This window comes from Scyliorhinus torazame, chromosome 29, assembly GCF_047496885.1.
Source record: "Scyliorhinus torazame isolate Kashiwa2021f chromosome 29, sScyTor2.1, whole genome shotgun sequence".
Lineage (NCBI taxonomy): Eukaryota > Metazoa > Chordata > Chondrichthyes > Carcharhiniformes > Scyliorhinidae > Scyliorhinus > Scyliorhinus torazame.
Genome location: NC_092735.1, coordinates 29851433 through 30119605, shown reverse-complemented (window position 1 = coordinate 30119605; position 268173 = coordinate 29851433). Strand labels below are relative to the sequence as shown.

The 268173-nt window shown below is 47.8% G+C and overlaps 2 protein-coding genes across 4 annotated transcripts in view; one reads left to right on the top strand and one right to left on the bottom strand.

The window, feature by feature from the left end:
* The first annotated feature begins 35244 nt into the window (after positions 1-35244).
* On the top strand, positions 35245-208107 carry LOC140403987 (excitatory amino acid transporter 2-like). The gene is made up of 11 exons (XM_072492304.1): positions 35245-35589; positions 172385-172531; positions 176528-176680; positions 178424-178674; positions 183129-183309; positions 185547-185673; positions 187476-187709; positions 191604-191798; positions 196610-196744; positions 200097-200328; positions 206549-208107. The coding sequence occupies exons 2-11, from the start codon at positions 172405-172407 to the stop codon at positions 206693-206695; spliced, it is 1782 nt and encodes a 593-aa protein (XP_072348405.1). The 5' UTR covers positions 35245-35589; positions 172385-172404; the 3' UTR covers positions 206696-208107.
* Positions 208108-213596: 5489 nt separating this feature from the next.
* Positions 213597-268173, bottom strand: part of LOC140403985 (epidermal growth factor receptor kinase substrate 8-like protein 1) — an 87472-nt gene continuing 32895 nt past the window's right edge. The window contains exons 1-19 of one of the 3 annotated variants that reach the window (XM_072492303.1): positions 264308-264377; positions 263915-263979; positions 260317-260478; positions 258422-258571; positions 252664-252746; positions 248435-248595; positions 244532-244593; positions 241886-242021; positions 238269-238357; positions 236300-236374; positions 234587-234732; positions 231641-231785; positions 225146-225186; positions 223293-223389; positions 221622-221762; positions 219017-219143; positions 217686-217866; positions 216652-216784; positions 213597-215778 (exon numbers count right to left, since the gene is read on the bottom strand). In XM_072492303.1, the coding sequence (XP_072348404.1) occupies positions 215692-215778; positions 216652-216784; positions 217686-217866; positions 219017-219143; positions 221622-221762; positions 223293-223389; positions 225146-225186; positions 231641-231785; positions 234587-234732; positions 236300-236374; positions 238269-238357; positions 241886-242021; positions 244532-244593; positions 248435-248595; positions 252664-252746; positions 258422-258571; positions 260317-260478; positions 263915-263944 (2046 nt within the window). In that variant the 5' untranslated portion in view covers positions 263945-263979; positions 264308-264377 and the 3' untranslated portion in view covers positions 213597-215691. Of the gene's footprint in view, positions 215779-216651; positions 216785-217685; positions 217867-219016; positions 219144-221621; positions 221763-223292; positions 223390-225145; positions 225187-231640; positions 231786-234586; positions 234733-236299; positions 236375-238268; positions 238358-241885; positions 242022-244531; positions 244594-248434; positions 248596-252663; positions 252747-258421; positions 258572-260316; positions 260479-263914; positions 263980-264307; positions 264378-268173 lie in introns of those variants that run through there. The other 2 variants (XM_072492302.1, XM_072492301.1) reach the window with 2 other exon arrangements.

Sequence of the window (268173 nt, the reverse complement as noted above, 5' to 3'; positions counted from 1 at the left end):
AGGCTGCCCCCCAGTAAGCCAGGTTGGCGGGAGGGGGAAAAGGTTTTCAGTTTGGACAGGGAGGATGGTCGATCGACTGCGGGGAGAAAGGCTGGGGAGGGAAAGAGTGACGTTGCCTTTTTTATTATGCGAACTTCATCGACGAGCAAAAGATCCCATGGCTCCCTTGGTAACCCTGGCTGGTTGACCTTGGGCCGAGTGAACTGACAGACCCTGCATTGCTCCCTCTTGCCCGGTAAGGCAGCCTCAATCTTCAGGGAGGGACCACTTGCTGCTCCCTCGGAGGCAATGAAAATGTCCTCTCCCCTTTTGTGGAGGAACGTGACCCTCGGTCAGCCCCAACCAGGGAAGGGAAAGAAGTCGGTGTCTTGAGTTGAGAGAACAGCAGAGAAAATGGCTACTCATCCCAGGATGATGCCTTGTAATGGGGCAAGTGATGAAATATTGGCACCAGATGCTTAATGGCTTTCTGTGGATCATTACCCACGCGGATCGCCTGACCTTCTGCAGCCTGGCTCAACTGTGATCCAAAGAATTAGGACTTTCCTGTTGAGTTTTATATATATATTTGTTATCTTTTGTGCCTATTGTTGCCTTGCTATTTCCTTTTTCGTTTAATTATAGCTTTTGAATTTCACTCTGCCAAGGGAGCAAACCCTGGGGCAGGATCCGAGTGGGGAGGCGAGTGAGACCCAGCCTAGAATGAGGAGGGGGCTAGGCTGGGAGAAAACCAGGAATGAGGCAGGATCTGACTGGATCGGGACTGCTGTGAGACAAGTGACTGAGGGAGTTTATGGCAGCGAGATGGGGCAAGCGAGGGCAGGGGTGGCACGGGGGAAGAGAGAGGGAAGAACTGCGGAAGAAGTGTGCTGGACCATCTCCTGGCAATAATAGTCTGAGGGAGGAATAATGGAGCAATGAAGGTGTATGCTACTTTTTTTGTTGTTGAAAAAAGCAAATTGTACTTGTACTTGCTATTTTACAAAGGGTACATTTGACCGAGATGTCAGACAAACCATTTGAGGACTCCGTCCAATATCCCAAAATTCTTAAGGCCGGGATAGCGAGTCCGCCCCGCTTTGCTGGGAGCGAGGACAAAGAATTTTCCCAGCCAATTCTCTCACGCTCCACAGCAGCCGCCTGAGAGGGGGGGTGGGGGTCGGAGAAGCTGTCTCAGGGATGAGATGGTTAACCAAGATCCCGTCTGCTTGTTCTGGTGGATAGATTTAAAACACAATCCCAGTGTTCCGGCCAATCCTTCTCCCTCGATTAAACAAAAATGTATTGTCTGAACATTGTCAACTGCATTCTTTCATAATTGCTAGCAGAATACAGATGTTTGTCCGCAATGCTGACAAGACTAAAGCCGAAGTGTACCGTTCTCCTGTGAGGTATCTTGGAAGAGTAACAGACCTCATTGGGGGCATATTTAAAAAAAATATATATATGTATTACGGCTGTGCTGTACCATGTCCAGAGAATGTGAGCTTATAAAAACTATTTATTTTTCTTTCCTAAAAATAAAAGCAAATTTTAGTATTGATGGATTATAGTTTGAACTATTGTAAATAGATGCTTTCATTTTTGTTATCATAGAATTTACAGTGCAGAAGGAGGCCATTCGGCCCATCGAGTCTGCACCGGAAAGGTGGGTAGGATGCTCTTGGAAAGAGCATCCTACCCAAGGTCAACACCTCCACCCTATTCCCATAACCCAGTAACCCCACGCAACACTAAGAGCAATTTTGGACACTAAGGGCAATTTAGCATGGCCAATCCACCTAACCTGCACATCTTTGGACTGTGGGAGGAAACCGGAGCACCCGGAGGAAAGCCACGCACACACGGGGAGAACGTGCAGACTCCGCACAGACAGTGACCCAAGCCGGAATCAAACCTGGGACCCTGGAGCTGTGAAGCAATTGTGCTATCCACAATGCTACCGTGCTGCCCCGGGCTGTTCTCTCCCGGCATCTCCTATTTTGGATGTCATGTGCGGTGTGGGGTGGTGTTATTGCTGAGAGTAGGGTTTCGTAGATTTGTATTTGAGCACGACAATATTGGGGAGGCCCGACTTGGTGACATGATGAGGCCGCTAAATTTTGCAAATCTCTCTCTCCCGCTCCCCTCTGTCTCTCTCTTTCCCCTCTCTCCTTCTCTCCTCTGTCTTTCTGTCTCTCTCTCTCTCTGTCTTTCTCTTGCTCTCGAGATTTGCGACGCTCGAAACGCAGAGTGAGATTTAAGTCTTGCGAGATGTCACGATCTGATACTCGCCCTCACTGACCGTGACACAGATATTTAAATATGCGTTCGCTGGATTCTACCAGCCCTTGGGGCCGAATGAGAAGTGACAAGAGGGAAGGCCTGTGATAGGGCGGAAGCCGGGAGAGATTAAATGACTAAAGGAATGAGGGCGCAAAGGCACAGGGGATGATAATGGGACTGTTTCGTGTTTTATATGTTTGATTTTCCACGGAGATGCCACCAGTCTCTAACTGTGCAATGGGTTAGTGTTGTCTCTGCAATCATCCAATGTCTGCATTCATGCGAGACCTTGCCACAAACCTGGACCAGTTGTAATGCCAACTGGGGGGGGCATTAGGGTCCCTGGGTGGTCGGGGCCAGGAAAAGGTGGCACCTTTTAAATGCCCTGCCTGTGTGGCAGGCCGGCAGTGCCAGGGATCGGGTCCGGGGTTGGGGGGGGGGGGGGGTGCTTTACAAGGTGAAGGAGGGGGGTGCACCGGGGCGAAGGGGTGTTGATGTGGGGGGAGAAAAGAGGGGCTGGTTTAGCACAGGGCTAAATCGCTGGCTTTGAAAGCAGGCCAGCAGCGCGGGTTCGATTTCCCCATGCCGGCCTCCCCGAACAGGCGCCGGAATGTGGCGACTGGGGGCTTTTCACAGTAACTTCATTTGAAGCCTACTTGTGACAATAAGCCATTTTCATTTCATTCCAGAAGGAAGAAAATAAAGATTGGGGCAGCCGGACAAAATGGCAGCCCAATTCTCGAGGAGCCTTTCCTGCTGGCCCCGCCAGATGGAAATTACTCTTCAGCGCGACCCAATACGGCACAGTGCCGTCGAATAGCGGGGCGTTCCTCCGCGCCGCAGCCACCAAGAAACACCCAGCTAAACACGCCCAAAACCCGACATAGATCTTTTTTCAGTTAAATCGCGCCCCAGGACTCAGCTTCCTCTCCTGTTCTTTAAATCACTCTCTCCTAAGTGCACTATCTCCAGTATCTTTTCAGCCTTTGATATCTGGCTGGGATACCATGTGGCCTTTTTAAAATTTGACACAAAATTGGCCACTGGAGCCGTCTGTGGTTTGAAACAGTTTCACTTCTGCAAAGTGTTGCGACATCAGCCCCTTGAGTCAGACCTATTAAAAAAAACTCTGCAAACAATGATAAACTGTTTCAAACCTTATTTCCCAATCTCGTGCTTTTGCGCCAACTTTTCTCTTATAAGCTCTGGTGTCCTTAATTTAAAAAGAAAAGTATTATCCTCTGGGATGTGGGCAGGGCCGACTTGTGTTGCCCATCCCGCTGAATTGAGTGACTCACTCGGCCATTCCGGAAGGTGATTAGGAGCCAACCACATTGCTGTGGGTCTGAAGTCCCATGTAGGCCAGACCGGGTAAGGGCGGCAGATTTCCCTCCCTGAAGGGCACTCGTTCACTATTTCTCTCGAGCCGTTAGTTTCATGGCCGCCACTGTGGAGGCTAGGGGCGTGTTTTGATGGTCGCGTCGCGCTTGAGCAAGAACGCAAAGAGTCGGCGAAATCGTGGGAGAGGCCAAAATCGTGCAGGCGCCGATCTGTCTGCAATCGAACCGGCCTGCTGCCGTCGGGTCCTAGGGTTGCTGCCTCGGTGCTCTGTGGGGGGGGAAGTGTCCCTGGGGGGGGGGGAAGAGGAGAGATGGATGTCTCAGTGCCCACGGATCCACCATGCCAATCCCTGGACTGCGTGGTCCTGGTCCAGGGGCAACATCCCCATCCCTGCCTGTCCGTCCCACCGACCGCCCAGAACTCCCCCTGACCGCCAAGGCCTCTGGCCGTGCGGCTGCAGGCTATTGCTAATAGGGAATTGTCAATCATACTTCAGTGAGCACTTCACACAACCCAAGTGGATCCCCGTGGGTAAACGTGGCATGTATTTGCCAGCATCCCTGTCAGACCTTGGTGCCCAGACACTGCGGGAGGCAACACCACAGGCGCAGCGGCCTAACATCCAAGCAACCAGGGGCTGGGCCCGAGGGCTGGGGGCATTTCGACCATCAATTCACTCGAAGACACGTGGAGAAGTAAACCGTGGTTTCAATCAGCTTAGAACTGAGCCTGCCTGTGACCGGTACAACACTGAAGGCGGCCCCGCAGGTCGGCAGCTCTTATACTTCCTGTAAAGGGGGTGGAGCCATGGGCGGAGCCCGTACATGCCCCAACATATCCCCTGTGGGTGAAGCAACACAATGGCCCATAGGTAGAGCCCACAGGGTTAATAAATAACCTAACACAGTGCACTGGTGAATTATCAGTAATTATACATTCACCACAGTGGCATGTGTGTTTGCCAGCATCCCGGTCAGACCTTGATGCCCAGACACTGCAGGAGGCAACACCACAGGCGCAGCGGCCTAACCTCCAAGCAACCAGGGGCTGGGCCCGAGGGCCGGGGGCATTTCCGCGACCAGAGGGTGCATGTGTGGACCAGGGAGGGGACCAGCGCCTGGTCCAGGTAGCATTGCGTGTGGGTGCCTGAGGTACAGGCGGTGGGGTCTGGTGGCCAGGGGTACCTGCTGCGGCCGGGGTGCGTGGGCAGGGCATGCCGGGGATGGGGGGGGGGGGGAAAGACGCACCCAGGACCTCCGTGGCCTGGGCGACGGGGCACGGGATTGGTGCTCGGCCTGCATCGCGGAAGAAAGCGCCAGAGTTGTCACGTTGGTCGAGGACAACGATTTCTACTATACAGGAAATGTGTCCCCAACTGCCCCGACACCCCCGATGGTGTCCTCTTTACACACGCCCCCCCCCCCCCCACACCGTGCCCTCTCAGTGACCCTCGACCTGCTTAACCTGCCGTGCTCTACCGCTGCACCTGGGTGTGTCCTGAGGATGCACATCAGAGGTGGGGGCAGCCTGTTGCCCACCACGTCCCAAGGCTTTCGATGCCCCTGGCGGGCATCCTCTGGGGCCGGAGGGCCCCGGGGCACTTGCCGGCGCCACTTGCACAGCCCTGTTCCGGGTGCGACTCCGAGACGCGCGCTGTACGCCCAGTGCCCCCTCCTGCAGGTCAGTGGCCATAGGGCCCTGGAGTTCACCTCGGGACGGAGGGGCAGTTGGGTTGAGCCCCGGCTGCCCCCTCGCGCCTGCATCACCTCTGGGTCAACCTCGTCCAGGGACTCAGCACCAACTGGCACCCAGCTGGGTCCTCGGATCCAGCAGGCCGCCAACTGGTCTTGCCTGGGCATTCCTGCCTCCGCCTGATGTGCGTCAGCGACTGTGTGGCGCTCACCAGATTGTGCCCAAGGCTGACCACTATTGTTGCCCACCGAGGTGTGTGTGTCTCTGCGCTAGTGGAGGGTGGGGATGACAGCTGTGACGTTTCAACAGTAGTCTGCTCGGAGGTCCCCTCCGAGGTCCCCTCATGGGAGGTGGCGCAGGGTTGCGGGGGAGGTGGGGGGACCACCCCGGATGTACCGGCGGCGTCAGATGGAGATCCTTTAGGAGCCCCTGTGTGGGAGCTACGAGGGAGAGGAGGAGGGGATGGGGGTCTTAATCACAGTGAGGAGGGATGCACCAGAGGTGGCGAGGAATCTCTGCAGTAGGCATAGGTGCGAGGAGATGCAAACTAAGGTGCAAGAGCGTCACCCCTGGCAGGAGAGCGTTACTACAGTGTGATGTTTACATAGGCAGATAACACCAGGGGGGTGGCGACGTCATGGTCATGACGAGAATGGACATGTGGTCAGTGGGAGGGATGGATGGGTCAGTCTATATGGCATTAACAATTCACGCGTGACAGGTCATCTGGATGGGGGATACTGCACCCTCACCTCTGCGTCATGTGCCAACCTCTACGTTGGTTACTGATCTGTCCTTGGCCACCCCTGCGACCTCAGGGGCCCGTTCCTTGTACGGGTGAGGACTCTGATGTCTGGCACCCCGCTGCCCGTCTGGGCCCTCGCCCGCCCGTTGTGGACCAACGTATCCTGCGGGGACACAGCGGGGGTATCGTTAGCCATAGGCGTCGTTCATCGTGGGGGTGGGGAGGAGGAGGGGGGGTTCGGCGGGGAGACGGCTCATATGGGGTTGAATGGCGAGTATGGGGGGAGGGGAGGTGGGAGAGGTCTTTTGGTCTTCTTGTGGAACTGGGTGCCGGTCCTTCTGGCCACCCTCGCCGAGCTGGTGGCCCTTGTCACTTCCTCCTCGGCCTCACTGGCTGCCCTGTGGCTGACCCTCTGGGGGAACAGGTTATCCCACCTGACCCCGACTGCGTCCAGAAATCTGTCCAGGTCGGCAGCCCGGAATGGTGGGGCTGGTGGCATGGCTGCCAGCTGTGTGGTGTTGACTGTGCAGGGTCGGTTTAAGTGCTGCCCTCCCTTGTTAGCGGGGGGCCCAGCGAGCGCCGTCCCAGTGAATCAGCCGGCGGGACCATCATTTGGGGCGCGAAGCCCATCGGGACTCATTAAGTGGACCCACTAACGTTTTATAGCGGCAGTTCCCGCTCGTTACCACACTTAGACATGTTTGCATCGGCTGCCCTGGTGGGATTTTAAACTCATTTGCCCCAGAATATTGGCCTGGATGTTTTTATTTTTGACTTTCTGGTCCAGTGGTGTTACCATGACGTCGCCACCCCCCTGGTGTTATCTGCCCATGTAAACATCACACTGTAGTAACGCTCTCCTGCCAGGGGTGACGCTCTTGCACCTTAGTTTGCATCTCCTCGCACCTATGCCTACTGCTACCTCGCTACCTCTGGTGCATCCCTCCTTACTGTGATTAAGACCCCCATCTCCTCCCCCTCACCCTCATAGCTCCCACACAGGGGCTCCTAAATGAATGATTGCATGATGGAGCCACCCAACTTTAAATGGATTTGAAATCCTGTTGGCGAAATTGAAATGAATGCTGCCAGTTATATGCCAACTGAACAAATCACGCAGTCCTGTACGTGAATTGGCTCCCATGTCCTGGCTCAAAGGCTGCCCAGAGGGTCTTTACGACAGAAAATGCTGGATAATCTTAGCAAGTCTGGGCAGCATCTGTGAAGAGAAACAACAGTTGGCGTTTCGCAGCGAAGATGAGCCTTCTGCAGAATCTTTACGGCGTGTCCTCTGGAATCAGTCCGTGTTTTGAATGCAGCTGGATTTTAAACGCCTTGTGAATTTGGAGTTTGAATTTTGATTTGCTCTCTCTCGGGCTTCGAAGAGTGAACGGTGATCTCAATGGAAGATAGACGATTCTGAGATTGGGCAGGCCCGTGACCCCACATGACCTCCTCTTGCTCTTATTTTGTATGTTCACTTTGTGTTCTTTTACCACAAAGCCCGGGTTCAGCTCTGCGAATGCACGCAGGTGCAGGAAGCCTGGCCTATGTTTAGCCACCTTGACATCGCTGGCGGTTGCTTGCCAAGTTCACGGGTGAGGAAAGGACCCTTGACCCCAGAGTTGGTACTTTGCAGAAGAGAGGAGGTCAATTAACCAGGGAGTTCTGTTTCTGTGCCATAGAATCCCTACAGTGCAGAAGGAGGCCATTCGGCCCATCGGGTCTGCACCGACTCTCTGAAAGAGCACCCCACCTAGGCCCACTCTCCTGCCCCATCCTCGTAACCCCACCTAACCTTTAGACACTAAGGGCAATTTGTCACGGCCAATCCATCTACCCTGCACGTCTTTGGACTGTGGGAGGAAACCGGAGCACCCGGAAGAAACCCACGCAATCAAGGGGAGAAAGTGCAAACTCTATACAGACAGTCACCCAAGCCTGGCATAGAACCCGGGTCCCTATCATTGTGAGGCAGCAGTGCTAACCACTACGCTACCCAATTCTGTCAATTCTGGGGGGTTTCTCTCTCTCCACAGATTCTGCCTGACCTGCGGAGTATTTCCAGCCATTTCTTGTATTTTTAAAATTTCTGATATCCAGCATCGTAGATGGGCAGAATGGTACGATACTCAACGAGCATATATGGCCCATTATGCCTGTGTTGGCTTTTTTTGATTTGGTATCCAATTAGTTTCCCTCGCCTGCTCTTTCCTCACAACCTTGCAAATGTTTCCCCTTGTTTATCCAACTTTCGAATGTCGTAAGGTCAGTCAGTGCGATCCAGGTCGCAACACCACGCTACATTACAGTTCATTTTCCAATTTTGATTTGATTTGATTTATTGTCACACGTACCGAAGTACAGTGAAAAGTATTTTTCTGCGGCTGAGGGAACGTACACAGTACGTACATCGTAGACACAAGAATAATCAACAGAGAACATTGACAAATGGTACATCGACAAACAGTGATTGGTTACAGTGCGGAACAAGGGGCCAAACAAAGCAAATACATGAGCAAGAGCAGCATAGGGCGCCGTGAATAGTGTTCTTACAGGGAACAGATCAGTCCGAGGGGGAGTCGTTGAGGAGTCTTGTAGCTGTGGGGAAGAAGCTGTTCCTGTGTCTGGATGAAATGAAATGAAAATGAAAATCGCTTATTGTCACAAGTAGGCTTCAAATGAAGTTACTGTGAAAAGCCCCTAGTCGCCACATTCCGGCACCTGTTCGGGGAGGCTGGTACGGGAATTGAACAGTGCTGCTGGCCAGCCTTGGTCTGCTTTCAAAGCCAGCGATTTAGACCAGTGTGCTAATGGGCGGGTCTTCAGACTTCTGTACCTTCTGCCTGATGGAAGGGTCTGGAAGAAGGCGATGCCTGGGTGGGAGTGGTCTCTGATCACCTTGAGTGTGAGTCCCCTGGCTACTGACTCTCCCCCGTCAAAGAAAGCAGTTTCTCCTCATTGACTCCTCTCCCAGGTACCCTGCTCTAAGAGGGCATCGGTTTCCATCGCATTGGCCAATGATGCTGCTCGGGAAAGGATGTATGAGTTTGCCTTGCCATCGACAGCCTGGCTGAGCAGAAAACTCTCCCCCCCTCTTGTGCATCTTTCCCCCATCCGTCCACTCCTGCAATGGGGCTTGAACTCAAAACACCTGGGCCCAGAGGTAGGGATGCCACCCACTGTGCCACAAGATCTCTCTTTGTCTCTCTCCTGTCAAATCTCCTCTTGGCCATTTCTCCTTTAAGTCACACACCCAGTGACTTTTATTTTGGTTGTGGAAATTGCTTTTAGAGATCAGTATAGCAGTGCCAATATATTACTGGAAGTTGGCTAAAAGTCTGGGATATTGCCAAGAAGCAGACTATTAAAGAGGCTTTCAATTTTTGCTTGTCTTTGAAATATTGTTTCAACACTTTCTGACAACAGAAGACGCACATGTCTTTTTGATTGTTGCGAGGCTTTCTACATGTTTGAATTCCACTTGGCCATCCACCAAAAATAATAAAGATGCTTCAGGCACCCCTTGGGAGGTGAGGAGAGTTGGAAGAGAGAGAGAGAGAAAGAGAGAGAGACAGAGATGAGGGAATCAGTGAGAGTAATTTGTACCTGACACAAGTGAAATAATGGAGAAGACCACACCCTGAGTAAAAACCTTCTCCACAAAGAGTCCTTTAATCTGTGGACATGGGCCATTGGCATTGCAGTGGGCGAAGCAAACAACCCGACCAGAAGAGCAGAATTAAGCCACTCGGCCCATCGAGTCTGCTCCGCCATTCAATCATGGCTGATATTTTTCTCATCCCCATTCTCCTGCCTTCTCCCCATAACCCCTGATCCCCATATTAAGCAAGAACCTATCTATCTCTGTCTTAAAGACGCTCAGTGATTTGGCCTCCACAGCCTTCTACGGCAAGGAGTTCCACAGATTCGCCACCCTCTGGCTGAAGAAATTCCTCCTCATCTCTGTTTTGAAGGATGGTCCCTTCAGTCTGAGATTGTGTCCTCTGCTTCTAGCTTTTCCTACAAGTGGAAACATCCTCTCCACGTCCACTCTATCCAGGCCTCGCAGTATCCTGTAAGCTTCAATAAGAACCCCCTTCTCCCTCTAAACTCCAACAAGTACAGACCCAGAGTTCACAACCGTTCCTCATACGACAAGCTCTTCATTCCAGAGATATTGGGCGGGATTCCCTGATCCTGAGGCTAAGTTTTGATGCCGTCGTAAGCGCCATCGCGTTTCCCGACGGCATCAACATAGCCTCAGCAGTGATTCTGACCCCTACAGGGGGCCAGCATGGCACTGGAGCGACCCACGCTGCTCCAGCTGCCAATCTCTGCGGTAGACGGGCGCCGTGGGTCTGCGCATGCGCAGTGGGACTGGCGCGATTGCCGCGCATGCGTGGTGGCTCCCTTCTCTGCGCCAACCCTGATGCAACATGGCGTAAGGCTACAGGGGCTGGCGCGGAACAAAAGAGGCCCCCCAGCCCGAGAGGCCGGCCCGCCGATTGGTAGGCCCCGATCGTGGGCCAGACCACAGCGGAGGCCCCCCCCGGGGTCGCACACCCCTCCCCCTCCCACCAGGTTGCCCCCGGATCCATTCACGCCGTGGTCCCGCCGGGGTAAGAGCAGGTGTGAACGGCGCCAGCGAGACTCAGGTTTTTTTTGTACGGCCGCTCGGCCCATCCCGGACTGAGAATCGCCGGGGGGGGGGGCCCCGTAGAGCGGCCCCCGACCGGCGCCGACCGCGCCCATTCTCCACTCTCAGGGGAATCGGCGGACTGGTGTCGGGGCGGCGGCGCGCGATTCGCGTATGCCCTGCCGATTCTCCGGCCCGGCCTAGGCTGAGAGAATCCCACCCATTCATTCCAACAATAACCAGACCCCATCAGAGAATTTTTAAACATTCGATAAAACAATTAACCTCGTTAACAGGAATAAAATAAACATCAACCTCATGAACAGGACGTTATCTGTGGTTGATGATAAATCGCACCAGGCTGTGGGGTAATTGCACAACAATGCGATAATGATCCAGTTTAATACGATTTGCAATTGACTGTCGACAATTCTTTGCCATCGTCATCACAGCAATAGGGTTTTTTTTTAATATGTACCAACTCCTCCTCCCGTAGCCTTCAGGTAATTTGATCACTTGAGCACAAGTGTAGGCAAGTTATTCCACCATGGTAGAGTGTCACAGCTGAACACCCCCTGGCGCTCCTAACACAACCAACTTGCATTTATGTAGAGCCTCTAACCATCTTCTCACGAGTGTTTTGAAGCAAAATTCAGCTCAGAACCTTGTAGAGAGATATTAGGGCAAATCTTAGTCAATTCGATCACTTTATTAAGGAGTGCCTCAAAGGAGGAGAGTAAGATAGAGAGGCAGAGGGGTTTAGGGAGGGAATCCCATAGTTGAGGGCCTTTGCTGCTGAAGACCGTTGGTGCTGGGGCGATGAAAGTGGGGGATGCCAAGCAAAGGCTGAGTGCAGAGGACTCAGAGGGTTGTGGGGTAAGTGGCGATTGCAAAAGTAGAGAGGGGCAAGGGATGGAGGGATTTGAAAAGAAGGATGAGAATTTAATTTAATTTATTCATTCACGGGATGTGGTCGCTGGCTAGGCCAGCATTTATTGCCTTTGTGAAGTAGGTGGTGAGCCGCCTTCGTGAACCCGCTGCAGTCCATGTGGTGTAGGTACACCCACAGTGCTGTTAGGGATGGCGTTCCCGAATTTTCGCCCAGCGACAGTGAAGGGACGGCTGATGTATTTCCAAGTCAGGCTGGTGAGTGGCTCGGAGGGGAACTTGCAGTCGGTGGTGCTCTCCGTGTTTCCTCCTAGATGGTCAACGTCACGGGTGTGGAAGGTGTTGTCTCAGAAGCCTAGGTGAGTTCCTGCAGGCTGCATCTCCCATTGCAGTATTCCCAGCTTCTGAACTGCCATTGTAGCCACAGCATTTGCAAGGCTCGTTCAGATCAGTTTCTGAAATGGTAACCTCTAGCATGTTGATCGTGGGGGATTCAGTGATGGTAATGTCATTGAATGTCAAGGGGAGGTAGTTAGATTCTCTCTAGTTGGAGATGGGAAATCAAGGCGCTACTTGTCTGGAAGCTGCCCTGTGTCTTAAAACCACAGCAAGCCCCGTTTACCCAACACCTCCTGTGCTCAAAGGCCTACATTGGCTCCTGGCCAAGCATCATCTTGAGTTTAAATTCTCATTCTTGTTTTCAAATCCCCCTTCGTATCTCTGTTATCCCCTCCAGCCCCCCATAACTCTGCGTTCCTCTAATTCGGGCCTCTTGCGCAACCAGCACTATAATCGTTCCGCCATTGGCTGCCATGCCTTCAGTTACCTCAGCCCTGAGTTCTTCAATTCCCTCCCTACGCCTCTCAGCCCCCATCACCTCACTCCCTCCGCTGAGACGCACCTTAAAACCTAACACTGTGGCCCAAACTTTGGGCGTCTGATCTAATATCTTCACTCGTGGCTCAATGTCAGATTTTTCAGGCGGGACAGAGCAGAGTTAATTCTTTAGAAGACCAAAGGAAGCGGCAGAGATGAAATGAGAAGATACCGGAGCGAGCTCAAAGCTGTCAGATGAGAATTCAATGTCATGATGCATGAGGTGACCTAATTTTGGCTTTTCGAAAGAATTCTTTGAATTCTGCCATTGGGTGATTGTGCGGTCTCTGCACGTTCTCCGCGTGTCAGTGTGGGTATCCTCCGGTGTTGCTAACTTTTGGTTGGTTCTTAATTTGGCTCAGACACAGCAGTAAATGTTGCCCGTTGTGTCTTTACTTAATTTGCTCTGTTTCTATAACCTTTGCTCTAGAGTCGCCAGGTATCTTTATGATACCACCACGAGGTTCAAGTTCAAGTACTGATCAATAACTCAACACACCAGTTAGTAAGTTTCAAATCAAAACACATTTATTAGACACAGTCAATCGCTACTCATGCATAAAACTCTACTTTCTAGACTATCACTATACTATAGGCCTATACTTAGCTTTGGAACTGGCCCACCAGGTCAGGGGAACAAATTGGCCTTTCATTCGGGTTCTGAATCTGCAGGCTTCAAAGCTGGTACGGACTGGTAGCTAGGAGCGCCTATCTCATAGCGAGCGTTGACTGGAGACTTACTTGGTTGGTGCAGCAACTTAGGCAGGTCACTGTCAAGGGTTGGTTCGAGCTGCTGAGTGACCCTGCCAAGAAGGACGAATTGAACTTGGGGACTCTATTTTATAGTCCCCAGGGGCTTCACGCCCTTTTGGGCGGACCCCGTACCTGGTTCCAAGTGATTGGACTGCGTTCCTTGGATCGATTTCTCTAATACTGGAGCTGTTCCCTGATCGCTGGGCGGTCCCTTGGTGTCCGTTGGCCTTCCTTTGTCTTGGCTCCTGCTGGCGCCGAGGAGTCTGGCTTGACCTTGTTTTACTAAATGTTTCCAATTGTTCCCGGGGATCGCTCATTAGTATGCAGATGGTCGGTAGTTTCAGTGCTGTCTGGGTTTCTGCAAGTTCTAATACACAGGAAACTTTGCACCTGCTAGTTTTTCCTGGCTTGACTGAATTTCCCTGCATTCTTTGCGGATCTCCATTTTAAGTCGGGAAGTGGCCAACCCAGGTGGCTACACTCACTCCTTGTGATCCCTAACGCGAAGCGTGAAGGATCACATAACTGCGTTGTCTTCACTCCCTGACCCAGCGAGCACTCTTCCATGGCCTCTACACTGACCATAACTATGTATGAACATTTTAAACTAACAATTCTAAGTGGCGCTATGTCAGAACAGGGGCATGCATTACAAAATGTAAAAAAAACGGTACCTCTAACTATCTTTCATAAACTGAACTCACTTAAACATCCAATCATACTAACTTCCTAACAATACAAAAATAATAGCAGCATTCACATTTTCCTCTGGCTTGGAGGTCAAACACAGAGTTGTACAATCTTTCTTTATTTACAAATGACGTAAACGAATGTTCTTTATTGTAGATCCAGGGGTTCGGGTGCCTGGTGAAAATCGAAAATAGGGGATCTCATCCTGTATACCGGGATGGGGGAGCGGTAGGCTCTCTTTCGCCATTTCCTCATGCGGATAGTCTGCACGATGCTGCAGAATATTGCCAATGCTAAAAGGGATTCAATTACGTATGAAAGGGAGTACCACGTTATAAACCTATCACACCATGATGGTGCGTTGTTACTTGTCACTGGGCTCTGGGTTCTGTGGGGAAGTGAATCATTGACGGCCGGGGGGGGTTGGGGTCATGGGGTTCACATCCGCGCGTAACCGAATATACATTATAACGAAAAACACGTATGTCGCCTTCATTATTCTCTTCTTTTACTTTCTTCTCTTCCTTTTTGTCTCTTCTCTTTTCCTGGATCTTCTGGAATTCTGGGAATCAAGCATAGTTTCTGTTACCGTCTTGTTTAATATCTCGTGCGTTAACATGTCTGTCTTTTAGTGCCAATTTCCCTTGATAATTTGTCACCATGTGTGACTCCCTCATTTAAAATTTTTTTTTAATAAACCGAATATTTGGACTAGACATCTAAGAGAATACTGCCGTACTGCGAGCCGTCTCGCAGCCGGTGTGATTTACCATCCCAGTGTTTGAGGATGGAAATAGCAGAGGAAAGCAATCCTAAGGGTTGCTAAAACCAAACAAAAGAATTTTGAAAGTAATTGAGCCAAAATGGGGTGCGTATGGGCCGCGACGGGTAAGATTTGGATGGAATCCCCGGGTAGGACGGTGATCAATGCCGTGTGAGCTCTACCCGAGCGTAGCTGACCAGAGGGGGGTCCTCAGGCAGGGCGGAGACCAATGCCGTTTCTCCACTGCCTGAGCAACCGGCAAGGACAGGTAAGATTGTGGTCGTCGTGGGGGCTGCCTCTCGCGATTACCTTCAAATCAGGAGAGTAGTTATGATTGTTGTCTGCCGACAGACTAGTTCCTCTGAACTATTGTCTGGGACAAACTTGATCCTTTAACGATTTTCTGTTGACAGACGAGTTCCTCTGAACTATTGTCTGGGACAAACTTGATCCTTTAACGATCATTGGGCGTCAAAGGGGTGGTGACGTGGGGCAGTGAAAAATTTTCTGATTTTACATACAACACTAAACAATAACACTAACAAACAAACATTCAATGAACATGGTGCAGGTTCCATCATAAAGGACACCGTTTCTCCCAAGTGGTTCCTTTTAAAACATCATCTGGACACCTCAGTTATCAGTTGCGAACAGGGTCTCAAAAGGGTTCTCGTTTTGGGAGTCAGACTGGATGTCATCATCTTCGCCCGGATGCCATACTCCGGATGAGGGTTGATAAAGCTGCATGGTGTGACTTAGGGTCCAGCTCGTCGTTTCGGACGAGCCTGTACGAATTGTCATGGTGCCAAATAGTCGTGTCTAATTCTGTGGGGACGGAGTCGAGGTCGTCATCGTAGGGCGGTGGTCTGTGGTGAGGTCTGTTAAGGAATTTGATCAGGAAAGGATCATTCAAATCATGTTCAGAATCGCTGGGTGTGGGGCCTGTTGTATGGGGATAGTAGGAGGCGTGCTGTGGCTATTGTCTGTGTCACAGTCGCTGTCGCTGCTGCTGCTGTCTGTGGGTGTTCCGGGGCGGAGTCTAGAGTTCCGGGATGGAGTCGAGGGCGAGTCCGTGGGTGGGGTGGGTGTGTTGGGGGAGGGTAGGGATACGTTGGCTGTGGGCTGGGCGTGGTCTGACGTGGTGTGCGTGATTGGACTGTGTGCCATATGCCTTGAGCTGGTTAATATGGAACCACGCAGTCTTTCCATTGGGGTACTTAATTTTATGGACGGAGGGGCTTACTTTGTCCGCGACGGAGTACGGACCCGAATACTTCGGTGACAGGAATGTGCTGGGGTTGTAAATGGAGAGCATGACCTGATGTCCTACCTCAAACTCAGTCGCATGCACTGTCTTGTCGAAACAGGCCTTGCTCTGTTTCTTCCTGGTGCCTAATTTTACTGCGGCTGCTAGCTGAGCCGTTTCTACATTCTCAACCAATTGCTTGACTGCGTTCTCGTGTGTGAGGGCCGTCACTTCGGGGCTGGTCAAGTCAAGTCCTAATAAAAATTCTGTGCCTTTCATGAGGCGTCCGGTCATGAGAGTGTGTGGGGTGTATCCTGTGGATGTCGAAACAGTGTTACGCAAAAACATTCGTGCAAAAGGGAGGACTGAATCCCAAGTGGTGCTGTTTTGTTGGACCATTTTCCTGAGGGTTGCTTTTCGGGTCCGATTCATTCGCTCCATGATACCACTTGACTGGGGGTGGTATGCGATGTGGAATTTTTGGATAATGCCAAATATCGTGAGAACGTTCTTCATGACACGTCCCATAAAATGGGAACCTTGGTCGGATTCAATGCTGCGGGGGAGTCCCCATCTCGTAAAGATGTGGCGGGTTAAATTCTTTGTGGTAGTCTTTGCCGTGTTTGTTCTAGATGGGAATGCTTCTACCCATTTTGTAAATGTGTCTATAACGACTAAGACATGCTTGTGACCATTCCTGGAAGGGTGGCAATGGGCCTATGAAATCGATCTGGAGGTTAGTCCAGGGGCCATTAACGGGGCGGGTGTGGCTAAGCTGAGCTTTCTTTGCGTATCTGTCCGGATTGTTTTGGGCACAGATAAGGCAATTTTCCACATAGTGCGTGACGTCTTCTTTTAAATTCGGTCACCAACAGAGCTGCCTGAGGTGGGCTGTAGTGGGATCAATTCCCTGATGCCCATGACTGTCATGGAACAAACAAATAAGCTGATTCCTGGCCTGTTCAGGAACCACATAAAGGGTGTCTTTTAACACCACACCGTCATGTGTGGTCAGCGCATTTTTAAACCTATCGTATGGGGCTGGAAATTTTCCTTTTAGAATTTCCCTGAGATTACTGTTTTGCTTCTGGGCCTGCACTAAATCCTCGATATTAGTCTGCGAGACCTGAACTGCATTCACTGGTGCGCTTTCGGGGGGTGTCCAAAAATATCCGTGCCTGGAACCTGCCTTGGCCAGTGCGTCGGCTTTTACATTTCCAGGGGGGAGGAACGGTGGTGACTGCGAACTTTAACGATGCCGAATATCCTATCCTGTGCTTTGTCCAAAATATTCCGGAGCAATGGGGCTGAAGGGAGGGGTTTCCGTCCGCGGAAACAAATCCTCTTGCTTTCCACAGGGGTAGGAATTCTGTGAGGCTGTTACAGACATAGAGGCTGTCCGAGTATATGTCTGCTGGGCTGGGGAAGGAATCTGGGTGATCTACAATGTACGCAATGGCTGCTAGTTCTGCCGCCTGCCCGCCTAAGTGTCCATAAGAACATAAAACATAGGAGCGGAAGTAAGGCCATTCGGCCCATCGAGTCCACTCCACCATTCAATCATGGCTGATTTCAACTCCATTTACCTGCTCGATCTCCATAGCCCTTAATTCCTCGAGAAATCAAGAATTTATCAACTTCTGTCTTAAAGACACTCAACGTCCCGGCCTCCACCGCCCTCTGTGGCAATGAATTCCACAGACCCACCACTCTCTGGCTGAAGAAATTTCTCCTCATCTCTGTTCTAAAGTGACTCCCTTTTATTCTAAGGCTGTGCCCCCGGGTCCTAGTCTCCCCTGCTAATGGAAACAACTTCCCTACATCCACCCTATCTAAGCCATTCATTATCTTGTAAGTTTCTATTAGATCTCCCCTCAACCTCCTAAACTCCAATGAATATAATCCCAGGATCCTCAGATGTTCATCGTATGTTAGGCCTACCATTCCTGGGATCATCCGTGTGAATCTCCGCTGGACCCGCTCCAGTGCCAGTATGTCCTTCCTGAGGTGTGGGGCCCAAAATTGCTCACAGTATTCTAAATGGGGCCTAACTAATGCTTTATAAAGCTTCAGAAGTACATCCCTGCTTTTATATTCCAAGCCTCTTGAGATGAATGACAACATTGCATTTGCTTTCTTAATTACGGACTCAACCTGCAAGTTTACCTTTAGAGAATCCTGGACTAGGACTCCCAAGTCCCTTTGCACTTCAGCATTATGAATTTTGTCACCGTTTAGAAAATAGTCCACGCCTCTATTCTTTTTTCCAAAGTGCAAGACCTCGCACTTGCCCACGTTGAATTTCATCAGCCATTTCTTGGACCACTCTCCTAAACTGTCTAAATCTTTCTGCAGCCTCCCCACCTCCTCCATACTACCTGCCCCACCACCTATCTTTGTATCATCGGCAAACTTAGCCAGAATGCCCTCAGTCCCGTCATCTAGATCGTTAATATATAAAGAGAACAGCTGTGGCCCCAACACTGAACCCTGCGGGACACCACTCATCACCGGTTGCCATTCCAAAAAAGAACCTTTTATCCCAACTCTCTGCCTTCTGCCTGACAGCCAATCGTCAATCCATGTTAGTACCTTGTCTCGAATACCATGGGCCCTTATTTTACTCAGCAGTCTCCCGTGAGGCACCTTATCAAAGGCCTTTTGGAAGTCAAGATAGATAACATCCATTGGCTCTCCTTGGTCTAACCTATTTGTTATCTCTTCAAAGAACTCTAACAGGTTTGTCAGGCACGACCTCCCCTTATTAAATCCATGCTGACTTGTCCTAATCTGACCCTGCACTTCCAAGAATTTAGAAATCTCATCCTTAACAATGGATTCTAGAATCTTGCCAACAACCGAGGTTAGGCTAATTGGCCTATAATTTTCCATCTTTTTCCTTGCTCCCTTCTTGAACAGGGGGGTTACAACAGCGATTTTCCAATCCTCTGGGACTTTCCCTGACTCCAGTGACTTTTGAAAGATCATAACTAACGCCTCCACTATTTCTTCAGCTATCTCCTTTAGAACTCTAGGATGTAGCCCATCTGGGCCCGGAGATTTATCAATTTTTAGACCTCTTAGTTTCTCTAGTGCTTTCTCCTTTGTGATGGCGACCATATTCAACTCTGCCCCCTGACTCTCCGGAATTGTTGGGATATTACTCATGTCTTCTACTGTGAAGACTGACGCAAAGTACTTATTCAGTTCCTCAGCTATTTCCTTGTCTCCCATCACAAAATTACCAGCGTCATTTTGGAACGGCCCAATGTCAACTTTTGCCTCCCGTTTGTTTTTAATGTATTTAAAGAAACTTTTACCACCATTCCTAATGTTACTGGCTAGCCTACCTTCAAATTTGATCCTCTCTTTCCTTATCTCTCTCTTTGTTATCCTCTGTTTGTTTTTGTAGCCTTCCCAATCTTCTGACTTCCCACTACTCTTTGCCACATTATAGGCTTTCTCTTTTGCTTTGATGCATTCCCTAACTTCATTTGTCAACCATGGCTGCCTAATCCCCCCTCTGATAACCTTTCTTTTCTTTGGGATGAACCTCTGTACTGTGTCCTCAATTACTCCCAGAAACTCCTGCCATTGCTGTTCTACTGTCTTTCCCACTAGGCTCTGCTCCCAGTCGATTTTCGTCAGTTCCTCCCTCATGCCCCTGTAGTTACCTTTATTTAACTGTAACTGTAACTGTAACACCTTGACATCTGATTCTACCTTCTTTCTTTCAAATTGGAGATTGAATTCGACCATATTATGATCACTGCCTCCTAAGTGCTCCCTTACTTTAAGATCTTTAATCAAGTCTGGCTCATTACATATGTAATGTATCACCACTAAGTCCAGAATGGCCTGTTCCCTCGTGGGCTCCATCACAAGCTGTTCCAAAAAGCCCTCCTGTAAACATTCAAAGAACAAAGAACAAAGAACAAAGAACAAAGAAATGTACAGCACAGGAACAGGCCCTTCGGCCCTCCAAGCCCGTGCCGACCATACTGCCCGACTAAACTACAATCTTCTACACTTCCTGGGTCCGTATCCCTCTATTCCCATCCTATTCATATATTTGTCAAGATGCCCCTTGAATGTCCCTATCGTCCCTGCTTCCACTACCTCCTCCGGCAGCGAGTTCCAGGCACCCACTACCCTCTGCGTAAAAAACTTGCCTCGTACATCTACTCTAAACCTTGCCCCTCTCACCTTAAACCTATGCCCCCTAGTAATTGACCCCTCTACCCTGGGGAAAAGCCTCTGACTATCCACTCTGTCTCTGCCCCTCATAATTTTGTATACCTCTATCAGGTCGCCCCTCAACCTCCTTCGTTCCAGTGAGAACAAACCGAGTTTATTCAATCGCTCCTCATAGCTTATGCCCTCCATACCAGGCAACATTCTGGTAAATCTCTTCTGCACCCTCTCTAAAGCCTCCACATCCTTCTGGTAGTGTGGCGACCAGAATTGAACACTATACTCCAAGTGTGGCCTAACTAAGGTTCTATACAGCTGCAACATGACTTGCCAATTCTTATACTCAATGCCCCGGCCAATGAAGGCAAGCATGCCGTATGCCTTCTTGACTACCTTCTCCACCTGTGTTGCCCCTTTCAATGACCTGTGGACCTGTACTCCTAGATCTCTTTGACTTTCAATACTCTTGAGGGTTCTACCATTCACTGTATATTCCCTACCTGCATTAGCCCTTCCAAAATGCATTACCTCACATTTGTATGAATTCCCTTTCCTTGGGTCCACTGGCAGTATTATTTACCCAGTCCACCTGCATATTAAAGGCCCCCATGATCACTGTGACCTTGCCTTTCTGACATGCACTTTCTATTTCGTGGTGCATTTTGTGCCCCTGGTCCTGACCACTGTTAGGAGGCCTGTACATAACTCCCATTATGGTTTTTTTGCCTTTGTGGTTCCTCAACTCTACCCACACAGACTCCATATCATCTGACCCTATGTCGCTTAGTGCTATTGATTTAATTTCATTCCTAATTAACAGGGCAACCCCGCCCCCTCTGCCCACCTCTCTGTCTTTTCGATAGGTTGTGAATCCCTGGATGTTTAAATGCCAGTCCTGAACCCCCTGCAACCATGTCTCTGTGATGCCTACCACAACATACCTGCCAGTCACAATTTGGGCCACAAGCTCATCTACCTTGTTCCGTACACTGCGTGCATTTAAAAATAGCACCTTTAATTCTCTATTGACCATCCCTTTTTGTTTTCTTAGTGTGGTGGACCTTGGTTTACTGAGCCTTTCCATACACTGTGTCATATTTTGTGGGATGGGGACAATCGTAACCACTCTTGAGTTTTGTCTGTTCGTGTTTTTTTGTATTCCTAAGCAGCTACGCTTCCCATTGATTACTTCACCTCTTGGTTCCCTGACTTTCCCTTCCCCCCCAATCTTTAGTTTAAAGTCCTATTGACCACCCTATTTACTCTTTTCACCAGAACACTGGTCCCAGCTCGGTTCAAGTGGAGACCATCCCAACGGTATAGGTCCCCCCTGTCCCAAAACTGATGGCAGTGTCCCATGAAAAGGAACCCCTCATTCCCACACCACTCTTTCAGCCACGTCTTAACTTCCCTTATTCTTGCCTCCCTATGCCAATTTGCACGTGGCTCGGGCAGTAATCCGGAGATTATGACCCTTGAGGACCTGTTTTTTAATTTGAATCCTAGCTCTTTATAATCTCTAAACAGGTCCTCTTTCCTAGACTTGCCTATGTTGTTGGTACCGACATGGACCACAACAACTGGATCCTCCCCCTCCCTCTCCAGTATCCTTTCAAGCCGGTCAGAGATGTCCCGCACCCTAGCACCGGGCAGGCAACATACCATGCGGGACTCTTTATCCTGCTCACAAAGGATACTATCTATCCCCCTGATAATAGAATCCCCTACAACTACAACTTGCCTATTTACTCCCTCCCCTTGAATGGCCTGCTGAACCATGGTGCCTTGGTCAGCTGACTCATCCTTCCTGCAACCCTGTTCGCCATCCACACAGGGAGCAAGTGCCTCATACCTGTTGGACAGAGTCAAGGGCTGAGGCTCCTGAGTTCCTGATTGCTGGTTCCCTTTACCTGCCTGACTTGCAGTCACACCGTGCTGTCCCTGGCCACTGGCAGGATTTAAACTACTTAATCTGACAGGTGTGACTGCCTCCTGAAACACAGTGTCCAGGTAAGTCTCCCCCTCCCGGATGTGCCTCAGTGTTTGAAGCTCAGACTCCAGCTCATGAACTCTGAGCCGGAGCTCTTCGAGCAGCCAACACTTACTGCAGATGTGGTCGCTGCAGCTCGCAATGGGATCTGCCAGCTCCCACATCAAGCAGCACAAGCACATCACCTGACCAGCCATCACTAATTAATTAATTTGTTTAATTTAAGTTCATGGTGGGGGCAGCTTCAGCCAATCAGACACTAATCTACCCTGCACTTTTAACTGAAAAACAGCACAATTAGATTAACCACTTACCTTTCCTGGTTACCTCACTGCACCAAACTACCAAATTCTCACTGTCTGTATCTCTCTCACTCTGGCTATGTCTCCTTGACCTGCGCAATGCTAATAATATAATATAATAATGCTAATAATAATATAATATGGCACTTACCTCACACCAATGGACCTTATTATTAGGTTAGAGGAGGAGGGCGGGTGGGATACACTACACGTGTAGTGTCTTGGGTTTCCTCTCCACCAGAATTTATTGGTTGGGGGGGGGTCCTTCCCAGAAGTCCGTGGGTCGAAAAAAATAAAACAGAAAAGAAGTGTTTTTTTAAAGGAAAAACTTACCTCCCAGAAATGCTTGCGCACCGCTCCCGCCGAAATCCAAGTGCTGCTCCTGTGCAGGTAAGTGACTTTTAAAGGTAAAACTTACCTCCCAGAAATCACTTGCGCACCGGTCCTGGCAGTTTTAACGAGATTTCTTCTAGGGCGCGACCCTGCGCGTCCTCAACATAGATGCCGCATCCTGTAATGTGCTTCCCGTCTAATACAGTGGAAGAACCATCCACATATATTCTCAAGGTTGCGCACATGTCTGTGTGCTGGGGGCTGTGGGGTGAACTACCTATCTGTTTGGGGGGTGTTTTTGCAATAAAGGGGCCTGTGTTGTGGTGCGGTGAGATGATTTCCCATTCGTGGGGGGTGCCTGGGTACTGAAGGTTGTCGGCTAGGAAAGTGTGGGTCTTGGTCCTTTTAACAGTGATGTCCCGTCCCTGCAAAAGAAGGGTCCATCTGGCTGCTCTGATCTGGCTTACTGTACCGTCCTTAAGTCGTCCGTCTAGTAAAAATTGGGTGGGGGTGTGTTCTGTGAGGATTGTGATGGGGTTTAGTCTGGTGATGTATGAAAAGTACTGAACTGCCCAGAAAACTGCGAGCAGGTGCCTTTCACAGGCCGAAAATCCCTGCTCCACAGGATCTAAAACTCTGGAGGCATAAGCCACGGGTCTTAACTGTTGGTGCCGTTCCTGGAGGAGCACAGCCGAAAGGGTACATTCTGTGCTAGCTATCTCTATAGCATAGGGGGAAAGGGGGTCTGGAACATGTAGTGCGGGGGCTGCAATGGGTGCGCGCTTTAAAACATCGACAGCATCCGTATGCTGTGGAAGTCATTCCCAAGGGGCTCCTTTCTTTAGGAGTTCCGAGAGGGGTGCTGCTTTGGTGGCGAAAACGTCAATATGGTTTCGGCAGTAGCCAACCAGTCCTAAAAATGACCAGAGGGCTGAAACATTCTGGGGAAGGGGCAATTTGACAATCGAGTCAATTCTTTTATGCTCGATCTCGCGTTTACCATGCGTGATAATCGTTCCCAAATATACCACTTTGTTCTCCAAAATTTGGGCTTTTTTGGGGTTCACTTTGCATCCAATTTGCTGTAGGAGTTCCAGGAGTTCGGACAGAAGCTCGATGTGCTCTGCCTTGGTGTCTGTCTGCAGTAATAGGTCATCTACATACTGGACCAGACATTCGGGGCGAGAAAATTTCGATAAACCATTTGCCAGCTGTCGGTGGAAAATGGAGGGGGAGTTGTGGAATCCTTGTGGAAGGCATGTCCACGTGTACTGCTGACCTTTAAAAGTGAAGTCAAATTAATACTGGCACGCTTTTGCCAATGGAATGGACCAGAATCCGGTACTGATGTCCAAAACTGTAAAATATCGTGAGTTGAGTCCCTGTTTGAGCATGGTCTCGGGACTTGTGGCTACCGTGGGGGCTGCTGCGGGGGTGACTTTGTTGAGTTCCCGGTAATCGATGGTCAGTCGCCATGATCCATCGGGCTTTCTCACTGGCCAAATCGGGGCATTATTAGTAGAGGCTACCGATCTAAGTACGCCTTGTTCTAATAAGCTGTCAATAACCTTTGAGATTTCTCCCTCTGCCTCTTGGGGAAATCCGTACTGCTTCTGGGGTCTCGGGTCAGGTCCTGTTATTTGAACCAAACCAGCCATCCTGCCGCAGTCATGTTTATGGCTTGCAAATGCGGTCCTGTTCTTTTGGAGAACTGCCCTAACCTGCTTGTCTGTGCTAATTGTGGTCGGGTCAAACCAAAATTTGACGACTGCGCTAATCTTGTTTGCATAGTCACCTACTGTGAATGTTGCGGGGGCTCTTGCTGACTTTGTCATTTTCCAGACACATTGATTTACTGGGTCAAAAGGCAGGTTGTGGGAGTACATGAAATCAATGCCCAAAATGTGTTCTGCTGTGTGGGGCAGATCGACCGAAACTATGGGGTGTCTTGTTGTAATATTGCCAATTTGAATGGGTACAGGGGCTGTGATGTGTCCCTGCTGTGAGTGGCCTGTGAAGCCGCTGAGGGTGTTTGTGGCTGTAGTGGGCCACGTGTCTTTTTGGAACATGGTGGAGGAATTAATTGTGACGCGGGACCCTCCTGTGTCCCAGAGAAGCTCGATGGGCTGTCCCCGTATTTTTGCTGCAACTACTGCTCGGCTGGACCTATCCCAAAGAGTGTCGCAGACCCAGGTGGGGAAGCCCGAACACCGTCAGTCTGTTCCGTTCATGTCTCTCTGGCCTGAATGGGTGTTCACACTATGTATGGGCTTTGTCCTATTCTTATTCAGAGTGCCTGCCTGCTGGGCTTTCTGTGGCTTTCGTGGGGCATTGCATTCTCGTGCAAAGTGACCCAATTGTCCACAGTTGTAACACTCCTGTGGCTTCTGTGGGGGGCTGTTCCTGCCTTCGTTCACCCATGCGGGGTCCTGGAGCATCTTAACTATGTGGATATCTGCCTCTGCCTGCTGTTCTTCGGGTTTCTTAATTACGGGTTTGTTTTGGACAGATTGCTCCCAGGAGCGGGACAACCTTTTTAAAACCCACTTTTCGTTGTGCGCTTCTTCCGAGGGGTCATAGTTAGTATAAGCTTTTTGTCCTGCCTCTGTGGCATGGGAGATAATTGTGCGGGTCCATTTGCCCATGTTGTCTGGGGACAAATGGGCGCGGTCTAAGTTTCCGAAAATGGCTGTAAAATGGATCCACAGACGTCCAGCAAACGCTGTGGGGTGTTCTGTCTTCTTCTGCCTGCACGTATTCAGGCCTTCTACTGGGTCACCTCTGTCATAACCGATCGCGTCTAGGATCGCCGTGTGCATCTCTGCAAGGGTACACCCTCCTACATTCTGTGGGTCGGGAAGGGCTGCTACAACTGAAGGGTCTAAACTCAAAACTGTGAGCTTCACTTGCTCACGCTCGTCCAGGCCGTACATGGTCGCCTGCTGCTTTACTCTGGCAAAGAAGTGGTGGGGGTCTGAGGTGGGGAGGAACGGTGTGATCTTTTCGCACGCGTCCTGTAATTGGGTCACGGTTAAGGGGGTGGTGTAAAGGAATTCCGCGTCTCCTTCCGATGTGACTGTGCGGTGGGTGGTTACTGGGTTCATGGGTGCCTGATCTATCTGCTCTGTGGGAGGTTGGGGTGCTTTTCTCTTTTGGGGCTTTCCTTGCACACATGTTCCCTGAACATATCTATGCGCGGTTTCGTTTAATTCTTGCCAATCAGGGCCGTCTTCCTCATCTAATTGGGATCCAAAGGTGCTCTGAAACCCATTTTGCACTGAAAGCAAAGACTGCAGTTCTGCAATCTGCTTCCGGCATTTCGAATGATCCACTGAGCTTTGTCTGTGCTCCGTGGTGGCAGCATGGAGTGCTCTTGATGCTGCTTTTAAATCGCTGCACTGCCTTTGCAATGCCTCTACCTGTTTCTCTGTCTCTTCTCTTACCAGGACTGCACGTTGCGTGTCCTGATAGGCCTTCTCATATTGGGTCTGGGAGCTGCTCAGATGTGCCAGACAAGACTGGTGTGCCCGCTTGGCATCATCCACCTCTCTGTCCTTTGCTGCCAACTTCCTTCTTAACTCTACGTTCTCTCTCTCGATCTCACTAACATCGACCTTGCTCATTCGATGTCTCTCTTCTATCTCTTTGCGGAGCGTCCGAAAGACCTCCTCTGTGCCTCGCAATTGTGCCAGACCGGACACGATTGCCATCGGCTTGCGAGCTTTCCCTGAGCTCTTTTTATGGATTTCACTCAGGTTCTCCCACCAAGTATGTCCTATACTCCCGGGTCCTGTTTCCTCATTATCACAGAATTCACTCCAAAGGGGCCATCCTTTCCCTTTGAGATATTTCCTGATCTCTTCTTCCCAAATGGGACACTGTCCTACTCTGCTGCTGGTCGCTGCGACCTCAAATTCCTGGGGGTTCATAAGGCGTTCCATTCCCTTCATTGCCATTTTTCCTATCTGAATGCTCTTTTAAATTTGGAACGAGGGGTGCTAAGGCGGTGCTGTAAACACAGGTACGGCTTTCACTATTTTCCGGAATACAAACTCCCGACAGTTTTTCTCAACAAAATCTATCAGTTTTCCCTTATAGCCCCGTTAGTTACGCATGCATTAACACGCTTCTGACTTATGAGGATTGATCAGAACTGCTTGAACACTTGTGACTGTTTCTGTTCCCAATTGGATTCTTAATTTAATTTTTGGTTTCTCTCGGAGTGGTTAGGCCACTTCTAAGTTGAGTCCCGTCAGAGTTCGCCACTAAATGTTGCTAACTTTTGGTTGGTTCTTAATTTGGCTCAGACACAGCAGTAAATGTTGCCCGTTGCGTCTTTACTTAATTTGCTCTGTTTCTATAACCTTTGCTCTAGAGTCGCCAGGTATCTTTATGATACCGCCACGAGGTTCAAGTTCAAGTACGGATCAATAACTCAACACACCAGTTAGTAAGTTTCAAATCAAAACACATTTATTAGACACAGTCAATCGCTACTCATGCATAAAACTCTACTTTCTAGACTAACTCTATACTATAGGCCTATACTTAGCTTTGGAACTGGCCCACCAGGTCAGGGGACCAAATTGGCCTTTCATTCGGGTTCTGAATCTGCAGGCTTCAAAGCTGGTATAGACTGGTAGCTAGGAGCGCCTATCTCGTAGCGTGCGTTAACTGGAGACTTACTTGGTTGGTGCAGCATTGAGGCAGGTCACTGACAAGGGTTGGTTCGAGCTGCTGAGTGACCCTGCCAAGAAGGACGAATTGAACTTGGGGTCTCTACTTTATAGTCCCCAGGGGCTTCACGCCCTTTTGGGCGGACCCTGTACCTGGTTCCAAGTGATTGGACTGCGTTCCGATCACTTGGATCGATTTCTCCAATATTGGAGCTGTTCCCTGATCGCTGTCCGTTGGCCTTCCTTTGTCTTGGCTCCTGCTGGCGCCGAGGAGTCTGGCTTGACCTTGTTTTACTCAATGTTTCCAATTGTTCCCGGGGATCGCTCATTAGTATGCAGATGGTCGGTAGTTTGAGTGCTGTCTGGGTTTCTGTAAAGTCTAATACACAGGAAACTTTGCACCTGCTAGTTTTTCCTGGCTTGACTGAATTTCCCTGCATTCTTTGCGGATCTCCATTTTAAGTGGCTCCCGGTGGCTACACCGGGAGCTCCGGTTTCCTCCCACAGTCCAAAGATGCGTAGGCTCGGTGGATTGGCCACGCTAAAATGCCCCTTCGTGTCCAAAATGTTAGGTGGGGTTACTGGGTTACAGGGATAGGGTGGAGGCGTGGACTTAAGTAGGGTGCTCTTTCCAAGGGCCGATGCTGACTCGATGGGTCAAATGGCCTCCTTCTGCACTGTTAACGGGCTAGCACCGCCGACTTGCGGGAGCCTTCTGCTGCTGGCGGGATTTAAATTCAATTCATTCATAAACTCACCTCATTAAAAATAAATCTGGAATTAAAAAGTCTCAGTAACGGTGACCCATGAAACTCTCATCCAATGTTGTTAAAAAAAACACATCTGGCTCACTAAGGTCTCTTCCGGGGAAAGAAATCTGCCGCCCTTACCCGGTCTGGCCTACGTGTGACCCAAATGCCGTTTGAAATGGAGGACAGTTAGGGATGGGCAATAATACTGGCCGAGCAATTTCTTAAAACCAAATGTTGGCTGGACGTGGGCATCGCAGGCTGGGCGAGCATTTATTGCCCGCCCCTAAGTGCACCTTGATAAGGTGGTGGTGATGATCTGCCTTCCTGAACCGCTACAGCGCTCATTATCTGTTGCAATTTGATATAACTTGCTACACTTTATTTTGGCCTCGGGATCAGGGCGCCATTTCGTCCAAAGCCCCGATCTTTCCCACCCCTTTCAGGCCCCTCCCCCCATTTTTGATCTCCCCCCCCCCCTCTTCATGCCCCAACATTGGGGAGGCCCCGAGGAACCGCTCAGGGAGCCCAGCTGGCAGTGCCAGGGTGCCCGGGTGCTAGGGGGAGAGCCTGGGTTCCACCCTGCCCTTTTCCCAACCAATGGGGGGTTCTCCGATGGCCTGAGAATTTCCCCTCCCTCCCACCCCCCCAGGTGCCACTACACCTGGTCCATGTTTTTGTGGACCTGTACTAAACGGCGCCCTGGCACGGTCTCCCAGCCAAATAGCTCATTTAAATATGCCAATCTGGGTCACGCCCAGTGAGGGCGAGATCCAGATCGCGCCGTCTCACGAGACCCCGTCGAATTGCACGAGACGTTTCGAGCGTTGCGAGAGGTCTCGCGAGATTCAACGGCCTCGTCCCGACCCCCAGATCGTGCCCGGATTAGTAGTCCAGTGACAATACCATTACGTCACCATGTCCCCTCTGATGCCACATCCCAGGGTTGCATTAGGAAAAACTGGGGCAACTGAAATTCAACATCAGTTACAGATTGGGATTGGGTGTTGCAGATCGGTGAGAGCCGAAGGAGTGGAAGGCGCTGGATAATGTATCGGCGACACAGTGGCACAGTGGTTAGCACTGCTGCCTCACAGCGCCAGGGACCTGGGTTCGATTCCGATCTCCGGTGATTGTCTGTGTAGAGTTTGCACTTCCTCCCTGTGTCTGCGTGGGTTTCCTCCGGGTGCTCCGGTTTCCTCTCACAGTCCAAAGATGTGCATGTTAGGTGGATTGGCCGTGATAAAATGCCCCTTACTGTTCGAAGTTTAGGTGAGGTTGCAGGGAAAGGGTGAGGGATTGGGCCAAGGTAGAGTGGTCTTTTGAAGGGTCAGCACAGACTCAATGGGCCGAATGGCCTCCTTCTGCACTGTAGGGATTCTATGATCTAGTCATTGTCAATGAGGGAACACTATCCTACTTACTCAACCAGTTGAGGCAAAAGGCCTGTGTGTGACGAATGGGCTGAAATCTAACCGGTGATAAATCTCTTGGTGCGATGATAACATGCTCACTTAATTGGGAAAGGACACCTCCTGGGGTATCGCCAATAATGGAGTTGAGCTGCTGGCCCACATTGGGCCTAGGAGTTTATCGGCGGATATGGGAATGGGGAAGAATTAAATGCTGTTGACCAAAGATGATGGGAATATTGAACGGGGCACGGCCATTTTAAGACCAATATTATGGATCATTCATCTTGGCAAGTCTTTAAAAAAGCACCTGGGAGCGATTTCAAGAGTGGCGTAAAAGTAATGGTTGCTGTAATCAGCAGCGAGGCAGGAAGCACTGTATGTGTTCGCAACAATTGATGCAACACCGGGTGGGGAAGAGAAAGAGGTGGTTTGCTGCTCGATCAAATTAGAACAGAATTTTTTACATTTATTCTGGCAATGTGGGCATCGCTGGTATTTATTGCCCACCGCCGGTTGCCTTCATGAGGGTGGTGGTTAGCCGCCTTCTTCAACCGTTGGCAGTCCGTTTGGCGAAGGTGCACCTGAGGCGCCGTTAGGGAGGATGTTTCAGGTCCGTTTGGACCCGCGGAGGAGTGACGAAATCTTTCCAAGTCAGGATGGTGCTGTCAAAGGCCGGGCGGAGATGGAGTTGTGCGCACGGGTAACCTCCCCCATCCACCTTCTGCCGAAGCATCGAAAAGGCACAACGACACCGAGCGAGACTTGAAACTTTAAGCGACGAGTCGACCTTGAGGTGCTCCTCAAGAGATGTGAGGAAAAATACGAACCAATGCAGAGCTGGAGAAAGAAGGTTCAGACAGGGGTGAATGAAAGCTGAGGCAAAGATGTGGGTTTTAAATTGAGGATTGAGGTGGCGAGGACTGAGCGAGGGAATCGCACGGTTGGGCGTAATAAATGTGATTAATGGCCTTCATCAGCTGGCAGTGCGGTTAGTAAAACTCCCTCTCAAGTGTATGGGATCAACATTTGGGATGAGGAGAAATTTCTTTCCTCAAAAGGTCGTGAATCTTTGGAATTCTCTAGGCCAGAGACTCGGTCAGTGAGTGCGTTCAGGGCTGATGTCGATAGATCCTTGGGAATCGAGGGATCCGGCACTAAACGAGAGTTGGGGTGGGAGATGATTTGGATGCTGGATCAGACTAAAGGGCCACATGATCGGCTGCTGCTCTTATTTCTAACTTCTTTAACTTCGCTGGAGAGGAAGTGATTGGGACCCGTTTTATACACTCCCAACCAAAATATCTGCTGCGTTGGCTTTGAGCCAAAGCTCCGGATGTGAAAGACCCACAATGTCATCAGTTCCCTGTTTCAATGCTGAATGCGCTGTATCTCCCAGTCCAACGGGGAGCAGGAATGCGGCTGGTTTACTGAACTGTATTTGGATTAATTCGGACTGAACTCAGCTCTGAAGAAACTCAATGGTCACGGGGTTAAATATTCCCACTTCCATTCCATTATCTCTCCCTTTCTTGTCCCATATTTGATCATGGTGGCATCGGACAACCCCAGGCATGTGCAGGTGCATTGTGTAACTATTCCCTGCATGGAAGGCAAATGCAAGGGAGTTACATTAAGAAGGTCCCATCTGAAATTCGCCATCAGCACTGGATGGAAATCTTCCCTTCAGGGATGGAAATCTGCCGTCCTTACCCGGTCTGGCCTACATGTGACTCCAGACCCACAGCAATGTGGTTGACTCTTAACTAAAAAGGTCTAGCAAGCCACTCAGTTCAACGGCAATTAAGGAGTGGCCTTGCCAAGCGATGCCCGCATCCAATGAATGAATATTTTAAAAATGATCATCAGTCAGAGAGAACAAGGGAGAATATTGAAACCAGCACGGTAGCACAAGTGGATAGCACTGTGGCTTCACAGCGCCGGGGCCCAGGTTCGATTCCCCGCTGGGTCACTGTCTGTGCGGAGTTAGCACATTCTTCCCGTGTCTGCGTGGGTTTCCTCCGGGTGCTCGGGTTTCCTCCCACAGTCCAAAGACGTGCAGGTTAAATTGGCCATGATAAATTGCCCTTAGTGTCCAAAAAGGTTAGGAGGGGTTATTGGGTTACGGGGGAAGTGAGGGCTTAAGTGGGTCGGTGCAGACTCGATGGGCCGAATGGCCTCCTTCTGCACTGTATGTTCAATGTTCAGCGCGATGGACAATAGAGAGAGATAATGAATATTGGCAGTACTGGGGGGGAAGGTGTGAACCATTTCAATAAAGAGTCATAATTTACTCGAAAGGATAACCGTGACTCCCTCTCTCCAGAGATGCCCCCAGATCTGCTGAATTTTCCAGCACTTTTGTATTTTTTGTATTGGGAACAGAGCTCTGTATCTGTCTGCCTGGTTGGCCTGCGTTCAATGCAAATAATCTTGGAACGAAAACCCCCCCTGGCCTGACACAGAAAGGAATTTTCAAACATGGGGCTTTCCAGTCTTATCCTGTCTACCAGCTTGAACAAGGTACAAAGGTTGCCAGCAGGTCTGTCACAACACTTGCCAATTCAGGTTGCTTGCATTGTTGGAGATTTCATCACATGCGCTAGCAGCCTTCCACCACCCCTCCCCCACCCCCTCGCTGCTCACTGCCCGACATGCCCATCCTCATGGTGCCCCGCCTACCCACGTCCAATTGGACCGTTCCAGATTTTCAGCCGGAGCAATGTTTGGATTGGATTGGGTTTGTTTATTGTCACGTGTACCGAGGTACAGTGAAAAGTATTTTTCTGCGAGCAGCTCAACAGATCATTAAGTACATGGGAAGAAAAGGGAATAAAAGAAAATACATAATAGGGCAACACAAGGTATACAATGTAACTACATAAGCACCGGCATCGGATGAAGCATACAGGGTGTAGTGTTAATGAAGTCAGTCCATAAGAGGGTCATTTAGGAGTCTGGTAACAGCGGGGAAGAAGCTGTTTTTGAGTCTGTTTGTGCGTGTTCTCAGACTTCTGTATCTCCTGCCCGATGGAAGAAGTTGGAAGAGTGAGTACGCCGGGTGGGAGGGGTCTTTGATTATGCTGCCCGCTTTCCCCAGGCAGCGGGAGGTGTAGATGGAGTCAATGGATGGGAGGCAGGTTCGTGTGATGGACTGGGCGGTGTTCACGGCTCTCTGAAGTTTTTTGCGGTCCTGGGCCGAGCAGTTGCCATACCAGGCTGTGATTTTTGGAGATGTTCACCCCTAGGAATTTGAAACTGCTAACCATCTCCACCTCGGCCCTGTTGATGCTGACAGGGGTGTGTACAGTACTTTGCTTCCTGAAGTCAATGACCAGCTCTTTAGTTTTGCTGGCATTGAGGGAGAGATTGTTGTCGCTGCACCACTCCACTAGGTTCTCTATCTCGCTCCTGTATTCTGACTCGTCGTTATTCGAGATCCGGCCCACTATGGGCCGTTTCTCTTCCCCCAATCTCCCTCCCTTACCTCAAACATTTTTAAAAACCATCTTAGGGGGATCTTGGGAAGAGTCGCCCTCACCTCTCCGCTCCAGGGTTTTAGCTGCCTATGACGGCCGGGGGATTAAACCTTTGACTCCCGACGTCTGGTTGGCAACTCTATCGGGCACCTATCCATCCCTGCTCCTCCCGCTTGGGAATTCCCCAGCTCAGTCCCTTCCATCGGCTCCATTACACTTTAATCAGCCCTCTTGAACTGTGGCGCTTCCAGAAACTTCCATTCCTGGCCCCTTGTCCCACCTCCTCTCTACGTGCCGTGATGTCCCTCGTTCCCCCTTTACTTACCCCACATTCTTTCTCTCAGGATGTAGCTTTTCAACGCATTGAATGACATTGACTCTTTCTATCCTTTTATTTTAAATCTTCGATGCTTCCTTATTTACGGGGCTATGTTTGTGTTACTTTTGCCAGATTTATTACAGGTTAGATATTCAATCAGTCAACCTTGAACTATTTGTCTTGTAGCTTGTTTAAAAACTTGCACTTTTTTGCCTTAAGCACTGGTGCTGTTTTTATGAGGACGTCAATTTATTATGCACGCCAAGGCAGTGGTACCTCAGGACTTGATGGATGGACACAGAAATAGGAGGAGGAGTAGGCCATTCAGCCCTTCAAGTCAACTCCGCCATTCAATACTATCATGGCTGATTTTCAACACCAACTCCATTCCCCTGCCCTATCCCTGGACTCCCTCAGTGTCCAAGAATCCTTCAATGACTGATTATCCACTGAGCTCTGAGGTAGACTATTCTAGAAGGGTTCCAGCCCTCTGAATAAAAAAATTTCTCTTCATCCCGAATCTCAAAATGTGTAAATACAGCTGTGGGTGGTGCCGCCAATTGCCAGCCGAGCAAGGGGGGCACAGAGAGACCGCAAGAACCAAGGAAAGGAAAGGGGAGAAGGGGGAGGAGGGGAGATAGGAAGAGGGGAGGAAATAGGGAGGCTTGACGCCGGTTTCCGACTCTCCACCCCCTCCGAAATGGCGTAATCGCGCCACGCGCCTTTGGAACGCCGTTGGTGCATCACCTGAAGGCCCTCCCCCGATGCTCCGTCCCCAGTGAGCCGAGTTCCCCACCGCGTGGTTGACGTGTGGTCTGAGTGGCCGGGAACTTGGCGTGGCGATTGCGGACTATGTCCAGCGCCGCAAAAGTCGGGCGGGAGCTGGCCTGCTGGCCGGGGGGAGGGGGGGGGGGGGCTTCCGTGAGAGCTGGAGGGGACTGGTGGGGGCGTGGCCAGGGGTTGTCCTGTGGTGCCGTATTTGGCAGGTCAGACCCACAGCCAATGTGGTTGACTCTTAAATGCCCTCTGAAATGGCCTAGCAGGCCGCTCAGTCCAAGGATGGGCAATAGTTCTTTACTCAGCGAGTAGTAAGGGCATGGAATGCCCTGCCTGCAACAGTAGTGGACTCGCCAACACTAAGGGCATTCAAATGGTCATTGGATAGACACATGGACGATAAGGGAATAGTGTAGATGGGCTTTAGAGTGGTTTCACAGGTCGGCGCAACATCGAGGGCCGAATGGCCTGTACTGCGCTGTAATGTTCTATGTTCTATGAATGCTGACCCAGTCAGTGACAAACACATCCCATGGATGAATTTTTAAAAAGGGCCAGTGATGTGTTAAAGAAAAGATGGACATGTGGCTTTTTTTGTGCATGCTCCCTGAGTCAACAGAACCGAGTCCCAGGTTTGTACCCTCTTCTGCACCTGCTGTTCCTTTCTATTTGGTTTCATTTTTATATCTGCTTTAGCTTGTCCGCTTGCGTTACCTTTCAGAGAGTCGGTGCAGACTCGACGGGCCGAATGGCCTCCTTCTGCACTGCAGAGATCCTATGATCCCACTGTCCCTCTTTCTCTTTGAGACTGTTGCCCCTCCTGAAAGCAAAGTACAAGCTCGGACTGGGGGCTATTTTTGAAATGAAAATCGCTTATTGTCACAAGTCGGCTTCAAATGAAGTTACTGTGATGTCTCTTAATGACCTGACTGGAACTCGTGTGTATTTCCATACACACTCCATGCGCGTTCCATGTGCTGCATTGCATTGTTTTGCTATTAATCCGTGCACACAGCCCCTTTAATCTGCCCATCTAATCCCTTGTTCGTCAACTGTATCCATCTGCCATCCTAGCAGTTTCCTCGTTTATTTCTCTCTGCCTCTCTCGTTCACTTTCTAGCTCCCTAACACACCCCAAATGTACACACACCCGGCACACCCAGTGCCCGATTCAATTGCCTTCCGCTCCCCATTCAATCCAGGCAGTGGATTGAATTGGGCTCCCCAAAGAGGTGCCCAGGTTCTCTCAAAGCCCACCCTCCGAGGCGCCGGGGAGGCCGTGGGTTTGAAGAGATCGCGGGTCGGCCCCCTTCCAAATTGATTTGGATTAATGTATTCTGTGAGCATGTGTGACCACTGACGCAGAAGCCGGCGGTTATTTGATGCTGCGATTGTCCTCCCCTCGCCCTCACATCTGGAATGTAGTTGTCTTCGCTGCGGACAAACCAGGAACTGCAGAGGTGACTTTGTTCTTCTGCCTTTCGCGCGGGAGGGAAGGTTTGGGTACGACAGGTTTTAAGTGGAGGGAGAGAAGGAGACGGAGGAGGAGAGAGAGACATAGATAGAAAGAGGGGAAAGAGTGTGTGTGTGTGTGAGAGAGAGAGAGATGAGTGGGTTCCACCGAGGATTATAATCTGTCGGATGTGTGCCTGAGTTTTCAACAGTTTTTATTTGGATCAGATCTTCAGCACGGTAGCATTGTGGTTAGCACAATTGCTTCACAGCTCCAGGGTCCCAGGTTCGATTCCGGCTTGGGTCACTGTCTGTGCGGAGTCTGCACATCCTCCCCGTGTGTGCGTGGGTTTCCTCCGGGTGCTCCGGTTTCCTCCCACAGTCCAAAGATGTGCAGGTTAGATGGATTGGCCATGATAAATTGCCCTTAGTGTCCAAAATTGCCCTTAGTGTTGGGTGGGGTTACTGGGTGATGGGGATAGGGTGGAGGTGTTGACCTTGGGTAGGGTGCTCTTTCCAAGAGCCGGTGCAGACTTGATGGGCCGAATGGCCTCCTTCTGCACTGTAAATGCTATGATAATTCTATGACTCGCCGATTGAGTTTATTTTTCCCTTTGGCATTGCCTTTGATTTAAAAATTTTTTTTTCGAGTACACAATTAATTTTTCCAATTAAGGGCAATTTAGCGTACTCTGCACATCTTTGGGTTGTGGGGGCGAAACCCACGCAAACATGGGGAGAATGTGCAAACTCCACACGGACAGTGACCCAGAGCCTGGATCGAACCTGGGACCTCAGCGCCGTGAGGCTCCAGGGCTAACCCACTGCACCACCGTGCTGCCCCTTGCTTTGATTTTTGATGGCGAACATTACTCAGCCCCTATCTGAGGAAAGCACCTACCCAAGAGTACAATGGAAATGGAAAAAAAAAACCTAATGAATTTAGTTTTTCTCTCTGTTGTATGTAAGGGGTCAAAACTTGAATACAATCACATCTAAATGATTGGGTGAAGTAAAATAGGACTTAGCAAGATCGTAAGAATTTTAAATATGATTTAAGATGAATATAGTAAAATAGGACTTAACAGAAACTTAGTCATTTTAATTATGATTTAAAATGAATATCGTAAAATGTGACTTCACTGGAACGTAGGAATTTTAAGTATGATTGAAGATGAATATAGTAAATACGACTTAACAGAAACTTAGTAATTTTAAGTATGATTTAAGATGAATATATTAAATGCGACTTAACAGAAACTTAATAATTTTAAGTATGATTTAAGATGAATATATTAAATGCGACTTAACAGAAACTTAGTAATTTTAAGTATGATTTAAGATGAATATATGAAATGCGATTAACAGGAACGTAGGAATTTTATGTATGATTTAAGATGAATGTAGTAAATGCGACTTAACAGAAACTTAGTAATTTTAAGTATGATTTAAGATGAACATTGTAAATGTGATTCAACAGAAAAGTAGGAATTTTAAGTATGATTTAAGATGGATATCGTGAATACGACTTAACAGAAACTTTGTAATGTTAAGTATGATTTGAGATGAATATAGTAAATATGACTTAACATAAACTTAGTAATTTTAAGTATGATTTAAAATGAATATATTCAATGCAACTTAACAGGAATGCAGGAATTTTATGTATGATGTAAGATGAATGTAGTAATACGTGATTTAACAGGAACTTAAGAATTTTAAATAGGGCTTAAGATGAATACAGTAAAATATAACTTAACAGGAACTTTTAGGAATTTTAAGTAGGACTTAACATGAATGTAATGATTTCAAACATCACTTAACATGATTATAATCTTTGAAAATATAACTTGAAATGAATGTAAAATATGACTAAGTATGATCAGAACATAACGTCGATTGTATATAAATTATGTTTAATTACATGCAGGTAATGAGCATTAAGTGGGGATTCATTTGTGCCCCGAGTTAGGAATAGACAGAAACTGTGGTTGTTGGGTTAGGAGATATGAGCTTGTAATGTGCATCTCTGTAAGTAAACACTCATAGCAGTGTGCAAAGGCTGGCACAATTTCTATCCTTCACCACCTGGCATTCAGGAATATAAACTATGGCTTTCCAAAAATGTAGAAACTTTAAATGTGACTTATGAAAACCCATATCATTGAATGCACAAACAGGGGAATTTAATATGTGACTGAACATGAAGTTAGGAATTTTAGTTCTGAATCAACATGAGCTTAGGAATTCCTCCATTTGACAGTCCTGGCAAGGGAAAAGGGAATGCTGTTTTAGAACCAGCAAAATGTAATTTTCTGACTACTGTTACTTAAGATTAAGGGTTGCTTCACATTACAAGTGCTCTTCTAATGTGGGAATCAGCCTTTATCTGTGCCCTACTATTGATAAAGCTTTTATTGAGATACTTAACATTTCGATTCAATAACCTGGAAATGACTATTAGTGACTGTGACGCAAAGGCCTACCAAGTTCTTAATGAATTCCCTGCCGTCATATTAGATAGGATTTACTTCTGTACTGTTGAAATAAAGGGTGGAATTTGAAATTTGGAAATGAAGGTGACAAGGGGGTCATCCAACGATATCTATGTGTAAGAACCAATATCTGTAAAATAGTTCAAAGCAAATTACTGAGGATGCTGGAATCTGAAACCAAAGAGAAAATGCTGGAAAATCTCAGCAGATCTGGCAGCATCTGTAGGAAGAGAAAAGAGCTGACGTTTCGAGTCCAGATGACCCTTTGTCAAAGCCTTTTGAGAGAGAGTAAAACGGTGCTGCTGGAGAGAGATGTCGAGTGTCTTCATGTGGCGGCGCTTTGACAAAGGACCTGGACTCGAAACGTTAGCTCTTTTCTCTCCCTACAGATGCTGCCAGACCTGCCGAGATTTTCCAGCATTTTCTCTTTGGTTGCTGTAAAATAGTTTATTAGTACGAGGGTGCTTCCTTCCAGTTAGCCAATCACAAGGCAGATTTCTGAGGGATCATAGAATCATAGATTCCCTCCAGTGCAGAAGGAGGCCATTCGGCCCATCGAGTCTCCACCGGCCCTTGGAAAGAGGCCCCTACTTAGGCCCAAGCCTCCGCCCTATCCCCGTAACCCAGTAACCCCCACCTAACCTTTTGGGCACAAAGGGGGAATTTAGCGTGGCCAATCCACCTAACCTGCACACCTTTGGACTGCGGGAGGAAACCGGAGCACCCGGAGGAAACCCACGCAGACACGTGGAGAACGTGCAAACTCCAGACAGACAGTCACACGAGGCCGGAGTTGAACCTGGGTCCCTGGAGCTGTGAGGCGGCAATGCTAACCACTGTGCCCCCCCACTCCCCGTGCCGCCCTAAGTCTCCTCATCACTCCCTATTGACCTTAGAGAAGGTCCAATTATGAGGGACTCCAAACTAAGAGGAGTTTTGCCGTGAGTAGCTGGCGAGTAGTTGTTCTCACTGGCAGGAGGTACGGTTAACCAGAATACGCAGATTTAAAATAATTGACAAGAAGCAAACAGAGGGAGGTGAGTAAAATTGACTTCTATTTTTACGCACTGAGCTTGGTATGACCTGGAATGTTCTGACTGCACCGGTGTTGGAATGAAGTTCAACAGCAACCAGGAAACTGGATAAATAGTTGAAAAAGAAAAATAGTTGAAGGGAGGTGAGACTGACGGGATCCCAATCGCAAAGAGCCAGTGGGGGGAAGTTGGGCTGGATGGTAATAAAAGCAAAATACGGCAGACGCTGGAAATCTGAAATAAAAGCAGAAAATGCTGGATGAACTCAGCAGGTCGGGCAGCGTCTGAGGAGAGAGAAACAGAGTGAACGTTTCGGATATAAACGATCCTCCGACGGATTGGTCTCCTTCTCTGCTGTGTCGTTCGACAGAAACAAACTGAAATAGCTTGCCTGCATACACGTGTGTTTGTCTCCCTGGATCAAAGGGGACGTGACTTTGTTGTGCCGATTAATAATTGAGTCCCCAGTGGCAGTGGGAGGGGTGTGATAGCACTGGGAAGGGTGCAGAGGAGATTTGCCAGGGTGTTGCCCGGGCTGGAGCGTTTTCGTTACGAAGAGAGATTGGGTGGACTGGGGTTGTTTTCCTTGGAGCAGAGGAGACTGAGGGGGGACATAATTGAGATGTATAAAATGATGAGGGGCGTATCTAGGGTAGACAGGAAGAAAAAATTCCCCTTGGAGGGGGATCAGTGACCAGGAGGGGCACAGATTTAAGGCAAAAGGCTGGAGGTATAGAGGGGATGAGAGGAAAAACCCTCTCATCGCCCCCCCCCCCCCCCCCCTACCGAAGTTGATTTGAGTGCGTGCAACCCGCCCCCGGAATTTAACCCTCTGAGACGCGGCACCGTGCGAAAGAGAGGCGCAGGTTTATAAATCGCCTCTGCCGTTCTCTCTGAACTGGGAATCGAGAGGGTGCACAGCCCCTTTAAGAGCTGCAAGGGACAGGATTAGTTTGCAGATTATTTAACAGAAAAGTTGGGAGGGATATGGAAAGCTTTCTTAGTGAGGATCAGTGGCATTGCCGCGCTCCCAGATGCTAGCCTTGGTTTTATGCTTGGATGACTCTAATCCTGTTCACAGGCCAGGCCTGATCCCTGATTCCACGGACAAACGCAGGACATCCCCCTGTTGCAAGGAATAAATCATTCTTGCGAGCTGCATTTAATCCTTTCACCGTGCTCTAATGGCTAGCGGAAATAAATTTCTTATTTACATTTTGCTTTTTTGAGGCGGAATTGGCATTTTGTTCGGCCACTGGGGGAAACCAGAAGGTTATTCAGCCAATGAAGCATTTTTTTCATTGAATCATGGAATTCCTACAGTGCAGAAGGAGGCCATTCGGTCCATCGAGTCTGCACCGACCCTCCGAAAGAGCACCCTACCTAGGCCAACTCCCCCCTGCCCCCACCCCCCCCCCCTGCCCTATCGATGTAACCCTGCGCATTGATCGTGGCCAATCCACCTAACCTGCGCATCTTTGGACTGTGGGGGGGAAACCGGTGCACCCGGAGGAAACCCACGCAGACACGGGGGGGAAGTATCAATGAGGGAATCAGTCAATTTGGGGGCAGGGGATGGGGGCTGTGAAGCAACAGTGCTAACCGCTGTGCAACATGCTGCCCATAGGGACCTGGGTTCGATTCCCGGCTTGGGTCACTGTCTGTGCGGAGTCTGCACGTTCTCCCCGTGTCTGCGTGGGTTTCCTCCGGGTGTTCCGGTTTCCTCCCACAGTCCAAAGATGTGTGGGCTAGGTCGTTGGGTTACAGGGACAGGGGGATAGGGCGGGGCGGCAAGTCACGAGGGGGGGGGGTGGTGTCGGCAGACAGGACTTTTTTGGAGAGGAGGTGGAAGAGTGTGTGAGGAAGGTACAGTTGGGACTCCCATGGATTAACGGGGTGGTGGTGGGGGTGGGGGGGGGGGGGGGGGGTTGAAACTGTGCTCCGGTTTCGGTCAATGGAAGGAAAGAATGACATTTACACAGCACCTTTCACCACATTGGAGTGATTGGAGTGTCCAAAATTGCTTTGAAGAACCCCCCCCCCACACACACACACACACACCTCCAGCCCTCAGTGAGTGGTCACCTGTCTAAAAATGTGAAGCCATTGGAATGGCTGCCATGGGGACCGAGGAGGTGATATAACTCTGTTATTTAAGGATGACATCCGGGCAATAGTAAGGGATGACATCGGTGCTATGGAGGATAAGGTTGAATCCATTTGGGCGGAAATCACGAATAGTAAGGCGAAAATAGGAGTAGTCTATAGGCCACCAAATAGTAACATTATGGTGGGGCAGGAAATAAACAAAGAAATAACTGATGCATGTAGAAATGGTACAGCAGTTATCATGGGGGATTTTAATCTACATGTTGATTGGTTTAACCAGGTTGGTCAAGGCAGCCTTGAGGAGGAGTTTATAGAATGTATCCGCGATAGTTTCCTAGAACAGTATGTAATGGAACCTACGAGGGAACAAACAATCCTAGATTTGGTCCTGTGTAATGAGACAGGATTGATTAATGATCTCATGGTTAGGGATCCTCTCGGAAGGAGCGATCATAATATGGTGGAATTTAAAATACAGATGGAGGGTGAGAAGGTAAAATCAAACACTAGTGTTTTGTGCTTAAACAAAGGAGATTACAATGGGATGAGAGAAGAACTAGCTAAGGTAGACTGGGAGCAAAGACTTTATGGTGAAACAGTTGAGGAACAGTGAAAGGGCCCCTGAAGTCCCACATCGCACACGTGGAGCATGACACAGGTCTGAGTTCTCCTGACATGTCTTAACCCTTAAATTAACTTATATATTATTGTTATTATTTTTTTAAACTTGTTTTTATATTTCTCCTTATTGTACCGAATTGGATTTTAAACTTTAAATTCTTACTTTCACATACCACTGACCTTCACTTTCACCACAGATGCCAAGGTAGGTTTTAATATCACCTACCTTCCCAGGATGCTACCTGGTTTTGCTCCCTGCTTCCCGGGATGCACTCTGGATCTCTCACTGCAGATTAACAGTTACAAAGCCAGAAGAAGAACACAAACCAAAAAGAGAAAAGCACCTCCTCCCACTCTGCACCTAATTACCAAGTTCCAATTCCCACTCTGGCTGTCTCACTCACTCAGGATGTCTCGACTTCACCGTGCGCAAAGCTCCACCTCAACAAGGCGATGGTGCGGCACGTCCGCCGTGTCCTCACGGACTTGGCACCCCGTGGAGGAGGAGAGCTACCGTTCCCAGTGGCGGCTAAGGTCACTGGAGCCCAGAACGTTTATGCCTCAGGATAATTCCAGGGCTCGAACAGGGACTTGGGCTGCAAATCACAACCAGGAGCCCACAAGAGCATCCGTGAAGTTGTGGATGCCAGGTTTGCCCGGGCAGCCGGCTACATAAACTTTGACCTGGACCAGGCCCAAAATGATTCCCGTGCAGAAGGATTCTCTGCCATCGCCTTGATACCCCAGAGTAATAGATGTCACTCCCGGGAGATCCGGGAGTGCGCTTCATTAACAGGAAAGAGCTCCTCTCCCTGGGGAATTTTCTTTGAGAAACTAACCAAGATAATTATCCACATTCATCAAACCAGAGACAATTGAGATAGAAACTAATTCTAAGGGGAGGAATGGTAAATGTGGCATTGCCTAGAGGTCCAGAATGGGCATTTGATGGTATATATACTGAGTAGAGTAATTCCAGACCATGGCTGGCATTCCCCTTATGTATAAGCATCTGTGACACCCTGAGCAGAGAACGTTATTGAGTGTTACACTGAGGAGTGTGGGAAATATTATTGAGTATTGCTCTGAGGAGTGTCGGGAATATTACTCAGTGTTGCTCTGAAGAGTGTCGGGAATATTACTCAGTGTTGCTCTGAGGAGTGTCGGGAATATTGGTCAGTGTTGCTCTGAGGAGTGTCGGGAATATTACTCAGTGTTGCTCTGAGGAGTGTCGGGAATATTACTCAGTGCTGCCCTGAGGAGTGTCGGGAATTTTACTCAGTGTTGCTCTGAGGAGTGTTGGGAATATTACTCAGTGTTGCTCTGAGGAGTGTCGGGAATATTGCTCAGGGTTGCTCTGAGGCGTGTCGGGAATATGACTCAGTGTTGCTCTGAGGAGTGTCGGGAATATTACTCAGTGTTGCTCTGAGGAGTGTCGGGAATATTACTCAGTGTTGCTCTGAGGAGTGTTGGGAATATTGCTCAGTGTTGCTCTGAGGAGTGTCGGGAATATTACTCAATGTTGCTCTGAGGAGTGTCGGGAATATTGCTCAGTGTTGCTCTGAGGAGTGTCGGGAATATTACTCAATGTTGCTCTGAGGAGTGTCGGGAATATTACTCAGTGCTGCCCTGAGGAGTGTCGGGAATATTACTCAGTGTTGCTCCGAGGAGTGTGGGGAATGTTATTGAGTGTTACACTGAGCAGTGTGGGCAATGTTACTGAGTGTTACACTGAGGAGTGTGGGGAATGTAACTGAGTGTTACACTGAGGAGTGTGGGGAATGTTACTGAGTGTTACACTGAAGAGTGAGGGGAATGTTACTGAGCGTTACACTGAGGAGTGTGGGGAATGTTACTGAGGGTTACACTGAGGAGTGTGGGGAATAATACTGAGTGTTACACTGAGGAGTGTGGGGAATGTTACTGAGTGTTACACTGAGTGTGTGGGAATATTACTGAGTGTTACACTGAGGAGTGTGGGGAATGTTACTGAGTGTTACACTGAGGAGTGTGGGGAATGTTACTGAGTGTTACACTGAAGAGTGAGGGGAATGTTACTGAGCGTTACACTGAGGAGTGAGGGGAATGTTACTGAGTGTTACACTGAGGAGTGTGGGGAATAATATTGAGTGTTACACTGAGAAGTGTGGGGAATGTTACTGAGTGTTACACTGAGTGTGTGGGACTATTACTGAGTGTCACACTGAGTGTGTGGGAATATTACTGAGTGTTACACTGAGTGTGTGGGAATATTACTGAGTGTTACACTGAGGAGTGTGGGGAATGTTACTGAGTGTTACACTGAGGAGTGTGGGGAATGTTACTGAGTGTTACACTGAGGAGTGAGGGGAATATTACTGAATGCTACACTGAGGAGTGTGGGAATATTACTGAGTGTTACACTGACGAGTGGGGGGAATATTATTGAGTGTTACACTAAAGGTGTGGCAATATTACTGAGTGTTACACTGAGTGTGTGGGAATATTACTGAGAGTTACACTGAGGAGTGAAGGGAATATTATTGAGTGTTACACTGAGGGTGTGGGAATATTACTGAGTGTGCAGGGAATGTTACTGATCGTTACACTGAGGAGTGTGGGGAATATTACTGAGTGTTACACTGAGGAGTGTGGGGAATGTTACTGAGCGTTTCACTGAGGGTGTGGGAATATTGCTGAGTGTTACACTGAGTGTGTGGGAATGTTACTGAGAGTTACACTGAGGAGTGTGGGGAATATTACTGAGTGTTACACTGAGGAGTGAGGGGAATGTTACTGAGTGTTACACTGAGGAGTGTGAGGAATATTACTGAGTGTTACACTGAGGGTGTGGGGTATGTTTCTGAGTGTTACACTGAGGAGTGTGGGGTATGTTACAGAGAGTTACACTGAGGAGTGAGGGGAATGTTATTGAGTGTTACACTGAGGGTGTGGGAATATTACTGAGTGTGCAGGGAATGTTACTGATCGTTACACTGAGGAGTGTGGGGAATATTACTGAGCGTTTCACTGAGGGTGTGGGAATATTGCTGAGTGTTACACTGAGTGTGTGGGAATGTTACTGAGAGTTACACTGAGGAGTGTGGGGAATATTACTGAGTGTTACACTGAGGAGTGAGGGGAATGTTACTGAGTGTTACACTGAGGAGTGTGGGGAATATTACTGAGTGTTACACTGAGGGTGTGGGGTATGTTTCTGAGTGTTACACTGAGGAGTGTGGGGTATGTTACAGAGAGTTACACTGAGGAGTGAGGGGAATGTTATTGAGTGTTACACGGAGGAGTGTGGGGTATGTTCCTGAGTGTTACACTGAGGAGTGTGGGGTATGTTACTGAATGTTAGACTGAGGAGTGTGGGGTATGTTACTGAGTGTTACACTGAGGAGTGTGGGGTATGTTACTGAGTGTTACACTGAGGAGTGTGGGGAATGTTACAGAGAGTTACACTGAGGAGTGAGGGGAATATTACTGAGTGTTACACTGAGGAGGGTGGGGAATATTACTGAGTGTTACTCTGAGGGTGTGGGAATATTAATGAGTGTTGCACTGAGGAGTGTGTGGGAATATTACTGAGTGTTACACTGAGGAGTGTGGGGTACGTTACTGAGTGTTACACTGAGGAGTGTGGGGAATGTTACTGAGCGTTACACTGAGGGTGTGGGAATATGACTGAGTGTTACACTGAGTAGTGTGTGGGAATATTACTGAGTGTTACACTGAGGAGGGTGGGGAATATTACTGAGTGTTACACTGAGGGTGTGGGAATATTACTCAGTGCTGCCCTGAGGAGTGTCGGGAATATTACTCAGTGTTGCTCTGAGGAGTGTCGGGAAAATTGCTCAGTGTTGCTCTGAGGAGTGTCGGGTGTATTACTCAGTGTTGCTCTGAGGAGTGTCGGGAATATTACTCAGTGTTGCTCTGAGGAGTGTCGGGAATATTACTCAGTGTTGCTCTGAGGAGTGTCGGGAATATTGCTCAGTGTTGCTCTGAGGAGTGTCGGGAATATTACTCAGTGTTGCTCTGAGGAGTGTCGGGAATATTACTCAGTGCTGCCCTGAGGAGTTTCGGGAATATTACTCAGTGTTGCTCCGAGGAGTGTGGGGAATGTTATTGAGTGTTACTGAGCAGTGTGGGCAATGTTACTGAGTGTTACACTGAGGAGTGTGGGGAATGTTACTGAGTGTTACACTGAAGAGTGAGGGGAATGTTACTGAGCGTTACACTGAGGAGTGAGGGGAATGTTACTGAGTGTTACACTGAGCAGTGAGGGGAATGTTACTGAGTGTTACGCTGAGTGTGGGGAATGTTACTGAGTGTTACGCTGAGTGTGTGGGAATATTACTGAGTGTTACACTGTGTGTGGGAATATTACTGAGTGTTACACTGAGGAGTGAGGGGAATATTACTGAATGCTACACTGAGGAGTGTGGGAATTTTACTGAGTGATACACTGACGAGTGAGGGGAATATTATTGAGTGTTACACTGAAGGTGTGGCAATATTACTGAGTGTTACACTGAGGGTGTGGGAATATTACTGATCGTTACACTGAGGAGTGTGTGGGAATATTACTGTGTGTTACACTGAGGAGTGTGGGGTATGTTACTGAATGTTACACTGAGGAGTGTGGGGTATGTTACTGAGTGTTACACTGAGGAGTGTGGGGTATGTTACTGAGTGTTACACTGAGGAGTGTGGGGAATGTTACTGAGTGTTACACTGAGGGTGTGGGAATATTACTGAGTGTGCAGGGAACGTTACTGATCGTTACACTGAGGAGTGTGGGGAATATTACTGAGTGTTACACTGAGGAGTGTGGGGAATGTTACTGAGCGTTACACTGAGGGTGTGGGAATATTGCTGAGTGTTACACTGAGTGTGTGGGAATGTTACTGAGAGTTACACTGAGGAGTGTGGGGTATGTTACTGAATGTTACACTGAGGAGTGTGGGGAATGTTACTGAGCGTTACACTGAGGGTGTGGGAATATTGCTGATTGTTACACTGAGTGTGTGGGAATGTTACTGAGTGTTACACTGAGGAGTGTGGGGAATATTACCGAGTGTTACACTGAGTGTGTGGGGTATGTTACTGAGTGTTACACTGAGGAGTGTGGGGAATGTTACTGAGTGTTACACTGAAGAGTGAGGGGAATGTTACTGAGCGTTACACTGAGGAGTGAGGGGAATGTTACTGAGTGTTACACTGAGGAGTGTGGGGAATAATATTGAGTGTTACACTGAGAAGTGTGGGGAATGTTACTGAGTGTTACACTGAGTGTGTGGGACTATTACTGAGTGTCACACTGAGTGTGTGGGAATATTACTGAGTGTTACACTGAGTGTGTGGGAATATTACTGAGTGTTACACTGAGGAGTGTGGGGAATGTTACTGAGTGTTACACTGAGGAGTGTGGGGAATGTTACTGAGTGTTACACTGAGGAGTGAGGGGAATATTACTGAATGCTACACTGAGGAGTGTGGGAATATTACTGAGTGTTACACTGACGAGTGAGGGGAATATTATTGAGTGTTACACTGAAGGTGTGGCAATATTACTGAGTGTTACACTGAGGGTGTGGGAATATTACTGAGAGTTACACTGAGGAGTGCAGGGAATATTATTGAGTGTTACACTGAGGGTGTGGGAATATTACTGAGTGTGTGGGAATGTTACTGAGAGTTACACTGAGGAGTGTGGGGAATATTACTGAGTGTTACACTGAGGAGTGAGGGGAATGTTACTGAGTGTTACACTGAGGAGTGTGGGGAATATTACTGAGTGTTACACTGAGGGTGTGGGGTATGTTACTGAGTGTTACACTGAGGAGTGTGGGGTATGTTACAGAGAGTTACACTGAGGAGTGAGAGGAATGTTATTGAGTGTTACACGGAGGAGTGTGGGGTATGTTACTGAGTGTTACACTGAGGAGTGTGGGGTATGTTACTGAATGTTACACTGAGGAGTGTGGGGTATGTTACTGAGTGTTACACTGAGGAGTGAGGGGAATATTACTGAGTGTTACACTGAGGAGGGTGGGGAATATTACTGAGTGTTACTCTGAGGGTGTGGGAATATTAATGAGTGTTACACTGAGGAGTGTGTGGGAATATTACTGAGTGTTACACTGAGGAGTGTGGGGTACGTTACTGAGTGTTACACTGAGGAGTGTGGGGAATGTTACTGAGCGTTACACTGAGGGTGTGGGAATATGACTGAGTGTTACACTGAGTAGTGTGTGGGAATATTACTGAGTGTTACACTGAGGAGGGTGGGGAATATTACTGAGTGTTACACTGAGGGTGTGGGAATGTTACTGAGTTTTACACTGAGGAGTGTGGGGAATATTACTGAGTGTTACACTGAGGGTGTGGGGTATGTTACTGAGTGTTACACTGAGGAGTGTGGGGTATGTTACAGAGAGTTAAACTGAGGAGTGAGGGGAATGTTATTGAGTGTTACACGGAGGAGTGTGGGGTATGTTACTGAGTGTTACACTGAGGAGTGTGGGGTATGTTACTGAATGTTTCACTGAGGAGTGTGGGGTATGTTACTGAGTGTTACACTGAGGAGTGTGGGGTATGTTACTGAGTGTTACACTGAGGAGTGTGGGGAATGTCACAGAGAGTTACACTGAGGAGTGAGGGGAATATTACTGAGTGTTACTCTGAGGGTGTGGGAATATTGCTCAGTGTTACACTGAGGAGTGAGCGGAATGTTATTGAGTGTTACACTGAGGAGTGTGGGGAATGTTACAGAGAGTTACACTGAGGAGTGAGGGGAATATTACTGAGTGTTACACTGAGGAGGGTGGGGAATATTACTGAGTGTTACTCTGAGGGTGTGGGAATATTAATGAGTGTTACACTGAGGAGTGTGTGGGAATATTACTGAGTGTTACACTGAGGAGTGTGGGGTACGTTACTGAGTGTTACACTGAGGAGTGTGGGGAATGTTACTGAGCGTTACACTGAGGGTGTGGGAATATGACTGAGTGTTACACTGAGTAGTGTGTGGGAATATTACTGAGTGTTACACTGAGGAGGGTGGGGAATATTACTGAGTGTTACACTGAGGGTGTGGGAATGTTACTGAGTTTTACACTGAGGAGTGTGGGGAATATTACTGAGTGTTACACTGAGGAGTGTGGGGAATGTTACTGAGCGTTTCACTGAGGGTGTGGGAATATTGCTGAGTGTTACACTGAGTGTGTGGGAATGTTACTGAGAGTTACACTGAGGAGTGTGGGGAATATTACTGAGTGTTGCACTGAGGAGTGAGGGGAATGTTACTGAGTGTTACACTGAGGAGTGTGGGGAATATTACTGAGTGTTACACTGAGGGTGTGGGGTATGTTTCTGAGTGTTACACTGAGGAGTGTGGGGTATGTTACAGAGAGTTACACTGAGGAGTGAGGGAATGTTATTGAGTGTTACACGGAGGAGTGTGGGGTATGTTCCTGAGTGTTACACTGAGGAGTGTGGGGTATGTTACTGAATGTTACACTGAGGAGTGTGGGGTATGTTACTGAGTGTTACACTGAGGAGTGTGGGGTATGTGACTGAGTGTTACACTGAGGAGTGTGGGGAATGTTACAGAGAGTTACACTGAGGAGTGAGGGGAATATTACTGAGTGTTACACTGAGGAGGGTGGGGAATATTACTGAGTGTTACTCTGAGGGTGTGGGAATATTAATGAGTGTTGCACTGAGGAGTGTGTGGGAATATTACTGAGTGTTACACTGAGGAGTGTGGGGTACGTTACTGAGTGTTACACTGAGGAGTGTGGGGAATGTTACTGAGCGTTACACTGAGGGTGTGGGAATATGACTGAGTGTTACACTGAGTAGTGTGTGGGAATATTACTGAGTGTTACACTGAGGAGGGTGGGGAATATTACTGAGTGTTACACTGAGGGTGTGGGAATATTACTCAGTGCTGCCCTGAGGAGTGTCGGGAATATTACTCAGTGTTGCTCTGAGGAGTGTCGGGAAAATTGCTCAGTGTTGCTCTGAGGAGTGTCGGGACTATTACTCAGTGTTGCTCTGAGAAGTGTCGGGAATATTACTCAGTGTTGCTCTGAGGAGTGTCGGGAATATTACTCAGTGTTGCTCTGAGGAGTGTCGGGAATATTGCTCAGTGTTGCTCTGAGGAGTGTCGGGAATATTACTCAGTGTTGCTCTGAGGAGTGTCGGGAATATTACTCAGTGCTGCCCTGAGGAGTTTCGGGAATATTACTCAGTGTTGCTCCGAGGAGTGTGGGGAATGTTATTGAGTGTTACTGAGCAGTGTGGGCAATGTTACTGAGTGTTACACTGAGGAGTGTGGGGAATGTTACTGAGTGTTACACTGAAGAGTGAGGGGAATGTTACTGAGCGTTACACTGAGGAGTGAGGGGAATGTTACTGAGTGTTACACTGAGCAGTGTAGGGAATGTTACTGAGTGGTACGCTGAGTGTGTGGGACTATTACTGAGTGTCACACTGAGTGTGTGGGAATATTACTGAGTGTTACACTGTGTGTGGGAATATTACTGAGTGTTACACTGAGGAGTGAGGGGAATATTACTGAATGCTACACTGAGGAGTGTGGGAATTTTACTGAGTGATACACTGACGAGTGAGGGGAATATTATTGAGTGTTACACTGAAGGTGTGGCAATATTACTGAGTGTTACACTGAGGGTGTGGGAATATTACTGATCGTTACACTGAGGAGTGTGTGGGAATATTACTGTGTGTTACACTGAGGAGTGTGGGGTATGTTACTGAATGTTACACTGAGGAGTGTGGGGTATGTTACTGAGTGTTACACTGAGGAGTGTGGGGTATGTTACTGAGTGTTACACTGAGGAGTGTGGGGAATGTTACTGAGTGTTACACTGAGGGTGTGGGAATATTACTGAGTGTGCAGGGAACGTTACTGATCGTTACACTGAGGAGTGTGGGGAATATTACTGAGTGTTACACTGAGGAGTGTGGGGAATGTTACTGAGCGTTACACTGAGGGTGTGGGAATATTGCTGAGTGTTACACTGAGTGTGTGGGAATGTTACTGAGAGTTACACTGAGGAGTGTGGGGAATATTACTGAGTGTTACACTGATGAGTGAGGGGAATGTTACTGAGTGTTACACTGAGGAGTGTGGGGAATATTACTGAGTGTTACACTGAGTGTGTGGGGTATGTTACTGAGTGTTACACTGAGGAGTGTGGGGTATGTTACTGAATGTTACACTGAGGAGTGTGGGGAATGTTACTGAGCGTTACACTGAGGGTGTGGGAATATTGCTGATTGTTACACTGAGTGTGTGGGAATGTTACTGAGTGTTACACTGAGGAGTGTGGGGAATATTACCGAGTGTTACACTGAGTGTGTGGGGTATGTTACTGAGTGTTACACTGAGGAGTGTGGGGAATGTTACTGAGTGTTACACTGAAGAGTGAGGGGAATGTTACTGAGCGTTACACTGAGGAGTGAGGGGAATGTTACTGAGTGTTACACTGAGGAGTGTGGGGAATAATATTGAGTGTTACACTGAGAAGTGTGGGGAATGTTACTGAGTGTTACACTGAGTGTGTGGGACTATTACTGAGTGTCACACTGAGTGTGTGGGAATATTACTGAGTGTTACACTGAGTGTGTGGGAATATTACTGAGTGTTACACTGAGGAGTGTGGGGAATGTTACTGAGTGTTACACTGAGGAGTGTGGGGAATGTTACTGAGTGTTACACTGAGGAGTGAGGGGAATATTACTGAATGCTACACTGAGGAGTGTGGGAATATTACTGAGTGTTACACTGACGAGTGAGGGGAATATTATTGAGTGTTACACTGAAGGTGTGGCAATATTACTGAGTGTTACACTGAGGGTGTGGGAATATTACTGAGAGTTACACTGAGGAGTGCAGGGAATATTATTGAGTGTTACACTGAGGGTGTGGGAATATTACTGAGTGTGTGGGAATGTTACTGAGAGTTACACTGAGGAGTGTGGGGAATATTACTGAGTGTTACACTGAGGAGTGAGGGGAATGTTACTGAGTGTTACACTGAGGAGTGTGGGGAATATTACTGAGTGTTACACTGAGGGTGTGGGGTATGTTACTGAGTGTTACACTGAGGAGTGTGGGGTATGTTACAGAGAGTTACACTGAGGAGTGAGGGGAATGTTATTGAGTGTTCCACGGAGGAGTGTGGGGTATGTTACTGAGTGTTACACTGAGGAGTGTGGGGTACGTTACTGAATGTTACACTGAGGAGTGTGGGGTATGTTACTGAGTGTTACGCTGAGGAGTGTGGGGTATGTTACTGAGTGTTACACTGAGGAGTGTGGGGAATGTTACAGAGAGTTACACTGAGGAGTGAGGGGAATATTACTGAGTTTTACACTGAGGAGGGTGGGGAATATTACTGAGTGTTACTCTGAGGGTGTGGGAATATTGCTCAGTGTTACACTGAGGAGTGAGGGGAATGTTATTGAGTGTTACACTGAGGAGTGTGGGGAATGTTACAGAGAGTTACACTGAGGAGTGAGGGGAATATTACTGAGTGTTACACTGAGGAGTGTGGGGTACGTTACTGAGTGTTACACTGAGTGTGGGGAATGTTACTGAGCGTTACACTGAGGGTGTGGGAATATGACTGAGTGTTACACTGAGTAGTGTGTGGGAATATTACTGAGTGTTACACTGAGGAGGGTGGGGAATATTACTGAGTGTTACACTGAGGGTGTGGGAATGTTACTGAGTTTTACACTGAGGAGTGTGGGGAATATTACTGAGTGTTACACTGAGGGTGTGGGGTATGTTACTGAGTGTTACACTGAGGAGTGTGGGGTATGTTACAGAGAGTTAAACTGAGGAGTGAGGGGAATGTTATTGAGGGTTACACGGAGGAGTGTGGGGTATGTTACTGAGTGTTACACTGAGGAGTGTGGGGTATGTTACTGAATGTTTCACTGAGGAGTGTGGGGTATGTTACTGAGTGTTACACTGAGGAGTGTGGGGTATGTTACTGAGTGTTACACTGAGGAGTGTGGGGAATGTTACAGAGAGTTACACTGAGGAGTGAGGGGAATATTACTGAGTGTTACACTGAGGAGGGTGGGGAATATTACTGAGTGTTACTCTGAGGGTGTGGGAATATTAATGAGTGTTACACTGAGGAGTGTGTGGGAATATTACTGAGTGTTACACTGAGGAGTGTGGGGTACGTTACTGAGTGTTACACTGAGGAGTGTGGGGAATGTTACTGAGCGTTACACTGAGGGTGTGGGAATATGACTGAGTGTTACACTGAGTAGTGTGTGGGAATATTACTGAGTGTTACACTGAGGAGGGTGGGGAATATTACTGAGTGTTACACTGAGGGTGTGGGAATGTTACTGAGTTTTACACTGAGGAGTGTGGGGAATATTACTGAGTGTTACACTGAGGAGTGTGGGGAATGTTACTGAGCGTTTCACTGAGGGTGTGGGAATATTGCTGAGTGTTACACTGAGTGTGTGGGAATGTTACTGAGAGTTACACTGAGGAGTGTGGGGAATATTACTGAGTGTTACACTGAGGAGTGAGGGGAATGTTACTGAGTGTTACACTGAGGAGTGTGGGGAATATTACTGAGTGTTACACTGAGGGTGTGGGGTATGTTTCTGAGTGTTACACTGAGGAGTGTGGGGTATGTTACAGAGAGTTACACTGAGGAGTGAGGGGAATGTTATTGAGTGTTACACGGAGGAGTGTGGGGTATGTTCCTGAGTGTTACACTGAGGAGTGTGGGGTATGTTACTGAATGTTAGACTGAGGAGTGTGGGGTATGTTACTGAGTGTTACACTGAGGAGTGTGGGGTATGTTACTGAGTGTTACACTGAGGAGTGTGGGGAATGTTACAGAGAGTTACACTGAGGAGTGAGGGGAATATTACTGAGTGTTACACTGAGGAGGGTGGGGAATATTACTGAGTGTTACTCTGAGGGTGTGGGAATATTAATGAGTGTTGCACTGAGGAGTGTGTGGGAATATTACTGAGTGTTACACTGAGGAGTGTGGGGTACGTTACTGAGTGTTACACTGAGGAGTGTGGGGAATGTTACTGAGCGTTACACTGAGGGTGTGGGAATATGACTGAGTGTTCCACTTAGTAGTGTGTGGGAATATTACTGAGTGTTACACTGAGGAGGGTGGGGAATATTACTGAGTGTTACACTGACGGTGTGGGAATATTACTCAGTGCTGCCCTGAGGAGTGTCGGGAATATTACTCAGTGTTGCTCTGAGGAGTGTCGGGAAAATTGCTCAGTGTTGCTCTGAGGAGTGTCGGGAGTATTACTCAGTGTTGCTCTGAGAAGTGTCGGGAATATTACTCAGTGTTGCTCTGAGGAGTGTCGGGAATATTACTCAGTGTTGCTCTGAGGAGTGTCGGGAATATTGCTCAGTGTTGCTCTGAGGAGTGTCGGGAATATTACTCAGTGTTGCTCTGAGGAGTGTCGGGAATATTACTCAGTGCTGCCCTGAGGAGTTTCGGGAATATTACTCAGTGTTGCTCCGAGGAGTGTGGGGAATGTTATTGAGTGTTACTGAGCAGTGTGGGCAATGTTACTGAGTGTTACACTGAGGAGTGTGGGGAATGTTACTGAGTGTTACACTGAAGAGTGAGGGGAATGTTACTGAGCGTTACACTGAGGAGTGAGGGGAATGTTACTGAGTGTTACACTGAGCAGTGTGGGGAATGTTACTGAGTGTTACGCTGAGTGTGTGGGACTATTACTGAGTGTCACACTGAGTGTGTGGGAATATTACTGAGTGTTACACTGTGTGTGGGAATATTACTGAGTGTTACACTGAGGAGTGAGGGGAATATTACTGAATGCTACACTGAGGAGTGTGGGAATTTTACTGAGTGATACACTGACGAGTGAGGGGAATATTATTGAGTGTTACACTGAAGGTGTGGCAATATTACTGAGTGTTACACTGAGGGTGTGGGAATATTACTGATCGTTACACTGAGGAGTGTGTGGGAATATTACTGTGTGTTACACTGAGGAGTGTGGGGTATGTTACTGAATGTTACACTGAGGAGTGTGGGGTATGTTACTGAGTGTTACACTGAGGAGTGTGGGGTATGTTACTGAGTGTTACACTGAGGAGTGTGGGGAATGTTACTGAGTGTTACACTGAGGGTGTGGGAATATTACTGAGTGTGCAGGGAACGTTACTGATCGTTACACTGAGGAGTGTGGGGAATATTACTGAGTGTTACACTGAGGAGTGTGGGGAATGTTACTGAGCGTTACACTGAGGGTGTGGGAATATTGCTGAGTGTTACACTGAGTGTGTGGGAATGTTACTGAGAGTTACACTGAGGAGTGTGGGGAATATTACTGAGTGTTACACTGATGAGTGAGGGGAATGTTACTGAGTGTTACACTGAGGAGTGTGGGGAATATTACTGAGTGTTACACTGAGTGTGTGGGGTATGTTACTGAGTGTTACACTGAGGAGTGTGGGGTATGTTACTGAATGTTACACTGAGGAGTGTGGGGAATGTTACTGAGCGTTACACTGAGGGTGTGGGAATATTGCTGATTGTTACACTGAGTGTGTGGGAATGTTACTGAGTGTTACACTGAGGAGTGTGGGGAATATTACCGAGTGTTACACTGAGTGTGTGGGGTATGTTACTGAGTGTTACACTGAGGAGTGTGGGGAATGTTACTGAGTGTTACACTGAAGAGTGAGGGGAATGTTACTGAGCGTTACACTGAGGAGTGAGGGGAATGTTACTGAGTGTTACACTGAGGAGTGTGGGGAATAATATTGAGTGTTACACTGAGAAGTGTGGGGAATGTTACTGAGTGTTACACTGAGTGTGTGGGACTATTACTGAGTGTCACACTGAGTGTGTGGGAATATTACTGAGTGTTACACTGAGTGTGTGGGAATATTACTGAGTGTTACACTGAGGAGTGTGGGGAATGTTACTGAGTGTTACACTGAGGGTGTGGGAATATTGCTGAGTGTTACACTGAGTGTGTGGGAATGTTACTGAGAGTTACACTGAGGAGTGTGGGGAATATTACTGAGTGTTACACTGATGAGTGAGGGGAATGTTACTGAGTGTTACACTGAGGAGTGTGGGGAATATTACTGAGTGTTACACTGAGTGTGTGGGGTATGTTACTGAGTGTTACACTGAGGAGTGTGGGGTATGTTACTGAATGTTACACTGAGGAGTGTGGGGAATGTTACTGAGCGTTACACTGAGGGTGTGGGAATATTGCTGATTGTTACACTGAGTGTGTGGGAATGTTACTGAGTGTTACACTGAGGAGTGTGGGGAATATTACCGAGTGTTACACTGAGTGTGTGGGGTATGTTACTGAGTGTTACACTGAGGAGTGTGGGGAATGTTACTGAGTGTTACACTGAAGAGTGAGGGGAATGTTACTGAGCGTTACACTGAGGAGTGAGGGGAATGTTACTGAGTGTTACACTGAGGAGTGTGGGGAATAATATTGAGTGTTACACTGAGAAGTGTGGGGACTATTACTGAGTGTCACACTGAGTGTGTGGGAATATTACTGAGTGTTACACTGAGTGTGTGGGAATATTACTGAGTGTTACACTGAGGAGTGTGGGGAATGTTACTGAGTGTTACACTGAGGAGTGTGGGGAATGTTACTGAGTGTTACACTGAGGAGTGAGGGGAATATTACTGAATGCTACACTGAGGAGTGTGGGAATATTACTGAGTGTTACACTGACGAGTGAGGGGAATATTATTGAGTGTTACACTGAAGGTGTGGCAATATTACTGGGTGTTACACTGAGGGTGTGGGAATATTACTGAGAGTTACACTGAGGAGTGCAGGGAATATTATTGAGTGTTACACTGAGGGTGTGGGAATATTACTGAGTGTGTGGGAATGTTACTGAGAGTTACACTGAGGAGTGTGGGGAATATTACTGAGTGTTACACTGACGAGTGAGGGGAATGTTACTGAGTGTTACACTGAGGAGTGTGGGGAATATTACTGAGTGTTACACTGAGGGTGTGGGGTATGTTACTGAGTGTTACACTGAGGAGTGTGGGGTATGTTACTGAATGTTACACTGAGGAGTGTGGGGTATGTTACTGAGTGTTACGCTGAGGAGTGTGGGGTATGTTACTGAGTGTTACACTGAGGAGTGTGGGGAATGTTACAGAGAGTTACACTGAGGAGTGAGGGGAATATTACTGAGTTTTACACTGAGGAGGGTGGGGAATATTACTGAGTGTTACTCTGAGGGTGTGGGAATATTGCTCAGTGTTACACTGAGGAATGAGGGGAATGTTATTGAGTGTTACACTGAGGAGTGTGGGGAATGTTACAGAGAGTTACACTGAGGAGTGAGGGGAATATTACTGAGTGTTACACTGAGGAGGGTGGGGAATATTACTGAGTGTTACTCTGAGGGTGTGGGAATATTAATGAGTGTTACACTGAGGAGTGTGTGGGAATATTACTGAGTGTTACACTGAGGAGTGTGGGGTACGTTACTGAGTGTTACACTGAGGAGTGTGGGGAATGTTACTGAGCGTTACACTGAGGGTGTGGGAATATGACTGAGTGTTACACTGAGTAGTGTGTGGGAATATTACTGAGTGTTACACTGAGGAGGGTGGGGAATATTACTGAGTGTTACACTGAGGGTGTGGGAATGTTACTGAGTTTTACACTGAGGAGTGTGGGGAATATTACTGAGTGTTACACTGAGGGTGTGGGGTATGTTACTGAGTGTTACACTGAGGAGTGTGGGGTATGTTACAGAGAGTTACACTGAGGAGTGAGGGGAATGTTATTGAGTGTTACACGGAGGAGTGTGGGGTATGTTACTGAGCGTTACACTGAGGGTGTGGGAATATGACTGAGTGTTACACTGAGTAGTGTGTGGGAATATTACTGAGTGTTACACTGAGGAGGGTGGGGAATATTACTGAGGTTACACTGAGGGTGTGGGAATGTTACAGAGTTTTACACTGAGGAGTGTGGGGTATGTTACTGAGTGTTACACTGAGGAGTGTGGGGTATGTTACAGAGAGTTACACTGGGGAGTGAGGGGAATGTTATTGAGTGTTACACGGAGGAGTGTGGGGTATGTTACTGAGTGTTACACTGAGGAGTGTGGGGTATGTTACTGAATGTTTCACTGAGGAGTGTGGGGTATGTTACTGAGTGTTACACTGAGGAATGTGGGATATGTTACTGAGTGTTACACTGAGGAGTGTGGGGAATGTTACAGAGAGTTACACTGAGGAGGGAGGGGAATATTACTGAGTGTTACACTGAGGAGGGTGGGGAATATTACTGAGTGTTACTCTGAGGGTGTGGGAATATTGCTCAGTGTTACACTGAGGAGTGAGGGGAATGTTATTGAGTGTTACACTGAGGAGTGTGGGGAATGTTACAGAGAGTTACACTGAGGAGTGAGGGGAATATTACTGAGTGTTACACTGAGGAGGGTGGGGAATATTACTGAGTGTTACTCTGAGGGTGTGGGAATATTAATGAGTGTTACACTGAGGAGTGTGTGGGAACATTAATGAGTGTTACACTGAGGAGTGTGGGGAATGTTACTGAGCGTTACACTGAGGGTATGGGAATATGACTGAGTGTTACACTGAGTGGTGTGTGGGAATATTACTGAGTGTTACACTGAGGAGGGTGGGGAATATTACTGAGTGTTACACTGAGGGTGTGGGAATGTTACTGAGTTTTACACTGAGGTGTGAGGGGAATGTTACTGAGTGTTACACTGAGGAGTGTGGGGAATATTACTGAGTGTTACACTGAGTGTGTGGGGTATGTTACTGAGTGTTACACTGAGGGTGTGGGGTATGTTACTGAGTGTTACACTGAGGAGTGTGGGGTATGTTACTGAGTGTTACACTGAGGGGTGAACGGATGTTACTGAGTATTACACTGAGGAGTGTGGGGTATGTTACTGAATGTTACACTGAGGAGTGTGGGGTATGTTACTGAGTGTTACACTGAGGAGTGTGGGGTATGGTACTGAGTGTTACACTGAGGAGTGTGGGGTATGTTACTGAGTGTTACACTGAGGAGTGTGGGGAATGTTACAGAGAGTTACACTGAGGAGTGAGGGGAATATTACTGAGTGTTACACTGAGGAGGGTGGGGAATATTACTGAGTGTTACTCTGAGGGTGTGGGAACATTAATGAGTGTTACACTGAGGAGTGTGGGGAATGTTACTGAATGTTACACTGAGGAGTGTGGGGTATGTTACTGAGTGTTACACTGAGGAGTGTGGGGTATGTTACTGAGTGTTACACTGAGGAGTGTGGGGTATGTTACTGAGTGTTACACTGAGGGTGTGGGAGTATTACTGAGTGTGCAGGGAACGTTACTGATCGTTACACTGAGGAGTGTGGGGAATATTACTGAGTGTTACACTGAGGAGTGTGGGGAATGTTACTGAGCGTTACACTGAGGAGTGTGGGGAATGTTACTGAGCGTTACACTGAGGGTGTGGGAATATTGCTGAGTGTTACACTGAGTGTGTGGGAATGTTACTGAGAGTTACACTGAGGAGTGTGGGGAATATTACTGAGTGTTACACTGAGGAGTGAGGGGAATGTTACTGAGTGTTACACTGAGGAGTGTGGGGAATATTACTGAGTGTTACACTGAGGGTGTGGGGTATGTTACTGAGTGTTACACTGAGGAGTGTGGGGTATGTTACAGAGAGTTACACTGTGGAGTGAGGGGAATGTTATTGAGTGTTACACGGAGGAGTGTGGGGTATGTTACTGAGTTTTACACTGAGGAGTGTGTGGGAATATTACTGAGTGTTACACTGAGGAGTGTGGGGTACGTTACTGAGTGTTACACTGAGGAGTGTGGGGAATGTTACTGAGCGTTACACTGAGGGTGTGGGAATATGACTGAGTGTTACACTGAGTAGTGTGTAGGAATATTACTGAGTGTTACACTGAGGAGGGTGGGGAATATTACTGAGGTTACACTGAGGGTGTGGGAATGTTACTGAGTTTTACACTGAGGAGTGTGGGGAATATTACTGAGCGTTACACTGAGGGTGTGGGGTATGCTACTGAGTGTTACACTGAGGAGTGTGGGGTATGTGCCTGAGTGTTACACTGAGGAGTGTGGGGTATGTTACAGAGAGTTACACTGAGGAGTGAGGGGAATGTTATTGAGTGTTACACGGAGGAGTGTGGGGTATGTTACTGAGTGTTACACTGAGGAGTGTGGGGTATGTTACTGAATGTTTCACTGAGGAGTGTGGGGTATGTTACTGAGTGTTACACTGAGGAATGTGGGATATGTTACTGAGTGTTACACTGATGAGTGTGGGGAATGTTACAGAGAGTTACACTGAGGAGGGAGGGGAATATTACTGAGTGTTACTCTGAGGGTGTGGGAATATTGCTCAGTGTTACACTGAGGAGTGAGGGGAATGTTATTGAGTGTTACATTGAGGAGTGTGGGGAATGTTACAGAGAGTTACACTGAGGAGTGTGGGGAATGTTACTGAGTGTTACACTGAGGAGTGTGGGGAATGTTACTGAGTGTTACACTGAGGAGTGAGGGGAATGTTACAGAGAGTTACACTGAGGAGTGAGGGGAATATTACTGAATGTTACACTGAGGAGGGTGGGGAATATTACTGAGTGTTACACTGAGGGTGTGGGAATATGACTGAGTGTTACACTGAGGAGTGTGGGGAATGTTACTGAGCGTTACACTGAGGGTGTGGGAATATGACTGAGTGTTACACTGAATAGTGTGTGGGAATATTACTGAGTGTTACACTGAGGAGGGTGGGGAATATTACTGAGGTTACACTGATGGTGTGGGAATGTTACTGAGTTTTACACTGAGGAGTGTGGGGAATATTACTGAGTGTTACACTGAGGGTGTGGGGTATGCTACTGATTGTTACACTGAGGAGTGTGGGGTATGTTACAGAGAGTTACACTGAGGAGTGAGGGGAATGTTATTGAGTGTTACACGGAGGAGTGTGGGGTATGTTACTGAGTGTTACACCGAGGAGTGTGGGGTATGTTACTGAATGTTTCACTGAGGAGTGTGGGGTATGTTACTGAGTGTTACACTGAGGAATGTGGGATATGTTACTGAGTGTTACACTGAGGAGTGTGGGGAATGTTACAGAGAGTTACACTGAGGAGGGAGGGGAATATTACTGAGTGTTACACTGAGGAGGGTGGGGAATATTACTGAGTGTTACTCTGAGGGTGTGGGAATATTGCTCAGTGTTACACTGAGGAGTGAGGGGAATGTTATTGAGTGTTACACTGAGGAGTGTGGGGAATGTTACAGAGAGTTACACTGAGGAGTGTGGGGAATGTTACTGAGTGTTACACTGAGGAGTGTGGGGAATGTTACTGAGTGTTACACTGAGGAGTGAGGGGAATATTACTGAATGCTACATTGAGGAGTGTGGGAATATTACTGAGTGTTACACTGACGAGTGAGGGGAATATTATTGAGTGTTACACTGAAGGTGTGGCAATATTACTGCGTGTTACACTGAGGGTGTGGGAATATTACTGAGAGTTACACTGAGGAGTAAAGGGAATATTATTTAGTGTTACACTGAGGGTGTGGGAATATTACTGAGTGTGCAGGGAATGTTACTGAATGTTACACTGAGGAGTGTGGGGAATATTACTGAGTGTTACTCTGAGGAGTGTGGGGTATGTTACTGAATGTTTCACTGAGGAGTGTGGGGTATGTTACTGAGTGTTACACTGAGGAATGTGGGATATGTTACTGAGTGTTACACTGAGGAGTGTGGGGAATGTTACAGAGAGTTACACTGAGGAGGGAGGGGAATATTACTGAGTGTTACACTGAGGAGGGTGGGGAATATTACTGAGTGTTACTCTGAGGGTGTGGGAATATTGCTCAGTGTTACACTGAGGAGTGAGGGGAATGTTATTGAGTGTTACACTGAGGAGTGTGGGGAATGTTACAGAGAGTTACACTGAGGAGTGTGGGGAATGTTACTGAGTGTTACACTGAGGAGTGTGGGGAATGTTACTGAGTGTTACACTGAGGAGTGAGGGGAATATTACTGAATGCTACATTGAGGAGTGTGGGAATATTACTGAGTGTTACACTGACGAGTGAGGGGAATATTATTGAGTGTTACACTGAAGGTGTGGCAATATTACTGCGTGTTACACTGAGGGTGTGGGAATATTACTGAGAGTTACACTGAGGAGTAAAGGGAATATTATTTAGTGTTACACTGAGGGTGTGGGAATATTACTGAGTGTGCAGGGAATGTTACTGATCGTTACACTGAGGAGTGAGGGGAATATTACTGAGTGTTACACTGAGGAGGGTGGGGAATATTACTTAGTGTTACTCTGAGGGTGTGGGAATATTAATTAGTGTTACACTGAGGAGTGTGTGGGAATATTACTGAGTGTTACACTGAGGAGTGTGGGGTACGTTACTGAGTGTTACACTGAGGAGTGTGGGGAATGTTACTGAGCGTTACACTGAGGGTGTGGGAATATGACTGAGTGTTACACTGAGTAGTGTGTGGGAATATTACTGAGTGTTACACTGAGGAGGGTGGGGAATACTACTTAGTGTTACTCTGAGGGTGTGGGAATATTAATGAGTGTTACACTGAGGAGTGTGTGGGAATATTACTGAGTGTTACACTGAGGAGGGTGGGGAATACTACTTAGTGTTACTCTGAGGGTGTGGGAATATTAATGAGTGTTACACTGAGGAGTGTGTGGGAATATTACTGAGTGTTACACTGAGGAGTGTGGGGTACGTTACTGAGTGTTACACTGAGGAGTGTGGGGAATGTTACTGAGCGTTACACTGAGGGTGTGGGAATATGACTGAGTGTTACACTGAGTAGTGTGTGGGAATATTACTGAGTGTTACACTGAGGAGGGTGGGGAATATTACTGAGGTTACACTGAGGGTGTGGGAATGTTACAGAGTTTTACACTGAGGAGTGTGGGGTATGTTACTGAGTGTTACACTGAGGAGTGTGGGGTATGTTACAGAGAGTTACACTGGGGAGTGAGGGGAATGTTATTGAGTGTTACACTGAGGAGTGTGGGGAATGTTACAGAGAGTTACACTGAGGAGGGAGGGGAATATTACTGAGTGTTACACTGAGGAGGGTGGGGAATATTACTGAGTGTTACTCTGAGGGTGTGGGAATATTGCTCAGTGTTACACTGAGGAGTGAGGGGAATGTTATTGAGTGTGACACTGAGGAGTGTGGGGAATGTTACAGAGAGTTACACTGAGGAGTGAGGGGAATATTACTGAGTGTTACTCTGAGGGTGTGGGAATATTAATGAGTGTTACACTGAGGAGTGTGTGGGAACATTACTGAGTGTTACACTGAGGAGTGTGGGGAATGTTACTGAGCGTTACACTGAGGGTATGGGAATATGACTGAGTGTTACACTGAGTAGTGTGTGGGAATATTACTGAGTGTTACACTGAGGAGGGTGGGGAATATTACTGAGTGTTACACTGAGGGTGTGGGAATGTTACTGAGTTTTACACTGAGGAGTGAGGGGAATGTTACTGAGTGTTACACTGAGGAGTGTGGGGAATATTACTGAGTGTTACACTGAGTGTGTGGGGTATGTTACTGAGTGTTACACTGAGGGTGTGGGGTATGTTACTGAGTGTTACACTGAGGAGTGTGGGGTATGTTACTGAGTGTTTCACTGAGGGGTGAACGGATGTTACTGAGTATTACACTGAGGAGTGTGGGGTATGTTACTGAATGTTACACTGAGGAGTGTGGGGTATGTTACTGAGTGTTACACTGAGGAGTGTGGGGTATGGTACTGAGTGTTACACTGAGGAGTGTGGGGTATGTTACTGAGTGTTACACTGAGGAGGGTGGGGAATATTACTGAGTGTTACTCTGAGGGTGTGGGAATATTAATGAGTGTTACACTGAGGAGTGTGGGGAATGTTACTGAGCGTTACACTCAGGAGTGTGGGGTATGGTACTGAGTGTTACACTGAGGAGTGTGGGGTATGTTACTGAATGTTACACTGAGGAGTGTGGGGTATGTTACTGAGTGTTACACTGAGGAGTGTGGGGTATGTTACTGAGTGTTACACTGAGGAGTGTGGGGTATGTTACTGAGTGTTACACTGAGGGTGTGGGAATATTACTGAGTGTGCAGGGAACGTTACTGATCGTTACACTGAGGAGTGTGGGGAATATTACTGAGTGTTACACTGAGGAGTGTGGGGAATGTTACTGAGCGTTACACTGAGGAGTGTGGGGAATGTTACTGAGCGTTACACTGAGGGTGTGGGAATATTGCTGAGTGTTACACTGAGTGTGTGGGAATGTTACTGAGAGTTACACTGAGGAGTGTGGGGAATATTACTGAGTGTTACACTGAGGAGTGAGGGGAATGTTACTGAGTGTTACACTGAGGAGTGTGGGGAATATTACTGAGTGTTACACTGAGGGTGTGGGGTATGTTACTGAGTGTTACACTGAGGAGTGTGGGGTATGTTACAGAGAGTTACACTGTGGAGTGAGGGGAATGTTATTGAGTGTTACACGGAGGAGTGTGGGGTATGTTACTGAGTTTTACACTGAGGAGTGTGTGGGAATATTACTGAGTGTTACACTGAGGAGGGTGGGGAATATTACTGAGTGTTACACTGAGGGTGTGGGAATGTTACTGAGTTTTACACTGAGGAGTGAGGGGAATGTTACTGAGTGTTACACTGAGGAGTGTGGGGAATATTACTGAGTGTTACACTGAGTGTGTGGGGTATGTTACTGAGTGTTACACTGAGGGTGTGGGGTATGTTACTGAGTGTTACACTGAGGAGTGTGGGGTATGTTACTGAGTGTTACACTGAGGGGTGAACGGATGTTACTGAGTATTACACTGAGGAGTGTGGGGTATGTTACTGAATGTTACACTGAGGAGTGTGGGGTATGTTACTGAGTGTTACACTGAGGAGTGTGGGGTATGGTACTGAGTGTTACACTGAGGAGTGTGGGGTATGTTACTGAGTGTTACACTGAGGAGTGTGGGGAATGTTACAGAGAGTTACACTGAGGAGTGAGGGGAATATTACTGAGTGTTACACTGAGGAGGGTGGGGAATATTACTGAGTGTTACTCTGAGGGTGTGGGAATATTAATGAGTGTTACACTGAGGAGTGTGGGGAATGTTACTGAGCGTTACACTCAGGAGTGTGGGGTATGTTACTGAATGTTACACTGAGGAGTGTGGGGTATGTTACTGAGTGTTACACTGAGGAGTGTGGGGTATGTTACTGAGTGTTACACTGAGGAGTGTGGGGTATGTTACTGAGTGTTACACTGAGGGTGTGGGAATATTACTGAGTGTGCAGGGAACGTTACTGATCGTTACACTGAGGAGTGTGGCGAATATTACTGAGTGTTACACTGAGGGTGTGGGAATATTGCTGAGTGTTACACTGAGTGTGTGGGAATGTTACTGAGAGTTACACTGAGGAGTGTGGGGAATATTACTGAGTGTTACACTGAGGGTGTGGGGTATGTTACTGAGTGTTACACTGAGGAGTGTGGGGTATGTTACAGAGAGTTACACTGTGGAGTGAGGGGAATGTTATTGAGTGTTACACTGAGTGTGTGGGAATGTTACTGAGAGTTACACTGAGGAGTGTGGGGAATATTACTGAGTGTTACACTGAGGGTGTGGGGTATGTTACTGAGTGTTACACTGAGGAGTGTGGGGTATGTTACAGAGAGTTACACTGTGGAGTGAGGGGAATGTTATTGAGTGTTACACGGAGGAGTGTGGGGTATGTTACTGAGTTTTACACTGAGGAGTGTGTGGGAATATTACTGAGTGTTACACTGAGGAGTGTGGGGTACGTTACTGAGTGTTACACTGAGGAGTGTGGGGAATGTTACTGAATGTTACACTGAGGAGTGTGTGGGAATATTACTGAGTGTTACACTGAGGAGTGTGGGGTACGTTACTGAGTGTTACACTGAGGAGTGTGGGGAATGTTACTGAGCGTTACACTGAGGGTGTGGGAATATGACTGAGTGTTACACTGAGGAGGGTGGGGAATATTACTGAGGTTACACTGAGGGTGTGGGAATGTTACTGAGTTTTACACTGAGGAGTGTGGGGAATATTACTGAGTGTTACACTGAGGGTGTGGGGTATGCTACTGAGTGTTACACTGAGGAGTGTGGGGTATGTGCCTGAGTGTTACACTGAGGAGTGTGGGGTATGTTACAGAGAGTTACACTGAGGAGTGAGGGGAATGTTATTGAGTGTTACACGGAGGAGTGTGGGGTATGTTACTGAGTGTTACACTGAGGAGTGTGGGGTATGTTACTGAATGTTTCACTGAGGAGTGTGGGGTATGTTACTGAGTGTTACACTGAGGAATGTGGGATATGTTACTGAGTGTTACACTGAGGAGTGTGGGGAATGTTACAGAGAGTTACACTGAGGAGGGAGGGGAATATTACTGAGTGTTACTCTGTGGGTGTGGGAATATTGCTCAGTGTTACACTGAGGAGTGAGGGGAATGTTATTGAGTGTTACATTGAGGAGTGTGGGGAATGTTACAGAGAGTTACACTGAGGAGTGTGGGGAATGTTACTGAGTGTTACACTGAGGAGTGTGGGGAATGTTACTGAGTGTTACACTGAGGAGTGAGGGGAATGTTACAGAGAGTTACACTGAGGAGTGAGGGGAATATTACTGAATGTTACACTGAGGAGGGTGGGGAATATTACTGAGTGTTACACTGAGGGTGTGGGAATATGACTGAGTGTTACACTGAGGAGTGTGGGGAATGTTACTGAGCGTTACACTGAGGGTGTGGGAATATGACTGAGTGTTACACTGAATAGTGTGTGGGAATATTACTGAGTGTTACACTGAGGAGGGTGGGGAATATTACTGAGGTTACACTGATGGTGTGGGAATGTTACTGAGTTTTACACTGAGGAGTGTGGGGAATATTACTGAGTGTTACACTGAGGGTGTGGGGTATGCTACTGATTGTTACACTGAGGAGTGTGGGGTATGTTACAGAGAGTTACACTGAGGAGTGAGGGGAATGTTATTGAGTGTTACACGGAGGAGTGTGGGGTATGTTACTGAATGTTTCACTGAGGAGTGTGGGGTATGTTACTGAGTGTTACACTGAGGAATGTGGGATATGTTACTGAGTGTTACACTGAGGAGTGTGGGGAATGTTACAGAGAGTTACACTGAGGAGGGAGGGCAATATTACTGAGTGTTACACTGAGGAGGGTGGGGAATATTACTGAGTGTTACTCTGAGGGTGTGGGAATATTGCTCAGTGTTACACTGAGGAGTGAGGGGAATGTTATTGAGTGTTACACTGAGGAGTGTGGGGAATGTTACAGAGAGTTACACTGAGGAGTGTGGGGAATGTTACTGAGTGTTACACTGAGGAGTGTGGGGAATGTTACTGAGTGTTACACTGAGGAGTGAGGGGAATATTACTGAATGCTACATTGAGGAGTGTGGGAATATTACTGAGTGTTACACTGACGAGTGAGGGGAATATTATTGAGTGTTACACTGAAGGTGTGGCAATATTACTGCGTGTTACACTGAGGGTGTGGGAATATTACTGAGAGTTACACTGAGGAGTAAAGGGAATATTATTTAGTGTTACACTGAGGGTGTGGGAATATTACTGAGTGTGCAGGGAATGTTACTGATCGTTACACTGAGGAGTGAGGGGAATATTACTGAGTGTTACACTGAGGAGGGTGGGGAATATTACTTAGTGTTACTCTGAGGGTGTGGGAATATTAATTAGTGTTACACTGAGGAGTGTGTGGGAATATTACTGAGTGTTACACTGAGGAGTGTGGGGTACGTTACTGAGTGTTACACTGAGGAGTGTGGGGAATGTTACTGAGCGTTACACTGAGGGTGTGGGAATATGACTGAGTGTTACACTGAGTAGTGTGTGGGAAAATTACTGAGTGTTACACTGAGGAGGGTGGGGAATACTACTTAGTGTTACTCTGAGGGTGTGGGAATATTAATGAGTGTTACACTGAGGAGTGTGTGGGAATATTACTGAGTGTTACACTGAGGAGGGTGGGGAATACTACTTAGTGTTACTCTGAGGGTGTGGGAATATTAATGAGTGTTACACTGAGGAGTGTGTGGGAATATTACTGAGTGTTACACTGAGGAGTGTGGGGTACGTTACTGAGTGTTACACTGAGGAGTGTGGGGAATGTTACTGAGCGTTACACTGAGGGTGTGGGAATATGACTGAGTGTTACACTGAGTAGTGTGTGGGAATATTACTGAGTGTTACACTGAGGAGGGTGGGGAATATTACTGAGGTTACACTGAGGGTGTGGGAATGTTACAGAGTTTTACACTGAGGAGTGTGGGGTATGTTACAGAGAGTTACACTGGGGAGTGAGGGGAATGTTATTGAGTGTTACACGGAGGTGTGTGGGGTATGTTACTGAGTGTTACACTGAGGAGTGTGGGGTATGTTACTGAATGTTTCACTGAGGAGTGTGGGGTATGTTACTGAGTGTTACACTGAGGAATGTGGGATATGTTACTGAGTGTTACACTGAGGAGTGTGGGGAATGTTACAGAGAGTTACACTGAGGAGGGAGGGGAATATTACTGAGTGTTACACTGAGGAGGGTGGGGAATATTACTGAGTGTTACTCTGAGGGTGTGGGAATATTGCTCAGTGTTACACTGAGGAGTGAGGGGAATGTTATTGAGTGTTACACTGAGGAGTGTGGGGAATGTTACAGAGAGTTACACTGAGGAGTGAGGGGAATATTACTGAGTGTTACTCTGAGGGTGTGGGAATATTAATGAGTGTTACACTGAGGAGTGTGTGGGAACATTACTGAGTGTTACACTGAGGAGTGTGGGGAATGTTACTGAGCGTTACACTGAGGGTATGGGAATATGACTGAGTGTTACACTGAGTAGTGTGTGGGAATATTACTGAGTGTTACACTGAGGAGGGTGGGGAATATTACTGAGTGTTACACTGAGGGTGTGGGAATGTTACTGAGTTTTACACTGAGGAGTGAGGGGAATGTTACTGAGTGTTACACTGAGGAGTGTGGGGAATATTACTGAGTGTTACACTGAGTGTGTGGGGTATGTTACTGAGTGTTACACTGAGGGTGTGGGGTATGTTACTGAGTGTTACACTGAGGAGTGTGGGGTATGTTACTGAGTGTTACACTGAGGGGTGAACGGATGTTACTGAGTATTACACTGAGGAGTGTGGGGTATGTTACTGAATGTTACACTGAGGAGTGTGGGGTATGTTACTGAGTGTTACACTGAGGAGTGTGGGGTATGGTACTGAGTGTTACACTGAGGAGTGTGGGGTATGTTACTGAGTGTTACACTGAGGAGGGTGGGGAATATTACTGAGTGTTACTCTGAGGGTGTGGGAATATTAATGAGTGTTACACTGAGGAGTGTGGGGAATGTTACTGAGCGTTACACTCAGGAGTGTGGGGTATGGTACTGAGTGTTACACTGAGGAGTGTGGGGTATGTTACTGAATGTTACACTGAGGAGTGTGGGGTATGTTACTGAGTGTTACACTGAGGAGTGTGGGGTATGTTACTGAGTGTTACACTGAGGAGTGTGGGGTATGTTACTGAGTGTTACACTGAGGGTGTGGGAATATTACTGAGTGTGCAGGGAACGTTACTGATCGTTACACTGAGGAGTGTGGGGAATATTACTGAGTGTTACACTGAGGAGTGTGGGGAATGTTACTGAGCGTTACACTGAGGAGTGTGGGGAATGTTACTGAGCGTTACACTGAGGGTGTGGGAATATTGCTGAGTGTTACACTGAGTGTGTGGGAATGTTACTGAGAGTTACACTGAGGAGTGTGGGGAATATTACTGAGTGTTACACTGAGGAGTGAGGGGAGTGTTACTGAGTGTTACACTGAGGAGTGTGGGGAATATTACTGAGTGTTACACTGAGGGTGTGGGGTATGTTACTGAGTGTTACACTGAGGAGTGTGGGGTATGTTACAGAGAGTTACACTGTGGAGTGAGGGGAATGTTATTGAGTGTTACACGGAGGAGTGTGGGGTATGTTACTGAGTTTTACACTGAGGAGTGTGTGGGAATATTACTGAGTGTTACACTGAGGAGTGTGGGGTACGTTACTGAGTGTTACACTGAGGAGTGTGGGGAATGTTACTGAATGTTACACTGAGGAGTGTGTGGGAATATTACTGAGTGTTACACTGAGGAGTGTGGGGTACGTTACTGAGTGTTACACTGAGGAGTGTGGGGAATGTTACTGAGCGTTACACTGAGGGTGTGGGAATATGACTGAGTGTTACACTGAGTAGTGTGTAGGAATATTACTGAGTGTTACACTGAGGAGGGTGGGGAATATTACTGAGGTTACACTGAGGGTGTGGGAATGTTACTGAGTTTTACACTGAGGAGTGTGGGGAATATTACTGAGTGTTACACTGAGGGTGTGGGGTATGCTACTGAGTGTTACACTGAGGAGTGTGGGGTATGTGCCTGAGTGTTACACTGAGGAGTGTGGGGTATGTTACAGAGAGTTACACTGAGGAGTGAGTGGAATGTTATTGAGTGTTACACGGAGGAGTGTGGGGTATGTTACTGAGTGTTACACTGAGGAGTGTGGGGTATGTTACTGAATGTTTCACTGAGGAGTGTGGGGTATGTTACTGAGTGTTACACTGAGGAATGTGGGATATGTTACTGAGTGTTACACTGAGGAGTGTGGGGAATGTTACAGAGAGTTACACTGAGGAGGGAGGGGAATATTACTGAGTGTTACACTGAGGAGGGTGGGGAATATTACTGAGTGTTACTCTGAGGGTGTGGGAATATTGCTCAGTGTTACACTGAGGAGTGAGGGGAATGTTATTGAGTGTTACACTGAGGAGTGTGGGGAATGTTACAGAGAGTTACACTGAGGAGTGTGGGGAATGTTACTGAGTGTTACACTGAGGAGTGTGGGGAATGTTACTGAGTGTTACACTGAGGAGTGAGGGGAATGTTACAGAGAGTTACACTGAGGAGTGAGGGGAATATTACTGAATGTTACACTGAGGAGGGTGGGGAATATTACTGAGTGTTACACTGAGGGTGTGGGAATATGACTGAGTGTTACACTGAGGAGTGTGGGGAATGTTACTGAGCGTTACACTGAGGGTGTGGGAATATGACTGAGTGTTACACTGAATAGTGTGTGGGAATATTACTGAGTGTTACACTGAGGAGGGTGGGGAATATTACTGAGGTTACACTGATGGTGTGGGAATGTTACTGAGTTTTACACTGAGGAGTGTGGGGAATATTACTGAGTGTTACACTGAGGGTGTGGGGTATGCTACTGAGTGTTACACTGAGGAGTGTGGGGTATGTTACAGAGAGTTACACTGAGGAGTGAGGGGAATGTTATTGAGTGTTACACGGAGGAGTGTGGGGTATGTTACTGAGTGTTACACCGAGGAGTGTGGGGTATGTTACTGAATGTTTCACTGAGGAGTGTGGGGTATGTTACTGAGTGTTACACTGAGGAATGTGGGATATGTTACTGAGTGTTACACTGAGGAGTGTGGGGAATGTTACAGAGAGTTACACTGAGGAAGGAGGGGAATATTACTGAGTGTTACACTGAGGAGGGTGGGGAATATTACTGAGTGTTACTCTGAGGGTGTGGGAATATTGCTCAGTGTTACACTGAGGAGTGAGGGGAATGTTATTGAGTGTTACACTGAGGAGTGTGGGGAATGTTACAGAGAGTTACACTGAGGAGTGTGGGGAATGTTACTGAGTGTTACACTGAGGAGTGTGGGGAATGTTACTGAGTGTTACACTGAGGAGTGAGGGGAATATTACTGAATGCTACATTGAGGAGTGTGGGAATATTACTGAGTGTTACACTGACGAGTGAGGGGAATATTATTGAGTGTTACACTGAAGGTGTGGCAATATTACTGCGTGTTACACTGAGGGTGTGGGAATATTACTGAGAGTTACACTGAGGAGTAAAGGGAATATTATTGAGTGTTACACTGAGGGTGTGGCAATATTACTGAGTGTGCAGGGAATGTTACTGATCGTTACACTGAGGAGTGAGGGGAATATTACTGAGTGTTACACTGAGGAGGGTGTGGGAATATTAATTAATGTTACACTGAGGAGTGTGTGGGAATATTACTGAGTGTTACACTGAGGAGTGTGGGGTACGTTACTGAGTGTTACACTGAGGAGTGTGGGGAATGTTACTGAGCGTTACACTGAGGGTGTGGGAATATGACTGAGTGTTACACTGAGTAGTGTGTGGGAATATTACTGAGTGTTACACTGAGGAGGGTGGGGAATATTACTGAGGTTACACTGAGGGTGTGGGAATGTTACTGAGTTTTACACTGAGGAGTGTGGGGAATATTACTGAGTGTTACACTGAGGGTGTGGGGTATGTTACTGAGTGTTACACTGAGGAGTGTGGGTTATGTTACAGAGAGTTACACTGAGGAGTGAGGGGAATGTTATTGAGTGTTACACTGAAGAGTGTGGGGTATGTTACTGAATGTTTCACTGAGGAGTGTGGGGTATGTTACTGAGTGTTACACTGAGGAATGTGGGATATGTTACTGAGTGTTACACTGAGGAGTGTGGGGAATGTTACAGAGAGTTACACTGAGGAGGGAGGGGAATATTACTGAGTGTTACACTGAGGAGGGTGGGGAATATTACTGAGTGTTACTCTGAGGGTGTGGGAATATTGCTCAGTGTTACACTGAGGAGTGAGGGGAATGTTATTGAGTGTTACACTGAGGAGTGTGGGGAATGTTACAGAGAGTTACACTGAGGAGTGAGGGGAATATTACTGAGTGTTACACTGAGGAGGGTGGGGAATATTACTGAGTGTTACTCTGAGGGTGTGGGAATATTAATGAGTGTTACACTGAGGAGTGTGTGGGAACATTACTGAGTGTTACACTGAGGAGTGTGGGGTACGTTACTGAGTGTTACACTGAGGAGTGTGGGGAATGTTACTGAGCGTTACACTGAGGGTGTGGGAATATGACTGAGTGTTACACTGAGTAGTGTGTGGGAATATTACTGAGTGTTACACTGAGGAGTGTGGGGAATATTACTGAGTGTTACACTGAGGAGTGAGGGGAATGTTATTGAGTGTTACACGGAGGAGTGTGGGGTATGTTACTGAGTGGTACACTGAGGAGTGTGGGGTATGTTACTGAATGTTACACTGAGGAGTGTGGGGTATGTTACTGAGTGTTACACTGAGGAGGGTGGGGAATATTACTGAGTGTTACTCTGAGGGTGTGGGAATATTATGAATGTTACACTGAGGAGTGTGGGGTATGTTACTGAGTGTTACACTGAGGAGTGTGGGGTATGTTACTGAGTGTTACACTGAGGGTGTGGGAATATTACTGAGTGTGCAGGGAACGTTACTGATCGTTACACTGAGGAGTGTGGGGAATATTACTGAGTGTTACACTGAGGAGTGTGGGGAATGTTACTGAGCGTTTCACTGAGGAGTGTGGGGAATGTTACTGAGCGTTACACTGAGGGTGTGGGAATATTGCTGAGTGTTACACTGAGTGTGTGGGAATGTTACTGAGAGTTACACTGAGGAGTGTGGGGAATATTACTGAGTGTTACACTGAGGAGTGAGGGGAATGTTACTGAGTGTTACACTGAGGAGTGTGGGGAATATTACTGAGTGTTACACTGAGGAGTGTGGGATATGTTACAGAGAGTTACACTGAGGAGTGAGGGGAATGTTATTGAGTGTTACACGGAGGAGTGTGGGGTATGTTACTGAGTGTTGCACTGAGGAGTGTGGGGTATGTTACTGAGTGTTACACTGAGGAGTGTGGGGAAAGTTACAGAGAGTTACACTGAGGAGTGAGGGGAATATTACTGAGTGTTACACTGAGGAGGGTGGGGAATATTACTGAGTGTTACTCTGAGGGTGTGGGAATATTAATGAGTGTAACACTGAGTAGTGTGTGGGAATATTACTGAGTGTTACACTGAGGAGGGTGGGGAATATTACTGAATGTTACACTGAGGGTGTGGGAATGTTACTGAGTTTTACACTGAGGAGTGAGGGGAATGTTACTGAGTGTTACACTGAGGAGTGTGGGGAATATTACTGAGTGTTACACTGAGTGTGTGGGGTATGTTACTGAGTGTTACACTGAGGAGTGAGGGGAATGTTACTGAGTGTTACACTGAGGAGTGTGGGGAATATTACTGAGTGTTACACTGAGTGTGTGGGGTATGTTACTGAGTGTTACACTGAGGGTGTGGGGTATGTTACTGAGTGTTACACTGAGGAGTGTGGGGTATGTTACTGAGTGTTACACTGAGGGGTGAGGGGAATGTTACTGAGTATTACACTGAGGAGTGTGGGGTATGTTACTAAATGTTACACTGAGGAGTGTGGGGTATGTTTCTGAGTGTTACACTGAGGAGTGTGGGGTATGGTACTGAGTGTTACACTGAGGAGTGTGGGGTATGTTACTGAATGTTACACTGAGGAGTGTGGGGTATGTTATTGAGTGTTACACTGAGGAGTGTGGGGTATGTTACTGAGTGTTACACTGAGGAGTGTGGGGAATGTTACAGAGAGTTACACTGAGGAGTGAGGGGAATATTACTGAGTGTTACACTGAGGAGGGTGGGGAATATTACTGAGTGTTACTCTGAGGGTGTGGGAATATTAATGAGTGTTACACTGAGGAGTGTGGGGAATGTTACTGAGCGTTACACTTAGGGTGTGGGAATATGACTGAGTGTTACACTGAGCAGTGTGTGGGAATATTACTGAGTGTTACACTGAGGAGTGTGGGGAATATTACTGAGTGTTACACTGAGGGTGTGGGGTATGTTACTGAGTGTTACACTGAGGAGTGTGGGGTATGTTACTGAGTGTTACACTGAGGGGTGAGGGGAATGTTACTGAGTGTTACACTGAGGAGTGTGGGGTATGTTACTGAATGTTACACTGAGGAGTGTGGGGTATGTTACTGAGTGTTACACTGAGGAGTGTGGGGTATGTTACTGAGTGTTACACTGAGGGTGTGGGAATATTACTGAGTGTGCAGGGAACGTTACTGATCGTTACACTGAGGAGTGTGGGGAACATTACTGAGTGTTACACTGAGGAGTGTGGGGAATGTTACTGAGCGTTACACTGAGGGTGTGGGAATATTGCTGAGTGTTACACTGAGTGTGTGGGAATGTTACTGAGAGTTACACTGAGGAGTGTGGGGAATATTACTGAGTGTTACACTGAGGAGTGAGGGGAATGTTACTGAGTGTTACACTGAGGAGTGTGGGGAATATTACTGAGTGTTACACTGAGGGTGTGGGGTATGGTACTGAGTGTTACACTGAGGAGTGTGGGGTATGTTACTGAATGTTACACTGAGGAGTGTGGGGTATGTTACTGAGTGTTACACTGAGGAGTGTGGGGTATGTTACTGAGTGTTACACTGAGGAGTCTGGGGAATGTTACAGAGAGTTACACTGAGGAGTGAGGGGAATATTACTGAGTGTTACACTGAGGAGTGTGGGGAATATTACTGAGTGTTACTCTGAGGGTGTGGGAATATTAATGAGTGTTACACTGAGGGTGTGGGAATATTGCTGAGTGTTACACTGAGTGTGTGGGAATGTTACTGAGAGTTACACTGAGGAGTGTGGGGAATATTACTGAGTGTTACACTGAGGAGTGAGGGGAATGTTACTGAGTGTTACACTGAGGAGTGTGGGGTATGTTACTGAGTGTTACACTGAGGAGTGTGGGGAATGTTACAGAGAGTTACACTGAGGAGTGAGGGGAATATTACTGAGTGTTACACTGAGGAGGGTGGGGAATATTACTGAGTGTTACTCTGGGGGTGTGGGAATATTAATGAGTGTTACACTGAGGAGTGTGTGGGAACATTACTGAGTGTTACACTGAGGAGTGTGGGGTACGTTACTGAGTGTTACACTGAGGAGTGTGGGGAATGTTAATGAGCGTTACACTGAGGGTGTGGGAATATGACTGAGTGTTACACTGAGTAGTGTGTGGGAATATTACTGATTGTTACACTGAGGAGGGTGGCGAATATTACTGAGTGTTACACTGAGGGTGTGGGAATGTTACTGAGTTTTACACTGAGGAGTGAGGGGAATGTTACTGAGTGTTACACTGAGGAGTGTGGGGAATATTACTGAGTGTTACACTGGGTGTGTGGGGTATGTTACTGAGTGTTACACTGAGGAGTGAGGGGAATGTTACTGAGTGTTACACTGAGGAGTTTGGGGAATATTACTGAGTGTTACACTGAGTGTGTGGGGTATGTTACTGCGTGTTACACTGAGGGTGTGGGGTATGTTACTGAGTGTTACACTGAGGAGTGTGGGATATGTTACAGAGAGTTACACTGAGGAGTGAGGGGAATGTTATTGAGTGTTACACGGAGGAGTGTGGGGTATGTTACTGAGTGTTACACTGAGGAGTGTGGGGTATGTTACTGAATGTTACACTGAGGAGTGTGGGGTATGTTACTGAGTGTTGCACTGAGGAGTGTGGGGTATGTTACTGAGTGTTACACTGAGGAGTGTGGGGAATGTTACAGAGAGTTACACTGAGGAGTGAGGGGAATATTACTGAGTGTTACACTGAGGAGGGTGGGGAATATTACTGAGTGTTACTCTGAGGGTGTGGGAATATTAATGAGTGTAACACTGAGTAGTGTGTGGGAATATTACTGAGTGTTACACTGAGGAGGGTGGGGAATATTACTGAGTGTTACACTGAGGGTGTGGGAATGTTACTGAGTGTTACACTGAGGAGTGAGGGGAATGTTACTGAGTGTTACACTGAGGAGTGTGGGGAATATTACTGAGTGTTACACTGAGTGTGTGGGGTATGTTACTGAGTGTTACACTGAGGGTGTGGGGTATGTGACTGAGTGTTACACTGAGGAGTGTGGGGTATGTTACTGAGTGTTACACTGAGGGGTGAGGGGAATGTTACTGAGTATTACACTGAGGAGTGTGGGGTATGTTACTAAATGTTACACTGAGGAGTGTGGGGTATGTTTCTGAGTGTTACACTGAGGAGTGTGGGGTATGGTACTGAGTGTTACACTGAGGAGTGTGGGGTATGTTACTGAATGTTACACTGAGGAGTGTGGGGTATGTTACTGAGTGTTACACTGAGGAGTGTGGGGTATGTTACTGAGTGTTACACTGAGGAGTGTGGGGAATGTTACAGAGAGTTACACTGAGGAGTGAGGGGAATGTTACTGAGTGTTACACTGAGGAGTGTGGGGAATATTACTGAGTGTTACACTGAGGGTGTGGGGTATGTTACAGAGAGTTACACTGAGGAGTGAGGGGAATGTTATTGAGTGTTACACGGAGGAGTGTGGGGTATGTTACTGAGTGTTACACCGAGGAGTGTGGGGTATGTTACTGAATGTTTCACTGAGGAGTGTGGGATATGTTACTGAGTGTTACACTGAGGAGTGTGGGGAATGTTACAGAGAGTTACACTGAGGAGGGAGGGGAATATTACTGAGTGTTACACTGAGGAGGGTGGGGAATATTACTGAGTGTTACTCTGAGGGTGTGGGAATATTGCTCAGTGTTACACTGAGGAGTGAGGGGAATGTTATTGAGTGTTACACTGAGGAGTGTGGGGAATGTTACTGAGTGTTACACTAGAGGAGTGAGGGGAATATTACTGAATGCTACATTGAGGAGTGTGGGAATATTACTGAGTGTTACACTGACGAGTGAGGGGAATATTATTGAGTGTTACACTGAAGGTGTGGCAATATTACTGCGTGTTACACTGAGGGTGTGGGAATATTACTGAGAGTTACACTGAGGAGTAAAGGGAATATTATTGAGTGTTACACTGAGGGTGTGGCAATATTACTGAGTGTGCAGGGAATGTTACTGATCGTTACACTGAGGAGTGAGGGGAATATTACTGAGTGTTACACTGAGGAGGGTGTGGGAATATTAATTAGTGTTACACTGAGGAGTGTGTGGGAATATTACTGAGTGTTACACTGAGGAGTGTGGGGTACGTTACTGAGTGTTACACTGAGGAGTGTGGGGAATGTTACTGAGCGTTACACTGAGGGTGTGGGAATATGACTGAGTGTTACACTGAGTAGTGTGTGGGAATATTACTGAGTGTTACACTGAGGAGGGTGGGGAATATTACTGAGGTTACACTGAGGGTGTGGGAATGTTACTGAGTTTTACACTGAGGAGTGTGGGGAATATTACTGAGTGTTACACTGAGGGTGTGGGGTATGTTACTGAGTGTTACACTGAGGAGTGTGGGTTATGTTACAGAGAGTTACACTGAGGAGTGAGGGGAATGTTATTGAGTGTTACACTGAAGAGTGTGGGGTATGTTACTGAATGTTTCACTGAGGAGTGTGGGGTATGTTACTGAGTGTTACACTGAGGAATGTGGGATATGTTACTGAGTGTTACACTGAGGAGTGTGGGGAATGTTACAGAGAGTTACACTGAGGAGGGAGGGGAATATTACTGAGTGTTACACTGAGGAGGGTGGGGAATATTACTGAGTGTTACTCTGAGGGTGTGGGAATATTGCTCAGTGTTACACTGAGGAGTGAGGGGAATGTTATTGAGTGTTACACTGAGGAGTGTGGGGAATGTTACAGAGAGTTACACTGAGGAGTGAGGGGAATATTACTGAGTGTTACACTGAGGAGGGTGGGGAATATTACTGAGTGTTACTCTGAGGGTGTGGGAATATTAATGAGTGTTACACTGAGGAGTGTGTGGGAACATTACTGAGTGTTACACTGAGGAGTGTGGGGTACGTTACTGAGTGTTACACTGAGGAGTGTGGGGAATGTTACTGAGCGTTACACTGAGGGTGTGGGAATATGACTGAGTGTTACACTGAGTAGTGTGTGGGAATATTACTGAGTGTTACACTGAGGAGTGTGGGGAATATTACTGAGTGTTACACTGAGGAGTGAGGGGAATGTTATTGAGTGTTACACGGAGGAGTGTGGGGTATGTTACTGAGTGGTACACTGAGGAGTGTGGGGTATGTTACTGAATGTTACACTGAGGAGTGTGGGGTATGTTACTGAGTGTTACACTGAGGAGTGTGGGGTATGTTACTGAGTGTTACACTGAGGAGGGTGGGGAATATTACTGAGTGTTACTCTGAGGGTGTGGGAATATTATGAATGTTACACTGAGGAGTGTGGGGTATGTTACTGAGTGTTACACTGAGGAGTGTGGGGTATGTTACTGAGTGTTACACTGAGGGTGTGGGAATATTACTGAGTGTGCAGGGAACGTTACTGATCGTTACACTGAGGAGTGTGGGGAATATTACTGAGTGTTACACTGAGGAGTGTGGGGAATGTTACTGAGCGTTTCACTGAGGAGTGTGGGGAATGTTACTGAGCGTTACACTGAGGGTGTGGGAATATTGCTGAGTGTTACACTGAGTGTGTGGGAATGTTACTGAGAGTTACACTGAGGAGTGTGGGGAATATTACTGAGTGTTACACTGAGGAGTGTGGGGAATATTACTGAGTGTTACACTGAGGAGTGTGGGATATGTTACAGAGAGTTACACTGAGGAGTGAGGGGAATGTTATTGAGTGTGACACGGAGGAGTGTGGGGTATGTTACTGAGTGTTGCACTGAGGAGTGTGGGGTATGTTACTGAGTGTTACACTGAGGAGTGTGGGGAAAGTTACAGAGAGTTACACTGAGGAGTGAGGGGAATATTACTGAGTGTTACACTGAGGAGGGTGGGGAATATTACTGAGTGTTACTCTGAGGGTGTGGGAATATTAATGAGTGTAACACTGAGTAGTGTGTGGGAATATTACTGAGTGTTACACTGAGGAGGGTGGGGAATATTACTGAATGTTACACTGAGGGTGTGGGAATGTTACTGAGTTTTACACTGAGGAGTGAGGGGAATGTTACTGAGTGTTACACTGAGGAGTGTGGGGAATGTTACTGAGTGTTACACTGAGGAGTGAGGGGAATGTTACTGAGTGTTACACTGAGGAGTGTGGGGAATATTACTGAGTGTTACACTGAGTGTGTGGGGTATGTTACTGAGTGTTACACTGAGGGTGTGGGGTATGTTACTGAGTGTTACACTGAGGAGTGTGGGGTATGTTACTGAGTGTTACACTGAGGGGTGAGGGGAATGTTACTGAGTATTACACTGAGGAGTGTGGGGTATGTTACTAAATGTTACACTGAGGAGTGTGGGGTATGTTTCTGAGTGTTACACTGAGGAGTGTGGGGTATGGTACTGAGTGTTACACTGAGGAGTGTGGGGTATGTTACTGAATGTTACACTGAGGAGTGTGGGGTATGTTATTGAGTGTTACACTGAGGAGTGTGGGGTATGTTACTGAGTGTTACACTGAGGAGTGTGGGGAATGTTACAGAGAGTTACACTGAGGAGTGAGGGGAATATTACTGAGTGTTACACTGAGGAGGGTGGGGAATATTACTGAGTGTTACTCTGAGGGTGTGGGAATATTAATGAGTGTTACACTGAGGAGTGTGGGGAATGTTACTGAGCGTTACACTTAGAGTGTGGGAATATGACTGAGTGTTACACTGAGCAGTGTGTGGGAATATTACTGAGTGTTACACTGAGGAGTGTGGGGAATATTACTGAGTGTTACACTGAGGGTGTGGGGTATGTTACTGAGTGTTACACTGAGGAGTGTGGGGTATGTTACTGAGTGTTACACTGAGGGGTGAGGGGAATGTTACTGAGTGTTACACTGAGGAGTGTGGGGTATGTTACTGAATGTTACACTGAGGAGTGTGGGGTATGTTACTGAGTGTTACACTGAGGAGTGTGGGGTATGTTACTGAGTGTTACACTGAGGGTGTGGGAATATTACTGAGTGTGCAGGGAACGTTACTGATCGTTACACTGAGGAGTGTGGGGAACATTACTGAGTGTTACACTGAGGAGTGTGGGGAATGTTACTGAGCGTTACACTGAGGGTGTGGGAATATTGCTGAGTGTTACACTGAGTGTGTGGGAATGTTACTGAGAGTTACACTGAGGAGTGTGGGGAATATTACTGAGTGTTACACTGAGGAGTGAGGGGAATGTTACTGAGTGTTACACTGAGGAGTGTGGGGAATATTACTGAGTGTTACACTGAGGGTGTGGGGTATGGTACTGAGTGTTACACTGAGGAGTGTGGGGTATGTTACTGAATGTTACACTGAGGAGTGTGGGGTATGTTACTGAGTGTTACACTGAGGAGTGTGGGGTATGTTACTGAGTGTTACACTGAGGAGTCTGGGGAATGTTACAGAGAGTTACACTGAGGAGTGAGGGGAATATTACTGAGTGTTACACTGAGGAGTGTGGGGAATATTACTGAGTGTTACTCTGAGGGTGTGGGAATATTAATGAGTGTTACACTGAGGGTGTGGGAATATTGCTGAGTGTTACACTGAGTGTGTGGGAATGTTACTGAGAGTTACACTGAGGAGTGTGGGGAATATTACTGAGTGTTACACTGAGGAGTGAGGGGAATGTTACTGAGTGTTACACTGAGGAGTGTGGGGTATGTTACTGAATGTTACACTGAGGAGTGTGGGGTATGTTACTGAGTGTTACACTGAGGAGTGTGGGGTATGTTACTGAGTGTTACACTGAGGAGTGTGGGGAATGTTACAGAGAGTTACACTGAGGAGTGAGGGGAATATTACTGAGTGTTACACTGAGGAGGGTGGGGAATATTACTGAGTGTTACTCTGGGGGTGTGGGAATATTAATGAGTGTTACACTGAGGAGTGTGTGGGAACATTACTGAGTGTTACACTGAGGAGTGTGGGGTACGTTACTGAGTGTTACACTGAGGAGTGTGGGGAATGTTAATGAGCGTTACACTGAGGGTGTGGGAATATGACTGAGTGTTACACTGAGTAGTGTGTGGGAATATTACTGATTGTTACACTGAGGAGGGTGGCGAATATTACTGAGTGTTACACTGAGGGTGTGGGAATGTTACTGAGTTTTACACTGAGGAGTGAGGGGAATGTTACTGAGTGTTACACTGAGGAGTGTGGGGAATATTACTGAGTGTTACACTGGGTGTGTGGGGTATGTTACTGAGTGTTACACTGAGGAGTGAGGGGAATGTTACTGAGTGTTACACTGAGGAGTTTGGGGAATATTACTGAGTGTTACACTGAGTGTGTGGGGTATGTTACTGCGTGTTACACTGAGGGTGTGGGGTATGTTACTGAGTGTTACACTGAGGAGTGTGGGATATGTTACAGAGAGTTACACTGAGGAGTGAGGGGAATGTTATTGAGTGTTACACGGAGGAGTGTGGGGTATGTTACTGAGTGTTACACTGAGGAGTGTGGGGTATGTTACTGAATGTTACACTGAGGAGTGTGGGGTATGTTACTGAGTGTTGCACTGAGGAGTGTGGGGTATGTTACTGAGTGTTACACTGAGGAGTGTGGGGAATGTTACAGAGAGTTCCACTGAGGAGTGAGGGGAATATTACTGAGTGTTACACTGAGGAGGGTGGGGAATATTACTGAGTGTTACTCTGAGGGTGTGGGAATATTAATGAGTGTAACACTGAGTAGTGTGTGGGAATATTACTGAGTGTTACACTGAGGAGGGTGGGGAATATTACTGAGTGTTACACTGAGGGTGTGGGGTATGTTACTGAGTGTTACACTGAGGGTGTGGGGTATGTGACTGAGTGTTACACTGAGGAGTGTGGGGTATGTTACTGAGTGTTACACTGAGGGGTGAGGGGAATGTTACTGAGTATTACACTGAGGAGTGTGGGGTATGTTACTAAATGTTACACTGAGGAGTGTGGGGTATGTTTCTGAGTGTTACACTGAGGAGTGTGGGGTATGGTACTGAGTGTTACACTGAGGAGTGTGGGGTATGTTACTGAATGTTACACTGAGGAGTGTGGGGTATGTTACTGAGTGTTACACTGAGGAGTGTGGGGTATGTTACTGAGTGTTACACTGAGGAGTGTGGGGAATGTTACAGAGAGTTACACTGAGGAGTGAGGGGAATGTTACTGAGTGTTACACTGAGGAGTGTGGGGAATATTACTGAGTGTTACACTGAGGGTGTGGGGTATGGTACTGAGTGTTACACTGAGGAGTGTGGGGTATGTTACTGAATGTTACCCCACACTCCTCAGTGTAACATTCAGTAACATACCCCACACTCCTCAGTGTATGTTACTGAGTGTTACACTGAGGAGTGTGGGGTATGTTACTGAGTGTTACACTGAGGAGTGTGGGGAATGTTACAGAGAGTTACACTGAGGAGTGAGGGGAATATTACTGAGTGTTACACTGAGGAGGGTGGGGAATATTACTGAGTGTTACTCTGAGGGTGTGGGAATATTAATGAGTGTTACACTGAGGAGTGTGGGGAATGTTACTGAGCGTTACACTGAAGGTGTGGGAATATGACTGAGTGTTACACTGAGTAGTGTGTGGGAATATTACTGAGTGTTACACTGAGGAGTGTGGGGAATATTACTGAGTGTTACACTGAGTGTGTGGGGTATGTTACTGAGTGTTACACTGAGGAGTGTGGGGTATGTTACTGAGTGTTACACTGAGGGGTGAGGGGAATGTTACTGAGTGTTACACTGAGGAGTGTGGGGTATGTTCCTGAATGTTACACTGAGGAGTGTGGGGTATGTTACTGAGTGTTACACTGAGGAGTGTGGGGTATGGTACTGAGTGTTACACTGAGGAGTGTGTGGTATGTTACTGAATGTTACACTGAGGAGTGTGGGGAATGTTACTGAGTGTTACACTGAGGAGTGTGGGGTATGTTACTGAGTGTTACACTGAGGAGTGTGGGGTATGTTACTGAGTGTTACACTGAGGGTGTGGGAATATTACTGAGTGTGCAGGGAACGTTACTGATCGTTACACTGAGGAGTGTGGGGAATATTACTGAGTGTTACACTGAGGAGTGTGGGGAATGTTACTGAGCGTTACACTGAGGGTGTGGGAATATTGCTGAGTGTTACACTGAGTGTGTGGGAATGTTACTGAGAGTTACACTGAGGAGTGTGGGGAATATTACTGAGTGTTACACTGAGAAGTGAGGGGAATGTTACTGAGTGTTACACTGAGGAGTGTGGGGTATGTTACTGAATGTTACACTGAGGAGTGTGGGGTATGTTACTGAGTGTTACACTGAGGAGTGTGGGGAATGTTACAGAGAGTTACACTGAGGAGTGAGGGGAATATTACTGAGTGTTACACTGAGGAGGGTGGGGAATGTTACTGAGCGTTACACTGAGGGTGTGGGAATATGACTGAGTGTTACACTGAGTAGTGTGTGGGAATATTACTGATTGTTACACTGAGGAGGGTGGGGAATATTACTGAGTGTTACACTGAGGGTGTGGGAATGTTACTGAGTTTTACACTGAGGAGTGAGGGGAATGTTACTGAGTGTTACTCTGAGGAGTGTGGGGAATATTACTGAGTGTTACACTGAGTGTGTGGGGTATGTTACTGAGTGTTACACTGAGGGTGTGGGGTATGTTACTGAGTGTTACACTGAGGAGTGTGGGGTGTGTTACTGAGTGTTACACTGAGGGGTGAGGGGAATGTTACTGAGTATTACACTGAGGAGTGTGGGGTATGTTACTGAGTGTTACACTGAGGAGTGTGGGGTATGGTACTGAGTGTTACACTGAGGAGTGTGGGGTATGTTACTGAGTGTTACACTGAGGAGTGTGGGGTATGTTACTGAGTGTTACACTGAGGAGTGTGGGGAATGTTACAGAGAGTTACACTGAGGAGTGAGGGGAATATTACTGAGTGTTACACTGAGGAGGGTGGGGAATATTACTGAGTGTTACTCTGAGGGTGTGGGAATATTAATGAGTGTTACACTGAGTAGTGTGTGGGAATATTACTGAGTGTTACACTGAGGAGTGTGGGGAATATTACTGAGTGTTACACTGAGGGTGTGGGGTATGTTACTGAGTGTTACACTGAGCGGTGAGGGGAATGTTACTGAGTGTTACACTGAGGAGTGTGGGGTATGTTACTGAGTGTTACACTGAGGAGTGTGGGGTATGTTACTGAGTGTTACACTGAGGAGTGTGGGGTATGTTACTGAGTGTTACACTGAGGGTGTGGGAATATTAATGAGTGTTACACTGAGTGTGTGGAAATGTTACTGAGAGTTACACTGAGGAGTGTGGGGAATATTACTGAGTGTTACACTGAGGAGTGAGGGGAATGTTACTGAGTGTGCAGGGAACGTTACTGATCGTTACACTGAGGAGTGTGGGGAATATTACTGAGTGTTACACTGAGGAGTGTGGGGAATGTTACTGAGCGTTACACTGAGGGTGTGGGAATATTGCTGAGTGTTACACTGAGTGTGTGGGAATGTTACTGAGAGTTACACTGAGGAGTGTGGGGAATATTACTGAGTGTTACACTGAGGAGTGAGGGGAATGTTACTGAGTGTTACACTGAGGAGTGTGGGGAATATTACTGAGTGTTACACTGAGGGTGTGGGGTATGTTACTGAGTGTTACACTGAGGAGTGTGGGGTATGTTACTGAGTGTTACACTGAGGAGTGTGGGGAATGTTACAGAGAGTTACACTGAGGAGTGAGGGGAATATTACTGAGTGTTACACTGAGGAGGGTGGGGAATATTACTGAGTGTTACTCTGAGGGTGTGGGAATATTAATGAGTGTTACACTGAGGAGTGTGTGGGAACATTACTGAGTGTTACACTGAGGAGTGTGGGGTACGTTAATGAGTGTTACACTGAGGAGTGTGGGGAATGTTACTGAGCGTTACACTGAGGGTGTGGGAATATGACTGAGTGTTACACTGAGTAGTGTGTGGGAATATTACTGATTGTTACACTGAGGAGGGTGGGGAATATTACTGAGTGTTACACTGAGGGTGTGGGAATGTTACTGAGTTTTACACTGAGGAGTGAGGGGAATGTTACTGAGTGTTACACTGAGTGTGTGGGGTATGTTACTGAGTGTTACACTGAGGAGTGAGGGGAATGTTACTGAGTGTTACACTGAGGAGTGTGGGGAATATTACTGAGTGTTACACTGAGTGTGTGGGGTATGTTACTGAGTGTTACACTGAGGAGTGTGGGGTATGTTACTGAATGTTACACTGAGGAGTGTGGGGTATGTTACTGAGTGTTACACTGAGGAGTGTGGGGTATGGTACTGAGTGTTACACTGAGGAGTGTGTGGTATGTTACTGAATGTTACACTGAGGAGTGTGGGGTATGTTACTGAGTGTTACACTGAGGAGTGTGGGGTATGTTACTGAGTGTTACACTGAGGGTGTGGGAATATTACTGAGTGTGCAGGGAACGTTACTGATCGTTACACTGAGGAGTGTGGGGAATATTACTGAGTGTTACACTGAGGAGTGTGGGGAATGTTACTGAGCGTTACACTGAGGGTGTGGGAATATTGCTGAGTGTTACACTGAGTGTGTGGGAATGTTACTGAGAGTTACACTGAGGAGTGTGGGGAATATTACTGAGTGTTACACTGAGAAGTGAGGGGAATGTTACTGAGTGTTACACTGAGGAGTGTGGGGTATGTTACTGAATGTTACACTGAGGAGTGTGGGGTATGTTACTGAGTGTTACACTGAGGAGTGTGGGGTATGTTACTGAGTGTTACACTGAGGAGTGTGGGGAATGTTACAGAGAGTTACACTGAGGAGTGAGGGGAATATTACTGAGTGTTACACTGAGGAGGGTGGGGAATGTTACTGAGCGTTACACTGAGGGTGTGGGAATATGACTGAGTGTTACACTGAGTAGTGTGTGGGAATATTACTGATTGTTACACTGAGGAGGGTGGGGAATATTACTGAGTGTTACACTGAGGGTGTGGGAATGTTACTGAGTTTTACACTGAGGAGTGAGGGGAATGTTACTGAGTGTTACTCTGAGGAGTGTGGGGAATATTACTGAGTGTTACACTGAGTGTGTGGGGTATGTTACAGAGTGTTACACTGAGGAGTGAGGGGAATGTTACTGAGTGTTACACTGAGGAGTGTGGGGAATATTACTGAGTGTTACACTGAGTGTGTGGGGTATGTTACTGAGTGTTACACTGAGGGTGTGGGGTATGTTACTGAGTGTTACACTGAGGAGTGTGGGGTGTGTTACTGAGTGTTACACTGAGGGGTGAGGGGAATGTTACTGAGTATTACACTGAGGAGTGTGGGGTATGTTACTGAGTGTTACACTGAGGAGTGTGGGGTATGGTACTGAGTGTTACACTGAGGAGTGTGGGGTATGTTACTGAATGTTACACTGAGGAGTGTGGGGTATGTTACTGAGTGTTACACTGAGGAGTGTGGGGTATGTTACTGAGTGTTACACTGAGGAGTGTGGGGAATGTTACAGAGAGTTACACTGAGGAGTGAGGGGAATATTACTGAGTGTTACACTGAGGAGGGTGGGGAATATTACTGAGTGTTACTCTGAGGGTGTGGGAATATTAATGAGTGTTACACTGAGTAGTGTGTGGGAATATTACTGAGTGTTACACTGAGGAGTGTGGGGAATATTACTGAGTGTTACACTGAGGGTGTGGGGTATGTTACTGAGTGTTACACTGAGCGGTGAGGGGAATGTTACTGAGTGTTACACTGAGGAGTGTGGGGTATGTTACTGAGTGTTACACTGAGGGTGTGGGAATATTAATGAGTGTTACACTGAGTGTGTGGAAATGTTACTGAGAGTTACACTGAGGAGTGTGGGGAATATTACTGAGTGTTACACTGAGGAGTGAGGGGAATGTTACTGAGTGTGCAGGGAACGTTACTGATCGTTACACTGAGGAGTGTGGGGAATATTACTGAGTGTTACACTGAGGAGTGTGGGGAATGTTACTGAGCGTTACACTGAGGGTGTGGGAATATTGCTGAGTGTTACACTGAGTGTGTGGGAATGTTACTGAGAGTTACACTGAGGAGTGTGGGGAATATTACTGAGTGTTACACTGAGGAGTGAGGGGAATGTTACTGAGTGTTACACTGAGGAGTGTGGGGAATATTATTGAGTGTTACACTGAGGGTGTGGGGTATGTTACTGAGTGTTACACTGAGGAGTGTGGGGTATGTTACTGAGTGTTACACTGAGGAGTGTGGGGAATGTTACAGAGAGTTACACTGAGGAGTGAGGGGAATATTACTGAGTGTTACACTGAGGAGGGTGGGGAATATTACTGAGTGTTACTCTGAGGGTGTGGGAATATTAATGAGTGTTACACTGAGGAGTGTGTGGGAACATTACTGAGTGTTACACTGAGGAGTGTGGGGTACGTTACTGAGTGTTACACTGAGGAGTGTGGGGAATGTTACTGAGCGTTACACTGAGGGTGTGGGAATATGACTGAGTGTTACACTGAGTAGTGTGTGGGAATATTACTGATTGTTACACTGAGGAGGGTGGGGAATATTACTGAGTGTTACACTGAGGGTGTGGGAATGTTACTGAGTTTTACACTGAGGAGTGAGGGGAATGTTACTGAGTGTTACACTGAGTGTGTGGGGTATGTTACTGAGTGTTACACTGAGGAGTGAGGGGAATGTTACTGAGTGTTACACTGAGGAGTGTGGGGAATATTACTGAGTGTTACACTGAGTGTGTGGGGTATGTTACTGAGTGTTACACTGAGGGTGCGGGGTATGTTACTGAGTGTTACACTGAGGAGTGTGGGGTATGTTACTGAGTGTTACACTGAGGGGTGAGGGGAATGTTACTGAGTATTACACTGAGGAGTGTGGGGTATGTTACTGAATGTTACACTGAGGAGTGTGGGGTATGTTACTGAGTGTTACACTGAGGAGTGTGGGGAATGTTACTGAGCGTTACACTGAGGGTGTGGGAATATTGCTGAGTGTTACACTGAGTGTGTGGGAATGTTACTGAGAGTTACACTGAGGAGTGTGGGGAATATTACTGAGTGTTACACTGAGGAGTGAGGGGAATGTTACTGAGTGTTACACTGAGGAGTGTGGGGAATATTACTCAGTGTTACACTGAGGGTGTGGGGTATGTTACTGAGTGTTACACTGAGGAGTGTGGGGTATGTTACAGAGAGTTACACTGAGGAGTGAGGGGAATGTTATTGAGTGTTACACGGAGGAGTGTGGGCTTTGTTACTGAGTGTTACACTGAGGAGTGTGGGGAATGTTACAGAGAGTTACACTGAGGAGTGAGGGGAATATTACTGAGTGTTACTCTGAGGGTGTGGGAATATTAATGAGTGTTACACTGAGGAGTGTGTGCGAACATTACTGAGTGTTACACTGAGGAGTGTGGGGTACGTTACTGAGTGTTACACTGAGGAGTGTGGGGAATGTTACTGAGCGTTACACTGAGGGTGTGGGAATATGACTGAGTGTTACACTGAGTAGTGTGTGGGAATATTACTGAGTGTTACACTGAGGAGGGTGGGGAATATTACTGAGTGTTACACTGAGGGTGTGGGAATGTTACTGAGTTTTACACTGAGGAGTGAGGGGTATGTTACTGAATGTTACACTGAGGAGTGTGGGGTATGTTACTGAGTGTTACACTGAGGAGTGTGGGGTATTTTACTGAGTGTTACACTGAGGAGTGTGGGGTATGTTACTGAATGTTACACTGAGGAGTATGGGTTATGTTACTGAGTGTTACACTGAGGAGTGAGGGGAATGTTACTGAGTGTTACACTGAGGAGTGTGGGGAATATTACTGAGTGTTACACTGAGTGTGTGGGGTATGTTACTGAGTGTTACACTGAGGAGTGTGGGGTATGTTACTGAGTGTTACACTGAGGAGGGTGGGGAATATTACTGAGTGTTCCTCTGAGGGTGTGGGAATATTAATGAGTGTTACACTGAGGAGTGTGTGGGAACATTACTGACTGTTACACTGAGGAGTGTGGGGTACGTTACTGAGTGTAACACTGAGTATTGTGTGGGAATATTACTGATTGTTACACTGAGGAGGGTGGGGAATATTACTGAGTGTTACACTGAGGGTGTGGGAATGTTACTGAGTTTTACACTGAGGAGTGAGGGGAATGTTACTGAGTGTTACACTGAGGAGTGTGGGGAATATTACTGAGTGTTACACTGAGTGTGTGGGGTATGTTACTGAGTGTTACACTGAGGAGTGAGGGGAATGTTACTGAGTGTTACACTGAGGAGTGTGGGGAATATTACTGAGTGTTACACTGAGTGTGTGGGGTATGTTACTGAGTGTTACACTGAGGGTGTGGGGGATGTTACTGAGTGTTACACTGAGGAGTGTGGGGTATGTTACTGAGTGTTACACTGAGGGGTGAGGGGAATGTTACTGAGTATTACACTGAGGAGTGTGGGGTATGTCACTGAATGTTACACTGAGGAGTGTGGGGTATGTTACTGAGTGTTACACTGAGGAGTGTGGGGAATGTTACTGAGCGTTACACTGAGGGTGTGGGAATATTGCTGAGTGTTACACTGAGTGTGTGGGAATGTTACTGAGAGTTACACTGAGGAGTGTGGGGAATATTACTGAGTGTTACACTGAGGAGTGAGGGGAATGTTACTGAGTGTTACACTGAGGAGTGTGGGGAATATTACTCAGTGTTACACTGAGGGTGTGGGCTATGTTACTGAGTGTTACACTGAGGAGTGTGGGGTATGTTACTGAGTGTTACACTGAGGAGTGTGGGGTATGTTACTGAGTGTTACACTGAGGAGTGAGGGGTATGTTACTGAATGTTACACTGAGGAGTGTGGGGTATGTTACTGAGTGTTACACTGAGGAGTGTGGGGTATTTTACTGAGTGTTACACTGAGGAGTGTGGGGTATGTTACTGAATGTTACACTGAGGAGTATGGGTTATGTTACTGAGTGTTACACTGAGGAGTGAGGGGAATGTTACTGAGTGTTACACTGAGGAGTGTGGGGAATATTACTGAGTGTTACACTGAGTGTGTGGGGTATGTTACTGAGTGTTACACTGAGGAGTGTGGGGTATGTTACTGAGTGTTACACTGAGGAGGGTGGGGAATATTACTGAGTGTTCCTCTGAGGGTGTGGGAATATTAATGAGTGTTACACTGAGGAGTGTGTGGGAACATTACTGACTGTTACACTGAGGAGTGTGGGGTACGTTACTGAGTGTTACACTGAGTAGTGTGTGGGAATATTACTGATTGTTACACTGAGGAGGGTGGGGAATATTACTGAGTGTTACACTGAGGGTGTGGGAATGTTACTGAGTTTTACACTGAGGAGTGAGGGGAATGTTACTGAGTGTTACACTGAGGAGTGTGGGGAATATTACTGAGTGTTACACTGAGTGTGTGGGGTATGTTACTGAGTGTTACACTGAGGAGTGAGGGGAATGTTACTGAGTGTTACACTGAGGAGTGTGGGGAATATTACTGAGTGTTACACTGAGTGTGTGGGGTATGTTACTGAGTGTTACACTGAGGGTGTGGGGGATGTTACTGAGTGTTACACTGAGGAGTGTGGGGTATGTTACTGAGTGTTACACTGAGGGGTGAGGGGAATGTTACTGAGTATTACACTGAGGAGTGTGGGGTATGTCACTGAATGTTACACTGAGGAGTGTGGGGTATGTTACTGAGTGTTACACTGAGGAGTGTGGGGAATGTTACTGAGCGTTACACTGAGGGTGTGGGAATATTGCTGAGTGTTACACTGAGTGTGTGGGAATGTTACTGAGAGTTACACTGAGGAGTGTGGGGAATATTACTGAGTGTTACACTGAGGAGTGAGGGGAATGTTACTGAGTGTTACACTGAGGAGTGTGGGGAATATTACTCAGTGTTACACTGAGGGTGTGGGCTATGTTACTGAGTGTTACACTGAGGAGTGTGGGGTATGTTACAGAGAGTTACACTGAGGAGTGAGGGGAATGTTATTGAGTGTTACACGGAGGAGTGTGGGCTTTGTTACTGAGTGTTACACTGAGGAGTGAGGTGAATATTACTGAGTGTTACACTGAGGAGGGTGGGGAATATTACTGAGTGTTACTCTGAGGGTGTGGGAATATTAATGAGTGTTACACTGAGGAGTGTGTGGGAACATTACTGAGTGTTACACTGAGGAGTGTGGGGTACGTTACTGAGTGTTACACTGAGGAGTGTGGGGTATGTTACTGAGCGTTACACTGAGGGTGTGGGAATATTAATGAGTGTTACACTGAGTAGTGTGTGGGAATATTACTGAGTGTTACACTGAGGAGGGTGGGGAATATTACTGAGTGTTACACTGAGGGTGTGGGAATGTTACTGAGTTTTACACTGAGGAGTGAGGGGAATGTTACTGAGTGTTACACTGAGGAGTGTGGGGAATATTACTGAGTGTTACACTGAGTGTGTGGGGTATGTTACTGAGTGTTACACTGAGGAGTGTGGGGTATGTTACTGAATGTTACACTGAGGAGTGTGGGCTATGTTACTGAGTGTTACACTGAGGAGTGAGGGGAATGTTACTGAGTGTTACACTGAGGAGTGTGGGGAATATTACTGAGTGTTACACTGAGTGTGTGGGGTATGTTACTGAGTGTTACACTGAGGAGTGTGGGGTATGTTACTGAGTGTTACACTGAGGAGTGTGGGGTATGTTACTGAGCGTTACACTGAGGAGTGAGGGGAATGTTACTGAGTGTTACACTGAGGAGTGTGGGGAATATTACTGAGTCTTACACTGAGGAGGTTGGGGAATATTACTGAGTGTTACTCTGAGGGTGTGGGAATATTGCTCAGTGTTACACTGAGGAGTGAGGGGAATGTTATTGAGTGTTACACTGAGGAGTGTGGGGAATGTTACAGAGAGTTACACTGAGGAGTGAGGGGAATATTACTGAGTGTTACACTGAGGAGTGAGGGGAATGTTATTGAGTGTTACACGGAGGAGTGTGGGGTATGTTACTGAGTGTTACACTGAGGAGTGTGGGGTATGTTACTGAATGTTACACTGAGGAGTGTGGGGTATGTTACTGAGTGTTACACTGAGGAGTGTGGGGTATGTTACTGAGTGTTACACTGAGTAGTGTGGGGAATGTTACAGAGAGTTACACTGAGGAGTGAGGGGAATATTACTGAGTGTTACACTGAGGAGGGTGGGGAATATTACTGAGTGTTACTCTGAGGGTGTGGGAATATTAATGAGTGTTACACTGAGGAGTGTGTGGGAACATTACTGAGTGTTACACTGAGGAGTGTGGGGTACGTTACTGAGTGTTACACTGAGGAGTGTGGGGAATGTTACTGAGCGTTACACTGAGGAATGTGGGATATGTTACTGAGTGTTACACTGAGGAGTGTGGGGAATGTTACAGAGAGTTACACTGAGGAGTGAGGGGAATATTACTGAGTGTTACACTGAGGAGGGTGGGGAATATTACTGAGTGTTACTCTGAGGGTGTGGGAATATTAATGAGTGTTACACTGAGGAGTGTGTGGGAACATTACTGAGTGATACACTGAGGAGTGTGGGGCACGTTACTGAGTGTTACACTGAGGAATGTGGGGAATGTTACTGAGCGTTACACTGAGGGTGTGGGAATATGACTGAGTGTTACACTGAGTAGTGTGTGGGAATATTACTGAGTGTTACACTGAGGAGGGTGGGGAATATTACTGAGTGTTAATCTGAGGGTGTGTGAATATTAATGAGTGTTACATTTAGGAGTGTGTGGGAATATTACTGAGTGTTACACTGAGGAGGGTGGGGAATACTACTTAGTGTTACTCTGAGGGTGTGGGAATATTAATGAGTGTTACACTGAGGAGTGTGTGGGAATATTACTGAGTGTTACACTGAGGAGTGTGGGGTACGTTACTGAGTGTTACACTGAGGAGTGTGGGGAATGTTACTGAGCGTTACACTGAGGGTGTGGGAATATGACTGAGTGTTACACTGAGTAGTGTGTGGGAATATTACTGAGTGTTACACTGAGGAGGGTGGGGAATATTACTGAGGTTACACTGAGGGTGTGGGAATGTTACAGAGTTTTACACTGAGGAGTGTGGGGTATGTTACTGAGTGTTACACTGAGGAGTGTGGGGTATGTTACAGAGAGTTACACTGGGGAGTGAGGGGAATGTTATTGAGTGTTACACTGAGGAGTGTGGGGAATGTTACAGAGAGTTACACTGAGGAGGGAGGGGAATATTACTGAGTGTTACACTGAGGAGGGTGGGGAATATTACTGAGTGTTACTCTGAGGGTGTGGGAATATTGCTCAGTGTTACACTGAGGAGTGAGGGGAATGTTATTGAGTGTTACACTGAGGAGTGTGGGGAATGTTACAGAGAGTTACACTGAGGAGTGAGGGGAATATTACTGAGTGTTACTCTGAGGGTGTGGGAATATTAATGAGTGTTACACTGAGGAGTGTGTGGGAACATTACTGAGTGTTACACTGAGGAGTGTGGGGAATGTTACTGAGCGTTACACTGAGGGTATGGGAATATGACTGAGTGTTACACTGAGTAGTGTGTGGGAATATTACTGAGTGTTACACTGAGGAGGGTGGGGAATATTACTGAGTGTTACACTGAGGGTGTGGGAATGTTACTGAGTTTTACACTGAGGAGTGAGGGGAATGTTACTGAGTGTTACACTGAGGAGTGTGGGGAATATTACTGAGTGTTACACTGAGTGTGTGGGGTATGTTACTGAGTGTTACACTGAGGGTGTGGGGTATGTTACTGAGTGTTACACTGAGGAGTGAGGGGTATGTTACTGAGTGTTACACTGAGGGGTGAACGGATGTTACTGAGTATTACACTGAGGAGTGTGGGGTATGTTACTGAATGTTACACTGAGGAGTGTGGGGAATATTACTGAGTGTTACTCTGAGGAGTGTGGGGTATGTTACTGAATGTTTCACTGAGGAGTGTGGGGTATGTTACTGAGTGTTACACTGAGGAATGTGGGATATGTTACTGAGTGTTACACTGAGGAGTGTGGGGAATGTTACAGAGAGTTACACTGAGGAGGGAGGGGAATATTACTGAGTGTTACACTGAGGAGGGTGGGGAATATTACTGAGTGTTACTCTGAGGGTGTGGGAATATTGCTCAGTGTTACACTGAGGAGTGAGGGGAATGTTATTGAGTGTTACACTGAGGAGTGTGGGGAATGTTACAGAGAGTTACACTGAGGAGTGTGGGGAATGTTACTGAGTGTTACACTGAGGAGTGTGGGGAATGTTACTGAGTGTTACACTGAGGAGTGAGGGGAATATTACTGAATGCTACATTGAGGAGTGTGGGAATATTACTGAGTGTTACACTGACGAGTGAGGGGAATATTATTGAGTGTTACACTGAAGGTGTGGCAATATTACTGCGTGTTACACTGAGGGTGTGGGAATATTACTGAGAGTTACACTGAGGAGTAAAGGGAATATTATTTAGTGTTACACTGAGGGTGTGGGAATATTACTGAGTGTGCAGGGAATGTTACTGATCGTTACACTGAGGAGTGAGGGGAATATTACTGAGTGTTACACTGAGGAGGGTGGGGAATATTACTTAGTGTTACTCTGAGGGTGTGGGAATATTAATTAGTGTTACACTGAGGAGTGTGTGGGAATATTACTGAGTGTTACACTGAGGAGTGTTGGGTACGTTACTGAGTGTTACACTGAGGAGTGTGGGGAATGTTACTGAGCGTTACACTGAGGGTGTGGGAATATGACTGAGTGTTACACTGAGTAGTGTGTGGGAATATTACTGAGTGTTACACTGAGGAGGGTGGGGAATACTACTTAGTGTTACTCTGAGGGTGTGGGAATATTAATGAGTGTTACACTGAGGAGTGTGTGGGAATATTACTGAGTGTGACACTGAGGAGGGTGGGGAATACTACTTAGTGTTACTCTGAGGGTGTGGGAATATTAATGAGTGTTACACTGAGGAGTGTGTGGGAATATTACTGAGTGTTACACTGAGGAGTGTGGGGTACGTTACTGAGTGTTACACTGAGGAGTGTGGGGAATGTTACTGAGCGTTACACTGAGGGTGTGGGAATATGACTGAGTGTTACACTGAGTAGTGTGTGGGAATATTACTGAGTGTTACACTGAGGAGGGTGGGGAATATTACTGAGGTTACACTGAGGGTGTGGGAATGTTACAGAGTTTTACACTGAGGAGTGTGGGGTATGTTACTGAGTGTTACACTGAGGAGTGTGGGGTATGTTACAGAGAGTTACACTGGGGAGTGAGGGGAATGTTATTGAGTGTTACACTGAGGAGTGTGGGGAATGTTACAGAGAGTTACACTGAGGAGGGAGGGGAATATTACTGAGTGTTACACTGAGGAGGGTGGGGAATATTACTGAGTGTTACTCTGAGGGTGTGGGAATATTGCTCAGTGTTACACTGAGGAGTGAGGGGAATGTTATTGAGTGTTACACTGAGGAGTGTGGGGAATGTTACAGAGAGTTACACTGAGGAGTGAGGGGAATATTACTGAGTGTTACTCTGAGGGTGTGGGAATATTAATGAGTGTTACACTGAGGAGTGTGTGGGAACATTACTGAGTGTTACACTGAGGAGTGTGGGGAATGTTACTGAGCGTTACACTGAGGGTATGGGAATATGACTGAGTGTTACACTGAGTAGTGTGTGGGAATATTACTGAGTGTTACACTGAGGAGGGTGGGGAATATTACTGAGTGTTACACTGAGGGTGTGGGAATGTTACTGAGTTTTACACTGAGGAGTGAGGGGAATGTTACTGAGTGTTACACTGAGGAGTGTGGGGAATATTACTGAGTGTTACACTGAGTGTGTGGGGTATGTTACTGAGTGTTACACTGAGGGTGTGGGGTATGTTACTGAGTGTTACACTGAGGAGTGTGGGGTATGTTACTGAGTGTTACACTGAGGGGTGAACGGATGTTACTGAGTATTACACTGAGGAGTGTGGGGTATGTTACTGAATGTTACACTGAGGAGTGTGGGGTATGTTACTGAGTGTTACACTGAGGAGTGTGGGGTATGGTACTGAGTGTTACACTGAGGAGTGTGGGGTATGTTACTGAGTGTTACACTGAGGAGGGTGGGGAATATTACTGAGTGTTACTCTGAGGGTGTGGGAATATTAATGAGTGTTACACTGAGGAGTGTGGGGAATGTTACTGAGCGTTACACTCAGGAGTGTGGGGTATGGTACTGAGTGTTACACTGAGGAGTGTGGGGTATGTTACTGAATGTTACACTGAGGAGTGTGGGGTATGTTACTGAGTGTTACACTGAGGAGTGTGGGGTATGTTACTGAGTGTTACACTGAGGAGTGTGGGGTATGTTACTGAGTGTTACACTGAGGGTGTGGGAATATTACTGAGTGTGCAGGGAACGTTACTGATCGTTACACTGAGGAGTGTGGGGAATATTACTGAGTGTTACACTGAGGAGTGTGGGGAATGTTACTGAGCGTTACACTGAGGAGTGTGGGGAATGTTACTGAGCGTTACACTGAGGGTGTGGGAATATTGCTGAGTGTTACACTGAGTGTGTGGGAATGTTACTGAGAGTTACACTGAGGAGTGTGGGGAATATTACTGAGTGTTACACTGAGGAGTGAGGGGAATGTTACTGAGTGTTACACTGAGGAGTGTGGGGAATATTACTGAGTGTTACACTGAGGGTGTGGGGTATGTTACTGAGTGTTACACTGAGGAGTGTGGGGTATGTTACAGAGAGTTACACTGTGGAGTGAGGGGAATGTTATTGAGTGTTACACGGAGGAGTGTGGGGTATGTTACTGAGTTTTACACTGAGGAGTGTGTGGGAATATTACTGAGTGTTACACTGAGGAGGGTGGGGAATATTACTGAGTGTTACACTGAGGGTGTGGGAATGTTACTGAGTTTTACACTGAGGAGTGAGGGGAATGTTACTGAGTGTTACACTGAGGAGTGTGGGGAATATTACTGAGTGTTACACTGAGTGTGTGGGGTATGTTACTGAGTGTTACACTGAGGGTGTGGGGTATGTTACTGAGTGTTACACTGAGGAGTGTGGGGTATGTTACTGAGTGTTACACTGAGGGGTGAACGGATGTTACTGAGTATTACACTGAGGAGTGTGGGGTATGTTACTGAATGTTACACTGAGGAGTGTGGGGTATGTTACTGAGTGTTACACTGAGGAGTGTGGGGTATGGTACTGAGTGTTACACTGAGGAGTGTGGGGTATGTTACTGAGTGTTACACTGAGGAGTGTGGGGAATGTTACAGAGAGTTACACTGAGGAGTGAGGGGAATATTACTGAGTGTTACACTGAGGAGGGTGGGGAATATTACTGAGTGTTACTCTGAGGGTGTGGGAATATTAATGAGTGTTACACTGAGGAGTGTGGGGAATGTTACTGAGCGTTACACTCAGGAGTGTGCGGTATGTTACTGAATGTTACACTGAGGAGTGTGGGGTATGTTACTGAGTGTTACACTGAGGAGTGTGGGGTATGTTACTGAGTGTTACACTGAGGAGTGTGGGGTATGTTACTGAGTGTTACACTGAGGGTGTGGGAATATTACTGAGTGTGCAGGGAACGTTACTGATCGTTACACTGAGGAGTGTGGGGAATATTACTGAGTGTTACACTGAGGGTGTGGGAATATTGCTGAGTGTTACACTGAGTGTGTGGGAATGTTACTGAGAGTTACACTGAGGAGTGTGGGGAATATTACTGAGTGTTACACTGAGGAGTGAGGGGAATGTTACTGAGTGTTACACTGAGGAGTGTGGGGAATATTACTGAGTGTTACACTGAGGGTGTGGGGTATGTTACTGAGTGTTACACTGAGGAGTGTGGGGTATGTTACAGAGAGTTACACTGTGGAGTGAGGGGAATGTTATTGAGTGTTACACGGAGGAGTGTGGGGTATGTTACTGAGTTTTACACTGAGGAGTGTGTGGGAATATTACTGAGTGTTACACTGAGGAGTGTTTGGTACGTTACTGAGTGTTACACTGAGGAGTGTGGGGAATGTTACTGAATGTTACACTGAGGAGTGTGTGGGAATATTACTGAGTGTTACACTGAGGAGTGTGGGGTACGTTACTGAGTGTTACACTGAGGAGTGTGGGGAATGTTACTGAGCGTTACACTGAGGGTGTGGGAATATGACTGAGTGTTACACTGAGTAGTGTGTAGGAATATTACTGAGTGTTACACTGAGGAGGGTGGGGAATATTACTGAGGTTACACTGAGGGTGTGGGAATGTTACTGAGTTTTACACTGAGGAGTGTGGGGAATATTACTGAGTGTTACACTGAGGGTGTGGGGTATGCTACTGAGTGTTACACTGAGGAGTGTGGGGTATGTGCCTGAGTGTTACACTGAGGAGTGTGGGGTATGTTACAGAGAGTTACACTGAGGAGTGAGGGGAATGTTATTGAGTGTTACACGGAGGAGTGTGGGGTATGTTACTGAGTGTTACACTGAGGAGTGTGGGGTATGTTACTGAATGTTTCACTGAGGAGTGTGGGGTATGTTACTGAGTGTTACACTGAGGAATGTGGGATATGTTACTGAGTGTTACACTGAGGAGTGAGGGGAATGTTACAGAGAGTTACACTGAGGAGTGAGGGGAATATTACTGAATGTTACACTGAGGAGGGTGGGGAATATTACTGAGTGTTACACTGAGGGTGTGGGAATATGACTGAGTGTTACACTGAGGAGTGTGGGGAATGTTACTGAGCGTTACACTGAAGGTGTGGGAATATGACTGAGTGTTACACTGAATAGTGTGTGGGAATATTACTGAGTGTTACACTGAGGAGGGTGGGGAATATTACTGAGGTTACACTGATGGTGTGGGAATGTTACTGAGTTTTACACTGAGGAGTGTGGGGAATATTACTGAGTGTTACACTGAGGGTGTGGGGTATGCTACTGATTGTTACACTGAGGAGTGTGGGGTATGTTACAGAGAGTTACACTGAGGAGTGAGGGGAATGTTATTGAGTGTTACACGGAGGAGTGTGGGGTATGTTACTGAATGTTTCACTGAGGAGTGTGGGGTATGTTACTGAGTGTTACACTGAGGAATGTGGGATATGTTACTGAGTGTTACACTGAGGAGTGTGGGGAATGTTACAGAGAGTTACACTGAGGAGGGAGGGGAATATTACTGAGTGTTACACTGAGGAGGGTGGGGAATATTACTGAGTGTTACACTGAGGAGTGAGGGGAATATTACTGAATGCTACATTGAGGAGTGTGGGAATATTACTGAGTGTTACACTGACGAGTGAGGGGAATATTATTAAGTGTTACACTGAAGGTGTGGCAATATTACTGCGTGTTACACTGAGGGTGTGGGAATATTACTGAGAGTTACACTGAGGAGTAAAGGGAATATTATTTAGTGTTACACTGAGGGTGTGGGAATATTACTGAGTGTGCAGGGAATGTTACTGATCGTTACACTGAGGAGTGAGGGGAATATTACTGAGTGTTACACTGAGGAGGGTGGGGAATATTACTTAGTGTTACTCTGAGGGTGTGGGAATATTAATTAGTGTTACACTGAGGAGTGTGTGGGAATATTACTGAGTGTTACACTGAGGAGTGTGGGGTACGTTACTGAGTGTTACACTGAGGAGTGTGGGGAATGTTACTGAGCGTTACACTGAGGGTGTGGGAATATGACTGAGTGTTACACTGAGTAGTGTGTGGGAAAATTACTGAGTGTTACACTGAGGAGGGTGGGGAATACTACTTAGTGTTACTCTGAGGGTGTGGGAATATTAATGAGTGTTACACTGAGGAGTGTGTGGGAATATTACTGAGTGTTACACTGAGGAGGGTGGGGAATACTACTTAGTGTTACTCTGAGGGTGTGGGAATATTAATGAGTGTTACACTGAGGAGTGTGTGGGAATATTACTGAGTGTTACACTGAGGAGTGTGGGGTACGTTACTGAGTGTTACACTGAGGAGTGTGGGGAATGTTACTGAGCGTTACACTGAGGGTGTGGGAATATGACTGAGTGTTACACTGAGTAGTGTGTGGGAATATTACTGAGTGTTACACTGAGGAGGGTGGGGAATATTACTGAGGTTACACTGAGGGTGTGGGAATGTTACAGAGTTTTACACTGAGGAGTGTGGGGTATGTTACAGAGAGTTACACTGGGGAGTGAGGGGAATGTTATTGAGTGTTACACGGAGGAGTGTGGGGTATGTTACTGAGTGTTACACTGAGGAATGTGGGATATGTTACTGAGTGTTACACTGAGGAGTGTGGGGAATGTTACAGAGAGTTACACTGAGGAGGGAGGGGAATATTACTGAGTGTTACACTGAGGAGGGTGGGGAATATTACTGAGTGTTACTCTGAGGGTGTGGGAATATTGCTCAGTGTTACACTGAGGAGTGAGGGGAATGTTATTGAGTGTTACACTGAGGAGTGTGGGGAATGTTACAGAGAGTTACACTGAGGAGTGAGGGGAATATTACTGAGTGTTACTCTGAGGGTGTGGGAATATTAATGAGTGTTACACTGAGGAGTGTGTGGGAACATTACTGAGTGTTACACTGAGGAGTGTGGGGAATGTTACTGAGCGTTACACTGAGGGTATGGGAATATGACTGAGTGTTACACTGAGTAGTGTGTGGGAATATTACTGAGTGTTACACTGAGGAGGGTGGGGAATATTACTGAGTGTTACACTGAGGGTGTGGGAATGTTACTGAGTTTTACACTGAGGAGTGAGGGGAATGTTACTGAGTGTTACACTGAGGAGTGTGGGGAATATTACTGAGTGTTACACTGAGTGTGTGGGGTATGTTACTGAGTGTTACACTGAGGGTGTGGGGTATGTTACTGAGTGTTACACTGAGGAGTGTGGGGTATGTTACTGAGTGTTACACTGAGGGGTGAACGGATGTTACTGAGTATTACACTGAGGAGTGTGGGGTATGTTACTGAATGTTACACTGAGGAGTGTGGGGTATGTTACTGAGTGTTACACTGAGGAGTGTGGGGTATGGTACTGAGTGTTACACTGAGGAGTGTGGGGTATGTTACTGAGTGTTACACTGAGGAGGGTGGGGAATATTACTGAGTGTTACTCTGAGGGTGTGGGAATATTAATGAGTGTTACACTGAGGAGTGTGGGGAATGTTACTGAGCGTTACACTCAGGAGTGTGGGGTATGGTACTGAGTGTTACACTGAGGAGTGTGGGGTATGTTACTGAATGTTACACTGAGGAGTGTGGGGTATGTTACTGAGTGTTACACTGAGGAGTGTGGGGTATGTTACTGAGTGTTACACTGAGGAGTGTGGGGTATGTTACTGAGTGTTACACTGAGGGTGTGGGAATATTACTGAGTGTGCAGGGAACGTTACTGATCGTTACACTGAGGAGTGTGGGGAATATTACTGAGTGTTACACTGAGGAGTGAGGGGAATGTTACTGAGTGTTACACTGAGGAGTGTGGGGAATATTACTGAGTGTTACACTGAGGGTGTGGGGTATGTTACTGAGTGTTACACTGAGGAGTGTGGGGTATGTTACAGAGAGTTACACTGTGGAGTGAGGGGAATGTTATTGAGTGTTACACGGAGGAGTGTGGGGTATGTTACTGAGTTTTACACTGAGGAGTGTGTGGGAATATTACTGAGTGTTACACTGAGGAGTGTGGGGTACGTTACTGAGTGTTACACTGAGGAGTGTGGGGAATGTTACTGAATGTTACACTGAGGAGTGTGTGGGAATATTACTGAGTGTTACACTGAGGAGTGTGGGGTACGTTACTGAGTGTTACACTGAGGAGTGTGGGGAATGTTACTGAGCGTTACACTGAGGGTGTGGGAATATGACTGAGTGTTACACTGAGTAGTGTGTAGGAATATTACTGAGTGTTACACTGAGGAGGGTGGGGAATATTACTGAGGTTACACTGAGGGTGTGGGAATGTTACTGAGTTTTACACTGAGGAGTGTGGGGAATATTACTGAGTGTTACACTGAGGGTGTGGGGTATGCTACTGAGTGTTACACTGAGGAGTGTGGGGTATGTGCCTGAGTGTTACACTGAGGAGTGTGGGGTATGTTACAGAGAGTTACACTGAGGAGTGAGGGGAATGTTATTGAGTGTTACACGGAGGAGTGTGGGGTATGTTACTGAGTGTTACACTGAGGAGTGTGGGGTATGTTACTGAATGTTTCACTGAGGAGTGTGGGGTATGTTACTGAGTGTTACACTGAGGAATGTGGGATATGTTACTGAGTGTTACACTGAGGAGTGTGGGGAATGTTACAGAGAGTTACACTGAGGAGGGAGGGGAATATTACTGAGTGTTACACTGAGGAGGGTGGGGAATATTACTGAGTGTTACTCTGAGGGTGTGGGAATATTGCTCAGTGTTACACTGAGGAGTGAGGGGAATGTTATTGAGTGTTACACTGAGGAGTGTGGGGAATGTTACAGAGAGTTACACTGAGGAGTGTGGGGAATGTTACTGAGTGTTACACTGAGGAGTGTGGGGAATGTTACTGAGTGTTACACTGAGGAGTGAGGGGAATGTTACAGAGAGTTACACTGAGGAGTGAGGGGAATATTACTGAATGTTACACTGAGGAGGGTGGGGAATATTACTGAGTGTTACACTGAGGGTGTGGGAATATGACTGAGTGTTACACTGAGGAGTGTGGGGAATGTTACTGAGCGTTACACTGAGGGTGTGGGAATATGACTGAGTGTTACACTGAATAGTGTGTGGGAATATTACTGAGTGTTACACTGAGGAGGGTGGGGAATATTACTGAGGTTACACTGATGGTGTGGGAATGTTACTGAGTTTTACACTGAGGAGTGTGGGGAATATTACTGAGTGTTACACTGAGGGTGTGGGGTATGCTACTGAGTGTTACACTGAGGAGTGTGGGGTATGTTACAGAGAGTTACACTGAGGAGTGAGGGGAATGTTATTGAGTGTTACACGGAGGAGTGTGGGGTATGTTACTGAGTGTTACACCGAGGAGTGTGGGGTATGTTACTGAATGTTTCACTGAGGAGTGTGGGGTATGTTACTGAGTGTTACACTGAGGAATGTGGGATATGTTACTGAGTGTTACACTGAGGAGTGTGGGGAATGTTACAGAGAGTTACACTGAGGAGGGAGGGGAATATTACTGAGTGTTACACTGAGGAGGGTGGGGAATATTACTGAGTGTTACTCTGAGGGTGTGGGAATATTGCTCAGTGTTACACTGAGGAGTGAGGGGAATGTTATTGAGTGTTACACTGAGGAGTGTGGGGAATGTTACAGAGAGTTACACTGAGGAGTGTGGGGAATGTTACTGAGTGTTACACTGAGGAGTGTGGGGAATGTTACTGAGTGTTACACTGAGGAGTGAGGGGAATATTACTGAATGCTACATTGAGGAGTGTGGGAATATTACTGAGTGTTACACTGACGAGTGAGGGGAATATTATTGAGTGTTACACTGAAGGTGTGGCAATATTACTGCGTGTTACACTGAGGGTGTGGGAATATTACTGAGAGTTACACTGAGGAGTAAAGGGAATATTATTGAGTGTTACACTGAGGGTGTGGCAATATTACTGAGTGTGCAGGGAATGTTACTGATCGTTACACTGAGGAGTGAGGGGAATATTACTGAGTGTTACACTGAGGAGGGTGTGGGAATATTAATTAGTGTTACACTGAGGAGTGTGTGGGAATATTACTGAGTGTTACACTGAGGAGTGTGGGGTACGTTACTGAGTGTTACACTGAGGAGTGTGGGGAATGTTACTGAGCGTTACACTGAGGGTGTGGGAATATGACTGAGTGTTACACTGAGTAGTGTGTGGGAATATTACTGAGTGTTACACTGAGGAGGGTGGGGAATATTACTGAGGTTACACTGAGGGTGTGGGAATGTTACTGAGTTTTACACTGAGGAGTGTGGGGAATATTACTGAGTGTTACACTGAGGGTGTGGGGTATGTTACTGAGTGTTACACTGAGGAGTGTGGGTTATGTTACAGAGAGTTACACTGAGGAGTGAGGGGAATGTTATTGAGTGTTACACTGAAGAGTGTGGGGTATGTTACTGAATGTTTCACTGAGGAGTGTGGGGTATGTTACTGAGTGTTACACTGAGGAATGTGGGATATGTTACTGAGTGTTACACTGAGGAGTGTGGGGAATGTTACAGAGAGTTACACTGAGGAGGGAGGGGAATATTACTGAGTGTTACACTGAGGAGGGTGGGGAATATTACTGAGTGTTACTCTGAGGGTGTGGGAATATTGCTCAGTGTTACACTGAGGAGTGAGGGGAATGTTATTGAGTGTTACACTGAGGAGTGTGGGGAATGTTACAGAGAGTTACACTGAGGAGTGAGGGGAATATTACTGAGTGTTACACTGAGGAGGGTGGGGAATATTACTGAGTGTTACTCTGAGGGTGTGGGAATATTAATGAGTGTTACACTGAGGAGTGTGTGGGAACATTACTGAGTGTTACACTGAGGAGTGTGGGGTACGTTACTGAGTGTTACACTGAGGAGTGTGGGGAATGTTACTGAGCGTTACACTGAGGGTGTGGGAATATGACTGAGTGTTACACTGAGTAGTGTGTGGGAATATTACTGAGTGTTACACTGAGGAGTGTGGGGAATATTACTGAGTGTTACACTGAGGAGTGAGGGGAATGTTATTGAGTGTTACACGGAGGAGTGTGGGGTATGTTACTGAGTGGTACACTGAGGAGTGTGGGGTATGTTACTGAATGTTACACTGAGGAGTGTGGGGTATGTTACTGAGTGTTACACTGAGGAGTGTGGGGTATGTTACTGAGTGTTACACTGAGGAGGGTGGGGAATATTACTGAGTGTTACTCTGAGGGTGTGGGAATATTATGAATGTTACACTGAGGAGTGTGGGGTATGTTACTGAGTGTTACACTGAGGAGTGTGGGGTATGTTACTGAGTGTTACACTGAGGGTGTGGGAATATTACTGAGTGTGCAGGGAACGTTACTGATCGTTACACTGAGGAGTGTGGGGAATATTACTGAGTGTTACACTGAGGAGTGTGGGGAATGTTACTGAGCGTTTCACTGAGGAGTGTGGGGAATGTTACTGAGCGTTACACTGAGGGTGTGGGAATATTGCTGAGTGTTACACTGAGTGTGTGGGAATGTTACTGAGAGTTACACTGAGGAGTGTGGGGAATATTACTGAGTGTTACACTGAGGAGTGAGGGGAATGTTACTGAGTGTTACACTGAGGAGTGTGGGGAATATTACTGAGTGTTACACTGAGGAGTGTGGGATATGTTACAGAGAGTTACACTGAGGAGTGAGGGGAATGTTATTGAGTGTTACACGGAGGAGTGTGGGGTATGTTACTGAGTGTTGCACTGAGGAGTGTGGGGTATGTTACTGAGTGTTACACTGAGGAGTGTGGGGAAAGTTACAGAGAGTTACACTGAGGAGTGAGGGGAATATTACTGAGTGTTACACTGAGGAGGGTGGGGAATATTACTGAGTGTTACTCTGAGGGTGTGGGAATATTAATGAGTGTAACACTGAGTAGTGTGTGGGAATATTACTGAGTGTTACACTGAGGAGGGTGGGGAATATTACTGAATGTTACACTGAGGGTGTGGGAATGTTACTGAGTTTTACACTGAGGAGTGAGGGGAATGTTACTGAGTGTTACACTGAGGAGTGTGGGGAATATTACTGAGTGTTACACTGAGTGTGTGGGGTATGTTACTGAGTGTTACACTGAGGAGTGAGGGGAATGTTACTGAGTGTTACACTGAGGAGTGTGGGGAATATTACTGAGTGTTACACTGAGTGTGTGGGGTATGTTACTGAGTGTTACACTGAGGGTGTGGGGTATGTTACTGAGTGTTACACTGAGGAGTGTGGGGTATGTTACTGAGTGTTACACTGAGGGGTGAGGGGAATGTTACTGAGTATTACACTGAGGAGTGTGGGGTATGTTACTAAATGTTACACTGAGGAGTGTGGGGTATGTTTCTGAGTGTTACACTGAGGAGTGTGGGGTATGGTACTGAGTGTTACACTGAGGAGTGTGGGGTATGTTACTGAATGTTACACTGAGGAGTGTGGGGTATGTTATTGAGTGTTACACTGAGGAGTGTGGGGTATGTTACTGAGTGTTACACTGAGGAGTGTGGGGAATGTTACAGAGAGTTACACTGAGGAGTGAGGGGAATATTACTGAGTGTTACACTGAGGAGGGTGGGGAATATTACTGAGTGTTACTCTGAGGGTGTGGGAATATTAATGAGTGTTACACTGAGGAGTGTGGGGAATGTTACTGAGCGTTACACTTAGGGTGTGGGAATATGACTGAGTGTTACACTGAGCAGTGTGTGGGAATATTACTGAGTGTTACACTGAGGAGTGTGGGGAATATTACTGAGTGTTACACTGAGGGTGTGGGGTATGTTACTGAGTGTTACACTGAGGAGTGTGGGGTATGTTACTGAGTGTTACACTGAGGGGTGAGGGGAATGTTACTGAGTGTTACACTGAGGAGTGTGGGGTATGTTACTGAATGTTACACTGAGGAGTGTGGGGTATGTTACTGAGTGTTACACTGAGGAGTGTGGGGTATGTTACTGAGTGTTACACTGAGGGTGTGGGAATATTACTGAGTGTGCAGGGAACGTTACTGATCGTTACACTGAGGAGTGTGGGGAACATTACTGAGTGTTACACTGAGGAGTGTGGGGAATGTTACTGAGCGTTACACTGAGGGTGTGGGAATATTGCTGAGTGTTACACTGAGGAGTGAGGGGAATGTTACTGAGTGTTACACTGAGGAGTGTGGGGAATATTACTGAGTGTTACACTGAGGGTGTGGGGTATGGTACTGAGTGTTACACTGAGGAGTGTGGGGTATGTTACTGAATGTTACACTGAGGAGTGTGGGGTATGTTACTGTGTGTTACACTGAGGAGTGTGGGGTATGTTACTGAGTGTTACACTGAGGAGTCTGGGGAATGTTACAGAGAGTTACACTGAGGAGTGAGGGGAATATTACTGAGTGTTACACTGAGGAGTGTGGGGAATATTACTGAGTGTTACTCTGAGGGTGTAGGAATATTAATGAGTGTTACACTGAGGGTGTGGGAATATTGCTGAGTGTTACACTGAGTGTGTGGGAATGTTACTGAGAGTTACACTGAGGAGTGTGGGGAATATTACTGAGTGTTACACTGAGGAGTGTGGGGTATGTTACTGAATGTTACACTGAGGAGTGTGGGGTATGTTACTGAGTGTTACACTGAGGAGTGTGGGGTATGTTACTGAGTGTTACACTGAGGAGTGTGGGGAATGTTACAGAGAGTTACACTGAGGAGTGAGGGGAATATTACTGAGTGTTACACTGAGGAGGGTGGGGAATATTACTGAGTGTTACTCTGGGGGTGTGGGAATATTAATGAGTGTTACACTGAGGAGTGTGTGGGAACATTACTGAGTGTTACACTGAGGAGTGTGGGGTACGTTACTGAGTGTTACACTGAGGAGTGTGGGGAATGTTAATGAGCGTTACACTGAGGGTGTGGGAATATGACTGAGTGTTACACTGAGTAGTGTGTGGGAATATTACTGATTGTTACACTGAGGAGGGTGGCGAATATTACTGAGTGTTACACTGAGGGTGTGGGAATGTTACTGAGTTTTACACTGAGGAGTGAGGGGAATGTTACTGAGTGTTACACTGAGGAGTGTGGGGAATATTACTGAGTGTTACACTGGGTGTGTGGGGTATGTTACTGAGTGTTACACTGAGGAGTGAGGGGAATGTTACTGAGTGTTACACTGAGGAGTTTGGGGAATATTACTGAGTGTTACACTGAGTGTGTGGGGTATGTTACTGCGTGTTACACTGAGGGTGTGGGGTATGTTACTGAGTGTTACACTGAGGAGTGTGGGATATGTTACAGAGAGTTACACTGAGGAGTGAGGGGAATGTTATTGAGTGTTACACGGAGGAGTGTGGGGTATGTTACTGAGTGTTACACTGAGGAGTGTGGGGTATGTTACTGAATGTTACACTGAGGAGTGTGGGGTATGTTACTGAGTGTTGCACTGAGGAGTGTGGGGTATGTTACTGAGTGTTACACTGAGGAGTGTGGGGAATGTTACAGAGAGTTACACTGAGGAGTGAGGGGAATATTACTGAGTGTTACACTGAGGAGGGTGGGGAATATTACTGAGTGTTACTCTGAGGGTGTGGGAATATTAATGAGTGTAACACTGAGTAGTGTGTGGGAATATTACTGAGTGTTACACTGAGGAGGGTGGGGAATATTACTGAGTGTTACACTGAGGGTGTGGGAATGTTACTGAGTGTTACACTGAGGAGTGAGGGGAATGTTACTGAGTGTTACACTGAGGAGTGTGGGGAATATTACTGAGTGTTACACTGAGTGTGTGGGGTATGTTACTGAGTGTTACACTGAGGGTGTGGGGTATGTGACTGAGTGTTACACTGAGGAGTGTGGGGTATGTTACTGAGTGTTACACTGAGGGGTGAGGGGAATGTTACTGAGTATTACACTGAGGAGTGTGGGGTATGTTACTAAATGTTACACTGAGGAGTGTGGGGTATGTTTCTGAGTGTTACACTGAGGAGTGTGGGGTATGGTACTGAGTGTTACACTGAGGAGTGTGGGGTATGTTACTGAATGTTACACTGAGGAGTGTGGGGTATGTTACTGAGTGTTACACTGAGGAGTGTGGGGTATGTTACTGAGTGTTACACTGAGGAGTGTGGGGAATGTTACAGAGAGTTACACTGAGGAGTGAGGGGAATGTTACTGAGTGTTACACTGAGGAGTGTGGGGAATATTACTGAGTGTTACACTGAGGGTGTGGGGTATGGTACTGAGTGTTACACTGAGGAGTGTGGGGTATGTTACTGAATGTTACCCCACACTCCTCAGTGTAACATTCAGTAACATACCCCACACTCCTCAGTGTATGTTACTGAGTGTTACACTGAGGAGTGTGGGGTATGTTACTGAGTGTTACACTGAGGAGTGTGGGGAATGTTACAGAGAGTTACACTGAGGAGTGAGGGGAATATTACTGAGTGTTACACTGAGGAGGGTGGGGAATATTACTGAGTGTTACTCTGAGGGTGTGGGAATATTAATGAGTGTTACACTGAGGAGTGTGGGGAATGTTACTGAGCGTTACACTGAAGGTGTGGGAATATGACTGAGTGTTACACTGAGTAGTGTGTGGGAATATTACTGAGTGTTACACTGAGGAGTGTGGGGAATATTACTGAGTGTTACACTGAGTGTGTGGGGTATGTTACTGAGTGTTACACTGAGGAGTGTGGGGTATGTTACTGAGTGTTACACTGAGGGGTGAGGGGAATGTTACTGAGTGTTACACTGAGGAGTGTGGGGTATGTTCCTGAATGTTACACTGAGGAGTGTGGGGTATGTTACTGAGTGTTACACTGAGGAGTGTGGGGTATGGTACTGAGTGTTACACTGAGGAGTGTGTGGTATGTTACTGAATGTTACACTGAGGAGTGTGGGGAATGTTACTGAGTGTTACACTGAGGAGTGTGGGGTATGTTACTGAGTGTTACACTGAGGAGTGTGGGGTATGTTACTGAGTGTTACACTGAGGGTGTGGGAATATTACTGAGTGTGCAGGGAACGTTACTGATCGTTACACTGAGGAGTGTGGGGAATATTACTGAGTGTTACACTGAGGAGTGTGGGGAATGTTACTGAGCGTTACACTGAGGGTGTGGGAATATTGCTGAGTGTTACACTGAGTGTGTGGGAATGTTACTGAGAGTTACACTGAGGAGTGTGGGGAATATTACTGAGTGTTACACTGAGAAGTGAGGGGAATGTTACTGAGTGTTACACTGAGGAGTGTGGGGTATGTTACTGAATGTTACACTGAGGAGTGTGGGGTATGTTACTGAGTGTTACACTGAGGAGTGTGGGGAATGTTACAGAGAGTTACACTGAGGAGTGAGGGGAATATTACTGAGTGTTACACTGAGGAGGGTGGGGAATGTTACTGAGCGTTACACTGAGGGTGTGGGAATATGACTGAGTGTTACACTGAGTAGTGTGTGGGAATATTACTGATTGTTACACTGAGGAGGGTGGGGAATATTACTGAGTGTTACACTGAGGGTGTGGGAATGTTACTGAGTTTTACACTGAGGAGTGAGGGGAATGTTACTGAGTGTTACTCTGAGGAGTGTGGGGAATATTACTGAGTGTTACACTGAGTGTGTGGGGTATGTTACAGAGTGTTACACTGAGGAGTGAGGGGAATGTTACTGAGTGTTACACTGAGGAGTGTGGGGAATATTACTGAGTGTTACACTGAGTGTGTGGGGTATGTTACTGAGTGTTACACTGAGGAGTGTGGGGTGTGTTACTGAGTGTTACACTGAGGGGTGAGGGGAATGTTACTGAGTATTACACTGAGGAGTGTGGGGTATGTTACTGAGTGTTACACTGAGGAGTGTGGGGTATGGTACTGAGTGTTACACTGAGGAGTGTGGGGTATGTTACTGAGTGTTACACTGAGGAGTGTGGGGTATGTTACTGAGTGTTACACTGAGGAGTGTGGGGTATGTTACTGAGTGTTACACTGAGGAGTGTGGGGAATGTTACAGAGAGTTACACTGAGGAGTGAGGGGAATATTACTGAGTGTTACACTGAGGAGGGTGGGGAATATTACTGAGTGTTACTCTGAGGGTGTGGGAATATTAATGAGTGTTACACTGAGTAGTGTGTGGGAATATTACTGAGTGTTACACTGAGGAGTGTGGGGAATATTACTGAGTGTTACACTGAGGGTGTGGGGTATGTTACTGAGTGTTACACTGAGCGGTGAGGGGAATGTTACTGAGTGTTACACTGAGGAGTGTGGGGTATGTTACTGAGTGTTACACTGAGGAGTGTGGGGTATGTTACTGAGTGTTACACTGAGGAGTGTGGGGTATGTTACTGAGTGTTACACTGAGGGTGTGGGAATATTAATGAGTGTTACACTGAGTGTGTGGAAATGTTACTGAGAGTTACACTGAGGAGTGTGGGGAATATTACTGAGTGTTACACTGAGGAGTGAGGGGAATGTTACTGAGTGTGCAGGGAACGTTACTGATCGTTACACTGAGGAGTGTGGGGAATATTACTGAGTGTTACACTGAGGAGTGTGGGGAATGTTACTGAGCGTTACACTGAGGGTGTGGGAATATTGCTGAGTGTTACACTGAGTGTGTGGGAATGTTACTGAGAGTTACACTGAGGAGTGTGGGGAATATTACTGAGTGTTACACTGAGGAGTGAGGGGAATGTTACTGAGTGTTACACTGAGGAGTGTGGGGAATATTACTGAGTGTTACACTGAGGGTGTGGGGTATGTTACTGAGTGTTACACTGAGGAGTGTGGGGTATGTTACTGAGTGTTACACTGAGGAGTGTGGGGAATGTTACAGAGAGTTACACTGAGGAGTGAGGGGAATATTACTGAGTGTTACACTGAGGAGGGTGGGGAATATTACTGAGTGTTACTCTGAGGGTGTGGGAATATTAATGAGTGTTACACTGAGGAGTGTGTGGGAACATTACTGAGTGTTACACTGAGGAGTGTGGGGTACGTTAATGAGTGTTACACTGAGGAGTGTGGGGAATGTTACTGAGCGTTACACTGAGGGTGTGGGAATATGACTGAGTGTTACACTGAGTAGTGTGTGGGAATATTACTGATTGTTACACTGAGGAGGGTGGGGAATATTACTGAGTGTTACACTGAGGGTGTGGGAATGTTACTGAGTTTTACACTGAGGAGTGAGGGGAATGTTACTGAGTGTTACACTGAGTGTGTGGGGTATGTTACTGAGTGTTACACTGAGGAGTGAGGGGAATGTTACTGAGTGTTACACTGAGGAGTGTGGGGAATATTACTGAGTGTTACACTGAGTGTGTGGGGTATGTTACTGAGTGTTACACTGAGGAGTGTGGGGTATGTTACTGAATGTTACACTGAGGAGTGTGGGGTATGTTACTGAGTGTTACACTGAGGAGTGTGGGGTATGGTACTGAGTGTTACACTGAGGAGTGTGTGGTATGTTACTGAATGTTACACTGAGGAGTGTGGGGAATGTTACTGAGTGTTACACTGAGGAGTGTGGGGTATGTTACTGAGTGTTACACTGAGGAGTGTGGGGTATGTTACTGAGTGTTACACTGAGGGTGTGGGAATATTACTGAGTGTGCAGGGAACGTTACTGATCGTTACACTGAGGAGTGTGGGGAATATTACTGAGTGTTACACTGAGGAGTGTGGGGAATGTTACTGAGCGTTACACTGAGGGTGTGGGAATATTGCTGAGTGTTACACTGAGTGTGTGGGAATGTTACTGAGAGTTACACTGAGGAGTGTGGGGAATATTACTGAGTGTTACACTGAGAAGTGAGGGGAATGTTACTGAGTGTTACACTGAGGAGTGTGGGGTATGTTACTGAATGTTACACTGAGGAGTGTGGGGTATGTTACTGAGTGTTACACTGAGGAGTGTGGGGTATGTTACTGAGTGTTACACTGAGGAGTGTGGGGAATGTTACAGAGAGTTACACTGAGGAGTGAGGGGAATATTACTGAGTGTTACACTGAGGAGGGTGGGGAATGTTACTGAGCGTTACACTGAGGGTGTGGGAATATGACTGAGTGTTACACTGAGTAGTGTGTGGGAATATTACTGATTGTTACACTGAGGAGGGTGGGGAATATTACTGAGTGTTACACTGAGGGTGTGGGAATGTTACTGAGTTTTACACTGAGGAGTGAGGGGAATGTTACTGAGTGTTACTCTGAGGAGTGTGGGGAATATTACTGAGTGTTACACTGAGTGTGTGGGGTATGTTACAGAGTGTTACACTGAGGAGTGAGGGGAATGTTACTGAGTGTTACACTGAGGAGTGTGGGGAATATTACTGAGTGTTACACTGAGTGTGTGGGGTATGTTACTGAGTGTTACACTGAGGGTGTGGGGTATGTTACTGAGTGTTACACTGAGGAGTGTGGGGTGTGTTACTGAGTGTTACACTGAGGGGTGAGGGGAATGTTACTGAGTATTACACTGAGGAGTGTGGGGTATGTTACTGAGTGTTACACTGAGGAGTGTGGGGTATGGTACTGAGTGTTACACTGAGGAGTGTGGGGTATGTTACTGAATGTTACACTGAGGAGTGTGGGGTATGTTACTGAGTGTTACACTGAGGAGTGTGGGGTATGTTACTGAGTGTTACACTGAGGAGTGTGGGGAATGTTACAGAGAGTTACACTGAGGAGTGAGGGGAATATTACTGAGTGTTACACTGAGGAGGGTGGGGAATATTACTGAGTGTTACTCTGAGGGTGTGGGAATATTAATGAGTGTTACACTGAGTAGTGTGTGGGAATATTACTGAGTGTTACACTGAGGAGTGTGGGGAATATTACTGAGTGTTACACTGAGGGTGTGGGGTATGTTACTGAGTGTTACACTGAGCGGTGAGGGGAATGTTACTGAGTGTTACACTGAGGAGTGTGGGGTATGTTACTGAGTGTTACACTGAGGGTGTGGGAATATTAATGAGTGTTACACTGAGTGTGTGGAAATGTTACTGAGAGTTACACTGAGGAGTGTGGGGAATATTACTGAGTGTTACACTGAGGAGTGAGGGGAATGTTACTGAGTGTGCAGGGAACGTTACTGATCGTTACACTGAGGAGTGTGGGGAATATTACTGAGTGTTACACTGAGGAGTGTGGGGAATGTTACTGAGCGTTACACTGAGGGTGTGGGAATATTGCTGAGTGTTACACTGAGTGTGTGGGAATGTTACTGAGAGTTACACTGAGGAGTGTGGGGAATATTACTGAGTGTTACACTGAGGAGTGAGGGGAATGTTACTGAGTGTTACACTGAGGAGTGTGGGGAATATTATTGAGTGTTACACTGAGGGTGTGGGGTATGTTACTGAGTGTTACACTGAGGAGTGTGGGGTATGTTACTGAGTGTTACACTGAGGAGTGTGGGGAATGTTACAGAGAGTTACACTGAGGAGTGAGGGGAATATTACTGAGTGTTACACTGAGGAGGGTGGGGAATATTACTGAGTGTTACTCTGAGGGTGTGGGAATATTAATGAGTGTTACACTGAGGAGTGTGTGGGAACATTACTGAGTGTTACACTGAGGAGTGTGGGGTACGTTACTGAGTGTTACACTGAGGAGTGTGGGGAATGTTACTGAGCGTTACACTGAGGGTGTGGGAATATGACTGAGTGTTACACTGAGTAGTGTGTGGGAATATTACTGATTGTTACACTGAGGAGGGTGGGGAATATTACTGAGTGTTACACTGAGGGTGTGGGAATGTTACTGAGTTTTACACTGAGGAGTGAGGGGAATGTTACTGAGTGTTACACTGAGTGTGTGGGGTATGTTACTGAGTGTTACACTGAGGAGTGAGGGGAATGTTACTGAGTGTTACACTGAGGAGTGTGGGGAATATTACTGAGTGTTACACTGAGTGTGTGGGGTATGTTACTGAGTGTTACACTGAGGGTGCGGGGTATGTTACTGAGTGTTACACTGAGGAGTGTGGGGTATGTTACTGAGTGTTACACTGAGGGGTGAGGGGAATGTTACTGAGTATTACACTGAGGAGTGTGGGGTATGTTACTGAATGTTACACTGAGGAGTGTGGGGTATGTTACTGAGTGTTACACTGAGGAGTGTGGGGAATGTTACTGAGCGTTACACTGAGGGTGTGGGAATATTGCTGAGTGTTACACTGAGTGTGTGGGAATGTTACTGAGAGTTACACTGAGGAGTGTGGGGAATATTACTGAGTGTTACACTGAGGGTGTGGGAATGTTACTGAGTGTTACACTGAGGAGTGAGGGGAATGTTACTGAGTGTTACACTGAGGAGGGTGGGGAATATTACTGAGTGTTACTCTGAGGGTGTGGGAATATTAATGAGTGTAACACTGAGTAGTGTGTGGGAATATTACTGAGTGTTACACTGAGGAGGGTGGGGAATATTACTGAGTGTTACACTGAGGGTGTGGGAATGTTACTGAGTGTTACACTGAGGAGTGAGGGGAATGTTACTGAGTGTTACACTGAGGAGTGTGGGGAATATTACTGAGTGTTACACTGAGTGTGTGGGGTATGTTACTGAGTGTTACACTGAGGGTGTGGGGTATGTGACTGAGTGTTACACTGAGGAGTGTGGGGTATGTTACTGAGTGTTACACTGAGGGGTGAGGGGAATGTTACTGAGTATTACACTGAGGAGTGTGGGGTATGTTACTAAATGTTACACTGAGGAGTGTGGGGTATGTTTCTGAGTGTTACACTGAGGAGTGTGGGGTATGGTACTGAGTGTTACACTGAGGAGTGTGGGGTATGTTACTGAATGTTACACTGAGGAGTGTGGGGTATGTTACTGAGTGTTACACTGAGGAGTGTGGGGTATGTTACTGAGTGTTACACTGAGGAGTGTGGGGAATGTTACAGAGAGTTACACTGAGGAGTGAGGGGAATGTTACTGAGTGTTACACTGAGGAGTGTGGGGAATATTACTGAGTGTTACACTGAGGGTGTGGGGTATGGTACTGAGTGTTACACTGAGGAGTGTGGGGTATGTTACTGAATGTTACCCCACACTCCTCAGTGTAACATTCAGTAACATACCCCACACTCCTCAGTGTATGTTACTGAGTGTTACACTGAGGAGTGTGGGGTATGTTACTGAGTGTTGCACTGAGGAGTGTGGGGAATGTTACAGAGAGTTACACTGAGGAGTGAGGGGAATATTACTGAGTGTTACACTGAGGAGGGTGGGGAATATTACTGAGTGTTACTCTGAGGGTGTGGGAATATTAATGAGTGTTACACTGAGGAGTGTGGGGAATGTTACTGAGCGTTACACTGAAGGTGTGGGAATATGACTGAGTGTTACACTGAGTAGTGTGTGGGAATATTACTGAGTGTTACACTGAGGAGTGTGGGGAATATTACTGAGTGTTACACTGAGTGTGTGGGGTATGTTACTGAGTGTTACACTGAGGAGTGTGGGGTATGTTACTGAGTGTTACACTGAGGGGTGAGGGGAATGTTACTGAGTGTTACACTGAGGAGTGTGGGGTATGTTCCTGAATGTTACACTGAGGAGTGTGGGGTATGTTACTGAGTGTTACACTGAGGAGTGTGGGGTATGTTACTGAGTGTTACACTGAGGAGTGTGGGGTATGTTACTGAGTGTTACACTGAGGGTGTGGGAATATTACTGAGTGTGCAGGGAACGTTACTGATCGTTACACTGAGGAGTGTGGGGAATATTACTGAGTGTTACACTGAGGAGTGTGGGGAATGTTACTGAGCGTTACACTGAGGGTGTGGGAATATTGCTGAGTGTTACACTGAGTGTGTGGGAATGTTACTGAGAGTTACACTGAGGAGTGTGGGGAATATTACTGAGTGTTACACTGAGAAGTGAGGGGAATGTTACTGAGTGTTACACTGAGGAGTGTGGGGTATGTTACTGAATGTTACACTGAGGAGTGTGGGGTATGTTACTGAGTGTTACACTGAGGAGTGTGGGGAATGTTACAGAGAGTTACACTGAGGAGTGAGGGGAATATTACTGAGTGTTACACTGAGGAGGGTGGGGAATGTTACTGAGCGTTACACTGAGGGTGTGGGAATATGACTGAGTGTTACACTGAGTAGTGTGTGGGAATATTACTGATTGTTACACTGAGGAGGGTGGGGAATATTACTGAGTGTTACACTGAGGGTGTGGGAATGTTACTGAGTTTTACACTGAGGAGTGAGGGGAATGTTACTGAGTGTTACTCTGAGGAGTGTGGGGAATATTACTGAGTGTTACACTGAGTGTGTGGGGTATGTTACAGAGTGTTACACTGAGGAGTGAGGGGAATGTTACTGAGTGTTACACTGAGGAGTGTGGGGAATATTACTGAGTGTTACACTGAGTGTGTGGGGTATGTTACTGAGTGTTACACTGAGGAGTGTGGGGTGTGTTACTGAGTGTTACACTGAGGGGTGAGGGGAATGTTACTGAGTATTACACTGAGGAGTGTGGGGTATGTTACTGAGTGTTACACTGAGGAGTGTGGGGTATGGTACTGAGTGTTACACTGAGGAGTGTGGGGTATGTTACTGAGTGTTACACTGAGGAGTGTGGGGTATGTTACTGAGTGTTACACTGAGGAGTGTGGGGTATGTTACTGAGTGTTACACTGAGGAGTGTGGGGAATGTTACAGAGAGTTACACTGAGGAGTGAGGGGAATATTACTGAGTGTTACACTGAGGAGGGTGGGGAATATTACTGAGTGTTACTCTGAGGGTGTGGGAATATTAATGAGTGTTACACTGAGTAGTGTGTGGGAATATTACTGAGTGTTACACTGAGGAGTGTGGGGAATATTACTGAGTGTTACACTGAGGGTGTGGGGTATGTTACTGAGTGTTACACTGAGCGGTGAGGGGAATGTTACTGAGTGTTACACTGAGGAGTGTGGGGTATGTTACTGAGTGTTACACTGAGGAGTGTGGGGTATGTTACTGAGTGTTACACTGAGGAGTGTGGGGTATGTTACTGAGTGTTACACTGAGGGTGTGGGAATATTAATGAGTGTTACACTGAGTGTGTGGAAATGTTACTGAGAGTTACACTGAGGAGTGTGGGGAATATTACTGAGTGTTACACTGAGGAGTGAGGGGAATGTTACTGAGTGTGCAGGGAACGTTACTGATCGTTACACTGAGGAGTGTGGGGAATATTACTGAGTGTTACACTGAGGAGTGTGGGGAATGTTACTGAGCGTTACACTGAGGGTGTGGGAATATTGCTGAGTGTTACACTGAGTGTGTGGGAATGTTACTGAGAGTTACACTGAGGAGTGTGGGGAATATTACTGAGTGTTACACTGAGGAGTGAGGGGAATGTTACTGAGTGTTACACTGAGGGTGTGGGGTATGTTACTGAGTGTTACACTGAGGAGTGTGGGGTATGTTACTGAGTGTTACACTGAGGAGTGTGGGGAATGTTACAGAGAGTTACACTGAGGAGTGAGGGGAATATTACTGAGTGTTACACTGAGGAGGGTGGGGAATATTACTGAGTGTTACTCTGAGGGTGTGGGAATATTAATGAGTGTTACACTGAGGAGTGTGTGGGAACATTACTGAGTGTTACACTGAGGAGTGTGGGGTACGTTAATGAGTGTTACACTGAGGAGTGTGGGGAATGTTACTGAGCGTTACACTGAGGGTGTGGGAATATGACTGAGTGTTACACTGAGGAGGGTGGGGAATATTACTGAGTGTTACACTGAGGGTGTGGGAATGTTACTGAGTTTTACACTGAGGAGTGAGGGGAATGTTACTGAGTGTTACACTGAGTGTGTGGGGTATGTTACTGAGTGTTACACTGAGGAGTGAGGGGAATGTTACTGAGTGTTACACTGAGGAGTGTGGGGAATATTACTGAGTGTTACACTGAGTGTGTGGGGTATGTTACTGAGTGTTACACTGAGGAGTGTGGGGTATGTTACTGAATGTTACACTGAGGAGTGTGGGGTATGTTACTGAGTGTTACACTGAGGAGTGTGGGGTATGGTACTGAGTGTTACACTGAGGAGTGTGTGGTATGTTACTGAATGTTACACTGAGGAGTGTGGGGAATGTTACTGAGTGTTACACTGAGGAGTGTGGGGTATGTTACTGAGTGTTACACTGAGGAGTGTGGGGTATGTTACTGAGTGTTACACTGAGGGTGTGGGAATATTACTGAGTGTGCAGGGAACGTTACTGATCGTTACACTGAGGAGTGTGGGGAATATTACTGAGTGTTACACTGAGGAGTGTGGGGAATGTTACTGAGCGTTACACTGAGGGTGTGGGAATATTGCTGAGTGTTACACTGAGTGTGTGGGAATGTTACTGAGAGTTACACTGAGGAGTGTGGGGAATATTACTGAGTGTTACACTGAGAAGTGAGGGGAATGTTACTGAGTGTTACACTGAGGAGTGTGGGGTATGTTACTGAATGTTACACTGAGGAGTGTGGGGTATGTTACTGAGTGTTACACTGAGGAGTGTGGGGTATGTTACTGAGTGTTACACTGAGGAGTGTGGGGAATGTTACAGAGAGTTACACTGAGGAGTGAGGGGAATATTACTGAGTGTTACACTGAGGAGGGTGGGGAATGTTACTGAGCGTTACACTGAGGGTGTGGGAATATGACTGAGTGTTACACTGAGTAGTGTGTGGGAATATTACTGATTGTTACACTGAGGAGGGTGGGGAATATTACTGAGTGTTACACTGAGGGTGTGGGAATGTTACTGAGTTTTACACTGAGGAGTGAGGGGAATGTTACTGAGTGTTACTCTGAGGAGTGTGGGGAATATTACTGAGTGTTACACTGAGTGTGTGGGGTATGTTACTGAGTGTTACACTGAGGGTGTGGGGTATGTTACTGAGTGTTACACTGAGGAGTGTGGGGTGTGTTACTGAGTGTTACACTGAGGGGTGAGGGGAATGTTACTGAGTATTACACTGAGGAGTGTGGGGTATGTTACTGAGTGTTACACTGAGGAGTGTGGGGTATGGTACTGAGTGTTACACTGAGGAGTGTGGGGTATGTTACTGAATGTTACACTGAGGAGTGTGGGGTATGTTACTGAGTGTTACACTGAGGAGTGTGGGGTATGTTACTGAGTGTTACACTGAGGAGTGTGGGGAATGTTACAGAGAGTTACACTGAGGAGTGAGGGGAATATTACTGAGTGTTACACTGAGGAGGGTGGGGAATATTACTGAGTGTTACTCTGAGGGTGTGGGAATATTAATGAGTGTTACACTGAGTAGTGTGTGGGAATATTACTGAGTGTTACACTGAGGAGTGTGGGGAATATTACTGAGTGTTACACTGAGGGTGTGGGGTATGTTACTGAGTGTTACACTGAGCGGTGAGGGGAATGTTACTGAGTGTTACACTGAGGAGTGTGGGGTATGTTACTGAGTGTTACACTGAGGGTGTGGGAATATTAATGAGTGTTACACTGAGTGTGTGGAAATGTTACTGAGAGTTACACTGAGGAGTGTGGGGAATATTACTGAGTGTTACACTGAGGAGTGAGGGGAATGTTACTGAGTGTGCAGGGAACGTTACTGATCGTTACACTGAGGAGTGTGGGGAATATTACTGAGTGTTACACTGAGGAGTGTGGGGAATGTTACTGAGCGTTACACTGAGGGTGTGGGAATATTGCTGAGTGTTACACTGAGTGTGTGGGAATGTTACTGAGAGTTACACTGAGGAGTGTGGGGAATATTACTGAGTGTTACACTGAGGAGTGAGGGGAATGTTACTGAGTGTTACACTGAGGAGTGTGGGGAATATTATTGAGTGTTACACTGAGGGTGTGGGGTATGTTACTGAGTGTTACACTGAGGAGTGTGGGGTATGTTACTGAGTGTTACACTGAGGAGTGTGGGGAATGTTACAGAGAGTTACACTGAGGAGTGAGGGGAATATTACTGAGTGTTACACTGAGGAGGGTGGGGAATATTACTGAGTGTTACTCTGAGGGTGTGGGAATATTAATGAGTGTTACACTGAGGAGTGTGTGGGAACATTACTGAGTGTTACACTGAGGAGTGTGGGGTACGTTACTGAGTGTTACACTGAGGAGTGTGGGGAATGTTACTGAGCGTTACACTGAGGGTGTGGGAATATGACTGAGTGTTACACTGAGTAGTGTGTGGGAATATTACTGATTGTTACACTGAGGAGGGTGGGGAATATTACTGAGTGTTACACTGAGGGTGTGGGAATGTTACTGAGTTTTACACTGAGGAGTGAGGGGAATGTTACTGAGTGTTACACTGAGTGTGTGGGGTATGTTACTGAGTGTTACACTGAGGAGTGAGGGGAATGTTACTGAGTGTTACACTGAGGAGTGTGGGGAATATTACTGAGTGTTACACTGAGTGTGTGGGGTATGTTACTGAGTGTTACACTGAGGGTGCGGGGTATGTTACTGAGTGTTACACTGAGGAGTGTGGGGTATGTTACTGAGTGTTACACTGAGGGGTGAGGGGAATGTTACTGAGTATTACACTGAGGAGTGTGGGGTATGTTACTGAATGTTACACTGAGGAGTGTGGGGTATGTTACTGAGTGTTACACTGAGGAGTGTGGGGAATGTTACTGAGCGTTACACTGAGGGTGTGGGAATATTGCTGAGTGTTACACTGAGTGTGTGGGAATGTTACTGAGAGTTACACTGAGGAGTGTGGGGAATATTACTGAGTGTTACACTGAGGAGTGAGGGGAATGTTACTGAGTGTTACACTGAGGAGTGTGGGGAATATTACTCAGTGTTACACTGAGGGTGTGGGGTATGTTACTGAGTGTTACACTGAGGAGTGTGGGGTATGTTACAGAGAGTTACACTGAGGAGTGAGGGGAATGTTATTGAGTGTTACACGGAGGAGTGTGGGCTTTGTTACTGAGTGTTACACTGAGGAGTGTGGGGTATGTTACTGAGTGTTACACTGAGGAGTGTGGGGAATGTTACAGAGAGTTACACTGAGGAGTGAGGGGAATATTACTGAGTGTTACTCTGAGGGTGTGGGAATATTAATGAGTGTTACACTGAGGAGTGTGTGCGAACATTACTGAGTGTTACACTGAGGAGTGTGGGGTACGTTACTGAGTGTTACACTGAGGAGTGTGGGGAATGTTACTGAGCGTTACACTGAGGGTGTGGGAATATGACTGAGTGTTACACTGAGTAGTGTGTGGGAATATTACTGAGTGTTACACTGAGGAGGGTGGGGAATATTACTGAGTGTTACACTGAGGGTGTGGGAATGTTACTGAGTTTTACACTGAGGAGTGAGGGGTATGTTACTGAATGTTACACTGAGGAGTGTGGGGTATGTTACTGAGTGTTACACTGAGGAGTGTGGGGTATTTTACTGAGTGTTACACTGAGGAGTGTGGGGTATGTTACTGAATGTTACACTGAGGAGTGTGGGTTATGTTACTGAGTGTTACACTGAGGAGTGAGGGGAATGTTACTGAGTGTTACACTGAGGAGTGTGGGGAATATTACTGAGTGTTACACTGAGTGTGTGGGGTATGTTACTGAGTGTTACACTGAGGAGTGTGGGGTATGTTACTGAGTGTTACACTGAGGAGGGTGGGGAATATTACTGAGTGTTCCTCTGAGGGTGTGGGAATATTAATGAGTGTTACACTGAGGAGTGTGTGGGAACATTACTGACTGTTACACTGAGGAGTGTGGGGTACGTTACTGAGTGTTACACTGAGTAGTGTGTGGGAATATTACTGATTGTTACACTGAGGAGGGTGGGGAATATTACTGAGTTTTACACTGAGGAGTGAGGGGAATGTTACTGAGTGTTACACTGAGGAGTGTGGGGAATATTACTGAGTGTTACACTGAGTGTGTGGGGTATGTTACTGAGTGTTACACTGAGGAGTGAGGGGAATGTTACTGAGTGTTACACTGAGGAGTGTGGGGAATATTACTGAGTGTTACACTGAGTGTGTGGGGTATGTTACTGAGTGTTACACTGAGGGTGTGGGGGATGTTACTGAGTGTTACACTGAGGAGTGTGGGGTATGTTACTGAGTGTTACACTGAGGGGTGAGGGGAATGTTACTGAGTATTACACTGAGGAGTGTGGGGTATGTCACTGAATGTTACACTGAGGAGTGTGGGGTATGTTACTGAGTGTTACACTGAGGAGTGTGGGGAATGTTACTGAGCGTTACACTGAGGGTGTGGGAATATTGCTGAGTGTTACACTGAGTGTGTGGGAATGTTACTGAGAGTTACACTGAGGAGTGTGGGGAATATTACTGAGTGTTACACTGAGGAGTGAGGGGAATGTTACTGAGTGTTACACTGAGGAGTGTGGGGAATATTACTCAGTGTTACACTGAGGGTGTGGGCTATGTTACTGAGTGTTACACTGAGGAGTGTGGGGTATGTTACAGAGAGTTACACTGAGGAGTGAGGGGAATGTTATTGAGTGTTACACGGAGGAGTGTGGGCTTTGTTACTGAGTGTTACACTGAGGAGTGAGGTGAATATTACTGAGTGTTACACTGAGGAGGGTGGGGAATATTACTGAGTGTTACTCTGAGGGTGTGGGAATATTAATGAGTGTTACACTGAGGAGTGTGTGGGAACATTACTGAGTGTTACACTGAGGAGTGTGGGGTACGTTACTGAGTGTTACACTGAGGAGTGTGGGGTATGTTACTGAGCGTTACACTGAGGGTGTGGGAATATTAATGAGTGTTACACTGAGTAGTGTGTGGGAATATTACTGAGTGTTACACTGAGGAGGGTGGGGAATATTACTGAGTGTTACACTGAGGGTGTGGGAATGTTACTGAGTTTTACACTGAGGAGTGAGGGGAATGTTACTGAGTGTTACACTGAGGAGTGTGGGGAATATTACTGAGTGTTACACTGAGTGTGTGGGGTATGTTACTGAGTGTTACACTGAGGAGTGTGGGGTATGTTACTGAATGTTACACTGAGGAGTGTGGGCTATGTTACTGAGTGTTACACTGAGGAGTGAGGGGAATGTTACTGAGTGTTACACTGAGGAGTGTGGGGAATATTACTGAGTGTTACACTGAGTGTGTGGGGTATGTTACTGAGTGTTACACTGAGGAGTGTGGGGTATGTTACTGAGTGTTACACTGAGGAGTGTGGGGTATGTTACTGAGCGTTACACTGAGGAGTGAGGGGAATGTTACTGAGTGTTACACTGAGGAGTGTGGGGAATATTACTGAGTCTTACACTGAGGAGGTTGGGGAATATTACTGAGTGTTACTCTGAGGGTGTGGGAATATTGCTCAGTGTTACACTGAGGAGTGAGGGGAATGTTATTGAGTGTTACACTGAGGAGTGTGGGGAATGTTACAGAGAGTTACACTGAGGAGTGAGGGGAATATTACTGAGTGTTACACTGAGGAGTGAGGGGAATGTTATTGAGTGTTACACGGAGGAGTGTGGGGTATGTTACTGAGTGTTACACTGAGGAGTGTGGGGTATGTTACTGAATGTTACACTGAGGAGTGTGGGGTATGTTACTGAGTGTTACACTGAGGAGTGTGGGGTATGTTACTGAGTGTTACACTGAGTAGTGTGGGGAATGTTACAGAGAGTTACACTGAGGAGTGAGGGGAATATTACTGAGTGTTACACTGAGGAGGGTGGGGAATATTACTGAGTGTTACTCTGAGGGTGTGGGAATATTAATGAGTGTTACACTGAGGAGTGTGTGGGAACATTACTGAGTGTTACACTGAGGAGTGTGGGGTACGTTACTGAGTGTTACACTGAGGAGTGTGGGGAATGTTACTGAGCGTTACACTGAGGAATGTGGGATATGTTACTGAGTGTTACACTGAGGAGTGTGGGGAATGTTACAGAGAGTTACACTGAGGAGTGAGGGGAATATTACTGAGTGTTACACTGAGGAGGGTGGGGAATATTACTGGGTGTTACTCTGAGGGTGTGGGAATATTAATGAGTGTTACACTGAGGAGTGTGTGGGAACATTACTGAGTGATACACTGAGGAGTGTGGGGCACGTTACTGAGTGTTACACTGAGGAATGTGGGGAATGTTACTGAGCGTTACACTGAGGGTGTGGGAATATGACTGAGTGTTACACTGAGTAGTGTGTGGGAATATTACTGAGTGTTACACTGAGGAGGGTGGGGAATATTACTGAGTGTTAATCTGAGGGTGTGTGAATATTAATGAGTGTTACATTTAGGAGTGTGTGGGAATATTACTGAGTGTTACACTGAGGAGTGTGGGGTATGTTACTGAGTGTTACACTGAGGGTGTGGGAATGTTACTGAGTGTTACACTGAGGGTGTGGGAAAGTTACTGAGCGTTACACTGAGGGTGTGGGGTATGTTACTGAGTGTTACACTGAGGAGTGTGGGGTATGTTACTGGGTGTTACACTGAGGAGTGTGTGGGAATATTGCTGAGTGTTACACTGCGGAGTGTGAGGAATATTACTGAGTGTTACAATGAGGGTGTGGGAATATTACTGAGTGTTACACTGAGGAGTGAGGGGAATATTACTGAGTGTTACACTGAGGAGTGTGGGAATATTACTGAGTGTTACACTGAGGAGTGAGGGGAATATTATTGAGTGTTACACTCAGGGTGTGGGACTATTACTGAGTGTTACACTGAGTGTGCAGGGAATGTTACTGATCGTTACACTAAGGAGTGTGGGGAATATTACTGAGTGTTACACTGAGGGTGTGGGCTATGTTACTGAGCGTTACACTGAGGTTGTGGGAATATTGCTGAGTGTTACACTGAGTGTGTGGGAATGTTACTGAGAGTTACACTAAGGAGTGTGGGGAATATTACTGAGTGTTACACTGAGGGTGTGGGGTATGTTACTGAGTGTTACACTGAGGAGTGTGGGGTATGTTACTGAGTGTTACACTGAGGAGTGTGGGGAATGTTACTGAGTGTTACAGTGAGGAGTGTGGGGTATGTTACTGAATGTTACACTGAGGAGTGTGGGGTATGTTACTGAATGTTACACTGAGGAGTGTGGGGTAAGTTACTGAATGTTACACTGAGGAGTGAGGGGTATGTTACTGAGTGTTACACTGAGGAGTGAGGGGAATGTTACTGAGCGTTACACTGAGGTTGTGGGAATATTGCTGAGTGTTACACTGAGTGTGTGGGAATGTTACTGAGAGTTACACTCAGGAGTGTGGGGAATATTACTGAGTGTTACACTGAGGGTGTGGGGTATGTTACTGAGTGTTACACTGAGGAGTGTGGGGTATGTTACTGAGAGTTACACTGAGGAGTGTGGGGAATGTTACTGAGTGTTACAGTGAGGAGTGTGGGGTATGTTACTGAATGTTACACTGAGGAGTGTGGGGTATGTTACTGAATGTTACACTGAGGAGTGTGGGGTAAGTTACTGAATGTTACACTGAGGAGTGAGGGGTATGTTACTGAGTGTTACACTGAGGAGTGAGGGGAATGTTACTGAGTGTTACACTGAGGAGTGAGGGGAATGTTACTGAGTGTTCCACTGAGGAGTGTGGGGAATATTACTGAGTGTTACACTGAGTGTGTGGGGTATATTACTGAGTGTTACACTGAGGAGTGTGGGGTATGTTACTGAGTGTTACACTGAGGAGTGAGGGGTATGTTACCGAGTGTTACACTGAGGAGTGTGGGGAATATTACTGAGTGTTACACTGAGGAGTGAGGGGAATGTTACTGAGTGTTACACTGAGGAGCGAGGGGAATGTTACTGAGTGTTACACTGAGGGTGTGGGAATATTACTGAGTGTTACACTGAGTAGTGTGTGGGAATATTACTGGGTGTTACACTGAGGAGGGTGGGGAATATTACTGAGTGTTAATCTGAGGGTGTGTGAATATTAATGAGTGTTACACTGAGGAGTGTGGGGTATGTTACTGACTGTTACACTGAGGGTGTGGGGTATGTTACTGAGTGTTACACTGAGGAGTGTGGGAATGTTACTGAGTGTTACACTGAGGAGTGTGGGGTATGTTACTGAGTCTTAAACTGAGTGTGTGGGAATATTGCTGAGTGTTACACTGAGTGTGTGGGAATGTTACTGAGTGTTACACTGCGGAGTGTGAGGAATATTACTGAGTGTTACATTGAGGTTGTGGGAATATTACTGAGTGTTACACTGAGGAGTGAGGGGAATATTACTGGGTGTTGCACTGAGGAGTGTGGGAATATTACTGTGTTACACTGAGGGTGTGTGAATATTAATGAGTGTTACACTGAGGAGTGTGGGGAATATTACTGAGTGTTACACTGAGGATTGTGGGGAATGTTATTGAGTGTTACACTGAGGATTGTGGGGAACGTTATTGAGTGTTACACTGAGGAGTGTGGGGAACATTACTGACTGTTACACTGAGGAGTGTGGGGTACGTTACTGAGTGTTACACTGAGTAGTGTGTGGGAATATTACTGAGTGTTACACTGAGGAGTGTGCGGAATATTACTGAGTGTTACACGGAGTGTGTGGGGTATGTTACTGAGTGTTACACTGAGGAGTGAGGGGAATGTTACTGAGTGTTACACTGAGGAGTGTGGGGAATATTACTGAGTGTTACACTGAGTGTGTGGGGTATGTTACTGAGTGTTACACTGAGGGTGTGGGGGATGTTACTGAGTGTTACACTGAGGGGTGAGGGGAATGTTACTGAGTATTACACTGAGGAGTGTGGGGTATGTCACTGAATGTTACACTGAGGAGTGTGGGGTATGTTACTGAGTGTTACACTGAGGAGTGTGGGGAATGTTACTGAGCGTTACACTGAGGGTGTGGGAATATTGCTGAGTGTTACACTGAGTGTGTGGGAATGTTACTGAGAGTTACACTGAGGAGTGTGGGGAATATTACTGAGTGTTACACTGAGGAGTGAGGGGAATGTTACTGAGTGTTACACTGAGGAGTGTGGGGAATATTACTCAGTGTTACACTGAGGGTGTGGGGTATGTTACTGAGTGTTACACTGAGGAGTGTGGGGTATGTTACAGAGAGTTACACTGAGGAGTGAGGGGAATGTTATTGAGTGTTACACGGAGGAGTGTGGGCTTTGTTACTGAGTGTTACACTGAGGGTGTGGGAATGTTACTGAGTGTTACACGGAGGGTGTGGGAAAGTTACTGAGCGTTACACTGAGGGTGTGGGGTATGTTACTGAGTGTTACACTGAGGAGTGTGGGGTATGTTACTGGGTGTTACACTGAGGAGTGTGTGGGAATATTGCTGAGTGTTACACTGCGGAGTGTGAGGAATATTACTGAGTGTTACAATGAGGGTGTGGGAATATTACTGAGTGTTACACTGAGGAGTGAGGGGAATATTACTGAGTGTTACACTGAGGAGTGTGGGAATATTACTGAGTGTTACACTGAGGAGTGAGGGGAATATTATTGAGTGTTACACTCAGGGTGTGGGAATATTACTGAGTGTTACACTGAGTGTGCAGGGAATGTTACTGATCGTTACACTAAGGAGTGTGGGGAATATTACTGAGTGTTACACTGAGTGTGTGGGAATGTTACTGAGTGTTACACTGCGGAGTGTGAGGAATATTACTGAGTGTTACATTGAGGTTGTGGGAATATTACTGAGTGTTACACTGAGGAGTGAGGGGAATATTACTGGGTGTTGCACTGAGGAGTGTGGGAATATTACTGTGTTACACTGAGGGTGTGTGAATATTAATGAGTGTTACACTGAGGAGTGTGGGGAATATTACTGAGTGTTACACTGAGGATTGTGGGGAATGTTATTGAGTGTTACACTGAGGATTGTGGGGAACGTTATTGAGTGTTACACTGAGGAGTGTGGGGAACATTACTGACTGTTACACTGAGGAGTGTGGGGTACGTTACTGAGTGTTACACTGAGTAGTGTGTGGGAATATTACTGATTGTTACACTGAGGAGGGTGGGGAATATTACTGAGTGTTACACTGAGGATGTGGGAATGTTACTGAGTGTTACACTGAGGAGTGAGGGGAATGTTACTGAGTGTTACACTGAGGAGTGTGCGGAATATTACTGAGTGTTACACTGAGTGTATGGGAATGTTACTGAGAGTTACACTAAGGAGTGTGGGGAATATTACTGAGTGTTACACTGAGGGTGTGGGGTATGTTACTGAGTGTTACACTGAGGAGTGTGGGGTATGTTACTGAGTGTTACACTGAGGAGTGTGGGGAATGTTACTGAGTGTTACAGTGAGGAGTGTGGGGTATGTTACTGAATGTTACACTGAGGAGTGTGGGGTATGTTACTGAATGTTACACTGAGGAGTGTGGGGTAAGTTACTGAATGTTACACTGAGGAGTGAGGGGTATGTTACTGAGTGTTACACTGAGGAGTGAGGGGAATGTTACTGAGCGTTACACTGAGGTTGTGGGAATATTGCTGAGTGTTACACTGAGTGTGTGGGAATGTTACTGAGAGTTACACTAAGGAGTGTGGGGAATATTACTGAGTGTTACACTGAGGGTGTGGGGTATGTTACTGAGTGTTACACTGAGGAGTGTGGGGTATGTTACTGAGTGTTACACTGAGGAGTGTGGGGAATGTTACTGAGTGTTACAGTGAGGAGTGTGGGGTATGTTACTGAATGTTACACTGAGGAGTGTGGGGTATGTTACTGAATGTTACACTGAGGAGTGTGGGGTAAGTTACTGAATGTTACACTGAGGAGTGAGGGGTATGTTACTGAGTGTTACACTGAGGAGTGAGGGGAATGTTACTGAGTGTTCCACTGAGGAGTGTGGGGAATATTACTGAGTGTTACACTGAGTGTGTGGGGTATATTACTGAGTGTTACACTGAGGAGTGTGGGGTATGTTACTGAGTGTTACACAGAGGAGTGAGGGGTATGTTATTGAGACTGAGTGTTACACTGAGGAGTGAGGGGAATGTTACCGAGTGTTACACTGAGGAGTGTGGGGAATATTACTGAGTGTTACACTGAGGAGTGAGGGGAATGTTACTGAGTGTTACACTGAGGAGCGAGGGGAATGTTACTGAGTGTTACACTGAGGGTGTGGGAATATTACTGAGTGTTACACTGAGTAGTGTGTGGGAATATTACTGGGTGTTACACTGAGGAGGGTGGGGAATATTACTGAGTGTTAATCTGAGGGTGTGTGAATATTAATGAGTGTTACACTGAGGAGTGTGGGGTATGTTACTGACTGTTACACTGAGGGTGTGGGGTATGTTACTGAGTGTTACACTGAGGAGTGTGGGAATGTTACTGAGTGTTACACTGAGGAATGTGGGGTATGTTACTGAGTCTTAAACTGAGTGTGTGGGAATATTGCTGAGTGTTACACTGAGTGTGTGGGAATGTTACTGAGTGTTACACTGCGGAGTGTGAGGAATATTACTGAGTGTTACATTGAGGTTGTGGGAATATTACTGAGTGTTACACTGAGGAGTGAGGGGAATATTACTGGGTGTTGCACTGAGGAGTGTGGGAATATTACTGTGTTACACTGAGGGTGTGTGAATATTAATGAGTGTTACACTGAGGAGTGTGGGGAATATTACTGAGTGTTACACTGAGGATTGTGGGGAATGTTATTGAGTGTTACACTGAGGATTGTGGGGAACGTTATTGAGTGTTACACTGAGGAGTGTGGGGAACATTACTGACTGTTACACTGAGGAGTGTGGGGTACGTTACTGAGTGTTACACTGAGTAGTGTGTGGGAATATTACTGATTGTTACACTGAGGAGGGTGGGGAATATTACTGAGTGTTACACTGAGGATGTGGGAATGTTACTGAGTTTTACACTGAGGAGTGAGGGGAATGTTACTGAGTGTTACACTGAGGAGTGTGCGGAATATTACTGAGTGTTACACTGAGTGTGTGGGGTATGTTACTGAGTGTTACACTGAGGAGTGAGGGGAATGTTACTGAGTGTTACACTGAGGAGTGTGGGGAATATTACTGAGTGTCACACTGAGTGTGTGGGGTATGTTACTGAGTGTTACACTGAGGGTGTGGGGGATGTTACTGAGTGTTACACTGAGGGGTGAGGGGAATGTTACTGAGTATTACACTGAGGAGTGTGGGGTATGTCACTGAATGTTACACTGAGGAGTGTGGGGTATGTTACTGAGTGTTACACTGAGGAGTGTGGGGAATGTTACTGAGCGTTACACTGAGGGTGTGGGAATATTGCTGAGTGTTACACTGAGTGTGTGGGAATGTTACTGAGAGTTACACTGAGGAGTGTGGGGAATATTACTGAGTGTTACACTGAGGAGTGAGGGGAATGTTACTGAGTGTTACACTGAGGAGTGTGGGGAATATTACTCAGTGTTACACTGAGGGTGTGGGGTATGTTACTGAGTGTTACACCGAGGAGTGTGGGGTATGTTACAGAGAGTTACACTGAGGAGTGAGGGGAATGTTATTGAGTGTTACACGGAGGAGTGTGGGCTTTGTTACTGAGTGTTACACTGAGGAGTGTGGGGTATGTTACTGAGTGTTACACTGAGGAGGGTGGGGAATATTACTGAGTGTTACTCTGAGGGTGTGGGAATATTAATGAGTGTTACACTGAGGAGTGTGTGGGAACATTACTGAGTGTTACACTGAGGAGTGTGGGGTACGTTACTGAGTGTTACACTGAGGAGTGTGGGGTATGTTACTGAGCGTTACACTGAGGGTGTGGGAATATGACTGAGTGTTACACTGAGTAGTGTGTGGGAATATTACTGAGTGTTACACTGAGGAGGGTGGGGAATATTACTGAGTGTTACACTGAGTGTGTGGGGTATGTTACTGAGTGTTACACTGAGGAGTGTGGGGTATGTTACTGAATGTTACACTGAGGAGTGTGGGCTATGTTACTGAGTGTTACACTGAGGAGTGAGGGGAATGTTACTGAGTGTTACACTGAGGAGTGTGGGGAATATTACTGAGTGTTACACTGAGTGTGTGGGGTATGTTACTGAGTGTTACACTGAGGAGTGTGGGGTATGTTACTGAGTGTTACACTGAGGAGTGTGGGGTATGTTACTGAGCGTTACACTGAGGAGTGAGGGGAATGTTACTGAGTGTTACACTGAGGAGTGTGGGGTATGTTACTGAGTATTACACTGAGTGTGTGGGAATATTACTGAGTGTTACACTGAGTGTGTGGGAATATTACTGACTGTCACACTGAGGAGTGTGGGGTATGTTACTGAATGTTACACTGAGGAGTGTGGGGAATGTTACAGAGAGTTACACTGAGGAGTGAGGGGAATATTACTGAGTGTTACACTGAGGAGGGTGGGGAATATTACTGAGTGTTACTCTGAGGGTGTGGGAATATTGCTCAGTGTTACACTGAGGAGTGTGTGGGAACATTACTGAGTGTTACACTGAGGAGTGTGGGGTACGTTACTGAGTGTTACACTGAGGAGTGTGGGGAACGTTACTGAGCGTTACACTGAGGAATGTGGGATATGTTACTGAGTGTTACACTGAGGAGTGTGGGGAATGTTACAGAGAGTTACACTGAGGAGTGAGGGGAATATTACTGAGTGTTACACTGAGGAGGGTGGGGAATATTACTGAGTGTTACTCTGAGGGTGTGGGAATATTAATGAGTGTTACACTGAGGAGTGTGTGGGAACATTACTGAGTGTTACACTGAGGAGTGTGGGGCACGTTACTGAGTGTTACACTGAGGAGTGTGGGGAATGTTACTGAGCGTTACACTGAGGGTGTGGGAATATGACTGAGTGTTACACTGAGTAGTGTGTGGGAATATTACTGAGTGTTACACTGAGGAGGGTGGGGAATATTACTGAGTGTTAATCTGAGGGTGTGTGAATATTAATGAGTGTTACATTTAGGAGTGTGTGGGAATATTACTGAGTGTTACACTGAGGAGTGTGGGGTATGTTACTGAGTGTTACACTGAGGGTGTGGGAATGTTACTGAGTGTTACACTGAGGGTGTGGGAAAGTTACTGAGCGTTACACTGAGGGTGTGGGGTATGTTACTGAGTGTTACACTGAGGAGTGTGGGGTATGTTACTGGGTGTTACACTGAGGAGTGTGTGGGAATATTGCTGAGTGTTACACTGCGGAGTGTGAGGAATATTACTGAGTGTTACAATGAGGGTGTGGGAATATTACTGAGTGTTACACTGAGGAGTGAGGGGAATATTACTGAGTGTTACACTGAGGAGTGTGGGAATATTACTGAGTGTTACACTGAGGAGTGAGGGGAATATTATTGAGTGTTACACTCAGGGTGTGGGAATATTACTGAGTGTTACACTGAGTGTGCAGGGAATGTTACTGATCGTTACACTGAGGAGTGTGTGGGAACATTACTGTGTGTTACACTGAGGAGTGTGGGGTATGTTACTGAATGTTACACTGAGGAGTGTGGGGAATGTTACTGAGCGTTACACTGAGGTTGTGGGAATATTGCTGAGTGTTACACTGAGTGTGTGGGAATGTTACTGAGAGTTACACTAAGGAGTGTGGGGAATATTACTGAGTGTTACACTGAGGGTGTGGGGTATGTTACTGAGTGTTACACTGAGGAGTGTGGGGAATGTTACTGATTGTTACAGTGAGGAGTGTGGGGTATGTTACTGAATGTTACACTGAGGAGTGTGGGGTATGTTACTGAATGTTACACTGAGGAGTGTGGGGTAAGTTACTGAATGTTACACTGAGGAGTGAGGGGTATGTTACTGAGTGTTACACTGAGGAGTGAGGGGAATGTTACTGAGTGTTCCACTGAGGAGTGTGGGGAATATTACTGAGTGTTACACTGAGGAGTGTGGGGTATGTTACTGAGTGTTACACAGAGGAGTGAGGGGTATGTTATTGAGACTGAGTGTTACACTGAGGAGTGAGGGGAATGTTACCGAGTGTTACACTGAGGAGTGTGGGGAATATTACTGAGTGTTACACTGAGGAGTGAGGGGAATGTTACTGAGTGTTACACTGAGGAGCGAGGGGAATGTTACTGAGTGTTACACTGAGGGTGTGGGAATATTACTGAGTGTTACACTGAGTAGTGTGTGGGAATATTACTGGGTGTTACACTGAGAAGGGTGGGGAATATTACTGAGTGTTAATCTGAGGGTGTGTGAATATTAATGAGTGTTACACTGAGGAGTGTGTGGGAATATTACTGAGTGTTACACTGAGGAGTGTGGGGTATGTTACTGACTGTTACACTGAGGGTGTGGGGTATGTTACTGAGTGTTACACTGAGGAGTGTGGGAATGTTACTGAGTGTTACACTGAGGAGTGTGGGGTATGTTACTGAGTCTTAAACTGAGTGTGTGGGAATATTGCTGAGTGTTACACTGAGTGTGTGGGAATGTTCCTGAGTGTTACACTGCGGAGTGTGAGGAATATTACTGAGTGTTACATTGAGGTTGTGGGAATATTACTGAGTGTTACACTGAGGAGTGAGGGGAATATTACTGGGTGTTGCACTGAGGAGTGTGGGAATATTACTGTGTTACACTGAGGGTGTGTGAATATTAATGAGTGTTACACTGAGGAGTGTGGGGAATGTTATTGAGTGTTACACTGAGGATTGTGGGGAATGTTATTGAGTGTTACACTGAGGAGTGTGGGGAATGTTATTGAGTGTTACACTGAGGAGTGTGGGGTATGTTACTGAGTGTTACACCGGGGACTGAGGGGAATGTTACTGAGTGTTACACTGAGGAGTGTGGGGTATGTTACTGAGTGTAACACTGAGGAGTGTGGGGTATGTTACTGAATGTTACACTGAGGAGTGTGGGGTATGTTACTGAGTGTTACACCGGGGAGTGAGGGGAATGTTACTGAGCGTTACACTGAGGAGTGTGGGGAATGTTACTGAGCGTTACACTGAGGGTGTGGGAATATTACTGAGTGTTACACTGAGGAGTGTGTGGGAATATTACTGAGTGTTACACTGAGGAGGGTGGGGAATATTACTGAGTGTTACTCTGAGGGTGTGGGAATATTAATGAGTGTACACTGAGGAGTGTGTGGGAATATTACTAAGTGTTACACTGAGGAGTGTGGGGAATATTACTGAGTGTTACTCTGAGGGTGTGGGAATATTAATGAGTGTTACACTGAGGAGTGTGGGGAATATGACTGAGTGTTACACAGAGGAGTGAGGGGAATGTTACTGAGCGTTACACTGAGGAGTGAGGGGAATGTTACTGTGTGTTACACTGAGGAGTGTGGGGAATATTACTGAGTGTGACACTGATGGTGTGGGTATATTACTGAGTGCAACACTGAGGAATGTGCGGAATATTACTGAGTGTTACACTGAGGAATGTGGGGAATATTACTGAGTGTTACTCTGAGGGTGTGGGAATATTAATGATTGTTACACTGAGGGTCTGCAAATATTACTGAGTGTTACACTGAGTGCGTGGGGTATGTTACTGAGTGTTACACTGAGGAGTGTGGCGTATGTTACTGAGTGTTACACTGAGGAGTGTGGGAATATTACTGAGTGTTACACTGAGGAGTGTGGGGTATGTTACTGACTGTTACACTGAGGGTGTGGGAAATGTTACTGAGTGTTACACTGAGGAGTGTGGGAATGTTACAGAGTGTTACACTGAGGAGTGTGGGGAATATTACTGAGTGTTACACTGCGGAGTGTGAGGAATATTACTGAGTGTTACATTGAGGGTGTGGGAATATTACTGAGTGTTACACTGAGGAGTGAGGGGAATATTACTGAGTGTTACACTGAGGAGTGTGGGAATATTACTGAGTGTTACACTGAGGGTGTGTGAATATTAATGAGTGTTACACTGAGGAGTGTGTGGGAATATTACTGAGTGTTACACTGAGAAGTGTGGGGAATATTACTGAGTGTTACAGTGAGGAGTGTGGGGTATGTTACTGACTGTTACACTGAGGGTGTGGGAAATGTTACTGAGTGTTACACTGAGGAGTGTGGGAATGTTACAGAGTGTTACACTGAGGAGTGTGGGGAATATTACTGAGTGTTACACTGCGGAGTGTGAGGAATATTACTGAGTGTTACATTGAGGGTGTGGGAATATTACTGAGTGTTACACTGAGTGCGTGGGGTATGTTACTGAGTGTTACACTGAGGAGTGTGGCGTATGTTACTGAGTGTTACACTGAGGAGTGTGGGAACATTACTGAGTGTTACACTGAGGAGTGTGGGGAATATTACTCAGTGTTACACTGAGGGTGTGGGCTATGTTACTGAGTGTTACACTGAGGAGTGTGGGGTATGTTACAGAGAGTTACACTGAGGAGTGAGGGGAATGTTATTGAGTGTTACACGGAGGAGTGTGGGCTTTGTTACTGAGTGTTACACTGAGGAGTGAGGTGAATATTACTGAGTGTTACACTGAGGAGGGTGGGGAATATTACTGAGTGTTACTCTGAGGGTGTGGGAATATTAATGAGTGTTACACTGAGGAGTGTGTGGGAACATTACTGAGTGTTACACTGAGGAGTGTGGGGTACGTTACTGAGTGTTACACTGAGGAGTGTGGGGTATGTTACTGAGCGTTACACTGAGGGTGTGGGAATATTAATGAGTGTTACACTGAGTAGTGTGTGGGAATATTACTGAGTGTTACACTGAGGAGGGTGGGGAATATTACTGAGTGTTACACTGAGGGTGTGGGAATGTTACTGAGTTTTACACTGAGGAGTGAGGGGAATGTTACTGAGTGTTACACTGAGGAGTGTGGGGAATATTACTGAGTGTTACACTGAGTGTGTGGGGTATGTTACTGAGTGTTACACTGAGGAGTGTGGGGTATGTTACTGAATGTTACACTGAGGAGTGTGGGCTATGTTACTGAGTGTTACACTGAGGAGTGAGGGGAATGTTACTGAGTGTTACACTGAGGAGTGTGGGGAATATTACTGAGTGTTACACTGAGTGTGTGGGGTATGTTACTGAGTGTTACACTGAGGAGTGTGGGGTATGTTACTGAGTGTTACACTGAGGAGTGTGGGGTATGTTACTGAGCGTTACACTGAGGAGTGAGGGGAATGTTACTGAGTGTTACACTGAGGAGTGTGGGGAATATTACTGAGTCTTACACTGAGGAGGTTGGGGAATATTACTGAGTGTTACTCTGAGGGTGTGGGAATATTGCTCAGTGTTACACTGAGGAGTGAGGGGAATGTTATTGAGTGTTACACTGAGGAGTGTGGGGAATGTTACAGAGAGTTACACTGAGGAGTGAGGGGAATATTACTGAGTGTTACACTGAGGAGTGAGGGGAATGTTATTGAGTGTTACACGGAGGAGTGTGGGGTATGTTACTGAGTGTTACACTGAGGAGTGTGGGGTATGTTACTGAGTGTTACACTGAGGAGTGTGGGGTATGTTACTGAGTGTTACACTGAGTAGTGTGGGGAATGTTACAGAGAGTTACACTGAGGAGTGAGGGGAATATTACTGAGTGTTACACTGAGGAGGGTGGGGAATATTACTGAGTGTTACTCTGAGGGTGTGGGAATATTAATGAGTGTTACACTGAGGAGTGTGTGGGAACATTACTGAGTGTTACACTGAGGAGTGTGGGGTACGTTACTGAGTGTTACACTGAGGAGTGTGGGGAATGTTACTGAGCGTTACACTGAGGAATGTGGGATATGTTACTGAGTGTTACACTGAGGAGTGTGGGGAATGTTACAGAGAGTTACACTGAGGAGTGAGGGGAATATTACTGAGTGTTACACTGAGGAGGGTGGGGAATATTACTGGGTGTTACTCTGAGGGTGTGGGAATATTAATGAGTGTTACACTGAGGAGTGTGTGGGAACATTACTGAGTGATACACTGAGGAGTGTGGGGCACGTTACTGAGTGTTACACTGAGGAATGTGGGGAATGTTACTGAGCGTTACACTGAGGGTGTGGGAATATGACTGAGTGTTACACTGAGTAGTGTGTGGGAATATTACTGAGTGTTACACTGAGGAGGGTGGGGAATATTACTGAGTGTTAATCTGAGGGTGTGTGAATATTAATGAGTGTTACATTTAGGAGTGTGTGGGAATATTACTGAGTGTTACACTGAGGAGTGTGGGGTATGTTACTGAGTGTTACACTGAGGGTGTGGGAATGTTACTGAGTGTTACACTGAGGGTGTGGGAAAGTTACTGAGCGTTACACTGAGGGTGTGGGGTATGTTACTGAGTGTTACACTGAGGAGTGTGGGGTATGTTACTGGGTGTTACACTGAGGAGTGTGTGGGAATATTGCTGAGTGTTACACTGCGGAGTGTGAGGAATATTACTGAGTGTTACAATGAGGGTGTGGGAATATTACTGAGTGTTACACTGAGGAGTGAGGGGAATATTACTGAGTGTTACACTGAGGAGTGTGGGAATATTACTGAGTGTTACACTGAGGAGTGAGGGGAATATTATTGAGTGTTACACTCAGGGTGTGGGACTATTACTGAGTGTTACACTGAGTGTGCAGGGAATGTTACTGATCGTTACACTAAGGAGTGTGGGGAATATTACTGAGTGTTACACTGAGGGTGTGGGCTATGTTACTGAGCGTTACACTGAGGTTGTGGGAATATTGCTGAGTGTTACACTGAGTGTGTGGGAATGTTACTGAGAGTTACACTAAGGAGTGTGGGGAATATTACTGAGTGTTACACTGAGGGTGTGGGGTATGTTACTGAGTGTTACACTGAGGAGTGTGGGGTATGTTACTGAGTGTTACACTGAGGAGTGTGGGGAATGTTACTGAGTGTTACAGTGAGGAGTGTGGGGTATGTTACTGAATGTTACACTGAGGAGTGTGGGGTATGTTACTGAATGTTACACTGAGGAGTGTGGGGTAAGTTACTGAATGTTACACTGAGGAGTGAGGGGTATGTTACTGAGTGTTACACTGAGGAGTGAGGGGAATGTTACTGAGCGTTACACTGAGGTTGTGGGAATATTGCTGAGTGTTACACTGAGTGTGTGGGAATGTTACTGAGAGTTACACTAAGGAGTGTGGGGAATATTACTGAGTGTTACACTGAGGGTGTGGGGTATGTTACTGAGTGTTACACTGAGGAGTGTGGGGTATGTTACTGAGAGTTACACTGAGGAGTGTGGGGAATGTTACTGAGTGTTACAGTGAGGAGTGTGGGGTATGTTACTGAATGTTACACTGAGGAGTGTGGGGTATGTTACTGAATGTTACACTGAGGAGTGTGGGGTAAGTTACTGAATGTTACACTGAGGAGTGAGGGGTATGTTACTGAGTGTTACACTGAGGAGTGAGGGGAATGTTACTGAGTGTTACACTGAGGAGTGAGGGGAATGTTACTGAGTGTTCCACTGAGGAGTGTGGGGAATATTACTGAGTGTTACACTGAGTGTGTGGGGTATATTACTGAGTGTTACACTGAGGAGTGTGGGGTATGTTACTGAGTGTTACACTGAGGAGTGAGGGGTATGTTACCGAGTGTTACACTGAGGAGTGTGGGGAATATTACTGAGTGTTACACTGAGGAGTGAGGGGAATGTTACTGAGTGTTACACTGAGGAGCGAGGGGAATGTTACTGAGTGTTACACTGAGGGTGTGGGAATATTACTGAGTGTTACACTGAGTAGTGTGTGGGAATATTACTGGGTGTTACACTGAGGAGGGTGGGGAATATTACTGAGTGTTAATCTGAGGGTGTGTGAATATTAATGAGTGTTACACTGAGGAGTGTGGGGTATGTTACTGACTGTTACACTGAGGGTGTGGGGTATGTTACTGAGTGTTACACTGAGGAGTGTGGGAATGTTACTGAGTGTTACACTGAGGAGTGTGGGGTATGTTACTGAGTCTTAAACTGAGTGTGTGGGAATATTGCTGAGTGTTACACTGAGTGTGTGGGAATGTTACTGAGTGTTACACTGCGGAGTGTGAGGAATATTACTGAGTGTTACATTGAGGTTGTGGGAATATTACTGAGTGTTACACTGAGGAGTGAGGGGAATATTACTGGGTGTTGCACTGAGGAGTGTGGGAATATTACTGTGTTACACTGAGGGTGTGTGAATATTAATGAGTGTTACACTGAGGAGTGTGGGGAATATTACTGAGTGTTACACTGAGGATTGTGGGGAATGTTATTGAGTGTTACACTGAGGATTGTGGGGAACGTTATTGAGTGTTACACTGAGGAGTGTGGGGAACATTACTGACTGTTACACTGAGGAGTGTGGGGTACGTTACTGAGTGTTACACTGAGTAGTGTGTGGGAATATTACTGAGTGTTACACTGAGGAGTGTGCGGAATATTACTGAGTGTTACACGGAGTGTGTGGGGTATGTTACTGAGTGTTACACTGAGGAGTGAGGGGAATGTTACTGAGTGTTACACTGAGGAGTGTGGGGAATATTACTGAGTGTTACACTGAGTGTGTGGGGTATGTTACTGAGTGTTACACTGAGGGTGTGGGGGATGTTACTGAGTGTTACACTGAGGGGTGAGGGGAATGTTACTGAGTATTACACTGAGGAGTGTGGGGTATGTCACTGAATGTTACACTGAGGAGTGTGGGGTATGTTACTGAGTGTTACACTGAGGAGTGTGGGGAATGTTACTGAGCGTTACACTGAGGGTGTGGGAATATTGCTGAGTGTTACACTGAGTGTGTGGGAATGTTACTGAGAGTTACACTGAGGAGTGTGGGGAATATTACTGAGTGTTACACTGAGGAGTGAGGGGAATGTTACTGAGTGTTACACTGAGGAGTGTGGGGAATATTACTCAGTGTTACACTGAGGGTGTGGGGTATGTTACTGAGTGTTACACTGAGGAGTGTGGGGTATGTTACAGAGAGTTACACTGAGGAGTGAGGGGAATGTTATTGAGTGTTACACGGAGGAGTGTGGGCTTTGTTACTGAGTGTTACACTGAGGGTGTGGGAATGTTACTGAGTGTTACACTGAGGGTGTGGGAAAGTTACTGAGCGTTACACTGAGGGTGTGGGGTATGTTACTGAGTGTTACACTGAGGAGTGTGGGGTATGTTACTGGGTGTTACACTGAGGAGTGTGTGGGAATATTGCTGAGTGTTACACTGCGGAGTGTGAGGAATATTACTGAGTGTTACAATGAGGGTGTGGGAATATTACTGAGTGTTACACTGAGGAGTGAGGGGAATATTACTGAGTGTTACACTGAGGAGTGTGGGAATATTACTGAGTGTTACACTGAGGAGTGAGGGGAATATTATTGAGTGTTACACTCAGGGTGTGGGAATATTACTGAGTGTTACACTGAGTGTGCAGGGAATGTTACTGATCGTTACACTAAGGAGTGTGGGGAATATTACTGAGTGTTACACTGAGTGTGTGGGAATGTTACTGAGTGTTACACTGCGGAGTGTGAGGAATATTACTGAGTGTTACATTGAGGTTGTGGGAATATTACTGAGTGTTACACTGAGGAGTGAGGGGAATATTACTGGGTGTTGCACTGAGGAGTGTGGGAATATTACTGTGTTACACTGAGGGTGTGTGAATATTAATGAGTGTTACACTGAGGAGTGTGGGGAATATTACTGAGTGTTACACTGAGGATTGTGGGGAATGTTATTGAGTGTTACACTGAGGATTGTGGGGAACGTTATTGAGTGTTACACTGAGGAGTGTGGGGAACATTACTGACTGTTACACTGAGGAGTGTGGGGTACGTTACTGAGTGTTACACTGAGTAGTGTGTGGGAATATTACTGATTGTTACACTGAGGAGGGTGGGGAATATTACTGAGTGTTACACTGAGGATGTGGGAATGTTACTGAGTGTTACACTGAGGAGTGAGGGGAATGTTACTGAGTGTTACACTGAGGAGTGTGCGGAATATTACTGAGTGTTACACTGAGTGTATGGGAATGTTACTGAGAGTTACACTAAGGAGTGTGGGGAATATTACTGAGTGTTACACTGAGGGTGTGGGGTATGTTACTGAGTGTTACACTGAGGAGTGTGGGGTATGTTACTGAATGTTACACTGAGGAGTGTGGGGTATGTTACTGAATGTTACACTGAGGAGTGTGGGGTAAGTTACTGAATGTTACACTGAGGAGTGAGGGGTATGTTACTGAGTGTTACACTGAGGAGTGAGGGGAATGTTACTGAGCGTTACACTGAGGTTGTGGGAATATTGCTGAGTGTTACACTGAGTGTGTGGGAATGTTACTGAGAGTTACACTAAGGAGTGTGGGGAATATTACTGAGTGTTACACTGAGGGTGTGGGGTATGTTACTGAGTGTTACACTGAGGAGTGTGGGGTATGTTACTGAGTGTTACACTGAGGAGTGTGGGGAATGTTACTGAGTGTTACAGTGAGGAGTGTGGGGTATGTTACTGAATGTTACACTGAGGAGTGTGGGGTATGTTACTGAATGTTACACTGAGGAGTGTGGGGTAAGTTACTGAATGTTACACTGAGGAGTGAGGGGTATGTTACTGAGTGTTACACTGAGGAGTGAGGGGAATGTTACTGAGTGTTCCACTGAGGAGTGTGGGGAATATTACTGAGTGTTACACTGAGTGTGTGGGGTATATTACTGAGTGTTACACTGAGGAGTGTGGGGTATGTTACTGAGTGTTACACAGAGGAGTGAGGGGTATGTTATTGAGACTGAGTGTTACACTGAGGAGTGAGGGGAATGTTACCGAGTGTTACACTGAGGAGTGTGGGGAATATTACTGAGTGTTACACTGAGGAGTGAGGGGAATGTTACTGAGTGTTACACTGAGGAGCGAGGGGAATGTTACTGAGTGTTACACTGAGGGTGTGGGAATATTACTGAGTGTTACACTGAGTAGTGTGTGGGAATATTACTGGGTGTTACACTGAGGAGGGTGGGGAATATTACTGAGTGTTAATCTGAGGGTGTGTGAATATTAATGAGTGTTACACTGAGGAGTGTGGGGTATGTTACTGACTGTTACACTGAGGGTGTGGGGTATGTTACTGAGTGTTACACTGAGGAGTGTGGGAATGTTACTGAGTGTTACACTGAGGAATGTGGGGTATGTTACTGAGTCTTAAACTGAGTGTGTGGGAATATTGCTGAGTGTTACACTGAGTGTGTGGGAATGTTACTGAGTGTTACACTGCGGAGTGTGAGGAATATTACTGAGTGTTACATTGAGGTTGTGGGAATATTACTGAGTGTTACACTGAGGAGTGAGGGGAATATTACTGGGTGTTGCACTGAGGAGTGTGGGAATATTACTGTGTTACACTGAGGGTGTGTGAATATTAATGAGTGTTACACTGAGGAGTGTGGGGAATATTACTGAGTGTTACACTGAGGATTGTGGGGAATGTTATTGAGTGTTACACTGAGGATTGTGGGGAACGTTATTGAGTGTTACACTGAGGAGTGTGGGGAACATTACTGACTGTTACACTGAGGAGTGTGGGGTACGTTACTGAGTGTTACACTGAGTAGTGTGTGGGAATATTACTGATTGTTACACTGAGGAGGGTGGGGAATATTACTGAGTGTTACACTGAGGATGTGGGAATGTTACTGAGTTTTACACTGAGGAGTGAGGGGAATGTTACTGAGTGTTACACTGAGGAGTGTGCGGAATATTACTGAGTGTTACACTGAGTGTGTGGGGTATGTTACTGAGTGTTACACTGAGGAGTGAGGGGAATGTTACTGAGTGTTACACTGAGGAGTGTGGGGAATATTACTGAGTGTCACACTGAGTGTGTGGGGTATGTTACTGAGTGTTACACTGAGGGTGTGGGGGATGTTACTGAGTGTTACACTGAGGGGTGAGGGGAATGTTACTGAGTATTACACTGAGGAGTGTGGGGTATGTCACTGAATGTTACACTGAGGAGTGTGGGGTATGTTACTGAGTGTTACACTGAGGAGTGTGGGGAATGTTACTGAGCGTTACACTGAGGGTGTGGGAATATTGCTGAGTGTTACACTGAGTGTGTGGGAATGTTACTGAGAGTTACACTGAGGAGTGTGGGGAATATTACTGAGTGTTACACTGAGGAGTGAGGGGAATGTTACTGAGTGTTACACTGAGGAGTGTGGGGAATATTACTCAGTGTTACACTGAGGGTGTGGGGTATGTTACTGAGTGTTACACCGAGGAGTGTGGGGTATGTTACAGAGAGTTACACTGAGGAGTGAGGGGAATGTTATTGAGTGTTACACGGAGGAGTGTGGGCTTTGTTACTGAGTGTTACACTGAGGAGTGTGGGGTATGTTACTGAGTGTTACACTGAGGAGGGTGGGGAATATTACTGAGTGTTACTCTGAGGGTGTGGGAATATTAATGAGTGTTACACTGAGGAGTGTGTGGGAACATTACTGAGTGTTACACTGAGGAGTGTGGGGTACGTTACTGAGTGTTACACTGAGGAGTGTGGGGTATGTTACTGAGCGTTACACTGAGGGTGTGGGAATATGACTGAGTGTTACACTGAGTAGTGTGTGGGAATATTACTGAGTGTTACACTGAGGAGGGTGGGGAATATTACTGAGTGTTACACTGAGTGTGTGGGGTATGTTACTGAGTGTTACACTGAGGAGTGTGGGGTATGTTACTGAATGTTACACTGAGGAGTGTGGGCTATGTTACTGAGTGTTACACTGAGGAGTGAGGGGAATGTTACTGAGTGTTACACTGAGGAGTGTGGGGAATATTACTGAGTGTTACACTGAGTGTGTGGGGTATGTTACTGAGTGTTACACTGAGGAGTGTGGGGTATGTTACTGAGTGTTACACTGAGGAGTGTGGGGTATGTTACTGAGCGTTACACTGAGGAGTGAGGGGAATGTTACTGAGTGTTACACTGAGGAGTGTGGGGTATGTTACTGAGTATTACACTGAGTGTGTGGGAATATTACTGAGTGTTACACTGAGTGTGTGGGAATATTACTGACTGTCACACTGAGGAGTGTGGGGTATGTTACTGAATGTTACACTGAGGAGTGTGGGGAATGTTACAGAGAGTTACACTGAGGAGTGAGGGGAATATTACTGAGTGTTACACTGAGGAGGGTGGGGAATATTACTGAGTGTTACTCTGAGGGTGTGGGAATATTGCTCAGTGTTACACTGAGGAGTGTGTGGGAACATTACTGAGTGTTACACTGAGGAGTGTGGGGTACGTTACTGAGTGTTACACTGAGGAGTGTGGGGAACGTTACTGAGCGTTACACTGAGGAATGTGGGATATGTTACTGAGTGTTACACTGAGGAGTGTGGGGAATGTTACAGAGAGTTACACTGAGGAGTGAGGGGAATATTACTGAGTGTTACACTGAGGAGGGTGGGGAATATTACTGAGTGTTACTCTGAGGGTGTGGGAATATTAATGAGTGTTACACTGAGGAGTGTGTGGGAACATTACTGAGTGTTACACTGAGGAGTGTGGGGAATGTTACAGAGAGTTACACTGAGGAGTGAGGGGAATATTACTGAGTGTTACACTGAGGAGGGTGGGGAATATTACTGGGTGTTACTCTGAGGGTGTGGGAATATTAATGAGTGTTACACTGAGGAGTGTGTGGGAACATTACTGAGTGATACACTGAGGAGTGTGGGGCACGTTACTGAGTGTTACACTGAGGAATGTGGGGAATGTTACTGAGCGTTACACTGAGGGTGTGGGAATATGACTGAGTGTTACACTGAGTAGTGTGTGGGAATATTACTGAGTGTTACACTGAGGAGGGTGGGGAATATTACTGAGTGTTAATCTGAGGGTGTGTGAATATTAATGAGTGTTACATTTAGGAGTGTGTGGGAATATTACTGAGTGTTACACTGAGGAGTGTGGGGTATGTTACTGAGTGTTACACTGAGGGTGTGGGAATGTTACTGAGTGTTACACTGAGGGTGTGGGAAAGTTACTGAGCGTTACACTGAGGGTGTGGGGTATGTTACTGAGTGTTACACTGAGGAGTGTGGGGTATGTTACTGGGTGTTACACTGAGGAGTGTGTGGGAATATTGCTGAGTGTTACACTGCGGAGTGTGAGGAATATTACTGAGTGTTACAATGAGGGTGTGGGAATATTACTGAGTGTTACACTGAGGAGTGAGGGGAATATTACTGAGTGTTACACTGAGGAGTGTGGGAATATTACTGAGTGTTACACTGAGGAGTGAGGGGAATATTATTGAGTGTTACACTCAGGGTGTGGGACTATTACTGAGTGTTACACTGAGTGTGCAGGGAATGTTACTGATCGTTACACTAAGGAGTGTGGGGAATATTACTGAGTGTTACACTGAGGGTGTGGGCTATGTTACTGAGCGTTACACTGAGGTTGTGGGAATATTGCTGAGTGTTACACTGAGTGTGTGGGAATGTTACTGAGAGTTACACTAAGGAGTGTGGGGAATATTACTGAGTGTTACACTGAGGGTGTGGGGTATGTTACTGAGTGTTACACTGAGGAGTGTGGGGTATGTTACTGAGTGTTACACTGAGGAGTGTGGGGAATGTTACTGAGTGTTACAGTGAGGAGTGTGGGGTATGTTACTGAATGTTACACTGAGGAGTGTGGGGTATGTTACTGAATGTTACACTGAGGAGTGTGGGGTAAGTTACTGAATGTTACACTGAGGAGTGAGGGGTATGTTACTGAGTGTTACACTGAGGAGTGAGGGGAATGTTACTGAGCGTTACACTGAGGTTGTGGGAATATTGCTGAGTGTTACACTGAGTGTGTGGGAATGTTACTGAGAGTTACACTAAGGAGTGTGGGGAATATTACTGAGTGTTACACTGAGGGTGTGGGGTATGTTACTGAGTGTTACACTGAGGAGTGTGGGGTATGTTACTGAGAGTTACACTGAGGAGTGTGGGGAATGTTACTGAGTGTTACAGTGAGGAGTGTGGGGTATGTTACTGAATGTTACACTGAGGAGTGTGGGGTATGTTACTGAATGTTACACTGAGGAGTGTGGGGTAAGTTACTGAATGTTACACTGAGGAGTGAGGGGTATGTTACTGAGTGTTACACTGAGGAGTGAGGGGAATGTTACTGAGTGTTACACTGAGGAGTGAGGGGAATGTTACTGAGTGTTCCACTGAGGAGTGTGGGGAATATTACTGAGTGTTACACTGAGTGTGTGGGGTATATTACTGAGTGTTACACTGAGGAGTGTGGGGTATGTTACTGAGTGTTACACTGAGGAGTGAGGGGTATGTTACCGAGTGTTACACTGAGGAGTGTGGGGAATATTACTGAGTGTTACACTGAGGAGTGAGGGGAATGTTACTGAGTGTTACACTGAGGAGCGAGGGGAATGTTACTGAGTGTTACACTGAGGGTGTGGGAATATTACTGAGTGTTACACTGAGTAGTGTGTGGGAATATTACTGGGTGTTACACTGAGGAGGGTGGGGAATATTACTGAGTGTTAATCTGAGGGTGTGTGAATATTAATGAGTGTTACACTGAGGAGTGTGGGGTATGTTACTGACTGTTACACTGAGGGTGTGGGGTATGTTACTGAGTGTTACACTGAGGAGTGTGGGAATGTTACTGAGTGTTACACTGAGGAGTGTGGGGTATGTTACTGAGTCTTAAACTGAGTGTGTGGGAATATTGCTGAGTGTTACACTGAGTGTGTGGGAATGTTACTGAGTGTTACACTGCGGAGTGTGAGGAATATTACTGAGTGTTACATTGAGGTTGTGGGAATATTACTGAGTGTTACACTGAGGAGTGAGGGGAATATTACTGGGTGTTGCACTGAGGAGTGTGGGAATATTACTGTGTTACACTGAGGGTGTGTGAATATTAATGAGTGTTACACTGAGGAGTGTGGGGAATATTACTGAGTGTTACACTGAGGATTGTGGGGAATGTTATTGAGTGTTACACTGAGGATTGTGGGGAACGTTATTGAGTGTTACACTGAGGAGTGTGGGGAACATTACTGACTGTTACACTGAGGAGTGTGGGGTACGTTACTGAGTGTTACACTGAGTAGTGTGTGGGAATATTACTGAGTGTTACACTGAGGAGTGTGCGGAATATTACTGAGTGTTACACGGAGTGTGTGGGGTATGTTACTGAGTGTTACACTGAGGAGTGAGGGGAATGTTACTGAGTGTTACACTGAGGAGTGTGGGGAATATTACTGAGTGTTACACTGAGTGTGTGGGGTATGTTACTGAGTGTTACACTGAGGGTGTGGGGGATGTTACTGAGTGTTACACTGAGGGGTGAGGGGAATGTTACTGAGTATTACACTGAGGAGTGTGGGGTATGTCACTGAATGTTACACTGAGGAGTGTGGGGAATGTTACTGAGCGTTACACTGAGGGTGTGGGAATATTGCTGAGTGTTACACTGAGTGTGTGGGAATGTTACTGAGAGTTACACTGAGGAGTGTGGGGAATATTACTGAGTGTTACACTGAGGAGTGAGGGGAATGTTACTGAGTGTTACACTGAGGAGTGTGGGGAATATTACTCAGTGTTACACTGAGGGTGTGGGGTATGTTACTGAGTGTTACACTGAGGAGTGTGGGGTATGTTACAGAGAGTTACACTGAGGAGTGAGGGGAATGTTATTGAGTGTTACACGGAGGAGTGTGGGCTTTGTTACTGAGTGTTACACTGAGGGTGTGGGAATGTTACTGAGTGTTACACTGAGGGTGTGGGAAAGTTACTGAGCGTTACACTGAGGGTGTGGGGTATGTTACTGAGTGTTACACTGAGGAGTGTGGGGTATGTTACTGGGTGTTACACTGAGGAGTGTGTGGGAATATTGCTGAGTGTTACACTGCGGAGTGTGAGGAATATTACTGAGTGTTACAATGAGGGTGTGGGAATATTACTGAGTGTTACACTGAGGAGTGAGGGGAATATTACTGAGTGTTACACTGAGGAGTGTGGGAATATTACTGAGTGTTACACTGAGGAGTGAGGGGAATATTATTGAGTGTTACACTCAGGGTGTGGGAATATTACTGAGTGTTACACTGAGTGTGCAGGGAATGTTACTGATCGTTACACTAAGGAGTGTGGGGAATATTACTGAGTGTTACACTGAGTGTGTGGGAATGTTACTGAGTGTTACACTGCGGAGTGTGAGGAATATTACTGAGTGTTACATTGAGGTTGTGGGAATATTACTGAGTGTTACACTGAGGAGTGAGGGGAATATTACTGGGTGTTGCACTGAGGAGTGTGGGAATATTACTGTGTTACACTGAGGGTGTGTGAATATTAATGAGTGTTACACTGAGGAGTGTGGGGAATATTACTGAGTGTTACACTGAGGATTGTGGGGAATGTTATTGAGTGTTACACTGAGGATTGTGGGGAACGTTATTGAGTGTTACACTGAGGAGTGTGGGGAACATTACTGACTGTTACACTGAGGAGTGTGGGGTACGTTACTGAGTGTTACACTGAGTAGTGTGTGGGAATATTACTGATTGTTACACTGAGGAGGGTGGGGAATATTACTGAGTGTTACACTGAGGATGTGGGAATGTTACTGAGTGTTACACTGAGGAGTGAGGGGAATGTTACTGAGTGTTACACTGAGGAGTGTGCGGAATATTACTGAGTGTTACACTGAGTGTATGGGAATGTTACTGAGAGTTACACTAAGGAGTGTGGGGAATATTACTGAGTGTTACACTGAGGGTGTGGGGTATGTTACTGAGTGTTACACTGAGGAGTGTGGGGTATGTTACTGAGTGTTACACTGAGGAGTGTGGGGAATGTTACTGAGTGTTACAGTGAGGAGTGTGGGGTATGTTACTGAATGTTACACTGAGGAGTGTGGGGTATGTTACTGAATGTTACACTGAGGAGTGTGGGGTAAGTTACTGAATGTTACACTGAGGAGTGAGGGGTATGTTACTGAGTGTTACACTGAGGAGTGAGGGGAATGTTACTGAGCGTTACACTGAGGTTGTGGGAATATTGCTGAGTGTTACACTGAGTGTGTGGGAATGTTACTGAGAGTTACACTAAGGAGTGTGGGGAATATTACTGAGTGTTACACTGAGGGTGTGGGGTATGTTACTGAGTGTTACACTGAGGAGTGTGGGGTATGTTACTGAGTGTTACACTGAGGAGTGTGGGGAATGTTACTGAGTGTTACAGTGAGGAGTGTGGGGTATGTTACTGAATGTTACACTGAGGAGTGTGGGGTATGTTACTGAATGTTACACTGAGGAGTGTGGGGTAAGTTACTGAATGTTACACTGAGGAGTGAGGGGTATGTTACTGAGTGTTACACTGAGGAGTGAGGGGAATGTTACTGAGTGTTCCACTGAGGAGTGTGGGGAATATTACTGAGTGTTACACTGAGTGTGTGGGGTATATTACTGAGTGTTACACTGAGGAGTGTGGGGTATGTTACTGAGTGTTACACAGAGGAGTGAGGGGTATGTTATTGAGACTGAGTGTTACACTGAGGAGTGAGGGGAATGTTACCGAGTGTTACACTGAGGAGTGTGGGGAATATTACTGAGTGTTACACTGAGGAGTGAGGGGAATGTTACTGAGTGTTACACTGAGGAGCGAGGGGAATGTTACTGAGTGTTACACTGAGGGTGTGGGAATATTACTGAGTGTTACACTGAGTAGTGTGTGGGAATATTACTGGGTGTTACACTGAGGAGGGTGGGGAATATTACTGAGTGTTAATCTGAGGGTGTGTGAATATTAATGAGTGTTACACTGAGGAGTGTGGGGTATGTTACTGACTGTTACACTGAGGGTGTGGGGTATGTTACTGAGTGTTACACTGAGGAGTGTGGGAATGTTACTGAGTGTTACACTGAGGAATGTGGGGTATGTTACTGAGTCTTAAACTGAGTGTGTGGGAATATTGCTGAGTGTTACACTGAGTGTGTGGGAATGTTACTGAGTGTTACACTGCGGAGTGTGAGGAATATTACTGAGTGTTACATTGAGGTTGTGGGAATATTACTGAGTGTTACACTGAGGAGTGAGGGGAATATTACTGGGTGTTGCACTGAGGAGTGTGGGAATATTACTGTGTTACACTGAGGGTGTGTGAATATTAATGAGTGTTACACTGAGGAGTGTGGGGAATATTACTGAGTGTTACACTGAGGATTGTGGGGAATGTTATTGAGTGTTACACTGAGGATTGTGGGGAACGTTATTGAGTGTTACACTGAGGAGTGTGGGGAACATTACTGACTGTTACACTGAGGAGTGTGGGGTACGTTACTGAGTGTTACACTGAGTAGTGTGTGGGAATATTACTGATTGTTACACTGAGGAGGGTGGGGAATATTACTGAGTGTTACACTGAGGATGTGGGAATGTTACTGAGTTTTACACTGAGGAGTGAGGGGAATGTTACTGAGTGTTACACTGAGGAGTGTGCGGAATATTACTGAGTGTTACACTGAGTGTGTGGGGTATGTTACTGAGTGTTACACTGAGGAGTGAGGGGAATGTTACTGAGTGTTACACTGAGGAGTGTGGGGAATATTACTGAGTGTCACACTGAGTGTGTGGGGTATGTTACTGAGTGTTACACTGAGGGTGTGGGGGATGTTACTGAGTGTTACACTGAGGGGTGAGGGGAATGTTACTGAGTATTACACTGAGGAGTGTGGGGTATGTCACTGAATGTTACACTGAGGAGTGTGGGGTATGTTACTGAGTGTTACACTGAGGAGTGTGGGGAATGTTACTGAGCGTTACACTGAGGGTGTGGGAATATTGCTGAGTGTTACACTGAGTGTGTGGGAATGTTACTGAGAGTTACACTGAGGAGTGTGGGGAATATTACTGAGTGTTACACTGAGGAGTGAGGGGAATGTTACTGAGTGTTACACTGAGGAGTGTGGGGAATATTACTCAGTGTTACACTGAGGGTGTGGGGTATGTTACTGAGTGTTACACCGAGGAGTGTGGGGTATGTTACAGAGAGTTACACTGAGGAGTGAGGGGAATGTTATTGAGTGTTACACGGAGGAGTGTGGGCTTTGTTACTGAGTGTTACACTGAGGAGTGTGGGGTATGTTACTGAGTGTTACACTGAGGAGGGTGGGGAATATTACTGAGTGTTACTCTGAGGGTGTGGGAATATTAATGAGTGTTACACTGAGGAGTGTGTGGGAACATTACTGAGTGTTACACTGAGGAGTGTGGGGTACGTTACTGAGTGTTACACTGAGGAGTGTGGGGTATGTTACTGAGCGTTACACTGAGGGTGTGGGAATATGACTGAGTGTTACACTGAGTAGTGTGTGGGAATATTACTGAGTGTTACACTGAGGAGGGTGGGGAATATTACTGAGTGTTACACTGAGTGTGTGGGGTATGTTACTGAGTGTTACACTGAGGAGTGTGGGGTATGTTACTGAATGTTACACTGAGGAGTGTGGGCTATGTTACTGAGTGTTACACTGAGGAGTGAGGGGAATGTTACTGAGTGTTACACTGAGGAGTGTGGGGAATATTACTGAGTGTTACACTGAGTGTGTGGGGTATGTTACTGAGTGTTACACTGAGGAGTGTGGGGTATGTTACTGAGTGTTACACTGAGGAGTGTGGGGTATGTTACTGAGCGTTACACTGAGGAGTGAGGGGAATGTTACTGAGTGTTACACTGAGGAGTGTGGGGTATGTTACTGAGTATTACACTGAGTGTGTGGGAATATTACTGAGTGTTACACTGAGTGTGTGGGAATATTACTGACTGTCACACTGAGGAGTGTGGGGTATGTTACTGAATGTTACACTGAGGAGTGTGGGGAATGTTACAGAGAGTTACACTGAGGAGTGAGGGGAATATTACTGAGTGTTACACTGAGGAGGGTGGGGAATATTACTGAGTGTTACTCTGAGGGTGTGGGAATATTGCTCAGTGTTACACTGAGGAGTGTGTGGGAACATTACTGAGTGTTACACTGAGGAGTGTGGGGTACGTTACTGAGTGTTACACTGAGGAGTGTGGGGAACGTTACTGAGCGTTACACTGAGGAATGTGGGATATGTTACTGAGTGTTACACTGAGGAGTGTGGGGAATGTTACAGAGAGTTACACTGAGGAGTGAGGGGAATATTACTGAGTGTTACACTGAGGAGGGTGGGGAATATTACTGAGTGTTACTCTGAGGGTGTGGGAATATTAATGAGTGTTACACTGAGGAGTGTGTGGGAACATTACTGAGTGTTACACTGAGGAGTGTGGGGCACGTTACTGAGTGTTACACTGAGGAGTGTGGGGAATGTTACTGAGCGTTACACTGAGGGTGTGGGAATATGACTGAGTGTTACACTGAGTAGTGTGTGGGAATATTACTGAGTGTTACACTGAGGAGGGTGGGGAATATTACTGAGTGTTAATCTGAGGGTGTGTGAATATTAATGAGTGTTACATTTAGGAGTGTGTGGGAATATTACTGAGTGTTACACTGAGGAGTGTGGGGTATGTTACTGAGTGTTACACTGAGGGTGTGGGAATGTTACTGAGTGTTACACTGAGGGTGTGGGAAAGTTACTGAGCGTTACACTGAGGGTGTGGGGTATGTTACTGAGTGTTACACTGAGGAGTGTGGGGTATGTTACTGGGTGTTACACTGAGGAGTGTGTGGGAATATTGCTGAGTGTTACACTGCGGAGTGTGAGGAATATTACTGAGTGTTACAATGAGGGTGTGGGAATATTACTGAGTGTTACACTGAGGAGTGAGGGGAATATTACTGAGTGTTACACTGAGGAGTGTGGGAATATTACTGAGTGTTACACTGAGGAGTGAGGGGAATATTATTGAGTGTTACACTCAGGGTGTGGGAATATTACTGAGTGTTACACTGAGTGTGCAGGGAATGTTACTGATCGTTACACTGAGGAGTGTGTGGGAACATTACTGTGTGTTACACTGAGGAGTGTGGGGTATGTTACTGAATGTTACACTGAGGAGTGTGGGGAATGTTACTGAGCGTTACACTGAGGTTGTGGGAATATTGCTGAGTGTTACACTGAGTGTGTGGGAATGTTACTGAGAGTTACACTAAGGAGTGTGGGGAATATTACTGAGTGTTACACTGAGGGTGTGGGGTATGTTACTGAGTGTTACACTGAGGAGTGTGGGGAATGTTACTGAGTGTTACAGTGAGGAGTGTGGGGTATGTTACTGAATGTTACACTGAGGAGTGTGGGGTATGTTACTGAATGTTACACTGAGGAGTGTGGGGTAAGTTACTGAATGTTACACTGAGGAGTGAGGGGTATGTTACTGAGTGTTACACTGAGGAGTGAGGGGAATGTTACTGAGTGTTCCACTGAGGAGTGTGGGGAATATTACTGAGTGTTACACTGAGGAGTGTGGGGTATGTTACTGAGTGTTACACAGAGGAGTGAGGGGTATGTTATTGAGACTGAGTGTTACACTGAGGAGTGAGGGGAATGTTACCGAGTGTTACACTGAGGAGTGTGGGGAATATTACTGAGTGTTACACTGAGGAGTGAGGGGAATGTTACTGAGTGTTACACTGAGGAGCGAGGGGAATGTTACTGAGTGTTACACTGAGGGTGTGGGAATATTACTGAGTGTTACACTGAGTAGTGTGTGGGAATATTACTGGGTGTTACACTGAGAAGGGTGGGGAATATTACTGAGTGTTAATCTGAGGGTGTGTGAATATTAATGAGTGTTACACTGAGGAGTGTGTGGGAATATTACTGAGTGTTACACTGAGGAGTGTGGGGTATGTTACTGACTGTTACACTGAGGGTGTGGGGTATGTTACTGAGTGTTACACTGAGGAGTGTGGGAATGTTACTGAGTGTTACACTGAGGAGTGTGGGGTATGTTACTGAGTCTTAAACTGAGTGTGTGGGAATATTGCTGAGTGTTACACTGAGTGTGTGGGAATGTTCCTGAGTGTTACACTGCGGAGTGTGAGGAATATTACTGAGTGTTACATTGAGGTTGTGGGAATATTACTGAGTGTTACACTGAGGAGTGAGGGGAATATTACTGGGTGTTGCACTGAGGAGTGTGGGAATATTACTGTGTTACACTGAGGGTGTGTGAATATTAATGAGTGTTACACTGAGGAGTGTGGGGAATGTTATTGAGTGTTACACTGAGGATTGTGGGGAATGTTATTGAGTGTTACACTGAGGAGTGTGGGGAATGTTATTGAGTGTTACACTGAGGAGTGTGGGGTATGTTACTGAGTGTTACACCGGGGACTGAGGGGAATGTTACTGAGTGTTACACTGAGGAGTGTGGGGTATGTTACTGAGTGTAACACTGAGGAGTGTGGGGTATGTTACTGAGTGTTACACTGAGGAGTGTGGGGTATGTTACTGAATGTTACACTGAGGAGTGTGGGGTATGTTACTGAGTGTTACACCGGGGAGTGAGGGGAATGTTACTGAGCGTTACACTGAGGAGTGTGGGGAATGTTACTGAGCGTTACACTGAGGGTGTGGGAATATTACTGAGTGTTACACTGAGGAGTGTGTGGGAATATTACTGAGTGTTACACTGAGGAGGGTGGGGAATATTACTGAGTGTTACTCTGAGGGTGTGGGAATATTAATGAGTGTACACTGAGGAGTGTGTGGGAATATTACTAAGTGTTACACTGAGGAGTGTGGGGAATATTACTGAGTGTTACTCTGAGGGTGTGGGAATATTAATGAGTGTTACACTGAGGAGTGTGGGGAATATGACTGAGTGTTACACAGAGGAGTGAGGGGAATGTTACTGAGCGTTACACTGAGGAGTGAGGGGAATGTTACTGTGTGTTACACTGAGGAGTGTGGGGAATATTACTGAGTGTGACACTGATGGTGTGGGTATATTACTGAGTGCAACACTGAGGAATGTGCGGAATATTACTGAGTGTTACACTGAGGAATGTGGGGAATATTACTGAGTGTTACTCTGAGGGTGTGGGAATATTAATGATTGTTACACTGAGGGTCTGCAAATATTACTGAGTGTTACACTGAGTGCGTGGGGTATGTTACTGAGTGTTACACTGAGGAGTGTGGCGTATGTTACTGAGTGTTACACTGAGGAGTGTGGGAATATTACTGAGTGTTACACTGAGGAGTGTGGGGTATGTTACTGACTGTTACACTGAGGGTGTGGGAAATGTTACTGAGTGTTACACTGAGGAGTGTGGGAATGTTACAGAGTGTTACACTGAGGAGTGTGGGGAATATTACTGAGTGTTACACTGCGGAGTGTGAGGAATATTACTGAGTGTTACATTGAGGGTGTGGGAATATTACTGAGTGTTACACTGAGGAGTGAGGGGAATATTACTGAGTGTTACACTGAGGAGTGTGGGAATATTACTGAGTGTTACACTGAGGGTGTGTGAATATTAATGAGTGTTACACTGAGGAGTGTGTGGGAATATTACTGAGTGTTACACTGAGAAGTGTGGGGAATATTACTGAGTGTTACAGTGAGGAGTGTGGGGTATGTTACTGACTGTTACACTGAGGGTGTGGGAAATGTTACTGAGTGTTACACTGAGGAGTGTGGGAATGTTACAGAGTGTTACACTGAGGAGTGTGGGGAATATTACTGAGTGTTACACTGCGGAGTGTGAGGAATATTACTGAGTGTTACATTGAGGGTGTGGGAATATTACTGAGTGTTACACTGAGTGCGTGGGGTATGTTACTGAGTGTTACACTGAGGAGTGTGGCGTATGTTACTGAGTGTTACACTGAGGAGTGTGGGAACATTACTGAGTGTTACACTGAGGAGTGTGGGGTATGTTACTGACTGTTACACTGAGGGTGTGGGGTATGTTACTGAGTGTTACACTGAGGAGTGTGGGAATGTTACTGAGTGTTACACTGAGGAGTGTGGGGTATGTTACTGAGTCTTAAACTGAGTGTGTGGGAATATTGCTGAGTGTTACACTGAGTGTGTGGGAATGTTACTGAGTGTTACACTGCGGAGTGTGAGGAATATTACTGAGTGTTACATTGAGGTTGTGGGAATATTACTGAGTGTTACACTGAGGAGTGAGGGGAATATTACTGGGTGTTGCACTGAGGAGTGTGGGAATATTACTGTGTTACACTGAGGGTGTGTGAATATTAATGAGTGTTACACTGAGGAGTGTGGGGTATGTTACTGACTGTTACACTGAGGGTGTGGGAAATGTTACTGAGTGTTACACTGAGGAGTGTGGGAATGTTACAGAGTGTTACACTGAGGAGTGTGGGGAATATTACTGAGTGTTACACTGCGGAGTGTGAGGAATATTACTGAGTGTTACATTGAGGGTGTGGGAATATTACTGAGTGTTACACTGAGGAGTGAGGGGAATATTACTGAGTGTTACACTGAGGAGTGTGGGAATATTACTGAGTGTTACACTGAGGGTGTGTGAATATTAATGAGTGTTACACTGAGGAGTGTGTGGGAATATTACTGAGTGTTACACTGAGAAGTGTGGGGAATATTACTGAGTGTTACAGTGAGGAGTGTCGGGTATGTTACTGAGAGTTACACTGAGGATTGTGGGGAATATTACTGAGTGTTACACTGAGGAGTGTGGGGAATGTTATTGAGTGTTACACTGAGGAGTGTGGGGAATGTTATTGAGTGTTACACTGAGGAGTGTGGGGTATGTTACTGAGTGTTACACTGAGTGTGTGGGAATATTACTGAGTGTTACACTGAGTGTGTGGGGTATGTTACTGAGTGTTACACTGTGGAGTGTGGGGAATATTACTGAGTGTTACAATGAGGAGTGTGGGGAATATTACTGAGTGTTACACTGCGGAGTGTGAGGAATATTACTGAGTGTTACAATGAGGGTGTGGGAATATTACTGAGTGTTACACTGAGGAGTGAGGGGAATATTACTGAGTGTTACACTGAGGAGTGTGGGAATATTACTGAGTGTTACACTGAGGAGTGAGGGGAATATTATTGAGTGTTACACTCAGGGTGTGGGAATATTACTGAGTGTTACACTGAGTGTGCAGGGAATGTTACTGATCGTTACACTGAGGAGTGTGTGGGAACATTACTGTGTGTTACACTGAGGAGTGTGGGGTATGTTACTGAATGTTACACTGAGGAGTGTGGGGAATGTTACTGAGCGTTACACTGAGGTTGTGGGAATATTGCTGAGTGTTACACTGAGTGTGTGGGAATGTTACTGAGAGTTACACTAAGGAGTTTGGGGAATATTACTGAGTGTTACACTGAGGGTGTGGGGTATGTTACTGAGTTTTACACTGAGGAGTGTGGGGAATGTTACTGAGTGTTACAGTGAGGAGTGTGGGGTATGTTACTGAATGTTACACTGAGGAGTGTGGGGTATGTTACTGAATGTTACACTGAGGAGTGTGGGGTAAGTTACTGAATGTTACACTGAGGAGTGAGGGGTATGTTACTGAGTGTTACACTGAGGAGTGAGGGGAATGTTACTGAGTGTTCCACTGAGGAGTGTGGGGAATATTACTGAGTGTTACACTGAGGAGTGTGGGGTATGTTACTGAGTGTTACACAGAGGAGTGAGGGGTATGTTATTGAGACTGAGTGTTACACTGAGGAGTGAGGGGAATGTTACCGAGTGTTACACTGAGGAGTGTGGGGAATATTACTGAGTGTTACACTGAGGAGTGAGGGGAATGTTACTGAGTGTTACACTGAGGAGCGAGGGGAATGTTACTGAGTGTTACACTGAGGGTGTGGGAATATTACTGAGTGTTACACTGAGTAGTGTGTGGGAATATTACTGGGTGTTACACTGAGAAGGGTGGGGAATATTACTGAGTGTTAATCTGAGGGTGTGTGAATATTAATGAGTGTTACACTGAGGAGTGTGTGGGAATATTACTGAGTGTTACACTGAGGAGTGTGGGGTATGTTACTGACTGTTACACTGAGGGTGTGGGGTATGTTACTGAGTGTTACACTGAGGAGTGTGGGAATGTTACTGAGTGTTACACTGAGGAGTGTGGGGTATGTTACTGAGTCTTAAACTGAGTGTGTGGGAATATTGCTGAGTGTTACACTGAGTGTGTGGGAATGTTACTGAGTGTTACACTGCGGAGTGTGAGGAATATTACTGAGTGTTACATTGAGGTTGTGGGAATATTACTGAGTGTTACACTGAGGAGTGAGGGGAATATTACTGGGTGTTGCACTGAGGAGTGTGGGAATATTACTGTGTTACACTGAGGGTGTGTGAATATTAATGAGTGTTACACTGAGGAGTGTGGGGAATGTTATTGAGTGTTACACTGAGGATTGTGGGGAATGTTATTGAGTGTTACACTGAGGAGTGTGGGGAATGTTACTGAATGTTACACTGAGGAGTGTGGGGTAAGTTACTGAATGTTACACTGAGGAGTGAGGGGTATGTTACTGAGTGTTACACTGAGGAGTGAGGGGAATGTTACTGAGTGTTCCACTGAGGAGTGTGGGGAATATTACTGAGTGTTACACTGAGGAGTGTGGGGTATGTTACTGAATGTTACACTGAGGAGTGTGGGGTATGTTACTGAGTGTTACACCGGGGAGTGAGGGGAATGTTACTGAGCGTTACACTGAGGAGTGTGGGGAATGTTACTGAGCGTTACACTGAGGGTGTGGGAATATTACTGAGTGTTACACTGAGGAGTGTGTGGGAATATTACTGAGTGTTACACTGAGGAGGGTGGGGAATATTACTGAGTGTTACTCTGAGGGTGTGGGAATATTAATGAGTGTACACTGAGGAGTGTGTGGGAATATTACTAAGTGTTACACTGAGGAGTGTGGGGAATATTACTGAGTGTTACTCTGAGGGTGTGGGAATATTAATGAGTGTTACACTGAGGAGTGTGGGGAATATGACTGAGTGTTACACAGAGGAGTGAGGGGAATGTTACTGAGCGTTACACTGAGGAGTGAGGGGAATGTTACTGTGTGTTACACTGAGGAGTGTGGGGAATATTACTGAGTGTGACACTGATGGTGTGGGTATATTACTGAGTGTAACACTGAGGAATGTGCGGAATATTACTGAGTGTTACACTGAGGAATGTGGGGAATATTACTGAGTGTTACTCTGAGGGTGTGGGAATATTAATGATTGTTACACTGAGGGTCTGCAAATATTACTGAGTGTTACACTGAGTGCGTGGGGTATGTTACTGAGTGTTACACTGAGGAGTGTGGCGTATGTTACTGAGTGTTACACTGAGGAGTGTGGGAATATTACTGAGTGTTACACTGAGGAGTGTGGGGTATGTTACTGACTGTTACACTGAGGGTGTGGGAAATGTTACTGAGTGTTACACTGAGGAGTGTGGGAATGTTACAGAGTGTTACACTGAGGAGTGTGGGGAATATTACTGAGTGTTACACTGCGGAGTGTGAGGAATATTACTGAGTGTTACATTGAGGGTGTGGGAATATTACTGAGTGTTACACTGAGGAGTGAGGGGAATATTACTGAGTGTTACACTGAGGAGTGTGGGAATATTACTGAGTGTTACACTGAGGGTGTGTGAATATTAATGAGTGTTACACTGAGGAGTGTGTGGGAATATTACTGAGTGTTACACTGAGAAGTGTGGGGAATATTACTGAGTGTTACAGTGAGGAGTGTGGGGTATGTTACTGACTGTTACACTGAGGGTGTGGGAAATGTTACTGAGTGTTACACTGAGGAGTGTGGGAATGTTACAGAGTGTTACACTGAGGAGTGTTGGGAATATTACTGAGTGTTACACTGCGGAGTGTGAGGAATATTACTGAGTGTTACATTGAGGGTGTGGGAATATTACTGAGCGTTACACTGAGTGCGTGGGGTATGTTACTGAGTGTTACACTGAGGAGTGTGGCGTATGTTACTGAGTGTTACACTGAGGAGTGTGGGAACATTACTGAGTGTTACACTGAGGAGTGTGGGGTATGTTACTGACTGTTACACTGAGGGTGTGGGGTATGTTACTGAGTGTTACACTGAGGAGTGTGGGAATGTTACTGAGTGTTACACTGAGGAGTGTGGGGTATGTTACTGAGTCTTAAACTGAGTGTGTGGGAATATTGCTGAGTGTTACACTGAGTGTGTGGGAATGTTACTGAGTGTTACACTGCGGAGTGTGAGGAATATTACTGAGTGTTACATTGAGGTTGTGGGAATATTACTGAGTGTTACACTGAGGAGTGAGGGGAATATTACTGGGTGTTGCACTGAGGAGTGTGGGAATATTACTGTGTTACACTGAGGGTGTGTGAATATTAATGAGTGTTACACTGAGGAGTGTGGGGTATGTTACTGACTGTTACACTGAGGGTGTGGGAAATGTTACTGAGTGTTACACTGAGGAGTGTGGGAATGTTACAGAGTGTTACACCGAGGAGTGTGGGGAATATTACTGAGTGTTACACTGCGGAGTGTGAGGAATATTACTGAGTGTTACATTGAGGGTGTGGGAATATTACTGAGTGTTACACTGAGGAGTGAGGGGAATATTACTGAGTGTTACACTGAGGAGTGTGGGAATATTACTGAGTGTTACACTGAGGGTGTGTGAATATTAATGAGTGTTACACTGAGGAGTGTGTGGGAATATTACTGAGTGTTACACTGAGAAGTGTGGGGAATATTACTGAGTGTTACAGTGAGGAGTGTCGGGTATGTTACTGAGAGTTACACTGAGGATTGTGGGGAATATTACTGAGTGTTACACTGAGGAGTGTGGGGAATGTTATTGAGTGTTACACTGAGGAGTGTGGGGAATGTTATTGAGTGTTACACTGAGGAGTGTGGGGTATGTTACTGAGTGTTACACTGAGTGTGTGGGAATATTACTGAGTGTTACACTGAGTGTGTGGGGTATGTTACTGAGTGTTACACTGTGGAGTGTGGGGAATATTACTGAGTGTTACAATGAGGAGTGTGGGGAATATTACTGAGTGTTACACTGAGGAGTGTGGGGAATATGACTGAGTGTTACACAGAGGAGTGAGACGAATATTACTGAGTGTTACACTGAGGAGTGTGGGGTATGTTACTGAGACTGAGTGTTACACTGAGGAGTGAAGGGAATGTTACCGAGTGTTACACTGAGGAGTGTGGGGTATGTTACTGAGTGTTACACTGAGAAGTGAGGGGTATGTTACTGAGTGTTACACTGAGGAGTGTGGGGTATGTTACTGAGCGTTACACTGAGGAGTGTGGGGAATATTACTGAGTGTTATCCTGAAGAGTGAGGGGAATGTTACTGAGCGTTACACTGAGGAGTGAGGGGAATGTTACTGTGTGTTATACTGAGGAGTGTGGGGAATATTACTGAGTGTTACACTGATGGTGTGGGTATATTACTGAGTGGAACATTGAGGAGTGTGCGGAATATTACTGAGTGTTACACTGAGGTGTGTGGGGAATATTACTGAGCGTTACACTGTTGGTGTGGGAATATTACTCAGTGTTACTCTGAGGGTGTGGGAATATTAATGATTGTTACACTGAGGGTCTGCAAATATTACTGAGTGTTACATTGAGTGTGTGGGGTATGTTACTGAGTGTTCCACTGAGGAGTGTGGCGTATGTTACTGAGTGTTACACTGAGGAGTGTGGGTAATGTTACTGAGTGTTACACTGAGGAGTGAGGGGTATGTTACTGAGTGTTACACTGAGGAGGGTGGGGAATGTTACTGAGCGTTACACTGAGTATGTGGGAATATTACTGAGTGTCACACTGAAGAGTGAGGGAATATTACTGAGTGTTACACTGAGACTGTGGGGAATGTTACTGAGTGTTACACTGAGGCTGTGGGAATATTACTGAGTGTTACACTGAGGAGTGTGGGGAATGTTACTGAGCGTTACACTGAGTGTGTGGGAATATTACTGAGTGTCACACTGAAGAGTGAGGGAATATTATTGAGTGTTACACTGAGATTGTGGGGAATGTTACTGAGTGTTACACTGAAGGTTGTAGCCACGTAAAATGGCTGCATCTCGATTAATGTGGCCAAAACCCAGTTTGAAATGGCTAACCCGAAAGGCTGCTGGGAAAAGCAGCTAACAAGACACAAGCAGGCAGCTGCAGACAGTATTGCATATTCGGCTCTGGGGAAGTTGGCCCAGATCGATACTCAGGGCTATCAACAGCCCATCCACCCAGATATTTGCAGTTACATTCAGGACTGTTAGCAGCCCATCTATCCAGACATCCACAGTTAAATCGGCTATCCCTGGGAACAATTGCAACATATTCGCAATTGAATACCGGGCCAGACCTGTCGGCGCCTGCAGTGGCCGAAAGAAAGACAGGTGAACGACCACCCCCCGATCGAGGAATCGCCTCACCATTGGACACATCGACCCCAGGGATTGGGGACAAATCCAATCACTTGGGACTCAGCGTCAAGGGCCACCCCGGGAGGCGGGAAGCCCCTGGGCCCTATAAAAATGAGGGGCCAAGTTCAGATCTCTCTCTCTCTCTCTCCTCTTTGCCTGCTCGAGACCTTCGCAAGACCAGCAACCGGCAACTGTAAGTTTGAATCCAGCGATTGCTATCCGGTAGAGACACCTAGCCACCGACCTGTAGCAGCCTTTTGAATCCCGCGGGCCAGATCTGATTGGACAAGCCATTCGTTTCCCTGACCTGGTGGGCTCTTCCTAAGTTAAGTATTGGCCAGTAGTGATAGGTTTATTATGTAGATAGTAGTATTAGTGTATTAATATTGCTTGTTGTATATAATAAATGACCGTTGTTTTAATCCTTACTATGCGGTGTGCTGTATTAGTAATCATAACTTGAACTTGAACCATGTGGCGGTATCATAAAGATACCTGGCGACTCGTGAGCAAAGGTGACGTAATCAGAGCAAATAGACTAAGGCTAAAAAGAGCAACATAATTGGCGACTCCACCAGGACCCGACTTAGAAGTGGAAAACCACTCCAGGAGAACCCCAACATTTTGAATTAGAATCCAATCGGAAACAAAAAAAAAACCCACATGTGTTCAAGCGGCTCTGGTTAATAATTCACAATTCGGAAGTGTGTGTATGCATGCGTAACTAACAGGGCTATAAGGCAAAACTGATAGATTTTTTGTTGCGTCAAAACTATCGGCAGTTGGTATTTCGGAAATTAGCGCAAGCCGTACCCGCATCTACCACACCACCTTAGCCCCCTGTTCCAAATTCGAACGTAACGAGCAGATAAGAGAGAGCCATGCAGGCAATGCAAGCGATGCAACGCCTCATGAACCCCGAAGATTTTGCTGTCGCACCAGTCAGCAGCGTTAGAGCGGGACAGTGTCCCGTTTGGGAAGTGGAAATCCGCAAAATTCTGCAGGGCAAAGGATGGCCCATGTGGAAGGATTTCTGCAATAACGACGACTCAGGTCCAGGAAGTATAGGACATACTTGGTGGGAGAACCTGAGTGAGATCCACAAATAGAGTTTAGCAAAAGCGCGCAAGCCGATGGCAATTGTGTCCTGTCTGGCACAATTGCGAGGCACAGAGGAGGTCGTCAGGACGCTCCGCAAGGAAATACAAGGCATACATCGGATGAGTAAAATCGATGTATGCGAAGTTGAGGAAGAGAACCTGGAGTTAAAAGAGAAATTAGCAGCAAAGGACGAAGAGGTGGCTGACGCCAAACGGGGTCACCAATCTTGTCTGGCGCACTTGAGTAGTTTCCAGTCACAATATGAAAAGGCTTATCAGGACCTGCAGCGTGCAGTCCTGGTAAGGAAAGAAACAGAAAACCAGGTAGAGACGCTCCAGACACAATGCAGTGATCTCAAGGCAGCCTTGAGAGCGCGCCACGCCACAACCACGGAACAAAGGCAGAGTACTTTGGACCATGCAAAGTGCCGAAAGCAGATTGCAGACTTGAAAGCACTGCTTTCTGTCCAAAAGGGATTTCAAGAAACCTTTGGGGAAAGTTTAGACCAGGAAGACGGCCCTGATTGGGAGAATTGCAAGAGACAGCGCAGAGATATGTTCAGGGAGCATGTGCGCAGGGAAAACCCCAAAGGAGGAAAGCACCCCCACCCCCCACACAACAGATAATACAGGCTCCCATGAACCCTGTAACCACCCACCGCACCGCCACAGCAGACGAGTGGGAGTCTTATATTCCACCCCCCTCACAGTGACCCAATTACGGGACGCGTGTGCCAAAATCACACCGTTCCTCCCCGCTTCAGACCCACACCATTTCTTTGCCACCGTCAAACACCAGGCAACAGCCTGGATGAGAAAGAGCAGGTAAAGCTCACGGTCCTCAGCTTAGACCCATCGGTCGCAGCAGCCCTTCCCGACCCACAGAATGTAGGAGGAGGCACCCTTGCAGAAATGCAGGCCGCCATCCTGGATGCGATCGGGTACAACCGGGGCGACCCCGTAGACGGTCTGAATAAATGCAGACAGAAAAAGTCTGAACACCCCACAGCGTTCGCAGGACGCTTGTGGATTCATTTTGAAGCAACATAGATCGCGCCCACTTGTCCGCAGACAATCTGGCCAAGTGGACCCACACCCTTACCTCCCATGCCACGGAAGCAGGACAGAATGCCTGTAGCAATTATGACCCCTCGGAGGAGGCTCATAATGAGAAGTGGGTGGTCAAAAGATTGTCCCGCGTTTGGGAACAAGCGGCTCACGGCAAATCAGCAACTAGAACCCCCGAGGAAAACCAAGCCGCCGCAGACGTGCAGGCAGTAAGAACCACTCTCCACAACCCCGCCTGGGTAAACGAGGGAAAGAACAGCCCCCCAGCCAAACCGCAAGAGGCTACAATTGCGGACAGTTGGGACATTTTGCTAAAGAATGCAATGGCCCTAAAAAGCCACAGAGAGCCCAACAGACAGGAACTCTCAATAAGAAAAAGGCAGAGCCCATACATAGCGTTAGCGCCCAGTCCGATCAGACAGAGGTGACAAGAACGGACCGACGGTGTACAGGCTCCCCCAGCTGGGTCTGCGATACCCTTTGGGATAGGTCAGGATGACCCGTAGTCGCAGCAAAGGTTAGGGGACAGCCGATCGAGCTTCTCTGGGACACCGGAGGGTCCCGCACAACCTTAAATTCCTCCACCCTTGGTAGGGACACGTGGCCCACCACATCCACTATCACCCTCAGCGGCTTCACAGGCCACTCACAACAGGGACATATCATGACCCCTGTACCCATCCATATCGGAAATTTACTACAAAGCACCCCGTAGTGTTAGTCGACCTGCCCCCAACAGCAGAGCACATTTTAGGGATCGATTTTATGAACTCTCACCACCTCTCTTTCGATCCAGTCAACCAGTGTGTCTGGAAGATGGCGAAATCCACTAGAGCCCCATGCAACACTCAATATAGGGGACGACAGAACAAAATCAGCGCCGTAGGCGAGTTTTGGTTTAACCCCAGCACACTTAGCACGGACAGACAGGTTAGGGCAGTCCTGCAAAAAAAAAACAGAGCAAGGCCTGTTTTGCTAAGGCAGTACATGCTACGGAGTACAACATAGGACAGCAAATAATGTTGTCCGTGTACAACCCCAGCACGTTCCTGTCCCCAAAATACTCGGATCCCTATTCAATTACGAACAAAATAAGCCCGTCGGTATATAAAATTAAATACCAAAATGGTAAGACTGCATGGTTTCACATAAACCAGCTCAAGGTTTATGGAGCACAGTCAAACCACGCCCACCACGTCATGCTTGACGCAGCCGACCAAACCCCGCCCACATCCAACGTGACCACACCCACCCCTTCCACGTCCAGCCCAGACACGGACTCGCCACAGACTCCACCCACGAACTTTACGCTCCGCCCCGGAACGCCCACAGACTGCAGCAGCACAGACAGCGACTGTGACTCTGACGACAGCCACAGCACGCCTCCCTACTATCCTGGTCCCACACCCAGCAACTCCGACCTGGACTCCAGTGACCCCTTTCTCATCACCTACTTAAATAAACCCCACCACCGACCACCGAACTACACGGACGACCCCGACTTTGTCCCCACCCAACTCGACACCACTCATTGGCACCGCGACAACTCCTGCAGACTCGTCCGCAACGACGAGGACGATCCCAACTCACACCACGCAGCCCTTTCCGCCCTAATTCACTCCAGAGTTTGGCACCCGGGAGAAGGTGACGACCTCGGGCCTGACTCCACCAACCCTTTTGCGACCCTGTTCGCAACCGAGAACTGAGGTGTCCACATGATGATTTAAAGGAGACACTTGGTGAAAAGTGTTGTCCTTCCTGATGGAACCTGCAGAATGTTTTCCATTGTTTGTATGTTTGATAAATGTTGTTCGTCCTACAAGAGAATGTTCTCACCGCCCCACACCCATTCACCTGACCTTTTTAGCTCTTTCCGATTGGACAAGCCAGGCGCTTGTTCAGCGGTACCAACTTGTCCACAGATACCTGGTCACCAGACCAGACGCCCGATCATAGCTACTCTTCTGATTTGATGGTAGAATCAGAACAGTAGCCCCACCATGATGACTACATTTTTGTCCATTCTTTGGTCGCTCAGGCAGTGGAGAAACGGTGTGAGACCCGCCCTGCCTGGGGACCCCCCCCGTTGGTCAAAAATGCTCGGGTAGCGAAGATACGGTATTGGGAGCCGTCCTACTCGGGGAATCCACCCAAATCTTACCCGTCGCGGCCCACACGCACCTCATTCGAACTTTTCTTTCAAAAACAGTTTTATTTTATTTAGGCAACCTTTGGGTTGCTGCCACATGCTATTTACATCCTGGAACATTTGGATGATAAACTTAGCACTGGTCCACCATTGGGAAGTGTGCCGTGTCCAAACATTTGTTTTGAAAAAAAATGGGGGGAGAGTCACATGCTGTGACCAATTATAAGGGTTTAATTGGCCCCCAAGAAGGACAGACACACTAACACACCAGATATTAAACCGAAGTATTTACACACACTACGCTTGTCTTACAGAACTCCAGAAGCTCCAAGTCCGGAGAAAACCAGCGAACACAGAAAAAGGAAAGAAAGAAGACAGCCATGAGGACTCCTTTCACCGTGCTCAACATGTTCGTTCTGGACATTTGGTTGCGCGGGAACGCGGACCCCATCACTCCAAACCCCCCTACTGTTAACACTTCACGGCCCAGTAGTACCGTGGGCCCAGTCACCGACCACGCTGCATTATCCTGGTGTGCCAAGTTCATAACTTGGTACTCCTTATCGTACATCATTGAGGCACTGTTGGCATTGGCTATACTCAGTTGTGCAGTACAGACCATGCGCCTCCGCAAGTGGAAAAGGAGAGCGTACCGCGCTCGAACCCCGGTCTATCGGATCCGATCCCCGATATTCGGCTATGACCAGACCCCAGGCCCCCGCGACATAGGAATGATAAAACATGCACTGGCGGTTTTTCCTGTAACTAAAAATAAAAATGTATGGAAATGTATGATCCTGAGCTTGACTGCCAAGCCAGGAAAGAATATATTAAAGGTTGTGACTGTTATTGTATGTTTAGAGAGATAAGATTGTATAATGCTTGAAGGATTGTTTAGGTACAATTAGAGGTTCCCAGTTTATTTTTTTTTAGACACATGCCCCTGCCTGACATAGCGCCCTCAAGAATTGTTTAGGTAAATTTTTGTGCATAGCTAGGGTCAGAGTAGTGGCCATGTAGGAGGTGCCCCCCCCCCCCGGTCAGGGAACGAAGAGGACAAGATTTATGTGATCCTTCACGCTTCGCGTTAGGATCACAAGGCGGGAATGTAGCCACGTAAAATGGCTGCGTCCCGATTAATCTGGCCAAAACCCAGTTTGAAATGGCTAACCCGAAAGGCTGCTGGGAAAAGCAGCTAACAAGACCCAAGCAGGCAGCTGCAGACAGTATTGCATATTCGGCTCTGGGGAAGTTGGCCCAGATCGATACTCAGGGCTATCAACAGCCCATCAACCCAGATATTTGCAGTTACATTCAGGACTGTTAGCAGCCCATCTATCCAGAATATCTGTAGTTAAATCGGCTATCCCCGGGAACAATTGCAACATATTAGCAATTGAATACCGGGCCAGACCTGTCAGCGCCTGCAGTGGCCGAAAGAAAGACAGGTGAACGACCACCCCCCGATCGAGGAATCGCCTCACCATTGGACACATCGAACCCAGGGATTGGGGACAAATCCAATCACTTGGAACTCAGGGTCAAGGGCCGCCCCGGGAGGCGGGAAGCCCCTGGGCCCTGTAAAAGTGAGGGGCCAAGTTCAGATCTCTCTCTCTCTCTCCTCTTCGCCTGCTCGAGATCTTCGCAAGACCAGCAACCGGCAACTGTAAGTTTGAATCCAGCGATCGCTATCCGGTAGAGACACCTAGCCACCGACCTGTAGCAGCCTTTTGAATCCCGCGGGCCATATCTGATTGGACAAGCCATTCATTTCCCTGACCTGGTGGGCTCTTCCTAAGTTAGGTATTGGCCAGTAGTAATAGGTTTATTATATAGATAGTAGTATTAGTGTATTAATATTGCTTGTTGTATATAATAAGTGACCGTTGTTTAATCCTGACTAAGCGGTGTGCTGTATTAGTAATCATAACTTGAACTTGAACCATGTGGCGGTATCATAAAGATACCTGGCGACGCGTGAGCAAAGGTGACGTAATCAGAGCAAATAGACTAAGGCTAAAAAGAGCAACAGGGTGTGGGAATATTACTGAGTGTTACACTGAGGAGTGTGGGAATATTACTGAATGTTACACTGAGGAGTGTGGGGAATATTACTGAGTGTTACACTGAGGGCGTGGGAGTATTACTGAGTGTTACACTGTGGAGTGTTGGAATATTACTGAGTGTTACACTGAGGAGTGTGGGGAATGTTACTGAGTGTTACACTGAGGATGTGGGAATATTACTGAGTGTTACACTGAGGAGTGTGGGAATATTACTGAGTGTTACACTGAGGAGTGTAGGGAATGTTACTGAGTGTTACACTGAGGGTGTGGGAATATTACTGAGTGTTACACTGAGGAGTGTGGGGAATATTACAGAGCGCTACACTGAGGAGTGAGGGGAATGTTACTGAGTGTTACACTGAGGAGTGAGGGGAATATTACTGAGCGTTACACTGAGGAGTGTGGGGAATGTTACTGAGCGTTGAACTGAGGAGTGTGGGGTATGTTACTGAGCGTTACACTGAGGAGTGTGAGGAATATTACTGAGCGCTACACTGAGTGTGTGGGAATATTACTGAGTGTTACACTGAGTGTGTTGGAATATTACTGAGTGTTACACTGAGGAGTGAAATGAAATGAAAATGAAAATGAAAATCGCTTATTGTCACAACTAGCCTTCAAATGAAGTTACTGTGAAAAGCCCCGAGTCGCCACATTCTGGCACCTGTTCGGGGAATATTACTGAGTGTTACATTGAGTGTGTGGGAATATTACTGAGTGTTACACTGAGGATGTGGGGAATGTTACTGAGTGTTACACTGAGTGTGTGGGAATATTACTGAGTGTTACACTGAGGAGTGTGGGGAATGTTACTGAGTGTTACACTGAGGAGTGAGGGGAATATTACTGAGCGTTACACTGAGGAGTGTGGGGAATGTTACTGAGCGTTACACTGAGGAGTGTGAGGAATATTACTGAGCGCTACACTGAGTGTGTGGGAATATTACTGAGTGTTACACTGAGGATGTGGGGAATGTTACTGAGTGTTACACTGAGTGTGTGGGAATATTACTGAGTGTTACACTGAGGAGTGTGGGGAATGTTACTGAGTGTTACACTGAGTGTGTGGGAATATTACTGAGTGTTACACTGAGGAGTGAAATGAAATGAAAATGAAAATGAAAATCGCTTATTGTCACAACTAGCCTTCAAATGAAGTTACTGTGAAAAGCCCCGAGTCGCCACATTCTGGCACCTGTTCGGGGAATATTACTGAGTGTTACATTGAGTGTGTGGGAATATTACTGACTGTTACACTGAGGATGTGGGGAATGTTACTGAGTGTTACACTGAGTGTGTGGGAATATTACTGAGTGTTACACTGAGTGTGTGGGAATATTACTGAGTTTTACACTGAGGAGTGTGGGGAATGTTACTGAGTGATACACTGAGGGTGTAGGAATATTACTGAGTGTTACACTGAGGGTGTGGGAATATGACTGAGTGTTACACTGAGTGTGTGGGAATATTACTGAGTGTTACACTAAGGGTGTGGGGAATATTACTGAGCGCTACAGTGAGGAGTGTGAGGAATATTACTGAGTGTTACACTGAGGAGTGTGGGGTATGTTACTGAGTGTTACACTGAGTGTGTGGGAATATTACTGAGTGTTACACTGAGGAGTCTGGGAATATTACTGAGTGTTACACTGAGGGTGTGGGAATATTACTGAGTGTTACACTGAGGAGTGAGGGGAATATTACTGAGTGTTACACTGAGGGTGTGGGAATATTACTGAGTGTTACACTGAGCGGTGTGAGGATTGTTACTGAGTGTTACACTGAGCGGTGTGGGGATTGTTACTGGGTGTTACACTCAGATATGTTCTTACCGTGATGCTGTGGATGAGTCAGACACTACAATGGTATTTTTCTTTTTTGCGCAGCGTCCTGTGCGTTTACAGAGATGACAAATCAATCAGACACTCACATCCCAGACCGTCACCCGAGCCTCGACGAATTGCCCAAACCCCCCCTCTCAAAACATTGCACTTGGCTGGAGAGGAACCTACTGCTCTTGCTGACCATTCTTGGTAAGACCGCATTGTGTCATGATTGTAATTCATGATCCTAACCCCGGGTACATCTAAATGCTTGTTTCCCCTAAACGGGCGATGTCACAGTTAGGTCATGTTTCCCTCAACAATCCTGTGAAAATCACAGGCGTTGATTCCGGGCTGATTAAATAGACAACGAGGGCAGCACGGTGGCGCAATGGGTTAGCCCTGCTGCCTCATGGCGCCGAGGTCCCAGGTTCGATCCCGGCTCTGGGTCACTGTCCGTGTGGAGTTTGTACATTCTCCCCGTGTCTGCGTGGGTTTCGCCCCCACGACCCAAAGATGTGCAGGGTAGGTGAATTGGCCACGCTAAATTGCCCCTTAATGGGAAAAAATTGGGTACTCTAAATTTATTTTTTAATAAAAATAGACAACGCTTTTCTTTTGAATTGTGATTACCCTGGAGCATACGACACAATAAGACAGGTCCTGCTCTCCTGTGTCGCTGGGTGTCAGGACACCTTTGAGGCCGAGGGTTTGCATCACCCTCTGAGAACAGATCCTCTGACCACAAGGTTCCTCCTGTCCGTGAAGTCTCAAAAAACCTGGGAGTAAAATATGTTTTCAATAAAATGGTTGATGTTTTTTGTGGAATGTTTTGAAGGCTCACTTTAGTGTGGTTTTGACGTGATTTGCGGCTATCTGGGAAGGAAAGATATTTCAACTAATCTGGACCTCACTCCTGGTAATCTGTTCTTCTATATATAAACCACCCAAATCCCTCCAATAGACTCCAGTCTGGAACACGAAAGCCACGACTAAATACTGTGGACGCTGGAAGTCTGAAACAAGAACAGAAAATTCCGGAAAAGCTCAGCAGGTCTGGCAGCATCCGTGGAGAGAGAAACAGAATTCATGATTCAAGTTCGTATGACTCTCCTTCGGATTCCAAGGGAAAGGAGAACGAACAATGTTGAACTCAAAACGGGTTTCACTCTGTTTCTCTCTCCAGAGATCCTGCCAGCCCCACTGAGGCTTCCCAACATTTTATTTCTATTCCAGTCTGGAGCTCACTCCTTGTTGTGCGAATAATTGTGTGTGCACGTGCTCGTATGTGTGCGTTCATATTTGGGCGTGCATGTATACGTGTGCGTGTGTGCGTGTGTGCATGTGTGTGTGTGTGCATGTGTGCACTTGTGTGTGTGTTTGTTCATGTGTGTGTTTGCATGTATTTATGTGCATATCTGCATGTGTATGTGCATGTGTTCATGTGTGCACATGTGTGTTTGTGTCTACATGTGTTCATTTTGTGTGTATGCGTGGCCGTGTGTTTGTGCATGTGTTCACGTGCGTACATTCTTTTTGACTCCCTTTACAGCTGCACATTGTTGTGTTTCTACTTTACCTTCCGTCACACAACTAAAAGCTTCTGTTTGTAGGATTAAGCTCATGATTTCCTCAAATGTAGGACAGTTTGCAATGAAATGGCAAGATAAATATAACCGGGCTATGTTTGATTTCTTAATCGGGTTGGAGTTCCTGGAATGGATTGATCGTATTGCTGTGGCTGTCATGCAACATGAATCCAAGGCCCCAGTTGAGGCCGTACTCATGTGTGCGGAACTTGGCTATAAATTTCTGTTCGCCGATTCTGCGTTGTCGCGCGTCCTGAAGGCCGCCTTGGAAAACGCCGAGCAGAAACTTATAGCCAAGTTCCGCACACGAGTACGGCCTCAACCGGGACTTTGGATTCATGTCGCATTACATTCACCCCCCACCATCTGTCCTGGGCTTGCAAAATCCTATCAACTGTCCTGGTTTGAGACAATTCACACCTCTTTAACCTGGAATTATCCCTCTCTCTGGATCTGTAAAGACTTAATTAGCTGCAAATGCTCGCATTCTAAGTATCGTCTTGCATCTTTGACTTTGTCTATATATATCTTTCTGGAATCTACCTCTTCATTCACCTGAGGAAGGAGCAGCGCTCTGAAAGCTAGTGACATCGAAACAAACCTGTTGGACTTTAACCTGGTGTTGTGAGACTTCTTACTATATCCTATCTCCTTGAGAGAGTGGGACTGAGAGATACCAGTCATGTGAAACATGGCACAGTGAGATATGGTCCGAGTGTTTGTACCGCCATCCTACAGACATCTCCCTGTTTTAATGTTGAAGATTAGGCTTCAATTTTCGAGACTTGAGCTGCTCTTTACAAAGAAGATTACAGATGGAATTGAACCCAAGGCAGCATGACATGTTACCTCTTAAAACAGACAGCGCCACATTAATTCATGTGAATTCACTGACCTCTGTGAGGATCCTGTAATTGCTTCGTGATCGGAAGGGATTGGAATTTCATCAGGGCCGCAATGTTCCTGCGTAAATCCCGGGTAAATAAGAAATTAAAATTGGGAGCAAATCCCTCGGACGGCTGCTGTTGGCTTCTACCTTTTAATCAACCTCTGCTCTGCATTTGAAGAGAAGGAAAGATGGTCGGCCAAAGCTCACTGGGTGTCACATCTGTCTTCTGTCGCAAGCTCACTGGGTGTCACATCTGTCTTCTGTCGCAAGCTCACTGGGTGTCACATCTGTCTTCTGTCGCAAGCTCACTGGGTGTCACATCTGTCTTCTGTCGCAAGCTCACTGGGTGTCACATCTGTCTGCCGTCGCAAGCTCACTGGGTGTCACATCTGTCTTCTGTCGCAAGCTCACTGGGTGTCACATCTGTCTTCTGTCGCAAGCTCACTGGGTGTCACATCTGTCTTCTGTCGCAAGCTCACTGGGTGTCACATCTGTCTTCTGTCGCAAGCTCACTGGGTGTCACATCTGTCTGCCGTCGCAAGCTCACTGGGTGTCACATCTGTCTTCTGTCGCAAGCTCACTGGGTGTCACATCTGTCTTCTGTCGCAAGCTCACTGGGTGTCACATCTGTCTTCTGTCGCAAGCTCACTTAAGCACGCCTGCCATTCATTGAGCAGTTTTAAAAATCTAAGTACCAGATTGGATCTCCTGAGGATTCTGCCCTAACGCGAGGCAGCCTGGGTACTTTTTTTGTTGTAAGGTGGACGGTACCAGCGTTGCCACCTGGGAGTCGGAAGATCGTGGGCGGAATTATCCCACCCCTCCAGCTGGTTGGACATTCCAGTCTTGCCGAAGCCAATGGGCTTTTTTTCTCGAAGAAGAGCAGGAGTGATCTCTCATCGTGCCCTGGCCAATATTTATCTCTCGACCGACGTTATTTAGAAACAGATTCCCTGGTCAATGTCACGTGGCGGCATGGTAGCCCGGTGGCTAGCACTGTTGCTTCACCGTGCCAGGGTCCCGGGTTCGATTCCCGGCTTGGGTCACTGTCTGTGCGGAGTCTGCACGTCCCCCCCGTGTCTGCGTGGGTTTCCTCCAGGTGCTCCGGTTTCCTCCCACGAGTCCCGAAAGACGTGCTTGTTAGTTGAATTGGACATTCTGAATTCTCCCTCAGTGTACCCGAACAGGCGCCGGAGAGTGGCGACCAGGGGACTTTCACAGTAACTCCATTGCAGTGTGATTGTAAGCCTACTTGTGACACTAATAAATATTATTATTTCTGTTTGTGGGAGCTTGCTGTGCACAAATTTGCTCGAGAGTTTCCCACATTACAGCAGTGACTGCACTTCAGAAATGTACTTCTCTGGCACCCTGGACTGCCCTGAGGTTGACGAAGGTGCTATAAAAAACTGCAGGTCTTTCTCTCGGCTATGTGTTTGGTTTGGTAAACGGAATAAACTGAGTTGACAAACTCTGGGATGAATTAAACTGCAGCTCCTTAAAGGGACGCTGCATCGTGGTAAACAAAATCTCAAAAGAAACTTAAAATGGAATGTGACGGGAGGGGTCGATAACACACCTCAGTCCCCTGCAGTGCCCACCGGGCACGGAAGGTCGGTGGGCACTGTGTGTGTGTGTGTGTGTGTGTGTGTGTGTGTGTGCGCATTATCGTGAATCTGTGTTTAATACCTGAGAATCTGATGTTTGTTTTAACCTGTTGTGCTTCAGGTGTGATCCTGGGTGCAGTGTTTGGGTGCCTCCTACGCATGGTGCCAGATCTAGGCCTCAACTTTCTCCTTCTCGTGTCCTTTCCCGGTGATATTCTCATGCGAATGTTGAAGATGTTGATTCTCCCGCTCATCATCTCCAGTCTGATCTCAGGTGAGAAAGCAGGACAGTCGCCGTACCCAAATCGTCCGCCTTCATCCTTTCCCTGCTCCCGTTCTTGCGCACTCGCAATACCTGCAGGTCGCAGCAGCAGCCTCCCTCACCCCACCCAGCACTTCACTCACTCTTCAGCTGCGAACATGCGGGCTATTCGACTATGGAATGCTTTGCAGTCAACCCAGATCCTGTTCACGCTTAGGGAGAGCTCTCCCTGCTGGAGCTTACCATCTGGAAGCTGTGGTTTATTGGGGCAACCTTCTTAGCAACACCTGCAGGGTTATGGGCGAAGAGCAGGTTAGTGTGGCTAACGGGGCAGCTCCTTCAAAGGGGCCAACATGGGCACTCTGGGCCAAATGGCCTCTAACCTGTGCGCGCACGTAGAGCCCCGACAGGCGCTGCGCCGACTGCAATCGTCGGAGCGGCATTGCGTGAATCGCGCACCCCCCCCCCCCCCCCCCCCCGGTGATTCTCCGACCCGGACCGGGGTCGGAGAATACCACCCGGCCTCTCCCGTTTATGCTGGAGGTGAGGAGGAATTACTTCCCACAGAGTGCCGTTGGTATTTGGAATTTTCTTCCTCCGTGAACAATGGGGTTTGGATCATTGAGTATATTCCAGGTGGAGTTGGACAGATTTTTGATCGACAAGGGAGCTCAGGGTTATGGGGGACAGGTGGGAAAGTGGAGCTAAGGCCTCAATCAGATCAGCCATGATCTTATCGAACCCCTCTTGATCAATAAGGGGATCAGGGGTTATGGGGAGAAGGCAGGAGAATGGGGATGAGAAAATATCAGCCATGATTGAATGGCGGAGCAGACTCGATGGGCCGAGTGGCCTAATTCTGCTCCTACGTCTTATGGCAGAGCAACTTCGAGGGGCCGAATGGCCTACTCCTGTTTCCATTCCATATAATCTTATGAGAGATGGACATGAATGTCCCACTGGATATTAACTCAGAAAACATCCCTCAGGTTTTGCACCCATCTTCAGCCAGTCGTGATATCCATCAGGTAATATTCCTGCTGGGTTTTCTCTCTCAGATTCACTCATATCCACCCTGCATATCCACAATAAACTAACAAGGGGTAACTAGTGGGCAGCACGGCGGCACAGTGGTTAGCACGGCTGCCTCACAGCTCCAGGGCCCCAGGTTCGATTCCCCGCTGGGTCACTGTCTGTGCGGAGTCGGCACGTTCTCCCCGTGTCTGCGTGGGTTTCCTCCGGGTGCTCCGGTTTCCTCCCGCAGTCCGAAGATGTGCAGGTTAGGTGGATTGGCTGTATTAAACTGCCCCTTCGTGTCCAGGGATATATAGGTTATGTGGATTGGCCATTCTGAACTGTCCCTCAGCGTCCGAAGATGTGCAGGTCAGGCGAGCTTACCGGGGAGGCCACCCGGACCCCTGAATCCGCTCCGGCATTCAGTGTGATCACAGCTGATCTGATCCAAGGAAATTCCCCGGGGTATGGTTTTGACTGAAGGCCGATATCAGGTGTGAGGAAGCAACGCAACAAAAGTGGCGGCCTCGTGACTTCAATAAGACCCAAGAGAATAAAAGGGAAAAGGGGCGGCCCACAAATAATGAATGCGACAGGAAAAGGGTCGGAAGAATAGGGCAAATTACTCCACGTTGGAGAGAGGCAAGACAGTTTGATGCTGTGGGTGAAATGATTTCGTCAGGATTTACAAATCTCTCGCATTTCCCCCATCTCTCTCCCTCTCTCTTTCTCTCTCCCCAGGTCTCTCCAGTCTTGATGCCCGGTCGAGTGGGAGGATGGGCTCGCGGGCCATGGTCTATTACATGTCCACGACCATCATTGCCGCCGCTCTCGGTGTCATCCTGGTCATTGCCATCCACCCGGGCAACCGGAAGCTCAGGAAGCAGATGACCGTGATGTCCAGGAACCCCGAAGTGTCGAGTTTGGACGCCTTCCTGGACCTCATCCGGAATCTATTCCCGGAAAACCTCGTGCAAGCATGTTTCCAACAGGTGACCTTCCTACAGATTAATCAGACGCTTATTTTGCCCACACCAGGTTCAAAGTCCGAAAACGACTCGCATTCGCATAGAACCTTTCCTGGCCACTGCATGTCTCATTGGACATTGGAGAGAATCCCTCTACACTTATGCAAAGAGTGCCATGACATTTTTTTACACGCATCTGACAGATCAGTCTTAGTCTAACATCTCGGCTCCCATTCCACAGGGAATGTCAACCTTGAACTTGTGCTCCATAAGACCGTAAGACACAGGAGCAGAATTCGGCCACTCGGCCCATCGGGTCTGCTCCGCCATTCAATCATGGCTGATATTTTTCTCATCCCCAATCTCCTGCCTTCCCCCCCATAACCCCTGATCACCTTATTAATCAAGAACCTATCTATCTCTGTCTTAAAGACACTCAGTGATTTGGCCTCCACAGCCTTCTGCGGCAAAGAGTTCCACAGATTCACCACCCTCTGGCTAAAGAAATTCCGCCTCATCTCTGTTTTAAAGGATTGTCCCTTTAGTCTGAGATGGTGCCCTCTGCTTCTAGTTTTTCCTACAAGTGGAAACATCCTCTCCACGTCCACTCTATCCAGGCCTCGCAGTATCCTGTATGTATCAATAAGATCCCCTCTCATCCTTCTAAACTCCAACGAGCACAGACCCAGAGCCCTCAACCGTTCCTCAAAAGACAAGGGGCGGGATCCTCCCATTTGAATGCAGAGTCGCCATGCCGTCGGAAACACCGTCGCGTTTCACGACGGTGTGAACGGGCCGCTGGGAGTACCGATTCTGGCCCCTCCAGGGGCCAGCACGGCGCTGGAGCGGTTCACGCCACTCCAGCCTCCCATCCCGGCGCGAACTGTGCGCCGTGGGATCCGCGCATGCGCAGTGGCCTCCCTCAACGCGCCAGCCCCGACGCAACTTGATGCGGGAGTTCAGGGGCCGGCGCGGAAGAAAATCGGCCCGGGGAGCGAGAGGCCGGCCCGCCGATGGGTGGGCCCCGGTCACGGGTCAGGCCCCATCGGAGACCCCCCTGGGATCGGAGCCCCCCCTCTCCCCTCCCACAGGCCACCCCCGACCCTGCGCGCAGAGTTCCCGCCAGCTGAGACCAGGTGTGGACTGCGCGGCGGGATTCTGCATTTTTAGAGCGGCCTCTCTGCCCATCCCGGCCGGAGAATTGGCGGCCTGCGACCGGCGTCGCGCCAAAAGCGCCGGATCTCCGCTCCGCGGAGAATCGCCTGCCGGCGTGGGGCGGCGTGGCCCAGTTGTGGTGATTCCCCGGCCCGGCCCCGGGCCGGGACAATCCCGCCCAAGCTCTTCATTCCAGGGATCATTCTTGTGAACCTCCTCTGGACCCTTTCCAAGGCCGGCACATCCTTCCTTTGATACGGGGTCCAAAATGTCTCACAATACTCCATATGGGGTCTGACCAGAGCCTTATACAGCCTCAGAAGTACATCCCTGGTCAGGCCTCTGGAGCGAGTTAATCACCCGCAAGTCAGGTTATAGCAAATGTCCACTGATCCATTCTTAGGCCAGCTAGAAACACAATCTTGTTCACTAACCATGACCCAATGAATAAGATTAAATACATTTAATACAGTAAGAAGTCTTACAACACCAGGTTAAAGTCCGACAGGTTTGTTTGGAATCACTTGCTTTCGGAGCACAGCTCCTTCATCAGGTGAGTACATTTAATACACACCAAATATTTTGTAACGAGTTATGGAAAATGCTTAATGATTCATATCCATAAAATTCCGACAGTGCAGAAGGAAACCATTCGGCCCATCGAGTCTGCACCGACCCGCCGAAAGAGCACCCTGCCCAGGCCCACTCCCCCGCCCTTTCTGTAAACCCACCTAACCTGCTCATGTTTGGACTGTGGGAGGAAACCGGAGCACCCGGAGGAAACCCACGCACGCACGGGGAGGACTCGCAGACTCCACACAGTCACCCGAGGCCGGGACCGAACCCTATCGCTGTGAGGCAGCAACGCTAACCACTGCGTCACCGTCAACTATCATCGACTTCAAATGGTGTAAACAAAATAAATGATCGCACTTTGATTGGACACCAGAGGGAGCGCACGGCTCTCACAGCCGAGGTTGTGAGCGATCAACGCTCACCTCACTTCACTCGCCCTCGCTTTAAGAGCAAATCACTTCAGCCGATCCGGGAGGAAAAAAAAAACGACACGGATGGAAATCAGCGGAATGTGGCGGCCCTGCGCCTGTGCAACGGGCAATAAAATGTCGTGTGGGCCCCACTCAGAATCCAGAGGGGCCGCAATGTGGCCCCCAGGCTCTGGGTTGCCCACCGCTGAACTGGAGTAAAGGTCCCAAAACACTGTCCCATCCAGCATTCCGAACTGCGGCCTCCCCAGCCACATTTTAGCCACACCCAGCATTGAGTTCTGGGCCAGGCAGCAATCCGAGGCAGCTCTTCTGAATCACTGGAAACGAATAGTTTCATCTCCAACCTCACCCAAGTCACGTAAATTCCTCCATGGTTTCTCCCATCCTTCAGTTGTAAATTCCTCGGATAATCTGACAATCCTCCATTCCGTTCCTCTCTGTGGCCCCCGTTAGAGGCAGGCTCAAGCTACGTTGGTTCTAACCTCCAGAACACTCTCCCTAAATACCCCCTCCCCTCCCTCCCTCCACCTTTAGGCGGCTTCAGCTGCCGGGGTCCTGAGTTCTGCATTTCTCTCCCTCACCCTTTCTCTCGCTCTCTAAAACCTACCGATTTAAGTATCGCAGAATGACGAAATTGTCACGGTGGGGAAGGAGGCCATTCGGCCCATCGTGTCTACTCCGGCTCCCGAAAGAGCATCATGACTTAGTGCCTTTTCCCCATTAACCCCTGTACTGCACATTGTTTCGATTCAAATAATCATCTAATGCCCTCGTGACTGCCTCGATTGAACCTGCCTCCACCACACTTCCAGGCCGTGCATTCCAGGTCCCAGCCACTCGCCGCCTGAACGTGCTTTCACTCGCATCACACGTTTGCTTCTCTTGAAAATCACTTTAAATGTGTGCCCCTCTCGTCCTTGATCCTTTTACATGAGAAAACAGTTTCTACTCGTCTCCTCTGTGAGTGAGCTTGCCATGGTTATCTTACCCTGTGGCCTATTGACAAACATTGTCAGGTAAGACTTCCCAACCTTGGGGAACTTTTACTCCATTAAAGGCGCAATACGAATGCAAATTGTTGGTGTAAGTCATCAAGATAGATGTCCTATGGGTTGGGCGAACAATATTATTGGCCGTGACGTTGACTTCAAGTGTGACTGTTGAAAGTGTCTCCATGGGCTGGGTTTTATAAAATGTAGGGTATTGGGAGCAGGGGGGGGGCTTAAAGGTCAGGTCCAAACCGACCAACCTTAAAGAAGGCTGCCCCGCAGCGACCACGAGCAGCTGAGGGTCGGACCGCCACCCGTGGGTGCGCGAAAGACCCGCTCTCGAGAGTGGCCGGCCACTTTGGTCAGAACTCAACGGTAGGCCCCTGTGGGGGCTGCAAGCGGGCCCATGGATATCGAGGATGTGAGCCTGACCCACGTAAATCCTTTAGGTTGGGGGGGGGGTTTTGAATCAGGTACTGTGGAGGATGGGGAGCGCAGAGGGGAGCAGGGGGTAATTTTAGTGACCAGGTGGGGAGCACAGGCGTGGATGTGACATCTTGTGTGGGTTGCCCACGATGCACACAGAACAACGACCCCCCTCCACCCCCACAACCGAACGTTGTGTCCTTCCCCCGACCTTCCTGCCTTTTCGACAAAGTTGACGAATAAAATGGCCTTCCCACTCTTGCCTTCCGCTACACGTCTTATTACGGAGTGGAGGCCGATTGATTAGCCATTAAGGCTCTCGAGAGGCCTAAAGGCAGGTGAGCTGGTGGGCACCTTACCCGCCACTCCCTACCCCCTCACCCCTCCCTGTTACGGGGAATGGATCGGGGGTGGACACAGGAATGTGGGGGGAGGGGGGGGGGGTCTAGCCACCTGACATGTGCGCGTTGCGCCTGTCTAAACCACAGTGTGTCTTAACCTGAATTCTGCAGCCTGCTTGCCCATAGAACCTGACCACTTTTCCCAGCATCCCTTGCTGGACATCATTTTAGGTGGTCACATGGGGAGGAGGCCACGTTAAATGCAGCTTTACATCATCCTTGTCATTAGCTGTTTGGTATCTAAACCATGCTCTGTGGTTGTCAATTCCTTGTACAGGACGTCTTTAAATCAGCGCCAATTGGATTGGCCTACTTCCATTCTACTGTTGCCTGGGTAACCATTTTAAAATCATCTCTCTGCATGGATTAAACAATCCCAGCATGCATCTGGTGTGGCACCATATTTCAAATGGAATTTAATAAAAAAAAGGCTATTGTTCGAAATTGTTTCAGTAATACGCTTATTTTGCTAACCAAATTGATTTGGGCCCCTCAACTAGGTACAAACAGTATCAAAGAAGGTTCCAGTCTCTCTCGCTGATGACACCAAGTCTGACAACGTGACTCACGCCCTCATGGCCAACGCTTCCTACCGGAACGGAACCCTCCCTGGTGTCAATGCCCGACATATCTTCGTCACAGAAAAGCACCTGGAACTCAAATGGGGCATGAATGTTCTAGGTACAGCGCTCGGTTCACTAGCTAATTAACTCAATTGATTTCACAGAGGGATTCTGCGAAACAATGCCGCCATATTGGAAGATGGGAGTTCCTTCACTGGTGATGAAGGCAAAGGCCAGAAGATGGAAGAATGGTGACCGACACTTGCACAGAGAGGGCCCCAGGGTTAATTCTGTGCTCAACCTTGCGTTCTTGTTTTATTAATGGAGCCCATAACTGGGGCTACAACTTTAATAAATGTCTTAATGGGAGAGTACTTCAGGTGTGATATTGGAGTGGAAGGATAGAGGATAATGCTGTTATTCCCTTCCTGAGGAAATTGCAAAATGTAAAAATAAATATTGAGCACAGATAGCAAGAGAATTTATAGACTGTAAACCATATGGTGATTGTACACAGTGGCACTACCTCGATAAAATTTAATCCACGCTCCAAAACTGAGTTACACTAGATTCACTGGACTTATTTTTGCTGAAAGCACCACTCGCCAATCTCTGGCACCACCTCCGGCCTCCGGATGATCCAGCACACCAATAACGGTGTCACTGAGCCCACCCCCGCACCCCACCTCATAGGGGCAGGGCACCGATCCCTGGAATGGGCATGATGCCACCTGGGCAACTTGGTACTGCCAGCCTGGCACCTGGCATTGCCTCTTGGTGCCCTGGCACTGCCAGAGTGGAGGCGAAAGCTGGCAGTGCCAGGGTGCTAAGCTGGCAGTGCCAAGGTGCACAGGTGGTATCGGTGCCAGGGTACCACTCTGCCCAGAGCCCAACTACCCACGGGCCCCCGATCCCCCTGGGAGACCCTTCCAAGTGCTGGTACGCCTGGTCCACGTGTGTGGGATCTGGTGCTAGACGGCGCCCGCTCGGGGTCTCCGAGGCGAGGCCATTCGATCCCGGGTGCTTGGTAGAAACAGCCTAGGCGTACTCAAGTGAGACTAACAACTCACTTGAATATGCAAATTTGGATCCTAACCTCATTGGGCGGGATGCAGATTGCGAGGCGTGACGAGGCCGGCAAACCTTGCGAGGGGCATCCTGAGTCGGGTGCAGGGAGCAGGCGCTGGTTTAGCACTGGGCTAAATCGCTGGCTTTGAAAGCAGATCAAGGCAGGCCAGCAGCACGGTTCAATTCCTGTACCAGCCTCCCCGAACAGGCGCTGGAATCTGGCGACTAGGGGCTTTTCACAGTAACTTCATTGACGCCTACTTGTGACAATAAGCGATTCTCATTTCATTCCATTTCACTTCCGAAAGATGGCGCCCAAGGTAAGACAAAGAAAAGCTGTTCACGTTAGCTGATGATACAAGGGCGAGGGGGGACAGAGATTTAAGATTTTGAGCAAGGGATGCAAGGGGAGGGGATGTCACAAAGAGCACATTTAGGCCGCGAATAGCAATGAGCTGGAACTCGCTGCCAATGAGAGTGGTGGAAGTGGAGATAATTGATGATTTCACAAGGAAATTTGAATGGACACTTTGAGGGTTACGGGGATAAAGCAAGGGAAGGGGATTGCCCTACTGGGGACCAGCATGGACTCAATGGGCTGAATGGCCTCATTCTGCACCATAACGACTCTTTGACGCTTCACAGCTCATCAATATCTCAATTGGCCTATCTTTCTTTAATGTCTAATAGGTCTAGTGGATCAGAAGGTTCTGAATTGAATCCTAATCTTTGCTGAGTTGGCTAATCCCAGCGTGACAATGACTGTCGCGGCGACAAAGGCAAAACTTAATTACCATAAAATTTACAGTGCAGAAGGAGGCCATTCAGCCCATCTAGTCTGCACCGGTCCTTGAAAGGAGCACCCTACTTAAGCACTCGTCTCCACCCTATCCCCATAACCCAGTCACCCCACCTAACCTTTTTGGACACCAAGGGGCAATTTATCATGGCCAATCCACCCAACCTGCACATCTTTGGACTGTGGGAGGAAACCGGAGCACCCGGAGGAAACCCACGCACACACGGGGAGAACGTGCAGACTCCGCACAGACAGTGACCCCAAGCCAGGAATCGAACCTGGTACCCTGGAGCTGTGAACTGACTGTGCTAACCATTGTGCTATCATACTGCCCTAATTCATTGACAGCTCTTTATTTGAATTAGAACGTCAGGGCATTGAAAGCTCTTGAAGCAAAGATGATCCACCCTGTTCTAGCCTGATATTATGACCACCTTATTGTACTTCTAATTACAATTGTTTGACTTGTGTTGTCTTTTGCCTCCTAGGCCTGATCGGATTCTTCATTGCGTTCGGTATATGCATGGGGAAGATGGGAGAAAGGGCACGTGTCATGGCCGAATTCTTCAATGTTCTCAATGAGATCATCATGAATCTGGTTTTAATGATCATGTGGTAAGGCTGGTTTACACCACGCGGAAAGCTAGCGTGACGTGCAAGGGTGGAGGCCACCGAATCAGGCGTAGAGGGAGCTGGTGGGGTGGGGGATATATGTGTGCAAATCATGAATAAGTGGCAGGGCAGGTTGAGAAAGTGGTTAATAAGAGACGGAAGGATCCTGCGCTTTATAAATAGAGGAAAAAGGAAAAGAGGTTCTGGTGAACTTTTATAAAACACTGATTCAGCCTCAACTAGAGCACTGTTCTCAATACACACTTTTTCGGAAGGACGTGCAGGCATTAGAAAGACTGCAGAGAGCAAAGGCGACACGGCAGCACAGTGGTTAGCACTGTTCCTTCACAGCGCCAGGGACCCGGGTTAGATTCCCGGCTTGGGTCACTGTCTGTGCGGAGTCTGCACGTTCTCCCCGTGTGTGCGTGGGATTCCTCCGGGTGCTCCGGTTTCCTCCCACAGTCCAAAGATGTGCGGGTTAGGTGAATTGGACATTCTGAATTCTCCCTCCATGTACCCAAACAGGTGCCGGAGTGTGGCGACTAGGGGCTTTTCACAATAACTTCATTGCAGTGTTAATGTACATGTGACAATAATAAATATTTTTATTATATTATTATTAATGAAAATGGTTCCAGGGATGAGGAGCTGCAGCTATGTGGATAGATTGGTGCGTCTGGGGCTGTTGTCCTTCGAGAGGAGAAGGTTGAGAGGAGATTTGATCGAGGTGTTCAAATCCATGAAGGGTTTGGACAGAGTCCAGAGAAACTGTTCCCGTTGGCGGCCAGTTCGAGAACCAGGGCACCGAATTCAGGTGATTGGCAAAGGGAGAAACGGCCAGGAGTTAGGACGGGGAGCGCGCTGCCCCCGAGTGTGGTGGAAGCAGATTCGACCAGGACTTTCGAAAGGGAATTCGATCATTGTCAGGCTAGGATTTTCAGGGTTGATGGGAACGGTGAGACCAGCTGAGTGGCAGCCAGCCAGCATGGGACATGGTGGGCTGGATGGCCTCCTTCTGTGCCAGACCTGTTGGAGATTCTCTAGGTTCTACCGTGCCTTTCACAACCTCGGGACATCGCAAAGCACTTTCCAGCCAATGCGGTTCTTATGAAGTGTAGTTGCAAAGTAGGAAAACACAGCGACAAATTGGGGCACAGCAAGATCCCAAGAGTAGCAATGACTCTCTTATCTGTTTTGGATGATGTTGGTAAAGGAATAACTATCATCCAGGACATCAAGGAGAACACCTCCTGCTCTTCGTTGTACTATGGGATCTTTGAGAAGACAGAGGTGACCAGCTGAAATATGGCACCTCTGACAGTGTGGCACTCCCTCAGTACTGCGCTGGGCCCATGAACTGAGATGAAGTACTCTAGTCTCTTGGGGTGGGACATAAACCCACAATCGTTTGCCACAAGAGTGGCTCCCATTGAGCTACAGCTGACACCTGGTTTGCCCTTCAGAAGGAGAATGGTGGGCCTGGTGTATCATTGACCACGATGGCCCATCGAGGATCTCCACCCTGAGCAAAGGAACCATCATGAATCTTGCCTCACCCAAATAATAATAATAATAATAATCACTTATTGCCACGAGTAGGCTTCAATGAAGTTCCTGCGAGAAGCCCCGAGTCGCCACATTCCAGCGCCTCTTCGGGGAGGCTGGTGCGGGAATTGGGCCCACGCTGCTGGCCTTGTTCTGCATTACAACCCAGCTGTTTAGCCCACTGTGCTAAACCAGTCCGGCCACTGGGCAGCCAATCAAAGCAGAGACCAGGCTGATGAGTGGTGTGTTCTGTTTGGCAGGTATTCTCCTCTTGGGATTGCCTCTCTGATCTGTGGGAAGATTGCAGAGATCAAGGACCTGGAGGTCGTAGCTCGGCAGCTGGGAATGTACATGGTGACCGTGATGGTCGGTCTAATCATCCACGGTGCGTTCATTCTGCCTTCCATTTATTTCATCATCACGAGGAAGAACCCACTCACATTCTGTGGTGGAATATTTCAAGCCTGGATCACAGCTCTCGGAACAGCGTCTAGGTACAAACTGACTCTTGTGTCAATCAAAAGAGGAAGCAGGTGCTTTTTTTCAAGGTTGATTCCAAATGTTAACTATGCTGAACCTGTCCTGGGAGTGTTTGATGGGGACAGTGTAGAGGGAGCTTTACTCTGTATCTAGCCCCGTGATGTACCTGTCCTGGGAGTGTTTGATGGGGACAGTGTAGAGGGAGCTTTACTCTGTATCTAACCCCGTATTGTACCTTTCCTGGGAGTGTTTAATGGGGACAGTGTAGAGGGAGCTTTACTCTGTATCTAACCCCGTGCTGTACCTGTCCTGGGAGTGTTTGATGGGTCAGTGTAGAGGGAGCTTTACTCTGTATCTAACCCCGTGCTGTACCTGCCCTGGGGTGTTTGATGGGTCAGTGTAGAGGGAGCTTTACTCTGTATCTAACCCCGTGCTGTACCTGTCCTGGGAGTGTTTGATGGAGACAGTGTAGAGGGAGCTTTACTCTGTATCTAAACCCGTCCTGTACCTGTCCTGGAAGTGTTTGATGGGGACAGTGTTGAGGGAGCTTTACTCTGTATCTAACCCCGCGCTGTATCTGTCCTGGGAGTGTTTGATGGGGACAGTGTAGAGGGAGCTTTACTCTGTATCTAACCCCGTGCTGCACCTGTCCTGGGAGTGTTTGATGGGGACGGTGTAGAGGGAGCTTTACTCTGTATCTAACCCCATGCTGTACCTAGAATCATAGAATCATAGAAGTTTACAGCATGGAAACAGGCCCTTCGGCCCAACCAGTCCATGCCGCCCAGTTTTTTACCATTAAGCTAGTCCCAGTTGCCCGCAATAGAATCATAGAAGTTTACAGCATGGAAACAGGCACTTCGGCCCAACCAGTCCATGCCGCCCAGTTTTTTACCATTAAACTAGTCCCAGTTGCCCGCAATAGAATCATAGAAGTTTACAGCATGGATGGGGACAGTGTAGAGGGAGCTTTACTCTGTATCTAACCCCGTGCTGTACCTGTCCTGGGAGTGTTTGATGGGGACAGTGTAGAGGGTGATTTACTCTGTATCTAACCCCGTGCTGTACCTGTCCTGGGAGTGTTTGATGGGGACAGTGTAGAGGGAGCTTTACTCTGTATCTAACCCCGTGCTGTACCTGTCCTGGGAGTGTTTGATGGGGACAGTGTAGAGGGAGCTTTACTCTGTATCTAATCCCGTGCTGTACCTGTCCTGGGAGTGTTTGATGGGGACAGTGTAGAGGGAGCTTTACTCTGTATCTAACCCCGTGCTGTACCTGTCCTGGGAGTGTTTGATGGGGACAGTGTAGAGGGAGCTTTACTCTGTATCTAACCCCGTACTGTACCTGTCCTGGGAGTGTTTGATGGGAACAGTGTAGAGGGAGCTTTACTCTGTATCTAACCCCGTGCTGTACCTGTCCTGGGAGTGTTTGATGGGGACAGTGTAGAGGGAGCTTTACTCTGTATCTAACCCCGTACTGTACCCGTCCTGGGAGTGTTTGATGGGGACAGTGTAGAGGGAGCTTTACTCTGTATCTAACCCCGTGCTGTACCTGTCCTGGGAGTGTTTGATGGGGACAGTGTAGAGGGAGCTTTACTCTGTATCTAACCCCGTACTGTACCTGTCCTGGGAGTGTTTGATGGGAACAGTGTAGAGGGAGCTTTACTCTGTATCTAACCCCGTGCTGTACCTGTCCTGGGAGTGTTTGATGGGGACAGTGTAGAGGGAGCTTTACTCTGTATCTAACCCCGTGCTGTACCTGTCCTGGGAGTGTTTGATGGGGACAGTGTAGAGGGAGCTTTACTCTGTATCTAACCCCGTGCTGTACCTGTCCTGGGAGTGTTTGCTGGGGACAGTGTAGAGGGAGCTTTACTCTGTATCTAACCCCGTGCTGTACCTGTCCTGGGAATGTTTGATGGGGACAGTGTAGAGGGAGCTTTACTCTGTATCTAACCCCGTGCTGTACCTGTCCTGGGAGTGTTTGCTGGGGACAGTGTAGAGGGAGCTTTACTCTGTATCTAACCCCGTGCTGTACCTGTCCTGGGAGTGTTTGCTGGGGACAGTGTAGAGGGAGCTTTACTCTGTATCTAACCCCGTGCTGTACCTGTCCTGGGAGTGTTTGCTGGGAACAGTGTAGAGGGAGCTTTACTCTGTATCTAACCCCGTGCTGTACCTGTCCTGGGAGAGTTTGATGGGGACAGTGTAGAGGGAGCTTTACTCTGTATCTAACCCTGTGCTGTACCTGTCTTGGGAGTGTTTGATGGGGACAGTGTAGGGGGAGCTTTACTCTGTATCTAACCCTGTGCTGTACCTGTCCTGGGAGTGTTTGATGGGGACAGTGTAGAGGGAGCTTTACTCTGTATCTAACCCTGTGCTGTACCTGTCCTGGGAGTGTTTGCTGGGGACAGTGTAGTGGGAGCTTTACTCTGTATCTAACCCCGTGCTGTACCTGTCCTGGGAGTGTTTGCTGGGGACAGTGTAGAGGGAGCTTTACTCTGTATCTAACCCCGTGCTGTACCTGTCCTGGGAGTGTTTGCTGGGGACAGTGTAGAGGGATCTTTACTCTGTATCTAACCCCGTGCTGTACCTGTCCTGGGAGTGTTTGCTGGGGACAGTGTAGAGGGAGCTTTACTCTGTATCTAACCCCGTGCTGTACCTGTCCTGTGAGTGTTTGATGGGGACAGTGTAGAGGGAGCTTTACTCTGTATCTAACCCCGTGCTGTACCTGTCCTGGGAGTGTTTGCTGGGGACAGTGTAGAGGGAGCTTTACTCTGTATCTAACCCCGTGCTGTACCTGTCCTGGGAGTGTTTGCTGGGGACAGTGTAGAGGGAGCTTTACTCTGTATCTAACCCCGTGCTGTACCTGTCCTGGGAGTGTTTGCTGAGGACAGTGTAGAGGGAGCTTTACTCTGTATCTAACCCCGTGCTGTACCTGTCCTGGGAGTGTTTGCTGGGGACAGTGTAGAGGGAGCTTTACTCTGTATCTAACCCCGTGCTGTACCTGTCCTGTGAGTGTTTGATGGGGACAGTGTAGAGGGAGCTTTACTCTGTATCTAACCCCGTGCTGTACCTGTCCTGGGAGTGTTTGCTGGGGACAGTGTAGAGGGAGCTTTACTCTGTATCTAACCCAGTGCTATACCTGTCCTGGGAGTGTTTGATGGGGACAGTGTAGAGGGAGCTTTACTCTGTATCTAACCCCGTGCTGCACCTGTCCTGGGAGTCTTTGAGGGGGACAGTGTCGAGGGAGCTTTACTCTGTATCTAACCCCGTGCTGTACCTGTCCTGGGAGTGTTTGATGGGGACAGTGTAGAGGGAGCTTTACTCTGTATCTAACCTCGTGCTGTACCTGTCCTGGGAGTGTTTGATGGGGACAGTTTAGAGGGAGCTTTATTCTGTATCTAACCCCGTCCTGTACCTGTCCTGGGAGTGTTTGATGGGGTAGTGTAAAGGAAGCTTTACTCTGTATCTAACCCCGTGCTGTACCTGTCCTGGGAATGTTTGATGGGGACAGTGTAGAGGGAGCTTTACTCTGTATCTAACCCCATGCTGTACCTGTCCTGGCAGTGTTTAATGGAGACAGTGTAGAGGGAGCTTTACTCTGTATCTAACCCCGTGCTGTACCTGTCCTGGGCGTGTTTGATGGGGACAGTGCAGACGGAGCTTTACTCTGTATCTAACCCCGTGCTGTACCTGTCCTGGGAGTGTTTGATGGAGACAGTGTAGAGGGAGCTTTACTCTGTATCTAACCCCGTGCTGTACCTGTCCTGGGAGTGTTTGATGTAGACAGTGTAGAGGAAGCTTTACTCAGTAACAGCTCTGGGAGTGTTCGGTTGGGCAGTATTGAGAGAGTATCGCTCTGTACCTAATCTCTGGGACAGTCAATAATGTCCCTATCTCTCCTTCACACAGTGCCGGTACATTACCTGTGACATTTCGATGCCTCGAAGAAAACTTGCACATTGACAAACGGGTGACCAGATTTGTGCTTCCAATTGGGGCCACTATAAACATGGATGGAACGGCCTTGTACGAGGCAGTGGCGGCCATCTTTATTGCCCAGATGAATGGGATAGTCCTGGACCCTGGGCAGATAATAACCGTGAGGTAAGTGCTCCTTTTCGCGGGAATCCCTTTCCCTCCCCTCTGATTTTATTCCTGCCTCACGGGATGTGGCCGCCACTGGGGCGGGTCCAGCATTTGTCTGCACATCCCTAATTGCCCTTGATCCGCGTGGGCTTGTTTCATTCAAAGGTAAAATTTGGGTTTCTCCGGATTGGCTGCCCTCCTCTGGAATAAACCCCGCCTCTTCCCACAGAAAGAAGCGTTTGTATCGGATCATAGTCAGAGCCCACCTGGAAAACTGCAGCCAATCCCAGGCTCCACACCTCAGGAAGGATCTCTCTGGCCTTTGATTGGCTAGGGTCATTTGACCCATCGGGTCTACCCTCCGAAAGAGCGATCTACCTCGGCCCACTCTCCTAACCTATTCCGGTGACCCCGCAACCCTCCATTAACCTTTTGGACAATTGAAAGTGGTCAACCCACCTGAGCCGCACATCTCTGGACTGCAGGAAATAAAATTGCCCCAACATAAAGTGGAAATTTAGTCGGGCAGAACCTGAATTTTGTGCAAAAGAGAGACATGTCGCCGAAGCTTTTTGCCTCGCACTCATCAGGACAAATGCAAGAATGTTAAATTTCAAACAACAATTTATGGCGCAGGAGAACGGGATTGGTTGAGAAGCACACAGCCGTATTAGCAGGTCGATAGAGCCTACAGTCGAAGTGCAATTCATCCACCATTGGCACGATAGCCAATTCAGGCAAACCTAGAATGCAACGCAGGCGGTGACGCCACACACACACGCGCACCCAGATATTGCGCAGCTGTTAATGCTCTGCGCAGGACATGCGTCACCAGGGGACACTGGAGAAAGCAGAAGTCGGGACAAGTGGTTGGGGGTCACGTGAAGCCACAACCAGAGGCCGGACAGCATGCAACCAAGAGCGTGTAAAAAAACATCGCTGAAACGTGACCCATTGAAACCAGAAACATCTCGTGACCCTATTGCTCATCGAACAAGGGCTCAGGCACAGTCCAAACACAGCTCCCCTGTTGACAACCGGCGCCCTGAAAATCAGGGATAGAACTCACATTGTTTTACCAATCCTTGTTGGGCGTTTGCGTTTGCAAAAGAACCTAACAGTCCTCGAGTGAGTCGCAAGCCCTCTGACTCAAAGGCCATCGTGCTCCCAATTGAGTCACAGTAATTATCACAGAATTTACAGGGCAGAAGGAGGCCATTCGGCCCATCGAGTCTGCACCGGCTCTTGGAAAGAGCACCCCGCCCAAGGTCAACACCTCCACCCTATCCCCAGAACCCAGCAACCCCACCCAACACTAAGGGCAATTTTGGACACTAAGGGCAATTTATCACGGCCAATCCACCTAAACTGCACATCTTTGGACTGTGGGAGGAAACCGGAGCACCCGGAGCAAACCCACGCACACACGGGGAGGATGTGCAGACCCCGCACAGACAGTGACCCAAGCCGGAATCGAACCTTGGACCCTGGAGCTGTGAAGCAATTGTGCTATCCACAATGCTACCGTGCTGCCCAATTGAGTGCAGCACAATGTTCTTCTTCGCATTTATTCCTAAAATGTGGATTCATCGTCCTCCATATTGCCTGGGCAGCACAGTAGCACAGCGGTCAGCACTGTGGCTTCACAACTCCAGGGTCCCAGGTTCGATTCCCCGCTGGGTCACTGTCTGTGCGGAGTCTGCACGTTCTCCCCGTGTGTGCGTGGGTTTCCTCCGGGTGCTCCAGTTTCCTCCCACAGTCCAAAGATGTGCAGGTTGGGTGGATTGGCCGTGCTAAATTATCCTTGGTGTCCAAAAAGGTTAGGTGGGGTTACGGGGATAGTGTGGAGGTGTGGGCTTAGGCAGGATGATCTTTCCATGGGCCGGTGCAGACTCGATGGGCCGAATGGCCTCCTTCTGCAGTGTGAATTCTATGATATAACTCTGAGGCTTGCTCGATCATTTCAGAGGATGGTTCAGAGTTAACTGAGAATGAGGGTCACCAATAGATGGACACTGAATGAGAATGTCAGGTTTCCTATCTTAAAGACCATTAGTAAACAGTTGGGATTTTAAGACAATCCGAGTGTTTCAAGGCCATTTTTGCTGAGACCCAGCTTGCAGTAGAAGATTTTAAAAATTCCAATTCTCCAGTTGTCCTGGTGGGATTTGTGTTCACGTTCCCTAGTGTGTCCTCCCAACGCAACTCTGCCAATGCGCTCCTGGCTGGTCTCCCACGTTCTGCCCTCCAGACTCGAGGACATCCGAAACTTTTATCGTACGTCCTCTGCTTTTCAGGTGTGGAACGACCTGCCTGAACCGGACGCAGCACAACACGTTTCACTGTACCTCGGTACACGTGACAGTAAATCGGAATCTCAATCTCTGCTGCGTGGCGTCGTAACTGGAACCAAGTCCCATTCACTAATCACCCCCTGTGCTGTCTGAACTCCTTTGTCACAGGGTTTTACAGCACAGATAGAGGCACTTTGGCCCAACGTCTCTGCACCAGCTTCGAGCCCCTATCTAATCCGTCGCCCCTATCGGTCCGTAGCCGTGTAAGGCTCTTGCGTTTCAAATGCGCATCTAAATGTTTCTTAAATGTGAGGGTGCCCGCCTCTCCCACCCTTTCAGGCAGCGGGTTCCAGATTCCCATCTCTCCGTGAAAAGGTTTTTCCTCAAATTCCCTCTGATCTCCTGCCCATTACCTTAAATCTGAGTTCCCAGGATCATTGACACCTCTTCTAAAGGAAAAGGTTTCTTCCGATCTACCCCATCTATGCCCATCTTAATTTTGTTCACCTCAATCAGGTCCCCCCTCAACCCCGGCCTAACCCGCCTCTCTTCATAGCTGAAACGTTCCAGCATAGGCAACATCCTGGTGGATCTCCTCTGCACCCTCTTTCGCGCAATCACATCCTTCCTATAGTGTGGCGAGCAGAAGTGCACTCAGTACTCCAGCTGGGGCCTAGCGAGCGTTTTATACAGCTCCATTATAACCTCCCTGCTCTTATATTCTATGCCTCGGCTAATAAAGGCAAGTATCCCATAAGCCTTCTTAACCACCTTACCTACCTGTCCTGCTGCCTTCAGGGACCTGCGGACATGTCCCCAAATGCCCCTCTGGTCCTCTGTGCTTCCCAGCATCCTACCATTCATTGTGTATTCCCTTGCCTTGTTCGTCTTCCTAAACTGCATCACCTCACGATTTCCAGGGTTAAATTGCATTTGCCACTGTTCTGCCCCTCTGACCAACCCGCCTATATCGCCCTGTCATCTGAGGCTTTCCTCCTCGCGATTTGCCACACCACAAATTTACGCGTCACCTGCGAGCTGACTGACCCTACCCCCCACATTCCCATCCTAGATCATTAATGTACACTACAAACAGCGAGGATCCAGCAGCGATCTCTGTGGTACACCACTGGACCACTGGGCACTGTCTTTCCTCCTCTGAGACACTGCTTCAAACTCTTTGATCATGTGACTAATATCTCCTTTTTTAAAGTAATGCACCTGGGACGTTCTTTGAGATGTTTTACTACATTGTCACAGCCGTGCTCGAGAACAGTAAGATTTTTTTTGTAATAAAGGAACAAATTCGAAATTCCAGTTATTGACAGAAAAGAAAACAAAGCCACAAGATTCCTTGGATTAAAACAAAAAGATTACCATGAGAGAGCCACTGCCCACCATGGGTGGTGTCAGGAACCTATGGTCTCGTCATTGTCAACGGGATTTCCCATTGTATGTGTCGCCCCCCCCCGCGCCACCCATAGACCCACGGCAGGGGTTCGCTGTCGGCGGGACGGAAGATCCTACCAGCAGGAGCGGGTTGGAAAATGCCGGCCACTATCTTCAGTAATCAGCTATACTCCGAATCAGCAGATATTAAATGGGAATTAACAGGCAAATTATAAACTCTAAGTTACACGCTAAATGGAAGATACAACTAAGAAAGATCTTACGAATTAACTGGGCCGCCCACTCAGCACATACATCATCAATCTTACCTAAAAGGTCCTTCAAAACTGCCTCTCAAAGAATTTCAGCTCTCCCTCTTCTAAGACTTAGCCTGGTCCCCAGCCGACACCAGAACACAACCAGCCTGAGATCTATGGGGCATTATATTCAACAAAAATGGCGGAGCCTCTTCAACTCTGCTTATGAAGGTCTGGATGGTGCAGATTCACCAATGTTATTTTCAATTAACAGATAGCAGCAGCACTGTATATTTGTCTGTTCTTAGCTTTTGGATCTATTCCTCTGTCTTCAACCTGCCTGTACTGCACCATCGGAATCACTAACACCTGAACTCTTATGGCTCTCTGCTTCTTTATCTGTTTCATCCTGTTTCAGTGACTCCGGAAATTTTCAATCTCAATTTCAGTCTTAGTTTTCTGAGAAACGGGAAAAGTCAGGTTTCTTTCTCGGTTTACCTTTTTGATTAGCGTCTGTCTCAAAAACAATACAAGCTTTGAAACCGTAGGTTCATTCACAATGTTAAATGTGCTATATACATATATCCCTAAGCTGTTTTTATTTCCCTCAATGAATTTACTGGATCAGTAACACTACAATCCGATCATTATGAGCCTCTGTCCTCCCAATTAGGGAGGAGCACATCGGATGGGAAATGCATGTTTGTAAGGTCGGCAGGTGCGATGCCCCCCACAGAGGAATATTCTGCCATTTCCTATTCGGCCAAGAAGCTGGAGGCGACCGGTATCTAGTGGAGTCCTACCTCAGGTTTATGTGGAAGGAATGGGCAAGTAATCTCTTGCACGTGTTTTCTAAGTTTATTCCATGTTCTTTTTCTGCCCTCGCTAGCCTGACTGCTACCTTGGCGAGTATCGGAGCCGCCAGCATTCCCAGCGCCGGCCTCGTGACGATGCTCCTGATTTTGACAGCGGTGGGGCTTCCGACCCAGGACGTCAGCCTTCTCATCGCAGTCGACTGGCTACTGTGAGCAAGACCCTGTTGTGTTTCTATGTCCGCTTAATACAAACATACCAATATCACATGGGACTGGTAAACCAAACCTATGTTTGAACAGGACTGATGCGACCATCAATTCACTGAAGGACTCGTGTCGGAGTAAAACAGTGGTTTTAATTAACTATCAACTTTGCCTGCCTGCGACTGGTACACACTGAGGACAGTCCCACAGGCCAGCTACTCTTATACGCCTTCAAAGGGGCGGAGCCCATACATGCTCCAACCTCCTCCACCATCTCCCCCTGTGGGTGAAGCCATACAATGACCCACAGATAAAACCCACAGGGTTAATAACATAGAACATAACTGGTGAATTAACTGTATTTACATTCACCACAAGGACTACTCAGCAGATAGATTTACTATAAAGATTTGACAGCTACTGTTAACAGGAAGGTGCGGCTGCAATTCCTTCACACCACAAGCTACTCTGAAAGCTTTTCTGAACAATGTCTGTTGGTCACATGGTTTACATCCTGGCTACTTACGTATAATCTCTTAAAGCGATATCACATGATTTGGAGGACCCACCTAAAAATGAAAGTGGAGGAGGCGAGTGGGGACCTAGGAAGGAACGTAAGAGCAAAGGGACAGGAGGGAGGCACCCACAGATTGGTTCTGCCATTCAGTCAGATCCTGGTTGACTTGATTGTGGTCTCTACTCCACTTTTCTGCCTGTCCCTCATAACCCCCGACTCCCTGGCTGACCAAAAATCTGTCCAACTCAGCTTTGTATTCGATGACCCAGCCCCCACTGCTCTCTGGGGACGAGACTGTCGCTTTGAGAGAATACAATTCTCCTGGCCTCAATCTTAAATGGGCAACTTCTCATTTTTTTTAAAATTGTGGACCCCTGGTTCTAGACTCCCCAATAAGGGGAACTAACCTCTCAAAATATAGCACACGGCAAATCCAAGGGCCTGTACTGCATTGTAATGTTCTATGTTCTATTATATGTTTTAGTAAGATCACCTCTCGTTCTTCGAAATTCCGCCGGGTACGGGGCCGACTTATCGTCATAAGACAAAGGCCCTCATTCCAAGATTCCGTCGATGAACCTTCTCTGAACGGTTTCTACAGGCCAGAGAAAGGACCCCCCCAAAAAACGGCGGGCATTTAGATAGCCGTTTTCATAACCTCCGGACGTCTCAAAGTGCTTTCCGGCCAACGGGATGTCTTTGAAGCGCGGCGACTGTTGCGATGAAAGAAACGCGGCAGCTCGTTCGCGCACAGCAAGATTCCACAAGCTGACCAGGACAACGTGTTGCTGGTCATGGCAGTTGAGGGATAAATGTTGACCAGGGATTGGCCGCGGCTCTTCTTGAAAATAGTGCCGCACCGTCTTACACATCCATCTGAGTAGGCAGACAGGGGCCTCCTCTTAACTTCTGTCCTGAAAGATGGCACCCCTGGCAGTGCAGCACTCCCTCAGTACCCCAGCGGAGTGTCAGCCTCGATTTGTATGCTTGCATCCTCCAGTGAACACAAAACCTTCCCAGTCAGAGGCCCAGTCTGCAACCAACTGGGTCATAGTTGACAGTGCAATAATGACAGGCAGATCCACATCACCGATTTCACCCCCATCCCCCCACCCCTAATATTCCGGGGCAGGAAGGACAAGGATTTTTCTATTGTTTCAGGGGACGGGGGTGTCAATGGGAAAGCCAGCATTTGTTGCCCATCCCTAATTGCCCTTGAACCGACTTGTTTTGCGACTCCAGAGGTCAATTAGGAATCAGCCACACTGCCCCGTGGGTCTGGAGTCATATGTGGGCCAGACCGGGTAAAGACGGCAGATTGCCAGATGGGGTTTTACCACCATTGAGGATTGTCGCGAAATGAAATGAAAAAAATGAATGAAAATCGCTTATTGGCACAAGAAGGCTTCAAATGAAGTGACTGTGAAAAGCCCCTAGTCGCCACATTCCGGCGCCTGGTACGGGAATTGAACCGTGCTGCTGGCCTGCCTTGGTCTGCTCTAAAAGCCAGCGATTTAGCCCAGTGTGCTAAACCAGCCCCTCGTCTGAGTAACGGTAGTCTGAGTAATGACCACCATTACTCAGACTAGCTTTACAATTCCAGATGTGTTGATTGAATTGAAATCCCACCAGCTGCCACGATGGGGTTTAAACCCACGTCCCCCCGGATCAGCCATGACCGTGATGAATGGCAGAGCTCGAGGGGCCGAATGGCCTCCTCCTGCTCCTATTGTCTGTGTTTCTTATGTAACGCTGACCTGGATCTCTGGGTTATCAGTCCAGAGGCATTACCACCGTGTCCCCATCTCCCTCTGCATTGCTGGTGAAGGTGGGAGAGCAGGGATTGGTTCAAAGGGGAAAGAATGAGTTGATTGTGTGCGAAGAACTGAATTGGAATAAAACCGAAGATTTAACACAAACCTACGGGTGAAATTTATTACCGATGCCACTGGCAATCTATCAGCAACTGCCTTACGTTTATGGCCCCTAGATTCTCCCTAACCCCGCAAGTGGAAACATCTCCGCTCCACCTACCCTATCAAACCCTTTCCGAATGGAATCACAGAATGGTGACATTGCAAAGGGAGGCCATTCGGCCCATTGTGTGCATGCTGGCCCTCTGCACGAGTAACCCAGCCAGTCACACTCTCCTGCTCTTTTCCCCAGCAGCTCTGCTACTGCAGATGTTCATCCGATTCCCTTTTGAAAATCAATTGAATCTGTCTCCACCACACTCTCGGACAGTGCACTGCAGATTGTGACTATTCGTTGCGCGGAAGAGCGTACAAATCAGGAGTTGGAGGAGGCCACTCGGCCCCTCGAGCCTGCTCCGCCATTCAATAAGATTGGGGCTCATCTGATCGGAACCACAACCCCACCTCCCTGCCCACCCGCGACCACAAAATAAAATATTCTTAAATCAGTTTAAATTTAGCCAGCTGCTGCAGTGGGATTTGAACCCTTGTCCCCAGAGCATTAATCTGGGCACCTGGATTAGTAATGCTGAAATATTGCCACCATCAACCCTGGGCTTGGTTTCTTCTTATTTCAACGTTGGTTCTTTTGCCATTCATATTGAATCGGTGTCCTCTGGTGGGAGCTTGACCCGTCCTCCAATGGGAACTGCCCACACTGACTGACCCCCTCACAGTTTTAAACCCCTCTGTCAAAGACCACTATCCGGGGACCCCTCTCCTTCCTAGATAGACAAGACCCAACCTGTTCGGTCTTTTCTGATGGGTATAATCTCTCAGTCCTGGTGTCGTTGTAATTGTTGTTGGCCTTGTCTTCAGGCCCTCTGCCTTCCACGCATTTCAACATCAGATTTCCCGTATTTTCAGCGATCGCATGAGAACATCGGTGAACGTGGTGGGGGACTCATTCGGGGCTGGCATAGTGTACCATCTCTCCGAGTTAGAACTGGAGGCCATCGATGCCCAACAGTCGGATCAAAATGACCTCAAAATGATTAAACTCCGACCACCGCTCGACGATGAGAAGATCTACAAGATGGAGATCACAACCCTGCTTCCCTACGCGGGATACAACTCGATACCAATTGACGATTACGAAGTAAAGTTTCCTTTCAATTCATTTTCTATCAGACGTTCAAGGGTTTGTTGTGCCTACTAGAGAAAGGACATGCTTTTATATATCAACTTTCAAGCCTTAGTATCTGTAATGTTCTTGTCAGATGGCCTGATTTATATTACAAGAACACTTGTAGCTAAAGCTATAAATGATTTATTAACATTAACTGTGGGTAAAAGATATATAAAACAACAGATCAATAACAGTAGGATCAAGCACAAGCAAATTCTCTCCAGCTTCCTCCAGCCAGTCTGAGGGGGTCACCTGACTCTAACATTCGGAGCAGAGAGATCTCAGAGTTCATGTCCGAAAGTTGCCACCCAAGTGGATAGAGCCATGAAGAAAGCCTATAGTGTGTTAGCATTTATTAACAGGGGGATTGAGTTTACGAGCCGTGAGATTATGCTGCAACTGTACAAGACCTTGGTTAGACCACATTTGGAGTATTGTGTGCAGTTCTGATCACCTCATTATAGGAAGGATGTGGAAGCATTGGAAAGGGCGCAAAAGGAGATTTACCAGGATGCTGCCTGGATTGGAGGGTAGGTCTTATGAGGAAAGGTTGAGGGAGCTAGGGCTTTTCTCATTGGAGCGAAGGAGGATGAGAGGTGCTTAACTGAGGTGTATAAGATGATGAGAGGGATAGATAGAGTGGACGTTCAGCGATTTTTTTTTTTTCCTCGGGTGGATGTAGCTGTTACAAGGGGGCATAACTATAAGGTTCATGGTGGGAGATATAGGAGGGATGTCAGAGGTAGGTTCTTTACTCGGAGAGTGGTTGGGGCGTGGAACGCTCTCCCAGCTATGGTAGTGGAGTCGGACACTTTAGGAACTTTCAAGCGGTTATTGGAGAGGCATATGGAGTGCACTAGAATGATTGGGAGTAGGTTGATTTGATCTTAGTTGCAGACTAGTTCGGCACTACATCGTGGGCCGAAAAGCCTGTACTGTGCTGTACAGTTCTATGTTCTGTATTCATTTATATACTAGTGAGACCCCTAGTGGACAGTCGGTGAATTGCAACACAACCATGATATCACGACAGTTCCTTTGCAGCCAATGGCGTATTCTTGTGGTACACTCATTGTTTGATACAGGGAACCTCAAGGTCAAACAAACAGCAGTGGGTTAATGACCAGTTAATGTCCGTAGTATGTTGACTGAGGGATGAATATTGGCCAGGACATCAGGCAGGGCACTGCCATCCTTTCAACTGTGATTTCCAGATCCTCCGGAAGAACAGAAAATGTCCTCAGCTCCCCTCTATTCCTTTGACGACTTACTTTCAAACTATGTTTCCTGGCATATTGACCTCTCTGCTAAATGGCTTATTCCTATTTAATCTATCTAGGCCCCTCATCATTTTATGCAACTCACATAAATCAGCGCTCAAACCTCCTCAGTACCAAGGAGCCAATCTTTCCTCACAGCCAATATTACAAAGTTCTGGCAATATTCTGGCAACTTTCCTCTGCACGTTCTCCAATGCAGCCATATCTTTCCTGTAATGTGGTGACCAGAAGGTACTCAAGCGACTAGTGTTGGAGACCAGGACTATCCGCTGACTTCTGTCATTTCTAAAATTCTTTCCAGGCATGTGGGTGTCGATGGCTAGAGCAGCATTTGCTGCCCATCGCTAATTGTCCTTGAGAAGGTGGTGGTCCGTTGCCTTCTTCAACCGCTGCACTCCCTGTGGTCTAGGTACTGTGACGACACCCTGGGCTCGGGCGGAGTCAGTTCCAGTCCCAACACAATCCAAAGACTTTGGATACCTGTCTGACAATTATTGGTTGATTCATTGACCCTTAGATGCCAATAATTACAGTCACCAAGCATGTAAATGTAAACACAATTACTTTTTATTTATAATAAGACCGATAATGAAATATGCAGCAGATAAATTAGTTCACCAATCAATTAATTTATAATCTTTATTATTGTCACAAGTAGGCTCACATTAACACTGCAATTAAGTTACTGTGAAAATCCCCTAGTCGCCACACTCCGGCGCCTGTTCGGAGGAGAACGTGCAGACTCCGGCGCACTGAGGGAGAATTCAGAATGTCTGATTCACCTAACAAGCACGTCTTTTAGGGACTTGTGGGAGGAAACCGGAGCACCCGGAGGAAACCCACGCAGACAGGGGGAGAACGTGCAGACTCCGCACAGTGACACAGGCCGGGAATCGAACCTGGGACCCTGGCCCTGTGAAGCAACAGTGCTAACCATAGAACTGTCATAGAATTTACAGTGCAGAAGGAGGCCATTCGTACCATCGAGTCTGCACATGCTCTTGGAAAGAGCACCCTACCCAAGGTCAACACCTCCCCCCATCCCCATAACCCAGTAACCCCACCCAACACTAAGGGCAATTTTGGACACTAAGGGCAATTTATCATGGCCAATCCACCTAACATAGAACATAGAAAATACAGCACAGAACAGGCCCTTCGGCCCACGATGTTGTGCCAAACCTTTGTCCTAGATTAATCATAGATTATCATTGAATTTACAGTGCAGAAGGAGGCCATTCGGCCCTTTGAGTCTGCACCGGCTCTTGGAAAGAGCACCCTACCCAAACTCAACACCAAGGGCAATTTTGGACATTAAGGGCAATTTATCATTGCCCAATTCACCTAACCTGCACATCTTTGGACATTGGGAGGAAACCGGAGCACCCGGAGGAAACCCATGCAGACACGGGGAGGACGTGCAGACTCCGCACAGACAGTGACCCAAGCCGGAATCGAACCTGGGACCCTGGAGCTGTGAAGCAATTGTGCTATCCACAATGCTACCGTGCTGCCCTTAAGAACAAATAAACCTACACTATATCATTTTACCGTAATCCATGTACCTATCCAATAGCTGCTTGAAGGTCCCTAATGTTTCCAACTCAACTACTTCCACAGGCAGTGCATTCCATGCCCCCACTACTCTCTGGGTAAAGAACCTACCTCTGATATCCCTCCTATATCTTCCACCTTTCACCTTAAATTTATGTCCCCTTGTACTGGTTTGTTCCACCCGGGGAAAAAGTCTCTGACTGTCTACTCTATCTATTCCCCTGATCATCTTATAAACCTCTATCAAGTCGCCCCTCATCCTTCTCCGTTCTAATGAGAAAAGGCCTAGCACCCTCAACCTTTCCTCGTAAGACCTACTCTCCATTCCAGGCAACATCCTGGTAAATCTTCTTTGCACCTTTTCCAAAGCTTCCACATCCTTCCTAAAATGAGGCGACCAGAACTGTACACAGTACTCCAAATGTGGCCTTACCAAAGTTTTGTACAGCTGCATCATCACCTCACGGCTCTTAAATTCAATCCCTCTGTTAATGAACGCGAGCACACCATAGGCCTTCTTCACAGCTCTATCCACTTGAGTGGCAACTTTCAAAGATGTATGAACATAGACCCCAAGATCTCTCTGCTCCTCCACATTGCCAAGAACTCTACCGTTAACCCTGTATTCCGCATTCATATTTGTCCTTCGAAAATGGACAACCTCACACTTTTCAGGGTTAAACTCCATCTGCCACTTCTCAGCCCAGCTCTGCATCCTATCTATGTCTCTTTGCAGCCGTCAACAGCCCTCCTTACTATCCACAACTCCACCAATCTTCGTATCGTTTGCAAATTTACTGACCCACCCTTCAACTCCCTTATCCAAGTCATTAATGAAAATCACAAACAGCAGAGGACCCAGAACTGATCCCTGCGGTACGCCACTGGTAACTGGGATCCAGGCTGAATATTTGCCATTCACCACCACTCTCTGACTTCTATCGGTTAGCCAGTTTGTTATCCAACTGCCCAGATTTACCACTATCCCATGCCTCCTTACTTTCTGCAGAAGCCTACCATGGGGAACCTTATCAAATGCCTTACTAAAATCCATGTACACTACATCCACTGCTTTACCTTCATCCACATGCTTGGTCACCTCCTCAAAGAATTCAATAAGACTTGTAAGGCAAGACCTACCCCTCACAAATCCGTGCTGACTATCCCTAATCAAGCAGTGTCTTTCCAGATGCTCAGAAATCCTATCCTTCAGTACCCTATCCATTACTTTGCCTACCACCGAAGTAAGACTAACTGGCCTGTAATTCCCAGGGTTATCCCTAGTCCCTTTTTTGAACAGGGGCACGACATTTGCCACTCTCCAATCCCCTGGTACCACCCCTGTTGACAGTGAGGGCGAAAAGATCATTGCCAACGGCTCTGCAATTTCATCTCTTGCTTCCCATAGAATCCTTGGATATATCCCGTCAGGCCCGGGGGACTTGTCTATCCTCAAGTTTTTCAAAATGCCCAACACATCTTCCTTCCTAACAAGTATTTCCTCGAGTTTACCAATCTGTTTCACACTGTCCTCTCCAACAATATCGCCCCTCTCATTTGTAAATACAGAAGAAAAGTACTCGTTCAAGACCTCTCCTATCTCTTCAGACTCAATAGACAATCTCCCGCTACTGTCCTTGATCGGATCTACCCTCGCTCTAGTCATTCTCATATTTCTCACATATGTGTAAAAGGACTTGGGATTTTCCTTGATCCTGCACAAAGTTATAACCTGCACATCTTTGGACTGTGGGAGGAAACCGGAGCACCCGGAGGAAACCCACACAGACACGGGGAGGATGTGCAGACTCCGCACAGACAGTGACCCAAGCCGGGAATCGAACCTGGGACCCTGGAGCTGTGAAGCAATTGTGCTATCTACAATGCTACCGTGCTGCCCTTCCGCTTGGAGGGGAACCTGCATGGTGTTCCCGTGCACCTGCTGCCCTTATCCTTCTAGGCAGTAGAGTTTCTGGGTTTGGAAAGTGCTGCTGAAGGACCCTTGGTGAGTCGCTGCAGTGCATCTTGTAGATGGTGAACATGGCTGCCACTGTCCATCGGTGGTGGGGGGATGGATGTTTAACTTGGCTGGAGGGTGCTGATCAAGCGGGGCTGCTTTGTCCTGGATGTTGTTGAGCTTCTCGAGTGTTGTTGGAGCTGCGCTCATCCAGGCAAGTGGGGAACATTCTATCACACTCCTGACTGGTGCCTTGTAAATGGTGGACAGGCTTCGGGGGAGTCAGGAAGCGAGTTCCTTGCCACAGGATTCCCAGCCTCTGACATGTCCTCGTAGACACAGTACTATTCTGGCTAGTGTGGTGTTCTTTGTGTTGCCAATTTTAGGATGGTTGCAGTGTTCACAAATAGCTTTAAGTTGAACAAAGGTATAAATTTGTTAACACAGTTTATTTGGATTTGACACTTACTCCTATATAATTCACAGGTCATAATAAACATATAATCTACACTCATCTACTACAATGCTACCGTGGGCAGCACGGTAACATTGTGGATAGCACAATTGCTTCACAGCGCCAGGGTCCCAGGTTCGATTCCGGCTTGGGTCTCTGTCTGTGCGGAGTCTGCACATCCTCCCCGTGTGTGCGTGGGTTTCCTCCGGGTGCTCCGGTTTCCTCCCACAGTCCACAGATGTGCAGGTTAGGTGGATTGGCCATGGTAAATTGCCCTTAGTGTCCAAAATTGCCCTTAGTGTTGGGTGGGGTTTACTGGGTTATGGGGATAGGGTGGAGGTGTTGACCTTGGGTAGGGCGCTCTTTCCAAGAGCCGGTGCAGACTCGATGGGCCGAATGGCCTCCTTCTGCACTGTAAATTCTATGAAAAAAAAATCTATAATCTCTACATTATTATATTAACTATGATCTGCTCTCACTCACACTATCTTTCCTTCAATCTGTACTCTAGCTTTCTCCTCAACCTCTCTGCCCATCACTGTCTTATATACTTGTACATCTTGCTCCCTCTAGTGGTTGATTTATACATTGCATTAACCCTTGTAGCTCTTACATTTATGATAATAGTAAGAAGTTTTACAACACCAGGTTAAAGTCCAACAGGTTTGTTTCGATGTCACTAGCTTTCGGAGCGCTGCTCCTTCCTCAGGTGAATGAAGAGGTATGAAGACTTTATGATAATGTCACAGCTAGTCCAGTTCAGTTTCTGGTCAATGGTTAACCCCCCCCCCCCCACGTTGATGGTGGGGGAATTCAGCGATGTTAATGCCATTGAATGTCAAGGGGGAGATGGTTCGATCCTCTCTTGCTGGAGAACGTCATTGGCCTGGCACTTGCGAGGCGCGAATGTTACTGACCACTGCTTCTGGTAATGTCCCACCACAGACCACAGACATCAAGAATGACAGCACTGAACAAGATGAAAATGAGCCCGGAGAACTGAAGGAAGCAGAGGAAGAGACCAAAGAACTGCCCAATTGCGATGCGAGAAAAGGATATGAAGAGAGGGGTAAAAATGCAGACAAGGAATAACGTAACCTGGTCCTGTGAATTTAAAAAAAAAAGTATTTTCCCTTCTTAGAGAGCAAAACAAAAACCTTAGTTCTAAATAGAGATACTTTACAGTCAACCTTGTGTTAGATGGCTAACTCATATTGTTGGAAATGTCAGTCAGATAGGTTCCCACCTTAAAGGTTTAGAAATAAAGAACTTCAGTGCAGATTGGGGTTGTTGGCTCTTCAAGATTGCCCATGAGTCTCTGGGATTTGAGCATGAATTCCCCGGACCCTACTGTGAGCAGCCCTGGGGAAAGGCTCTTCCAGTGGCGTGTTATTATATTCTAGTAGATATTTCTGCTTGAAGGTTACCAAAATAATGGATGTGAGGGAAGGAAAGACAGTCAGGGGCCGTCCAGCCAGGTAGCCAAGTGTTTGTTTGCTTTCCAATTGGACATGGGTGGCAGGGTGGGCAAGGATGGGTGACCAATGGCAGGGTAATGGGGTGGGGGGGCAGTGGGAGGTAACGCAATCTCACCTCCAGGGACATGTCCAAGAGCAATTGGCGACCCTAGCTGCTTAAATATTGTGGCAAAGACCGACATCTCGATGGGAGGGAGAGGGTCAGGGTCACACGAGATGATCGACTGAGCCAAGGAAAGACCAAAAGAAAGATGATGCAAGAGAAAAGAGCCAATAGTGTAATTTGTATATATATATATATGTGTGTGAACGTGCTGAATGTGCCACTTGTATTTAATTGATGTAAGCTGAAGATGTGTACATACATAATTCCAACAATATTGCATTTACAGTTTAGAATAAGGTTTCTTTTCTTTTCCCAAATCCGCTACATTTTGAGTTGCTCAGTCAGAAACGACCAAATTAATTCTACAGCATTGGGATCGGGGAGAATGATGAACATTCCTCCATTAGCAGGGCAACGCCCGTTGTCCCTTACCGTGCAGTGCATTGTGGGAAGGACACCCTCATTGTTGGCTCAGTGGTCAATAGGCCTCCTTATCTAGTGGAGCCAAGTTACGCCGGGACCGGCTTTGCGACCAGCCACCGGGGATGGCCACGGAACTTCAGATGCTGGAACATGTTCTAGAGTAATCCTTGCTCGCTCTGGCCATCCACAATGTCAATAAAAGGTTAAAGAAGTGAAAAGGTAACCTTTGTCGTATCTAATATGGTGAGGAGAGTGTGACTCCAGAATGTTACATCAAAATCAACTGCAACAGGAAAGGGCGTGGATTGATCTCAAAGAATGCACGGGAAGAGCGATCGGCAGACAGGAACTGATGCTTGAGCACTGGGCCCCGGAATCATTTGAGGAATAATTGGGATGCTGTAATGGAAGGGAACTGGAGACTTGTTCCAAAAAGTGGGGCCAAGAAGAGTCCCCTCCCTCCATCTGTATAAATGGGGGTCGGGCCAGGTGTGAGGGGTTGGGTTGGTTGGGGTGGGGTGGGGTGGGGGTGAGGGGGGGGGGGGTCGGGTCGAGGTTGGGGGCTCAGGCTGGGGGTGAGGAGTCGGGTTGGGGTGGGGGGGTCAGGCCGGGGGTGAGGGGTCGGGTTGGGAGTGGGATGTCGGTCTTGGTGGGAGGAGGGGGGGGGGGGGGGGGGAGGGTCAGGGATGATATGATGGGTCCCCTGGGGGGGGGGGGGGGGGGGTTGGAAGGGGGGGTGATAGGCGTGTGTTTGGAGGAGGTGGGGTCCCATGCCAGGAAGGGTCTGGGTGTTTAAATAGTTACTCTGGATTTGGAAGTGAGTTTTCCCTCTAACGCTCAGAGTAACTGGAAAAGTATCTGAAGTTAGCGATTTAAATCGCTTCTGTTCCCGGCCCAGGGCAATTGTCCAGAGGAAGTTAGTGCTTCTGGGCAATTGCCAGGTAAACCTTAATGTGGGAACCTCCTGGAGGGATTCTCCAGTACATCGTAAGGTTGCCCCCTGGGGAACCAGGAAGTTATGGGCCATTGTTTTGTAAGATTAAGGGAGTGGGAAAGTCTCTAGCTGATAGATCTACCCTTCCACATCTTGTCAACCATCCCGAAGAGAGGCGAATGTCACAATCTTGTTTAACTCTGATATCCGCTTATTGAGCCTTGACATGGAGAGCGTTTATACCTCTAGCTTTCTGAACAGAATCTCAAAGAGACACGCAAACATACGAGAGTTAAGGATATAAAAGATGGGCTGGCCCGCTGAGTCTGTTCTATGCTTCCATGGTGTGTGTTTTATGCGTCACCACCGTCACCCACAAAGCCAGACTGCGAACGATCGAACCCGAACGCAAGTCTTCCCGCATCTCAGAACTTTTTATTGACGGAGACGCACATTGCAAGCATAGATCTCCAAACCCCAGCCGCCGCAGTTTCAATCTGTCCCTATATACTTTCTTGAACTAAACTAATGAACCAATTAGGAAAGGGGAACAGATTTACAAGGTAACAGCGGGACAGTTCAAGTGGATGACCCCCTTAAAGGGGCACGGTCGCTATGGAAAACGTACAAGAATCAGATTAAAATGTGATTTCTGGGAGTCAACCAGCCCCTGTGATACCCACCAATCACCTAGACAGAGGAGCATAAGAGAATCCCCAGTTCATGACAAACACGTACTTAAAAACCTCAATTACTATACAATTAACATCCGCCTCCCCAGCTCCAGGGCAGTTATCTCATGATCTTCCCAAATCACCAAATCCGGTTTTTGATCTACGGACATGCTGGGATCTAGCTGATGTTTCGGGACGGGGGGGATGGGGGGGCGGAGGGGGGTGGGATTGGGGAGCATCACCTCTCGGTGGACTGACGGGGCCTATTGGAGGGAGCTGGCTCTCATCACTCAGTATGCGTGTCTTTATCAAATATTGGGCTGTAGTCACAGTTCTGTAGCTGGTAGTGGCCATTCCATTGTGTTCAACCTGTGCCATGTACTGTGTTCACTGCTCTCTTGGTGTTCCTGAAGTGCTTGCTTTCATATTGTGCTGTTTAATAAACATTTGGCCGCTGGCCCATCACTGGACACTCTTCCGTTCTTTTGTTACTTTGTGCAACCATTTCTTTTTAATTGGGCGGTACGGTAGCACAGTGGTTAGCACTGTTGCTTCACCGTGCCAGGGTCCCGGCTTCGATTCCCGGCTCGGGTCACTGTCTGTGCGGAGTCTGCACGTTCTCCCCGTGTCTGCGTGGGTTTCCTCCGGGTGCTCCGGTTTCCTCCCACAAGTCCCGAAAGGTGAGCTTGTTAGGTGAATTGGACATTCTGAATTCTCCCTCCGTGTACCTGAACAGGCGCCGGAGTGTGGTGACTAGGGGCTTTTCACAGTAACTTCATTGCAGTGTTGATGTAAACCTACTTGTGATGATAATAAAGATTATAAGCGCTGGGCCAGCATTTATTGCCCATCAACCGGGTGGAGTGGGCACCTTCTGTGTGTCCCACAAGGTCATCAATTCGTAGAATTCCAGACACTCAGATAGAACGCCATGGAAAACAAAAGTTGTTTCGAAGTCATTTGTGGGGGGTGGGTGCCCTAGGTAGGCCAGCACTTATTGCTCATCCCTAATTTCCCTTGTAAAGGTGGTGGTGAGCTGCTTTCTCGAAGGCTGAGTGGCTGGCGAGACCTTTTCGGGGGGCACTTAAAGAGTCAAACTGTCAAACCGCATTGCTGTGGGTTTGGCGTCACATGTAGGGCCAGACCCAGAGGTAAGGACGGCAGATTCCCTTCGCATAAGGGACATTAGTGAATCAGATGGGTTGCTTAATGACAACGGTCAACTTTTAAAAAGATTTGAAGCACCCAATTTATTGTTTTCCAATTAAGGGGCAATTGAGCGTGGCCAATCCACCTACCCTGCACATCTTTGGGTTCTGGGGGGGGGGTGAGGCCCACGCAGACACGGGGAGAATGTGCAAACTCCACACGGATGGTGACCCAGGGCTGGGATTCGAACCTGGGACCTCGGCGCCGTGAGGCAGCAGTGCTAACCACTGCGCCACCGTGCCGCCCCCCCCCCCTAAATGACAGTGGTCACCGTTAGGCTTTCGTTCCCTTACCTTACAAAGGGTATACTGAGTGTGATGAAGATGTCATTCCTGGAGTGAAGGGATTGTCCTTCGAGGAGGGATACATTCGTTGGAATAAAAACTGTAAATGCTGCAAATACTTACCAGGCCTGGCGTACGCCAAGGTGGTAGGAGGGGAACTGCATTGTACACCGTGATGTACACAGACGCATGTCCATCCACTGCAAGGTATAACGCAGCAGTGGACACGAGGAATCAAATTCCCAGCAGGAGCAGGTGAGTAACGGGGGGCAAACATCCTTCACTGGGAAGAGAGTCAGCAACTTGTTGCAACCAAGGGTTCCTGCTACGGTGTTCAACTGACCCAGAGGTCAATGGTCAGAGTGATGCTGAGAGATTGGAGGACTGGGTTGTGGGGGATGGGGGGGGAGGGGGGGGGTAATGCAGAGGCCAGAGGTGAACAATGGAGACGAGAGAGAGCAACAAAGAACAAAGATACAGCACAGGAACAGGCCCTTCGGCCCTCCAAGCCTGTGCCTCTCATGATGCCCTTACCCGGTCCATATCCCCCTATTCATGTACCCATCCAGATGCCTCTTAAATGTTGCTAATGTACCCGTTTCCACCACATCCTCTGGCACCCACCACTCTCTGCGTGAAAAAACCTACCCCGCACATCTCCCTTAAACTTTCCCCCTCTCAGCCTGAACTGTGCCCCCCTGTAATTGACACTTCCACCCTTGGAAAAAGCCTCCAACTATGCCTCTCATAATTTCCAGTGAAAACAATCCTAGTTTATTCAACCGCCCCTCACAGCCAACACCCTCGAGACCAGGCAACACCCTGGTGAAGGTTCTTTGCACACTCTATCAGAAGGACGTGGAAGTTTTATAATGTGGCGACCAGAACTGCGCGCGATACTCCAAATGCGGCCCAACCAAGGTTTTATACAGCTGCAACATGATTTCCCAACTCCTGTACTCACTCTCCTGGCTGGTGAAGGCAAGCATGCCATAATAATAATAGTAAGAAGTCTTACAACACCAGGTTAAAGTCCAACAGGTTTGTGTTGATGTCACTAGCTTTCGGAGCGCTGCTCCTTCCTCAGGTGAATGGTATGTTCCAGAGGTATGTTCCAGAAACATACATATAGACAAAGTCAAAGATGCCAGACAATGCTTGGAATGCGAGCATTTGCAGGTAATTAAGTCTTTACAGACCCACAGATAGGGGTAACCCCAGGTTAAAGAGGTGTGAATTGTTTCAAGCCAATTGTCACATTCCCGTTCCCTTCCAGTCGGGGAACACTTCAGCAGTCAAGGGCTTTCAGCCTCTGATCTCCAGGTAAGCGTTCTCCAAGGCGGCCTTCAGGACGCGCGAAAACGCAGAATCGCCGAGCAGAAACTTATAGCCAAGTTCCACACATGAGTGCGGCCTCACCCGGGACCTTGGATTCATGTCGCATTACATTCATCCCCCAACATCTGGCCCGCGAAATCCTACCAACTGTCCTGGCTTGGTACAATTCACACCTCTTTAACCTGGGGTTACCCCATCTCTGGATCTGTAAAGATTTAATCACCTGCTAATGCTCGTATTCCAAGCATTGTTTGGCATCTTTGACTTTGTCTATATATGTGTTTCTGGAACAGACCTCTTCATTCACCTGAGGAAGGAGCAGTGCTCCGAAAGCTAGTGTTTGAAACAAACCTGTTGGACTTTAACCTGGTGTTGTAAGACTTCTTACTGTGCCCACCCCAGTCCAATGCCGGCATCTCCACATCATAATAATAATAATAATCGCTTATTGCCACAAGTAGTCTTCAATGAAGTTACTGTGAAAAGCCCCTAGTCGCCACATTCCGGTGCCTGTTCGGGGAGGCCGGTACGGGAATTGAACCAGCGCTGCTGGCCTTGTTCTGCATTACAAGCCAGCTGTTTAGCCCACTGTGCCAAACCAGCCCCATGTGCCTTCTTAATCACCGCGGCCACCTGTGTTGCTACTTTTAAGGAACCGTGACAACACGGTAACTTATATTTATGTCGCCCCTTTGATCTGACAAAATATTTCATGGTGTTCGCAGAAACACTATAATAACAGCTACACTGACCCACATAGGGAGGTATCAGGTCTGACCACAAAAAGCTTTGTCAAGCCTTTTAAACAAGTGTATTGAAGGAGGAAAGCGCGCTGGAGAGACCGAGAGGTGTTGGGAGGGTAATCCAAAGATTAGGGCCTGGCAGATAAATTCTTGAAAGTATCAATGATTGCCTCTGGGATCCAGAGATATTCCTGCCCAACATTTCCCTCGAGAAAGTAAAGCTATTTCAACTGGGAACTGATAAAAGCAAGCTGGTTAACACGTGAACAAAGATAGTCGGGGGTGGGTGCTTAAGTTTTTACATCAGTAATAATGTAGAGTGTAACTTTGAAGCTTCGACATAAGGAAGACTTTATTGAGTCTCTCTTCAGCTTGCAGGAGGTAGGAAAACAATGAAAGTGACCTTCCAGAATATTCCATAACACCCAGGTGCATGGACCCAGAGCGAGACCAGCAGCGCGGATTCAATTCCCGTATCGACTGAGGTTATTCATGAAGGCCCCGTCTTCTCAACCTTGCCCCTCGCCTGAGGTGTGGTGACCCTCCGGTTAAATCACCACCAGTCAGCCCTCCCCCTCGAAGGGGAAAGCAGCTTTGAGGAATTAGGAGACGAGTTACTCGCTATAGCCACTCCCCGCTTTTGTTCCCGTCAAGGCGTTTCTGGTCAGCGATCACTCCACCCGTGGGGCATGAACGTTGCTGTGCGATGGGCTGGATGGAATATTCTCATCCCAGCTTTGGTCTTTCATTGGCAAGCAGAGAGAGAGACACGAAGACAAATACATTCCCAAAAACAAGACGACATTTGGAGAGCCAAAAGCATGGGCAGCACATTTTCGCTGTCTGTCGCTGTACATTTTATTGATATTATACAAGAGGAGGCAGACACCAAGACAAACCAATCCTGCTTCCAAACTGACAAATAAATAGCAGCATTCGAATTCACCGGCAACAATCCAGCTCACGTGGCCGCCACGGCTGAATTCCATTGCAGAGTTTCCCGGCGGGACCCTACATAGCTGTTGATTTCTACGCCTGATTATGAGTCATTGGTTAATAATAAATATGCAGAAGTAATCTCGGCCACATAATTGGGGCAGGAGTCGGCCATTGGGACCCCCCCCTCCCGCCCCGCCTACCCCCTGGGGTCCTCCGTGATTCCTGGCTGGACGTGTCCCACCCTCACCCTACATTTTCCAGCTGACCCGACCCTCACCTTCTCTAGAATTGGAGTGGTCCCATACGTGCTTTAAAATGGTCCTCGCCCGTCAGCTTGTGACTCATTCCTCTCCCCCCACCACCCCCTCCCCGGTACCTTCCACGGGAAACACCTTCGACGGGACCGGACGATATCCCCGGCAGGGAAGGAACGGAAAATCCTGGCCTTAGTTTCCAGAAACTTAACCATGAGCATTGCTGAAAAAAGAAGCATGCTGTTGAAGCTTTGCATCCTGCACTCATCAGGGCAGGTGCAAGGACACCAAATTTCAAAAGGGAGACACAATTTATACTCCTTGTGGAAAAGGGTACTGATTGGTTAGCAGGTTGACTAAGTAGCCAGGGTATTGCCTTGGAGGAAGAACGCAGCAGGAAACTATTGTTTCAATTCAACAAAAAAAAGGAGCAACGCCTGGACGTGTTGCCCTTGACCAGTTCCTGCCGTAGGAATATATATGGTTCCTAGCAAGCCTGAGTGAGACATAAGCCTGCTGTTGGCACAAGGTCATGTCACTGATTGGCGCTGGTGGCTTCAGATGCCAAGCGGGTGGGCATCAAATTACAAAAGATCTCGGACATACATGGCCATTTCTCAATTGTCGCCGGGACAAAAGCGCAGAATTCCCCACCTAAAGGTGGACGTTTCCATGACCACACGGGTCCCAATGGTTCGGGAAGAAAGACCCCCCCCCCTTTAGCCTTGCGGGGTAATTAATGCGACCTTTCCACACCCTGACGCTGATGATACAGATGACTGAAGGCATCGTGTTGGTGTCCTTGGAGAGGCGATGAGATTCCTTGTCAGGAAGGAAGAGGCAAGTGGAAGGCTACGTTTATAGGAAGGCCCAACTTGGTTCCCCCCCACCAGCAGCTCCGACCAACGAAGGACCTTTTCACACACAAGGATCTTGCTATTGTAAACATTCAACACCATGTACAGAAATTTTAATCAACCCCACATTACACAGGCTTCATTCTATATTTCTAACTGAATAATTAGATGTGCAGCTATCATGTGTACATTCATTAAAATGCACTTCTGAATATGATCTCAAAAGCCCCTGGAGTGGCCCATAAAATCCAGAATTCTACTTTTGAAAAAGTTCTGATTTGACCTCACCTTTGAAAAGCCGCCCGGCCGCAGGTTTCATCCTCATGGCCTCCCACCTCGTCGGGTACAAAGATAGAATGAATGACCCTCCCTCCGCAAAACGCCAAGGTGGCGGGGTAGATGCCTGTTGGCTCCCGGAGGGCATCGCGGAGGGTCCAGTCCCCCTGCAACAATTGGGCCGGACTGCCGGAGGAAGGTTTGTGGAAGTAAAAAAAAAAAATTGCTTCCTTTGTTCGAAACTACTCTGTGGAGGCAGCGCTGCAATGACCAAATCGTTGACTGCCCAATGGTAAAAGAGAGGCAGCCATTTTCCAACCAGGTTATGCAATGACAGATCAATACAATGTCACCCCCGAAAATGTCTAATTCTTATCAAAAGATAATATGTGTGAAAGTGAGATACAATCTATATCCTATGTACATTTTTTTTGGTCACTTTCGGTGCTATAAATCTTACAATACTAATTGCCGCACATCTGCAGCTCATCGTGGCAGCTGAGGTGTCCAAGGATGTGCCTGAAAACAAACAAAGTCCATGCATTTGGAATAAGTGCATTTTTCCCCCTCTCCTCACAAGGTCGACATCTTTATTTCGGAATCCACTTTTCTCTTCTGCTTTTCCATTATGGCTTCCAACTCGGTTATGTTCCGTTCATCCTGTAAGAAATTTGTTAACCAGAACACGCCTTAGGAATTGGAAAAGTCTGTTAGACCCCCCAACTGGGCCTTCCAGTCTTGTTAGCTCCACATGACTGAAAGACTGACTAAGCCTGAGGCTATGTTTGCGCAAGTTCAGAAGAATAAGTCGCCTGATTGAAACGTGCCAACTTCCTGAAGGGCTTGATGAGGACAGATGTTGAATGGATATTTCTCCCTGGCATGGCGGCACAGTGGTTAGCACTGCTGCCTCCCAGCACTGGGGACCTGGGTGTCAATTCCGGCCTCAGTGACTGTGTGGAGTTTGCACGTTCTGCCCGTGTCTGCGTGGGTTTCCTCCGGGAGCGCCGGTTTCCTCCCACAGCCCAAAGGTGTGCGGGTTAGGTGGATTGGTCATGCTGAATTGTCCTTAAGTGTCCAAAGAGGAGTAGGTCAGGGATGGGGTTGCGTCAATATGGCGGGGGAAGTGGGTCTAGGTAGGCTGCTCTTTCGGAGGTTTAGTGCTGACTTGATGGGCTGAATGGCCTCCTTCTGCACTGTGGGGATTCTATGGATTCTTCTATGGATTCTAGAGAGGAACGCGTCACCACAACACCATCCCACCCATATTGTCCTCCCTCCCCATTCCCCACCAGCTCAGGACAGTGTAGCAAGGGTGGGAGGATCAAGGGAATCAATAGTCGGGGATCGCACTCCCGGTTGCTATCCACTGACACCACCGCCCACTCCAAACCCCCCCCACCCCTACCATTGGAAAATCTCTCCTTACAGATACTGGGTTAACGCAAATTCTTTCATTTGGTCTCCCCAGAATGTTCCATTGTAGACAAAGGGGTTCCCATAATACATAAAGCAACAGAAATATTCTTTTACCTCGAGCAATGATTTCTGGACCATTATCTGGCTGTAGACACGGGTGCCCTCCTCTGGGCTCACTGACCTCAGTTCCTCTTTTTGTAGAGAGAAGAGCTGGGCGCCGGTCAGAATTCCCAGCGACTTCACCGTCCTGAGGGACACCAAGAGAGAGAAAGAGAGAACGTTTTCAGAGCTACGTAGAGATGACACCAGTTTCTTTGCGTGTAGCAGGTTTAATCACAGTGCGGTAAAGTGTCTGCTCCATGTTCCTAGTTCTTGGCTTCCAGCTCGCTCTACAGATTTCACGACTTTCCTCTGAGTCCACGCCCAGGCTTAACCAATCAGGCGCAGTGGGCATCAATTGCAAACAGACTCACATAGTCAAACACAGACCGACTGAACACTACATCCTTTACCGCTTGTGAAATAAAGGGCCATGTTTGAAATTAAACCATCCCAGAATGTTCCGGTTGTGTCCTGAGGGAATATCCACAAATCTGCTGGTACAGTTACAGAATTTCCCATTTCAGACAGAGTTGAGGCGGAGTTTCTTCTCTCAGACGGTCCCTAATGTTTGGAACTCTCTTCCCCTGAGAGTAAGGGGGACTCTGGGTCATCGAGTGTATTCAAGGCCGAGTTTGACAGATTGTTGATCGATGAGGGAGGAAAATGGAGTTACAGCCACATCAGATCAGCCACGATCTTATTGAACGGTGGAGCAGGTTGGACGGGTCAAAGCCTCCTTCTAGTTCTTACGGTCACCTCACCCGCCCCCCCCACTTTCGCTATTCGCCGCCTGGCTCGCCCACCCTCACCACGACCCACCATCCCCACGGCAAACAAGCAGACTACACATGACCAAACTTGACGATTCTCGACCTTTTTAGTCAGCTCCCATTCCCCCAACTGGATTGCCCTTGTCCCCGCCACTGTTTCTCATGACACATTTCTGGATTCTCACATCAGTGCCTGGAGAAGAATCTTTATTTCCCGTAGCTCCCAGTACAATCCAGTAGGGGGCGGGCCTCTATCTGGCCAGTGAGGCAACTTACATCTGAGAAAAGCCTTTGGCCTCGAGCCAAGCCTTGACTTCACTCGGAGAGGAATCGTAGTTCAGAGGGACTGAGGTATCGAGGGTCTTCTGGACCTGGAAGGTCTTCTGATGTGTGGTCCTCCCGTTTGCTATCCTCAGTAAGAGCTCTTCATTCATGACATTAATCTGGGTACCGCGCTCTGGGGAGGAAGGTACAGCATAAATTACTGTTAGGCTTGACTGCATGGTCATTGGAAAACATTGACTGTGCGCCTCCTGCTGGCCTGGTGGTTAGATGCAGGTACTGACCTCTCCCGATGAACAGTCCAGGCTTATCACCAACTTGGACTGGTTACTGAATTCAACTGGGGCAGCGGAAGAGGGCAAGGCAGCTCCGCTTAATTGACAACCCGCCTGCCACCCTAACCATCCACTCACATCACCGACGCACAGCAGCCGCCGTGTGTCCCATCCACAAGATGCATTGCAGGAACTCACCAAGGCTCCTTCGACAGCCCCTTCCAAACCCGCAACCTCTACCATCTAGAAGGGAAGCAGCCGCATGGGGAACACCACCGACTGCAAGTTCCCCTCCGAGTCACTCACCTCCCCGACTTGGAAACATATCGACCCACCACGTCCACGTGTTTTGGTCCTGCCCGAAGCTGGAGGGAGGTTTTTAAGGTCATCTCGGGTGTGGTACAGGCGAGTTTGGAACCGAGGCCCCGAGAGGTCATTGTGAGGGTGTTGGGCCTGCCCCCGGCTGCAGGTGGGTACGGGGGGGGGGGGGGGGCGGATGTCTCAGCCTTCGCCTCACTGATTGCCTGGAGGTGGGTCCTGTTGGGGTGGAGGTCAGCTTCTCTGCGCTGTTCCACGGCGTGGCGGGGGGACCTGCTGGAATCTTTGACGCTGAAGGGGACGCTGGCTGGGAGATTGATACTGGATTTGTTATTATTGGTTATCTTGTGTTGTGTATTTGACGAAAATGTGGAACATGAAGAAAATGAAAAAAAAAGGAAATATATTGGCCGTTCCTTCGCTGTCGTTGGGTCCAAATCCCGGAACTCCCAGTGGCTGTACCTACACCTCAAGAGCTGCAGCGGATCAAGAATGCAGCTCACCACCACCTTCTCAAGGGCAATTAGGGATGGGCAATAAATGCTGGCCTAACCGGTCATGCCCAGTTCCCGTGTAAGAGTTCTAAAAAGCCCACAGTAATGCAGGGTGTGTCATTATATAGCATTTACACTCTTATACCTGGGAGCACGCAGCATTATTATACAATATACACAAGAGTGTTATATCCAGCAACACAGCGTGTCAGCCCAGGGGGCGGGTGCTGTTATCTACCTTTCTCTTTTTGGCCTATGCCAAGGTTCTCGGTGTTCGGGTCCCAGGCCTGCTGCACATTGTTGGTTTGGATCACTTTTTTCGGGAGGGTGGGGGGCGGGGTGCCTTTCGAATTCCGCCGACTCGCCTGCAAAACATGAAGGAACGTTGAGTGTTCGAACATCGAGACGTCAAAGCGAGGACCCTGCGAGTGCCCAGGGCCCAGCTTCCACATCCGGGAAAGGGAAGGGAGGTTAGGAATCGCGTTTTGAATGGCGCCTTGCACGACCTCAGGACATTCCGAAGCACATCACAGCTGATTGGTCACATTTTGAGATGAGGTTTCTCATAGAATCTACAGTGCAGAAGGAGGCCATTCGGCCCATCGAGTCTGCACCGGCTCTTGGAAAGAGCACCCTGCCCAAGGTCAACACCTCCACCCTATCCCCATAACCCCACCCAACACTAAGGGCAATTTTGGACACTAAGGGCAATTTATCATGGCCAATCCACCTAACCTGCACATCTTTGGACTGTGGGAGGAAACCGGAGCACCCGGAGGACACCCACTCACACACGGGGAGGATGTGCAGACTCCGCACAGACAGTGACCAAAGCCGGAATCGAACCTGGGACCCTGGAGCTGTGAAGCAATTGTGCTATCCACAATGCTACCGTGCTACCCCACGGGCAGTGCAGGGGGTTGGCGTCTGTGCCTCAGAGTCGGATGCTCTGGGTTAGAGTCTCACCCCAGAACTTATCATAGAAATCACGGTGCTGAAGGAGGCCATTCAGCCCATCGAGTCTGCACCGGCCCTTGGAAAGAGCACCCTACCCAAGCCCACACCTCCAGCCTATCCCCATAACCCTGTAACACCTAACCTTTTTAAAAAAAATGTATCTTATTACAATCATGTATCAAAACATGTTACAGCAAATAAACACCCTGGGAAAAACACTTCCCAACAATCAACATAGAACATACAGCGCACAAGGAGGCCATTCGGCCCATCGAGTCTGCACCGACCCTAACTTAAGCCCACACCTCCACCCTATCCCCGCAACCCAATAACCCCACCCAACCTTTTTGGACACTTAGGGCAATTTAGCATGGCCAATCCACCTAACCTGCACATCTTTGGACTGTGGGAGGAAACCGGAGCACCCGGGGGAAACCCACGCAGACACGGGGAGAACGCACAGACAGTGACCCAAGCTGGGAATCGAACCTGGGATCCTGGCGCTGTGAAGCCACAGTGCTAACCACTGTGCTGCCGTGCTGCCCACAATACAGTCTGAACAGATTTTCTCCCTTTTTCACCCCCCCCCCCCACCCCGCGACAAACAGCTCCTCAATCACGGTCACAGACAACCCCCACCTCTTTCAAACCCCCCCTGAAGAGCCCCCTTACTCATACTTTATCTTCTCTAACCGCAGAAAGTCATACAGGTCGCCCAACCAAGGCGCTACCCCCGGTGGCGATGCCGAACGCCACTCCAGCAGAATTCGCCGCCGTGCAATCAGAGAGGTGAAGGTCAAGACATCGGCCTTCCTCCTCTCCATGAGCTCCGGCTTCTCTGAAACCCCAAATATCGCCACCAAAGGGTCCGGGTCCACCTCCTCCTCCACTACCCTGGCTAAGACCGCGAACATTCCCGCCCAGAATCTTCCCAATTTTTCGCAACGCCAAAACATGTGCGTGTGATTCGCTGGCCCCCGCCCACACCTCCTCACACTCATCTGCTACCCCCTGAAAGAACCCACTCATTCTCGCCCGATTCATATGCACCATGTGCACCACCTTAAACTGTATCGGTAACCTAATGCCATGTCATGGAATCTTTGACTGCCAACCCAGACTGTTTAACATCCTATCCCAAAGACAGCACCTCCAACTGTGCAGCTCTCCCTCAGCACTGCTAATGGGTGTGTTGGCCTAGATTTTGGTGCTCATAATCCTGAAGCGAAACTTGAACTGACAACCATTGCTACCCACAGAGCCACAGCCAATGGTGACAAAAGCACATCAATTAGGGGCCACAGTGAATTGAAAATGATACTGTGCATTTTGTCCACTTGGGGGCTACCATACGCACTTGTACCAGCAGAGGGAGTCTGCTGGGAAGTGATAATAAAGAAGGATCCATGTTTAACAGCTTGTAAAAGCCTCTGGCTGAATAGATAACTTGTACAGCGGCATGATGGCACAGTGGTTAGCACTGCTGCCCCACAGCTCCAGGGACCCGGGTTCAATTCCGGCCTCAGATGACTGTGTGGAGTTTGCACTTTCTCCCCGTGTCTGCGTGGGTTTCCTCCGGGTGCTCCGGTTTCCTTCCACAGTCCAAAGGTGTGCGGGTCAGGTGGATTGACCATGCTAAATTGCCCTTAGTGTCCAAAAAGGTGTGGCCTTAAGTAGGGTGGTGCAGACTCAATGGGCCGAATGGACTTCTGCACTGTAAATTCTATGTCTCTATGACAGATGTGGGAGAAAAAACAGCGGCAAAGAGGGAAAATTTGGGAAGACCAAAGTTGGCGGAAGAGGAACAGTTGTCAAAGAACCATCTTTAATTGGATTAATTTTCTGAAAGGCCCCAGTAAGATATTGCTGACTGCAATGTAGGTTACCCTAGAGAGCACCTGTGCATACACAGTCAGGCTATCGTCCACATCCTGCACAGGAATGGGTTCCAGGATATTGAAAGGAACGTAGCCGACCTGGCCACTCTGATTTTGCACCTTCCACCACCGTTTGGAATCATCCAGCACCTGGGGAGAGAAAGTTGAAAGTCAAGAACAGCGTAACATCATCGAAACCTATCGGTTCAGCAAACGGTGAGAGGTAAGACTTAGAAAATGGCTCTGGAAACTGAACCTCATTGCTGAAAGGGTGGTCAAACTCAATTCCAATGATCATTGGTCATAGGAGGCCATTCAGCCCCTCGAGCCCACTTGGCTCACCTGCACCACAAAAGATTCCCCTGCTCCCTCGTGCCATATTAAGGCATCAAGGCATGATTCCTTCAACGGTGCATTAACTGGAGGCTCCTCCCTTCACAGAACGTCAAGCTCCTCCATCAACGCTTGTAAAGTAGAGGTCTGCCCAAAATCTGACCTCAAGAGTCTCCTTCCGTCTATTCCCCATTATCTGTATTTACTATTCCTTTGTCGGTTTTCCTCTTCCTCTCCTGAACGCCCTCTTTGTGGGGCATTGTTCCACGGGTGCTGGAAGATCTCCAACCCAAAGGACAATTGCCCCCTTTCACTCTAAAGAGAAACTCATTGTCAAAACTTTTTTGTTCTTCACTCGTCAGGACAAATGCAAGAATGCCAAATCTCAAACGATCACAACAAATTATACTCCACGATGAAAGGCTGCTGATTGGTTTGCAAGCCCACTCTGATTGGCTGAGATGTTGCCATGGAGAAATTAATGAGGAACTAGAGGCTGCCTAGGCTCCTGGGTGATTCAAAAAGAGTCCATGTCTTGAACATATTCCTTTTGTTTGCAGAGTACGTGACCCTGTGTATTAATGTGTATTGCTTTGAGAAAGTGCAAATGAATCACATTACTGATGACATTGTTAGTTTAGCTATTAGCGCACTTGGGATTGTTCAGAAATGTTTGCCCAATAGCGGTTTTGTTTTGGGTTTTGCTACATTTCAAACACCCAGTGGCCCCCTGACTGATTTATTCCAAAGCAATTGTATAACATAACTTATGAAGATGGATCACATAAAATTGGTTTGTATTCCTGCAAGTGTAAAGGTTGAGGGGTAATCTAATCAAGATGGTTAGAATGATAAAAAGATTCAGTGGGGTACATATGGAGAAATTACTTGGTCCAGCACCTGGAGGGCATAACCATATAATATTAGAACCAGGACATTTAGGATTAATATCAGTAATCTTCAGGCAAATGTAATGTATTGGAAATTGCATACACACTTGTACCAGCAGAGGGAATCTGCCAGAAGAGAATAATTAATAAATGTTTAACAGCGTGAGCAATTCTAATTATAAATGTCTCTGGCCAAATATATAACTGCTTCTGTCCCAACAACCATACAGCAAACGATGGAAACCTAGAGATCTCCCCCACCCACCACCACCGTGCCCTTCAAAAACATTTTCACAATTGGGATCAATAGATTTTTATTCGTTATTGAGAGACGCGCAGCAAAGGCAGAAAACTGGAGTTGAGATGCTGACCAGCTATTGGTGCGCAGCGTAGACACGGGGGCTGAATTGCTTGCTCCTGCTAGCAAAGGGGAAGGGACTCAAATCGGTGAACTCACCTCCACCACTTCGGTAGACAAGACAGAGAGCTCGTTGCTGTTCCTGGCCACAAAGTCGTAGCTGCACTTCATTTGTTTAGCCTCCATGTTGTGATTCCTGAAGGAAGAGGATTGACCCATTTACTCGCAGGAATGGCGGCACGGCTACACGAGACAAGAAGGGACCATTTAGGTGGCTTGATTCCCAAGTGGCAGAGCTGTTGGTTCCTCGGTGTACAGTGCCACGCACTCGAAGATTCTCACTATTTACCCTGTCCTCATCCCCCAGAAACATGAACCAATCTATCAATACACCTCTCCATTGGTTCCTCGGTGTACAGTGCCACGCACTCGAAGATTCTCACTATTTACCCTGTCCTCATCCCCCAGAAACATGAACCAATCTATCAATACACCTCTCCATAAGACGTACGAGCAGAAGTAGGCCATTCGGCCCATCGAGTCTGCTCCGCCATTCAATGAGATCCTGAATGACCTGATGTGATAATCCTCAACTCCACTTTCCCGCCTTATCCCCATAACCCTTCGATTCCTTTTACTGATTGAAAATCGGTCTGGGTCTCACCCCCACAACCCAAAGGTGTGCAGGGTAAGTGGATTGGTCGCGCTAAATTGCCCCTTCATTGGAAGAAAAATGAATTGGGCACCTTAAATTAAAAGAAAAATCTGTCTATCTCAGCCTTGAACCTACGTAACGTCCCAGCCTCTACAGCTCTCCGCGGTAAAGAATTCCACAGATTCCCCACTCTCTGATAGAAGAAATTCCTCCTCCTCTCTACCTTAAATGGGTGACTCCTTACTCTGAGATTATTCCCTCTGGTCCTAGTCTCTCCAAAAAAAACTCTCAGCATCCACCCTGTCAAACCCCCTGAGAATCCTAAATGTCTCTGTAAGGTCGCCTCTCATTCTTCTAAACTTCAGTGAGTACCAGACTCAGCTTACTCAACCTCTCCTCATTAGAACATTCTCCCGGGATCATCCTAGTGAATCTTCTCTGGTTTGCCTCTGATGCTGGTATATCTTTCCTTAGATAAGGGGGCCAAAATTGTTCTCAGTATTCTGTGTGGTCTAACTAATGCCTCATATAGTTTTAGCAAGACTTCCCTATCTTTATATTCCTTCCCTTTAAATAAAGGCCAAGATTCCATTTGTCTCCCCAATTACCTGCTAAACTTGCATGATAGTTTATTTTTGCGATTCATGCACGAGGACCCGCAAATCCTTCTATACTCTAGCTTTCTGCAGTCTTTCTCCATTTAAATAATATTCAGCTTCTTTATTCTTCCTACCCAAGTGCATAACTTCATATTTTCCGACATTATATTCCATGTTTTTGCCCACTCACCTAACGTGTCTGTATCCCTCTGCACATTCTTTGTGTCATCCTCACCATTCGCCTTCCCGCCTATTTCTGTGTCATCCGCAAACTTGGCAATAATGCATTCACTTCCCTCGTCCGTGTCACTAATATATACGGTAAATAATTGTGGCCCTGGCGCTGAACCCTGTGGCACTCCACGCGCTACAGGTCGCCATCCTGAAAATGCTCCTCCTATCCCAACTCTCTGTCTTCCATCAGTTTGCCAATCCTCTCCCTGTGCTAATATACTACCCCCAACACCATGGGCTCTTATCTGGAGTCGCCTTTGATGCGATACCTCATCGAACGCTTGCTCCAGGGGCGAGCAAACCCAACCCCTCCACTCTATCATCGCGGCTACAATTGTTTACCTCTGGAGACGGGAGCCCCTCAGTCCTCCTGCAAAGAGTTGAGGAGTATGCGTGCGAGTCATTTGGAACTGAGAGTCCCTGGACTGTTTCGAGCCAATGTGTTAAGCTAAAAAGGTACTTACCCATTCATTTGTTTAACGGGGGCAGTCTGTGGATCTGATTGCTGGAAGAAAGGAGACAATATAGTTAAAAAACATAATTAAACATCAGGACTGAGAAAAACCCAATGCTGTGAGGTAACTGGATAAATAACAGTTTAAAAGGTGTTTTTTGCTCAATGCTATCTCCTTCGACTTCGGACCGTTTTGTCCTGATATTCAAATTACTCTCTCTCTCTCTCTCTCTGTCAACCTTTCCATAGCCTGACCTGCATATGCCAAACTATCGCTTGTCTCTGTAGCTAATTATCCCTGGAACCGGTCGCTCCGGGTTTATAGCTTGAGTGAAATGTCATCAATTCCCACATAGCCACACTCACTTGCACAGGAAAACTAAAGGGCAATTTATCATGGCCGATCCACCTGACCTGCACGTCTTTGTACTGTAGGGGGGAAAGCGGAGCACCCAGAGGAAACCCGGCGTGACCACGTACTCCTATAGCAAGCAATAATCTAGTAATCTACAATCTACACTCTCCAACACTAGTCTCCACACTCTATCTATAACTGTACTCTGCACTCTCTCATGTCCTCTCCCGGAAGCCTGAGAGTCAATGCTTTATATAGGTCTGTTCCCAGCTCCATCTAGTGGTCAATTATGATATTACATTAACCCTTTATATTCTAGACATTCTACATAATCTCACAGTCTTGATCCTCCCCGTCTGCTCTGCCAGACTCCTCGCCATTTTGATTACCCTCTATCAAATCTTCTCATCCACTTTCTCTTCATCACTGCACCAAATCCCGTGGATCTTTTCTGCGCCCTCTCGAATGCCTTCACCTCCGTCCTAAAGTGTGGTGCCCAGAACTGGCTGCAACATTCCGGCTCAGGCCCAACTGGTGTTTATTTTTGCAGATTTAACAAAGCTCCCTTGCTTTCGTACTGAATGCTCCCATTGATAAAGCCCAGATTGCCATTTTCTTTATTTACCACCCTCTCAACCTGCCCCACCTTCAATGACGTCATCACAACTTCCGCTTCTGTGCCCCCTTTAAAATTTACCCCAACTTTTATATTGCGTCTCTGTTCTTCCGGCCAAAATGAATAACTTCACATTTCTTCACATCAAATTCAACCTACCACTTGTCCGCCCATTCCACCAACCTCTCTATTTGCTTTTGAAGTCCGACATTATCCTCCTCATGGTTCACAGTACTTCCAAGTTTTATATCATCTGCAGGTTTTGAAATGATGCCCAGCACACTAAGATCCAGGACTTGAACACACGACTTAGGCTGCGATTTTGACGCAAATGCGAGAGAACTGCTGCACTGTGACAACCTTTTAGATGGGGAGTTAAACTACGGCGCTGTGGGCCCACTTGTGGCTTTAACCAATCTCACGGCACTTTTTGATAAAGAGCAGCGGATTCCCCCAGATCCCTAAATCAACACCGCTTCAATTAAGTGCATCATTTTCCTGCTGGTTAATCTCACTCCTCCTCTTGGTGCCTGCAATGCGGGTGCTGCGTTTCTCTCCATTACAGTGCAGACTCCACATCGGAAAATGCATCTCAGCTTCTATCCCGTCAAGCGCCTCCCCCATCCCTTTTGAATTTCATCTTTCAATGCGGACATCTCCCACTTTATTAAACTCAATCTCTCCTCATCGAACAACCCTCTTTCTTAGATTAGCAATGCCCCTTTGCTGCACCCCAATTAACTCAAGTAGATCTTTTGCTTAACCTCACTGTTTCCTTTTGTCGAGGGTTTTTGAATGAGTTAAAATTTCAGCAGGAGTTAAAATTTAACCCTTTGTTTCCTCCTCACAGTTTGCTTTCCCAGCTAGCTTCATTGTCCTGGATAGGCAAGACCAGGTCCTTCATCAAAGACATTGATTAATGCCAGTAGCTGTACAAGAACAACTCACAAAGGCGCTTTACCAGTGATCCTGAAATTGGAATAATGGAGTAGAGATTGGACATTCTTTACCCCTATGTAAGGTAGACTTGTGCGCTATATCTTGCTCTGAGATCTTTCCAAACCAATGTAATCAGGTTGCTGGGAAATCATCATTAGCCCTCACTGAGCAACACAGTGATCGAAGTTTCTTGGCAGAGAACCCTTGCCTTAATCTTTTAGGCATTCAGGTTGAACTCCCCTTTATTCGAGGTTCCGAAATTTGAATAGATCTGAAATCTGCATTTCTGTGACCCGACCGGAGCCAATGGGGACGGAGCGCACGGACTTCAGCCTATCGGGTGTCGAGACGCAGACCTGGCTGTTGGGGTACCATCAGAGGAAGCTTGGCAGTGGAGAGAGCTCGGCCTGTGTTGGGGTTGTACTGTTCTGTATATAAAGTCCCACTCTTAAAGCCCAGGACAGAAGGGCCCACTCACAACGCTAACTGCTCTACAGGTAAAGAAGTTTCTTATGTGATTCTTATTGGAGGCCATCCTATATTAACGGCCACCTAACTTTGGATTCATAGGGATCATAGAATCTACAGTGTAGAAGGAGGCCATTCAGCCCATCAAGTCTGCACCAGCCCTTGGAAAGAGCACCTTACTTAAGACCACCCTGTCCCCACGCCTCCACCCTATCCCCAGTAACCCCCAACTAACCTTTTTTGGACACGAAGGGCAATTTATCGCGGCCAATCCACCTAACCTGCACATCTTTGGACTGTGGGAGGAAACCGGAGCACCCGGAGGAAACCCACGCAGACACGGGGAGGACGTGCAGACTCCACACAGACAGTGACCCAAGCCGGGAATCGATCCTGGGACCCTGGAGACTTTGTGGCACACTGGGTTAGTGTCCCTGCCTTCAAGCCAGAAGCACCAGGTTCGATGGTGAAGGAAGGTGTGGTCAGGGCGGTCACCTGTCAACTTGTAAATCCTTCCGACACACACCTAATGGCGGGAGGTGAGAGCGGAAGAGACCTGGTCAGCCAAGAGACGGAGAGGAATTGGAGCCTCTACCATCACCATCTGAAATTACATGAAGGTCGCCATAGTCCCATCTCTACAATTCCAACCCTGCAGCTGCAAAGCTTGTGCTGTGCTGATCGATCAGCTTGATCTACACTCGTTTGTGAGTTACACTACCACTAAACTCCAGCTGGTGGCAGCGGTGTGCTTCGGGGGTTGGGGGGGGGGGGGGGGGGGGGGGGACACCTCGGATTTCTCAGGATCGCCGCCTACAGGGGATGACTGGAACTGCTGCTGCCCACCTTGAAAAAGAAGGGGCTCATATTTACACCGGGCCTGGTTGCGTCCCTCAGGAACGCGCAGAAACAGGACTTCACCTTGCATCTATCACATCCTCGGACATTCCGAAGTATAGGTGAAGGGTTGTCGTTGTGGGGAAAGCGTGGCTGCCAATTTGCGCATGGCAAGATCCCACAGGCATCAATGAAATAAATGAAGTGTTTTCGAAAGAGGGATCCCCTGTGGAAGTAGTTGAGTCGGGAAACATTAGGGACCTTCAAGCGGCTATTGGATAGGTACATGGATTACAGTAGAATGATGGGGTGTAGATTAATTTGTTCTTAATCTAGATCAAAAGTTCGGCACAACATCGTGGACCGAAGGGCCTGTTCTGTGCTGTATTTTTCTACGTTCTATGTTCTTTCAGTGGAGCGGCACAATAACTTACAGCCACCTCAGAAGGGAATGCGAGACCCCACTTTAACTCACCGCCCGGAGGGCAGTGCCTCTGACAACGCTGCACTCCCTCAGGGCTGACCCTCAGATTGTATGATGTGCCCTGGCGTGGGACTCGAACTCACCAACGCGTGGCTCAGAACTAAGGCGGTCTTGAGACGGGAGCTCACAGCAGCTCTGTGGAAGGGTCACGCCTGTTTCCCCCTCCACGGATGTTGCCAGGCCAGCTGACCCATCCAGCATTTACTGCGGGGCAGGTTTGAGATGGCTTCCTAGAGCCAGCCCCTTCCTTTCGATCTGAGATATTAATTTATTGCAGGGTATAAACCACAGTCCCAACGTCAAAGCCATTTTGTGGACAGCAAGGACCCACCAGTGAGGTGAATGTCCAGTTTGGCACATTTTTCTGAGAGTGTTGCTTGAGGGAGGAATGTTGGCCCGGATACAGGGAGAATTCTGGCTTCTTCTTCAAATTCTTCCGAGAGATCATCAATGTGCCCTCGAGTGGGCGGCAACAGCAGCTTTTATTTATACCATGGAGGCCTCGCTAAACAATATGGATTCATGAGCCAAAGGGGATGGCAGGGGAGCTGGCAAAAAAGTCTTGGTCAAAGAACTGGGCTCTAAGGAGTGTCCTAAAGGAGGAGCGCGGTGCCTCGAATAATGGGCCTTCCTCATTACATCTTTAAAATTCATTTACGGGATGTAGACGTCGCTGGTCGGGCCCAGCATTTATTGCCCATCCCTAGTTGTCCTTCAGAAGGTGGCGGTGAGCTGCCTTCTTGAACCGGTGCAGTCCATGTGATGTAGGTACACACACTGTGCTGTTAGGGAGGGAGTTCCATCCCAGTAACAGTGAAGGAATGGCAATATATTTCCAAGTCAGGGTGGGGAGTGACTTGGAGGGGAACCTCCAGGTGGTGGGGTTCCCAGGTATCTGCTGCTCTTGTTTTTCTAGATGGTAGTGGTCGTGAGTTTGGAAGGTGCTGTTGAAGGAGCCTTGGTGAGTTACTGCAGTGCATCTTGTAGATGGTACACACGGCTGCCACTGTGTGTCGGTGGTGGAGGGTTTGAATGTTTGTGGAAGGGGGAGCAATCAAGCGGGGCTGCTTTGTCCTGGATGGTGTTGGGCTTCTTGAGTGTTGTTGGAGCTGCGCTCATCCAGGCAAGTGGAAATATTCCATCGCACTCCTGATATATGTCTTGTAGATGGGGGACAGGCTTTGGGGGGGTCAGGAGGTGAGTTAGTCGCCGTAGGATTCCTAGCGTTTGACCTGCCCTGGTAGCCACAGTATTAATGTGGCTGGGTCCAGTTCAGTTTCTGATCAATGGTAACCCCCAGAATGTTGATTGGGGGGATTCAGCGATGCTAAAACCATTGAATGTCAAGGGATGATGGTTAGATCCTCTCTTGTTGGAGATGGTCATTGCCTGGCACTTGTGTGGCGCAAATGTAACTTGCCACCTGTCAGCCCAGGTCTGGATATTGTCCGGGTCTTGCTGCATTTGGTCACGGACTGCTTCAGTATCTGAGGAGTCGCGAATGGTGCTGAACATTGTGCAGTCATCCGCAAACATCCCCACTTCTGACCTTATGATGGAAGGGAGATCATTGATGGAGCAGCTGAAGATGGTTGGGCCAAGGACACTACCATGAGGAATTGTCCGTCTAGATTCTGTGCCCAGGCCTTAAGGCCAGGATATAAACCCACAACATTTTAATGAAAAACTGGCACAAAAAGCCAATCTGGCACAGTTGCTTCTGCTGTGGCACCTTTCTTTTAACTCGTTAATGGGATGTGGACATCGTTGGCTAGGCCAGCATTTGTATCCCATTCCTAATTGTCCTTGAGAAAGGTGGTGGTGAGCTGCCTTCTTGTGGGAACACCCACAGCGATGTCAGTATACTGTTGGTTTCCATTGGTGCCAATAATGCTCACCGACAGCTTGCATTTATATAGCACCTTTAACGTGGTAACAGGGGGTACACTAGCATCCCCGTTGCTGGACCAGAAGCCCAGGGTTTGAGTCCAACGCTAGGACATGTTGGCCACGGATCGTTCAAAATGAGTTTCAACGGGCTGATAATCAGCTGGGATATCCTTCTCCCCACTAACCCCCCCCGTGTGGGTGTTGAAGAGGCGCTTAGTAACAAAAACTGGTAAAATGCCCCAAGGGGCTTTTACACAATATCCAAATTGGACGTTGATCAACGCGATGCATTATTGGGGAAGATCTGATCACAAGAGGTTGGTTTTGAAGATGAAGAGCTGGAAAGCTTTAAGGAAGGAATTCCAGAACTTGAGATCCAGGCAACTGGAGGGCCCGGACGTCCATGGTGGGGCAACAAAAGCCTTCAGTAGGCCGCAGTTGCCATGGACGATAAGCACTCTACTCTTTGTAAACAGCCAATCAGGATGACAATGTGTTGCCCCAGCGTCATCAACCAAATCCGAAATAATTTAACATCCAAATTATACAAAAAGATTTAATAAGTTTAATGATAATATGTGCACTGTTTAGTACGCATTGGCACTCAGCCAGGTGTGGATTAGGCCGGGGAGAAGAGGTGGGAAAAGCGATCATGCCTCCAGGAGCCAAGTCTAAACTGGAACAACAGAGGGTCAAACCCAGGATCAGGGAATTCCCCGGATTTGCTGAACCCCCTCCCCATTCCCTTTCCCCGGCTCCTCCGTCACACCAGGTGACCTAAGGAAAGGGGATGTGATGATATGTCTGTAAATAAGATTGTAAGCAGATAGCAATGCCACCTCCAGGTGGCCTGTATCCTGCCGACCAACGCGGACATTTGATCACCGAGCCGGTCCCGCTGACCCCCTTCCCGTACCTGCATCCGGAGTAACTCGTGCTTGTGCTGCAGCTCCACCGGGTCCTCCCATGGGATGCCGTTGGGGTCCAAGTGGTCCGGCTGCCACCCGGATCGGAAATGTATGTTGTACGGAGCTCCCCAGTACTCCGGAGGCCAATCCAACCTGCACAGGAGGAAGTACAGGTCCAATCAGTTTGGAATGACCCTAGGTCAGGAATGCCACGCAATTCTGTCAATAGTACAATGGGTAGGATATGGTACTGGGCTACACACAGTGTCAGTGTTAATTGGATTGCTAATGGTTAAGGATTAACCGGTGGAAGAGATTGATTTTTGGTCCAGTCAAAAATAGAGTGTAGGAGGGCATTAACGAGGAGGTAGGAGGACCCACTCATTAGCCTGTTCCTGGCCAAGGCGGCCATTATTACGATTCCGGACCAGGCCCCAACAGTTGCTAGGATACCGGACAGAAACCCCAATATTTTATTTTAATTTTGTAAGACTGTGAGGCAAGGATATCTTACTCCAGGAGTCATTTCACACAAAATAGGGATATGGGTATAATAAAATAAACTTTATTACTAACACAGTATTAAAATATCTTTAACATCATAGAAAATAACTTACAATTACCCTAAACAATGCTAATCAAAACAGTGACACAATAACCCTTAACTACTATCTTTATTCCCACTCAAACAACAAAACCATCTCAGATCACAATCCACTTTTAAATACAGTTAGCACTCAGCAATGCTTGCTGTCCAAAGATGTCTTGGACACTCCACTTTGAGAAACGGAGATCTTTTGACACTGCTCGAGAAGAAGAGACCTGACCCACTCCGTTCCTTTTCCGGCCAAAAACTAACCCTGAAAACTTCAACACACGACTGTTTTGACCCCTGGCTTCTCCCATTAATGACATTGTCTCGCTAAACCGGTCCCTCAGTCACGTGTTTCTATCTTCCCGCCGCTGGTCAATGGGATGTCCCATCGAAACCGCCCCACTCCGCCCGGGAAACCCGTGGGTAGGGGTGCGCTGCTGGTGGGAAAAGTGAATCGTGACGGCTGGAGAATTCGGCCCAGTGCTTCTAATTAACTACTTCACAGGGAAACCTCTTAATATAAATAAAAGTCCATTAGCCCAAACTTTTACGATGCTTTAATTGCATATTTAAACGGATTTGAGGAAGAATTTCTTCTCCCAAAGCGTGTTGTATCTTTGGAATTCTTTACCCCAGGAAGCTGTGGAGGCCAAGTCCTCGAACATTTTCAAGGCTGATATTGAAAGGATTTAGGGGAATTAAGGGGTACGAAGAGAAGGCAGGAAAGTAGACTTAGTGAGTGTTTGATTGACCACGATCTTATTAAATGGCGGAGCAGGTTCGAAGGGCTGAATGGCCTCCTCATGCTCCTATTTCTTGTGGTCTTATCAGGGGCTGTCACCCTCATTTTAGTTTATTTTTATTGAGTTTTTTTACTGGCTTACGGTTCTTAGGAAAAGGCACAGGAAGAGGGACTGGTGTGGCGGGTGTCACTTGTAGCAGTCCCATGGAACAAAGGATCGGCACAATTCACGGACCCCCATGACCACCTGGCTTGGGGGTCTTGGGCAGCATGGTAACACAAGTGGATAGCACTGTGGCTTCACAGCGCCAGGGTCCCAGGTTCGATTCCCCGCTGGGTCACTGTCTGTGCGGAGTCTGCACGTTCTCCCAGTGTCTGCGTGGGTTTCCTCCGGGTGCTCCGGTTTCCTCCCACAGTCCAAAGACGTGCAGGTAAGGTGGATTGGCCATGCTAAATTGCCCTTAGTGACCAAAAAGGTGAGGACGGGTTATTGGGTCACGGGGATAGGGTGGAAGTGAGGGCTTAAGTGGGTTGGTTACGGGGATAGGGTGGAAGTGAGGGCTTAAGTGGGTCGGTGCAGTCTCGATGGGCCGAATGGCCTCCTTTTGCACTGTATGTTCTATGTATCTTCTGCAGCCTCAAGGAGCGCCTCTTCCATGTTTATATCGGATGAGATTGAGCTGCATTATGCTTTTTGTAACCTGTCATGTGAGAGTACCTTTAAGAACTGGGCGTTTAAGAAATGTACCTTTAAGAAATGGGTGTTTACTACTGCAGTGGTGTCAGAGAGTGGGTGGAGCTGGGCTGTCTGTCAGCTTTTTACTTTCGTTTTTGAGCAGGCTGCTATAGAGTGTTTTTGTTTCGTTTTCAGTGTTGGAGCTGAAGCCAGACAGAGCAGGTGTACTGTTGATCTCTCTGCCATGAAAAGACTATCTCTTGATCATTTGGTGAATTCAGAATTATAAATCTTCTGAGTAGTGATTTTAACCTAACATGCTTCTGTTAAAAGTTATGTTTATTGTAAGTCTTCTGGATGTTGTTTGGGAAGTTATTAAGAATTACTTAGTGTTGTAGTCTTTGGGGGTTGTATTTGAATTGATGGTTGCTAAGATGTTCACTGAATGTTTTAAAAAGGTTAACTTGAGTTCATAGAATAAACATTGTTTCGCTTTAAAAAATACTTTTCCATTTCTGCTGTACCGCACCTGTAGAGTGGGCCGTGTGCTCCCCATACCACAATCCATTAAAAGTTGTGGGTCAGGTGAACTCCATGATACACTTTGGGGTTCCCTAAACTCTGGCCCACAACAAACCTCAGATTTAAACTCTTATCCAATGTGTCTGCGCCGGCCACCGAGCTCCTATGGGAACATTTTCTCCATGTCTACCCTATCACACCCTTTCATAATTCTCAAGACCTCTATTTAGTCATCCACCAGCCTTGGGAAGACAATCCTAGATTGTTCGACCTTTCCTGATCGCTCTAACCGCTCAGTTCTGGCCTGGCACATCTGTTTAGAACCTCCCCCAGTTTCTCTCTATCCTGGTTATGATCTACAAACCGGAGATTTGCTCCAATCCAACGTCAGGATAACCGATGGACAGTCCGGTCCCTACCTGGCTTTGGTCCAGTAGTCTCCCAGTGACTGCCACTGTTTCATCTGTGTCTCATCCAGGGTGTTGCTCAAGAGGTGGATGGCATCATTGGTCAAGAGCGGGGTGGAAACTGACCTGGCAACGTCCACGCCCGCCGTCTGTACCATCTGCGCGGGAGCAAAGGGAGAACAACACCACAGTCAAAATTGTTTCATCTTCACCAACAATGTGCCTGGACAGATAGGTCAAGGTGAGGGGGGGGGGGGGGGGGGCGGTCAGGGTGCCTCCCTGTAACCAACCACACCAAGGCTCTTCCAACATTTCCGAAACAGATGTCTACCCTCCACTTAAACATGCACTTCACTCCGCACTGTGAATGCCCCCTTCCCCGGCCGCCAAACCCGGGGGTGGGATTTGAATCCAGAGCTACGCGCTGTTGCCACAAGTCCTCCTGGGTCGCTCTGTGATGGTCCTGAGCCGTGCAGGACTCTTAGCAGGCCCTGAGCTTGGTGCCCTGGCATCGGCTGAATGGTTCCAAGTGAGGGCATCACCTGGGTTGGTGCCCACACCGAACCGGGCAACGGCATCAGAAAATGGACATGGAGGGTAGCACGGTGGGGCAGTGGTTAGCACTGCTGCCTTACAGGCGCCAAGGTCCCAGGTTCGATCCCGGCTCTGGGTCACTGTCTGTGTGGATATTCTCCCAGTGTCTGCCTGGGTTTCCCCCGCACAGCCCAAAGGTGTGCAGGCTAGGTGGATTGACCACGCTAAATTGTCCCTTAATTGGAAAAAATGAATTGGATACTCTAAATTTATTTTAAAAAAGAAAATGGACATGTCACGCCACGGATTATCATGAAAACCTAATCGGTTCATTCATGCCTGTGAAATGAAAAAGGAAATGAAAATCGCTTATTGTCACAAGTAGGTTTCAAATGAAGTTACTGTGAAAAGCCCCTAGTCGCCACATTCCGGCGCCTGTTCGGGGAGGCTGTTACGGGAATTGAACTGTGCTGCTGGCCTGCCTTGGTCTGCATTCAAAGCCAGCGATTTAGCCCAGTGCTAAACAGCCCCTGTGGTGCCTGTTGTAGTTGAATAGCCGGATTATTACCGCCCAAGCTCCAACTGTCGGGTTTCTGCTTAATCCCTCCTGCTATGGCTCCCGCATCCCGGGTCCTGGGAGAGGGGGCCATCACCAGCAAGGCCGGTGTGTGTTAACCATCCCTAATGCCCTTCGATTGAGTGGCTCGCTGGGCCATTTCAGAGGGTTAATCAAGAGCCCAATCACATTGCTGTGGGTCTGGAGTCACCTGTAGGCCAGACCGTTCTCAGGATGGCAGATTTCCTTCCTTGAAGGGACATCGGTGAACCGGGTGGCTGCTCGTGTCAGTCGCTTGAGGGTTTTGCTAATCCTGAGGCGAGAACTCCAATTCCAGATTTTGTTGACTGAATTTATATTCCACCAGCCTGCTGTGTCCCTGGAGCACGGGCGCGAGACTCTCAGTTAGCGGTCCTACCACGTTAACCCCCACACCATCGTCTCCCCGCATCATTGGTCAGGCAATAGCGGCTGCGCTCTGCGGAGCTATCATCATGGGAAAGTTCGCAACAGCCTCTAGGGCCAAGCCCACAATGTAGGCCGTGCCAATTAACTGCAGCCCCAAATTGGCTGGCTGGAGGTGGGGAGGGGGTACTCGCCACAAGGGGGAGAATTGTCAAAAGCCACAAGCTCACCGTGTCGAGGGGTCCAAACAGGAAGTGGATTAGTTCAGTGGCGCTGGGGTTAACGATGTGATTCTTCACTCGTGCCTGGAAATAACAAGAGTTTTAGGCAGATTGTACATCTCGGATTGAGCACTCCCTGACCACTCCCTCAATTCAGGCCCACGGTCAGATCCATCCACTTACAAATTCGACACATCTTTAAAATCACCCAGTGAATGTTCTTTAGGCTTTTAACGTCTTTGCTTCCCAGCAACTGTGCTTAAAGTGTTCATGCTGGTGAGATACAGCACAGGTTAGTTATGGAGTCAAGCTCCCTCTACATTGTCCCCATCAAACACTCCCAGGACAGGTACAGCACGAGGTTAGATACAGAGTGAAGCTCCCTCTACACTGTCCCCATCAAACACTCCCAGGACAGGTACAGCACGAGGTTAGATACAGAGTAAAGCTTCCTCTACACTACCCCATCAAACACTCCCAGGACAGGTACAGCACGGGGTTAGATACAGAGTAAAGCTCCCTCTACACTCTCCCCATCAAACACTCCCAGGACAGGTACAGCACGGGGTTAGATACAGAGTAAAGCTCCCTCTACACTCTCCCCATCAAACACTCCCAGGACAGGTACAGCACGGGGTTAGATACAGAGTAAAGCTCCCTATACACTGTCCCCATCAAACACTCCCAGGACAGGTACAGCATGGGGCTAGACACAGAGTAAAGCTCCCTCTACACTGTCCCCATCAAACATTCCCAAGACAGGTGCAGCACGGGGTTAGATACAGAGTAAACTCCCTCTACACTGTCCCCATCAAACATTCCCAGGACAGGTACAGCACAGGGTTAGATACAGAGTAGAGCTCCCTCTACACTGTCCACATCAAACACTCCCTGTGCAGGTACAGCACGGGGTTAGATACAGAGTAAAGCTCCCTCTACACTGTCCCCATCAAACATTCCCAAGACCGGTGCAGCACGGGGTTAGATACAGAGTAAACTCCCTCTACACTGTCCCCATCAAACATTCCCAGGACAGGTACAGCACAGGGTTAGATACTGAGTAGAGCTCCCTCTACACTATCCCCATCAAACACTCCCTGTGCAGGTACAGCACAGGGTCAGATACAGAGTAAAGCTCCCTACACTGTCCCCATCAAACACTCCCAGGACAGGTACAGCACGGGGTTCGATACAGAGTAAAGCTCCCTCTCCACTGTCCCCATCAAACACTCCCAGGACAGGTACAGCATGGGGTTAGATACAGAGTAAAGCTCCCTCTACACTGTCCCCTCTAACACTCCCAGGGCAGATACAGTAGGGGTTAAACTAAAGATAAGCTTTATTCTCCCACAACTATACAACGTAAGCACAACCTCAGAAGAATTTGCATTGTCACCTGGATGACATTTCCATTATTTACTTGAATCATTAGAATTCACTCCAAGTAAGAAACACAATTGAATCCAATTGAAAATGAATTATGGACAGACAGTTTTGTCCTAAAGAGTTTTTACTGAGAGCTTATCCATGGTTCAACGTAAATCTCACCAGCCACTTCCAGCTGAGAGAGAAGGGGAGTTGAAGGTAATTATCCTTCAGTCTAGGATAGATTTGAATGCATGTCCAAGACAGGAAAGGTGTTCCACCCATTCCATTATTCAATTCAACAAGTCTGGTTTGATTAAATTACCAATCGTTCCCTAGATAACTGGCAGAGGTGTTCCACAAATAGTTTAGAATCATAGGAAAGAAGATTTGGTCTGTAAATCATCATGGTTCTGAGATTCAGCAGGGTAAGGATCTGGGTAACTGGCCACACCCTAGTTTGGCAACCTGTCCTGACCTTTTACCCTCCCCGTGCACCTTTGCCCTCACTCCGTGTGTCGGTAACAAACGACGCAGGAACACATGTCGGGCGACACGGTCAAGCCCTTTTGAAAAGACTCTCGTGGGCCTCTCTGCTCGATGTCTTGCTTACCAGCAGGCTGAAGGAGTATTTGTACTTCTGAAAGACATCGACAAACTCCTCCTGGGTCGGGGGCCGAGCCCTCAATGTCAGGAAACCCTCTGAAATGGAGACAACAATTGATTCAAGGTGTGAAGGGAAAGCATTGTGAGGGCTGGACGTCACAGTGATATATTTTTCTTCAAAACGCGAGGCAGGCTGCACACGCGTGTGCAAAAGGTCGGCTGGAAAAGAAGTCTGGCATCCCATTGAAATTTCAAAATGCATTTATTCTTTCACAGGACAACACACCTCACAGCCAATAAGATGCAAAGTGCCTTTCGATGCAAATCAAGGCTGAGGCGAGATCAAGCTATCTGGGATTCCACAGTGTGTCCAACATAAGCCTGGCCTAATGTGTAGTCAAGTCAAGAAGTTTTAAGCCCCTGGTTCACTAATGTCCTTCAGGGGAGGAAATCTGCTGTCCTTAACCGGTCAGGCCTTCATGTGACTCCAGACCCACTGTTGACTCTTACCTTCCCTCAGTTCAGGGACAGTTAGGGATGGGCTGGCATCGGGGGGAGGGGGCACATCCTGTGCATGTTCTTTCCCGATTTTCTAATTGTTTAAAATTAAAAACACCTTCAGCAATCGGGGAGAATTCCTCCACAAAGGAGCCTGAATCTGCAGCGGGAATCATGCAGGCAGTGAAGGCCTTAAGCCTGCCTCGAGCACTGGTCCATGGCCGGCTGATGGGAGGCAGCTTCCAATGCAGTTCCCCAGCTCCAGGCACTGTGGGTGCTTGGAGGTCAACTGGAAAATTCCTTTCGACCTACAATAATAGGCCTTACATATGGTGATATGCATCACTATAAATACACAAGGGGTTAATGTAAATACACGTAGACTAGATAAACACTAGAGGGAGCACCAGAGACGTCATGACACACAGACATTCAACCAATAGGTCAGTAAGCCGGACATGACTCCAGACGGGGAGCGTCGCAAACTTAGTGACGGCACGCTCAAGGAAACAGCAGATGCCACAAAGGACGCTGACCCGAGTAACTGTGTGAAGGACTCGTATTATCCACAGAGCGTGGTCCTTGAGCGCAGCAAACACGGCAACAACATCGACAACAAGCACGACAAAAACAACAACAATGGGACTACGACTGGTACGACATGGTACAACTCTGCCAAATGAGGGGCACTGTTACTGCTCAGCTCAGTACAATGACATACCATGGCAGGACGATGCATCTTGCCAATTCACGTTTGCTACACTACCAACAGGCCACCCGGCTTTCAGGACAGATGCCATCAAGAATTGCCACCACAAGCATCGAAAGAAAGAATCCAAATCAGTCAATGAAGTGATTTGAACACTTGAACACCTCCTGATGACCAAACACCCGGACACTGACGGTGTTCACAAGGGAATGACAACGTCACCATTGACACTTCTATACCAGACCATATAAATTCATGAACTATTGGACTCATAACTTTTATTTTGTATTGTCTTATCCTCAAAGTCATCGCAACTATTATTTGGTCTTGTATACTATTGTATAGTCATCACAGTCATCATAACTTGTACATAGTATCACTTATCTACCTGTTTTTGTTCAATTTTCTTTAACACTTTGCAGAAAATATGTAACACGAAAAAAGGAGGGATGTGGTGATATGCATCACTGTAAATACACAAGGGGTTAATGTAAATACACGTAGACTAGATAAACACTAGAGGGAGCACCAGAGACATCATGACACACAGACATTCAACCAATAGGTCAGAAAGATAGGACACGACCAATGGGCAGTCAAGCCACACCCAGATGTGACACTACCACAGGGGGGCATTACACCAACCCATATAAAAGGACACAGCACACATGCTCAGTCGCTTTCCAGTGGAGACACTTAGTGAGTGCAGACAGGGTTGATTGAAACACATCACACCCACCACGTGGATTGTAGCAGACTGGTTAGTTAGTCTGAGTAGCTGTAGAGGATTAACAGGAGAGTCGAATCCAAGTCGGAGAATTGTTAATAGTTGAATAAATGTGTTAAAGCTATCTCCAAGTCTGAACCTTCCTTTGTCAGAGTTCACATCAAAGAAGCAGCTTATGCTACGTCAAGAGCATAACAAAACATTACACACATTCACTCGCACACATGGACACACAGACACATACACTCATACATACACCTACACACTCTCACCCATATACAGACACCCATACACAAACTCACCCATACTTACACACAACCTACACACATACCTACACATACACACCGTCTCACTCATACACACTCACACACACACCCATACACACTCATCCATACATACGCATACTCACTCACACCCATATTCACGCACCCATACACACACACACCCATACACTCACTCACACCCATACATCCATACACACTCATCCACACACACACACAACCACTCACACCTGCACACACACATCTACACACAAACACACACCTACAGACACAAACCTACACTTTCACACACATGCCTCCAACCACACACATATGTATTCGTCACTTGGAAGCACAGAGCTCGAGTATTGCTGAGAAAAGAGACATGCTGTCAAAGCTTTTTATATTGCACTCACTGGGACAGACAAAGCCTACCATAATTCAAAGGGAGCAACAATTTATACAGGGTATGAAAAGGATGTTGATTGCTTAGGATTGAGAATGCAACAGGAAACTATTGACCCCTTGCTTATGCTTAATTCAAGAATAGGCGCAATGCCAGGTCATGTTCCTTTTACCTGCAGAGGACATTTCCCTGTGTTTGAAAATATGTAGACTCAACTGCAAAAACTTTGACAATATGTCTCGTTTTTCAGCAATCTATATTTATATATATATATATATTATATATAGGCTGGAGACTGGATTGGCCATGCTTCCCCGATCCAGGAACATGGCATGCTGGTCAGTAGCAAGAATTATTGTAGCCTTTGCTCATTTCACCATCGAGGTTTATAATTCCTGCCCCCTGATATTGGGCGGGGTTCTCGGGACCCCCTGGCCGCCTGTTTCTCGGCGGCGCGCCGTTCGCTGGAAGGCGGGATTCCCCCCCCAGGGGTAGGGGAAGGAGGCAGGTCCCGTATCCGCTCCATCCCGCACGGGGATCAAACCCCATGCACTGGGCAGGGATCTGCTCTGCACATGCCATCCGGACATCCCAAGGAGCCCGGGTTGCTGTGGCAACATGCACGTTTGGAGCTATGCGTAATGATGGCGGCAGCCCCAATTTTCTTTCCATCCCACGGCTGACCAGGAAACTCTCACCTTGTGCCGTCAGCCATTGGCCTGTGCTGGTTTTGATTTGCAGGGTTGGCACCCAACCTGTTTTGGCCGAGTTGCGAACGCACCTTCCTTGGCCAGCAAGTCCTGGGGTGGGACGTCAACCCAGAGCTTCTGGCTCGGAGACAAGGACCCACTGCACCACAAGTCCTCCACCGAACCCAGATAATGGTGGCCAGTTGTAAAGCCTTAATGGGTACCTTACTTGAAGTCTTGGACTTGGGAATTGGTGGCGTTCCTATTGAGGAGTATCTCCTCATTGGCGACTCCAGCCTCGGGGGCCCAATAGAACCTGCTTCTGTTCTACATACCGCCAGTGTCTTTTGTGCTCCTCTTCTTCCCCATCCTGCTCTTCCTCCTTTGGTCCAGTATCTTGAAAGCTTCAGCCGCCTTCTGGAGCCTTATCATGAAGCCCTCAATATCGTCAAAAGTGTGATTGAGAATGGCCTGGAAGGGGGGGGGGGGGGAGTGCAAGGGGGGCTCAGTAAACATCGAGAAAAGACAACTTGGGCGCACACAACATCCTGGCAACTGTGGACCCTCTCAATTAACCCCCCCCCCCCTGTGTGTTACCCTGCCCAGTCACCTCCACGTCTTTGAAGATCATTGTCCCCTTTCTCTTCCCTCCATATCCCCTTTTCCATCTGTCTGCTCAAGACTTCCCTATTCCCTCAACTCCAAACATGCTCATGCCTGCACCCTCCACATCCCCCCTCACCCCCTCCCCTCCCCTCCCCTCCCCCCCCCCCCCCCACATCACTTGCACACCTCATTCCCACTCCTCCGTAACGGGAACAGGATGTCCTAATCGCTTTTAGGCCAACAAAGTGCCCATGGGCCACGGCAGCCAATTTGTGCACAGTGAGATCCCGCAAACAGAAACGGCCAGAAAAAGTGTAATTTCCCTGATGTTGGTTGAGGGGTAAATACTGGCCGGGACACCCAGGGGTGAAATCTCCAGCTCTGCCTTCAAATGGTGCACAGGGATTTTTAAACGTATGCCTCAGAGGGCAGGCAGGGGTCTGGATTTACCACCTCGTCAGGTCACAGGCTGGGGAATTCTGCGGCGAGTAACTCACCTCCTGACTCCCCAGAGCTTGTCCACCATTTACAAGGCACAAGTCAGGAATGCGATGGAACACTCCCCACTTGCCTGGATGAGCGCAGCTCCAACAATACTTAAGACGCTCAACACCATCCAGGACAAAGCAGCCCCGCTTGATTGCTCCTCCCTTCCACAAACATTCAAACCCTCCCCCACCGACGCACAGTGGCAGCCGTGTGTACCATCTACAAGATGCACTGCGGGAACTCACCAAGGCTCCTTCCACAGTACCTTCCAAACCCACGACCACAGCCTTCTAGAACGACAAGGGTAGCAGATACCTGGGAACCCCACCACCTCGAGGCTCCCCTCCAAGTCACTCACCATCCTGACTTGGAAATATAATCGCCGTTCCTTCATTGTCACTGGATCAAAATCCTGGAACTCTCTCTCTAACTGTACTTTGGGTGTACCTACACCTCAGGGACGGCAGCGGTTCAAGAAGGCAGCTCAGCACCACCTTCTCAAGGGCAGCTAGGGATGGGCAATAAATGCTGGGCCCGACCATCGACGCCCACATCCCGTAAATTAACATTTTTTTACAATCTGAAAGACAACGGGCGGGAATCTCCGGCCAGTGACACCGGAATCGGGAAACGCGATCGGGCGGAGAGTCACACGCCAGCCGAAATCTGGGCCAGCGCTGGGTGCCTGACGGAACGCCACATTCCGGTGCCTCGACAGCTGTGTGAATGTCTCCCACGCCGCACGCTGGCACGGGCAGGCAAATTGTACAGTAAACACCGTCCGCACCCGGCAATTTCCGGGCATTTCTCCACCTCCGCCAGGAGGAATTGCCGACGGCGAGGTTCACCCGTGGTGTTTAAAATCAGGAAACAGGCGCAGCGGCTGCTGAGGGAGAGCGAGGGGGTACGGAGAGGGTCCAACGCCGCTATCGTGTGCTGACAGCTGTGTGGCTGGCCTGGGGGGGTGGCTTCTGGCTAGCCGGCAAGGCAGCCATGTGACTGCGTACACCGCTGACTGCCCTTAGCGCCATGGGTCATATGGGTGCCCTCCCCAGGCCACCCCCTTTAGCTGTCCTCTGGCACCAGCCAACCCGTCAAAGGGATGGGCGCTCTCCAGCTCTTGGCTGGGATGAGGGTGTGTGGGGAGTGGAGTGCCTACTTGCAGCTCCTGCTGATCAGGTTGTCCAGTGCCTATCCCGACCCCGGCAGATCACACCCCAGCACCCATTGGAATTGCACTAGTTCCACGTGGCAACTGTGCTAGCCCATTGGGATGTTGTGAATCGCTCCCAGGAGCGTAGCCGCTTTCGGGGCCGTAGAACTCACACGATTCAGTCCCGGCATCAGCACTTAGTCTCTACTGATTAGAGGATTTGATGGAGGGGGGCGGGTGGGTAGATAAAAAAATATTTCCTCTGGAGGAGCTCAGAACAAGGGGACATAACTTTAAAATTAGATGGTAGCCATGATGTGGAGCTGCCGGCGTTGGACTGGGGTGGGCACAGTAAGAAGTCTTACAGCACCAGGTTAAAGTCCAACAGGTTTTGTTTCGAATCACTAGCGTTCGGACTTCTTACTTAAAATTAGAACCAAGCCACTCAGGGGTGATGTCAGGAAACATCTCATCACACTAAAGGGTAGTGGAAATCTCAAACTTTCTCTTTCAAAAAGCTGCAGGGGCTCGGGGGGTGGGAGACTGGAAATGCCCAATCTGAGACTGATAGATTGACCAAATTGAATGGTGGAACAGGTTCGAGGGGCTGAATGGCCACCCCCTGTTCCTTTGACAATAGTTCTATTGAGTCGGACCGTTGAGAATGGAAGTCTGGGTAAAGACACTGGTCTTCTGGTCTAACAGCTCCTTATTTGACAAAGACGCAACTCACCACATCACGAGCTGCCCTCTGTTCTGTTGTATCCTGAAAGGCTTCACTCATCACATCGGCCTCTACAATGGGGATGAAATATTGTCCACAAGCGTTAATGGCTGACTGAAACTGGAGCACCACTGATGCTTCAAAGTTCGATTGAGTAAAAGTCAATTAACTTCATTCAATATTAACCACAGCAACCTCAAAGGGGGACAGGCCGTAGGTATCCTAGTTTATTGTCGGAATGTCCAGGAAGGTTCCCATGGGAACCATGCCCCCGAGGGCAACGGGCACCAGGGTTGAGCCATGACTGGATGGTACTATCTGCCAAGTCTAACCATACGGCCAGGCGTCGGTTTGAATCAGGACTGGAGTTGGGATTGAGGTTCGGATGAGGGAGAGATTTGAGACTGGAGGCAGCCCTGAAAGTCATTGGGATGGAACCGGATTAGATTGGGTCGGACTGGAGGAGAGTGGCCTTGGATCTGGATTGGATTATTGGGATGGGATAAGTAGAGTTTTTATTTAATTCATTGGCATTATCACTCTTTTTCTTAGTCCCAGTCTTGCTATCGCTCTCTGTTGCTCTCTCATCCTTCTTTCACTCACTCACTCCATACGACATAGGAGCAGAATTCGGCCACTCGGCCCATCGAGTCTGCTCCGCCATTCAATCATGGCTGATATTTTTCTCATCCCCATTCTCCTGCCTTCTCCCCATAACCTCTGATCTCCTTATTAATCAAGAACCTATCTATCTCAGTCTTAAAGACACTCAGTGATTTGGCCTCCACAGCCTTCTGCGGCAAAGAGTTCCACAGATTCACCACCCTCTGGCTGAAGAAATTCCTCCTCATCTCTGTTTTAAAGATTGTCCCTTTAGTCTGAGATTGTGCCCTCTGCTTCTAGTTTTTCCTCCAAGTGGAAACATCCTCTCCACGTTCACTCTATCCAGGCCTCGCAGTAACCTGTAAGTTTCAATAAGATCCCCCCTCATTGTTCTAAACTCCAATGAGTACAGACCCAGAGTCCTCACTCACTCACTCACCCATTCACTCAGTAGTTCACTCACTCGCTCACTCATTCACTCAGTGGTTCACTCACTCACTCACTCATTCACTCAGTGGTTCGCTCACTCACTCGCTCACTCACTCACTCATTCACTCAGTGGTTCGCTCACTCATTCACTCAGTGGTTCACTCACTCACTCACTCATTCACTCAGTGGTTCGCTCACTCATTCACTCAGTGGTTCACTCACTCACTCACTCATTCACTCAGTGGTTCGCTCACTCACTCGCTCACTCACTCACTCATTCACTCAGTGGTTCGCTCACTCATTCACTCAGTGGTTCGCTCACTCACTCGCTCAGTGGTTCGCTCACTCACTCGCTCAGTGGTTCGCTCACTCACTCGCTCAGTGGTTCGCTCACTCACTCGCTCACTCACTAATAATCCTTTCATCCTTTTTGTCCTATCACTAATCGCCCTTTCTTCATCACAAATCCTTTTCCTCTTAATCTCTCATTTTCTCTCTCTCTCTCTTTTGCGCACCTTTGTAATTTTCTCCCTCATTCCCGCCTCTTCAGTTGTTTTCCTCATTCCCGCCTCTTCAGTTGTTTCCCTCATTCCCTTACTTGTTGTTTCATTCTGCCTCTGAGTACCCTTCCATCTCAGTCATCCTCTTCCCTGCTGTACTCTCTAAGTTGACTGCTCTGAGAACTCTCGCCGTTTGGACAGTCCCCACAGCGGTAGGTTCGAGTGGCACAGATTGCGAACCCATTTAAAGCATATGGCATTAAGTGTATTTTTTGACTGTGACACACATAACCAGTTGTCCTCAGCGACAGCGTTACACACGCTCAAAGGGTGGCCACATCAGAAATGACCTCCCAGATGAGAATGTGAAGGTAAATCACCTGCACACTCCCTCAATTGTTTCCCTGGCAGTCAGATAGGGAGAATGAACGCCGTTTCTCAAACTGAGTGAGAATCATTCACCTGCTCGACATTAAGGAAAGATTTCAGGGGAAACTTGACTCAGGAATACTGGAGGTTTGAGTTTAAGAACGGTGAGGCTTGTCCAGGCAATTTAATTCTGATAAAGAGCCTCTGGACTCAAAACAACGGTTTCTCCTCTGATAGATGCATCCGGAGCATTTTGCTCATTTTATTATGATTGTTGTTGTTGAATTTAGATCTCCGTTGGACTGATTTTTACAAAATAAATCTAGGTATCCAACAGCTTGAATTGTTGTAGCACCTTTACCATAGCTAAGTGTCCCAAGTGTTGATGGTATGTGACTTCTATTGTTAAGATACACAGGGGGCAGCTCAGTGGCGCAGTGGTTAGCACTGCTGCCTCACGGCGCCGAGGTCCCAGGTTCGATCCCGGCTCTGGGTCACTGTCCGTGTGGAGTTTGCACATTCTCCCCGTGTCTGCGTGGGTTTCGCCCCCACAACCGAAAAAATGTGCAGGGTAGGTGGATTGGCCATGCTAAATTGCCCCTTAATTGGAAAAAATTAATTGGGTACTCTAAATTTATTAAAAAAAGAAAAAGATACACTGTGGGCAGCACGATAGCACAGTTGCTTCACAGCTCCAGGGTCCCAGGTTCGATTCCGACTTGGGTCACTGTCTGTGCGGAGTCTGCACATCCTCACCGTGTGTGCGTGAGTTTCCTCCGGGTGCTCCGGTTTCCTCCCACAGTCCAAAGATGTGCAGGTTAGGTGGATTGGCCGTGATAAATTGCCCTTAGTGTCCAAAGTTGCCCTTAGTGTTGGGTGGGGTTACTGGGTTATGGGGATAGGGTGGAGTTGTTGACCTTGGGTAGGGTGCTCTTTCCAAGAGCCGGTGCAGACTCGATGGGCCGAATGGCCTCCTTCTGCATTGTAAATTCTATGATGACAAATAAACCTGTTATCAAGTGTGGTGATTGCCATGTTAAGGGTAACACAGCAGAAGGGGGACCCATTGGGACTGAGAGGGGTAATCACCCCAGGGATGAAGTCCTCCCTTAGGCAGAAGACTTGCACGGGGCCTGGAGGGGGTGGGGTGTGTGTGTATGTGTGTGTGTGGGGGGTGACTGCTGGCCCCGTACAGATTTTGTTATTAATAAATACCTGTTGTGTTTCTAAAGAGGTCCGCAATGTGCATCATTACAATTGGCGATGAGGATCGATAGATTATGACGTCAGCCTCTGGCCTGACACCTGTGAGCATCCTGTTTTAATCGAAGTCTGAAAAACGACTGTATAGAGGCCGGCCGCCCTTCTCAGCCACAATTGGTCCCTCAAGACAGGTGACTCTCTTCTGTTGTGTTGCCCTTAAAGGGACAGTCACCGCATCAAGGGACGTAATAGTGTCCAGTCTCATATTTTACCAACGGGCTTCACAGAAGCTTTATCAAACAAAATCTGGAGCCATATTAGAACGAAAAGCCTGGCCAAAGATGTGGGCCTTTGAGGGGTGGCTAAAAGGAGGAGAGGAAGACAGGGAGGTTGAGGGAAGGTATTCCAGAGCTTAGGACCTGGCCAGCCGAAGCCACGGCCGGCAATGCTGCGGCGATTGACGTCAGGGAGAAGCGCCAGTGGGCTGGCACTGGGGCAAATGCAGAGATTGGGGAGGGCTGGAAGTTGACGGAGGTGACAGGGATGGGGCGGGGGGGCGGGGTCAGGCTGTACGACGCCATGGAGGAATTTGAAAACAGGTCTGAGGGGTTTTAAAAATGGAGCGTGAGCACGGGGCTGGGTTGGGGGGATGGGGGGGGGGTCGGTGGTCGTGGACAATACTGGGTGCGATCTCGGAGACCGGTGGAAGTATTTTGACTGAATTCAGGTGTACAGGAGATGGAGGAGGGGAGGAGGGACAGGTGCAGTGTTGGAAGGAATGGAAAGGAATATGAGCTTCGTAAGTCACCTGTGCTGCCCGGTGTGGTGGCCGACATATACGAGGGTGGTAATGGCATAGCCCCTCGGGTCACGTTCGTGGGATTGTACGCTGCTGGGCCCTTGGGAGCCACCATTAGGTTTGGGGAGGGTGAGGAGCTTTCTTGTTCATTCATCTTCTCCTGATTAAACCTGGAAGGAAGAATAGCGAGAGCGGATTACCAGAGGCATACAGTGAGGAAAAGAGGCCATTCGGCCCATAATGCTGTCCCAGCTCCTGGAAAGAGCTGCCCGGTTAATCTCTACCCTTTCCCCCTACGGTCTCGCGATTTTCTACCACTCAAGTATCTATCCAGTTTGCTGTTGGAAGTCGGTATCACTTCTGGACCACGCATTCCCGGTTATCCAAAACACGCTGGGCGGGGACTGTCCAGCCCTTCCCGCCGGCGTTATCTTCCAGTCCCGCTGAAAGGCAACCTCTGCCGTGGTTTCCCCAGCAACGGGGGCAGATGAGCCACGCAAAACGGCCAGATGACCCCGGCCCATGGCAAGGTGCCCTCGTTGCAGGAAAACCCGCTTTTGGGGGCTGGCGGGTGGGGGGGTTATTCAAAAGGAAAGTTCTCATCGCAACTCTGCCTCTTCTGCCAATTACTTTCAATCTGTTTATTCTGGTTATTGATCCTCATATCAGTGGAAACAGTTCCTTCTCTCGGGACTAAATTCCCCCTCAAACGTCTCTGCTCTTGGAGGACTTTTCACAAGGTAACGACTCACGCTAGGGATGTTGCTAGTGCCCTCAACACCCGTCGGTGCACGACGCTCGGATGGAAAATCCTTGACCAGGGGTGGGCATGGTTGGCGGGGGGGGAGATGACCCTGGATGTAAAGTTCCAACGGCGGTGACTGATCGATACACATCCCCCAGTGACCGGGCCATGCGCTGGTTGATAATCATCCATCATACCCAAGGGTATTGAGACCATTCGGAAACTCTTTTACCCCTGCTGAGACTCTTCCCCACCCCCGCAACCCCGACTTGGCACGGGGGTCGTTGACTGAATGTGGGTCTTTCAGAAACAGCAATAACTTGCATTTACACGACACCTGTGATGTAATGAAGTATTCCCAGCCAGGAGCATTATCAAACAAGGTTTGACACCAAACCACATGAAGAGGGATTAGGGTAGGCCACAGAATCATGGTCAATGAGATTTATTTTTAAAATTTGTTTACGGGATGTGGCCGTCGCTGGATAGGTCAGCATTTATAGAATATATCCGCAATAGTTTCCTCGAACAGTATGTAATCAAACCCACAAGGGAGCAAGCTATCCTAGATCAGGAATAATTAATGACCTCATAGTTCGGGATCCTCTCGGAAGGAGCGATCACAGCATGGTTGAAATTAAAATACAAATGGAGTGAGAGAAGGTAAAATCCAATACCAGTATATTTTGCTTCAACAAAGGAGACTACAATGGGCTGAGGGAGGAGTTGGCTCGGGTAGATTGGGAGCAAAGACTTGGTGGTGGGATAATTGAGGAACAGTGGAGGACTTTCAAAGAGATTTTTCACAGTGCTCAGCAAAAGTATATACCAGTGAAAAGGAAGGACTGTAGGAAAAGGGCTAATCAGCCATAAATATCTGAGGAAATAAAGGAGGGTATCAACTTAAAAGTAAATGCATACAAAGTGGCAAAGATTAGTGGGAAAGTAGAGGATTAGAAAATCTTTAAAGTTCAACAGAAAGTCACAAAAATAGCTAAAAAGAAAAGTATGGTAGATTAGGAGAGTAAACTAGCTCAGAATATAAAAACAGATTGCAAACATTTCTACAAATATACAAAACAAAAAAGAGTGACTAAGGTAAATATTGGTCCTTTAGAGGATGAGAAGGGGGATTTAATAATGGGAAATGAGGAAATAGCCGCGGCATTGAACAGATATTTTGTGTCGGTTTTCACAGTGGAAGGAACAAAAAACATGCCAATAATTGTTGGCAAGGAGGCTATGGCAGGTGAGGACCTAGAAACGATTATTATCACTAAGGAGGTAGTGTTGGGCACGCTAACAAGGCTAAAGGTAGACAAGTCTCCTGGCCCTGAGAGAGTGCATCCCAAATGAGGTGGCGGGGGAAATAGCAAATGCTCTCGTGGTAATTTAGCAACATTCTGGGGCGGTTCCGACAGATAGGTAAACAGCAAATGTGATGCCACTGTTTAAAAGAGGAGGGAGACACAAAGCGGGTAACTATAGGCCGGTAAGCTTAACTTCTGTAGTGGGGAAAATGCTTGAATTTATTATTAAGGAAGAAATAGCGAGACATCTGTATCAAAATTGTCCCATTGGGCAGACGGCAACATGGGTTTGTGAAAGGTAGGTCATGTTTGACTAATTTAGTGGAATTGTTTGAGGACATTACAAGCATGATGGATACAGGGAACCGATGGATGTAGTGTATCTGGATTTTCAGAAGGCATTCGATAAAGTGTGGCACAAAAGGCTGCTGCATTAGATAAGGGTGCACGGCATTATGGGTAATGTATTAGCATGGATAGAGGATTGGTTAACTGACAGAAAGCAAAGAGTGGGGATAAATGGATGTTTTTCTAGTTGGCGATCAGTGGCTAGTGGTGTGCCTCAGGGATCAGTGTTCGGACCGCAATTGTTTACAATTTACATAAATGATCTGAAGTTGGGGACCAAGTGTAATGTGTCAAAGTTCGCAGACGACACTAAGATGAGTGGTCGAGCCAAGTGTGCAGAGGACACTGAAAGTCTGCAGAGGGATATAGATAGTTTAATTGAGTGGGCAAGGTTCTGGCAGTTGGAGTACAATGTTTATAAATGTGAGGTCATCCATTTTGGTGGGAATAACAGCAAAATGGACTATTATTTAAATGGTAACAAATTACAGCATGCTGCTGTGCAGAGGGACCTGGGTGTCCTTGTGCATGAATCGCAAAGAGTTGGGTTACAGGTGCAGCAGGTAATTAAGAAGGCAAATGGAATGTTGTCCTTCATTGCTAGAGGGATGGAGTTTAAAACAGGGAGATTATATTGCAGCTGTATAGGGTGTTGGTGAGGCCACATCTGGAGTACTGAGCACAATGTTGGTCTCCTTACTTGAGAAAGGATGTACTGGCATTGGAGGGGGTGCAGAGGAGATTCACTAGGTGGATTCCGGAGTTGAGAGGATTGGCTTATGAGGAGAGACTGAGTAGACTGGCACTATAATCATTGGAGTTTAGAAGAATGAGGGAGGGATCTTGTAGAAACATTTAAATTATGAAGGGAATAGATAAGATAGAAGCAGGGAGATTGTTTCCATTGGCGGGTGAAACTAGAACGAGGGGGCATTGCCTCAAAATAAGGGAGAGCAGATTTAGGACTGAGTTGAGGAGGAACTTCTTCACCCAAAGGGTCGTGAATCTGTGGAATTCCCTGCCCAGTGAAGCAGTTGAGGCGAGCTCGTTGAATGTTTTTAAGGCAAAGGTAGATAGATTTTTGAACAGCAAAGGAGTTAACGGTTATGGTGAGCGGGCGGGTAAGTGGAGCTGGATCCACAAAAGATCAGCCATGATCTCATTGAATGGCGGAGCAGGCTCGAGGGGCCAGATGTCCTACTCCTGCTCCTAGTTCTTATGTTCTTATTGCCCATCCGTGGTCAGGCGGTGGTGAGCTTCCTTCTTGAATCGCTGTAGTCCCTGTGGTGTAGGTGCACCCACAGTGCTGTTAGGGAGGGATTTACAGGGTTCTGACCGAGCGACAGTGAAGGAACGGCCGATATATTTCCAAGTCAGGATGGTGAGTGACTTGGAGAGGAACGTCCAGGAGGTGGGGTTCCCATGTCTCTGCTGCCCCTTGTCCTTCCAGATGGTAGTGGTCCTGGGTTTTGAAGGAGATGTCTAAGAAGCTTTGGTGAGTTACGGTAGTGCCCGGGGGGCCCCAGGTTCGAATCCCGGCCCTGGGTCACTGTCCGCGTGGAGTTTGCACATTCTCCCCGTGTCTGCGTGGGTCTCACCCCTACAACCCAAAGATGTGTTGGTTAGGTGGATTGGCCACGCTGAATTGCCCCTTAATTGGAAAAGAAGAAGAATTGGGTACTCTAAAAAGAAAAAAAAAATTATAAAAAAAGGTTTAGTCATCAGTACCATATTGGGCAGTGCATTTAATCACTGGGTCATTGTGGGCCACCAGGCCTGATTCTGTCTTTGACTCTCTCGCTCTTTTACCCCTTCCCTCTGTCCCAGGAACTCACCGGAGAGCGTTTGGTCTCTCTGTCCTTCCTCCACTCTTCAAATCTGTGATTGCGCTGTTGATGTCGGACTTAATCAGGTCAGCCTGCAAAAAATAGAACGCCTCGTCAATATTTAGTTGGCATGCAACCCGCCTGCGGAGCCTCGGGTTTGCACTCCTTGTATTTTCAATCGTCATAAACATTAGTCATTTAATCTCTGCCATAATTCTGCAGTAATTGCTGCTTCAATGTTATACGAGTGAAAAGGGAACAATTTGTTCCCCTCTGGTACTGTACAGCCTGCCTGTCAGTTTTCAAACATGGAGAGTGTATTCTTGATTGTAAGTTGTTTGCTTTTCAGTGCTGTGTGCCCGTAGTTGGCCTCAGTGCCAGAGCTGGTACCCCCAGGGTACACAGGGCAACAATTCCCCCTCTCTGGGGCCATGGGCTTGGCAGGTACCCTCTGCTGCAACAGAACAGTATAGGCGGTCCTTCTGTGACCTCTGTCTAGATGCCAGTGCCTGCATTTAGTTGCTGAAATGCACCTTTTGCATCGGGACTGGTCATAGTCATAGAGTCAGAGATGTTTACAGCATGGAACCAGGCCCTTCGGCCCAGCTGGTCCATGCCGCCCAGTTTCTATCACTAAGCTAGACCCACTTGCCCGCATTTGGCCCATATCCCTTTATACCCACCCTGCCCACAGAACATAGAACATAGAACAATACAGCGCAGTACAGGCCCTTCGGCCCACGATGTTGCACCGAAACAAAAGCCATCTAACCTACACTATGCCATTATCATCCATATGTTTATCCAATAAACTTTTAAATGCCCTCAATGTTGGCGAGTTCACTACTGTAGCAGGTAGGGCATTCCACGGCCTCACTACTCTTTGCGTAAAGAACCTACCTCTGACCTCTGTCCTATATCTATTACCCCTCAGTTTAAAGTTATGTCCCCTCGTGCCAGCCATATCCATCCGCGGGAGAAGGCTCTCACTGTCCACCCTATCCAACCCCCTGATCATTTTGTATGCCTCTATTAAGTCTCCTCTTAACCTTCTTCTCTCCAACGAAAACAACCTCAAGTCCATCAGCCTTTCCTCATAAGATTTTCCCTCCATACCAGGCAACATCCTGGTAAATCTCCTCTGCACCCGCTCCAAAGCCTCCACGTCCTTCCTATAATGCGGTGACCAGAACTGTACGCAATACTCCAAATGCGGCCGGACCAGAGTTCTGTACAGCTGCAACATGACCTCCCGACTCCGGAACTCAATCCCTCTACCAATAAAGGCCAACACCCCATAGGCCTTCTTCACAACCCTATCAACCTGGGTGGCAACTTTCAGGGATCTATGTACATGGACACCTAGATCCCTCTGCTCATCCACACTTTCAAGAACTTTACCACTAGCCAAATGTTCCGCATTCCTGTTATTCCTTCCAAAGTGAATCACCTCACACTTCTCTACATTAAACTCCATTTGCCACCTCTCAGCCCAGCTCTGCAGCTTATCTATATCCCTCTGTAACCTGCTACATCCTTCCACACTATCGACAACACCACCGACTTTAGTATCGTCTGCAAATTTACTCACCCACCCTTCTGCGCCTTCCTCTAGGTCATTGATAAAAATGACAAACAGCAACGGCCCCAGAACAGATCCTTGTGGTACTCCACTTGTGACTGTACTCCATTCTGAACATTTCCCATCAACCACCACCCTCTGTCTTCTTTCAGCTAGCCAATTTCTGATCCACATCTCTAAATCACCCTCAATCCCCAGCCTCCGTATTTTTTGCAATAGCCTACCGTGGGGAACCTTATCAAACGCTTTGCTGAAATCCATATACACCACATCAACTGCTCTACCCTCGTCTACCTGTTCAGTCACCTTCTCAAAGAACTCGATAAGGTTTGTGAGGCATGACCTACCCTTCACAAAGCCATGCTGACTATCCCTGATCATATTATTCCTATCTAGATGATTATAAATCTTGTCTCTTATAATCCCCTCCAAGACTTTACCCACTACAGACGGGAGGCTCACCGGTCTATAGTTGCCGGGGTTGTCTCTGCTCCCCTTTTTGAACAAAGGGACCACATTTGCTGTCCTCCAGTCCTCTGGCACTATTCCTGTAGCCAATGATGACATAAAAATCAAAGCCAAAGGTCCAGCAATCTCTTCCCTGGCCTCCCAGAGAATCCTAGGATAAATCCCATCAGGTCCCGGGGACTTATCTATTTTCAGCCTGTCCAGAATTGCCAACACCTCTTCCCTACGTACCTCAATGCCATCTATTCTATTAGCCTGGGGCTCAGCATTCTCCTCCACAACATTATCTTTTTCCTGAGTGAATACTGACGAAAAATATTCATTTAGTATCTCGCCTATCTCTTCAGACTCCACACCCAATTTCCCATCCCTGTCCTTGACTGGTCCTACTCTTTCCCTAGTCATTCGCTTATTCCTGACATACCTATAGAAAGCTTTTGGGTTTTCCTTGATCCTTCCTGCCAAATACTTCTCATGTCCCCTCCTTGCTCGTCTTAGCTCTCTCTTTAGATCCTTCCTCGCTACCTTGTAACTATCCATCGCCCCAACCGAAACTTCACACTTCATCTTCACATGGGCCTCCTTCTTCCTCTTAACAAGAGATTCCACTTCCTTGGTAAACCACGGTTCCCTCGCTCGACGCCTTCCTCCCTGTCTGACCGGTACATACTTATCAAGAACACGCAGTAGCTGATCCTTGAACAAGCCACACTTATCCAGTGTGCCCAACACTTGCAGCCTACTTCTCCACCTTATCCCCCCCAAGTCACGTCTAATGGCATCATAATTGCCCTTCCCCCAGCTATAACTCTTGCCCTGCGGTGTATACTTATCCCTTTCCATCATTAACGTAAACGTCACCGAATTGTGGTCACTGTCCCCAAAGTGCTCTCCTACCTCCAAATCCAACACCTGGCCTGGTTCATTACCCAAAACCAAATCCAACGTGGCCTCGCCTCTTGTTGGCCTGTCAACATATTGTTTCAGGAAACCCTCCTGCACACACTGTACAAAAAACGACCCATCTATTGTACTCGAACTATATCTTTTCCAGTCAATATTTGGAAAGTTAAAGTCTCCCATAATAACTACCCTGTTACTTTCGCTCATATCCAGAATCATCTTCGCCATCCTTTCCTCTACATCCCTAGAACTATTAGGAGGCCTATAAAAAACTCCCAACAGGGTGACCTCTCCTTTCCTGTTTCTAACTTCAGCCCATACTACCTCGGAAGAAGAGTCCCCATCTAGCATCCTCTCCGCCACCGTAATACTGCTCTTGACTAGCAGCGCCACACCTCCCCCTCTTTTGCCTCCTTCTCTGAGCTTACTAAAACACCTAAACCCCGGAACCTGCAACATCCATTCCTGTCCCTGCTCTATCCATGTCTCCGAAATGGCCACAACATCGAAGTCCCAGGTACCAACCCACGCTGCCAGTTCCCCTACCTTGTTTCATATACTCCTGGCATTGAAGTAGACACACTTCAAACCACCTACCTGAACACTGGCCCCCTCCTGCGACGTCAAATCTGTGCTCCTGACCTCTATACTCTCATTCTCCCTTACCCTAAAACTACAATCCAGGTTCCCATGCCCCTGCTGCATTAGTTTAAACCCCCCCAAAGAGCACTAACAAATCTCCCCCCCAGGATATTTGTGCCCCTCAGGTTCAGATGTAGACCATCCTGTCTGTAGAGGTCCCACCTTCCCCAGAAAGAGCCCCAGTTATCCAAAAATCTGAATCCCTCCCGCCTGCACCATCCCTGTAGCCACGTGTTTAAATGCTCTCTCTCCCTATTCCTCATCTCACTATCACGTGGCACGGGCAACAACCCAGAGATAACAACTCTGTTTGTTCTAGTTCTGAGCTTCCATCCTAGCTCCCTGAAAGCCTGCCAGCTCCCTGAAAGTTCATGTAACTGTCTAACTGTTTTTTAAAGGAAAAAATTGTACCCGCCTCTACCACTGCCTCTGGCAGCTCGCTCCAGATGCTCACCACCCTCTGTGTGAAGACATTTCCCCTCTGGTCTCTTTTCTATCTCTCCCCTCGCACCTTAAACCTTTGCCCTCTAGTTCTAGACTCCTCTACCTTTGGAAAAAGATGTAGACTATCGACCTTATTGATGCTCCTCATTATTTTATAGACCTCTGTAAGATCACCCCTAAGCCTCCTTCGCTGCAGGGAAAAAAGTCCCAGCCTATCCAGCCTCTCCTTATAACTCAGACCATCAAGTCCTGGTAGCATCCTTGTAAATCTCTTTCTAGTTTAACAATATCCTTCCTAGAATAGGGCGATCAGAACGGAACACAGTATTCCATGTGTGGTCTTACCAATGTCTTGTACAACTTCAACAAGACGTCCCAACTCCTGTATTCAATATTCTAATAAAACCCAGCATGCTGAATGCCTTCTTCACCACTCTGTCCACCTGCGACTCCACCTCCAAGGATCTATGAACCTGTACTCCTAGATGTCTTTGTTCTGTAACTCTCCCCAACTCCCGACCATTAACTGAGTAGTTCCTGCTCTGATTTGATCTACCAAAATGCATCACCTCACATTCGGAGCAGTTTACGATGGGGTAAATAAGGGGGAACTGTTTCCACTGGCGAGAGGGTTGCTAACCCAGCAGATGGAGATTTACGACAATTGGCAAAAGAACCAGGGAGGAGATGAGAAATGTTTTTTTTTTTAAAGTCAGCCAGCTGCAGGACCATGGAGTCTCTGGAAACCCCAGTGGAAGCAACTTCAGCTTCCAAAAGGGAATTGAGGGAACACCCAAAATGTGCAGGGGCCATGGGTGTGACACGATGTATATTGTATGGTAAATGAAGGGTTAACGATTTACTGTGAATGCATCCAGCCACCAGAGGGTGATCAAGAGCATACGCATGAATCACGTGATACCCTTGATTCGGGGAGTAGGTGATTAGGCGGGTTAGAGGGTAGTCGTGTTTTCAGAAGCTCTCTAGGTAGAATCCTAGTTTAGTCCAGCTGTAGTCTTGTAAATCTTAGTCAGCAATTTGAATCAATCTAATTGCAGTGTTAATAAATTAGCTTTGTTAAAAACACAGCTTGATGTTCATTGTGAGACACTACGCATCAAAGCCTTCCTCACCCATAAAGCAAAAGAACATCACAATGGGAAAAGGGCAGGGGGAAGTAAGGCTAGCTCTTCGAAAGACTCGGCAGAGGTATGACGGACTGATGTCCTTGTGTCTTGCATCATTCTACCATCTCTGCGCAAAATCGCAAGAGACCAGAAAAATGGCCTTTTCGGACATCTCATTACTTCACTAATGGCGGGACCATGGGAAATGATTCAGGGAAAATCCATCCTTGAGGAATATCTCTCTGCCGGGTGGGTAACATCACCCACCCCCCCCCCCCCAACTATACCAAGCCTGCCTCGATAACCAGTCCTGGAAGGCACGCAAGAGCACTGAAGGAGGCACTCAATCCAGTGCCCCTTTCTGTGCCCTATAAGTATTGCATATTTTATTCTCAGTGATATGCAAAGATGACACGAGTAGTTAACGATCGTCGCTTCCCCTTCCGTTGGCTAGGACGGTGGGCGCGAATCCCGGGCAGGCTGATGAGCCAAAGGGTCATCGTTACAGAAGGCCGCCCTCCGCCTCCCCGCCCTTCAAAAACCGTGAGGGTAAGAGAGAGAGGAGGCTGGCCGTCTTCCTCGCCTTGGTTCTTGCACTCACCCCAACCTCGGAGCACTGGAAGAAGTGGATCTCAGGATTAGCCTGGTGAGCCTCGCGGTAGATGAAGATGAGGATCGAGTTGAATCTCCACTTGTCCAGCAGCGCGTCGCACTGTTCGATTGCAGCCAGTGGGTAGGTCTCCAGCTCCTCCTGAGTAGAGAAGATCATCCAATTAGAATAAGGTTAAGTGACGGGCGGCACGCTGGCATAGTGGTTAGCACTGCTGCCTCACAGCGCCAGGGACTCAGGTTCAATTCCGGCCTTGGGTGATTGTGTGGAGTATGCATTCCCCGTGTCTGCTTGGGTTTCCTCCGGGTGCTCCGGCTTCCTCCTACAGTCCAAAGATGTGCAGTTTACGTGGATAGGCCATGATAAATTGCCACATAAGAATTCAGCGATGCACAGGTTAGGTGGAGTTACTGGGCTAGGGCAGGGGAGTGGGTATAGGTAGGGTGCTCTTGCAGAGGGTCAATGCACACCCGACGGGCTGAATGGCCTCCTTCTGCACTGTGGGGATTCTATGGGTCACCAGTCTCTGAGGAGATTACCAAATCCATGTTGATTGTTTCTATGAGGCAAACCGCTCAGGCTACCGGCCTTGGCTGATTGACCATCTCTAGCCCCCTTACAATCTGCGGGCAAGGTCAATAGAAGGGTGGCACAGTAGTTGGCACTGTGGTCCCACGACGCCAGGGACCCGGGTTCAATTCCGGCCTCGGGTGGCTGTCTGTGCGGAGTCTGCACGTTCCCCTCGTGTGTGCGTGGGTTTCCTCCGGGTGCTCCGGTTTCCTCCCACAGCCCAAAGACTGTGCAGGTTAGGTGGATTGGCCGTGATAAAAATTGCTCATTAGTGTCCAGGGATGCGTGGGTTAGGTTATGGGGTTACAGAGATAGGGCGGGCTGGACGGTGGAGTAGACATGGGTAGAGTGCTCATTCAAAGGGGTAGTGCAGACTCGAAGAGCCGAATGGCCTCCTTCGGCACTGGAATAATAATAATCTTTATTATCACAAGTAGGCTTACATTGACACTGCAATGAAGTTACTGTGAAAATCCCCTCGTCGCCACATTCCGGCGCCTGTTCGGGTACACCGAGGGAGAATTCAGAATGTCCTATTCACCGAACAAGCACGTCTTTCGGGACTTGTGGGAGGAAACCGGAGCACCCGGAGGAAACCCACGCAGACACGGGGAGAACGTGCAGACTCCGCGCAGTAGGGATTCTATAATTAAATTAATGGTTCGACTAATGTACCAGTAATCCAGAGGGCCTGGCCTAATGATCCTGACACATGGGTTCCAATCTCACCTCGACAACTGGGGAATTTAAATCCAATTAATTACATCAATAGCAAAATACTGGCGATGTTGGAAAGCCGAGATCAAACCAAAGAATTCTGGCCAATATTCCGGATCAAGCTGTCATTTCACCAGAGTATTTACAGCATTTTTGTTTTTAATTAAATCAAATCTGGTATTAAAAGCTGGTTTCAGTGATAGTGGACGATCATCGATTGACCCATCTGGTTCAACTCATGTTCTTTCGGGAAGGAAATCTGCCGTCCTTACCCGGCCTGACCTAACAGCGGCTCTACTCTTTCACGGCGCTCCGAAATGGGCTCTCGGCCAAGGAAGTGGCTCGCCAGCGCCTACCCGAGGGCAATAAGGGAAATGAAAATGAAATGAAAATCGCTTATTGTCACAAGTCGGCTTCAAATGAAGTGAAAAGCCCCCTAGTCGCCACATTCCGGCGCCTGTTCGGGGAGGCTGGTACGGGAATTGAACCGTGCTGCTGGCCTGCCTTAAAGCCAGCCCTTTAGCCCTGTGCTAAACCAGCCCAGCGCCGCCCTTGTTAGCGACGCCCTCATCCCACGCGGAAAGGGCCCCGTGACGTACCTTGGATTCGATGTCCACCAGGCTAACGGCCGCGTTGTTAACCTGCAGCAGCATCTGCTGGGTCCAGATCCTCCCTTTACTGTCCATGGCCTTCAGCTTCTGAATGGACTCCTCGACTGTCTGTGTCTCCTCCCCAGGACCCAGCGGGAAGGTGGTCAGGTGCTGCAGGGACCAGAGGCAGAGAATAAATAGAAGAGCAAACTGAAACGGAATAGAAAGGAGCAACAGGAGAAAAATTGGGAATACTGCAATATTGCAAATGTAAAATTAGAGGTCGGTGGTGTTAATGGTATGTTAATTATGTTCGGATACAAAGATGAAGGGTATTGTTTAATTAAGTACCTCGAGCACTTATAAAGAGAGTCTGCCTCCCGTGCCCAGTGGAGGGGGGGGGGGTGTCAGCCATTAGCCTGGTCCTCTTTGAACAACCAGGCACCCAGTCAGAGAGGCCTGAGCCAGGCCTGATATTGTTCCCAGAGCCTACACCATCAGGTCGTGTTGGCGACACCGGTCGTACAGCCCTTGGCGTCACAGCGGCACGATCCAGAGATCGGGGTACGAGGAGATTAGATCAGGCAGCTGGGAGGGAAACACGCCGGCTGTTAGGGGTTGAGGGAGCAATCCTACTTCTCTGGCCTCCACGGGAAAACTTCTGGAAATGTTCATCTTTTTGAGCTAACAATCAGTAGCTGAATGATCCTGAGCGGGGGTAGACCCAGGCTCCAGATTTTGCTGAGGACTCCCTCATTCAAGGTTAGGCCCTACCCCCTCCACCGACATGTTTAAAGGGCCTGATCCTTGTTTTAGGTATCTGCCAGTTAACAACAACAACTTATATTTATGTAGCGCATTCAATGCAATGAATGGTCCCGAGGCTGCTTCACAGGAGAACGGCATGTCACCGAGCCGTGACGGGAGATATTGGGCCAGGTGAAAGAAAGCTTGGCCAACAAGTAGGCTTTAAGGAGGAAAGCGGGGCCAAGAGGCGGAGAGGTTTAGGGACAGAATTCTGGACTTTAGGGTCTTGAAGGCACAGCCGTCAAAGGGGGAGCAATTAAAATCGGGGAGACGCAGGAGGCTGGAATCACAGAGGAGCGGTGATATCCTGGAGGGTTGTTGGGCTGGGGGGAGGGGCGAGGCCATGGAGGGATTTGAAAACAAGGATGAGAATTTTAAAACCAAGACGTTACTTGACCAGGAGCTAGTGTGGGGTCAGTGGGCACAAGGGGTGGACAGGGGAATGGGACCCGGTGCGTGTTAAGACAATGGACGGCAGAGTTTTGGATGATCTCAGGTTTAGAGAGGGTAAAGTGTGGGTGACCTTAGTCTGAATTCTCTGCACCCCGAAAGCGCGTCCGGCGCCGGGGCGGAGAATCCATTTCCGCGCACGGAATTGGGACTGGCGGCGGTTCCACGATTCTCCGGCCCCCGAAAAGCGGTGTAGTGGGGAGGTATGCCGCGCCGCGTACCCCCACCTTCGGCCATTGCCAGAGGCCCGCCCCGCTATTCTCCGCCCCCGAGCGGCCGAAGCCCCGACGGTGTGGATCTAATGTGGTCCTGCCGTTCGGGAATCTCGCGTGGGTGGCTGCAGATTCAGTCTGCGGACGCAATGGTCGGGGCCGATCGGAGGGCGTCATACGGGACCGGGCTATTTTTGTGCGGGCGGTCCGGGTCGGGCCCGCGGCAGATTGTGGGCACTATTTAGGAGGTACAGCTCCGCGGTTTGCGTCCGCCACGGAGCAAGGCGCGGCCGGTGGAGGCAGCCGCCGTGCGAAATACGTGGCCTCTGACCCAGAAACGCGCGGGCCGTATCTGCAGCTGGGGAGCTGCGAGCTCTACGCCAGGTCCCTGCTAGACCCCTGCAGGGCTGTGAATATGTGGCCTTTTCACGCCAGTTTTCCTGCCGTGAAAGGCCACAGTTTTTACGACGGCGTGGGGGACACAGTCCCTGAAACGGAGAATCCAGCCGCAGGCCGAGGTAACGGGCAGCGAATGTGTCGATGATTCAGAAATGGGTAATGGAGGGAGAGGGGGCGGCGTGGAAACGGTTGGAGGCAGCGTCCTGTACAGATACCAGCCTGGGGGCACTGGTGACGGCAGGGGGGCGGGGGCGGGTAGGGGCCTCAGTCTGGACCCCGATACGGAACAACCACAGGTTCGTTCCAGGATAGACGGGGGGTTCCTAAGCTGGCACAGGGCGGGAATCAGAAGGATGGGGGACTTGTTTATTGATGGGACTTTTGCCAGTCTGAGGGCGCTGGAGGAGACATTTGGGGTTGCCCCCGGGGAATACCTTTAGGTACATGCAGGTTCGGGCGTTTGTGAAAAAGCAGGTGGGGGAATTCCCTCTGCTGCCTGCCCGGAGGACACAGGACAGGGTGGTCTCAGGGGTGTGGGTGGGGGATGGCAAAGTATCGGACATATACCAGGAGCTGCAGGAGGTGGAGGAGGCTCGCTGGAAGAACTGAAGGGCAAGTGGGAGGAGGAGCTGGGTGAGGAACTGGATGAGGGCCATTGGGCTGACGCCCTGGGCAGGGTCAATTCCTCCTCATCTTGCGCCAGGCTTAGCCTGATCCAGTTTAAGGTGGTGCACCAGGCGCATGTGACAGGGGTGAGAATGAGTAAGTTCTTTGGGGTGGAGGACGGATGTGTGAGATGTTAGGGAGCCTGTTCTGGGCATGCCCGGCACTTACGGAATTTTGGAAGGGCTTTGCAAAGGCTATGTCCAAGGTCTTGGACACTCGGGTGAAACCGAACTGGGGGATAGCGATATTTGGGGTATCGGTCGATCCGGGAGTGCAGGAGTCGAAAGAGGCCGGAGTTCTAGCCTTTGCCTCCTTGGTAGCCCAGAGAAGGCTCTTGTTAATTGGAGGGATGCGAAGCCCCCAAGTGTGGAGGCTTGGGTCAGTGACATGGCGGGGTTTCTCAGGTTGGAGAAGATGAAGTTTGCCTTGCGAGGGTCTGTGCAGGGGATCTCCAGGCGGTGGCAACCGTTCCTTGAATTTCTTGCGGAAAGTTAGATGGAGGTCAGATAGGGGGGGGTAGTGGTGGGGGGTTAGTGGGGTGGGGGGTAGGGGGAGGTAGTGGGGGGGGTGGGGGATAGGTAGTGGGGGTAGGTGGGAGGGCTAGGTCGAGAAAAAGGCAGGACAAGGCGGAATGGTGGCACAGTGGTTAGCACTGCTGCTTCACAGCGCCAGGGACCCAGGTTCGATTCCCGGCTTGGGTCACTGTCTGTGCGGAGTCTGCACGTTCTCCCCGTGTCTGCGTGGGTGTCCTCCGGGTGCTCCGGTTTCCTCCCACAGTCCAAAGATGTGCAGGTTCGGTGGATTGGCCACGATACATTGCCCTTAGTGTCCAAAAAGGATAGGTGGGGTTACGGGGATCGGGCGGGGAGTGGGCCTCGATGGGGTGCTCTTTCGGAGGGTGGGCAGCGACCCGATGGGCCGAATGGCCTCCTTCTGCACTGTGGTGATCCTGTGAGGTGACTCCGAGGAGGCATTGGAATGAGGGGAAAAAGAATCCTGGCTCTAAAAACAAAAGGAGCTTTCAATTCTAGCAATGCCAGTGAAAACCTGTCGAGGTGAATGAGGTAACTTACATTCACGTGGTACTGAGAACGATCGTCCATTATAAAGTTGGAATTCGAATATTTTTTCCTCTGTTCTGAAATACAAAATAAGGGAACATTGAGACCCAGAGGTGACAACAGCAACAGGAACAGACTGGCTTAGTGACGCCCCGGTGGTTCTAAGATTCAGCAGGTACAGGCGTGGCTGGTTAAATGTGGAACTCTCATGATCCCAGCTTTCTGATCCTCGAAACAACGCTCAGCCCCACATACATTTATGTTTGCTCTTTCTTTTGCGGCCTGTTTTCTCTCTCTCTCTCCCCCTCTCCCTCTCCCTCTCCCTCTCCCTCTCCCTCTCCCTCTCCCTCTCCCTCTCCCTCTCCCTCTCCCTCCCCCCCCCCCCTCCCCCTCCCCCCCACTTACTCCGTCTCTGGCTAAAGGCAATGCCTTCAGCAACCGCTCAGTCGCAGAGAGTGATCTTTCGCAAGATCTCAAATGGAATGCGAGCCAGCCTCGCATTACTTGTTGAACCAGACTGTCTGGTTCCTATATACCAGGAAGGGCAGGGCCTGGGACGTCTGCAGATGAATTCTTTGCTTCTCCATTTGCTCAGCAATGGTTCACGACTGGGGCCGAGGGTGGTGGGTGGGTGAGCGGGCGGGGGGGGGGGGGGGGACCTCTCTGACAGATTGCTCTTATCCCTCCCCCTCCCTCTCTCCGCATCTCGTGTGACGGGCACCGGGTTGTCCGTCGCCACACCCACCCGATCGCACTTCATGCCCCCTATGGAATGACAAGGCTGCTCCACCCTCAACAGTGCACATCCTGTGCAATGTGGGAACTCCAGGACGCTTCCTGTATTCTGGATAACCATGTGTGCAAGATGTGTCGGCAGTTGCAATAGCTTGAACTCTGGGTTGCGGAGCCTGAGCAGCAGCTGGAGTCACGTCGATGAGGCTGGGAGCCATGTGGTCACCCCACATTTTAATAGGAGGCTAGGGAGAAAAGGAATGATTGACCACCAGGGCAGTCTAGGATAGGGTGTTGCCTCCTGGGTTCCAGGGCCAGGGAGGCAGCGGTGTTGTGGCACTGTCACTGGACTAGTAATCCAGAGATCCAGGGTAATGCTCCGGGGACCCAGGTTCGAATCCCGCCAGGGTGGATGGGGAGTCGAAAGGAGGACCGTGAAACCGTTGTCGGTTGTTGTAAAGACCCATCTGGTTCACAAAAGGTGACTCCAGACTCATGCAATGTGGTTGACTCCTGAATGGCCTCAGATTCAGGGCAATTAGGGATGGGCAATAAATTATGGTGCATCCAGCAGGGCCCACATCCCCTGAATTAATTGGAAAAAATATATCACGGATCAGCTGCAGAGCACTCTGAGTGGGGAGGGTGAACAATTAGTACTCATAGTCCACATTGGTACCAACAACATAATTGGAAAGGGGCATGTGCTTCTGTAGTCAGGATTTAGGGGGCCAAATAGAAAATTCATAAGCAGGAGCTCGAACGTAATCACCCCTGGATGATTACTTTTAGAAGGATAGGCGGAAGAATGCGTGGCTGTAAAGATGGTGCAGGAGGGAGGCCTTTGCATTTACAGGGGTGGCACGGTAGCACAGTGGTTAGCACCGTTGCTTTCACAGCACCAGGGACCCGGGTTCGATTCCCGGCTTGGGTCACTGTCTGTGCGGGGTCTGCACGTTCTCCCAGTGTCTGCGTGGGTTTCCTCCGGGTGCTCCGGTTTCCTCCCACAAGTCCCGAAAGACGTGCTTGTTAGGTAATTTGGACATTCTGAATTCTCCCTCAGTGTACCCGAACAGGTGCCGGAATGTGACGACTAGGGGATTTTTTCACAGTAACTTCATTGCAGTGTTAATGTAAGCCTACTTGTGACAATAAAGATTATTTTAACATTATTATATTTTTCCTGGGAGAAGCTCTGAATCATAGAATCCTGCAGTGCAGAAGGAGGCCATTCGGCCCTTCAAGTCTGCACAGATCCTCCGAAGAGCATCCTAACCTTGGCCCACTCCCCCGCCCTCCCAGACCGCAACCCACCCAACCTTTGGACACCAAGGGGCAATTTATCCACGGCCAATCTACCTAACCCGCACATCTTTGAGAAGAAACTGGAGCACCCGGAGGAAACCCACGCAGACACGGGGGAACGTGCAGACTCCGCACAGGACAGTGACCCACGCCGGAATCGAACACAGGTCCCTCGCGCCATGAGGCAGCAGCGCTAACCACTGTGCCACCATGAAACGGTGGGCGGGATGGCACCTGTACAAGCCGGACGTGTTGTATCTGAGCAGAACTGGGGGTCAGCATTGGGACATCTGTTTTTCCTGATACAGTGACGCTCTAGAACTTGGTGGTATGGGGACAATTTCATAATTTGCAGGTGACACAAAACTTGGAAGCATTGAAATGTGAGGAGGACGGTGTAGAACTTCAAAAGAACACAGACTGGTTGCTGGAATGGGCAGAGAGGTGGCAGATGAAGTTAAATGCAGAGAAATGTGAAATGATTCACTTTTGGACGGAGAACAGCGAGGGGCCAGACAAAATAAATGCTTCGGAGGGTGTGCAGAAGTGGACAATCCCAGGGATGAGGAACTTCCGTTTCCAAGATAGATTGAAGAAGTTAGGACTCACTCCCTTGGAGAAAAGGAGGCTGAGGGGAGATTTGATGGAAGTATGCAAAATCATGATGGGTCTAGAGAGGATATATCGATTTGGAGATGATTGGTTTTTCACCCAGAGAGTGTGGGAATTCAGAACTCATTGTCTGAAAGGGCGAGAGAGGCAGGAATCCTCACAACATTAAAGAAGTATTCACATGAGCACTCGAGGGAATGGGACGATTGTTTCGGAAATAAACAATCTGCACGGTTATGGGGAGAGGCAGGAGAACGGATTGAGGTGAAATGCACACTCGGAGAGCTGGGGAAGACACTCCGAATGGCCTCGTCCTGAGCTGTGCCAATTCTGTGATTCTGATGCCTGCCCTGAGGCACACGGGCACGGACAGCCATGGCTGAGTGGCCTGTCACTGCTGCCTCTCGAGGCTGGCACGCCCAGAGGTGGGCAAGAGCCACGGGACCCGCAGACCACCCAGGAGCCAACACCCCGAGGAGGGGGGCGGGCAGGGCGATAGGAAACAAAAACATCCATAAACCATCCGTGCCTGCCTGACATTCCTCGGCCAGTCAAAGTTATCGCTTTGCCTCATTCACTTTAATTCCAGGAACGATTATTCGTCCCCGAAACCGATACCAGCAAAGCACAGATTAATGAAAGGGACCAATTTGGCGACACATTCAATGTCTATCACTTGTGGAGGAGAAAGCGCCTAATTTCAACAGGCAGCGTGTGTGGGTGTAACTCAAAACCCACTTTGATTGTATCACATCAATCGCCTGTTGAGATCCTTGCGGAAATGCTGATGCAGCGACTTCTTGTCAACCACTGCTATCTGCTCCTGGCAACACTCTGGTCAGCTGAAGGCTGGTATTGGCATCACCGGACTGACCCCCAAGTCAGGTACAGGAGAGTGCGATGAAGATCTAAGCTCCGACTACTCTGCCCCAACAAAGGCTGGGGCAGGAATATCCCGGTGTCCGATCGTTCTAGCGGAATGCTAAAGATTAACCCGTCCCTGTTGTTACACAAATTCAGGTTCTGTACATACAGCTGGAAGCCTTCAACTGGGTGATTGCTTCAGCGCAGAGCAAGCATCCTATCCGGCTGCATCACAGCCTGGTATGGCAACTGCTCGGCCCAGGACCGCAAGGAACTTCAGAGTCGTGAACACCGCCCAGTCCATCACACGAACCTGCCTCCCATCTGTCATGATATGCAAACATGCAACCAATGAACACTCCGAATAGGACACAACCAATGGGCAGTCAGGACACTCAGAGATGGCGTCACCACAAGGGGGCATGGCATAAACACTATGAAAGGGATGAGGCACTCACACCCCTGCCTCTTTCCACAGACAGACATCCAGAGAGTTAAACAGGGTTGATCAGCAGCGTCACACCCCAGCACGTGGCTTAGAGCAAGCTGCTACAGTTAGACTGAGTTACTACAGTTAGATTAGTACAGAGTCGAACTCATGTGAGAACTGTGTTAATAGTTCAATACTATTGACGTTGAACTCATTCAGAGTCTGGAGTATCCTTTAGTTAAGACTGCATCAAGTAGCAGCCTGTGTTATCCGAAGCAGCATATCACAACACCATCCATTGACTCCTTCTACATCTCCCGCTGCCTTG

Coding starts and splice junctions, on each gene's coding strand:
- LOC140403987 (XM_072492304.1), top strand. CDS start 172,405: ATGACAAATCAATCAGACACTCACATCCCAGACCGTCACCCGAGCCTC. Junction 172,532..176,527: donor GCTCTTGCTGACCATTCTTG/GTAAGACCGCAT, acceptor GTTGTGCTTCAG/GTGTGATCCTGGGTGCAGTG. Junction 200,329..206,548: donor TACCAATTGACGATTACGAA/GTAAAGTTTCCT, acceptor GTCCCACCACAG/ACCACAGACATCAAGAATGA.